At 42.8% G+C, this 288,358-nt stretch overlaps 1 protein-coding gene and 1 long non-coding RNA gene across 2 annotated transcripts; one reads left to right on the plus strand and one right to left on the minus strand.

The window, feature by feature from the left end:
- Nucleotides 1-3,581: 3,581 nt before the first annotated feature.
- LOC127660596 (phospholipid phosphatase 4-like) lies at nt 3,582-177,034 on the minus strand. The gene is made up of 6 exons (XM_052150914.1): nt 176,912-177,034; nt 159,824-159,914; nt 114,824-114,887; nt 105,176-105,300; nt 55,662-55,832; nt 3,582-3,769 (listed from the first exon to the last, which is right to left on the minus strand). Exons 1-6 carry the CDS (start codon nt 177,032-177,034, stop codon nt 3,582-3,584), a joined length of 762 nt encoding a protein of 253 aa, XP_052006874.1.
- A 22,447-nt stretch (nt 177,035-199,481) lies between these two features.
- On the plus strand, nt 199,482-199,933 carry LOC127660850 (uncharacterized). Its single transcript, XR_007972700.1, has 3 exons — nt 199,482-199,523; nt 199,609-199,674; nt 199,751-199,933. It is a non-coding gene; the product is annotated as an uncharacterized LOC127660850 (long non-coding RNA).
- The last annotated feature ends 88,425 nt before the right edge of the window (nt 199,934-288,358 follow it).

A 288,358-nucleotide genomic window follows, 5' to 3' on the forward strand; every position in this document is an offset into this window, starting at 1 on the left:
GCTCCGCCCTCAGAGCCTCCCGAGCCTCCTACGGCTCCGCCTCACGAGCCACTCAAGCCTTCGACGGCACCGCCCTCAGAGCCTCCCGAGCCTCCTACGGCTCCGCCTCTCGAGCCACTCAAGCCTTCGACGGCTCCGCCCTCAGAGCCTCCCGAGCCTTCTACGGCTCCGCCTCCCGAGCCTCCTACGGCTCCGCCTCTCGAGCCACTCAAGCCTTCGACGGCTCCACCCTCAGAGCCTCCTACGTCTCTGCCCCCAGAGACTCCAGAGCCTTCCTGGTCTCCGTTCCTAAAGCCTCCCACGGCGCCGCCTACCTCGGCTCCACCTCCTGAGCCTCCCTCAGCTCCACCTCCTGAGCCTCCCTCAGCTCCGCCTTCTGGGCCTTCTGAGCCATCACCTCCCTCGGCTCCGCCTCAGAGGTCTTCCTTGGCTCCGCCTCACGCAGCTCCCCTGTGGCCACCTTATCTCCTAGGCCACCAAAACAGGCCTCTGTCCTGTGGTCACCTCCCAGGTCCCCTGAACCGGCCCTTGGCCCACGACCACCTCCCAGGCCACCAAAGCCGGCCTCTATCCTGTGGCCTCCTCCCAGGCCTCCTGACCCGGTCCCTGTCCTGTGGCCTCCTCCCAGGGCTTCTGACCCTGTTCCCGTCCTGTAGCCTCTTCCCAGGACCCCTGACCCAGTCTCGTGGCCTCTTCCCAGGCCCCCTGACCCAGTCCCTGTCCTGTGGCCTCCACCCAGGCCTCCTGACCCTGTTCCCATCCTGAGGCCTCCCCCCTGGCCTCCTGACCCAGTCCCTGTCCAGTGGCCTCCTCCCAGGTCCCCCAAACCTGTCCTAGCCCTGTGGCCAGCTCCCAGGCCTCCTGCACCTACCCTTGCCCGGTGGCCAGCTCCCAGATCATCGAAACCTGTCCCTGCCCAGTCGTTACCACCCCGGCCTCCTAAACCTGTCCCTTTGTGCCCCCATGGACTGCCCAATTATCCCTTGTGCCCCCGTGGACTGTCTCATCTCCCTTTGTGCCCCCATGGACTGTCTCATCTCCCTTTGTGCCCCCGTGGACTGTCTCATTTCCCCTCGTGGCCCCCCTTGGACTTCCTGCCTGCCCTCTGTGCCCCTTGGACTGCCTCCTTGTTCTTGTGCCCCCCCTGGTCTGCCTGTTTGCCCCTGGTGCCCTCATGTTGCTTTTGTGGGTTTTTGTCTTTTGTTTTTTGTCTTCTAGGATCGTCTGGAAGCCGATCCTTTGAGGGGGGGCTCTGTTATGTATACCCTGTGTTGTTTCACTGTTGCCCTTTTGTTTGCCATTTTTGTCACTTTTGCATTTCTTAGTTTTCACTTTAGTCCCTTATGTAACTCCATAGTCTCTTTGTTAGCGTTCGTGTTTTCTGTCATTGTTTTCACCTGTCCTCATTAGTTTGCCTTTTGCTTCTGTTAATCACCTTGTTATCTTGTTTGAGTTCTGTTCGTTCATTGGCCCCTTTTTCCCATGTTTATGTATTTTTACCCTGTTTCTTTGTTCAGTCCTTGTCTATCGTTGTTTGATGTTAGCCTGGTGTGTGTTTCCTTCCCGAGTCCTCTGTTTGTTTACATCGTGTTTAGTTAACAGTTTTTATGTTTGATTTCCCCATTGTGGGTTGTTCCTTTGTGTTTACCTGTTTGTTAATTAAATAAAGTTTAAACTGCGTTTGGATCCGCATCTCCTCGTCTGCCTCGTTACTCAAGCGTTACAGTCTTTTGGGTGGGATTGCATTCTCAACAAAAGCGAAGATTTTGTTTGCAGTCGGTCTACATTGTTCAGCTCATGAAATATTGCAAAAACATCTTCATCACACTTCACCAATCATCTCAGTTTCTGAATTTGCAGTTTGGAGATTCCACCAGCAGGTGGTAATAAAGTTTATGTCCAAACTCTGAAAATATAGTGGAACATCAAATAATGTCCCTGACAATTACTATTGTAGCCGTTTTATGAAACAAACAATTTTGAGATTTGTGTTAAACTTTCTAAAGTTTATGGTTTATTTTATGTTTAGGCTATATTCAAAATATATGATCTAATTTATATTGGTTTTTTCCACGATTTTTAGGTGAAAGAAGTTGGAGAGGGTAAAATGTTTGGATTTGGTATGATTTTTGTTATTTGCTTATTTGTTTTGAACACTTCGTTATTTTCATTATATTTTAATTTTGTTTAAAGTGTCATTTGAATTTAGAAATTTTGTGGTTAAATTTTTTCATGTTTCAATAAATTAATTTAATTTTTAAAAATAAAAATTGACAGGTAGAAGTGAAGTGCGTGCAAAAACCTTTTGATCCACAGCCTAACCATGAAGGCTGATACAATCACCGTTAATACTAATTTTGTGTGTCAGCTGTTGAAAATGATTAACAAAGCTACTTACTCTATAATTTAATGGAGCCTACATCCATGTCACTGTCATAGAAATATGCCTGCCATTACAACAAGGATGCAGATAATGCATTATTCATATTTATATTCTTCTATTCTATTCTAATTCATTGCATAGTCCATTTACAAAACCAACTTAGTATGACTGTGCTGTCTTTAAAATTTAAATTGCTGGTGCTTGACTTGATTAGGAAATGGACTATAATAGGATGCAGATGGTTCAATAACCGGAGAAAAACCTCAAAACTAAACTGCATTTGACCCAGCCCACTAGCGATTTACATGTGCAATTCCACCAAACCCACTTTCACAAAAGTACAAAAAATATATGGACATTACCATTGACTTTGCACATATGACTTAAAGCATAGTGCTCTTAAAATGAGACCCACTGTCTTTCATTTTAACACCAACACTAATGCAAATTAGGCTAATTATTGATTGCTTCTTATTCACAAAACTCTTATTTGCTCGGTGCAATTAACTTTGCACTATTACCGCAGTATTGAAGCCTGGCAGAAAAACAAAATTTTGTTTAAAAAAGACACTGATGAATAATGTATGTATATACAGTGCATCCGGAAAGTATTCACAGCGCTTCACTTTTTCCACATTTTGTTATGTTACAGCCTTATTCCAAAATTGATTAAATTCATTATTTTCCTCAAAATTCTACAAACAATACCCCATAATGACAACATGACAGAAGCTTGTTTGAAATCTTTGAAAATGTATTAATAATAAAAAATGAAAAAAAATCACATACTTTGTTGAAGCAACTTGTGCGTTGTGAATACTTTCCGGATGCACTGTACATATCTATCTATATATATATATATATATATATATATATATATATGAATGTTTGTTAAGTTAGCTGATTTGAATAATTTATTTAGTGAACTGGGTGTTAAAATTACACAGGCTGTGTCCAAGTAAATGGCGCTATCAGTGGCCACAATTAATTCTTCTAACAGTTATTACATTATGTAAAACCAATCTGTGCATAAAGAACAGGGCTTCAGGATGGTTTTTACCAGGAGGTGAAAAAGAAAACAAAGCAAAATATAATGGTCCAATCCACTAGAATTTTGAAGTGTCAGTCAAATGTGGTTAATACCACAGTGATGTGGGTGAGTGCCAGGGGGTGGTGAGGCTCTGGTAATCTCTATTAGTCATACAGGACCTTCGGTGGCATTGTCAGTAGACTGAGGTTGATCCTGGGCAGGGGGAATGTTCTGAGTGGCCGGTGCAGTCAGGCTGGCATAAGGTAGGTGGCAGTCTGTGCCCAGGAACGGTGGGTAGTGCTGCCGATAACAGATGTAGGCAAAGAGCAGGCCGATCAGTCCGCCAACAAATGCATCTGTGAGGAACAAATAAGTATGACACTGTCATACTGAATGTGAGTGGCACTTTAGAGTAATACAAGTAATATGAATTGAGTTTTCTTTTAACCCCTTATACCCATTAAATGCATATTTTGGTTGCTGAATTCAATTTATCCCATTCAAATTTACAAACTCACCTTACACACAAAATATTTGCAATGCAGATGGCGCTCTAACTCAGTTCTCTAACTCATACAAGCCATGTCCTCGTCCATAGCATTCAGTCTATTTTGTGATCCTATGCACCTTCCCCACTGTTTCGTCAAATATATTGGGCTCTGGGTGGATTAGAAGCTTAATCTTGGTTCCCTATCTGTCACTCACTCGACGTTGAGACGATGAAGTGACTCTAGGGGTCACACTTGGGAGCCTGTGACACCTTTGATCTTTGATAAAAGGCCAATGGGAATTTGCGAGTGGAATTTGTATGCTAGTCCCCCGGATTTTCTCTTCAGAGCCGAGCGGTCAATGTTCACAGAGCCGACACACATCTGGCACCCGAGACCAGACCTCTGGAATCTTCATGTCTGGCCCCTGGATGGGACGCGGAAGACCTAAGTGGGTGTAAGACCTACCACCCACAGCGGTAGACACGATCACTCAGGCTATGGCTCCCTCAAAGTGGTGTTCTTTCTGATGCGAGGACACCCAGAGATGCGCAGTCAGATCGGTGCTTTCATTCCTTCAGGAGAGGATGGAGGGACGACTTCTACCCTCCACCGAGAAGGTGTATGTAGCCGCTATAGCAGCACACCACGACACAGTGCACAGTAAGTCCTTAGGGAAGAACGACTTGATCATTAGGTTCCTGAGAGGCGCCAGGAGGTTGAATCACTCCAGACCACACCTCGTTTACTCATAGGTCCTCTCTGTAGTCCTTCAAGGTCTAAGTGGAGCCCATTTTGAGCCCCCTTCTGAGTCTGCTGAGCTTAAGACACTCTCTTTAACTCTTTCCCCTCCAAACACGGAATTTTCCGTGTTTTATGAAAAAACGCTTCCCCGCCAAACACGGAATTTTCCGGGTTTCCGTGTTTTAGGTGTTATACGGTAAGGAAGACCCCTGCGCATGTTTTGAAAGAGTACGCAACTCATTGATCAAAGAAACAGACTGCGATCATCTCAAACATGAAGAAGTGGAGTATGAGAAGCTCAAAATATCAGACATAAACATGCCTTTTTCTCAGCTTTTTGACTGAAATGTTGTTTTTTGACAAAACCTACCTCCGTTCAAGTCGCAATAAAAAAAGAACAAATGAAGATAAAATAAAATATTTTTTTTTTGCCTAAAAGCAGAGGCCCAGATCTTTATTTTGATATATAGCATCTTCATATATTCATGGAAGAAAATATTCTGCGGGCCATTAAAGTTTAGCGAAAATCGTCAAAAACCCTGGCGGTGGCTGGCAACTTTTTTTTAAAAACGCTGGCGGGGAAAGAGTTAAAGACTACTCTCCTTCCATCAAGAGGGTAGGTGACCTGCATGTGTTCTCTGTCAGCGAAACGTGCATGGAGTTCGGTCCGGGCTACTCTCACATGATCTTGAGACCCCGACCGATCTTGTGTCCAAGGTTCCCACGACCCCGTTCAGGGATCAGGTGGTGAACCTGCAAGCACTGCCAAAGAAGGAGGCAGATCCAGCCTTAACATTGCTCTGTCCAGTGCACGCATTACACATATCACAGTCTCTGAGCAGCTCATTGTCTGCTTTGGTGGACAGCGGAAAGGAAGCGCTGTCTCCAAGCAGAGGATCGCGCCACTAGATCACTGATGCCATAGCTATGGCATACCACGCCCAGCACGTGCCACCTCCCACAGGGCTACGAGCCAATTCTACCAGGAGTGTGGCGGCCTCCTGGGCCCTGACCAGCGGCGCCTCTCTAACAGACATTTGCAGATCAGTGGGCTAAGCAACATCTTTGCGAGGTTCTACAATCTCCGGGTTGAGCCGGTTTTGTTCCGTGACTTAGCAGGAATGAACCGAACAGAGTCCGGGACAGTTGGCCAGGTGTATTGCTTGCGCATAACGCCTTTCACCTCCACTGAGCTGAAGACGTGCACTGTTGACTCCCAGTAGTGTTCACAAGATGTGTTCCCAGGATGACTTCCTCGTAGCCCTGTGGCAGGCGAATTTGCAAGGAAACTCGCTGCTGACTCAGTACACGTACTAACTAAGCCCTTTACTGGGGCAGGTGCTCCGTATGTGCTGGTTCCCCATAGGTAACCCCATGCCATGTATATCTTCCACTAAATCGTTTCCCTGTTATTAAACCGCGTCTTCCTTGGGCAGAGGCCCCTCTGCCCCAGTCACGATTTTTGTAGAAACTCCTCCCCTGTTGGGTAGGACCTACCATGGGACTTCACCACATGACATACTTCCGTCGAAAAAGAGTCGGCAATACCATGTGACATATTTCCACTCAAAATACCCCCTCCCTCTCTGCGCGGGGTGTGGTCTCCATGGAGTCTTCCCCTTAGGAGTGACACCCCTCCAACGTGTACACGGGTGGTCCCAGTTGGTTGAAAAATGTTCACTCTTTCCAGGGAGTAAAACAAAAAAAGATGGAAAAGGCGAAACTGGGCTAGTCTGCCCCTATTCTTTTTTTGGGCAGTCGACTTGTCCCTGAAGGGCTGTTCGACACTCATAAAAGCATTGGGGGAGGTTACGAGTTGGCCTGGTGCGCTGGCTACGAGGCACACAGTAGTCTGCCCATCTCGCACCATCAGTTCACGTAACACAGTTCAGCTACTTGTGGCATTTTGGTAGGGGACCCCTAGTGTCACTTCATTGACACAACATTGAGTGACAGATAGGGAACGTCCTGGTTACTTCCGTAACCTCTGTTCCCTGATGAAGGGAATAAGAAATGGCTGGGACCTTCTCTCTAGGCTCCTCGGCACAAAACCTGAATGAGCAGTTCGCACGACAGCTCCTTTATTCACATATGTCTGGGGGAGTGGCATGCAAATACCACTCGCCAATTCCCACTGGCCTTTTATTAAAGATCAAAGGTGTCTTGGGCTCCCAAGAGTGACCCCTATTGTCACTTCATCGACACAACTTCTCGTTCCCTCCATCAGAGAACGGCGGTTACAGAAGTAACCTGGGAGTTTTGTTGGATACCCAAGATCCTGATTTACATCATTGGTAGTAAAGAACATACTTTGCTGATGATTTGTTTATCATGCTTATTTTGCTGGATTGTACATTTTGTTGAGGACATCTGAGACACAACTTTTGAATTATTTACCCAAGAAAGTGCACAGAAAAATATATTTGCAATTTTTTAAGGAAACAGTTTAAGGTAAGTAATGATATAGATTGTGTGGCTACTTGGGGCTCACAGAAACAGTGATCAGAGCAGACATAAGACATTTGTCTTGTTGTTCATCCATCTGTCCATCCATCCATTATCAATCAGTCAGTCTGTCTGTCTAGCTTTAATATAACTGTTAATTGATTGATTTGGTTAATGAGTATGCTCCCAATTATTGTGGATTCCTCTCAGGTGTGTTTGTCATGTGTCCATGCCATGTGATGTTCTATTTAAGCTACATCTGTACCAATAAACGATTGACTGAGTGTTCTCACTGCAACCTGTGTAAAGCATATTTATTCTTTGTCTTTAGCCGATATCTAGTCAAGCTCTGTTTAACAGGTTATGGGCCCACATGCGTTGATGTTTGTGCACAAGGGTAAGCCCCGCATTGTAAGTCTCTTCACAGAATTGACTTCCCTGATGAGAGTGTGAATGCTGGAGAAGTATTGAGTGATGGACTATTGGTTGCAATGGTTTTGAAGGGGCTGCCAGAATCATTCAAGCCTTTTTCCATTTTTGTCACTCAAAGGGATGAGACTCTCTCTTTTGCAGATTTTAAGACAAAGTTGCGGAGTTACGAGAGCACCGAAGGTATGCGCACAGCTGTGGCCGAATGGGGGCTCGGGCGCATTTAAGGAAGGCCAGTGCCCCGGCAGGTGTAAGGATGCAGAGCACTGAGAGCGGGGACATTGAGTGTTTCCATTGTGGCCAGAGAGGACACAAGGCAAGACAGTGTCAGCGTGATCAACAGTGGTACAGCCAGGGTAAGCATATCACATGGCGAGGAGGATGGAAACAGCAACGGCAAGACAATGCACATCGGGTGTACGAGGAGACAGACGACGCACATGGGGTGTACGAGGAGACAGACAACACTTTTGCCTTAAAGTTGGTGACCAGTGATCGTCAGCCAGGGAGTGGTGTCACCAGTAAGGGGTTGATGGTGGACACCGGTGCGACATCGCATATCATCACCGACCTGGCCAGGTTTAAGAGCTTCGATGACCGATTCCAGGCCGAGACGCATTGCGTGGAGCTGGCCGATGGCACAAGGTGCAAGGGGGTCGCGGAGCGCAGAGGAGAAGCAGAGGGGTGTCTGGTTGATAGCAGGGGGCGGCACCTCAGTGCCACACTGAAGCAGGCACTGTACATTCCCTCCTATACCCAAGACATCTTCTCCGTGAGAGCTGCAACTTCCAGCGGGACAACAGTGATCTTTAAGGAGGGTGAAGACATCCTGCAGTATAAAGACGGTACACGTTTTCTTATTCATGAACATAACAGGCTGTTCTATTTGCCTACTGTGCCAGTAAACAATGACTGTGTTGATCAATGTATGAGTTGCCATGATATTCAGAAGTGGCATGAGATTTTGGGACACTGCAATTTTAATGATGTTCAGAAGTTAGAGAATGTTGTGGATGGTACGTCAATCAAGGGTAAAGTACCCAAGTCTATGCAATGTGATGTGTGTGTCCAAGGTAAATTCACTCAGAGTAGGAACAGAAAGCCTGATGTGAGAGCCAAGTCAGCTTTAGAGTTGATACATACTGACTTGGCAGGCCCCGTTGACCCAAAGTCCAGAGAAGGGTATAGGTACGCACTTTCCTTTACTGATGACCACTCAAGTGCAGTGTTTCTTTACTTTCTGAAGCACAAAAGTGACACAGTGGATGCCACAGAGAGGTTCCTAGCTGACACAGCCCCATATGGGAATGTTACATGTATCAGGTCTGATAATGGTGCTGAGTTTACTGGACAGGGTCATCAAGTACTACTTCGCAAGAACGGAATCAGACATGAGACATCAGCACCATACCACACCAGAATGGCACTGCTGAGCGCAACTGGAGAACCCTTTTTGATATGGCTAAATGCATGCTCTTAGAAAGTCAGTTACCCCACGAGCTATGGCCGTATGCAGTCCAGACAGCAGCGGTGGTGAGGAATAGATGTTTGAACAACCGCACCAAACAGACACCTTACTTTATGCTAACAGGAAGGAAACCCAATATGTCCAGGATGCAGAAGTTTGGTACTGTGTGTTATACTTATAGACAGGACAGGAAGAAGCTAGACTCAAGGTCTGACAAAGGCATTTTTGTTGGGTATGATAAGAACAGCCCAGCCTATATGGTCTACTATCCTGACAGTAGAAAGGTGATGAAACACAGACTGGTGAGGTTTATGTCCAATATTGAGGGACAGGAGACTGATCACGTGTCTGATGACTATGACGCTGGTGTGCGGTATAGAACAACCAGACCTGACCCTGACAAACCCAAACAGTGTGACATTCCAGAGATTAGGCTAGGCCCAAGCCAGATAAGTCTACAGTAAGCTGAGGTCAAGCCAGAATCGTATTCTCCAGATACCCTGAGTAGAGAGAGGAGATATCCTGGTAGAGAGAGAAGGAGGCCAGATTTCTATGGGGTGGAGAGTGATCAGGAGCAGATCAGCATTGATTATTGCTATAAGATGGTTTCCAATGTATCTCAGACTTTCAGAGAAGCTGTGACTTCATCCAACTCAAGAGAGTGGGTAGATGCATTGGATGAGGAGATGAAATCACTGAGGGATAACACCACATTTACTTTGACCACCCTACCTGAGGGCAAGAAAGCAGTTGGGGGTAGATGGGTGTATGCTATCAAAACCAATGCTGATGGATCTGACAAGTATAAGGCCCACTATGTCACCAGGGGGTATAGTCAGGAGATGGGTGTAGATTATGGAGAAACCTTTTCTCCTACTGCCAACCTTACCAGTGTGAGAGTGTTAATGCAGAAAGCTGCTCAGGAGAATCTGATACTCTATCAGATGGATGTTAAATCTGCCTACCTACATGCACCGATTGATTATGAAATTTACATGGAACAGCCAGAGGGGTATGATGTAAAATCACAGACAAATGAGAAAATGGTGTGTAAACTGGAGAAATCATTGTATGGGCTAAAGCAATCAGGTCGAAACTGGAACAAAATGTTACATGACTATCTATGTGAAAACATCTTTGTACAAAACCCAGCTGATCATTGTGTTTACAAGAGTGAAACAGAACATGAGAAAGTGATAATATTGATATGGGTTGATGACTTGGTTATTGCTGCCAGTGATGAGAGAGCTTTAAAAACTGTCAAAGAGATACTTATTGGGAAATTCCAGATGAAAGATTTGGGAAGACTGAAGGATTTTCTAGGTATCACTTTTGATCAGTGTGATGGGGGTTATGTTGGCAAACTGCTGGAAAGGTTTGACATGCAAGATTGTAAACCCAGGTCGACACCTTGTGAACCAAAGTTGAATTACACCGATGGTGATGAAAAGCTGAGTGACCCCAGGAAATACAGAGAGGCAGTGGGTAGCCTAATCTACCTAACCTCATGCACTAGACCTGATCTGAGTTATGTTGTTAGCAAATTGTCTCAGTATTTCAGTGAGCCAACAGAAGAGCAGTGGATAACTGTAAAGCATGTACTGAAATATCTGAAAGGTACAAATGACAAGATGCTCTGTTACAGGAAATGTGATGAAGGGTTAAGGTTGGTGACTTACAGTGATGCAGATTGGGCAGGTGATGCAAATGACCGACGTAGTACTTCTGGTTATTGTGTTAGCCTATGTAAGAATGGTCCTCTGATTTCTTGGAAGACTAAAAAGCAGCCAACTGTAGCATTATCAACATGTGAGGCTGAGTACATGGCATTGGCTGCCACTATACAAGAGTGTTTATACTTGACACAATTGCTTGAACATCTTGATGATTATCAGTATGGTGTACCTATGATTTATGAAGACAATCAAGGTACAATTGCATTGGCAAAGAATCCTGTTAGCAGACAGCGATGTAAGCATATTGATATTAAATACCATTTTGTGAGATCAACTGTAAACAATGGTGAAGTGTTTTTGGAGTATTGCCCAACAGATCAGATGGTTGCTGACCTAATGACTAAACCAGCTACAAAAGTGAAGCTACTTATCTTTTCCACGTTCCTGTTTGGGTTATAGCCAAGCCAAGATGTAATTCAGTTGGTTTCCATGATGTTTCTTTGTTTTTGTTTTTGTTTGTGATTGAATGTGAATGATTGTGAATAACGTGTGAGCAAGTGTTAATTGATTGATTTGGTTAATGAGTATGCTCCCAATTATTGTGGATTCCTCTCAGGTATGTTTGTCATGTGTCCATGCCATGTGATGTTCTATTTAAGCTGCACCTGTACCAATAAACGATTGACTGAGTGTTCTCACTGCAACCTGTGTAAAGCATGTTTATTCTTTGTCTTTAGCCGATATCTAGTCAAGCTCTGTTTAACAATAACAATTGTCAATTGAAAGTCAAAACATTTTAGTTACGAAGCATTTATTTTTATGAGTAACGCTAGTTATTTCTGGAAATAATTACATGACCGTCGGCGTTCATCGGCGTTCATCGGACAAATTTCTGTGAAACTTGCTAAATATGTAAACATTAGCTAGCAATACTATGTACATTTTTAGCTAAATATCAATAACTTTTTTGGCCAATTTTGTCGCTTGTGAAAAATCTGCCTGAAGTAATGTGAGGCAGAGAATCTCTTCCAAAAATGGTCTCACATCCCACAGCATTTACTGTCTCACATCAATACACATCCACACAAATTATAAAGCACAATACAATAAACACCACATATAAGTATGTGGATTTGTGAAGAACACACTGCTGGCTACCAATTGTTGTACATTTTTTCTGTTGTAGAGATGGATCAAAATATTAATGAATACCTGTGTAACCTTTAATGAATTTAAAGATTTACACAGGTAGTCATGATGGGCGTGTCACTGACTTGGCCACCAAAGTAGTTGAATCATTACTGCAGCCATTCAAAGACCAGGGCCACAATGTTTGGTTTGACAACTTTTTTTGACAATAAAGTTGTTAGAAATGGGAACTAATGCATGTGGGACAACTGTTTCCTGCATCAAAAGATGGGAACACAAAACAGCTCGTAGGGATGAGAGGTGGTGTAGGATTGAGGGGAATATACTTGTAATTCAGTGGAAGGACACGTGTGCAGTTACATGCCTCTCCAATTTCCACAATGTGAAAGGCTCAACCGAAATTACTATGTTTGTAAAAAATTAAAGATGTAGCCCTCCAGCCCTGTCATCAGCGATTGTAATAAAAACATGGGCGGTGTGGATAGGTCAGACCAAATGATAAAATCTTACAACGTCCTACAAAAAAGAAGTGGTGGAAGACTCTTTTTTCCACTTCATAGACATTGCCGTCATCAGTAGTCATATTGTTTAAGGAATGGCAACACATTCGTGCAGCACCAGGGGATGATCGTAGACCGGTTAAATTAACCCATATAGATTTCCGAGAAAACCTGGCTCATCAGCTGGGAGGTATCAATGTCACGCAATTTTCCCTTTACATACACTAAAGTCCTCTAAGAGATGTTGGCTATGCTATCGGAAAAGTAGGCCTGAAAATAAAACTAAAGTAGCATGTTGCGCACCGGAATGTAATGGCAAAAGATTTTGCTTGGTTTGCTATAGGAACTGTTTTCTGTCTTGGCACTCAGCTGAATGTGACTTGTTTTGTGAAGAGGGCTAGGTTGGGCTGTGTTTACTGGTGTTATTGTCCTCCCCTTCCCCTCTTTTGTCCCTCTCTTCTCTCCAAAGTTATTGTAGTTGTTGAGTGTTTATGAATTTATAATTATTCTGTTCCTGCACTCTTTATTAAACATTTATTTACAGTAGATAGTGCGAATGTTTGATTTTGTATGTTTTGCTATGTAATTTGTGTGTAATTCTAATGTTCAAATTAAATAAAGTGTGTGCTAAATAAAGTGTTTGTGTCTTTCTATTTCAGATGCAATCTCAATTTATTATGACAGATGCTCAAAAGGAGTATTTGAGGATGTGGCAGCGGGGGCGTGGTCAAGCGCCCGTCCGGGAGAGAAAAGCGGTAAGGGCGCTTACACCTGAGCTAAATTAAGCCTAACACCTGTGTCTAATTGCAGTAGCGTGAGGAGAGCGGATAAAAAGCACAGGCCCGGATTACCCAATGGGCATTATGGGCACGGGCCCAGGGGCCCATGCGCACTTGGGGCCCAAGCGAGGGGAAGATTTTTTTATTTTTTATTTTTTTATTTCATTTCCGAAAACGGAGCGTATATTTGCACTATACGTGCCGGCCCGGTGACTGTCTTTTTAGCAAAAAGACGCTCGACACAAAATAACTATTGTAGCGTAAGGCGTGAGGTGCATGATGGCTTTTGACGCATTCGGCCAGAGTTCGAATCCGCCTTTTGCCGAACTCGCTCTTCTCCCTTTTCCCAACACATGCAGGTACTTACTGCTGGTGGTGACACGTACGCGTGCATTTGAGCAACACTGGCAACAAAACTAGCACTAGTGTAATTGCTAAATAAGTTAATTGCCATTATGCAACGTTTTAGAAAAGTATGAATTAGCAGAATATCCAGTGTTATGAAAACAGTAGGTCAACATAACTACAATGCATTCTTTAATTCCCTGTCTTATTCTGCCCTCTGGCATATCGAAATTAATACAAACCTTAACATAAAGAGACGGACAGTGTTATTAACAGACAGTAAAAATCATACTAATAATATTATGTAAAAAAAACTCTGATGAGCCCAGAATATAAACACAACGTGTTTAATTACACGTTATAAGCATTGCCGAATACACTCAAATGAGATCGACTCAGAACAGACGTCAATAAATGCACGCGTCACCTGCTACATCCTCTTTGTTGCATGCGCAAATTATGATCACTAATACAAAATACAACATTTTATTCACAAAAATGTCTCTATTTGTAGAAATTGCTGCACATTCGTTGAATTCTGAATTTTGCACACATAAGTTGAAAGCAATTTGTTTTTGGATAGTAGGCACAGGCTATCCTAGAAGAACATATCTGCAACATTTATCAAGTTCACGGATAATTGTGCGTGAATCTGATCTATTAAATTAGTATTATTAAGATAGACAGACAGATAGACAGACAGCCCCTGAGGAGAGGAGGAGAGCATGAGACAGACAGACAGACCCTGAGGAGAGGAGGAGGTATTGTGTGTGTGTGTGTGTGTGTGTGTGTGTGTGTGTGTGTGTGTGTGTGTGTGTGTGTGTGTGTGAGAGAGAGAGAGAGAGAGAACAACTTACATGAAATATAGTATTATCAAAAAAACAAAAACAAGCTGCTTTATTTTACATTTGATTTACATTTACATTTAGGGCATTTGGCAGATGCTTTTATCCAAAGCTGACTTACATGTAGTACATTTGTCAATAGTTGGACAGGTCATACACCAGCAATTGTAATTTGTATTGTAAGCAACCAATATTATACCATAATACTTACAGCATCTTGTAATGTGTCTACTACCATTTCACTATCATTCAATCATCAAACAAAGTGCCATTAGGGGTCATGAATAATAAAGTGCTAAATACATAAGTGCAGAATTTTTTTAGTATAAAGAAGAGTAAAAAAGTTGAGTTAAGATGACCTATACTGTTTGCATCCTTTTCATCACAGGAAGAGGAGAGGGGGAGAGACAAAGAGCGGCAGCCCCTGTAGAGCCGAGGAGTAGAGGACAGGAGAGGAAGAGAGAGACAGACAGGAAAGCTACATTAATGGGTGTGTGTACGTGTTTGTGTGTTAATTATGGAAGAATTTGATTCATATAACTGGATTGGTAAAGGTGAGGCACTATGTGCTTGCATATGCCAGCTAGTTGCTCGCTATAGGTGTTACCAGCAAATAGTATCCAAAAATTCAAAAGCTTGATTGTGTGGGTGGGGTGGGGGGCCCTACAAGACATAGTGCCCAGGGGCCTCTGAATTCTTAATCCAGGCCTGAAAAAGCAGCAGCCACAGAACATCGAGAGAGAGCCCAAGACCAATGCCAAGAATTAAGTGTGATGTCATTTGTTGTAAACGACCAGAATATACATTAAAAGAAAGCTTACCCTTGAAGCTGACGCTGTTTCCGACCCTTCCTTAGTGGAAAAACGTTACACTGGTGCCGAAACCCGGGAAAAGAAGGAATATTTTTTTTTCCAAGCTATGGAACAGAGTCGCCCCATAGAGTCCTCCCAGCTGGCGGAAGTCCTCCAGTCCCTCGCTACACTCCATCAGAGCCACCAACAATCCCTGCTTGAGCTCCGGCAAGACCTCGCGGCGCAACAACTGCCGGCAACAAACCTCCTGGCATATACAGACTTGAGGAAAGCCATCCTGCAACGGGTTGGTCGGAGCCCGGAAGAAAATCGCCAGCTCTTCCGGGCTATGAAACTGGACAAGTCCGATCGCCCGTTTGTGTTCGCCCAGCAGCTCCGTGATGCCTGTCGGAGGTGGCTGCTTGCGGGGGACCACGACGTCAACGGACTTGTCGATCAGGTGGTACTGGAGCAGTTTGCCCAGGAGAATGGCGGAGTGGGTCTAGTGCCACCGCCTGGCGTCGCTGGAGGAAGCCGTTCGTCTTGCGGAGGACCACATGGCGGCGATTCCGAGAGCGGATGAGCTCTCTCTCTCTCTCTCCCCTTCCCCTGTGTCTTCCCCTGTTTTTTCCCCTCCCCTGTGCCTTCTCGCTCTGCTCTCTCCCCAGGGCCCGTTCCTGCCCCGCGCAGGCGTGGAGGATACCCGAGACCAACTTCCTGGCCGTTGGAGAATCCGCCTACCCCTTCCCCGTCCTTCAGCCGCTCTCCTCCCCAGGTGGGGGCGCCCGCCAGCACAGGTGCGGCCGTGGCGCCTGGGCCGGCCTGCTGGAGATGTGGAGACCCGGACCACTTCTGGGATCAGTGTCTGCTGATGGAGGTGGGGATGGTGGTGCGGGTCTCCGATGTCCCGCAGGCTGCCCCCGATCGGGCTGGAGCGTACCGGATTCCGGTAAGGATCCAGGGGGGTACATACCAAGCATTGTTGGATACAGGCTGTAACCAGACCACCATCCACCAACACTTGGTTCAACCCGGGGCTTTGGGCTCAGCTAAACGGGTGAGGGTGAGGTGTGTGCATGGGGATGTTCTCAAGTATCCCATGGTGACTTTGGCGATCAAATTCCGGGGAGGAAAACATAGTGTGGAGGCAGCGGTTAGTTCCCGCCTCACCCAGCCGCTAATCTTGGGTACTGATTGGCCGAATTTTAGAAATGTATTAGAGGGAATTTGTGCGGATGAGTCCCGCATGAAAGTGAAGAGATGTGTGATGTGCGATGCTTTGGCAGGGGAGGCGGAGCCGGGGCCGTCCTCAGCTGCTCCGAATGACGAGGGAAGGGGCGAGGTTGTCGCCCCTCCTCTCAGGGAATTCCCAGAGGGGGACTTCCCCTTGGAGCAGTCGCGGGATGAAACCCTTAAGCACGCGTTTGACCAAGTGAGAGTAATCAATGGTCAACAACTCCGGCCGGGCGTCGCCATTTCATATCCATAATTTGCAGATATTAAAGATTGGTTATACAGAGTGACGCAGGACGCTCAAACGAAGGAGGAGGTGACACAATTGTTGATTCCACGGAGCCGCCGGAAAATGATTTTCCAGGCGGCTCACTATAATCCAATGGCCGGTCACCTAGGGGAAAGGAAGACACTTCTGTCTAATAGCCCATTTCTATTGGCCGGGCATTGGCTGCGACGTCCTCAGGTGGTGTGCGGCGTGCCGCCAATGTCAGCTGGTAAACCCACCGGCCACCCCGAAAGCGCCTTTACGTCCCCTTCCATTGATTGAGGTCCCCTTCGAGAGAATTGGAATGGACCTCGTCGGGCCATTAGAACGGACGGCACGTGAACATCGCTTTGTGTTAGTCCTGGTGGATTACGCAACGCGACATCCGGAAGCAGTGCCTCTGAGCAACATCTCAGCACGTAGTGTTGCCGGGGCACTCTTCAAGATAATCTCCCGGGTGGGGTTACGAAAGAAATCCTCACCGACCAAGGCACTACTTTTATGTCACGAACACTTCGGGAACTTTACAAACTATTGGGCATTAAGTCGATTCGCTCTAGCGTGTACCATCCTCAGACAGATGGACTGGTGGAACGATTTAATAAAACGCTCAAAAATATGATTCGTAAATTTGTGCACGAAGACGCTAGGAATTGGGATAAGTAGCTGGACCCCCTGTTATTCGCAATACGAGAGGTTCCGCAAGCCTCCACGGGGTTTTCCTCATTTGAGCTGCTGTACGGGCGACGCCCACGCGGGGTCCTCGATGTCATCCATGAAGCTTGGGAAGAGGGACCTTCTAATAGTAAAAATGAAATTCAATACATTCTTGATCTTCAAGCAAAACTCCACACACTGGGGCAATTAACACAGGAGAATTTACTCCTGGCTCAAGAACGCCAATGCCGGCTGTATGACAGGGGTGCTCAGCTACGGGAATTTGCACCGGAAGATAAGGTGCTTGTATTGCTCCCTACATCGAGCTCGAAATTGCTCGCCAAGTGGCAAGGACCCTTTGAGGTCACACGACGAGTAGGGGATCTCGATTATGAGGTTAAACGTACCGATAGAGGGGGCGCACGTCAAATATATCACCTCAACCTTCTGAAATTGTGGAGAGGCAACGGTGACGTTGGCAACGGTAGTTCCGGAGAGGGCGGAGCTCGGACCGGAGGTAAACAAAGCCTACAATCCTAACACCCCGGTTCCTTGTGGAGACCACCTCTCACCACGCCAACTCACAGAGGTTTCCGAATTACAAAAGGAATTTGCAGACGTGTTTTCTCCTATACCGGGCCGCACAAACATCATACAACACCACATCGAGACCGAGCAGGGCGTGGTGGTACGTTGCCGCCCCTATCGCTTGCCCGAACATAAAAAGAAAATATTTCGGGAAGAATTGGACGTGATGCTTGAGATGGGAGTAATAGAAGAATCCCACAGCGATTGGTCCAGCCCTGTCGTCCTTGTTCCCAAGAGCGACGGGTCTATACGTTTCTGTGTGGATTATAGAAAAATCAACGCAGTGTCTAAATTTGACGCATACCCAATTTTGAACTGCTCGATCGGTTAGGTACTGCTCGGTTTTATTCGACCTTGGATCTAACGAAGGGTTATTGGCAGATCCCCTTGACACCAATATCCCATGAAAAAACGGCCTTCACCACACCGTTCGGATTAAACCAATTCGTGACGCTTCCTTTCAGTTTGTTCGGGGGACCAGCCACGTTTCAGCGTCTCATGGATAGGGTCCTCAGACCACACACTGCTTACGCCGCTGCCTATCTAGATGATATAATCATTTATAGCAATGATTGGCAGCGGCACATGCAACATCTGAGGGACGTCCTGAGGTCGATGTGGCGGGCGGGGCTCACAGCAAACCCGAAAAAGTGCGCGGTTGGGCATGTGGAGGTACGGTATCTGGGGTTCCACTTGGGTCATGGCCAGGTGCATCCCCAAATTGACAAGACCGCGGCGATTGCGACTTGCCCTAGACCCAAGACCAAAAAGGGGGTGAGGCAGTTCCTGGGGCTGGCTGGCTATTACAGAAGGTTTGTACCTAATTATTCGGATGTCACCAGCCCACTGACTGACCTCACTAAAAAGGGGGCTCCAGATCCAGTCCAATGGTCGGAGCAGTGCCAACAGGCGTTTACACAGATTAAAGCTGCACTTTGTGGGGGGGCCGCTTTTGCATGCACCTGACTTCTCTCTCCCTTTTGTTTTGCAGACGGACGCTTCAGACAGAGGACTGGGGGCCGTACTCTCGCAGGTGGTGGAGGGGGAGGAACGCCCAGTGCTGTATATTAGCCGGAAGCTCTCCTTGAGGGAGACCAAGTACAGCACCATAGAGAAGGAGTGTCTCGCCATCAAGTGGGCTGTCCTCACGCTCCGATACTACCTGCTGGGGCGGGCCTTCACCCTCTGCTCGGATCATGCCCCACTGCAGTTCTCCACCGCATGAAAGATACTAACGCCCGGATCACCCGTTGGTATCTGGCCCTCCAGCCTTTTAAGTTCAAGGTGGTCCACAGACCAGGGGTGCAGATGGCTGCCGCTGACGTCCTCTCCAGGAATGGGGGGGGAGTGGTAGGCAGGCCGGATGACGCCCCGGCCTGAGTCGGGCGGTGGGGGTATGTGGCAGCGGGGGCATGGTCAAGCGCCCGTCCGGGAGAGAAAAGCGGTAAGGACGCTTACACCTGAGCTCAATTAAGCCTAACACCTGTGTCTAATTGCAGTAGCATGAGGAGAGCGGATAAAAAGCAGCAGCCACAGAACATCGAGAGAGAGAGCCCGAGACCAATGCCAAGAATTAAGTGTGATGTCCTTTGTTGTAAACGTCCAGAATATACATTAAAAGAAAGCTTACCCTTGAAGCTGACGCTGTTTCCGACCCTTCCTTAGTGCAAAAACTTTACAGAGGAGTGGTCATGTGAAATGTATCTTAACATTCTAAATGTTTATTTTATTCAGTTTTCCCACTAATCACTAGAATGGTCATAACTTTTAAACAATAGATTATATTTCTAATCTGTCTGCTATTCTAAATTGCCCACAAAATTAGGTGTATTTCATATACTCTAAGTGTCCCTCTAGCTTGTAATTAAAATGGATGAAAATGCAGTTGCCTGATAAAGTATGGTGACCAGAGAATATTTTTGTGAAAATTGCTTTGTGAAATCTTATTGATAAAGGATGATTAGCCTTAAAAATATATATTTACATAATTTGAAAGCCCTAGTTCTTCTCTTCAATATGATATAAACAGTTCAGATGTGTGATGTGATATGAATATGAATATGAATATCATATTCTGGCACAGAATGTAATTTTCTGAATTTTGGGCTTAGGCCTTAAACCACTAATATGGTTAATTGTTTTCTATAAAGAATTATAAGAATTCTGTAATATAAATATTACAGTAAAATGTAAAGGCATTATTAACTCTAAGGCTATGCTATATCTAATGGCATTCCTACTAGTTGGGTGTTTTACTGCCTAAGTTACTAAGTTTTGTTTTGGTTAATGACCTCTTTTTTAGAAAATACATTTCTCTAAATGCTTTCTTCCATTTAGTAATACCATTCTGAGAGGATGCAGTTAAGCACAGCCATTGTGGGGATGTTATAAGAGATGCTCAAACTGTGAGACAGTGGTATAATTTTCATCTGTATAAACACAAAGCTGTTTAATTCCCACAATGTGGAGCCCAAAATCAAATCAAATGACTGAAACTTAATCTTGAGGATGGATTGGTAATTTGAAGAGCACTGCACTCATTCATTCACCATGGCTACAGGGCAAGCTTGTATGAGTATTACTTGCACCAGATTGGACCCATTAAGTGTAATGGACCATGTTGCCGTTGTTCAGATTAGTTGTTCTACTAGCCAGCATACCTCAGGGAACAGATCTACATAGAGTCACACTAATAAGTATCCGACTGCAGTTGTTTGTCTGATATGATGTGTCCTTCTGCAAAGCTTACTTTGTACCAGCCAAGTGTCAGGAAAAACATTCTATATATAGTATCTATATATAACCATATGAAATGTTTATTTGCATATTCATAGTTTAGCAACAGAAAATCTAGGGCATACACACTTCTTTTCTGGAGATACATAATGTGGCCAGCAGCTAATATGTAAGAAAACTGTAATTTCTGCATCACTCATTTCAAGGACTTAACTTCTTTACTCATGTTTTAGTTTCAAGGCAGAAAGTCACAGACAATAAAGAATGTAATAAAACTGTTAATAGTTGTAAGGTACTTGTGAAAATGCCATGGTAACACTGTTATACAAACATATTCAGACACAGCAGACATCTTTAAATATTTAAACAAAGATCCTTAAAAGTACAGTTTAATAATATTGAAAGTTCTGTCATTGTTTGCTTACCCTCATGTTGTTCCAGACCCACATGGTTTTCAAATAACTTACTAACTAATTAACTATCTTGCCTTGAAATTAGTTCAATATCATAATTTCACCTTGCTAATGCTAAATTGGATCCACACTTTAGGTTGCGTTGTACTTGTAATATTGTTGCAGGTGGCCTGGCTAAAAGAAATTTAAACCTCCGATATATGCATAATTTAATTAGGAAAATTATTTTCACTTCACAGCAAGAATATAACATTAGTCATTCCTGTACAAAAGAACCTAAAAATTACTAAATCTATACATAGACTAAACAAGTCTCCATGTTCTTCAACTAGCCCAGGGCCTGTATTCACAAAGATTTTTATCTTACCACTAGGAGTTTTCCAAAGAGTTCCTAGCTAGGAGTTTTTTTTAAAACCTATTCACAAAACTGCTAAGAGTAAGTTTTACTAAAGGCGGAGTTGACCTTGTTGCTATGGATAATGTCACGTTTTATGAGCGCACTCTTTCCAAATCACCCACAGTGATTGGTAGGCAGAGAACCGCTATTTGTCAGCAAAGACAGAAAATTATATATATATATATATATATATATATATATATATATATATATATATATATATATATCAGATACATAGATCGATTTATTAATTTTTTTTGGTTGATGAACATTTCTTCATCCTTCATCCAATATACACGGCCATTGCATTCACCTGCAATGGCCGTGAATGCCCCCTTTTTTTGTGAGAATGTGGGCCAAGATCTCCTAAGTCAAGAATTTTAGAGATGTGCACAAAAAGGAAAAATATTACCCAACAAACACCTTGGCAGAACAAAAACATCACTGCATTTCATTTTAAGGTGAATAAAAGAAGCATGTTTGCCCAGCAAGTAAAAATTAGCCTTAAAGGAATATTTCACCCAAAAATTTACATTTGCTGATAATTTACTCACCCTCAGGCCATCCAAGATATTTCTTTGTTCATCAAAACAGAACTTAAGATTTTTAGGATTTCATTTCAGACCTCATTCTTTAAACAATGCAAGTGAATGTACTACTTTTTTGACGGTCCAAAATGCATATTTAGGGTGCATCATAATAATCAGAATAACTGTTGTAACCTCTGTTCCCTGATGGAGGGAACGAGAAATTGTGTCGATGTAGTGACACTAGGGGTTGAACTTGGGAGCCCCAATCACTTCTGAGATATTTGAGAAAAGGCCAATGAGAATTGGTGAGTGGAATTTACATGCCACTCCCCCGGAGTGTATAAAAGAAGACAGATTGCATCAACTCATTCAGGTTTGTGCTGAGGAGCCGAGACAGTTTCCCGGCCAGCAGGTAATTCAATGTAGTGGCAGGAGTGACACAACATCTTGATCCCTGAGGTTACAACAGTAACCAAGATGTTCCCTATCTGTCACTTACTCGACGTTGTGGTCCCTATACAAAACACCACAGCCAGCTGAACTGTGTTAAACGGATCAGCGGTGCAGATGCAGGCAGGCTACCGTGTGCCTAATAACAAGTGTGCACCACCCTGTTGTAACCTTCCCAATGCCCCACCTAAGTTGCCTAGTCCCTTGTAACCCAAGGAGGGAGACAGGACATACTTACAATGGGAATAGGTCGCATCAGCTGTTTTTGACCTTTTCTCTCCTCTTTGAAAATAAAAATTCACTGCAGGGACCAAGATATATTTGCACCGGGAAAGGTGTTCTTTTCACCTTCAGGTGTTCTTAACATATGTGGAATACATCCCATGGACTTACCAACCAGGAAGTACCACACATGGAAAGGAGTCCCTGCAATAGGTCCTACCTGGAAGGGAGGAGCTCCACAAGCGCACGGACTGGTTGCACAGCAGAGCTCTGCCCAGGGGAAGACACAGGTGTACCATCAGGGCAACCATACCATGGAAAACACCTCATATGGGATTACCGACAGGGAACCACTACATATGGAGCACCTCAGGGAGGGGAAAGGAGCTGTGTGCAAGCTGTACACCCAGCCAACTGCCCGCATACTTACCTGTCCATACCTGCTAATACGTGGGAAGAAACTGGCTCAACCCGGAGATTATAAAATCTTGCAAAGGTATTGGGTGTCGCCAAGCCCGCTGCTCTACAGATGTCTGTTTGAGAGGTGCTGTTCGCCAGGAGGATAACACACTCCTAGTGGAGTGTGCTCGTACTCCCAGGGGGCACAGCACGCCCTGGGACTTGTATGCCATAGCGATGGCATTCACAATTCAGAGGGCAATCCTCTGTTTGGAGACAGCCTTCCCCTTCTTCTGTCCCCAAAACAGACAAAAAGTTGCTCAGAGCGTCTATAGCTCTCTGTGCTGAACCTGATGATCAGGTCGGGCTTCCCCAATGACTTACCATCTACCGCATTGTGATGTGCCGCTATGGCAGCCACATACACTTTCAAGGTGGGGGGGTGGGGGGGGGCAGCCGCCCCTACAACCTCTCATGCAGGAAGGAAAGCACTGACCTGACTGCGCATCTCTGTGGGTCTTCACCTCGGTAAGAACACCAATTTGTGAAGCCACCTCATAGAGGGAAGTGATAGTGTCTACCATCACTGGTGGTAGTCCACTTAGGTCTCCCGTGTCCTATCCAGAGGTTCCAGAGGTCTGGGCATGGGTGCAAAATCATGCCTTGTCCCTGAGAAGGGAGGTCCTCCCTCAGAGGAATTCGCTAGGGAGGGGCTGTTGTGAGGAGCTTGAGCACCTAGAAAAAGTCTGTGTCGGCCAGTACGGCACCACCAACACGTCCTCCATCACTCAAAATTCACAGTCTGGGGCAAAATGAAAACTGAGTACGTCACACACAAAGCACTGGATCTTCAACCAAAAAAACATGGGTTGTGTCCCCATTTTCTGACTGGAGTCTTTAAGACCAAGCCTATACAATCTCGAAAGGGTCCAGTAGAACCGATGCAAAAGCTTAAATTGCATCAGATGGATCCTTGCATCTCTAGAAGCAGACCTGATGCTTTTTAGGATCCTAGCCCACTCTCCCTCCAATACCAAGTTTAAATCTTTCTCCCATAATGTCTTGAGAGAAGACGAAGTTCTATCCCCCAGACTCTGAATAAACAAGGAGTAATACACAGAAACTTCATGACCTTTCCCATAAGCAGTTATCACCATTTACAGATACTTAATGCTCTGTTTGGGTCAATGAAAGGTGCCCGGTTGAAAAGCCATTACTGGGCAGTACGCAGTCAGCGCCAATGATTTGGATTTAGATAAATTAACCCAGTATCCCGAAAATTTTGAAAAGGAATGGATAATTCTGTGGAGGTAAGGCATAGATTTAGTGCTTTGGATTTTTTGATGAATGAGGCATACTGTATGATCCAACCCCTAAGAAACACCTTAAGTGCCTCCCAAGCCACGCCCACAGAGGATACTGAGGACATGTTGGTCTGCATATAAACATTGATTTCAGTCTTTAACATTTATTGGAAATCAGGATTTTGCAAAAGGTACGCATTAAGGTGCCAACTATATGATTTATTTTTCTCTGTATGTGGCAACACCTCTAAACTCACCAGGGTGTGATCTGAGACTAAGATATTTCCAATTGAGCAATTAATAACAGATGAAATGAGAGATTTGGATATATAAAAAAATCTATTCCAGAATAAATCTTATGAACTGATGAAAAAAATATATAGTCCCTACCAGATTTGTTCAAAAGTCTCCAAATATTTGTAAAACCAAGATTTTTCACATCCTGTGAAGCCTCAATGTTGCTCTAGGGGGCTTACACACTTTTGCTTCACTATGATCAAGGACTGAGTCCATCAAAAGATTAAAGCCTCCTTCCAATATTATATCATGAGAGGTGCCAGCGGCTTGCAACATCCCTTCAAGATCTATAAAAAAAGCCCTGATCATCAACATTAGGTGCATAAATATTAGCCAAAATCAACATTTGCCCCTGAATTTCAGCTAAAACAATAATTACTCTCCCTAATTTGTCTTTAATCTGTTTGAGAAATTTGAATTTTAGATGTTTATTTATCAATATAATGACTCCCCTGCTCTTACTTGAGACAACACTAAAGAAAACATGTCCACCACATATCTTCTCAACTTTTTCAGTTTCCTACTGGGAAAATGGGTTTCTTGAAGAAACACTATATCATATTTCTTATGTTTAAGAAAATTAATAACCTTTCTTCTTTTTATAGGGTACCCCAACCCATTCCCATTCCATGTGGAGAGAGACAATCCATTCATATTAACATTTGACATCGTAGAAAAAACTAATTGTGTGTCAAAAACAAGATTATACAGACCACGTTCCCCAATAGTGAAACAATCAAACCCCAAATCAACTTCCCCCTGAACAAAACAAACAGAAAAAAGAAAAACGTGTGTATTAGTTCCACGCATGGCAGTGCCAACCAGCGTCAATCCCTCTAAACTCAAAAGGTCCATGAATGCCTACGAGCCCCCCTGACAACTTTGCCATTGGATTACTCAATTTTGCATCACAAATTTGTGAGGAAAATTACATAATAGAAAATACTTTGAAAAATAAACCCCAGCCAATAGGCAGAATGAACAAAAAGAACATGTAGATTCATTCACAGAACTGTCTCAAAGGTGTGATCATACACAATACAAATTCCAGCCGATATTAAATCGTTCAGTTTCCTCGGACAGACAAACGAATATTCAGTGAGCCAGCTATTATGAGTTCAGCAGATGACGTGATCATTCCAATGTCAAATAAAAATATTCCACGAAACAAACTCCAGCCAGCAGGAGGCATAAGCATGAAAAACTAACAGATTCATCCGCAGCTGTTCCGAAGCAGTGTTATTCAACAGAACAAGCTTCAGCCATTAGGCGGAACCAACACAAAAAGAAACAAAACAGGAATCCCGTTTCCCCGGATGGTCAAGTCAATTCACTCGGAGGCCGCATAAAAGTATATACCATGACTTACTCAGTCCATCAACTTTATAAAAGAGCATGTAGACATTTTGCGGTCATCTCTAGTGTCCACTCTCAAACTGGCCAGGAACTTCAGTGCAAAAAGTGATCTTTCATCAATGCAAAAGTTTCTTTAAGTAAAAGTGTTATTCACAAAACAAACTCCAGCTGTAAGGCGGAGCCAACGTAAAAACCGTCTCTGCAAATGTCCATAATTTCTTTGACCAGATCGGTTCCCTGGCTCGGGGCCTTCTCGGGGGTGTCAGCTTGAGCATGTATGTGTCTTTTAATGCCTCCAGAGCCTGAGGATTTTGAATTCTTTGACATATTGTCCTCCTAGGACAGTTATGGAACAGAATGTATCAAATCTCACCAGTTTATGTAATTAATAGTGTTAAAGCTAGCAAAGTGCACAGAGCTTGCCGTTCACACGTCCAAACCTCGCATGGTGTCACATGACCCACAACAGTCACTTAAAAGAGCATCTGACCTCCGCTATATTTCAGTGAAACAAAACATTTACAAAAATAAAATTAGAAGAGACAATTGTATAATTTGATTCATTTTCTTTTAGTGATATTCCTGCTTTTAATCGATATGGTGTGCTGAGACTTTTCCTTAAATATCATTTTTGAGAAAGAGGCACTTAAGAACACACAAGATTATCCTCAATAAGTAGTACAAATACAGTAGATTGACATAAAGAATGTCTGATTTCAAAATGAGGATTATTAATTATTCATACCCTTCTCTGATCAATGTAACAGCGCTACTTAATCTTTCTCAATTTAATTAGTGGATCAGCGTCTTCGTCTGACAGCAAGAACAAAGTAGTTTCTCTTCACAGCCTTCAACCACACTTATGTAATGTTTAATGTAGTTTTATGTTGTAAAAATATGAAAAAGAGATGATGCACCATCTGTCTTGACTGCCATGTTTGTAGTTTTTCAGGTATGACAGTTGTGGTTCAGAAGTGAACAATCAAACTCCTCTTCTGTTGAGCAAGTGTTTGTGTCACTCAGGGCACACTGTGTACTTTGTGTTTAAAGCAGAATACAAAGTACACAGAACATTCTTTGTAGAGTTTATTTGTTAAGAGGCACAAATCAGAAATTACCCTCGTTTCTCGCTTTTGCGTAGCAGCAATGTTCCTTCAAAAAAAAAAAAACAATTCCCAGAATGGTGAGAATGCAATTGTTAGCTCACAAAACATGTTTCCAGCGACACTAACCACAACAGAAACTTCTCCCAAAAGAGAGTAAAAAATCCAGGAAAGAACTATACAATACACAACAGACCTCACTCTTTAAAGAAATTCCGTGCCTTCAGAGCTAATTCTATCGAAGAATGAAAAGCCTTCCTCTAAGCAAAATTATTACGCTATAAGTGTTGCATATTTACTACACATTTAGTCAAAGACTGTAAAGTAGCCATCACCTGCAGCAAATGTGAGAGCAAATAACATGTTACTGCAATGCATTCTGGCCCACCTCCCCAAAGACCCAAAACTTCCGCTCTTGAAGTGGATCACGGAGAAGGTGACGACAATGCTTTTCCAACATCCACGGTGATATCTCGCTGCACCAAGTGCTGTGGTAATGGGCAGATAACGAAATCATGCGCTAAGATATTTTTACTGCACGTGTACTACAAAATCTTCTTTTGCCCTGCACCAGCTTCATAGACCTATAAGCTCTTCAAAGTGGGGAGCCTCACTTTCCTTTTGCCCTGCACCAGCTTCATAGACCTGTAAAGCTCTTCAAAGTGGGAAGCCTCAAGATTGCAACCCTGGAAAAACAGCATGTATAGACCTCTGAATGCAATCTTGGTTGCAATGTGTTCCAGAGAACTGAGAGCAACAACGATATCGCTCCATCAATTGAAGACACAGTATTCTTAAAGATCATGGATTCTTATGTCTACAAGGATGAGAAAAAAAGTTTGGTTGCACTGGTGCCAAGAGAGCGACTTCCAAGTAACCATGAGCAAGCTCTAAATCAATTTCATTCTCTGCAACGCACTCTCAATAAGATGAAAAAATGGTTTCTCTCTTTCAAGGGAAAGATCCTGGAAAATGATAATGCAGAACCTGTGCCTCCACTGATGGATGAGAGGAACGTTGGTTACTGACAATCTTTGGAGTCTCCATTCATCCATCTTCAACCGCTTATCCGAAGTCGGATCGCAGGTGCAGCAGCTCCAGCAGGGTGCTCCAAACTTCCCTATCCAGAGCCACATTAACCAGCTCTGACTGGGGGACCCCGAGGCCTTCCCAGGCCAGTGTGGAGATGTAATCTCTCCACCTAGGCCTGGGTCTTCCCCGAGGCCTCCTCCCAGCTGGACGTGCATGAAACACATCCAGGGGGCATCCTTACCAGATGCCCAAACCACCTCAACTGACTCATTTCGACGCAAAGGAGCAGCAGGTCTACTACGAGCTCCTCACGGATGGCTGAGCTCCTCACCCTATCTCTAAGGGAGAAGCCCGCCACCCTTCTGAGGAAGCCCATTTCGGCTGCTTGTACTCGTGACCTAGTTCTTTCGGTCATGACCCAGCCTTCATGACCATAAGTGAGGGTAAGAACAAAAATTTGACTGGTAGATCAGTTTTTTCCTTCCGGCTCAGCTCTCTTTTCGTGACAATGGTGCGATAGAGTGAGTGCAATACCGCCCCCGCTGCCCTGATTCTCCGGCCAATCTCCTGCTTCATTGTCCCCTCACTCGTGAACAAGACCCCGAGGTACTTGAACTCCTTCACTTGGGGCAATACCACCTTCCCTACCCAGAGTGTGCTCTCTATCGGTTTCCTGCTGAGAATCATGACCTCAGATTTAGAGGTGCTAATCCTCATCCCAGCCGCTTCACACTCGACTGCCAAGCGATCCAGTGAGAGCTGAAGGTTAAAGACCAATGATGACATGAAGACTACATCATCTGCAAAAAGCAGCGATGAGATCCCCAGCCCACTGAACCGCACACCTTCCCCACCCCAACTACGCCTTGATATCCTGTCCATGAAAGCGCAGCCCTGGCGGAGACCAACCTCCACATGGAACGAACGCGACTTCATGCCGAGGACCCGGACAAAGCTCTCGCTTTGGGCGTACAGGGATCACCCTAAGAGGGACCCCCCCCCACCCCGTACTCCTGCAGCACCTCCCACAGTCTCTCCCGGAGGACCCGGTCATATGCCTTCTCCAGATCGACAAAACACATGTAGACCGGATGGGCATACTCCCAGGCCCCCTCCAGGATCCTTGCAAGAGTAAAGATCTGGTCCGTTGTTCCATGGCCAGGACGGAACCCGCATTGTTCCTCTTCAATCCGAGGTTTGACAATCGGCCGAACCCTCCTCTCCAGCCCCTTGGAGTTTTTTAGCACTTTTGAACTGTGCAATTCTCAATATGTTCACTATGTATGCATGTATACATGTATGTACTGTTGCATACAATGACTAAAGAAACAGATTACGTGTTACTTCATATTTTTTATTTGCAAATTGTTATAGTATAATTAACATCACATAAATAATTACAATTGGAGGGCTACAAATTAAAATTCAAAATACACAAAAAAACCTGCCTTGGAATTTCAAAAGAATGAGTGAAAAATAGCAACTGTAAAACAACTGAAAATCAGCAATCATTAATTAAAGACATTTAGGTGTATTTGCATATGAAAAGCAAGGTTGGGCAAAACAGATTGTTTCTAATTCACCAAGTCCAGAGGGGAACTGGCCCCCACAGTGAGTCTGGTTTCTCCCAAGGTTATTTTTCTCCATTAATCAACATCTTATGGAGTTTTGTGTTCCTTGCCACAGTCGCTTTCAACTTGCTCACTGGGGTTATTAATACAATTATTATTTAATTACTTATTTTTAAACACGATAAACAATCGTATTTTATCTAATTACACAATGATGATTCATCGACATTATAGACAAGTTTTATCGTAATTATATTTAGTTTTATCATCTGTTAATGCCTGATCTTCTGTAAAGCTGCTTTGAAACGATGTGTTGTGAAAGGCGCTATACAAATAAAATTGACTTGACTTGACTACTGTAAGTGTTGCAAGAAACACTTAGGGTAGAGGTTGTAGATACAGTACTCCAGGCATTCTAGACCTTTTGTCTTATGTAAATTGGAAAACCAAACCTATTATTATTCAAATAGATTCACATGAGAATTCACCTAGCCACATTTTAACTTAAGAACATGAAAAAATGGAATTCAATTCAATTTCAGCTCAGAATCTCCTTAAAACTCACCTAATTCTTGTATGTAACTAATATCTGTGACTGGTACAATAACTCACAATAAGTCAACTCTAGGAAAAATCTGTAGATCAGATCTCCTTCACAGTTACTCTGTGTAATTTATACTGTCAGGCAGTGTTGTAGTCAAGACCACCTAAACCAAGACTGAGTCAAGACCAAGACCAGACCAGTGCGAGTCCCACACTGCATGACACACTTACGATAAAATGTGGAACATGCAAGCTATAGGCACTCCTCAAATTTTTCTGAAAGATCAGGATGCCAGGTATGACATCGTCCTACAGGCCTCAGAGTACTGGGCAATCCCGCCAGGTGGTCGTGTTTTGCTGGCGCAGGGTCACCGCAACCGCTATGTCCACTTGGGGGACCTCCGTGTACCCGTGGACCGCCCCGTCATCAAGGGTATTGAGAGCGGATGAGCGAGGAGTTCGGTTTCGCGCAGATCTCAAAACTTAACTGCTCAGGAACAACCAACAACAACAAACAACTGTGGTAATAAGTTAGAGACACACATCCAAACGCTAGTGGAGTTCAGTGAGAAAGAGAAGCCAGTAGATAATTTTTCGGATACAGGCAGTACAGAGAGCAACACACACACTTTGGTTCCGGCTGTAGAGCCTCCGCAGCAGGGCGTTTGGGTGACATCTCGGTGGCATACTCTCTCAGTAAAGCAACACCAATCTCATATTCCTGTTAGGGTTTCCAATCGATTCTCCCCACTCAGTGATGCACCCACTGAGAATCATGTTGAAAGAATCCTTGTTATTGGTGATACTATTGTAAAGAACGTGGAAATAGAGTCTCCAGCCACTATTGTTAACCCTTATCAGTTGGAGCGTTCAAATTTAGGAACAATTATTCCCATGATTCCTGACTCAATATCTTCGCCGTCCAATCACCGATTTTATTTCTGAAAACTGCCAGATATAAAATCAAATCACTTTATTGTCACACTACTGTGTACACAAGTGCAACAGTAGGTGAAAGTCTTGTGTGCAGTTCCGAATAACATAGCAGTACCAATTACAATAAACAACATATTTACACAACACAATTTACATAACAAATGTACACATACTTACACAACACAATGTACAGTAAACAATACACACAATATAGAATACACATACAATAAAAAATAAAAAATAAGGATAAGGGTATATAAAATAAATAAATATATATATATATATATATATATATATATATATATATATATATATATATATATATATATATATATATTAGAATTGTGGAGAATATATTTGACAGTCCAGTGTGTGATACAAGATGATAATTAATAAAGTGCAGTGCTGATTGTTGATCGTGAGAGATCAAGTGTTCAAAAGTCTGATTGCTTGGGGGAAGAAGCTATCATATAGTCGGCTGGTGCGGGTCCTGATGCTGCGATACCGCCTGCCTGATGGTAGCAGTGAGAGCAGCCCATGACTCGGGTGGCTGGAGTCTCTGATGATCCTCCGAGCTTTTTTCACACACCACCTGTTATAGATGTCCTGGAGGGAGGGAAGCTCACCTCCGATGATGTTTCTGGCAGTTCGCACAACCCTTTGCTGGTCTTTGCAGTTGTGGGCGGTGCTATTGCCGTACCAGGCGGTGATGCAGCCAGTCAGGATGCTCTCTACAGTGCTGGTGTAGAACTGTGTGAGGATGTGGTGGTTCATTCCAAACTTCCTCTGCCGTCTCAGGAAGAAGAGGAGCTGGTGAGCCTTCTTCACAACGGCCTCAGTGTGGACGGACCATGTGAGTTCCTCAGTAATGTGGACACCGAGGAACTTGAAACTGCTGACTCTCTCCACCAGTGTTCCATTAATGGTGATGGGGCTGTGTTCTTTGTCTTTCCTCCTGAAGTCCACCACAAGCTCCTTGGTCTTACTGACGTTGAGGGAGAGGTTGTGCTCCTGACACCAGTGTGTCAGAGTGTGCACCTCCTCTCTGTAGTTTCATCATTGTCAGTGATCAGACCTACCACCATCGTATCGTCAGAAAACTTAATGATGGCATTGGAGCTATGTGTTGCCACACAGTCATGTGTGTATAGGGAATACAGGAGTGGGCTGAGAACACAGCCCTGCGGGGCTCCAGTGTTGAGGGTCAGTGATGACAAGGTGTTGCTGCCCATTCTAACAACCTGACGTCTGCCTGACAGGAAATCCAGGATCCAGCTGAACAGCGAGCTGTTTAAGCCCAGAGCCCTGAGTTTCTCATTAAGCTTGGAGGGCACTATGGTGTTGAATGCTGAGCTGTAGTCTACAAACAGCATTCTCACATATGTGTTCCTTTTTTCCAGGTGGGAGAGAGCAGTGTGTATTGTAGATGCAATGGCATCATCAGTGGAGCGGTTGTTACGGTAGGCAAACTGCAATGGGTCCAAAGAGATGAGCAGAAAAGAGCAGATGTAATCTCTGATTAACCTCTCAAAGCATTTGCTAATGATGGGGGTCAGAGCAACAGGATGCCGGTCATTTAAGCAAGTGATTTTGGCTTGCTTTGGTACAGGCACAATGGTTGATGTTTTAAAGCATGTGGGGACTACAGACAGGGAGAGGGACAGGTTGAAAATGTCCATAAAAACACCAGCCAGTTGGTTCACGCACGTTCTGATGACGTGGCCTGGAATGCCGTCTGAACCCGCAGTTTTACGGATGTTCACCCGTCGGAAGGAACGGGTTACAAGGGGAGGTACGCTCACTAAGTGATTTCTGGTTGGGGTAGATCCCTATTGTTTTGGTTGGCACAATGTCCTCTACGCACTTCCTGATGAAACACGTTACGCTATCAGCGTAAACCTCAATGTCGTCATCAGAGGCGGACCGGAACATCTCCCAATCCGCGTGATCAAAACAGTCTTGTAGCGCAGAGTCTGATTGGTCCGACCAGCACTGGATCGTTCTGAGGGTGGGTGCTTCCCGTTTCAGTTTTTGCCTGTATGCGGGCAGAAGCAGAACAGAAGAGTGGTCCAATTTGCCAAATGGTTGGCGGGGGAGGGATTTGTAGCCATCCCGGAAAGGAGAATAGCAGTGGTCCAAGACCTCCTCGTGTGTTGAAGCTGATATGTTGGTGGTATTTTGATGCTATTGTATTCAAATTGGCTTTGTTTAAGTCCCCGGCAACAATGAACGCAGCCTCAGAGTACGTGGTTTCCTGCTCACTTATACTCCCATACAGTTCCCTGAGTGCCCGGTCTGTGTCGGCTTGTGGGGGGATGTACACAGCTGTGATAATGACCGCTGTGAATTCCCTCGGTAGCCAGAATGGTCGACACAGAAGCATGAGATATTCCAGATCAGGAGAGCAGAAAGACCTGATAAAATGTATGTTCCTCTGATCACACCATGATTTGTTGATCATAAAACATACACCACCACCTCTGCTTTTACCTGAGAGGTCTTTCACTCTGTCCACTCGGTGCATGGAGAACCCCGCGGGTTCAATGGCCGAGTCTGGAATCTCCGCAGCCAGACAGGTTTCTGTAAGGCAGATAACGCAGCAATCCCTCGTCTCTCATTGGAAAGAGATCCACGCTCTCAGCTCGTAGAGCTTGTTGTCCAGAGACTGAACATTTGCAAGTAGAATACTGGGTAGCGGGGTCGATTTGTGCAATGTCTTACTCTGATGAGAACGGCGGCTCTTTTTCCCCTTTTCCTTCTGCGTTTCCGCGGCTGGGCAGACCAGACAAAGGGCTCCGCTGGCGTGTTTGTAAACAGCGGGTCGGCGTTGAGGAATTTGAAATCCGGTTTTCGGTGTGTAATTGCCGAACCAATGTCCAAAAGCGTTTGTCTGTCATACACAATAAGGCAGACAACATCCAAGACAAAAAAACACAAAACTGTAAACAAAACAAACAATAAACTGCAGTGTTTTGACGGAGCCCGCGACGCAGCAGTCATACTCGCCGCCATCTTTGAGCAAAGAGCTTTGAGATACATGACAATATAAGCTAAATGCACATTTTAAAGATGTCTTTCCGCCTCTCTCCACTTCTGACGGTCATAAAAGCTGCCTCACGTGCCTGGGCTGCAATCACACGCAGGCAGCGTTTTATGAATGTTCATGTTCTCAGTGCGAGAACATAGCCATGGCAACATTGCGGTCATGGCTTTCTTTTCTCAAACGGGAGAAAGCCACTTCAGCCGCCCCTGCATCGTTCCTCCTTCCCACGAGATTGAGGACGACCCGGCTGGCGATGGAGGCAATTTGGGGATGGCAGCGGGCTCGGTTTCACAGGCACAGCCCCACGAACCACCCGCCCCCCCGGCACACTCGTTTTCTTACGTCTGCGCTCGAGATGAAGGCGGCTCTCTTCACGGCCAGTTTGCCTCATCCCTGGAGCCAGGTCTGGAGATGACATCGCTGCTGCATTGGAGAGCATTCAGGCGTCTGACACTAAAGACCTGACCGGACTCCCATCCTCAGGCCAGCCCGTCCATTTAGAGTCTGACACACAGATGGCCAACATAATTTCCCAGGCCGCTATGATCATTGGGTTGGACTGGAACACTCCGTCCTCCCCCAACCCTCACGGCTTGACGATTGGTACCTTGGCTCCGGGTGCCGCTCCCAGCCCTCTCCAGGTACCTTTCTTACTGGAAGTGCATAATAACCTGACGAGTTCATGGAGGGCACATTTTACTGCCCGAAACCGACCTCCTCACTCAGCTGCTCTAGCTTCCCTGGACGGCGGAGTGGTCCACGGGTACACGGAGGTCCCTCAGGTGGACAGGGCGGTTGTGATCCACCTGTGTCCCAAGAATGCCGCCACCTGGCGGGACCACCTGGTACTTCCCTCCAAGGCCTCAACCTCGCTCACAGAGCTAAGAAGGTCACAGAGCAAGCAGTCGGATGGGCGATGGCCACCGTCGTGGTCCAGGAACGCTACCTGTGGCTGAACATGGTCGAGATGCGTGACATTGACAAAGCCCGCTTTTCTAAATGACCCAGTCTCCTGTCGTAGCGCAGGCTGTCCCCTGTCTGCTAGCCGTGGTCGTCCACCTGCGAAGAAGCCAACGCCAGCTCCACCTCAACACGGGCCCAGCTCTCAGCCCCATCGTTGAGCGCCCCGCAGGCAGCATACGCCCCCCCGTCTCCAGGACCTCCTCTAGGACCCGTAAGACCCCTAAACGCTCCTGAGACAGTGCACCCAGGAAGCCAGACATTTGCTCGGAGCTGGCAACAAGACCACTCCGTCCTCCGGTGGAGGGTCGGGAGGAGAATACTCAGTTCTCCTTTTTTCTTTCTCCGCACCCCCTTCAGCCTGTGGTACCCAAATTATCAATAAAAGAGCAATTTCCTCACTTCCTGGGTCATCAGAACGGTGTGCGCCGTTCTCACAGCACCCCGGCACCAAAACTTTGCAGTCCTGGCCTCCGGACCCACGACTGCCCAGCCCCGGCAGGCCAGCGCCGACAAGTCTTGAAAACGTCCCTACAGGACCTCCCCCTCTGTCTATATCCCGCCCCTTGCCATGTGCATGGAGCAATGAAAGTGCTTTGAGTTTTTTCTCAGCACCCAAGCCTCGGGACGTGCCTTTGCATCCCGACGCAATATTACCTGCTCCCACCCGCTGCGAGGCCCCACCCGGAACGTCCAAAACGATCGTCCCATTAGTGCCCCTCGCACTGAGCTTAGACGCATGCCTGCGCTTCCCAGCCCATCTGGGCTGGCCAGGACCTTTCGACTCGGCTACGCGATTCAATTCTCCACACCACTGCGTGACGAGAACGCCAGCACCTTTCGAGCGGAGATTGCCACTCTGTTACTCAAGAACGCGATAGAGCCTGTCCCTCCAGCAGAGATTAAATGCTCACGTAGAGGCAAATTCTAATCTGCGTTCGGCATCAAGATTGGTTTGCGGCGGTAGACCAGAAGGATGCGTACTTCCACATCTCCATTCGACCTCAACACCGACCCTTCTTACAGTGCGATGGCCACTGCCCCGCTACGGGCATCCGCATACTCAACTACCTCGATGACTGGCTCATCCTAGCGCACTCTCGAGAGTTACTATGTGCCCACAGGTACCAGGTGCTCGCGCACCTCAGTCGCTTAGCGCTTCAGGTAAACTGGGAAAAAAGCAAGCTCTATCCGGTTCAGAGCATCTCTTTTCTCAGTTTGGAGTTAGACTCAGTCTCAATGTCAGCATGCCTCACAACCGAGCGTGCGCAGTCAGTGCTCACATGCCTTGCTTGCTTCAAGCTAGGCAGAGCGGTGCCGCCGTGGCACATACCATGTGTTTATCACCCCTTCCTGCTGTCAGACCAACCCTTGGACAGACCTCTGTTTTCTGCGGTCAGGAGACCCCCTACAGCAGGTGTCCAGACATGTCATGGTTACCACAAACGCCTCTCAACTGGGTTGGGGCGCCGTGTGCTACGGGCACGCAGCCATGGGCTCCTGGACGGGGCCCGGGCTGCATTGGCACATAAACTGCATCGAGTTGTTGGCTGTACTCCTTGCCCTGCGGAGGTTTCTCCCGCTGATTCGGGGCAAGCATGTCTTGATCCGTTCAGACAGCACCGCCACAGCAGCGTACATAAATCGCCAACGCTCCTGTCACATGTCACAACTTGCCTGCCATCTCCTTATTTGGAGTCAGCCGCGACTCAGGCTGCTAGCGACCTGAGCATCCCAGGAAATTCCCTGAGGAAGGACCTTCTTTCTCAGGGACGGGGCACCCTTTGGCACCCCCGCCCAGACCTCTGAATCTCCATGAAGACTTAAGCGTCTACCACCTGCATTCAATCAACCAAGCCAGAGCTCCCCCTACCAGGCAGCGTTACGCACTCAAGTGGCGTCTGTTCACAAATTGGAGTTCTTCCAGATCTGGAGACTCACAGAGATGTGAAGTTCAGTTAGTGCTTTCATTCCTGCAGGAGAGGCTGGAGGGGAGGCTGTCCCCCTCCACCTTGAAGGTGTATGTCACTGCTATCGCATCCCACCGCGACGCAGTAGACGACAAGTCCCTTGGTAAGCACGACTTGATTAACAGGTTCCTTAGAGGCGCCCGGAGGTTGAACCCTTCCCGGCCAAGCCTGTTCCCCTCCTGGGATCTCTTAGTTGTCTTCTCAGGCCTTCAGAGACCCCCCCTTCGACCCACTTGATTCATTCGAGCTCAAAGCCCTCTCCTTGAAGACAGCCCACCCCTGCAGGGCCTTTTCCCCCTGAAAGAACAGGAACGGGAAAGGACGCCTTCGCCGACGTATCTGTAGTGTTAAGCTTTTAACTCTATGAAGAGAAACGTAGTGAGAGAATACGGCGCGGCTGGATGGCTGGCTCCCATACAAGTCATGTCTCCTGTTCCCGTACGGGTACTGGAACCTAAGCGCAGTATATGAGATCTCTTATTGGGGGCATTGGGGAGGGTTACATGCAGCCGACCCAGCTGCTTCTTGCACACAACAGCCTGCTTGCACCTGGCTCACCAGCCACATAACACAGGTTAGTGCATGGCATTTTTTAAGTGGGACCCCTTGTGTCACTACAATCGACACAACGTCAAGTGAGTGACAGAAGGGGAACGTCATGGTTACTGTTGTAACCACCGCTCCCAGATGGAAGGAATGAGACACTGTGTTCTCCTTGCCACGTCACTATCCCTACCACTGTAATGCGCCGTAACCATATTCTTGGCTATTCAGTGAAAACCTGTCTGACATTCGCTCGCCCGCTCCCCTTTATACCCGTATGTTCAGGGGCAGGGCATGCAAATTCTGTCTGCCAACTTGACAATGGCCTTTTCTCAAACTCAGAGGTACATGAGGCTCTTAGAAGAGACCCCTTGTGTCACTACAATCGACACAACATCTCGTTCCTTCCATCGCTGAACGGAGGTTACAACAGTAACCATGACGTTCTACTTCAGTAGGCCTATAATTTAGTTGTAACCATGGTTAATTTTGTGGTAACAATGGTTTAACTAAATACCATAGTTAAACCATTGTTACCATTGTTACTGTAGTGAAACCATGGTTAATTTTTGTAAGGGTAAACAAAACAGAAGTCTAACATTTTTCAGTTTAGGCTCACAAATGTAAAAAAACAAATACTTGAATTATGACTAACAATAATATTTTAAATTACCAATTTTATCCCAAGAAATTGCAAAAAAAAAAAAAAGTCATATAAGAATAGGTGTTGGTATCGGTATCGACGATACTAGACTAGAAAATAAGTAGTATCACCCATCCCTTGTCTTACCTCGAAAGATTGCCTCAGTTTAGGGATGGGCGATACCACTTCATGTTTTATTTAACATGTTCATATTGACAACACATGTTAAATATTAACATGTGTTGTCAATATTGTCTTAGTTACGAAGCATTTATTTGTACAAGTAATGTTAGTTATTTCTGGAAAGAATTACCATCGACATTCATCGGAGGCAGCTAACCTCTATTTTTAAGCAACTTTCTGTGAAACTTGCTAAATAAACATTAGCTAACAATACTATGTAAATTTTTAGCTAAATATCAATAACTTTTTTGGCCAATTTTGTCACTTGAGGAAGATAGTCAAATCTTTTTAGTTACTAAGCATTTATTTGTAGTAGCTCTAGCTAGTTTTTTTCTGGAAAAAAACTTGACCGTCATCAGTGAGCCTATTCTTTTTATATAAACGTTTTTGTTTTGCCAGTTTCTGTGAAACTTGCTATATAATCGTTAGCTAGCAATACTATGTACATTTTAAACTAAATATTAATAACTTTTTTGCCAAGTTTGTTGACCAGGCGCTGGTCAGAGCTTTTTTTTTTAATGCTTTTCAGACCTGCCTGGAAACTGCCCTGCTAGTTAGATAAGTTATCTAGCTTGTTGAGTTTCCCATGTAATAAAATAAATGGTTGATATCTTTCTATAATTTAGCAGATAGCCTTACCCATCCATCACACAGTCATGATTTTAGATTGTGTGTAGCTTCTTGTTCACAAGGAAATTGTGAGAAGGTTGTTTGCAGTTGGACATTCTGGTTAGTCTGCAAGCCTTTGGTGACTATTCAGCATATGGATTTGTGAAGAACACACTACTGGCTACCAATTGTGTACTTTTTTCTGTTGTAGAGATGGATGTAGACTATGGCTCCCCTGCGCACTCAAGAGGAGGCTGCTGATGAGCTTAGGTTCATAGCAGAGGAGGATGTGGCATGAGGGCATGAGCACACAGGAGGAAGATCTCCTGGACCTGGAACTACTGTAGAAGACCCGGACCACAAGGAATTGGAGGATGAGATGGAACCTGATTCCTAGCCAAGACCATAAACTGGGTATGTATGAATGTGTATGTATTGTTATTATCTATTTCTCATATGACTGATACTCAGAGTAACAATAACGCTGTTACTCTCATTATTTTGGGTATGGCTAGCCATTCTCACACAGGTCCCAAGTCAGCTAGAAAACATAAATGCTTCCCTGACTCAGTTTCTTACCCCTCATACTCTGACATCGATTCACAGGCACTAAAACCTCTCCCATTTAAGCCTAGCCATCCATTTGGTATTGAAGCGTGCACCAGGCTGTGCAGTCAACCTCCAATATGATGTTGTGAGAAATTGACTTTTTCAAGTCAAGTCAAGTGGTTTTTATTGTCGTTTCAACCATATACAGTTAGTACAGTACACAGCAAAATGAGACAATGTTCCTCCAGGACCATGGTGCTACATAAAAACAACAAAGGACCAACACAGGACCACATGAGACAACACAACGAAATAAAATACCTATATAAAAAAAAAAAAAAAACTACATATATCTATATAAAGTGCATGTGCAAACATGTGCAAAAAGTACAGGACAATACAACAAATTTCTGACAATGAACAGGACAATAGACAGTGCAGCGCCGACCAGTACTTAGTAGTGCAATAAGATTACAGTTTCTAAAAATTTAAACATAACATACTATGAGATAATGTTCTATGCACATAGCAGTTATTGAGGTAGCAGACAGTTATAGAGTGACAGTAATTAAAGTGCAACTCAGGACACGTGTGTGTCAAACCAGTCTCTGAGTATTGAGGAGTCTGATGGCTTGGGGGAAGAAGCTGTTACACAGTCTGGCCGTGAGGGCCTGAATGCTTCGGTACCTCTTGCCAGACGGGAGGAGGGTGAAGAGTTTGTGTGAGGGGTGTGTGGGGTCGTCCACAATGCTGGTTGCTTCTATGGATACAGTGTTTTTTGTAAATGTCTTTGATGGAGGGAAGAGAGACCCCAATGATCTTCTCAGCTGTCCTCACTATCCTCTGCAGGGCTTTGCGGTCCGAAACGGTGCAAGTCCCAAACCAGGCAGTGATGCAGCTGCTCAGGATGCTCTCAATAGTCCCTCTATAGAATGTAGTGAGGATGGGGGTTGGGAGATGTGCTTTCCTCAGCCTTCGAAGAAAGTAGAGACGCTGCTGGGCTTTCTTGGTGATAGAGCTGGTGTTGAGGGACCAGGTGAGGTTCTCCGCCAAGTGAACACCAAGGAATTTGGTGCTTTTGACGATCTCCACAGAGGAGCCGTCGATGTTCAGCGGAGTGTGTTCACCTTGTGCTCTCCTAAAGTCAACAACCATCTCTTTTGTTTTGTCGACATTCAGGGACAGGTTGTTGGCTCTACACCAGTTCGTCAGCCGCTGCACCTCCTCTCTGTATGCTGACTCGTCGTTCTTGCTGATGAGACCCACCGCGGTCGTGTCATCGGCGAACTTGATGATGTGATTCAAGCTGTGCATTGCTGCACAGTCGTGAGTCAGCAGAGTGAACAGCAGTGGACTGAGCACACAGCCCTGGGGGGGCCCCAGTGCTCAGTGTGGTGGTGGTGGAGATGCTGTTCCCGATCCGGACTGACTGAGGTCTCCCAGTCAGGAAGTCCAGGATCCAGTTGCAGAGGGAGGTGTCCAGGCCCAGCAGGTTCAGCTTTCCAATCAGGTGCTGGGGAATGATTGTGTTGAATGCTGAGCTGAAATCTATGAACAGCATTCGAACGTATGAGTCCTTATTGTCTAGGTGGGTGAGGGCCAGATGGAGGGTTGTGGTGATGGCATCGTCCGTTGAACGGTTTGAACGATCACGCAAACTGCAGTGGGTCTAGTGAGGGGGCAGCTGGGTCTTAATCTGCCTCATGACGAGCCTCTCGAAGCACTTCATGATGATGTGTGTAAGTGCGACGGGACGGTAGTCATTGAGGCAGGACACTGAAGACTTCTTTGGCATGGGGATGATGGTGGTGGCCTTGAAGCACGTTGGAACGACGGCGCTGCTCAGAGAGATGTTGAAGATGTCGGTAAGAACATCTGCTAGCTGGTCTGCACATCCTCTGAGCACTCTGCCAGGAATGTTGTCTGGTCCAGCAGCCTTCCATGGGTTGACTCTACGTAGAGTTTTCCTCACATCTGCCGTGGTAAGACAGAGCACCAGGACTTCCTCGCCATCACGTCGTTCTGCACTTCAAACCGAGCGTAGAAGTCGTTCAGCGCATCTGGAAGGGAGGCATCTTTGTCACAGGCAACTGATGTTGTCCTGTAGTTGGTGATGGCCTGGATGCTCTGCCACATGCGCCGCGTGTCACTGCTGTCCTGGAAGTGACTGTGGATTCTCTGGGCGTGTGCGCGCTTTGCCTCTCTGATTGCCCGTGACAGTTTGGCCCTAGCTGTTCTTAGGGCTGCCTTATCGCCTGCTCTGAAGGCGAGTCTCGGACCTCAGCAGCGTGCGCACCTCCGCAGTCATCCACGGCTTCTGGTTGGAGCGTGTGGTGATGGTCTTGGAGAAAGTGACATCATCAATGCACTTGCTGATGTAGCTGGTCACTGATGCTGTGTATTCCTCCAAGTTGGTAGAATCGCCATATGTTGCAGCCTCCCTACACTCAAAATGTGCCAGTCAGTACACTCAAAACAGTCCTGAAGAGCAGAGATGGCTCCTGCTGGCCAGGTTTTCACCTGCTTCTGAAGCGGTTTTATGCATCTGACGAGTGGTCTGTATGCTGGAATTAACATAACAGAGATGTGGTCTGAGTAGCTGAGGCGGGGGCGGGGCTCTGCCCGGTACGCGCCTGGGATGTTTGTGTAAACAAGATCAAGCTGCTCAGCCCTCTCGTTGCAAAGTCCACATACTGATGGAATTTAAGGAGCACTGTCTTGAGATTTGCATGGTTGAAATCTCCGGCGACAATAAACAGTCCGTCGGGGTAAGCGTTCTGCAGTTCGCTCATAGCCCCATACAGTTCACAGAGCGCTTCCTTAGCGTTAGCGCTGGGGAATGTAAACCCGGTTATGCAAACAGTGGTGAATTCCCATGGTAGATAAAAAGGTCTGCATCTAACAGTCACAAGCTCCAACAGCGATGAACAGTAACTAGAGACTAGCATAGAGTTCTTGCACCATTCCGTGTTGATGTAAACACACAAGCCACCACCGCGAGTCTTACCGCAGAGAGCTGTATTTCTGTCGGCACGAAACGAGGCGAGCCCGTCTAGCTAAATGGCGGCATCCGGAACTCTGTCGCTGAGCCACGTCTCCGTCAAAGACGCAGCAGTCTCTAAACTCACGCTGCGTAGCCTGCTGGAGTCAGATATAGTCCAGTTTATTGTCCAGGGAGCAAACATTTGAGAGCAGGATAGACGGGAGAGCCGGCCGGCTAGGGTTTGTTTTTAGCCTAGCATGGACCCCCGCCCTCTTTCCGCGCTTCCACTTTCTCGCACACCGCTTACAACGTCCTCTCCCCCGGCCACCGGCATCAGGCGACGCCGAGGGCTGGAGGCCTGGTCTCCGCAGGAAGCCGAGTATGCGTAGCGCCTCCTGCAGGTCATCATGCAGCTTGGTTTTTGCATGAGTCTTATATTTCAGTAGTGTCTGGCGATGGTAGACACGAACACCGGTTGCTCCGATGTCCATGTGTTGCAAAAGTCGGGCTTTTTTAACAAAAATAGCACCATTGTGGATCCGGAGTGGCCGCTGCGTGCTACCGCGCCGCCATCTTGGATCACGTTCATGCCGTTTACCAAGGAGCTTGGATGGAGGTGACCCCCAATGAATTAAAAAAATATGCTAATTTACATGAAGTTTTCAATTCTTCCTGATTCCCATCGTCATTGGGGAACCATGTCACTTCAGGGTTTGTGGGTGAGGGAATTTATGTTGCGTGAATGCTACAAGGTTCTTTTAGCAGCTCTACATGTTGTAGACCCTACCACAGAGGTTAATCAGGATCGCCTGCAGTTGCATTATCTTATGGACCACCTCAAACTAAAATGCAAGCAGCTCTTTAAGCCTAATCAAAATCTCACAATAGATGAACATATAGTATATGATCAAGTCTAATGCTCAGTCAGGATTTAAAAAATACATGAAGGGCAAGCCTAGTCGGTGGGGTTTTAAATTATGGGTAATTGCAACATCAGACTCGGGGTATTCTCTCGACTTTAATGTTTACACAGGTAGTCATGATGGGCGTGTCACTGACATGGCCACCAAAGTAGTTGAATCGTTACTGCAGCCATTCAAAGACCAGTGCCAAAAAGTTTGGTTTGACAACTTTTACACATCCCCAGCTATAATGGTTAAGTTGATAGAAATGGGAACTAATGCCTGTGAGACATGCAGAGTTAATCGTAAACTGTTTCCTGCAGAATTTAAAAACATAAAAATGGGGATATGAGGTTGTGTAGGATTGAAGGGAATATACTTGAAATTCAGTGGGACTGCAGTTACATGCCTCTCCAATTTCCACAAAACTAATGACTCAAAAGAAATTACTGGGTTTGTAAAAAATTATGGCGACTGGACAAAAGAAGTAGCCCTCTAGCCATCTGTCATCAGCGATTATAACAAAAACATGGGTGGTGTTGATAGATCAGACAATGATAAAATCTACAACATACTACAAAAAACTCTGAAGTGGTGGAAGACTTTTTTTCTTCATAGAAATTGCCGTCGTCAATAGTTTCATATTGTTTAAGCAATGGCAACACATTCATGTGGCACCAAGGGATGAGCGTAGACCGATGATCTTAACCCAGATAGATTTCAGAGAAAACCTGTCTCGTCAGCTGGGAGGTATCGTTGTTCCCGCAAGTTTCCCTTTGCATACACTAAAGCCTGTAGTCTCTCCATTGCATCACTCCACACAGCCCATGTCCCTAAATTTGAAGAGTCCTCTAAGAGATGTTGGCTATGCTATATGAAAAGTAGGACTGAAAATAAACCTGAAGTAGCTTGTTGCACGGTGGAATGTAAAGAACTTTGCTTGGTTCGCGATAGGAACTGTTTTCAATCTTGGCACTCAGCTGAGAGTGACCACTTCGTGAAGAGGCCTAGGTTGCGCTGTCTTTACTGATGTTGTCGTCCTCCCCTATTTTCTCCCTCTTTTCTCTCCCCAGGTTTTGCAGTTGTTGAGAATTTATATATATTCTGTTCTTGCACTCTTTATTAAAAATGTATTTACTGTAGATAGTTCGAAAGTTTGATTTTGTATGTTTTGCTGTGTAATTTGTGTGTAATTCTACTGTTCAAATTAAATAATATAGAATTTGAAAGCCCTAGTTCTTCTCTTCAATATGTTATATATAGTTCAGGAGTGTGATATCATATGAATATAATATATATTTGGATATGAATATCATATTCTGGCACAGAATGGAATTTTCTGAATTTTGAGCTTAGGCAGGAAAGGAGCATCTAACATAAAGGAACGGGTGCCAGAGCATCTAATATAAAATAAAATTTACAAGTGCTGGCTAATGCTAAATGTAGATTTTCTAAAATTGTTATTCATGTTGGCACTAATGATGTCTGGCTTCATCAGTTGGAAATCACTAGAAATAATGTTAAAGAGGTGTGTGAATTTGAAACAAATTATATCAGACACTGTAATATGCTCTGGCCCCCTCCCTGCTTGTCATGGTGATAACGTTTATAGTAGATTAGTGTCACTGAATGGCTGGATGTCTGAGTCTGGAGAATAGCATAGGATTTATAGACAATTGGAAGAGTTTTTGGGGTAGACCTGACCTGCTAAAGAGAGAGGGACTCCATCCCTCCAGGGAAGGTGCCGTTATCCTCTCTACTATTTTAGCTCATAGTCTTAATAATGATAGTATTTGACTAACTGGGGCCCAGGTCAGGAAGCAGACAAACTGGTTATTCTGAATGTCTGCTAGCTGCACACAGGTCACATGAACTACAACACATAGAGACCGATTTCAAATCTCCCGTTAATGTTGAAAATACTAGAAAGGCAGTATCCTCCCAACTGTGGTCATTTCTACAGAGAAATAGTATATATGAACAGTTTCAGACAGGATTTAGGTCCCATCAAAGTACAGAGATTGCACTTATCACAGTTACAAATAACTTGCTCTCACCAAGTGATCCCAGCTGCATTCTAGTGCTTTTAGATCTTAGTGCTGCATTCGACATGATAGATCACAACATTCTCTTGAATAAGCTAGAGAATTATGTTAGCATTTGAGGACATGCATTAGCATGGTTTACATGTTGGGACGGCTGTGGCTCACATGTTGGGGCAGCTCTGCCGCCATTGGTGTATGAATGTGTGTGTGAATGGGTGAATGAGTCACAGTGTAAAGCGCTTTGAATACCGTTAAGGTTAAAAAGGCGCTATATAAGTGCAGACCATTTACCATGGTTTAGGCACTATTTAGCAGACCACTACCGCTTTGTCTATGTAACTGAGGAATTGTCAAACCAAACAAAAGTAAAGTATGGAATGCCACAGGGATCAGTTTTAGGGCCTCTGCTTTTCTCCTTGTATATGCTTCCCCTGGGAGATATTATCAGGAATAGTAGAACAAATTTCCACTGTTATGCTGATGATAGCAAACTTTATATTTCTTCAAAACCTGACAAAATTTCACAATTGTCCAAATTAGCAGAGTGTATCAATGAAATTAAATATTGGATGGCCAGAAATGTCCTTCTACTCAGTTCCGGCAAAACAGAGGTACTAATTATTGAACCAAAAACCTCTAAAAATAAGCCGCTAAAATATAATTTGACTCTCGATGGATGTACTGTTACATCATCTTCAACAGCAGAGAACTTTGGTGTTATATTTGATACCAGTCTGTCCTTTGAAAATCAAATTTCCAATGTTTGTCGAACAGCATTCTTCCACCTAAGAAATATTGCTAAATTACGGCACATGCTCTCTGTTGCTGATGCCGAAAAACGAATTAATGCGTTCATGACATCAAGACTAGATTATTGTAATGCATTACAGGGAGGATGTCCAGCAAGTTCAATAAATAAACTTCAATTGGTTCAAAATGCAGCAGCCAGATTGTTGACGAGAACCAAGAAATATGATCATATTAGCCCCATGTTATCATCGTTACATTGGCTACCTGTAAAATGTCATATTCATTTAAAAATGATGGCCTGTTAATAGTTCCTAGAATATCAAAATCCACAAAAGGAGGTAGATCCTTTTCATATTTGGCTCCTAAACTATGGAATAGTCTCCCTAAAGCTATTCGCAATGCAGACACACTCACTCAGTTTAAGTCTAGACTAAAGACTCATATATTTAGCAAAGCATACACCCAATTTATCCTTCAACTCACAATTAGGCTGCATTAGTTAGGTCTGCCGGAACCAGAAACCGTGATCATGATCTACAGTATAAATCTGCAATAAATTTAATGGCATCTATGCTAATATTATTTCATTAGTTTCCCTGTCTCAACCTTGGGACTGCTATTCTGAGGTCACCAGAACCGGCAGGATCCAGCTTTATTCCTGCTTTGTGTTGGACTCCACTGCTACATGTCTCTGTGTGATGATGACTAATAGCAACCAGTGCCAGCCAAACATCACTTCAGTCTATTACAATGGACTTCAGAGGATGAACTGATGCCAACTCCGACCATAAGACATGGGATACTTCAAATGCCATTGCCTGAACCTTGGATTTAGGATAGACCTCTCCGAAATTACCAGCCAGTTTGAACTGCGATGCAACTAACTGACCTCTACCTGCATCACCTCGGTCTAATGATGTACTACACTCTTGAATTGGAATACATAGACTATCAATTATTTGCCAACAAATCCCTTCATCAGCAAAATAACAAGGAAAATTGCATCTATGTGAACTTCTGCAGTTAATCCAGGATGGACTTCAAAGACATTAGTCATTAATCTTTGTTTCAACACTGATCCTTAACACTTACATAGTTTAATCATTTTAATCCATGACTTTCACTATACATAAGTAATATTTACATTATATTCATGATGTTAGTCAGAGGGGAACTGGCTCCCACAGTGAGTCTGGTTTCTCTCAAGGTTATTTTTCTCCATTAATCAACATCTTATGGAGTTTTGTGTTCCTTTCCACAGTCTTCCTTCGGCTAGCTCACTGGGGTTATAAATACAAGTATTATTGAATTACTTATTTTTAAACACAATTCACAATCGTATTTTATCAAACTACACAATGATGACTAAGACATTATAGATATTACCGTTTTATCTTCTATTAATGCCCGATCTTCTGTAAAGCTGCTTTGAAACGATGTGTGTTTTGAAAGGTGCTATACAAATAAATAAATAAAAATGACTTGAATTGACTATTTCACAACCATTTATTTATATATTTAGTAAGTAGCTGTACAATAAGCGTGTCCTGATCAACCTGTTATTGTTAATTTTGTGATTATGACCAGCTGACTCTTACTAGAGTATATTTGTAAGAATAATATTTTCATTAGGAGCCATATAATAAACACTGCTCTTATTCTAAGATGCTTTCAAGATTACACAGTACTGTGTGACCCATAGAGCCTGGTGCTAGCAACACCAAAGATATGGGTTTGATGCAGAGGGAACACACACATACTGATAAAATGTACACAATGAATTCACATACAAGCAATGTAAATGTAGTTAATCAGACTGCCAAAGGAGCACACGCATGCACAAGCTAAATGGTTCATGTAAGAGCCAGGTGTAGTTCTATTATTTTGAAAGGACATTTATGATAATCAAGGCACCTGGTGGGGGCAGAGGAAGCAAGTAATACTGGCAAGTGATGTTCACCTGTTCTGGTTTGGGTACTGAGAGAGAGGGGGTGAAAGGGGGAAGTCTCATTTTTTGCTGACCGCTGTTTTCACGCTTGTTTTACTCATTTTTAATTGCTGTTTATGCCTTTTGATACACTTTCTTATGCCAGTAACGCAACTATGGGATGTATTGGACCTTGTTTGTATTAGTGCAAATAAATCTGGAATCCGTGATCATTAAGCGCGTCTGGCAAGTTATTCCCCTACTCAGCCTCTCGGCGGCAAAAATTTAGCTTCAGATTGCGCCTACATTTGTCAGCAAAAAACCGACAAAACGGAAAGGAAACCACGCTCATGGGAGGCAGTAGCCACACGCGGAGATTCTGGATCATCGGCCATTGAGATCACACACACGGACGCACGGAAAATAGCGGAGAACGGCGGCGCCCGACAGCATCGCACCCGAACAGCGGTATGTAACCTGTGTTTTGTACTGTGTTATGGCTTGTTGGAAATGCAGTTTGAACGGGTTAATGCCACTTGTTGATGTTTGGTGTTGCTGTTGTTGCGGCGGGTTGATTGCCGCTGATCGGGTTTATTTCCACTGTGTTTTGGCGGACAGCTGGCTTGCGTGTGTTGTGGCTTCAGTGTGTTGGTTATTATAAGGTGCCTGCATGGGATTGCTGTGGCTATTGATGTTGTTGGGTTTACGTTGGATTCATATTGTGATTTGCATCTGTCTGCATGCACAAAATGAGTGTATCAAGGTCTGGTTTAATTTCACCTGAAAAGGAGAATAGAAAAATTATTCTGACTGAAAAGGCTCTTGCAAGCAAGATTGAGTCAATTCAAAACCAGCGTAAAAGGGAAGTAAACAAATTAAAGAGCAAGATACAGTCTCTCAAAGAGCTTATGAGAGATGATAAAAATGCTTCACAATTTAAAGCACAGTTTGATGTTCTGCTGCAATTGTCTGAAAATGCCACTGCATTGCATAAATATCTGATGTCTTTAATCCCATCTGATGAACATGAAAAACAAAATGTATGGTTCACAAGCATTACTGAATACAATCAAGGATTTATTGAGGATGTTAAAGTGTGGCTTTCAAAAACCAGCAGGCCTCTTTCAGAGCTAACTCATGATGTTGAGTGTCATCAGGAAGCTCTGTCAGTAAAAGAAAGTGGGATTCATGAGGATGTGAAAAAGGGACAAGAGCATCCATCTTCTCAACATGACCAGGATGACATATTGCCATATGATAGCATATCGAACCTAAGCAGCAACAAACAATGTTCAAAATCAAATGTTTCCAGCACCTCTTCTGCACATCTCAGAGCAGAGGCTGAAACAGCTGCTCTGCTTGCCCGTCAAAGTTTGCTAAAAGAAAAGGATGCTCTTGTGGAACAGGAAGAGAAATTAAGACAACGAAAAGAACAACTTCAGCTTGAAACCGATATAGCCGCATCAGTGGCTAAAGAGCATGTTCTAAGGACCTCTGGATCTGTTGTGTGGAGTGCTGCTTCTCAGCAATCTAATGGCATGGAATCATACTTTAAGAAAAAGAATAAAACTGTTGAAGCTCTTATCATTGGTGCAGAGACTTTTGTTCCACATAAACTTGAAAAGGATGACCAAGGAAAATCAGCAACTGGAAATGCTGTTTTACACTTTGGAATGCCAAAACAGAAAAGGGCAGACAATACCAATCATCTCCAGCAGAGGCCCCTAGAGCTTATGAGACAGAGCACAGTTTTAAATACTGGTACTACAGCACCTCCAGTGTCTCAGCACAGAGACGTCCATACATGCTTTTCTACAAATACTAACAGTGACCAGAACCAAATGTTGTCTATAATGGAAAAACAGAATGAGATAACAGCAATGCTGGTGCATCAGCAACGTCTTGCATCACTGCCTAAGAGAGAGATCCCAATATTTGATGGGGACCCTCTACAGTACCATGCTTTCATGCGGTCCGTTGAACAAGTGGTTGAGGAAAAGACTGACAATGCTGAAGATTGCCTTCATTTTCTGGAACAGTACACCAGGGGGCAACCACAACAACTTGTCAGAAGCTGTCAACACATGACTGGCTCAGGCTATGCAAAGGCAAAGACTTTACTGCAAGAACACTTTGGAAATGAGCATATGATTGCATCTGCCTACTTGGATAAGGTCTCTTCATGGCCAACAATACAATCTGAAGATGGAAAGGCTTTACAGGCATACAGTCTGTTCTTGCGTGGATGTTGCAACGCCATGGAGGAGGTGCATAGTCTGTGTGAATTGAATACTCCTGCCAATATTGCCCTACGGAGTTTTGTACTCTACTGGAGAAGAGTGTTCAAAGTGAGAAGATTGATTTCCTGAAAAAGTTTGTTTTGGCTGTTTGAGTACTGGTCACATCAGTAAGGAGTGCAGGAAACGTCTCTCTTGCAAACATGTGGCTCAAGACACCCTAGTATGCTTCACATTCACCACAAGGACAAGGGAGCACATGCATACAAAGGCATGAGCAATTCAGAGAGTGCAGTGGGCAGTTCTTTGGTTGCAGTCCAAACCAGTGGTCAAAGGACAGTGGAAACCTATGCCTTTTTGGACCAGGACAGTTCAACATCTTTCTGCACAATGGGTCTGATGGATAGACTGAATCTCTCTGGGAGAAAAACAAGGATTCTTTTGCACACCATGGGCCAAGAGAGTATTGTGTCGGACTTGGAAGTGGCTGGATTGGACAGTGACTGGTATTGTGAAATGCCAGATATCTTCACACAATGTAGGATGCCTGTGAATAGGAGTAACATCCCACGACAGAAAGATCTGCATAAATGGCCTCATTTGAAATGTGTACTTGCCTGAGACAGATGCAGATGTGGAGCTTTTGATAGGCATGAATGTGCCCAGAGCTTTGGAACCACTTGAAGTCATCCGGAGTGTGGATGAAGGGCCGTATGTCATCAAGACTATGCTTGGTTGGATGGTAAATTGACCACTTGGTGGAGGATTTTCTGATGGACCTGTGTATCAGTATATCAACAGAATATTTGCTGTGACACTTGATGAACTCTGGAAACGACAGTTTAAGCTAGACTTTCCAGAATGCAGTCAGGAGGAACAGCCAGGACTTTCAAGGGAAGACTGCAAGTTCTTGGAAATGGCTAACGGTACTGTAAAACTAGTTGATGGCCATTACAGTATTGCTTTACCTCTAAAAAACAGAAAGATAAGCATGCCTAACAACTGTAAGATTGCAGAACAACGCATCCTTAACCTGAAGAGAAGGTTTATCAGAGATGCATTTTTCCATAAGGACTACACTGCTTTCATGAATAACCTTGTATCCAGTGGATATGCAGAGAGAGTGCCAACCACAGATCTGGAACGCAGTGACGGAAAGGTTTGGTATATCCCACACCACGGTGTATACCATCTGAAGAAAGGAAAGATCCGAGTTGTCTTTGTGCAGCATCATTTCAAGGCGCATCCCTCGACGCACAACTCCTGAATGGGCCCGATCTGACTAGTACGTTGATTGGAGTTCTGTCCAGGTTCAGGAAAGAGCCTGTTGCTCTGATGTCTGACATTGAGGTGATGTTTCACCAAGTTCAAGTTCCAGAGGAGGACGCAGACCTGTTGAGATTTCTTTGGTGGTCCAGTGGAGACTTCCGTCAGTTTATGGAGGAGTACAGGATGGTTGTCCATTTGTTTGGGGCAACTTCTTCTCCAAGCTGGGCTAACTTTGCTCTCCGAAGGTGCGCAGAAGACAACAAAGACTCCTTCAGCCAGCAAGTGTTTGAGACCATCATGTACATTTTTTATGTGGATGACTGCCTTGCTTCTGTGGCCTCAGAACAGGATGCTATATCCCTCTATAAAGACCTTAAAACTATCTGTGCCAAAGGGGGCTTTCATCTAACCAAATGGATAAGCAACAGTCACAAAGTGTTGGCTTCAATACCTGAGGAAGAGAGAGCAAAGGAAATCAAAGACCTGGATTTGGACCATGACTCATTACCTGTTGAGAGAGCACTGGGTGTGCGTTGGTGCATCCAGTCCGACACTTTAAGTTCAGTATAACCATTCAGGAGAGACCATTGACCTGCAGAGGGATCCTTTCAAATGTTAGCTCTTTCTATCACCCTCTGGGGATCGTAGCTCCTGTGTTTTTTACTACTAAAAGGATTCTTCAGGACCTGTGCCGGAACCGGCTAGGATGGGATGACTGTATACCACCAGCGGTTGCTCAGGAGTGGATGGACTGGTTGAAGGTGCTACATCAGCTGGAAGGCTTCAGCAATCAGACGATGTTTAAAACCACTGAACTTTGGAGAAGCAACCACTGCTCAGTTGCATAATTTTGCCGACGCAATTGAGGAAGGATATGGTACTGTTACCTATCTGCTGCTGCGCAATGAACACTCCCAGACACACAGTGCCTTTATAATGCGAAAATCCAGGATGGCACCTTTAAAGCCTGTTACAATCCCACGCATGGAGCTGACAACTGCTGTTGTAGCAGCTTGCATGGACAAACTGTGAAGACTACAGCTTCAGCACTCTGTTTTCTGGACAGACAGTACTTCTTTACTTTAACTCTTTCCCCGCCAGCGTTTTAAAAAAAAGTTGCCAGCCACCGCCAGGGTTTTTGACGATTTTCGCTAAATTTTAATGGCCCGCAGAATATTTTCTTCCATGAATATATGAAGATGCTATATATCACAATAAAGATCTGAGCCTCTGCTTTTAGGCAAAAAAAAACGATTTTATTTTATCTTCATTTGTTCTTTTTTTATTGCGACTTGAACAGAGGTAGGTTTTGTCAAAAAACAACATTTCAGACAAAAAGCTGAGAAAAAGGCATGTTTATGTCTGATATTTTGAGCTTTTCATACTCCACTTCATGTTTGAGACGATCGCAGTCTGTTTCTTTGATCAAAGAGTTGCGTACTCTTTCAAAACATGTGCAGGGGTCTTCCTTACCGTATAACACCTAAAACACGGAAACCCGGAAAATTCCGTGTTTGGCGGGGAAGCGTTTTTTCATAAAACACAGAAAATTCCGTGTTTGGCGGGGAAAGAGTTAAGAATGAAACTTCAAGATTTCGAATCTTTGTGGCTAACAGGGTCTCAGAGATTCTCAAGGTTTCTACCGCATCTCAATGGAGATATGTGAATACAGCACACAATCCTGCAGACCTTGCCTCTAGAGGTGCAAGGGCGGAGCCATTCCTAAAGAACAAAATTTTGATAACTGGTCCCACATTTCTCTTGCAATCAGAAGATTCTTTCTACAGCCAAGGATGAAGCTGATGCAGTGACATGCTTGATCAACCGCACCTCGTCTTGGACACATCTAACAAGAGTTATGGGCTGGATCTTAAGATGGAAGGCTTTGCTTATCAATCTCAGGAAAAAGGACATGGGTGATTTCCAGCATAAACTTTGTGGTAGTTATCTCTCATTGGGAGAGATCAGAGAAGCTGAGATCAAAATAATCATGTTCTGTCAGAGAAGGAGGTTCTCAGAAGAGTTCTCCTGCCTCCAAAAGGGAGAAGGTGTAAAAAGTAACAGCCACATATATAAGCAATCCAATACTGGAAGATGGTGTGTTAAGAGTTGGAGGATGGCTAAGTAAGGCTGCCATGCCTGAAGAGTCAAAACATCCTGCCATACTAGCTAAAGACCTTCATATCTCTGATCTCATCCTACAACATATTCATCAAGATGTTGGCCATGGAGGTAGAAATCATATGTTGTCAAGGCTACGCCAGAGATACTGGATCCCTGGTGCCAGTGGTTTAATAAGAAAATTCTTGGCAAGATGTGTCATCTTTCGTCGGCTACATGGAGCTATAGGTCAACAGCAAATGGCCGACTTGCCTGTAGACAGAGTTTCTTCAGAAGAACCTCCCTTCAGTCATGTTGGAGTCGACTACTTTGGTCCGTTTTGAGTCAAGCGTGGGAGGAGTCTTGTGAAGAGATATGGAGTCATCTTCACGTGTTTAGCTATAAGAGCAGTACACATTGAAGTTGCCACCTCGCTGGACACCGATTCTTGCATTAATGCCCTGCGACTCTTCATTGCAAGACGAGGGCAGGTCAAAGAGCTACGGTCAGACAACGGCACCAACTTTGTCGGTGCAGAGCGAGAGTTGAGACGAGCCATTGAAGGGTGGAACCTGGAAAGGATCAATGATGTGAAAGGAATAAAATGGACCTTCAACCCTCTCACTGGATCGCATCATGGAGGAGCATGGGAGAGAATGATCCGTTCTGTCAGAAAGATTCTTAACTCTACTTTGAGGACACAAAGTCCACACAGTGCTCTGTGAAGTTGAATCAATCCTGAATAGTAGACCTATCACAAAGGAATCCACAGATCTAAACGACTTGGAGGCATTAACACCTAACCACCTTCTGCTTCTCAAAACTAAACCATGTTTACCACCTGGACTGTTTCAGAACGAAGACATGTATGCACGGCGAAGATGGAAGCAAGTCCAATACATGGCAGGCCTGTTTTGGAAAAGGTGGACTAAGGAGTACTTACCACAACTGCAGGAATGACAGAAATGGACGAAGATCAAGTGGAATTTCATTCCTGGAGACATCATACTTGTAGTGGATGATTCTGCACCACGCAACTCCTGGATCATCGGAAGGATAACAGAAGTGGTTCCAGACAGAAGAGGACTCGTGAGACAAGTCTGGATCAAGACCCAAACCAGCTGTATACAGTATGCATGCCTGTAACCAAGATCTGCCTTCTTCAGGAGTCAGCTGTTTCCTGATTGCTGTACTTTGATGATTTGACTTTTGACTGATTTGAATGGACTATTTTTTGTGACTTTTTTTTCTTCTGAGAGAAGACAGAAGATTGGATAATTTTTTGTATGATGGACTATAAATGCATTTTTTTGTGTATTACAGTATTATTACAGTTAATACACAGTAATAATTACATATATTACACATGCAGGGGGCATGTGTAATATATGTAATTATTACTGTGTATTAACTGTAATAATTAGGGGCCGGAATGTAAGAGCCAGGTGTAGTTCTATTATTTTGAAAGGACATTTATGGTAATCAAGGCACCTGGTGGGGGCAGAGGAAGCAAGTAATATAATCTGTTCACCTGTTTTGATTTGGGTACTGAGAGACAGGGTGAAAGGGGGAAGTCTCATTTTTTGCTGACCGCTGTTTTCACGCTTGTTTTACTAATTTCTAATTGCTGTTTATGCCTTTTGATACACTTTCGTATGCCAGTAATGCAATTATGGGATGTATTGGACCTTGTTTGTATTAGTGCAAATAAATCTGGAATCCGTGATCATTAAACGAGTCTGGCAAGTTATTCCCCTTCTCAGCCTCTCGGCGACAAAAATTGAGCTTCAGATTGCCGCCTACAGTTCATATTTTTTAGGATGCTGCTGGAGACGTCTGACCTTGCCAGTGATGCTTGTAGTCGCAAGTGCGGGACAGGGCGATCATCATTGCACTATACAGAGGCAGAACCATGGCACACAGATGCCAACTGCGCCCACGTCCAGTGTCTGTGAAGCACTGCAGCTTGGCCGCCAAGTAGAATGAGGTAAATCCCAGACCGGAGAAAGCAACTAAGAGAACAGGAGAGAGAAAAGGAAAAATAAGGTAAAAGTATTGGCAAAGTAGTGTGAGAAATAATCCCTTAGGAAACAAGAGATCTCTTTATTGTTTCCACAACACCAATGAGATAAAATGGAGTGCAAATGTGACTTCTGCACGAGGCTCTTAATTGTCATGTTTATCCTGAGGAATAATATCCAGTACCACATGTCTCCTATTGAGTAATGGTTCTCAACTGGTTTTATTTGAGGGCTGAGATTTTACATTGTACATCAAGTGGTGACTCAAATTTGAACCCAAAATTGTCTATGTACAAATTGAATTTCGTTGATTTAATAATTTACAGACAAAAAAAAAACAAAAAACATTGTGGTCAGCAGAAACCATTTCCAAAATAGAGAGACAGATACAGATAATTTTGTCAAATGAACAGAGTCTAATTTGGCTAGCTTCAAAAAATTGATGGATGGATTTGTGCCAAAATCCTGTAGAGTTTGATTGGACACAACCATTGACTAAAAAAGCAAAAGATAAAATTAGCATTTTCTTCACATTGTTAAAAGTTTTATATTACTATATATTTTAATTACTGTTCCATTAGTTAAAGGTTTTTAAAGGGGTTAATTTACAAGTAATAGGTCATTTACAAATGTACTATAAATAATATAAATGCAGTTATAGTAACATGTAAAAAAGGCAAATTTCATCCAATACTTGCCCAATGCTGTGCATTTTAGCATGTTATAAACATTTAATAAATACTCATATTCATACATATTTTAATCAAAAACTTAATTCACGAATTGTAACAATGTAGCACAAATAGATTATTAAAGTGAGAATAAAAGGAGAGTTCATTTTACTACAGTCTGCTTTGTGTTTATTATTGTTATGTTTTGATTCACTTTTGATGTCACTTTCCTTGTCATGTCAATGTGAAAAGAATGGTGCTACTGTGAGTGGTGTCCCAACTTACCTAGTCACCTAAAGTCCTCTACAAAAACACTCACCAGATCTTTATGCTCATTCACAGCATATACTTTACTTTACAATAAAGAGAAGTGATCTTTTAGGAGTTTGCAGTAGTGTATATGTGTGTTCACTGCTGTGTTTCACTTGTTTTAGACTATTATTCATTGCTAAGATAGAGTTGTTTGTTTACTGTGTGCTGAATTTGCATTTGTTCCTGAAATTTTAACCTCTTTCCTCACTATGCAACAATAACTAATTTGAATTCTATTTAATCACTACAATGCAACCTACACAAATCCATGTCATTGATATATATCTTCTTCCAGGTCAGCTGGTTAATTTTCTTGAGGAACTGGATGCCCTGCTATCCCTGAAGATGGTAGCCTACCTGTGGTTAATTGGTGATTTCAACATACACCGAGACAAGCCCCAGGGCACTGAACTTCATGCTCTTATGGCCTTGTTTGACCAGAAACAGCTATGCACGACTGCAATGAATGATCGGGCAACCAGCTGGATCTCATTTTTACATGTAACTGTACCACTAACAATGCTCTTGTCACCCATTTACATTTTTTGATCACTACTTTTCAGTTTCACACGAAACTTCCATCTACACTATCACATATACTTACTCCTATGGTTTCATTTCATCCAACTGCCTTTCAACTGCTGCTCTACCACTCTTCCATTGCAAAATCATGTTTCCTCTATGGATGCTACATACATGAAGAGGAAACCCCTTCAATTCTTCATGAACATCGGACAAACCTTAGGGTTGATGTGACGAAATGGCTTAAATCGAAAGATCCTACTGATCTAAATAAGTAACATTGTCTGATTTCTTCCTTCTTGGCTAATGTCTTCTCTGCAAAAGCTTCACATTTTCAGGACAAGATCAGCAACACTAAAGAGGCCTGTGGCTTATTTAGGACATTTAGTGCACTCCTACCTACACCTCTTCACCATTTTTTTTACAGTTAAGGTAACAGCTAGCAGTAAGCAGTGTTTGGTTCCTATTATGTTCGGGTCATTTTTAACCCATTTAACCCTTTCACATGTGCATTTAAACTGGTGTGATTACACTAGGATGGGCTCAGAGGTGTCCGATCAAACAGGTGTGATCTACCTTTGTTCCGCTGTTTATCAGCAAAAAAGGGACTGAAGCGGTTTTCATAATGAACCAGCTGCTCAAATAGTCTTTTCAACATCACAATATCTTTGTTTTTATATGTTACAAACATTCAAACAATCACTTAATAAAAGTTTAAAGACGTTACCGTCAGAGTGATCTGTTTTGATGCAGCAATGTTTTCTGACGTCAAACAAACAATGTACAAACTACTCAGTCCACTTGAGCCTTCTCTCATTCCGTCCGTCACTCATTCTAAGCACTTCCGGTGATAGGAAAGTGGAAGGACTATGTTTATAGAACCTTCTATGCTTCTATGGCGAATTCAGAATCCCCTCTTATCGTTTCCTCACTTACCCGGTGAGACAGGAAGGCGAGCTCTCGGTTCTCACGGTCGGTGTCCAAATTCTTAGAGGGACAGGTGGCATTCAGTCACGCGCAATGGAGCAATAACAGGTCTGTGATGCCCTTAGATGTCCGAGGCTGCACGAGCGCCACAATGGGTGGATCAGCGTGTATCTACTCTGCGCAAAGAGGCGCGTGTATACCGCTGAACCCCACTCGTGATCGGGACTGGGGATTGCAAGTATTTCTAATCAACCCTTTGTACACACCACCCACCCATGGATGATTTAGTGAGGTCCTCGGATCGGCTCCTCGAGGGCATTGGTGGAGCGCCGAGAAGACGATCAAACTTGACTATCTAGAGGAAGTAGAAGTCATCGGCTATGCACGCCGCCATATTGTTTACATGCTGCATTGCATGTAAACAATATGGCGGCGTGCATAGCCGAGAAGCGCATTCGCAATCGCATCTTATTGATTATAAACATCTAAAAACCACTTTATATGTCTGAAAATAAATAATCTGACCTTCAGTGCTCCTGCTGTGATATAATCTGTCCTCCTGTGCATCTGTTGTGAAGTGTAAAGAAATATTTGTTTTTAAATTACATCGCACATTAAAGAACTCTCCCTGGGGGTCAGTGAACTGGTCCGTCAGTTCGTGAGAATCTAATATGCAAAAATGTTAAGGGTTAAAAACAGTGAACAACTTGAGGATAACGCATTTTGACCAAATTTAAGATTGACTAAATGAATATGTTAAAACAAGTTTTTAGGTTTTTATAAATATTTGTTTATATTTACTTGATGACTTTTTGGCTACACTTATTATGTTCCTGATCCGGGATAAATACTGCTGGATTTCAATGCAAAAGTGAAACTTCTCTTGATTAAACTGTGTCATTACATCTCTAACGCTCTCTCTTGCAAACACATATAAACACACACACACATATGTTTGCGCAGCTATCCTTATGAGGACTCTCTAGAGACAAAATTATTTTTATACTGTACAAACTATAGATTTTATCCCCTAAACCTAACCCTCACAAAAAACTTTCTGCATTTTTACATTTTCAAAAAAAAACATTGTTCAGTATGTTTTTTTAAGATATTTGAATTATGGGGAAATACTAAAAATGTCCTCATAAACCACATTTATAGCATAATACCCTTGTAATTACCAGTTTGTAACCTAACAAATGTCCTCGTAAACAACAAAAATATAGTTTTTAGGGGGAAATAGGTTTTAGTGGCGAACACAGTAAGAGGGCTTGCGGGGCAAATGGGCCTTCGAGAATAGATTCATTTTCTGACTTTTGTTCGGAACAAGCTTTTGTGGGTGTCCCTTTCCCTCAGCAGTGTCCTTCGCCCTGTAACATTGAAGTGGTGTTGCCTCAAAAGAGTAACAGGTCAGATAAAAAGTCCACTCTATTGTATGTATTGAAGTGTACATTCATCAAAAGAATTAAACTCCATTGGTTTTCTGACATCGCATGAAAATCCCATTTCCGACATTGCACACTTGCAGTGTAGTCAGCTTTATTAATTATAATGGCAACATTTGTGTTGCTTTCAGAGTAGAAAGTAAATCAAAACATCTTTCATAAAGTATGGTCATAAACTTAATGAGCTGTCTTATTTAGCAAAGAAAAAAAAACAGTTTATTCCATGTTAAAACTAATAAGCCATCTAACTAATCATTGAAAAAAAAAAATTTACTGTCTTGATACCATCATTGTACCATGGTTCCGCCACATTATTATATAGTCCTAACTATTAATGCCAGAATTTTTGCTAAATAACATTATATTCATATAAAAGGAAATGAAGAGAAAGTAATATAAAAGTTTATCAGTTGATAAATAATATTATCAGTTGTATATAGAGGATGATGACGTCAGATTGGAAGCAGCAGCGATGACAGGATGAAGTGAAGGAGCAGAGATGAGAGAAAGTGAAGAGAAGAGTGATGAGAAGACTTCAAGAATTGTGGTGTAACCAGGGTGTAACACGCACAAGAAGAGATATTCACAATGACGGGTAAAACTGCTTTATTGGCAGAATGGCAAAAGTACAAAGGGGCAAATCCAGAGAAGCGTAGTCAAGGGGAGCGTAAGGTCGAAGCCGGGAGATCAGAATATAGCAAAGGGGCAAATCCGAAGAAGCGTAGTAAAGGGGAGCGTAAGGTCGAAGCCGGGGAATCAGAATACACAGAGACAAGACAAGCGAGTAGTTTAAACAGGGGAAGCTAGCGAAACACTAGAGCTGGCAGAGTGAAGGGGAAACTAAACAATAACCAACTAGTGTGGGGAGAAAGGGCAGGGTATAAATAGAGGAATAGAACAGTGCAGGTGAAACTAATATTCCGGTGATTGGGAGCGAGTGTGAGAGCTAGAGGGGGTGGGGTGAACTTGGGGATTGGCGTTCATTACACAGGGTAATATCATGGTCCTGAATGATTACTATATTCATATTTCATGATATTGTAATAGTACTCCAATTTATAACAAATATTTGTTTTTATAAATATTGTCTTTTTTTATTTTATTTTTTATTTGTAATAAAGTAAACAATGCAAATTTGGATATGTATATAATAAAGGAAAAATACTTCACTGATTCTTGAGATAAGAGAAAAAATATGTTTAAAATTTGAGGTTTTATTTTTTAATAAGAATTTAGTTTTAAATGGATATATTTGTAGACAAAAGGAACAGTTTTTATAAAAAAAACACTTTTTTTATTTACTTTATAACTTACATATTAGTGTAATATCTGTCAACTCTGTCAGGCACACTAAACATGCTATTTTAATTTGATACATCCAACTAGAAAGTCTGTAATTATCTAACAATGGTGTTCAGTAAAAAAGTGATATTGACATTCTATAGTTTTTATTTTCTGTTTTCACACTACATAATACATTATGACGGGGTTGACAAAATTGAATGTTTTCCATCTTAACCATACAATGGAGCCGTTTAGTTTTTTCCTCAGTTGAAGCTGCCTCTATAACCTAAACTAAAATTATTCCACAAGTCTTAACAGAAATGATTACAATGGGATGATTTTTTCAATATGTTAAAGCTGTGAATGCAGAGACTTATACCTTGGTTTTTTTGTTTGAAATATATAAAAATATAAAAATGACCAGACCATGTGTCCTACTGTTGCATCTACCATGAGCAGGATGTGGGAAAGGGGTACTCAGAGTTATAGCTGACCATGGCATTGTCTGATTATTAAATTAAAATTTTACTTTATTTATTGTTTGGTATCTTACAGATCCCTACCTTTCAGTTAATATTTATAATTGTTTAGCTCTGTAGTGGATTATAATCACAAACACTCATACTCTTCTTATTCAAACCCATCCGATGCAAAACCACATTTGTCACCCAAACTGTTCCTGTTTATATATTCATACCTCTTTTCATTCATTAAATAAACTGCACAAGGAACCTAACCAAAACCCTCAAGCCTCCTCGATACAGAAGACTTCACCTTCTCTAGATCCAGCAGAACTTCAGACTGAGGTAGCATCGCAAGATGCAATACTGTCAATTCCATGATGTCTAACACTACTGGAGGCAGCCCATATTTACATTTTCCTGAGACTACAATGGTTCTCCAGCTAAATGCAGGGGCTTCTTAATGTAATGCAAGCTATTCCTTGTGCAGCAACCTAATTTATATCCAACAGATGAGGCTAAAGTAGGGTTTGTTACCTCTTTACTCATGGGTCGAGCACTCAATTGGGCCACATCTATCTGGGAGAGAGAAAGTAGCATTCGCTTTTTATTTGAGCAGTTTCATATGTGATTCAGAGAGGTTTCTGAGCACCCCATGGGTGGTAAAGCTGCTGGCAAAATTCTGCTGACAATGAAACAAGGAAGAGACTCTGATTTATATTTAGCTCGCTCCTTTCGTACTCAAATGGACTGGGTGGATGATACCCTGAAACTTTTATTTTGTTGTGGGCTGAATGCAGATCTACAGTTTGTATTAGCCTGCCATGATGATGGTTTAACCCTCGATCAATACATCAATCTTGCTATTCGGATGGACAATTTCTCTACAACCTGTGAGAGATTTCCTTGTTACTTCCCCTCAAGATCCTCCCACCAGAATCCCTGAACCCATGCAAGTGGATCACACCTGGATATCTCAAGAGGAGAGATCCTGCTGACTCAATTTTAATTTATGTTTGTACTGCAGACAACCTGTACCACATGTCTTACCACATGCCCAGTTCGCCCTGAGTCTCACGAAATACCAGTGGTGAGCTTGAACTGATCTCAATTATTAAACAGCAGCCAAATGGTAGTACCATTCCCTTGTCTAACAGTAACCTGAAATTAGAACTGTATGCTTTGCTTGACTCCAGGGCTGCCGGCAACTTTATAGATCAAGAAATGGTGGAGAGCCATAACTTACCCGTTGTCTCCTGTGATTCTCTCTTACATGTCATATAGCTTTAGATGGACACCACCTGGGAAAAGGCTCAATCCAGCAAGTAACACAAGCTCTCAATCTGCAAGTCATATTCTTCACTACCCTAAGAACCCAGTTATTCTCAGATTGCTTTGGTTACACAGACACAATTCCATCATTTCTTGGAGAGAAGGTCAGATTTTGAGCTGGAGCTTCAATTGTTTCAGTACTAGTTTAAATCAGTCATCCCCTTTGGTACTACTCTTATCGAATCTACATCTACAGACAAACTTCCTGGACACCCTTCGGATTATGCAGACCTTACTAAAGCCTTAAATAAAACTAAAGCTATCCAACTCCCCCCTCATCTTTCATGTGATTGCGCTATTGACCTGGTGATTGTGCTACCTTCACCTGGTACTTCCCCCCCCTCAAGGCTGAATTAATCCTCTGTCTGAACCTGAATCATGGGCCATGGAGGAGTATATCGAGGAGGCTTTATAGAGAGGATTCATTCGTCTATCAACTTCTCCTACAGCTGCAGGCTTCTTCTCTGTGGAGAAAAAAGATGGGGGACTTCGTCCTTGCAAAGATTACCGAAGTTTAAATTATTTCACGTGAAGTTCTGCTACCCCTTACCACTAGTGCCTGCTGCTCTGGAATAACTCTGCTTAGCCAAGATATTCACCAAATTAGATTTATGCAATGCTTACAGCTTGATACGCATTTGTGAGGGGGATGAAATGGAAGACTTCTCCACAAGCACAGGGCACTACGAAAATCTGGTGATGCCTTTCGGACTTTCAAATTGTCCATCTGTATTCTAATTCTTTGTTAACCAAAATTTTCATAACATGTTGAACAAGGGGGTCATAGTTTACATTGATGACATCCTCATTTACTCTTCCACATTAGAGGAACACACCCATACATTTCATCAAGTATTTCAATGCTTATTTCAGCATAGACTATGACAAAGCAGAGAAATGTGAATTCCATAAAATTCCCATTCCTGGGGTATATTATCAGTACGGAGGGGGTACCCATGCATGATGCCAAGGTAAGGGACGTTCTAAATTGGCTGCAACCTAAAACAGCAGAGGTACGTAGTCTTTGTTAACTTTTATAGCTGAATTATTAGGACCCTCAGTAGCCTCACCCCTCTTCTCCGACATGCAGCCAAGAAACTGCAATGGAATGTGGCAGCCGATGCAGCCTTTGAATTAAAGAAACACTTCATGAGTGCCCCGATTCTTCATCACCCAGACCCTGCCATTCTCTCTCAACATCATGGCACTCCAGCCAAGCTGTTCCCCTGTGCATTCTTCTCCTGTAAGCTCTCATCAGCAGAAAGAAACTATGACGTGGGTAATTGTGAGCTGTTAGCCATGAAAACCACCTTTGAAGAGTGGTGGCATTGGTTGAAGGGGGCAAGGTATCCGTTCCAAGTCATTACTGATCACCCTAATCTGGAATATATTCATGATGCCAAGCGGTTGAATCCACGTCAGGCTAGGTGGGCGCTATTCTTTACTCTATTCAATTTTAGCATTACCTATCACCTTGGCACCAAGAATATTAAGGCAGACATTCTTTCCAGAATTCAAAAGTCCCACGAGGTCTCTAGTAATGAAACTATCCTCCCTCCTTTGCTCTTGGTGGCGACAGTTCATAAGGAAATTATGGATGAGATAACCCAGGCTAATGAAAAATAACCTCCCACTAGTGAGTGCCCTTCTGACAAGACTTGCTTTTCCCTGTGTAGCGTGGCCACAAAAGGGGATGTTTTATATATAAGGTTTATGACATTAAACTAATTATGTCATTATTGCCTTTAAGTTATATTGCTTTCCCCTGTTATCTGTCATTCCCTCAGCTGTTGTGTATTTATCCCGATTTCTGTTCACGCGAGAACTTCGCGTGGTTTCGTGTCACGTTCTTTCCTGCCACGTAAACAGGAAGTATCGTTGAGTTTCTATTTAAGGAACCAGTATGCTGGTTTTGAGGGGGTGCTTTTACGAGAACTCTCATTCACAAAAACCTTTCATTCATACTGTGGATTATATATTGATGACTGACCTGGAAGCGCGAGGGCGCCGTTCCTCAAGGAGTATATTCCTTTGGCTCGCAGCCTGGATTACTTTTACCAGAGGACATACGCCAGTCATCTTCATTTGATCGTGCTCTCGGACTATACAAAAAAAACCCTGTGAGGCTGATCTGAACCCTGTCAATAACTCTGTGCACTCTGGATTTCACTTTCACACACACACACACACCTTGTCTGTTATTATTGTAAATATTATTTATGTTGTAAATACACTTGGTTGATTGTTTAATCGTCAGTGTTGAGTGATATGTTGAGTGATTTGTTTTTCTACTCTATAGTCTATAGAAACGGGACCATTGTTCCCATATATTTTGTGATACTCAACTTTGATATTGTGGAGTGTTACACCTGTTCATGAGACCTTCTAAAGTGGGTCCACATTTCCTTGTGTACAGGCCAACCAGGTATTCCAACGACTATCAGATTGCTACGAAACTGGTTCTGGTGGAAATCCCTCGTTCCTGACATCACTGTCTTATTGCTCAATTGTGATATATGCAGCACATCAAAGTCCTCCAAATAAGCTCCCACTGGTCTCCTTCAGCCTTTGCCCCTGCCACAGCATCCTTGGTCACACATTGCTCTATTTGTTATCACCGATTTACACTGCTTACAAGGTAACATTGTTATCCTCAATGATAGTTGATCAATTTTCTAAAGCCTGTCAACTTCTTCCTCTACCCAAGATACCGTCTGCACTGGAGACCACTGAACAACTCTTCCAGTATGTTTTAGATTATATGGATTACCTGAAGATATCGTTACTGATCAAGGCCCTCAATTCACTTCTCGAGTTTGGGCTGCTTTCTTCAAGCAACTAGAAGTCAACATTAACTTAATTTCAGGTTACAATCCCCAATCCAACAGTCAAACTGAATGCCTCTATCAAGAACTTGAAAGTTTTCTGTGCATTTACTGCCAAGCCAACCAATTTGATTGAAGCCGTTACCTTCCATGGGCTGAGCATGCCCAGAATTCACTCATCAAACCTTCCACGGGCCTGACCCCTTTTAAATGTGTACTAGGCTACCAACCTCCCTTATTTCCCTGGTCCAGTGAACTCTCCAATGTCCCCACTGTAGATGTCACTGTTGGCCAGCTCCATCTTATCATCCAGGGCAATTGGACTGGCTCTCAACCAGAGATCTTCGGCTCGCCATTTCGTAAACTCAGTCCGAGGTATGTAGGTAAATGGCAAATGGTCTGCTCTTATATAGTGCTTTTTTTAACCTTAGTAGTTACCAAAGCACTTTACACTGTGTCCCAATCACCCATTCACATATACACTCTTACACCAATGGAGGCAGAGCTGCCATGCAAGGCGCTAGCCTAACATTGGGAGCAACTTGGGGTTCAGTGCCCAAGAAACCATAACCTCTTTACTGTCTGCCATCATCCACTTCCCTATCGTCCTGCTTTCTGTCTGTCCTCGTCCAACAACAGCCAATCACGAGATTCGAAGAGATGCAGCCAATCAATACAGGATTTGGTCAGCAGACAATAGCATTTGTTAACAGAAAGGATTGGGCCCTGCCCCTGAGTGTCAAAACCGACTTGTGTGCGCAAAGATTTCAGCTGCGTGTGTGTGCAGAAAATAACTTGTGCGTGTGTTCAGATCTGCGCGCGTGTGTGGGACTTGTCATTACTGCTTGCAGCATGTTAATTTGTGTGCACAATCATATTTTTTGTGCTCGAGTTTGGTATTTGCAAGTTCTGCAGGTTTACATTTTACGTGTGAACTGTGTCATGGTGCTCACACTGTTGTAATTCACTTGCAAGCTGTGTTTATGTGCTTGCGCTGTTTTGTCGAACATTTAACACCATAGTTAACACTTTAGAAATATTGGCTGCACAGATTCATAAATGATTTGTCATTTTGTAAAGTTGAAGCTGACTTAGAAGATCTCGCTGTATTACATTGATCGATTACAGCGATGGAAAAAAAAAAATCTCTGAGTTGGTTACGAGAGTGGCAGATGTTGAGAAGCAGATTGATTATCTGGAGTCATCGGAGAGGGTATTAACTGATAATCCGCTGGTGACCAAAGCTGATTTACAACATATTCATGAAAAACTTGAAGATCTTGAGCCGTAGGAATAACATCCGAATTGTTGGAATTCCTGAGCATGCGGAGGGCAGGATATGGTGAAATTCCTAGACAAGCTCTTCCCGAGTCTGCTCGACATAACAGGCCATAAACTGGAAATCGAGCGAGCTCACAGTGTCCTGCCTCGCAAATCCACGGAGGGAGACGGGGTCTGATCAATTCTGGCAAAATTCCTGAGATCATCCTATAAAGTTACACAAGGTGAGAAGCAAAGGAAAGCTTTCTTGAAAGAATCGCAAAACTTTGCGAATTTGACGAGAGAAACGTGATCGATTCAAGGAATGCAAGAAACTCTTACATTAATGGAAGATCACTTTTGCACTGATGTTCCAGGCCAACCTGATAATAAATACTAAGGATGGCTACAAAGTATTTTTATGCCCCAAGTAAGCACTGTTATTAATAAAAACATTGGAATGAGTAAATCATTTTGTGTTTCTCATCTGAGTGGATTGACTCGCTGTAGAGTAAGCTCTTGGCAGTCTGAGGAAGCTGGGCGGCATGTTGGTTCCGCCTATTGGCTGGAATTTCTTTTGTGGAAAAACACTCCTACAAGAATCTTTTGTATTGACGGAAGATTGCTTTTACACTGAAGTTCCTGGCCAGTGATAAGGATGACTGCAAAATATCTACATGCTTACATCAAGTAATGTTTTTTATAGAGTTGACGGAGTTAGGAAATCATGGTGTGTTTCTTATGTGGCCTTGGAGTCAACTTGACTCATTAAATATCACTTGACTGTCCAAGGAGCTGGGACGCCTGGTTTGTTTCTTTTTGTGCTGGTTTCGCCTAGCAGCTGGAGTTTGTTTTGTAGAGAAACATGCCTTCGGGACAGCTGTGGATGAATCTGCTTGTTCTTTGTGCTTATGCATTCTATTTTTTTACAATAGTTTGTTTTACAAAGTATTTTCTGTTATATAATTTTTCCTCTCAAAATTTGTATAGAAACACTGTTTCTTGAGCAATCCGACGGCAAAGTTGTCACAGGGGCTCACGTAGGATTACATGGACTCTTTAAGATTAGAGGGATCGACAACGGTTGCTGCTGTCTTGCGCGGTGTTAATTAGTTTTTCTTTTTTATAGATCTTGAAGGGATGTTGGCACCACTCATGATTTAATATTTGGAGGAGACTTTAGTCTATTGATGGACTCAGACCTTGATCATAGTGAAGAAAAATGTGTAAGCCCCCTAGAGCAACATTGACTCTTCACAGAATGTTTAAAAATCTTGGTCTTACAGCTATTTGGAGACATTTGAACCCATCTAGTAGGGACTATAAATTTTTTCATCAGTCTATATGATTTATTCTAGATATATATTTTTTGTAAATATATAAATCCCTCATTTCATCTGTTGTTGATTGCTCAATTGGTAACATTTTAGTCTCAGATCATGCCCTAGTGAGTTTAGAGGTTTTGCCACATATGGAGAAAAAGAAATCATATAGTTGGCGTTTTAATGTATACCTTTTGCAAAATCCTGATTTCCAACAAATGTTAAAGTCAATGTCTATATGTGTCTCGAATACCGGTGAAAGCTCCCCAAGTGGCCACCGGAGATCTAGCTCTCCCGAATATTGACTCAAAGACTACATTTCCCATGTGCCCACATTCCTGGTCTGATTCATCCACAGCTGTTTCCTATTATCTTCCTCTATTTAAGCCCTGTTTGTTTATTCTCTCATTGTGAAGTCTTGTTTGCCCCGGCTGCATTTCTGAGCGTTATTATCTACCTGCATTACTTATCTGTGTTTTCGACCCTGCCATGTAACTCCGATTACGTCTGATTGCCGCCTGTCTTTGTTTTGTTTGCCTGGAACTTTACTATTGCTGTCTGCTGCCTGCCCTGAACTTTTGCCTGTCTGACTACGATTCTGCCTTGTCACTTATAACTCTGTTTGCCTGGTTCTCGATCTTTGCCTGTTCCACTGAGATTATCCTTATAATAAAACCACATATGGATCCTACTCAACCTGAGTCTTCGTCACAATATGGAGAACTGGTCCTCAGTATCCTCTGTGGGTGTGGCTTGGGAGGCACTTAAGGCGGTTCTTAGGGGTTGGATCATACAGAAGCACCGAATGTTTTCTGATGGCCTCAGAGAATTGACCTGATTGAAATACAGATATAATACTAATATGTCGCAACAGGTGGAGTTTTGGATATTCAGGGCAAAACAGTCATACTTAGAGTCGGGGAACAAAGCAAGAAAATGAATGGCTAGATATATAAAACAGAAGCAGTATTTTTCTACCATTCCCTCAGTGAAATCTGCTGGTGGTGAAATATTTACCTCAGCTATTGAGTTTAATAATACTTTTAAAGAATTAAATCTTTACCTTTATAGTTCCACATCTTCGTCTACTGATGAAGATATTGGTAACTTTGTAGAACCAATAGAAATCACTAAACTGACGACTGCGCAAAGAAATTCTCTTGATTCTGAGATAAGCTTGGAGAGGTAATTAAGGCCAGATGGCTTTGCTGGCTTCACTTTTGTTCGAAGTTTATACAGAATAATTAAAGAATGGAAAGCGTCCTCCAACCATGAAACAAGCAGGGATCAGTCTGTTTTAAAAAAAGACAAAGATCCAAGCAAGTGTAAAAGTTACCATCCAAATTCCCTGATCCAGCTAGATGTAAAAACATTTTTTAAAATACTGGCTAACCGATTAAGTTATGACATCTCTTATACATATAGATCAGGTTGGGTTTTTTGAGGGTCGTAGCTCTTCTGATAACATCAGGCGTCTAATTAATATCATGTGGTCAGTAGCGAACGATCAGACTTCAGTCGCTGCCTTCTCACTTGATGTACGGGTTCAGGAATTATTTTATTGGATGGATTAAGTTGCTTTTTGACAAATTGATTAATTTCAGATTATTTTACAGTGGATAGGGGCACCCAGCAGGGCTGCCCTCTTTCCCCATTATTGTTCTGTCTTGCTCTGGAACCATTAGCAGCCGCAATAAGAAAGGAGGATGATTTTCCAGGATTGATGGTGGGAGGTCTGGTACATAAGCTTTTGCTTCAGGCAGATTATATTTTATTATTCGTCTCCGACCCAACTAGATATAAGCTTTGCCTCCACAGAATTATTAATTCCTTTTCTAAGTTCTCAGGATACAGTGTCAATTGGGCCGAAGCTTTGGCTCTGACAGCGTGATGTCCAGCAATGGCCTTCCAGCCGGGCAGCTTCCAGTGGCCCAAACAGTGCATTAAGTATTTGGGCATTTTATTCCCAGCAAATCTGTTGGATTTAGTTAATTTCGACCCCTTAATAAAAAGGTTTGAGTGATGTGGGCAGTTGGGCTTCATAACATTTCTCTAGCACTCTTGATAGTGTCACCACCCTTTGATTAAAGAAAATTCAAGAAAAAAGCCCCACACCACGGTACAATGATCACACTCATGCTCTCAAGAGAGCAGCTCGGAAAATGCAGTGCAAGTGGAAGAATGTAAAATTAGTAGTATTTCACGATGCATGGAAGGATAGTGTCAGTAGCTACAGACAGGCACTAAAAGCTGCAAGGTTAGCATATTATAGCAAACTCATAGAAAATAACCACAACATTCCTAGGTGTTTATTCAGTACTGTAGCTAAATTGGTTAAGAATAAAGCCTCAACTGAACCAGATATTCCATCACAGCACAATAGTAATGACTTCATTAATTTCTTTACTGCTAAAATAGAAATTGTGCAATCAACTATCACTGCACCTCAGAAAACAGTGTCTCGTAAATTTCATCATGAGCAGCTTTAAACCTTCACTGTCATAGGGCATGAATAGCTAACAAAACTTATCAAAAAATCAAAAGCCACAACATGTATGTTAAATCCAATACAAACATATCTCTTAAAAGAGGTATTCCCTGTAATCTCAGAACCTCTTCTTAATATTATTAACTCCTCTCTATCCTGAGGACATGTCCCAAGAAAATTTAAAATGGCAGTTATCAAACCACTTATTAAGAAGCCACAGCTTGATCCTGGAGAATTGGCTAATTATGGACCAATTTCAAATCTCCCATTTAAGTAAAAAATACAAGAAAAGGTAGCATCCTCCCAACTATGTTCATTTCTACAAAGACATGGTATATATTAACAATTTCAGTCAGGATTTAGGCCCCATAACAGTACAGAGTCTGCACTTATCGGAGTTACAAATTACTTGCTCTTATCACCTGATCACAGCTGCATTTCTCTTCTAGTGCTTTTAGATCTTAGTGCTGCCTTCAATAGATCAGGGACTATTGAGAGCATCCTAAGCAGCTGCATCAGTGCCTGGTTTGGGACTTGCACCATTTTGCAAAGCCCTGCAGAGGATAGTGAGGTCAGCTGAGAAGATCATCGGGGTCTCTCTTCCCTCCATCAAAGACATTTACAAATAATACTGTATCCGCAAAGCAACCAGCATTGTGGACAACCCCACACACCCCTCATACAAACTCTTTACCCTCCTGCCATCTGGCAAGAGGTACCGAAGCAATCGGGCCCTCGTGGCCAGACTGTGTAACGTCTCGGGTTATGCCCAACTTTTAATGGGAGCCTCTGCCACCCGAAACACCAAGAGGTGGCGGGAGGGGTGAAGTGAAGCCTGTCCCGAGGGGAGCTACCCCATAAATCTAGGTGCAAGACCATCAGGGTTTTCTCTTTTTAGAAATCATGGTCCTGAGGTCTTGCTTCGGGGGTTGCCGAGGGTGACAAGACTGTCCCCAATCCCTGGGAGGAGGAGCACGACTCGCCACGCTTTGCTTTTGAGCCTCCCTTCTATCAGGACCGAGGTGGGTCTGGGGCGCCGAAGGACCCGCCTCCTGAGTGCAGCGAGGGAGGAACTGCCCGAAGGCTTCCTCATGGCTTTTCGCCTCCTGGAACCTGGAGATAACCGTGGTCATGGCGTCTCTGAATAGGCCAGTGGGCGAAACCGGGGCATCAAGGAGGAAAACTTGAGCCAAATGTGCCTCTCTGCAGTGACCAAGGCAGACATAGACCGGCCAATAGCACGGGCTGTTTGCTTGGTCACGCGGAGAGAAAGATCTGTGGCTTGGCGAAGCTCAGAGAAGGCTTGCTCGTTGAGCGCAGCACCCACACTCAGGGTTTGGTAGTCTCTTTTTGGCGTGGCCAGTCCAACTGGAGTCTGGCAACCGCACGAGTAACCACATCAAGCAATTCCTCCACTGATTTTTTATCGCGGACGGAAAGCTCGGAGACGGGAAGAGAATCGCGGTCCCCCTCATGAACCGAAAAGGCGTCGTAATGCGCTTCGAGATCATGTGAAGGACCAGCTGGGTTTGGGCCAGAGCGAGAGAAAGGGACAAACCCGTCTCTTCCTCCTCAGCCAAATCCATGCAAGAGCCCCACGAACTAAGCGTGGATGCTGACTATCGGGAATGAGCGAGGCGAGCGCGAAGCACTTTGCCAGAAAGCAAATCGCAGTGCTTGCACCCGCCCTGCTGCAACGCGAGAGCAGCGTGCTCTTCCCCAAACAAACAGAGCAAAACTGATGCGTGTCCTCTTCGGCTATAGAGCGAGAACAGGGGAGCACGCATCGTTTGCCCCAGCTTTCAGTCATTCTCTCTTTAAAAAATATATATATGTATATATATAATTATTTAGAAAGAGGAGAAAAGGTTCACTGCACTCTGCCTAACAAATTCTAACTCCTAGCAGAGGAAAGAAAGTTTTGACAGGGTTGTAAAACACACACACACACACAGAATCGCTCTGAAAAAAGAGGATCTGACGACACCTGGTGATGCATCCATTTATAGCCTGGCCACAGGTGCATCTAATGATTACATCAGCCGAGGCTATAAATTCTGGTCAATGTTCATTGACGTGTTACACACATATTCACAGCTCGGTCACAACTAGGATTGTTCCCAAAGTGCTTAGCAAAGCGCAGCATCAAGTGAAGCTTTTTGTAAAGGGAACAGCTTTTTCCCCCAAGCCATCAGACTCCTCAATACACAGAGACTGGTTTGACACACACACACACACACACACACACACACACACACACACACACACACACACACGTGTCCTGAGTTGCACTTTAATTACTGTCACTTTATAACTGTCTGCTACCTCAATAACTGCTATGTGCATAGAACACTATCTCATAGTATGTTATGTTTACGTATTTAGAAACTGTCATCTTTTTGCACTACTGTGTACTGGTCGGCGCTGCACTGTCTCTCACGGTCTCTCACTGTGCCTATTGTCCTGTTCATTGTCAGAAATTTCTTGTACTGTCCCGTACTTTTTGCACATGTTTGCTCGTGTACTTTATATAGGTATATAGGTATATATAGGTATTATATATAGGTACTCAGCTTACATACTCTGGAAGCAAGTTCTCAGCACCACACCCTCTCCAACACCCAACTCTTCTCTCTCTACGTTCTTTCATCTAACCAACACTGAGTTCTCTAACCACCCAACTGAGGAACACTTGCTCTCTAACCACCCCACCACCTGTCCACTTGACCCAATTCCTTACCACCTTCTCCATCCATTCTTACACTTACAGGCACTTTTCCCACTGCATTTAAGCAGGATTAAGAAACTGCACTGTTTAAAAAACACAGCACTTACCACATAAGTAGAAAATAACAGACCGGTTTCTCTCCTAATTATGGCAAAAAACACAATTTTATTTTATTTTCAATCAGACCTCTGCCTTTCTATCACAGAACAAGCTGCTAGATGAAAAATAAGCAGGCGCAATAGTGGACATTCCACTGAGACTGCCTTGCTGTCTGTTACCGAATCCCTGAGAAAGATGAGAACTGGCTTTAGATCATCTGTCCTCATTCTGCTGGACCTAACTGCAGCCTTTAACACAGTCAACCATCATATCCTCCTGTCCACCCTCTCTACTCTGGGTATTACAAGAACTGTGCTCTGCTGTGCTCAAGTCCAATCCCTCAGGAAGATCTTTCAAAGAAGCCTGGAGAGGTGGGGTTTCCAAGTTACATAAGCTTCTTACTGGGGGTACCTTAGGGCTCGGTGCTTGGCCCACTCCTCTTCTCAATAAACACAATATCACTGGGACCCATATTATATTTATTACCACTACAACAGAAATGGCATGTTTCGCTACTTGTTTTTTCAGCCGGTCAACCTCACAGAGACTTCTCTGATCTCTGCCACCCTGGAAGACTTCTCGGCCTGGTTGAAGGAATAGCCACTTCAACTCAACCTAGTGAAGACAGAGCACCTTGTCTTTCCAGCCAACCCAGCTGTTGAGCATAACATCGTCTGGGTTCATCTACAAAAACACCATCCAAAATGTTTTTCACACTTTTTCTCCCTACATTGGCTGCCAGTTTCTGCACATATCAAGTTCAAGGCTGTGATGCTGACCTTCAGAAAAGTCACTGGGTCTGCTCCAACTTAACTACAGTCATTCCTGTGGAGCTACGTTCCTACCAGAAGGTTACGGTCTGCAAATGATTGGTGCCTTGTGGTACCAACACAAAGATGCACCAAATCACTTTCCTGGACTTCAGGCTTCACTGTAACTTGATAGTGGAATGACCTTCCCAACTCAATCTGTGAAGCAGACTCCCTCTCTGTCTTTAAAAAATGGCTGAAGACAAAACTTTTCCGTAAGCACATGTACTCTTAAAAAAATGAATTAATGTGTTAAATCGACAGCCCTAATAAATATATATATATATATATATATATATATATATATATATATATATATATATATATGTGTGTGTGTATATATATATATATATATACACACTTGTAAAGAGTATTATTTTAAAACTAAATACAATATATATATACATTGAAAATATAGACAGTAGGCCTATAGACTATACATTTAAAATAACGCAAGTATCTATATGAATATCGATATCAATTGCAAATAAAATACCATTAATGTATTTTCAGTCTTTAAAAAAATATTTTCATCGAATAACTGTAATTGGTTATATATATATATATATATATATATATATATATATATATATATATATATATATATATATATAATATATATATATATAATGCATACTAATGAACCACAAATCGAAATATGAGATACATTTGCAAACATGCTAAGGTGATAAATATGCATGCAAATTTCACCTATTCAATATATAATGACGCATCGAAAATTATTTGAGGGCAATTGAAAAGTAAGCTGATAAGTGGGCAGCGCTATTATGATCTATTATGTATCGAGAGATATGAAGTAGCCACAGATTGCCTGGAGCTCACTGTGTAGTTGGGGCGGCTACACAGTTTGGGCGGTTGCACGGTATATGTGCATACTTACAATGACTCGAAGGTTGCGTATGACGGCACAGCAAGTGTTGGACTTGCTACAAAATATTAATGAGATGGAATCGGAGGCAAGGAATGCGAGGTGTTCGATGGAGAGGAGGAGAGAGACGATAGAGGTGGCATTGATATTGAATCTGGTTCAGATTCAGAATCAGGCTCTGAAATTGAGTGTGCTGGGGACTAATTTCAAGAGATGGCACAGTATGTGTTGAACAAAATCCTGGCAACACTCAGGGTAGAGCCCAAGAGGCCAGTATAATTAGAGAACCCCCAGGGCCAACATCTTATGCAAAGGACAATATTACATGTCCATTGAAATGTGGCAAAACATACAAAAGTACACTGATGCGGAAGCTGGGCGGAATAATGCTGAAAAGTTCAAACTGACAGATGATTTACTAAAAGCATTTGAAACTGCCGTTTCACACAGTACATGGCCAATAAACCAGACAAATTTGGCATAAAATTCTGGGTGGCCGCTGATGTTGAAACAAAATACATGCTGAACGCATATCCCTATCTAGGGAAAGACGACAGTAAGCCGGCTGGTTAGCGGTTATCGGACAATGTTGTCATGCGTCTAGACAAGCCTTTGCTGGGAAAGAGAAGAAATGTAACGACGGACAATTTCTTCACCTTATTGCAACTGGCAAACAATCTTTTGGAGAACAAAACCACCATTGTTGGCACAATGAATAAAATCAGATGAGAGATGCTCACATGTATACAGGCACAGTCTGAAAGATTTTCCACAAAGGTAATGAGTGCTGGACAAGTCACACTCACAATTTATCAGGCAAACCCAAAGAAAAATGTATGTATCCTGAGTACAATGCATCAGACAGTTTCAACTGATAATGGCCCAATATAATTTCCCACTATAATAGCACTAAAGTTGGCTGTGATATAATGGACCAGATGGCACGACTGTACCCGGTAAAGGGTGGATCCCGTCGCTGGCCTGTAGCTGTGTTTTACAACGTCTTGGACCTGGCTGAAATTAATGCACACATTCTGAACAGTGCATGAACGTAACCATAAGCAGAAAACAATTTATTCTTGAGCTGGTAAAGGAGCTTTGTGCGCATTAAAAAATGGCAACGGCAGCGGGTGTATTAGCACAGAAGCATCTTTTTCCTCTAACTCCATCCCCGCCTGCCAAAAGGAAACAATGTCAAGTCGACAGATGTTCAGGGAACAAAACTTTTGAGATCTGCCAGGCATGTAAGCGACTTGTCTGTGGCACATGCTCCAAGAAGCCTCTAAATGTGTGTTTGGAATGTTGACAATGTTGGTCGGTTTGGAAAATGACGCATGTCGTGGTCATTGAGGGGGAGTGCACTCTAGATTTCGGCTGACAGGTTGAGTATACTGGCACATAGAATACATAAATAGCGCTAATATAGTATTTGTTTTCTCGCTTTTGTTTTTATTTTGTTTTTTTATTTGGGTAGAATATGTGTATTTTATCTCGTGTATTTTAGCAGAATGTATAGTATAATGAAAAATTAATATATTTTGTAGCCTCTATCCCTATTTAATAAATATGTATTATTTAAAGTTTTGCCTCCTTTTTTTTCCTCCAGTTGTTTTTCAAGTTCAATAAAAGGTATAATGCAGCCTCTCTCATGTCTTTATTGTAAACTACACACTCAAAACAACAACACTTATACACCATGTGCCGTTTTCACAATGGAGTCAAAGAGTGTCTCTCACTTCAGGTCCTGTGAGATGGAAAGGTCCTCAATGCCCAAATTAGCATTCCATTGTGTGTGGCGGAGAGGGAGGTGGGATGTTGGAAATGTATATGGTGGAGTTACAAACATCTCAACATTCACAGTTCAAATGACTGATTCAATAGCACGTGTAAACACATGCACATAAATGAAAGCTTTTATTTCAGCTTATTTAATACAGGTCTAGGCTCAGCAATGTTGTGTGGCAATAAAATGAAGTCAGCTGACTACCTGAATGTCCTGAATGACCAGGTTATCCCATCAATGGATTTTCTCTTTTCTTTTGGTTAAGGACGCATGAGGAACCAAAGAATCCTGACCTCAACCCCAATGAAAGTATTTGGGATGTGCTAGAGAAGACTCATAGTGGTTCGACTCTCCCATCATCAATACACAATCTCAGCAAAAAATGAATGCAACTCTGGATGGAAATAAATGTTTTGACATTGTATAAGGTTGTCGAAATAATGACACGATGAATGTGAGCCGTAATCAAAGCTAAAAGCAGTCCAACTAAATATTAGAGTATGCAACTTTTATTTGGCCATGCAATGTATTTATTGACCGGTAGAGGTACTCAGGTATCCTCAGGGCATGATGGCTGTGACATATACCAAGTTTCATTTAAATACAGCATAGTGTCGCCAAGATATTTCTTTTTTATTACTTTGGCGTGTTCATTAGCAAACATTTTGCTAACTTTGTCATGAGTGTCCCTAGAGGATACACAAAATGTATATAAATTGGACAGACTATACCACATTTTATTAGATGTTTTTCTTGGGTTTTGGAATAATAGTGTCATTCCTACTTCGTTCTTATTAAGTCACTATGACTATTCAGGGTAAGTTTCACCAAATGGGCATTGTTTATGTGTATTTTTGGCTGGTCATGTGTTCATGCAATTTAATATTTCATCCACATGACATCAGAAAGCTTTGTTTCAATAGATAGTGTTTTTGGACTAGAGAGAATTTTCAGTTCTGAAAGTAAATTGTTTTCATAATACAATAAACTCTCTTGTCTCAAAATAGCAAGACAAAATGAATTACTCATGATATGGTCCTTTTAATGTTTCAGAATTAAAACCTTTATAACCAGAATATTGTGAATGCAGACACTTGCACTTCTTAATGGAAAAATAGTATGCTAGGCATATTTAATCTGTACACAACAGCAAACACCCATCCACATACAGTGCAAATTAAAGACTGAGCAATGAGAAACACATTATAGCTAGAGTACTCACTCTGCTGCAACAAAGGATCCAAAACAGGAAAGTGTGAAGAAAGAGAAGCTCTTGTTTCCGGGGAAAGGGGGCGTTCGTTTGAAGAACATGCAGATGTAACTGCACTGCTGGTGGTCACTGATCTGAGACTCTCTGCTTATCTACTATTCATGTCTTGAAGAACAAACCTCAAAGTGTGAGCCATCCAGGGCCTTGTTGATAAATGCAGGCAGCCTTATCAAGAGAGCTGCAGCTCTCAGAGGCCAGTGAGTGTTTGGCCAGATGGGACCCATTACTACACAGCAAGACTGCCAGTTCAGTAATGAAGTTAAGGAGTGGAGTTAAGGAACAGCCACACTATCGACACATTTAAATACATTGAGTAGATAAACCAAATTTCCTTTAGCCTCTGTTAGATTTTAAATGTTTTATGGTAGCTGAGGATATAGTAATCCACAGACACAGTCTTGGATCCTATTATGCACATATAAATTGCATTTGGCCAAACCACATTTTATTTTGTCTTATCTAAATGAAATGGTATTTCTCTTGTTACCGTTGTCATTCCTATTTTGCAGTGTTGGGGAAGCTACAAGCTGCATAACTTCTAATACTTAAACTACAAGATACTCTTTTAAAAAAGTAGTTAGCTATAAAACAAGCTACTTGCAAAAAAGTAGCTACATTGCAGCTATTTAACCCTTACCAGCTGGGGAGTTCAAATTTGGGAACGATTATTCCAATGGTTCATGTCTCAATATCTTCCCTATCCAATCACTGATTTTATTTCTGAAAACTGCCAGATACTCATGACAATATATGCTAAAAGCACATATGATTGGTTAAGGGGTTACTGGGCGTGAATAATAAATGGATTATGTCATCATCATCTTTTTGCCTGGTGGAGGCGATCTTTCGAGGTAAGACAAGTTATTTAACATGTGTTGTCAATATTGTCTATTGAAAGTCAAAACGTTTTAGTTACAAATACATTTATTAGTAGGAGTAATGCTAGTTATTTCTGGAAAAAATTACATGACCGTCGGCGTTCGGCCGTCGGCGTCAAATTTCTGTGAAACTTGCTAAATAAACATTAGCTAGTAATACTATGTACATTTTTACCAATTATATTAATAGCCTTTTTGGCCAATTTTGTCGCTTGTGGAAGATAGTCAAAACTTTTAGTTATGAAGCATTTTTTGTAGTAGCGCTAGCTCGTTTTTTTTTGGGGAAAAAAATGTGATTGTCATCGGTGAGCCTATTCTTTTTATATTAACGTTTTTTTCTGTGAAACTTGCTAAATAAACATTAACTAGCAATACTATGTACATTTTTAACTAAATATTAATAACTTCTTTTGCCAATTTTTTCGCTTTGTGAAAAGTTCTCCTGAAATAATGTGAGGCAGAGAGCAGACGCTGTTCAGACTTTGTTTTTTGTTTTTTTTTACGCTGTTTACCAGCCTAGAAACTGGCCTGCTAGTTAGATAAGTTATCTAGCTGGTTGATTTTCCCATGTAATTAAAAAAAAATGGTAAATATCTTTCTATTATTTCACTGATAGCCTTACCCATCCATCACACAGAAATGATTTTAGATTGTGTGTAGCTTCCTATTCAAAGTGTGAGAGGGATGTCTGCAGTTGAACATTCTGGTTAGTCTGCAAGCCTTTTGTGACTATTCAGTAAACGGATATGTGAAGAATGTACTTTTTTCTGTTGTAGAGATGGATAGAGACTATGGCTCCCTGCTCAACACTCTCAAGAGGAGGAGGCATCTTCTCTACGAGAAGTGTGGCATCCTCGTGGGCACTGGCCCATGGCACCACCTTAGCAGACATCTGAAGAGCAGTGGGGCTGGGAAACACCCAATACCTTTGCCAGATTTTACAATCTCAGGGTTGAGTCGGTCTTGTCAAGTGTTTTGTCAGGCCCGAGCTGGTAGAACTCGGTAACGAGGCACAACCGACCGGGTGTCTCCCCCTGTCGGCGGACCTGCATTTCCCTTGGGCAGCCCTGCTGCCCCGGTCGCCGTGCTTGAAGAGTCCCCCCTCATTAGGCTGTACCTACCACTGCGCCATATCCCACGTACGGCTTCACAACCCTCGTGGTGTATCTGTCACATGATACCTCCCCCTAGACTTGGCAGGATTCTCCCCCTGGAAGAAAATGACCGGGAAAGACCGCCTTCCCAGACATAGCATTATGATAGCCCCGGCTGCTTCACATCCTATGTGAGAGACATTGTGATAGGACAGGTGCGGCTGCCGGGCTTGCTCCCATGCTAGTCATGTAGTGCCTGTCCCCCACCTCAGGGGTGCGGGGAACCTAAGGTCTGTATGTGACACCTCTTTGTGGGCGTTGGGGAGGGCTATGTGCAGCCGACACAGTTGCCTCGAGCACACAGTAACCTGCTTGCACCTGTCTTGGCAGTTCACGTAACACGGTCAGTGCGTGGCATTTTTATATGGGACCCCTTGTGTCACTTCATTCGACACAACGCCTCGTTCCTTCCCTCGGGGAACGGAGGTTACAACAGTAACCACGACGATCTGCTGTGCATGACCATCAATGTATACAACAAAAGCCACCATTACTTACCTATAAATAATCACAAGTTTTAATTTACATCCTGATTTCATTGTAATGTCATAAGTCAATCTTACTCTTAATTTATCCACCCTCTTTCTCTACTTCTAATTTAAACGAGCACCATCCCTCCACTTTTTCAATCAGTCCAAAAAAACTGATCCTCCCTCGTTAACGAAGTGAATGAGAAAATTGGGTGTATTCATTTAGTGGGTCAAGCCAATTATATGCTCCTACACAGCCTTCACTTCAATGCAATTGGCTCCTGTTTTAGTGAGTCTTTACAGGTAGGAAATGCCACCCAAGCAGTCTCGTACTTCAAACAAGTGCAGCGTTGCAGCTGCTGCTATTTAAAACACGTGGGTGCTGTTTGCAAAGATTTTTATAGGGTCTAGCAAAGCCTATGATGGAGAGTTTGGTTTATTTGCAAGCACAATGTACACTGTTTTAGGTCCCAATTCACAACAACCATGCAAATCAGGTAAAAGCACAAACATGCCAAAAAGACATTATATTGCTGAAAGCTATTTGCACAGCACATATTCCTACGGAGCCCGGGAAGTCACCTGTTGGGAAAAAAAAACAATCTGTGGCGACGGTTTTGCACTCCGTCCGCTCAGTTTATAAACTGTACTCAAGAATTCTCAAACTGTTCCCTCGGTTTAACAAATCGTGCTCACGGATTAATAAACCATACCCACGAGTTCCTAATCCGCGCTCTCAGATTTGTAAACCGTGCCTTCAGTTTTTGCAATCTGTACCCACAAATTCATAAACCGTGCCCACGCTTTCGCAATCCGTTCCCACGGGTTTGTAAACTGTACTCACGGATTTGTGGCTCCTCCCCCAGTCTGTGCCGGTAGATTCAACCAGGCCATCTGTTACGGTGCGGGATACATAGTACGGTGTTTATAAACTATATTTTTTATAAATGGATAATTTCCTAAATTTTCTAAAAAAGGAAAGAGTTGGATGTCGCGACTGTGTCAGCGTTTCGAGAGGAGAAGGTAAAAAGCAATACAAAAGGAAGAATGACATTCCTTTGCTCTCTGGCTGAATGTTAGGGCTATAGGCCTAGTTATTTAATAATTACATAGGCTATTAAGTTAAGCCAGTTACATGCATCTAACCCTGACATTTTGTTGGTGTGACCTAATGAAGTCAGCTTATTTATGACATATTAAGTAACCTATTTTATTTATTTTTTTATATAAAACCCATTAATTAAAATTTCACATGAAGCAAACTTAGGTTGTCACTTTTTCAGTGGAAACATGCAGTATATGCAGTATATTCCTTAATGTCATTTTGATTAAGGACCATACACAGTACACAAGACAGTTCAGCTTCACATTGTAAAGATATTAATAAAAATGTTTTAGTGGCAGAAAATACATATTAATAATTTATGATAATATCCACAAGGAAGCTTGAAAAGCAGGATTCAAAGCAAAATTGCGCCATATGTTGGTCTTAAAATCAAAATGAATAATGAAAGGGATAATGATGAATACATTTCTTTTTATTTCATTAAAAGGTTAGTCAAAAAATGTAAATTCTGTCATCATTTACTCAAGTGAACTATCCCTTTAATGAAATAAAGAAAGCTTTCTCCCCCCCCCCCCCTCCCTCATTTCTTCTATGCAGTCAATGGTATGTCAGTTGAGCAACTGCTGACATATGTCCCCAGATTTGGAGACAGGATAACAATAAGACAGTACTGTAGAAGAGAAGTAGCTGCAATAGAAGGAAATACCACAGTATCTAAAGCCACACAAAACCTCAAGTCAAAATTGCAAGGAAAGCGGGATAGAAAGAGGAAGCATTGTGATAATCGTTCAGAAAAACTCAGTGGAAACTCAAATGCCCAAAAAAACTGAGCGAAGTTACCAGATGGGACTGTTTGAAGAGGTCCGTGGCTCCTTTGTCCAAATAAAAGTAAAACGAGGTGGTGGAACCAGACACTTTAAGGCTTTAAAGAGTGCTACAATGGCAGAACTTTTGGAGTGTGGCAAGAAGCTGTTTTTCCAAATGGAAAAAATAAACTAGGGGATATAAATGAATTTGAGATGAAATTGAGAGACTTCACAGAAGAAGAACTAGATCCACAAACAACATTAAGTGAACAATATGAAATGAGAAAGGTAAAGATACTGAGACTGTATCTGTCTTGCAAGAGGACAGACACAACTGCAAGTGCAAACATTCAAAGAGTAGATGAGTATGTAACTGAAGGCCCTTCTACCTCTGCTGTGGCATGTGAAAGTGATGAAGAACCTGTTGCCATAACTGAGGACAACAGCTCCATCGTTGATTCATCATTTTGGTCAGAAGACAGCATAGTGTTGACAGAACCAGGTACAATGAATGTAATGCACAGCTCAATTTCAGTTGATGAAGAAATTCAGTTTGGATATGCTGTTTTGCAAGACAGTACAATACTAGATGACACTCTACCAATGGACCCTGTTGAAATTGTGCAGCTTTCACAGATGGCTTAGTATCTATCAATGACTGTCTTGTAGAAATTGAGATGGTCCTACCTAACAGTAGCACTGAGAAAGGAGAAGACAGTGGTGGAATTCTCAGAGATGCATTAAGTACTGGGGTACTTTTTACAATAAATGTACAGCAGGAAGCACATTAAAGGTACCCATGACCAGACACGATATGAAAGACCAATGGGAAAATGTAGCTAAAGTGATGGTTCTTGGTTACAATACTGTTAAATACTTTCCCATTGTGTTGGTCAAGCCTTTTCTGTGTTACTGCCTTGGACTTGAAATTGATGAGGATGAGCTCTTTACAGTATTTTTGGAGATAATTCCTCAAGAGGAAAAACAGCTTGTTGAAGAAGCAATTAAGAGACTTTATATCCGTCTCTGAAAGAGAAGAATGGGTCGAATTCTTGGATGCTCATAATGCGAAACTTGTTATCACTGAAAAAAATGCCAAGCAGATCTTACTTGATGTGGCACACAAAGAAATTGTGCAAGATCCAGCTTACATAGCAGAGTGTTGGAGTCCAGTGTTGAAAAAACTGAAACTGCCACAGGAGGACTGAATTGAAGTGATGATCAGCCTTACTCCAACAGCTAGGAAAGTTGTAGCCACACTAAAACATGAAACATTGAACAACAGAGAAAGCCAGATCATGGATTATCTGAAGAGGTTCATCAAGAACTCCAATGATGTTCGGCTTAAGAAGTTTCTGCGTTTTTGCACAGGTGAGATTAGTTAAGATATTTTGTTATCATTATATTCATTAGAATATGACATGGTATTGATCTGATACTAATTATATACTTATTTGTTATACTTAGTTTAAAAATAAGTAGATTAGTATAAAATGTTTTGAATGTCCTGATGTTGTGTATTATATTATATAGGATTGTTATGTATATACTTTAAATTGTTCACTGAATTATGTTTTTTGGTAGGAGCTGACCTCATTCATGTCCGGTTTGTGCAGCCAAACAGTTCATTCACAAGAAGTCCCCAGTCCCACACCTGTGGATGTGTGTTGGACATTCCTAATAATTACACTTCATACCTTGAGCTAGCAGAGGAGTTTGCAAATGTACTTGAGGCAAACATGTGGGTGATAGATATTGCATAGAGGTAAGGATACCGAAAATGATAAATGTCTGTTATATTCATTATCTTTATCTAATATTATTCTCAATGTTGTGTTTGTGCAAGGTGGTCAGGCAGTATGTGCAGCAGCAGTTTTCAAGTCAAGTCAAGTGGTTTTTATTGTCGTTTCAACCATATACAGTTAGTACAGTACACAGCAAAACGAGACAACGTTCCTCCAGGACCATGGTGCTACATAAAAACAACAAAGGACCAACATAGGACCACATGAGACTACACAACTAAATAAAATACCTATATAAACTACCTATATATATATACCTATATAAAGTGCATGTGCAAACATGTGCAAAAAGTACAGTACAGTACAACAAATTACTGACAATGAACAGGACAATAGACAGTACTCAGTAGTGCAAAAAGATGACAGTTTCTAAAAATGTAAACATAACATACTATGAGATAGTGTTCTATGCACATAGCAGTTATTGAGGTAGCAGACAGTTATAAAGTGACAGTAATTAAAGTGCAACTCAGGACACGTGTGTGTCAAACCAGTCTCTGAGTATTGAGAAGTCTGATGGCTTGGGGGAAGAAGCTGTTACACAGTCTGGCCGTGAGGGCCCGAATGCTTCGGTACCTCTTGCCAGACGGGAGGAGGGTAAAGAGTTTGTGTGAGGGGTGTGTGGGGTCAGTCCACAATGCTGGTTGCTTTGTGGATACAGTGTTTTTTGTAAATGTCTTTGATGGAGGGAAGAGAGACCCCAATGATCTTCTCAGCTGTCCTCACTATCCTCTGCAGGGCTTTGCGGTCCGAAGCGGTGCAAGTCCCAAACCAGGCAGTGATGCAGCTGCTCAGGATGCTCTCAATAGTCCCTCTATAGAATGTAGTGAGGATGGGGGTTGGGAGATGTGCTTTCCTCAGCCTTCGAAGAAAGTAGAGACGCTGCTGGGCTTTCTTGGTGATAGAGCTGGTGTTGAGGGACCAGGTGAGGTTCTCCGCCAAGTGAACACCAAGGAATTTGGTGCTTTTGACGATCTCCACAGAGGAGCCGTCGATGTTCAGCTGAGTGTGTTCATCTTGTGCTCTCCTAAAGTCAACAACCATCTCTTTTGTTTTGTCGACATTCAGGGACAGGTTGTTGGCTCTACACCAGTTCGTCAGCCGCTGCACCTCCTCTCTGTATGCTGACTCGTTGTTCTTGCTGATGAGACCCACCACGGTCGTGTCATCGGCTGAACTTGATGATGTGATTCGAGCTGTGCATTGCTGCACAGTCGTGAGTCAGCAGAGTGAACAGCAGTGGACTGAGCACACAGCCCTGGGGGCCCCAGTGCTCAGTGTGGTGGTGGTGGAGATGCTGTTCCCGATCGCGGACTGACTGAGGTCTCCCAGTCAGGAAGTCCAGGATCCAGTTGCAGAGGGAGGAGTCCAGGCCCAGCAGGTTCAGCTTTCCAATCAGGTGCTGGGGAATGATTGTGTTGAATGCTGAGCTGAAATCTATGAACAGCATTCGAACGTATGAGTCCTTATTGTCTAGGTGGGTGAGGGCCAGATGGAGGGTTGTGGTGATGGCATCGTCCGTTGAACGGTTTGAACGATATGCAAACTGCAGTGGGTCTAGTGAGGGGGCAGCTGGGTCTTAATCTGCCTCATGACGAGCCTCTCGAAGCACTTCATGATGATGGGTGTAAGTGCGACGGGACGGTAGTCGTTGAGGCAGGACACTGAAGACTTCTTTGGCATGGGGATGATGGTGGTGGCCTTGAAGCACGTTGGAACAACGGCGCTGCTCAGAGAGATGTTGAAGATGTCGGTAAGAACATCTGCTAGCTGGTCTGCACATCCTCTGAGCACTCTGCCAGGAATGTTGTCTGGTCCAGCAGCCTTCCGAGGGTTGACTCTACGTAGAGTTTTCCTCACATCTGCCGTGGTAAGACAGAGCACCTGGTCGTTGGGAGGAGGGGTGGACTTCCTCGCCATCACGTCGTTCTGCACTTCAAACCGAGCGTAGAAGTCGTTCAGCGCATCTGGAAGGGAGGCATCTTTGTCACAGGCAACTGATGTTGTCCTGTAGTTGGTGATGGCCTGGATGCCCTGCCACATGCGCGCGTGTCACTGCTGTCCTGGAAGTGACTGTGGATTCTCTGGGCGTAGCGCTTTGCCTCTCTGATTGCCCGTGACAGTTTGGCCCTAGCTGTTCTTAGGGCTGCCTTATCGCCTGCTCTGAAGGCGAGTCTCGGACCTCAGCAGCATGCGCACCTCCGCAGTCATCCACGGCTTCTGGTTGGAGCGTGTGGTGATGGTCTTGAGAAAGTGACATCATCAATGCACTTGCTGATGTAGCTGGTCACTGATGCTGTGTATTCCTCCAAGTTGGTAGAATCGCCATATGTTGCAGCCTCCCTGAACATGTGCCAGTCAGTACACTCAAAACAGTCCTGAAGAGCAGAGATGGCTCCTGCTGGCCAGGTTTTCACCTGCTTCTGAAGCGGTTTTGTGCGTCTGACTAGCGGTCTGTATGCTGGAATTAACATAACAGAGATGTGGTCTGAGTAGCCGAGGTGGGGCGGTGCTCCGCCGTGCAGCGCCTGGGATGTTTGTGTAAACAAGATCAAGCCGTTAGCCCTCTCGTTGCAAAGTCCACATACTGATGGAATTTAGGGAGCACTGTCTTGAGATTTGCATGGTTGAAATCTCCGGCGACAATAAACAGTCCGTCGGGGTGAGCGTTCTGCAGTTCAGCTCATAGCCCCATACAGTTCACAGAGCGCTTCCTTAGCGTTAGCTGGGGAATGTAAACTCGGTTATGCAAACAGTGGTGAATTCCGTGGTAGATAAAAAGGTCTGCATCTAACAGTCACAAGCTCCAACAGCGATGAACAGTAACTAGAGACTAGCATAGAGTTCTTGCACCATTCCGTGTTGATGTAAACACACAAACCACCACCGCGAAGTCTTACCGCGAGAGAGCTGTATTTCTGTCGGCACGAAACGAGGCGAGCCCGTCTAGCTGAATGGCGGCATCCGAACTCTGTCGCTGAGCCACGTCTCCGTGAAAACAAAGACGCAGCAGTCTCTAAACTCACGCTGCGTAGCCTGCTGGAGTCGGATATAGTCCAGTTTATTGTCCAGGGAGCAAACATTTGAGAGCAGGATAGACGGGAGAGCCGGCCGGCTAGGGTTTGTTTTTAGCCTAGCATGGACCCCTGCCCTCTTTCCTCGCTTCGCTTTCGCGACACCGCTACGACGTCCTCTCCCCGGCCACCGGCATCAGGCGACGCCGAGGGCTGGAGGCCTGGTCTCCGCAGCAAGCCGAGTACGCGTAGCGCCTCCTGCAGGTCATCATGCAGCTTGGTTTTTGCATGAGTCTTATATTTCAGTAGTGTCTGGCGATGGTAGACATGAACACCGGTTGCTCCGATGTCCATGTGTTGCAAAAGTCGGGCTTTTTTAACAAAAATAGCACCATTGTGGATCCGGAGTGGCCGCTGCGTGCTACCGCGCCGCCATCTTGGATATTGATTTCTTGAGAGTATTTGTTATTTGTTGATTTCTTATACTTGCACATCAATATAATGAGTCATAAAATGCACAAATGTTGTTATAGCAGTGTTTCAATGTAAAATTATTACATTGTTCTAAAAAAGAGACAGAATGAGGCGGATGTCTTCTTTTCGCACATGAAGTCCTCTTTCCTTGCATTTACTGTACATCCATCTATATCCATGCAATGCTCCTGAGCCTTGGAGCTCTTCTCTAACAAACTGAATAATATCAAACAAGATGTCAATTTTTTCTGCGAAATAGTCCATTTCTACCTAAGATTTTTTTTAAGTGTCTTCATGCTGATAATAATCCTGTGTTTAACACTTAAAATATGAAGGATTTCTTCATACATTAGACCCAGGTCAAAGTAATGTTGAATTAGTCCAAATCTGTCCATCCTATAGGTAAGAAATAAATGATGAGCTAAAGGTGGATGGAAGCCATTTATTATTTGGGTAAACAGAGAGAGAGAGAGAGGAGAGAGAGAGAGAGAGAGAGAGTCATTGAGCAGTATTCTGTACAATTTACTTAAACCCTACACTGAATGGTCTAATTTGTATCTTTTAAAGTCCATTTTTTGGGGGGAATAACCTCAGTATAATAGAATAATCAAAAAAGACTTCACATATAAAAAAGATATATAACACAAACACATTTCCAAACCTGTAAAAGGTTAGGTTATATAAAAATTAAAAATAAACTCAAATAATAATAATTATTATTATTATTACATTTAGGCTACATATTTAGAAGATGCTTTTATCCAAAACGACTTAAAAGTAACAGCAATTAGTCAAATTTCAGTCATACAGGTTAGACAATATTTTTTTATTGTGTATTAAGTGGAATACATCAAATTGTCTTAACTGCGTCTGCATGCTTAAAGTGATTCTCAATTGTAGCGCGTATGGGGTGGAATATACGATTTAATGCATCGAAAATCTTTTGTTTATTTGTGATAATCGTAGCACTTTATTATTATTGTCTAACCTGTATTATGACTGATATTTGATGAATTGCTTTGTTCCTTTTTTTGTAAGTTTTGGACAAAAGCGTCTTCTAAATATGTAGCCTAAAACAATCTTGCACACCCTGACAGAACTGTACAGCATCATTCCATTACTATGGTCCAGAAACCTCAACTGACTGTTTAAAATGCCAAGATGCTAGACTACACAGAGGGCCATCAGATATGAGGCCCTCAGCCCTTAAAACATTCCATCCTGATTGATAAATTTATTTAGAAATCGATACAATAATATAAAAATTTTGAAAAGATGACATAAATATACCAAAATTAACTTGAACCCTTTATGTAACTTTTAATGTGCTACCTCCTAACCCTTTACTAAGCGATGGATAACTTAAACTCTTTATTTCCATCATGCACTTGAGCTTGACAAGAGGGGATTTCCAAAAGTTTGGTATACATTGTTATACAGTAGAAATACTCTCAAAAATGACAACACAATGTATTATGAATACAAGTTAGTCTCAGTTTGTACCATAATGCTGATTAACACAAAAAAGTTTTTTGACTTGCCCCTCCTTTTTATAACAAAAAGCAAAAATCTGGTTTATAGTGAGACACTTAAAATTTAAGTCAATAAGTCAGTAAAAGTTCAAACTAAAAGTTTTAAAACTGTTTTAAAAGTATAGCCACAATGTGTTAACAGGATTTTAGTGTGATAAAAATTAGTTAATAACCTTTTCTGTGTAAAATTATATCCAATTTTACAATGACGTTTCAAAGACACAGTAAACCCCAAAACGACTGTAACAAAGATGATTTAAACAACTTTACAGCTCCAATAATACACAAGTTTAAACAGAATAATTAATGTAAGAGCTTTTATAAAATTATAAGATTCATATTTCTGCCTTTAAACATTCACTTCCAAGTGCATGGAATCTCTTTTGCTTTTTATTAAAGAAAAGGAGGGACAAGTCGAAATACATTTTTGTGGTAATCAAAATTGTGCCACAAATGCCGCCAATTGAGCTTGACTTGTATTGAACCAGGAATATTCATTAATATATATATATATATATATATATATATATATATATATATATATATATATATATATATATATAATCTCATGTGAAATAAATAATTACATTAATAAATGGTACAGTAGATTAGATTCTGTGTCTTGTCAACAGGCAGCTGTTTTTGCCAACCACCATTGTAAATGTTAATAAAGCTACAGTATCTATGTTTTCCCATAAGATTTGAACATTTCTAACATTGTGCTGATATGCACAGATAAAAATAAGAGCAGATGTAATTATTGTTCTTTAAACACATTAATGCAGCAATATGTGATTTCCTGCTGGAATAATTAGGGAACTAATGTGTTTATTGGGTAATTAAAGACAGGGCAGATTTTTATAAGTGCTACACAAACCCTTAGCAGTTGGACAAACTATGAGCTGATTGGATAATTAAACATCATGGGTATTAGGCTGATTTGAGCAATAAACTGCAATTAAAGTTTCCTCGGAACAGATTTCAGTTATCATTATAATCATTATGAATCATTGCTTTACAATAATTTCAACTAAAACACTCCAACACTTTACTTTTCTAAATGTCTATATGTATGTGTAAAATGTAATGTAAAATGCAATTCCTTTCCCATAGAAAGAAAATCACAACTGAGATCTTTAATGTCTCAATTGTCACATGGGATTATAAAGGAATGGCACCTCTGAAAAGCCTTGACATTTTTTGAAAAGTTTGCTCACAGCTTTAAAGGCAGAATATTTATCATATATCAAAACAACATATAATGTGTATACATCTTTATTGCCATACTACCATGGATTTGTGGATGCAGCTTTATATGCAGTTTAGGATTTGGAGGCAATGGCAAATAATGTTGAAAAACTGCAGCAGGGTATGTTTAAATCCTAATTATACTGGTTTCATCATCGCACCCTACTCTAATTCATTCGATATTGACACAGTGATCTCATTTGTATTCATTGGTATTCGTACATAAAGTTCACACATACAATTTTGGGTAGAATTCTACACTTTAATGTTCCCTTTGATAAGGGTTTATAAAGGGGTTAAATAATGACTAGTAATTAAAATGTATTATAAATCATTGATATGTGGTTGTAAAAACATGCATAAAAAGGTTTACGTTCATGCAATACCTGCCAAATAGTGAGCCATTTTATTTGACATGTTATGTATGCATATTAAACCTAATTCATCATTCGCCAACATTAGAAACCTGTACATAAAATTCAGTATACTTTACTGGTCATCAGGCTTTATCATATAATACATTCTGTGAATGAGCATGAAGTCCACAAAAGTGTTTTGCTTTATGTAACTAGAACTAGAAAAGTTGGGACACCACTCAGAGTAGCACCATTTTTTTTTTACATCAACTTGACAAGGAAAGTAGTAATGAATATAAACACAAAGTGGACTGTAGCAAAATGTCATAATCCCTCATTCTAATCTCACTTTATTTTGACATTAATCATGAATTAGGGCATTTTATGCTTATGATTAATAAGTATGTATATATGACATTTATGACTCTCTTGGTCATAAATATTAACAACTACAGTCTTGGGGGGCCTGGGTATATCAGCGAGTAAAGATGCTGACTACCACACCTGGAGTCGCAAGTTCAAATCCAGGGCATGCTGAGTGACTCCAGACAGGTTGTAACAGTCTTAGCTGTTACCCTTGTATTTTTATATCATACCCATCACTAGGGGGCGCTTGAATGCTAAAACCCCTGGTATTTAAACTGGTAGTATAATAGAAGAAGTCAGTTTGTTTGGAAGAGGGAAGCATGGTATTATCCTAGCACCTCCAGCAGGGGCATTGCTAGAAATAAAGGTCTACTGGGGCACAGGCCCCCCCATTACTCATATCGCTTTTTTTTCTTTCTTGAAAGTCTGCTGCGTGCAAGAAGTGTGCAACACAATGCACTATACAAAACCTTGCTTAACCCACTATTCCTACACTGCAACAAGTACTGGGAAAGGTAAACATGTAGAGATATTCAGCTATAATATTTATTTAAGTATCTTCAACATACTGTACAGGAACATTCTCAACATGTTTTACGGCATAAAATGCATACACTGTATATACAAATAACAAAACCGCATAAAACTTTAGCAAATTTGCATTCTTCTATATTACACATTACACATCAGGAAAACCTCTGTCATGTAAGTCTATGGAATTGCATTATCCAACATCAGGCAAAACGAAATGGCTTTAGAAAAAAAGTCTCCGAATGAGCAGAGAGTTGGTCGCTAGGCAGAGTTGGTGGCTAAACTGGGTGGGGAGTTTGGAAACTAGCTGAGCTATCTCGAACTTTATAAATGAATAAGTGTCAATTCTATAATTAATAACTAGCTAGCTAACATAACTGGTGTAAGTTTAAACTGTTTACTTGCAACAACAACTCAAAACAAGCCAAACTAGTCCTTTTTAGTTGCTAGGTAATTAGCACACAGCAGCCATAGTTACTGCCAACTGTTTATGTAGTGTCCTAAACTAGCGCTAATGAATCAAATAAATTTCGTATCCGAAAGATTGATTCGTTGTAATCATACACAATCAAAGACAGTACTACAGAACGCAAAAATGTGTTTATTTTCTCTGCAAATCCATACACTTGACAGAGGTTTTCCTGAGACTTGATGCTTTTTCATCTGATGTCTGAAACCTGACTCTGACTCTAAGGATGTAGTTTGTTTATCATGTAGTTTGTTTACCTCCCACAAACTGATCTCTCCTTTCTGTTTCCTATCCCTGCTTCATCCAAATAATTTCTGTATACAGGAGCCAATAATGTATGTCAAAATAAGACCATCGGAATTATTTAGAAACGTACTTTAGTTTCATCATGTTTTCATAGCCTACCTCAGTTCTGACTAACGTGCCAACACATAGGTAGGGTTTCACCAGCTGTGCGGACGTTCTCGCGTAAGTTAGGAGGTAAAGTTCACATTAAGGGCTTACTAGTTAGTTTGTAACTAAGTCAGTGCCTAATTTTGTTGCACCACCTGTTCTTAAGACAAGACTTAACTCGTAGGTCATAAACTCTCCATAAAGTAATGCGTAGTCGCATAATATGATGTTTACCTGTATTGTTCCAATAAAAAGCCTTCAAATGTATACACAGAAGTGTTAAAAAGCCATGAACTTCAGTTTTATCTCACTACGGTTGATGTTCAAACCTTGTCTGTTCGTGTAACTGTCAGCTGTAATAAATTAAATCCCCCTTAAAATACAACATGCAATAAAAGTAGATTTGATAATTAGTATATTTGCCCTGTATAAATATCTATATATAGGAACTGTATCTAAAATAAATAAGGGGTGATAAATAAATACTTATACAACAGGCTGGAAAAATAGACATTTATTCATTTTAATATCTTATATATTTCATATTTGTTGACACTTGCCACCGGACGACACACACACTGAAAACTCCACCGTTTGAGCGGTTTTATGCTGAAAAGCCGCTTAAAAGAAAGGTTTTTTTTCTCTCTCGTAAATGTAAATGAGTGTAAATGCCAACATCATATATGTCGAAAGGATTGATGACACCCACGCAAAACATGAGCACATTGATGTCATTAAATGAGTATTTTTTTTATTCCAACCGTTACTCCTGGTCAGAGGCTTCTGTAAATATTTAGTTCATAAGTAAATTTACGTTCTACCTAAGTTTAATGGTGCAACGCTCATATTTAGTAGTGCATAAATTGTGACTTAGTGTCCATTTACGCCACAACTAGGCTAAGTTGTAATGTATGTATAGCTGGTGCAACCGGCCCCTGAACTTGTGTATGTGGCTGTGCATGCTGTGGCTTTGGTTATAGCAAGCACACAGGCACACAAAAATGGATTTCTGCGAGCATGCATCAGATTTGTGTTTTCAGTTCAACTGCGTTGTTTTTACAACGCTGATTGGGTGGATTACTGCATTGCATTTAGATAGATCCATTTCTTTTTCCGGGATTAGCAATTTAAATGAATGCACTGAAATAAAGTTTAAATTGTTAAAACTCAAACATGAGCTTTTACTGGGGCACAGCACATTTATACTGGGGCACGTGCCCCAGTAAAAGGGGTCTAGTGACGTGCCTGACCTACAGCAAAACTCATTGGAGTCCTGAAACTTTGTTTCTAGTTCAATCAAGTAAGCTGTTTTTTTCTTATGTTGTGTATTTGTTTTCACTTGATCAGGGTTTTTCCTACATAGAGAATTACTAGGTGGCCATCTCCGTCAACTTTCGTGCTGCCTCCGGCTGTCTACAAAACTCTGGTGGGTGTCTTCATGGAAAACACTAACAAGTGTTGCACTCAGTGGATTTTCATTTGTAACTGCAAATCTCAGCGATAATAATAAAAAAATTCAGTTGTAGAATAGTCGCTTGATGTCATTTAACGTAACTTGAGATCATATAAATCTATAATGATGACATGCGAGACGAGAGGAGCGCTGTAGCTCGAGTGTCTGATAGAAACACTGATCACAGCTTGGAGATATATCTTTATTTCATCCTTAATTAAAGTTCATATAATACGGGAGCGTGACATGTAAATAAGCACAAACTCCAAAACTGTCATTCTCTGTGCGGTCATAGCTGCTTCAACCAGTCACGGAAGTGACCCATTCTGAGCAGGTCGAGACTGGATGAGATTTAAAGTTCCACCAGCTGATGCGCACTCTAACACGGAGACGCTTTTAGGTCTTTAGAGTTTTAGATAGACTAGATTGACAAAGACTTATCAATTATTCTCTTATGGCTAAAAATGTCAACTGTTTTCATTGACTAAAACTAAATTAAATAGGATAAGGTTGACTAAATATGGACATTTGACACAGGACTAAGACTAAGACTAAATTAAAAAACAGATGATAAAATTAACACTAGTATTCAGTTGCCAGGTCAATAGGAGTATATTAACGCAAAGCCAACATTTAAGTGTTTTTAACGTCACTTTTTTATCAGTATGGTACCACCTGCTCCTCATTTTGAGCCAGGAAAAACCATGTTGATGTATATAATTTATCTGTGACCTCACTAGATAAATTTTGCTTTATATTTTGTCATCTTGAAACTGTATATGTAGTTGCAAAGGCTCTACTTATATGGATATCAAGTGGTTTCTCCCAATGGATTGAGAATTTGTTCTCACTGCATTGCCTTGTGGATTATAAAATATCCTGAGTACAAGGATTTGACTCTGTGGACTATCTTGTTTTTATTGGAATATTTGAAGAGCACTTGAAGGGTTATTTTCTATTTTTGTTTGAGTGGATTTTCTTCATCTTCAAAGGGACTTGGACATAATCCTAAACATTGACTATTTCAACTTTCATTGTAGTGATTGAATACTTACCCAAAAAAATCACTCATCTGCAACTTGAATGATCAGATAAGCCTCACATGGTGAGTTGTGCACGAGGATTTAGAGTGCATTAGGAATTGGGCATTCCAAATTGGGGAGGGGAGGTGAGGGGAGAAAATAATAAAAAAAAACAACTACAGTCTTGACCAACACAAAATTGGTATCATTTGGAAGCTTAGTAGCTCTACATGACCCAAACTGAAGAAGTGCTTTGAAATTTGAAGACAAATCAGATGTGATTCGTTTTGATAATTTATTTTAAAAAATTGAACTGTAGATATTATTGCAATCAGCAAAACTCATCAAAAAAATGTGTCATATGTTGTTGGAAAGCTCTCAAAGAGTAGAATACAACCAGTCTATTTGTTTTACTCACAGGCAAAAATATAGTGAGTTATAGCTAAGTGTATGTCTTTGACAATTATGTTGATGTTGCTTAAATGCAGCATTTTCGCTTTTTCAGAAAATAAACGGAACATAAAATTTCACATACCATTATTTAGAGGAGGTGATTATCTTTCAAACACACAAGGTATTCAGATGCAAAGATCATTAGATAATCCACATGAAGCATAATGTTGCATATGGCCACTAGAAGATGGCGCTAAGTAAATAAAACAACCTCGATGCATGAGTCAAAAGGCATTCATTCTGTGAAATCTCATTACTAAAATCATGTCATAATGCTATGCATACATTTAGTCATTGTTGTGTTTGCATGTGCAATTAATTTTTTGTGCACAGTTAGAATGTTTTAATTGTTTGGAGAGGCTTTTAGACACATGGAGACATTTTTGTACACTATGATAAATGATCTTTGTAATGCTATAACTTTTTATTGCTTTGTCATATCAACACAAACCTTTTCTCAGATACAGTTGACATGATAGGGAACAAACTAAAAGCAGTTTCTTAGGCTGGGAGTCTCAGAATGTATCATAATCTATTTCATTAAAAAAATTTGCAATGATACCAAACACTTTTACCTTTGATTTTTTGTTTTGTTTTGTTATGGTTTGGGATTTTTTTGTCAAGATATAAGCCTTTAATTTTGGATATGACATAATTAACTTGAAAATCTTTAAAAATACCTTCAGAGCTAAAGGGGTTAAATGCTCACTATTTGGCAAGTATTGCATGAAAGTCACCCTTTTTATTCATGTTGTATAACGAATCGGTTACCTTACGTAACCTCGGTTCTCTCTAGAAGAGGGAACGAGTATTGCGTAAGCTAGCTTACGCTACGGGGAAGATTCATCTTTTCTGAGATATTGAAGCCAAAAAATTATCCTTAATTTTGTATCCATTGTCAACGCAGTGCAGCAACTGCATACCTTGAGCGGGCTAGCTAGCGAGCTCATAGGTTGCTCTGCGGCAACTGCTGCAGCCTATAGACGAACTTGAGTGAACTTGCGTCCAATGACAGGCGCCCGCGCCGTCACTGTATCAAAGTCCGCCAAAATGGGCGTGGATAGAGTGCATATAAGCGTAAGATCGTAGGCTGGAACCCTGGTTTTCATTGAATGAAGCGAAAATCGCTCGTGGCGCGAGCACGGCCGGCTACGCAATACTTGTTCCCTCTTCTAGAGAGAACCGAGGTTACGTAAGGTAACCGATTCGTTCTCTTACAAGAGGTTCTCTCATATTGCGTAAGCTAGCTTACGCTACGGGAACCCATTGTCAACGCCGTGCGCACCAAGCATCCACTGCATGAGCCCCGGGGGTGGGGGGACCCGGGGGAGCCCTTGTGAGTGGGGGAATAATATTTGGCCGGCAAGAGTGCGGGCCAGTGTGTGTGTAATACATAAGCACATAGTGGGAAGGAAAAGACAGAGCGGCGGTGCCGGTCTGTGTGGAATGTGTCCCATCAGTGCAGCTCACCAGGGGAGCTGTAGCGTATTAAACCGCTAGTAGTTTTGCCTGCAGGGCGGGCACTTCCAGATTGTAAAATCTGACAAAGGTGGAGGGGGAAGCCCAGCCCGCTGCCACACATATGTCGTGAATGGAAATCCCGCTGGACCATGCCCACGAGGAGGCCATGCCTCTAGTGGAGTGAGCCCTAATGCCTAATGTCTTTTGACGCGTACGCGGCAGCAATAGCGTCCACTATCCATCTAGACAGTGTCTGTTTTGAGGCGGCGAAACCTTTGGTGCGCCCTCCGAACGAAACGAAAAGCTGCTCAGAGCGTCTGAAAGAGGCGGAGTACGCAGTATACAATCTCAGTGCTCTGACTGGGCAAAGGAGATTGGTGTCGCGTTCGCTATCGGATGCTGGCAGCGCCGATAGGGAAATTATTTGTGCTCTGAAAGGAGTACCGATCACCTTGGGGACATAGCCGTGTCTAGGTTTTAAAATGACCTTGGAGTCACTTGGTCCAAACTCAAGACACGCAGCACTGACAGACAGCGCGTGAAGGTCTCCCACACGTTTAACTGATGACAGGGCAGTCAGAAAAACGGTTTTGAGTGAAAGGTATTTCAAATCCACGGATTGAAGCGGTTCGAAAGGGGGGGCTTTCATAGCTTCGAGAACCATGGAAAGATCCCAGATAGGAACCGATGGGGGCGTTCATCCTTCTAGCTCCCCTGAGGAAGCGGATGACCAGCTTGTTTTTTCCCAGTGACTGGCCGTGCAGGGGTTCAGCGAACGCCGTGATGGCCGCCACGTACACTTTGAGCGTGGATGGGGATCTGCCCTTATCCAGCAGCTCTTGTAAAAACACAAGCAGCGCCGACACCCCACATGTCCGTGGGTCCAGGTCTCTGTCGGTGCACCATTTTGAAAACACAGACCATTTGGACGCATAGAGTCTTCTCGTGGAAGGGGCTCTAGCGTGTATTATAGTGTTTATTACTCCTTCTGGCAAAGCGACGGGTAGTCGTTGATCACCCACACGTGCAGCGCCCAGCGCTCTGGGTGGGGATGCCAGATCGTGCCGCGAGCTTGAGAGAGGAGATCTGCTCTCACTGGAATGGGCCACGGGGCTGTCAGTGACAGCTGCGTAAGCTCCGGGAACCATGTCTGATTCTCCCAGCGGGGCTATGAGGAGCACCGAGTGGCCGCTTCCCTGATCCTCTGCATTACCTGTGGCAATAGCGAGGCGGGAGGAAGGCCTAAAGCGGGTGGTTGGGCCAGTCCTGGGCCAGCTGCGTCCTTGCTTTTCGAGAAAAATACTGGGCAGTGAGAGTTCTCTTCTGACGCTAAAGAAGTCTATCTCTGCTCTGCCGAATATGCTCCATAACTTCTGGACTGTTTGAGCGTGCAGGGACCATTCCCTGGGGAAATATTGTCTCTGGACAGTCTGTCTGGGCCGTCGTTCAGGTGGCCTGGCACGTCGCGTCACCCTCAGCGGCGCAGGTGGCACTGGGACCAACTCAGTATGCGTTTTGTCAGATGGAAGAGGTTCCTGGATCTGACACCGCCCTGACGGTTTAGATAGGATACCACAGATCTGTTGTCCGAACGGACCAGGACGTGGTGACCCTAAATGACCAGGAGGAAGCGCACGCGGCGTACTCGACTGCTATCATTTCCAGACAATTTATGTGAAGGAGCTTTTCCTGAACTGACCATAGGCCAAAAACCGGAGAGCCCTCGCGAGACCGCGCCCAACCCGTGTTGGACGCGTCTGTCGAGATGACTTTTCGGCGAGATACAGCTCCCATCGTCACTCCCGCTGATACCATTCGGCCACTGCCCAGGGCTGCAGAGCTGAGATACAGGTCTGAGTCACTCTGATCGGCTGGCGGCCCGTGGCCCAAGCCCGGCGAGATGCGCGGGTGTTTAGCCAATGCTGAAGCGGGCGCATGCACAGTAAACCCAGCTGAAGTACTGCTGCGGCTGAGGCCATGTAACCTAGCATTCTCTGAAATTTTTTCAGAGGCGTGAGGATGTTCATCTGAAAGGACGCGGCTAGTCGCTGAACACGGCGCGCGCGCTGTGTAGATAAGCGAGCTGTCATCGCCATGGAGTCTAGTTCTATTCCATGGAAGGAAATTGCCTGACTGGGCTGTAGTGAGCTCTTGGTCCAATTGACTGCAAGACCCAAACTGTTCAGATGACTGAGGAGAACTGTCCTGTTCAGAATTCGCCATCCCTGACTCCGCAGGGGTGCGAGCACCGCATCCATGCACTTCGTGAAAGTACGGGGTGCTAAAGACAGGCTGAACATAAGGACGGTGTATTGATAAACCTGGCCGTCGAAGGCGAATCTCAAGAATGGCCTGTGACGGGGATTTATCTGAATCTGAAAGTAGGCATCTTTCAGATCGAGAGAAATAAACCAGTCCCCCAGGTGCACATGCTGAGAAGTTTCCTGATTGTAAGCATTTTGAGCGGTCTTTTTGCGAGCACCTTGTTCAAAACCCTGAGATCTAATATTGGTCTGAGGCCACTGTCTTTCTTGGGGACAAGAAAATAACGGCTGTAAAACCCGACTCAGCTCAGAGAAGGTGGCACTCTCTCTATGGCCCTTTTGCACAGAAGGTTTGCTATTTCTGAGCGAAGCATGCAGGCTGCTTCCGTGTTCACAGTAGTTTCGAGCAGCTCTGAAGCGGGGAGGGCAGCGATCGAACTGTAGCAAATAGCCCTGTTTTATTGTGCTTAACACCCATTTGGATATCCCTGGGATAGCTTTCCACGCTTTGAAGCGTAACGCTAGAGGGTGAATTGCCTGATTGCTGCACACAGCGAGCTGAACAGAATGTGTGAGCGCGCTTACTGTGCTTATGCATGACTGCTCGCAGACAGCAGAGACAGGCTGTTCTGTGAGTGACTTCCGATTGAGGTGAATGGGGAAAGAGTCACATCTGTGAAGTGATGCTGTGAGCATAGTCACGGGCATGGGACTTACATACAGAGAGGTGTTTGCTGGCCGTGTGACAGAGCAGGCAGAGAAGGGCGCCGCACGGATTAGGTGGGGCGTTTATTGACTAACACTCGAGCTGGCTGTGCCTGCTTTATGTGAGTGGGCTCTGATAGGGACACGGAAGTGTAATGCTTGTGTGTAGGGGTGAACACTGGATTGTGGGCACATTTTCTACACATAAGGCATGTTTGCTTTTCACAAGATTTCTTTGGGTCGCCGTGAAAGCGGTATTTGAGTGCAGGCAAGCGGGCAGTATCACCGGCTTGTTGGCTGCTGAATCCACCACTGCAGTAGCCTGAGAGAAGGGGACTGACAGGGGCTGAGCTTTGATGGTGGTCCGCCGCGGCGGGACTGAGCCGTCGTTTCCTTAACAAAGCTAGGAGGTCTTCGGTTGCTCAGGTTTCAAGCGCAATCTTAGGCCGAGGCCCGTGGGGCGGCGGTCTCGCGGCGGCTGTCTGAGCGCGTTCTAGGGCGGCCGCCCTGTCGACGCTGAGAAGTCTGGATTTGCTGAGCTGGGCGCTGTGAAGAGGCTCGTGCAGCAGGCTGGTCACGTGGGCGGCCTGCAAAGGAGCTAGCGCGACGAGGCAGGAAGAGATTCATGGCTTGGGTGGCTTTCTGGACTTCCGAGAACGGTCAACAATGCCACTCACCGCGGAACCGAAGAGACCAGACGGAGAGGCGGCGTTGAGGAACGTGGAGCGTTCAGCTTCTCCCATGTCGGCTAGCGTTAGCCATAGGTGTCTCTCGGTCACAGTCAGCCGGCCATGCACTTTCCTAGGGCTTGAGCTGCAGCTTTGGTGGCGCTGAGGGCGAGATCCGTCAGCTCCTTAGATCTGAAACAGCCTCTGGGTGCCTGCCTTTCTCATCCCACTCTCGAAGAAGGTCCGCTTGGAGGATCTGTAAAGCGGCCATGGAATGCAGAGCAGATGCGGCTTGGCGGCGGCGGCATAGGCGCGGCCAACACAGGCAGAAGTAGTTCTGCAGGCCTTAGACGGGAGTACTGGCTTAGACCGCCATCTCGCGGAGGGCGGGCAAAGGTGTGCTGCTACCGAATCCTCAACGGGGGATGGAAGAGTAGCCCCTCTCGGTGGCGCCGATCCACCGAAGCAAGAGAGGTGGAGACATGGGATCGGTTCCTGGCCGAGAGGCGCGTTCCACGATTTAGAGAGCTCGGCATGGAGTTCGGCAGGAAGGGGCGGCCGGGCGCTGGCGCAGCGGCGGCGGCTCTGAAGAAAGCAGCCGTCGAGTCTGTTGGGAGCCTGCTCAGAGGGCGGTGACCACTCGAGCCGAGGCGGTCGGCGGCCTGTGTGAGGAGGCGTTACTTCTTCCTCGACTCGGCGCGGGTCCTGCTGGATTCCTGGGCCAAGGAGGAGGCTTGGGAGCCTGACCACTCCTCGCTGTCGAAGCCATGATGGAACAGCAGCCCTTATCCTCCGCCTCGTCATCCGAGATGGCAACAGTGCGGCGCTCGGCGGCAACTGTGCGTCCCGAGGCGGGGAGGGTGAAAGCGAGGCTCGAGGAGAGGCTCGGCGAGGTAGTCGCTTCTAACACCGGTTCCGGCAGCCTTTGCGGCGGCACTTCTTTCTGCGTGGCGAAGCGAAAGCGTGGCGGCTTCGGTTTTGAGTGCTTCGAGTGGAGCCCGCAGGGTCGACATCGGAAGCTCCTCGCAGAGGTCGCATCCGCCGTCAGCGAGGGCGAGCTCTGCATGTTCCAGTCCCAGGCAGAGAGCGCATATGAGGTGGCGGTCTCCAGCGCTGAGAGGGGCGTGGCATGAGGCGCAGGTGGTGCAAGGCATCTTTAAAAAGACGCTCGTTGCTCTTTTTGTGAAGTTCGCTGAGGAACTAGCTTGCTCTAAAAAGGATACGTCGCCGGATGGCGTAGCTCGCAGGACGGCTGAAGGTGGCGAAGACGGCCGGCTTCTTCGAGCGCTGTCCAAGCTTGCTAGATGCCCCTGGAACGGCGACGCGGCTTCTGCAGTTCAGAGATGTGAAGAGCTTCACTGAATAGATGAAAATCAGGGTTCCAGCCTACGAACTTCCGCTTATATGCACTCTAGCCATGCCCATTTTGGCGGGCTTTGATACAGTGACGGCGCGGGCGCCTGTCATTGGACGCAAGTTCACTCAAGTTCGTCTATAGGCTGCAGCAGTTGCCGCAGAGCAACCTATGAGCTCGCTAGCTAGCCCGCTCAAGGTATGCAGTTGCTGCACTGCGTTGACAATGGATACAAAATTAAGGATAATTTTTTGGCTTCAATATCTCAGAAAAGATTAATCTTTCCCGTAGCGTAAGCTAGCTTACGCAATACGAGAGAACCTCTCGTAAGAGAACTGCATATTAATGATTTATAATGCATTGTTAAATGACTTATTGGTTATGAATGAACCCCATTTTAAATTCAAAGGGAACATTTATGTAAAGGGTAACCCATTTTTGTACATTTAAACAGACATGTGACAGCAACTGCAACTAAAACATAAACCCTTTTTACATATACTTTAGAGATGTTTCAAGGATTGCTGCAACCTTTATGAGGGTACCCCCACAGGTTCAATATTAATTTATCAGTGAATGATAGAGAAACTTTGAATGAGATAGACGTTTTTAAGGCAAATTAATGTATTAATGAACTCCAGATGGAACGTCTAGGTTACGTATGTAACCTCCGTTCCCTGATGGAGGGAACGAGACGTTGTGTCAGAGAAGCGACACTAGGGGTCTCTTGAGCGCCGATATTCACCTCTGAACTATGAAAAAAGGCCAATGACGAATTAACGAAAGAAACTTCTGCAGTGCCAGAAAAACAGCCAGCAGCTCTAGGCAGTTGATGTGCCAATTGAGTATGCGTATGCCGGCTACTCTGAGCGGGGCAAGAGCTGCCTCTGCGACTTTCGTGAAGACGCGAGGGGACAGAGACAGGCCAAAGGGGAGGACTTTGTACTGATACGCCTGACTGTCGAACGCGAACCGTAGGAAGGGTCGATGTCGAGGGCAAATTGAGACGTGGAAGTACGCGTCCTTCAGGTCTACCGCTGCGAACCAATCTAGATGCCGGATGCCAGATAGAATTTGTTTCTGGGTGAGCATTTTGAACGGGAGTTTGGACAAGGTCCGATTGAAAACTCGCAGGTCCAAGATCGGTCGTAAGCCGCCGCCTTTCTTGGGTACAACAAAGTGAGGGCTGTAGAAACCCTTCTTCGTTTCGGTTGGAGGGACAGGCTCTATCGCGTTCTTTAATAGAAGGGAGGCGATTTCTTCACGCAGGGAATGGGCATGTTGGCCGTGTACTGCGGAAAAATGTACGCCTACGAAGGGGGGCGGAGATCTGGCAAACTGAATTGCGTAACCGAGTCGAATGGTCCGGTGCAGCCAGCGTGATGGGTTGAGCAGTGAAAGCCACGCCTCTAAACTCCGTGCTAGGGGCACCAAAGGGACAGGTTTTTTTGGACGTACCCGGCGGGGCTTCGCAGCGGTGCGGAACAGGTAACGTGGAGTCGGGAGGCAACGTGGCGTCCCGAGGCTCTGGTGCTGAGAATAAACTGAGAATAAACCGGCAGGGTGCGCGGAGCAAGGTAAGTGACTGAGGAGGAGGTCCTCCTCCTCGTGACTGAGGAGGAGGTCTGATGCTGGCGTCCTCTGGACTCGTCTGAACCGGCCGGCCGGGGAACAGTCGTGGGGCTGAAGGCGGGGACACCGCGTCCATTGAGCCGGGACTGTTGAGGCCTGAAAGCAGAGTGCCGTGAGAACGGCATTTGCGGGCCATATGTCCCAGAGACAAAGGAAATAGCTCTTTTATTGAGAATTTGGGTACCGCAGCCCCCGTTAAGGGGTGCAGCAAATGAAAAAACAAAGGATTCTCCTCCCGGCCCTCCACTGGGGGACGGAGCGGCCTTACCACCTCCGGACCTAACTTCTTGGACTCTGGGTGCGTTGTCTCAGGAGCGCCTGGGAGCCTTCCGGGTCCTCGTGGGGGTCCGTGAGACAGGGGGCGTGCGCTTCCCGCGGTTTGCTCGACGCTGGGGCTGAGAGCTGGGCCCGGGTTGAGGTTCTGGCCATGGGAGCTAAAAAGTTTTTGCATTAAAAACCCAGTGAAAACCCTGTCTACGCCATGCATGTCTGTTGGTGTGACACAACCGCTTGAGGCAGTCTACACTGGACATGTCGACACAAACTTTCTAAACCTTTTAGATGGCAGTAGTAGTGCCAGCATGTACAGTGCAAAATGGCATGGGACACCGTTTACCATTTTCAGAACGGATGCTTACAGCATCATTGATTGTAATGGGTTATATTTCTTTTGAAACGATGCAAAGCGCCTTTCACGTCCAATGTACGTAGACAGGGTGTGACTGTTAACAGTTATGCTTGAGATGAACAGTTTAATATATTCGTATGTGTTGTGTAAACCCTGAAATTTTGTTTTATAATTTTGTGGAGCTTGTGGAGCTTTTGTTTCTCTTCCGAGTTTCAAATATGGCTGTATTTGAGGGGCTGCACCATGTTAGCCAATCATTACAGTGGGCATTTACGTTGAAGTTTTAATAAGGCGCTTAGGCCAAAAGTGAACGTTTCAGACTGAGGGCCAGAGACAGGGTGAAACATTTTCATATATTACTAGATTATGACTGTTTTGGGCAAAAAAAAAAACTTTACTAACTGTGGCAGGGCGGAGGGCGGGGCCGGGTTGATTATACACACCCGGTCCATTATCAGGCTAATTAAGCCTCCGCAGACGGTGGTGCGACGAGAGAGAGATAGTTTACGGACATGTCTGTCATGTGTGTGTTTTGTCTTTTTAAGTTTAGCATTAAAAATATTATTTATATTGCCAAGCCGGTTCTCGCCTCCTCCTTCCCATTGAACTCCCTTTACACTAACATTATTAGTAGACATCAGGGAAGATAATAATAATAATACTATATAATGCTCACTTCATGACCCCTTTAATATTAGCACTTACAGGAGGAGTGGCTGCTGGGAAAACTCTTCCGAACCTCAGACACCAGGTCTGGCTCTCCAGTGCATATCATCTTAATGTTCATCTGACCATCAGGGAAACAGCGGTGAAAATAGTCTGGCCTCGGCCTGAGATCAACATCAAGAAAATGTCAGTCACAGATGAAAACCAATGGCAAGAGCATGATTAAAATACATCATAGCACAAACGTATTGCAGTATATACATCCTAATATTTAAATATGAATACTAACAGAGGGCAAAACAGAGAAACAACAATGTGTTTAAGTCACACCAGCGCTAGAGGGAAAATGCCACTATATTCACAGTAATTGACAAAAATAGCTGTTGTAAAATCCACAGTTTATTTTTTGTTTTAATATGATATATTTCATAATATTCTAAAGACCTATGTATAGCTGTCAGATATCTGTATTCGATGTCTCAGAGGGGAGAGTTGTTCTACTGTTCTACTGTAATGATAGACAGTAGAGAGCTGTATAATCTAACATTAAGACCTGCCAATTATGTCAAATGTATTCTAGCAAAACATTTATTGTGTTATGATATCTTGTACATTATATCATTACACCTATTGTACATTTGTGTTTGATGTTAATTTGTTTTTATTAATAACAGCCATAATTGTTTCCGATTAATAAATTATTTAAAATTACATTAATTCAGTTGTCAAAAGTATTTGACAAAATATGGGCTTTGTGTATGGTTAAAATGACCATGAAAATAAATTCCATGGGGCAGTTCCACTGGTGTTTCCTGAAAGTTGTGATCTCATTGCCTGTACTATGCAGACAAATCAAATTCCAAGACAAATTATGCTGAAAATCTAAGACTTTTATCAAAGATGCTGAAAATCAATGACCTTTTCACAAAGTGTTAAAGCTAGACCTAGTGATTGTATTCTAGTATAATGAAAGTTTGGTCTGATGTGAACATACACATTTTTAAGGTAAAAAATCATGCAGTGGTGATTAAAAGCAGTCAATAGAAGGCACTTGCACAAACTACCACAAATAGGGTATAAATCCAAGTCTAATAGAATGAATGTTACTATAAGTACATTTTTGCAAACAGACTTTTATGTGCCGAATTCTACATTTTGTTGCAGTTTCCTGGTGAAATGAACAGTAGAGGAGCTACAAAACTGTGCGTTTCATTCACTCTCACACAAATGGCGGAATATGACTTTATAAACTATGACTCACACACTACTATCTTATGATATCGAAACACTATCGGTTAAGTTTAGGCATTGGTTAAGGGTAAGCATGTATTGTGTATCTAATATTCACCTTAAAAACCTTGAAAAAGTCTGATTACGACACCATTTCACTTGCTTTTGGTGCACCCCACAGGACATTACAATAAGAACCGCAGCCAAACGTGTAATAATGCATGCAATTTCGGTTTGCAAACATTTTGCCACAGTCGCATATAGTTCATGACTAAATTAGGTCCTGAAACTCTTTAAAAAAAAATATTTTGCAACAACAGGTTAGTGAAATTTGGTGTTTAACCTTTTAAACCTTACTTTAATTTTGTCAAACTAACTACATATGAGCTTTAAAAAGAAATAAAAAATGCATTTTATATGATGTTTGTGGTTTTTGCGACCCCTAATAATGAAACTTAAATGAACATAAAAATGAAATAGACAAGATGTAAGAAAAAATAAAGAAACTGATAAATGCAAATGTCCACTAAATTTAGGCAAAATGTTCATTTGATCACTTTTTGACAACCAAATGATATAACGTCTAGGTTACGTATGTAACCTCCGTTCCCCAATGGAGGGAACGAGACGTTGTGTCAGAGAAGCGACACTAGGGGTCTCTCTTGAGCGCCAATATTCACCTCTGAACTATGAAAAAAGGCCATGAGAGTTGGCAACCAGTATTTGCATGTCCCGTCCCGGATATACGGGTATTTAACCGGCGCAAATACGGGAGTTCATTCAGGATATTTCTGAGGAGCCGGAAATGGTCCGGCTACAACAGTGGCTCGGCTCAGCGACGTGGCAGGGGAGATACAACGCCTCGCTCCTCCATCGGGAATGGAGATAACATACGTAACCTAGACGTTCTCTTCTGTCGCTCTCTCCACGTTGTGTCAGAGAAGCGACACTAGGGGTCCACTTATAAAGTGCCATGCGCTGAGCCGTGTAACGTGAACTGCTGATGCAGGAGCGAGCAGGTATACCTACGTGCAAAACGACCAACTGCATCAGGCTGCACGCACTCTTCCCCAATGCCCCATTTAAGCCATCAGACTCCTTATCGTTACCCTGGAGGGAGGAACAAGGTGATGGCTGCCAACATGGGAACGGGCCAGCCTGGCTGGGCCTCTTTTCTCTCTATGTTTCTCGCATAGAGCAACTACGGCCGGGGCCCTTACACGCATTGAGGGAAAGGGGTCTTAGCCCTTATTCAGGGTGGAGAAGACCCTGCGGAGGCCACGCCTACCTGGGAGGGGAGACAAATTTTAGTGGCAAACACATCAGAGGCCTGGCTTAGGGCCTAAGTGGAAAAGTTGGTGCGGTGGTAGATCCAGCCTCGTAGAGGGTGGAAGCATACAACACGGTGACCGAGGCAGCTGTGACTGCCTAAGGGAAACACGGGGGTCCGCTCGAGAGGGGACAGTACTGTGGCATTACACACAGGGGGAGTCCAAACAGGAGGCCTTACCTGTGGAGCACCTATACCAGTACAGGGTAGCTTGCGGTACCACGCAGTGGCTTGGGTCGGTGAAGTTTCTCCGCTGAACTGCGACCCACGAGGGCTAGGGAGGAGTCAACCAGCATCTCAAACATGGGATCTCCTGGGAACGAAGGCGCACTGTTTTCCCTTGGTTAAGGGAAAGGGCACTAGGTGCAAGCGGTTCACCCGGTCAGATCGTCAGCGTGCTACCAAGTTCTACGGGCTCGGACCTGAGAAAACACGGGACGATACTGACTCAACTCGGAGATTATAGAATCTCGCAAAAGTGTTAGGTGTTGCCCAGCCTGCTGCTCTACAGATGTCTGCTAGGGCGGTGCCCCTAGCCAGTGCCCACGAGGACGCAACACTTCGAGTCTAGCGGCTCGAAGGGGGGTCTCTGGAGTCCCGTGAGAACGACCGAGAGATCCCAGGAGGGGAACAGGTTAGGCCGGGAGGGAGTCATCCTCCGGGCACCTTTTAGGAATGTGACAATTAAGTCGTGCTTACCAAGAGACTTGCCGTCTACCGTGTCATGGTGGGCTGCGATAGCAGCGACATATACCTTGAGGGTGGAGGGGGACAGCCTCCTCTCCAGCCTCTCCTGAAAAAACACGAGCACTGACCTAACTGCGCACTTCTGTGGGTCTTCGGCTCGGGAAGAACACCAGTCTGCGAACAGACGCCATTTTAGGGCATAAAGATGCCTGGTCGAAGGGGCTCTGGCTTGGTTGATAGTGTCTATGACGGCCGAAGGTAGGCCGGCTAGATCTTCCGCGTCCCGTCCAGGGGCCAGACGTGGAGGTTCCAGAGGTCTGGGTGCGGATGCCAGAGCGTGCCCTGTCCCTGAAAAAGAAGATCCATCCTCAAGGGAATTCGCTAGGGAGGGGCTGTCGGAGGAGCACGAGATCCGAGAACCATGTCCGGTTGGGCCAGTAGGGGGCCACCAGAGTGACATGCTCCTCGTCCTCTCTGACCTTGCATAGCACCTCTGAACTAGCCTATTCACCTCTGAACTATGAAAAAAGGCCATGAGAGTTGGCAACCAGTATTTGCATGTCCCGTCCCGGATATACGGGTATTTAACCGGCGCAAATACGGGAGTTCATTCAGGATATTTCTGAGGAGCCGGAAATGGTCCGGCTACAACAGTGGCTCGGCTCAGCGACGTGGCAGGGGAGATACAACGTCTCGTTCCCTCCAACGGGGAATGGAGATAACATACGTAACCTAGACGTTCCCCTTCTGTCGCTCTCTCCACGTTGTGTCAGAGAAGCGACACTAGGGGTCCACTTATAAAGTGCCATGCGCTGAGCCGTGTACGTGAACTGCTGATGCAGGAGCGAGCAGGTATACCTACGTGCAAAACGACCAACTGCATCAGGCTGCACGTACCCTTCCCCAATGCCCCATTTAAGCCATCAGACTCCTTATCGTTACCCTGGAGGGAGGAACATGGTGATGGCTGCCAACATGGGAACGGGCCAGCCTGGCTGGGCCTCTTTTCTCTCTATGTTTCTCGCATAGAGCAACTACGGCCGGGGCCCTTACACGCATTGAGGGAAAGGGGTCTTAGCCCTTATTCAGGGTGGAGAAGACCCTGCGGAGGCCACGCCTACCCGGGAGGGGAGACAAATTTTAGTGGCAAACACATCAGAGGCCTGGCTTAGGGCCTAAGTGGAAAAGTTGGTGCGGTGGTAGATCCAGCCTCGTAGAGGGTGGAAGCATACAACACGGTGACCGAGGCAGCTGTGACTGCCTAAGGGAAACACGGGGGTCCGCTCGAGAGGGGACAGTACTGTGGCATTACACACAGGGGGAGTCCAAACAGGAGGCCTTACCTGTGGAGCACCTATACCAGTACAGGGTAGCTTGCGGTACCCGCAGTGGCTTGGGTCGGCGAGTTTCTCCGCTGAACTGCGACCCACGAGGGCTAGGGAGGAGTCAACCAGCATCTCAAACATGGGATCTCCTGGGAACGAAGGCGCACTGTTTTCCCTTGGTTAAGGGAAAGGGCACTAGGTGCAAGCGGTTCACCCGGTCAGATCGTCAGCGTGCTACCAAGTTCTACGGGCTCGGACCTGAGAAAACACGGGACGATACTGACTCAACTCGGAGATTATAGAATCTCGCAAAAGTGTTAGGTGTTGCCCAGCCTGCTGCTCTACAGATGTCTGCTAGGGCGGTGCCCCTAGCCAGTGCCCACGAGGACGCAACACTTCGAGTCTAGCGGCTCGAAGGGGGGTCTCTGGAGTCCCGTGAGAACGACCGAGAGATCCCAGGAGGGGAACAGGTTAGGCCGGGAGGGAGTCATCCTCCGGGCACCTTTTAGGAATGTGACAATTAAGTCAGTGCTTACCAAGAGACTTGCCGTCTACCTTGTCATGGTGGGCTGCGATAGCAGAGACATATACCTTGAGGGTGGAGGGGACAGCCTCCTCTCCAGCCTCTCCTGAAAAACACGAGCACTGACCTAACTGCGCACTTCTGTGGGTCTTCGGCTCGGGAAGAACACCAGTCTGCGAACAGACGCCATTTTAGGGCATAAAGATGCCTGGTCGAAGGGGCTCTGGCTTGGTTGATAGTGTCTATGATGGCCGAAGGTAGGCCGGCTAGATCTTCCGCGTCCCGTCCAGGGGCCAGACGTGGAGGTTCCAGAGGTCTGGGTGCGGATGCCAGAGCGTGCCCTGTCCCTGAAAAAGAAGATCCATCCTCAAGGGAATTCGCTAGGGAGGGGCTGTCGCGAGGAGCACGAGATCCGAGAACCATGTCCGGTTGGGCCAGTAGGGGGCCACCAGAGTGACATGCTCCTCGTCCTCTCTGACCTTGCATAGCACCTGTGCAAGAAGGCTCACTGGGGGGAAAAGCGTACTTGCGCAGCCCCGCGGGCCAGCTGTGTGCCAGAGCATCTGTCCCAAGGGGAGCCTCTGTGAGGGCATACCAGAGCGGGCAGTGGGAGGTTTTCTGGGAGGCAAACAGGTCTACCTGGGCCTTGCCAAACCTGTCCCAAATCAGCTGAACCGACTGGGGGTGGAGCCTCCACTCTCCGCCGGGCAAGCTTTGTCTTACAGCGCGTCCGCTATCATATTGAGGTTGCTGGGGATGTGAGTGGCGCGCAGCGACTTGAGTCGCTGCTGGCTCCAAAGGAGGAGAGGACTCGAGTCTGGAGCCAGTGCTGAAGTGGTCTCATATGCATCAACCCCAGTGGCGCGACCACCGCGGAGGATGCCATATGCCCCAGGAGCTGTTGGAAACGTTTTAAAGGGACCACGGCGCCTGGCTTGAAGATGGAGAGACGTGCTGTCATTGAGACTGAGTCTAACTCCAAGCCGAGAAAAGAGATGCTCTGGACCGGGGTGAGCTTGCTCTTTTCCCAGTTGACCTGAAACCCCAAACGGCCGAGGTGTTTGAGCACCTGTTCTCTGTGTGCGCATAGTAATTCCCTCGAGGGGGCCAGAATGAGCCAATAGTCGAGGTAATTGAGTATGCGTATGCCAGCTCCTCGGAGCAGGGCCAGAGCCGCCTCTGCGACTTTTGTGAAGACTCGAGGGGACACAGACAGGCCAAAGGGGAGGACTTTGTACTGATATGCCTGGCCATCGAACGCGAACCGCAGAAAGGGTCGGTGTCGAGGGAGAATCGAGACGTGGAAGTACGCGTCCTTCAGGTCTACCGCTGCGAACCAATCGAGATGCCAGACGCCAGATAGAATTTGTTTCTGGGTGAGCATTTTGAACGAGAGTTTGGACAAGGTCCGATTGAAAACTCGCAAGTCCAAGATCGGTCGTAAGCCGCCGCCTTTCTTGGGTACAACGAAGGGCTGTAGAAACCCTTCTTCGTTTGGAGGGACAGGCTCTATCGCGTCCTTGATCAAAAGGAAGGCGATTTCTTCATGCAGGGACTGAACGTGTCTGTCTTGCACTGCGGAGAAACAAACGCCCACGAAGGGGGGCGGAGACCTGGCAAACTGAATTGCATAACCGAGTCGAATGGTCCGGTGCAGCCATCGCGACGGGTTGGGCAGTGAAAGCCACGCCTGTAAGCACCGTGCAAGGGGCACCATGGGGACGAGTTTTTTGGACGTACCCGGCGGGGCTTCGCAGCGGTGCGGAACAGGTAATGCGGCATCGGGGGACAACGTGGCACCCTGAGGCTCTGGTGCTGAGAACAAACTCAAAGCACTTACTTTGCTCCGCGCACCCGGCAGGGGGCGGGTTCGTGACTGAGGAGGAGGTCCGACGTTGGCTTCCTCTGGACTCGTCTGAACCGGCCTGCCGGGGGAACAGTCGTGGGGCTGAGGGTGGGAGCACCGCATCCAGGGAGCCGGGACTGTTGAGGCCTGAAAGCAGATTGCCGTGAGAACGGCATTTGCGGGCCATGTGACCAAGAGGTAAAGGAAATAGCTCTTTTATTGAGAATTTGGGTACCGCAGCCCCTGTTGAGGGGTGCGACAAATGAAAAAACAAAAGATTCTCCTCCCGGCCCTCCACCAGGGACGGAGCGGTCTTACCACCTCCGGAGCTAACTTCTCGCACTCTGGGTCCAGTGTTTCAGGAGCGCCTGGGAGCCTTCCGGGTCCTCGATGGGGTCCGTGAGACAGGGGGCGTACGCTTCCCGCGGTTTGCTCGACACTGGGGCTGAGAGCTGGGTTGAGGCGGAGCAGAAGGTCTTGTGGCCGTGGGAGGACGCCCTCGGCGAGCAGATGGAGCCCAGACCGTAGCGGCAGGCTTCCGGCGAGGCATGATGTGCGAGATGGCCTCCGTCTCAACCAAATTCAGCCATTGCTGACGTTCCTGGACCACCAGTGTGGCCATCGCCTGCCCGAGCGCCTGCGCGGTGACCTTCGTTGCTCTTAGGGCGAGGTCGGTCGCTGAGCGCAGTTCCTGCAGCGTGTCGGGATCAGGGCCACCCCGTGCATGTTTCGGAGTGCCTTGGCTTGGTGGGCCTGCAGGAGAGCCATGGCATGCAGGGCGGAAGCGGCGCGTCCGGTAGCGCTGTAGGCCTTCGCGGTGAGCGAGGATGTTGCTCTACAGGACCGGGAAGGGAGTACAGGGCGACCCTGCCTGGTGGTAGTGCTTCCGGGGCATAGATGGAGCGCAACAGCTCTATCCACCTGGGGGATCACCGTGTATCCATGGCACGTTCCGCGTCGAGGGTGGCAAGGGCGGATGAGCAGGTGGCGGTGCGACGAGTGGAGAGGGGTACTCTCCACGAAGACGTCAGCTCATCATGCACCTCCAGGAAGAATGGAACTGGGGGGGGCGAGGCTGTGAGCGGTGCCCAGCACCCAAGAACCAGTCGTCTAGCCGTGATGGCTGTGGGGAGGATGGAGGGTTCCAGTCCAAGCCCACGCTGTTGGCTGCCCGGGAAAGCATATCGGATATCTGTGCGTATCTGTGTATCTGGGCGGCAGCCCAGAGGAGTCCTTGGCGTCAGATCCCACGCCCTCCGATGTCGCGGCGAACTTGTCTGCTTCCATCACAAGAGGGTAGGCAGACTGGCTGTGAGGCGAGTCGCCGTCACCTCGAGCGGGGACAGGAGTCAACGAGCGTGTCGGGGCGCGGGTGGTCTGAGGGGGCGTACCCGGCGGAGCTGCACCCGCTGCCATCCCCGAATTGCCTCCATCACCAGCCACATCGTCCTCAATCCCGTGGGAAGGAGCGATGCGGGGGGGCGGCTGGAGTGGCTTGCTTACGGTTGTAAGCAAGCCGCTACCGCAACGTTGTCATGGTCATGTTCTCACAATGAGAACATGAACCATCCACAAACGCAGCCTCGGAGTGAATGCTGCCCAGACACACGAGACAATGCCTGTGGCCGTCGGAAGCGGAGAGTACTCTACCGCATCCAGGAACAACACAGGGGCGGAATTCATCTTGAAAAAGATGTGTCCTTAAAGAGACGTTCAACGCAGCTGTGTTTTGCTCTTTTAGAGGAAATTACTCTTTTAAAATAAAATCACTCTTTTAAGAAAAAAGAACTCGAAAGACATCTTTAAATATCTGCACTGTCGAAGCGCTCAGGAGCAGGAAATGCACAGCCGTGCAAACAGGAGAAAGCCACTGTTGTGCGCCATAAGATCCAGCAGAGGAGCAGAGGATATCAGGAACTCGGTGTGTACACGCAGCAGTTGCAGACACGACCATCGGCTCCGAAGAAATTTTCTGAATGAACTCCCGTATTTGCGCCGCTTAAAAACCCATATGTCCGGGGGCGGGACATGCAAATACTGGTTGCCAACGCTCATTGGCCTTTTTTCATAGTTCAGAGGTGAATATCGGCGCTCAAGAGAGACCCCTAGTGTCGCTTCTCTGACACTACGTGGAGAGAGCGACAGAAGGGGAACTTCATGGGTGTCACAATTTAAAAATTGTGATGTTATATTTTTTTTAGATGTCCAAAAAGTGCGACACTAATAAACAATAAATTTTTGGTAATCACAATTAGTTCGTAGGCCTAATTACAATTAATTAAATATCAATTCAAAAGAGTTTGTCAAAATTAGGATATTGTTGTGTGATTTTAATTGATAGACACAGCTGAGATCATCAAGAAGTGTTAGGTGTAATTTGATTAAAAAAGTAAATAGTTACAGTAATTTAGTAGTGTAATACATTACATTTTACATTTGTATAATCAGATTATCATTACTGACTTTTAATTAAGCTATTTTCCTTTAAGTACATTCCTTTTTTGAGTAACTTACCCAACACTCAAGACCTCTGGCAGATGGGGGAGTGTTTGAAATTGGTTTGAAACAATTATTATTGCAATTTTTTGTCACTAGTGGAACAAAATGTCACTTCACCTTTAATCTAAGTAAAATCCGATGAGAATTTCACAATCGATGTGGAAGGGCACTATGCCTAGTAAAGGGGTTTAAATGAATAACTTCTGGAGGAAATGGAAGCCATGAGGAAAACATATTTGTACATTACCTACCAACTATCAACTTGATGGTATTTGTGAAGACACCGTTCAAAGCTTGTGCGAGAGATACTGCTGCAGAACAAAGAAAACATGAGACAGACAGATTAATAGTGTCAGTGCTTTTGTTTACCAACAATCATGCTGAGATGACATTTTCCAAATCAGTGAGATCAAATTTTTTCCACATTCTGATGGTTGATGTGAACATTAACTGAAGCTCCTGACCAGTATCTGTACGATGTTATGCACTGCACTGCTGTCACATGATTGGCTGATTAGATAAATGTTGATTGTTGATGCCAGACAGGCTGGTTTGAGTATTTCTGTAACTGCTGATCTCCTGGGATTTTCACACATAACAGTCTCTAGAATTTACTACAAATGGTGCTAAAAACACAAAACATCCAGTGAGTGGCAGAATGCTATTCTGAGATGCATGTTAGCGCTGTTTTGGTGGGATGAGGGGACTTACACAATATTAGGCAGGTGGATTTAATGTTGTGGCTGATCGATATATATATATATATATATATATATATATATATATATATATATATATATATATATATATATATATATATATATATATATATATATAGTGTTGTCAAAATATTCGGTACTTCGGTACCAAGTCGGTACTAAAAAAAAAAAAACCTCTCGGTACCAAGTACCAGTGGTACCGAGTACCCGGTCAAAGTTCGCGCATGCACGCACGAAGCGCGTGAAGTTGCGTCCTCCTCATGAAAGCGCTGAGACATGGCGAACGCCGGCGCTGCTGTGGTGACTGCTCTTGTTGATAAGAAAGGAGGAAAGAGCCATGTGTGGAAATATTTCGGATTTGCGGCTGATGACGAGGGGAACATCATAGATCATCAAAAACCAATTTGCAAACGATGTCATCGAAGTTTTCTCTCAAAAGCAGGAAACACATCAAACTTGATAAAACACCTTAAAGACCGACACCCGGATAGAGTTCAAGCAGGTAAGTTTCAAATTAATTTCAAATTCAGAGGTTCTGTTTTGAGTTATATACCATATTTTAATTTGAATGTCGGATTGAAATAAACACAATGTTAGCCGTGTAGTAAATCATTAGCATAACGTTACTTGGTGCAGCTAACGCAAATATAATGAGTGTTAGAATTAAGCTTCTTTATTAACTATTTAATGCTACTATACATTTTATTAGGGTTAAAAAAAAAAAAACAGGAGGACATGAATGTTTTTTTTAAATGACACACCAGAGGTTTTTTTAAATGACCTTTTAATTTATAAAAATGTTTAAGTTTATAAATATAACACTGAGTGTTTATTCAGTCATGGCTTATTGTTGTGTTTTTTAGGTGTGTAATTTATTTTCATTTATTAGTTGTGGAAAAACTTGAAACACAATTTTAAATAAGTATAAAGAATGGCATTGTTTACCTTTATTAATAAAAATAGTGTGTTGTTCAATTAGCATGTTTTTGTGTTTTGCTTTGGTACCGAGAACCATGGATTTTTTCTTGTAAATTTAGTCTAAATTAAACTTTGGTTTGGTACCGAAATTGGTACCGAGAACCGTGGATTTTCACTGGTATCGGTACCGAATACTGAAATTTTGGTACTGTGACAACATATATATATATATATATATATATATATATATATAAAACATACAGTGCACCACTATGTAACACGTTCAAGCTTGGAGATGGAAGGGAGGAGACAGAGAGCAGTGATGGCTCTTTTTTCTCTGCCTTCAACACTCTGTGTGCACTCTTTTCGGTGCTTCTCTCAGTTTATTCAGATCAGTGTAACACACAGTTTTCAACATAAACTTCTCTGTATCTTCAGCTTCACAACAGGTAGTTTGTCAAAATAAACTTCTGAGTCTTCAGCTTCACAATAACATAAATCACTCAATAAGACATGCCAGTCACTGGTCACTCGTGTCGTTATCTCTCTCTTGTCTGGCGGTGGCATGGCTGTTTATATGCCGCTCTCCCCATGCTCACTGGAATTAGGCATTAGACATAATTTAGCTCAAGTGCAAGTGCCCTTACCACTTTCTCTCTCTCCAGATAGGTGCTCGACCACACCCCCGCTACCACACGCTACTAATTACAATAATAATAATATGTTATATATTTATTTGTACTTATACATGAGCCAAAGACACTTGTAGTCTTCAGATAAAAGAGGATATTCAATGTTTTTCAATTTAACAACTAAAGGTTTATATACTGATAAATGACAAATAGTGTGAGATAAACAAATGTTTAGAAAGTACAGCCTCCATTGTCCAAAAACCCTAAAAAAAAACGTCTAGGTTACGTATGTAACCTCCATTCCCCGATGGAGGGGACAAGACGTTGTGTCGAAGAAGCGACACTAGGGGTCTCTCTTGAGCACCGAATATGCCTCTGATCTATGAAAAGAGGCCAATGAGAAGTTGGCAGATAGTATTTGCATACCACGCCTCTGGACATACGGGTATAAAAGCGAGGAAATAATATGAGTTAATTCAGGATTTTTCTGAGGAGCCGGCTGACGGCACAGCACGCACGCACGCTGCACGAGAGTTTGTTTGTGGCCTGCTTAGCACTGCTTATTCTCATACGTTCAACGTTATAGTCATCGTTCATAGTTATATCCTTTGTCATTTTACCGCGTCGTTCATAGTTATATCCTTTGTCATTTTACCGCGTTTCAGATTCTTCTTTTTCTCCCATTTCATCTGCATGTATTTTACCGGTTTCTGCTGACACCTAGCTAGCGTCTGTGTTTGTAGCCTTTAATCCTTAAACATCTGCCATTTTTAAGCACGCATCGGGTCTTCCCGTATTATTCTCTTATTGGGATTCAACTGCGTGCATATTCCACCTGTATCCGCGTTCTATTTTTATCGAGATTAAACTGCGTGTTTTTTCAGCGCGCACCCGTTTTTTCTCCTCTGTGGTGCACAGATTATTGCATCGATCTCAAAGCACCGCTTATCAAGAACAACCACCACAAACAACAAACAATTTTGTGAGGGATTCAAATCAATCTCAAAAACCCTCACCGCTCAGGAACAACGAACAATTTGCGGTAAGTCATGGCATCGGCTCATGTTATTTCTTCCTGCATTGCATGTCACATGTTTAAAATAGCCTCCTCCGTCAGCAGTGAGGGATTCACATGTGATAAATGTAAGGAATTAGTCAGGCTGATGGAGAAGGTTAATGAGTTAGAGACTCGCATCCAAACGCTACTAGAGGTCAGTGAGAAAGAGAAGCCGGTAGATACTGTTTCGGATGCGGGCAGTACAGAGAGCAACACACACACGTCTCGGCGGCATACTCGTTCAGCAAAGAGACACCACTCTCCCGCTCCTGTTAGGGTTTCCAATAAATTTTCCCCACTCAGTGATACACCCACTGAGAATCATATTGAAAGAGCCCTTGTTATCGGTGATTCTATTGTAAGGAACGTGGAAATAGAGACTCCAGCCACTATTGTTAATTGCATTTCGGGGGCCAGAGCGTCTGACATCAAATCAAATGTACAAGTGCTGGCTAATGCTAAACGTAGATTTTCTAAAATTGTTATCCACTAACGATGTCCGGCTTCGCCAGTCGGAGATCACTAAAGATAATGTTAAAGAGGTGTGCAAATTTGCAAAAACGATGTCAGACACTGTAATATGCTCTGGTCCCCTCCCTGCTCGTCGTGGTGACGAGGTTTATAGTAGATTAGTGTCACTGAATGGCTGGATGTCTGAGTGGTGTCTGCAGAATAAAATAGGATTTATAGACAATTGGAAAAGTTTTTGGGGTAGACCTGACCTGCTAAAGAGAGCGGACTCCATCCCTCCAGGAAGGTGCTGCTCTCCTCTCTAGTAATTTGGCTCATAGACTTAATAATGATATTAATTGACTAAATGGGGCCCAGGTCAGGAAGCAGACAAACTGGTTAATCCGAGCGTCTGCTAGCTGCCTTGAGACGTCACACAGGTCACATAAACTACAACACATAGAGACTGTATCACCTAGATATCTCATAGAGACTGTGTCTGTTCCACGAACTACTGAAACACAATACCCTCACTAAATCATTTAGAAAAAATTTGATTAAGGTCAAACTTGAACAAAACAAACAAATTCAAAATACACATCATATAAAAATAGGGCTACTAAACATTAGATCTCTTTCTACCAAAGCACTAATTGTCAATGAAATGATTACAGATCATAGATTGGATGCGCTCTGTTTGACTGAAACCTGGCTTAAACCGGATGAATATATTAGTTTAAATGAATCTACTCCCCCAGGTTATTGTTATAAACATGAGCCTCGTCTGAAGGGTCGAGGAGGAGGTATTGCTACAATTTACAGTGAAGTTTTTGGTGTTACTCAGAGGACAGGATATAAATGTAAGTCTTTTGAACTAATAATGCTTAATGTGACACCGTCAAATACAAATATAAATAAAAAATCTCTGTTGTCCTTTACCCTTGCTACAGTGTATAGATCACCTGGGCCTTATTCAGATTTCCTTAGTGAATTTGCAAAAACATTTTTTTTATCAGATCTTGTTACTGTAGATAGAGCCTTAATTGTTGGTGACTTCAACATTCACATAGATAATGAAAATGATACATTGGGATTAGCATTTATCGATATTCTCAACTCTCTTGGAGTCAGACAAAATGTAACAGGACCAACTCATCGCCATAATCATACGCTAGATTTAATTCTGTTATATGGAGTTGATGTTGATAATATAGAAATTCTGCAGCAGAGCGATGACATCTCGGATCATTACCTCGTCTCTTGCATGCTGCAATCAGCTAATGTTACTCAATCTACACCACGCTATTGTTCAGGTAGAACTATTCTTTCGGCCACTAAAGATAGCTTCACTAATACACTTCCAGATCTATCTCATATACTCAATAAACCCCAAAGCCCAGAAAAACTTGATGAAATAACAAAAAATTTAAATGCAGTCTTCTCTAGCACCCCTGATGTTGTCACCCCATTTCGATTAAAGAAAATTAAAGAAATAAGCCATGCACCATGGTACAATGATCACACTCATTCTCTCAAGATAGCAGCTCAGAAAATGGAGCGCCTGTGGAAAAATACAAAATTAGAAGTATTTCAGGGTGCATGGATGGATAGTGTCTGTAGCTACAAACACGCACTCAAAGCTGCCAGGTCAGCATATTTTAGTAAACTCATAGAAAATAACCACAACAATCCTAGATGTTTATTCAGTACTGTGGCTAAATTGGTTAGGTATAAAGCCTCAACCGAACCAGATATTACGTCACAGCTCAAGAGTAATGACTTCATGAATTTCTTTAGAGATAAAATTGAAATAATCAGAAATAAAATTGGAATTATGCAATCATCTGTCATAGCACCTCAGAAAACAGTGTTGAATAATTTCCCTCATGTGCAACTTCAATCCTTCGCTATCATAGGTCATGAAGAGCTAACAAAACGTATCGAAACATCAAAAGCCACAACTTGTTTGTTAGATCCTATACCAACTAAGCTCTTAAAAGAGGTATCTTCTGTAATATCAGAACCTCTTCTTAATATCATTAACTCCTCGCTATGCTTAGGACATGTCCCAAGAAACTTTAAAATGGCAATTATCAAACCGCTAATTAAGAAGCCACAACTTGATCCTGAGAACTTGCTAATTATAGACCGATTTCAAATCTCCCGTTTATGTCAAAAATACTAGAAAATGTAGTATCCTCCCAAATATGTTCATTTCTACAGAGAAATAGTATATATGAAGAATTTCAATCAGGATTTAGGCCTCATCACAGTACAGAGACTGCACTTATCAGAGTTACAAATGACTTGCTCTTATCATCTGATCGCGGCTGCATTTCTCTTCTAGTGCTTTTAGATCTTAGTGCTGCATTCGACATGATAGATCATGACATTCTCTTGAATAGGCTGGAGAATTATGTTGGAATTTGTGGAGTGGCATTAGCATGGTTTAGGTCATATTTAGCAGACCACTACCACTTTGTCTATGTAAATGAGGAATTGTCAAACCAAACAAAAGTAAAATATGGAGTGCCACAGGGATCAGTTTTAGGGCCTCTGCTTTTCTCCATGTATATGCTTCCCCTGGGAGATATTATCAGGAATCGTGGAATAAGTTTCCACTGCTATGCTGACGATACACAACTTTATATTTCTTCAAAACCTGATGTGATTTCACAATTCTCAAAATTAGCAGAGTGTATCAATGAAATAAAAGATTGGATGGCCAGAAATTTCCTTCAACTCAATTCTGACAAAACAGAGGTTCTAATTATTGAACCAAAAAACTCTAAAAATAAGCCACTAAAATATAATTTGACTCTAGATGGATGTACTGTTACATCATCTTCAACAGCGAAGAACTTAGGTGTTCTATTTGATACCAATCTGTCCTTTGAAAATCAAATTACAAATGTTTGTAGAACAGCATTCTTCCACCTAAGAAATATTGCTAAATTAAGGCATATGCTCTCGGTTGCTGATGCCGAAAAAATAATTCATGCGTTCATGACCTCAAGACTAGATTATTGTAATGCATTACTGGGAGGATGTCCAGCAAGATCAATAAAAAAAATTTCAATTGGTTCAAAATGCAGCAGCCAGAGTGCTGACGAGAACCAAAAAATATGATCATATTAGCCCCATTTTATCATTGTTACATTGGCTACCTGTTAAATTCCGTATTGATTTTAAAATTCTGTTAACTACTGTTAAGAATGAGGCAGCGAAGGCAGACGAAGATTGAGGACCCAAATGCAGTTATCTTTATTGACTAGAATACAGGCAAAACACAAAGGAAAGCCCACAATGGGGAAACAAAACATAAACTAAAACAATAGGGCAGGAGGACACATACCAGGCTACAACATACAACGATCGACCAGGAGTGAACAAGAAACAGGGCTTAAATACACAAGGACAGGATGATTACAAATGATAATCAGGTGTGAACAATGACACAAAATGGCAGTGATGACGGCAGGTGGATTGTGGGAAATGTAGTTCGGACAAAGACAAGTGAAACCAGGGCAGACAACAAGGGAATCGTGACAACTACGTACATAGCTTTGAATGGTGTAGCTCCGCAGTACTTAAGTGATCTTCTACCACGCTATATTCCAACACGTTCATTAAGATCGCAAAATTCTGGACTATTAATAGTTCCTAGAATATCAAAATCCACTAAAGGAGGAAGATCCTTTTCATATTTGGCTCCTAAACTATGGAATAGTCTCCCAAACACTGTTCGAGATGCAGACACACTCTCTCAGTTTAAGTCTAGACTAAAGACCAGGCATACACCGAATTTATCCTCCAACCCACAATTAGGCTGCTTTAGTTGGGTCTGCCGGAACCAGAAACCAGAAACATTGAGCATGATCTCTAACTCTGCAATAAATTAAATGGCATCTACGCTTACATCTTTTTATTTGTTTCCCTGTCTCAACCTCGGGACTCCTATCCTGAGGTCACCAGAACCGGCTGGATCCAGCACCATTCCTGCTTCATGTTGGACTCCACTTCTACATGTCGCAGAATGATGACTAAATGCAGCCGGTGCCAGCCAAACATCACTTCAGTCTATTATGACGGACTTCAGAGGATGAAATGATGCCAACGCCGACCTGCATCACCTCGGTCTATTTATGGACTACGATCTTGAAATTAAATGCTTAGACTAACTATTGCCAACAAAAGCCTTCATCAGCCAATTAACAAGGACAATTGCATCTATGTGAACTTCTGCAATTAATCAAGATGGACTTCAAAGACTTTGGTCATTAATCTTACAGTTCAAACACAATCTATGTTTAATCACTGACCCTTAACACTTAGTTTAATAATTTTAAACCATGATTTTACCTATACATAAGTTTAATAATTTTAAACCATGATTTTACCTATACATAATTAATATTTACATTACATTCATAATGTTAGCCAGAGGGGAACTGGCCCCCACAGTGAGTCTGGTTTCTCCCAAGGTTATTTTTCTCCATTAATCTACATCTTATGGAGTTTTGTGTTCCTTGCCACAGTCGCCTACAGCTTGCTCACTGGGGTTATTAATACAATTATCATTTAATTATTTTTAAACACTATTAAAAATCGTATTTTATCTAAATTACACAATGATGATTAATCAAGTTTATAGCCATTACAGTTTTATCGCCTGTTAATGCTGATATTCTGTAAAGCTGCTTTGAATTGATGTGTGTTGTGAAAGGTGCTATACAAATAAAATTGACTTGACTTGACATTGGCTCTTTAAGCAACATGTGGAAAGTGGCGCGGAGGTAGATCCAGCCTCAAGGAGGGGGGAGTTGCTACAACATGGTGTCTGGAAGGCATCTGGGGACTGCCTAAGGAAAACGTGGGTCCACTTTTGTAAGGGGACCATATCGTGGATAATACACAAAACCGTGCGTCTGTTCCTCCGTTGAACTACGGACCCACAAGGGCTAGGGAGGAATCATCCAGGGATCCGAGAGATAGGGCCTCCAGGGAGGAACAGGCGCACGGTTCTACCTCAGCTGAAGGAAAGGGCGCTAGGCACAAGCGATGAAATAATTTCAACACAAGATTCTCCTCCGGGCTCCCCACCAGGGGACGGAGCGGTCTTACCACCTACGGAGCTAACGACTCGGACTCTGGGTCGTATGTCTCAGGAGTGCCTGGGAGCCTTCCGGGTCCTCAAGGGGGTCCATAAGACAGGGGGCGTCCGCCTCCTGCGGGGTGCTCGACGCTGGGGCTGAGAGCTGGGCCCAGGTTGAGGCGGAGCAGGGTGTTTTTTTGCCGCAGGGGGATGCCCTCGGCGAGCAGACGGGGCATGATGTGAGATATGGCCTCCGTCTGCTTCTTCACCATGGAGAAATGCTGAGCATAGTCCCCGACGGTGTCACCGAAGAGGCTGAACTGGGAGACAGGGGCGTTAAGGAAGCAAGCTTTTATTTGTTTCACGTATCTTGAGCAGGTTCAACCACAGATGACATTCCTGGACCACAAAATGACGTTCCTGGCCATCACCCGCCCGAGTGACTACGCTGTGACCTTCGTGGTCTGGGCTCCCTCTGGTGGTTGGTAGGATGGTTAACAAAGTCAGATGTTACAGAACCCCCCCTCCCCCCGGAACATCTCCTGGTGTTCTTCTGCTGGGACGTCCCTTTGGTTGTGATACTGGACGATTAGGATGGGCTTGGTGGAACTCTTGGATCAGGGCGGGTCCAGTATGTCCTTGGCAAATACCCACAATCATAACCAACCTACCCGGTCTGTAGCCTTCCCAGTCCACCAAGTATTGCATCTGGCTCCCTCGTCGCCTTGAGTCCATGATCTCTCCAATACCTCACATGGATTTACCAACAGGGATGTTCACATATGGATCGAAGCCACTGGGAGGACTCTATCTACAGAGAGGGTACACAGCAATAGTTGCCAAGGCAGAGGGAAGCTCTGTCGAGGGGAAACACAGGGTTCACCAGAGGGGAACCGAACAGTGGAAACGCATCATACAGGATTACCGAGGGGGACACAACACATATGGAGCACTTAGCCTAAGTACACGGGCTCACCTGAAAAGGGGCATACCACAAGTACTGGGCCTGGCAGCATTACTCCTCTGCTGGGTTCGTCACTGAAAAGTTCTTAAGAAATTAGAGGCCTCCAGTGTGGACCAGTTCCGGGGAACTGTTGTGGACAAGATAGCACACATTATCACCTTGAAAGGGGAAAGGCGCAAATGCAAGCAATACACCCTACCGTCTGCACGTAACACTCGGGTCGATACCGATTCTATGTAGTGGTTGTAGAACCTTGCAAAATGATTGGGTGTAACCCCACCCACTGCTCTGCATAAGTCTGTTAGAGAGGTGACCCTCGCCAGTGCCCAGGAGGACACAACACCTCTAGTGGAGTGCGCCTGGACTCCCAAGGGGCACTACAGGTCTTGTGATCCTCAAAAACAGACAAAGAGCTGCTCCAAGCATCTAAAGCTCTGTGTGCGGTCCAGATAGATACGCAGGGTGCGAACTGGACACAAATTCCAAGGCCAGGTCTTCCTCCTCTGTAGGGAGCACTTGCAGGTTCACCACCTGATCCTGAAAGGGAGTGTAACCGGGCTCATCTCAAGATCATGAGAGTGTGCCGGACCGAACTCCAGGCATTCGCTGGTGACAGAGAGTGCCTGCAGGTCCCCAATCCTCTTGATAGAAGTGAGCCTCACCAGGAGGGCCGTATTCAGAGACAAATGCTGAGATCGGCCTGCTCAAGGGGGTTTTCTGTAAGGCAGGTAGGACCACAGAGAGATCCCAAGAGGGAATCAGGCGTGGCCTAGGAGGATTAAATCTCCTCGTAACTTTGAGGAACCTGGTGATCAGATCGGAAGGACAACACAGACCTGACCGCGCATCTCTGTGAATCTGCCCCGCGGGAAGAACACCAATTTGCAAAGAGATGCCACTTCAGAGCTTACAGCCGCCTCATAGTGATTGTGTCTATCACAGCTGGTGGAAGGCCTGCTAGGTCTTCCGCATCCCATCCAGGAGCCAGATGTGGAGGTTCCAGAGTTCCGTGGGAGCAGGAGCATGCCCTGCCCCTGAGTGAGAAGGTCCTGCAGGAGGACGGCCCTCGGTTAGAGGCAGATGGGGCACAGGGCTTTGAAGGCCTGTAGGTGGCCGAGAATGTGTTCCTCTTTTAGAGGAAATATTCTCTTTTAGAATATATTCTTTTACACCTGTGGACTCAGTCGCCGAAGCGCCACTCTCGATCGAGCGAGGGTGACTGCTGATATGTGCCATAATTCCAGCAGACAGCAAGGTGACGGGATGAACACCCACACATGTGCTTGGCTCCATAGAACAAGTCTGAATGAGTGATGCACACCATCTCCTTTTATACCCGTATGTCCGGGGTGGAAAGTGGCATGCAAATTCCACTCGCAAATTTTCATTGGCCTTTTCTGAATAAAGCAAAGATGACTGGGGCTCTCAAGAGTGAACCTCTAGTGTCAATACATCGACACAACATCGAGTGAGTGACAGACAGGGAAATATTGATATTTCTTTACTGCATAAAAACACATTTACCACAGAAATAATACCAATTTATATTGATCTGACTTAATAACAGCTGTTTCTGATTGTAAAAGTTACAACATTAAAAACAATTATTCAAAGATTTATTTGTGTTCCAGTATTTCTTGATTTTTATTTGCATATCCCCACCCACCAGTTTAGAACAACTACACCACCATATAGATGACCACAAAAACAACAGACATGAACTAAAGGCCTTCATTATCACCTATTGTAAAACTACATACTGAAAAAAAGAAAATGAAAAAAAAAGAATTTAGTCCTTAGTAAATTGTTTTTTTTTCCCCTAATGATAATAAAGTGTTTTTAAATGTATTATCTGAGTTTTTGTTTTTGTTTTACTTTATTGCCTATAGTAACATTGCAGACAATTGTAGCAATACAATACCAACATATACCCATACACACACAAACACACTCTCTGTTATGTGTATGGGAATTCAAGAGAAGGCAGACAGGAGGTGCGGATCCAAACGCGGCTTTATTTGGCAAGCATAGACAGATAAAGATAAACAAACTCAGGAACAAATGAAAAGTCCACGATGGGAAAAATGAACTAAATACGGGAAAACATAAAGGGGCTAAACGAAGGACAGGGAAACCTCGAACGAACACAGAAAACCAGAGGAACATGAAAAGCGAACATGCAACGATAACGAACGACAAAGGAAAGGGAAAACAACAGGGTTTAAATAGACAGACACGGAAATAACAAAACCACGAACAGGTGCAGACAACAACGCAGTGATAGCGGGAAGACGGGAAGTGTAGTTCATACAAGGACAGTGAAACACGGGGCGGACAACAAGGAAAACGTGACATGGAACGTGATCAGTGGAGAGTGAAACAGAAAACACGGGGCAGACAACACGGGAACGTAACACTCTCGAGGCGAAGTCAAAGCAAAAAAAATAAATAAATAAAAATAAAATAATAATATTAAAAGGGTCACCTTGTGGTTGAACGTCATTCAACACATATATTGACTACATAGAAGCAGGGTAAATAGATCGTTGCACATCACAGTATGATTCAATTATTATTCTAAGTCAAGGCCTCAAATGACAGGGGTCCATCTTCTCACGAACAAAGGTACTTTCAACTAGAATAGTAGATATATTTTCCATTGTATGGACCTGTTTGATTTTTTGTATCCACTGAGCTATTGTAGGGAGGCTAGGCTTCATCCAATTAATAGTGATTTTTCTTGCAATCATTAACAAAATATGTAACATGTAGCTTTGGTCCTTAGAAAGTAAGTTTTCAAGTATTTTCTCTAGTATGAAAAATAAAGGGTCCAAAGGGAAATCCATCCTGAAAATTTTGTCCACTTCTCCTTTAATGTCTTTCCAGTATGTCTGTATTACCGAGCAGTCCCAAAATATGTGGGTATGGTCTCCCACCAAGCCACAGGTCCTCCAGCAAATGTTGGGGGCATTGTTTTTAAACATTGATACCTTAAGAGGAGTCCTAAAGAATCTCATCTTCACCTTCCAGTCAAATTCTTTCCACATTTGTCTTCCGATCCCTTTATGACTCGCCAGACATATATCTCCCCATGTATCATCATCTATAATTGTATTGAGTTCCATTTCCCATTCACTTTTAATATGAAAGGTATTGTCTGATGTGTCTTTCATAAGACTCTTCAGACTTTTATAGATATGTGATACTTGATGCTTTGTTGACACCACTTGTATAAAAAGAGAAATATGTATAAAATACCATTCAACCTCAGTTGGATCTCTTTTAAGATTGTCCCAATCTGTGTGTTTTGTAATGTAGTGTCGTATTTGTAGGTATCTATACAAGTCATTTGGGGGCAAGTCAAACTTTTCTTGAAGTTGTGAAAATTATTGCAATGTGTTGTTTTCAAACAACTGATTTATAATAACCAGCCCCTTTTCCACCCATCTTCTATATGCTAAGTCCGTCACAGATGGGAGAAACTCAATGTTTCCCAGAATGGGCATTGCCCTTGATAGAGCTATAGACCCCTTTAATTGCTTCTGGGCGCTGTTCCAAACCTTTAATGTGTGTTTGACCCAGATGTTATTTATTCTTATTTCTTTCTGAGCCTGCTGACTAAGAAATGGAAGAGTAGATATTGATATCCCTTTTAAGGAATTCTGTTCAATGGATAGCCATCCAGTGTCTTCATCTTTGGTCACCCATGCCACTATTGCTCTAAGTTGGTCTGCTCAGTAATACATTTTAATATTAGGTAGACCCAGGCCTCCTTTTTCATTACTTGCTATCAATATTTTAGATGTATTCTGGGTCTCCTATTTTGCCAAATAAATTTTGATATACGTTTTTCAAGAAGCTTAAGTGTTGATTGTGGTACATAAATAGGCAGAGATTGAAATAAAAAAGGAGTCTGGGTAGAATATTCATCCTCACTGACTATATTCGGCCAAAAAGTGACAAAGGCAACATATCCCACCTACTTATATCTAGGTTAATGTCTTTGACTATTTTGTTATAATTGGAGGGATAAAGCTGTGCTGGTTTTGGTGTCAGAATAACACCTAGATATCTAAATCCCTGTTTGGATTTCCTGAAGGCTACCATTTCATCTAGTTTCTTGGGCCTTTCACCACTTATCATCATTGCTTCCGATTTGTTGGTATTTATCTTATATCCTGACACTGCAGTGTATTTATTTAGACTGTTTAGAAGTGCAGGAATAGAAACCATGTGACGTTCTAAGAATAACAAAATGTCATCAGCAAATAGAGCTAGTTTGTGTTGGATCATTCCCTCATCAGGAATACCCATTATAAGGAGGTTTGTACTTATTAATTCCACCAATGGCTCTATGCTTAAATCAAATAAAGAAGGAGATAATGAATCTCCCTGTCGGGTGCCACGTCCCAGTGGAAAGAAATTGGAGCCAAAAAACGGTTTGTTCCGGTTTTACCAATTTGTGTAGGAATTTTTGTAATCTTTTTGCTATAATTGAGGTAATAATTTTAAGATCAACACACAGGAGGCTGATTGGACGGTATGAGGTACACTGGATTGGGTCCTTGTTTTCTTTGTGGATAGCACTTTGTGGCAGGGAGGAGGGCAGGGCCGGGTTGTCATCATACACACCTTATCAGGCTAATCAAGCCTCCAAGAATGATAAAGGCCGACTGGGGAGGGTTGTGTGGAGAGATATAGTTTACGGACATGTCCGTCATGTGTGTTTGTGTCTTATGTTTTAAGTTTTATATTAAACTATTATTTATATTGTCAAGCCGGTTCTTGCCTCCTCCTTTCCATTGACTGCTTTACACTGGTGCCGAAATCCGGGAAGGAGTAGGGATGCGCCATAGTAGAGTTCTCTCCACTAGCCGGAGAAGCCCGACTGCCTGGAAGACCGCGAGGGAAGAAGGGGCTCCTAACAGACCGCCTGGAGTGGGATAACTGCTGCCAGGGGCTGGAGGACTGCCTCCGATCCACCTGGAGAGGCGTGGCTGTCGTCCGTTAGAGGATGGAGGAGTGGCTGAGGAACAAGCTATGGAGTATCTGAGAACTGTTTTTTATCTATCTCTCCTCTCTCTCTCTCACTGCCGCTCCGCATTGGCCTTTTCCCTCTCATTTCAATTTTACAGTGTTTTTTGAAGGGGGTACTACACTGTTACAGGAAGTACCCCCCCAATTTAATTATTTCAGTTTCCCTCCCCTTGTCCCCTCCCTCGTCCAGGTAGACGGGGATGACCTGCCGACAGACGGGGCAAGAGGCACGCCCATCCACAGGGAAATGGGGGGGGGGGTGGTATACGTCCTGCCGGGGGCTCCCCTGCCTGAGAGAACGAGGGAGGAATGTGGCAGGGCAGAGGGCGGGGCCGGGTCGTGATCATACACACCCGGTCCCTTATCAGGCTAATCAAACCTCCGAGAGGGATAAAGGCTGACTGCGGAGGATTGTGTGGGAGAGAGAGATAGTTTACGGACATGTCCGTCATGTGTGTTTGTGTCTTCTGTTTTAAGTTTTATATTAAACTATTATTTATATTGTCAGGCCGGTTCTCGCCTCCTCCTTTCCATTGACTGCTTTACACACTTATTATTGCTTCTGACCACGATCCAGGCGGATCTCCCTTCTTTAGTGCATAGTTATTAACCTTACACAAGCTTGGGGTCGGAGTTTGCATGTTCTCCCCGTGTCTGCGTGGGTTCTCTCCGGGTACTCCGGCTTCCTCCCACCATCCAAAAGACATGCAGGCTAGGTTAATTGGTGTCTCCAAAAAAATTGCCCTAGGTGTGGATGTGGATGTGGAGGTGAGTGTATGTCTGTTTATGTGTGGCCCTGCGATGGACTGGCGACCTGTCCAGGGTGTCCCCCGCCTTTCGCCCAATGTTAGCTGGGATAGGCTCCAGCCCCCCGCGACCCTGTACACAGGATAAGCGGTTGACGATGGATGGATGGATGGAAGCTTGGGGTCAGATCTTCTATAAATGCTTTGTAATATTCTCCTGGGAAACCATCTGTTCCTGGGGATTTGTTATTTTTAATTTTTAAGATATTGTCCCTGATTTCTTTTTCTAAAATTGGCAGAGACAACATGTCAGCCTCTTCTGATGTTAATTTTGCCAATTTGATGGATCCAAAAAAAGACTCCATCTTATCTTTTTTGTGTGGATCCACATGCTCTTCATATAACTTTCTATAGTATGAGGCAAAAGCCTCTGCAATATCAGTAGGTTGTGTTAAGATTTCATCACTATCTGGGCTTTTTATTTTATTAACTGTCATGCTATTTTGCGCCTTCCGCAATTGGAAAGCCAACAGGCGGCTCGCTTTGTTACCCATTTCATAATATTTTCTATTGATGAATCTTAATGCCCCCTCTGCTTTATATGTTAGTAGGTCATCCATTTTTTCCTTTTCTCTTTCAGTTCTGTTTCTAGTTGCTTAATTTTTTCTCTAGATCCTCCTGTTGACTTAACCTTTGCTTTTTCAATCTAGAGGAAAGGCAACAATACAGACTCTCATCACAGCCTCAGCCCCTTCCCACAAAGTTATTGGAGAGACGGTGTCATCTTCGTTTACCTCAAAATAATTAGTTAATTCCCTGTGTATTTCTTGTTTAATTAAATCGTCATTTAACAAAGAAACATTAAGACTCCAGTACTTAATGATTTGGTTGGCCCTGTATTTATTTTTAAGGTGACTGGAGTGTGATCTGATATGGTGATTGGCTCTAAGTCTTTCTCTATGGGATGTAAACACCGCCATACATCCACTCCCCTTTTCAAAACAGGAGCTGAATACCTGGTCCACCCATTTTCTTTTAAGCTTTAAAGGCTCTTTTTCTGACAGATGGGTTTTTGGATCATTGCTATAGAACAATGTAATTTTTTAAGTTGGCAAAATATTTTTTTTCTCTTGATTGGATTGCCTAAGCCCTTAACATTATAGCTGATGCAGTTTAGACTATTCATACCAGTTATATGGACATGTTTGGAGCCTATCCTTATGCCTGCTTATATCACTCCTTCTTGACATTAGCACAAACCTGTCAACAAAGCTCTACCAGTAAACATATTAACACTTTCAAGGTGACCGTAACAATTCAAACACAAAATAAAATGTCTAACTATATGAACAATACACCTCCACATACCCAAATGGTTTGCTGTAGGCCTACAGAAAAATAAAAGAACGGCCTCTAAGCAAAGCAAACCATATCCTGGTGTATCATGGGCAGAGGATGGTGACAGTTCCTCCGTGGGATTCACACAAAGCGTCTTGGCTACTGTCGTCCAGTTCGTGGATCGGTTGCTGCTCATTGTGCGTATTCACGCACAGTTCAGCTGAGTTCCTTCCATTGAAGAAAAGATGGAAAAAATAGTAATCCTAACGTTAGGCATATCCAGAAAGATCAGAAGAAAAAATTATTGCCGTTGACACCTCTCTTATTCAAAGAGGGCCGCAAGATCCGCCGGAGGCAACACTCCCGCTGCATTGCCCCCCCACCCCGTCTCTCACCTACTACATTCCACCTGTAGCGGGACATCTTGACCTCCATCTGCGCTCTTCCGTCGACTTTTGAGAGTAATCGTGGTCTAAGTATATTTGCTCATCTTTGTATTTTCGTTTTTGGCTCCATGCTTGTCGAAGGATCTTGTCTTTGACTGCGTAGTCCACAAATCTGACTACTAAAGATCGGGGTGTAGCCTTGGGATCTTTAGGTTTGGTCGCTGTTGAGCGGTGTGCTCTCTCTATTTGCATATTCACGTCAGGCATTGGTGTAAGAACAGATTGAATCAGCTCCTTGACAAATGTCTGTACATTTTTCCCCTCGCTACCCTCAGGCACCCGATAGATCCTGAGATTGTTACGTCTTGTTCTGTTCTGTAAATCTTCACATCTAGCTGTTAGATCCATCTCTCGGCGTAGCAGATAACGTATAGCTCTCCCGTACATTCTCCCGTTGTCTTCAGCAGCACTTATACGATCTTCCGCCTCCATAGTTCTTTTCTTTAACTTTGTCATTTCACCTTTCAGTTCTTCTATTGAAGTTTCTAGCTTCTCGAGGGATAATTTGGTCTGATTATGTCCTTCCTGGTTTTCTGACCTTAGCTTTTCCAACTCAGTTAGTATTTCGGATTCTGGGCTAGCGCTATCGTTGCTAGCATGTTGATTTGATTTCAAATTATCGTTCTTCTCTTTCGACACATCCTGTTTAGTCACAGGTCTGTTTCTAGAAGATGTTGCCATTGTCAATTCGTGCTGTAGAGCAGAGTTTTAAGTAGTTTGTTAGGTTATTTAGCATTTGGTTGGACGGAGCTCAACTTCTAGGTTGCTTCTTACAGCATGGCATCACCGGAAGTCATTATCTGAGTTTTTAAACTAATGTATTTAAATTATTTAAAGTTGTTTATGTAAAGTCATGTCCTTTAAAGTTTCAGCTGAGCTGTGTTTAGGGGAGTGACCACAGGCTGTTACACCTGAATATTTCATTATGTAGGCCCAGGCAAGGTATGGCAGCGCATGTGGAGCGTAAATAGTTGTTGTTGGTATTGATAAGGTTTGCAGTTGTGTTTACAGTTCTGTTTAGTGTTGCCCATGCTGTTTTGTGTAAACTTATAGTGTCTTATTTGATGTTACATCATGTAGATTTGTGTTCCTTATAACTAAGCTTATAAATAAGCTGTTCTCATTGTCTGTTATAATACGCATGTGATAGGTATAGCACAGAATATGTACAGTACATTGCTGGACAAAGCTCTAAAGATGGATATAATTGAGTTAACCAAAAAATAATGAAGCCCAATTTATATATTTTGATTAAGTACAATTAACATCTTTAATAAATACATATTTTGTGCAGTCACTTACCTTTCCTTTTTAAATTCAAAAAGCCATTTTTTTCATTGCAGTAGTCTTCTGAGGTACAGTAAATGATAACAAAATCCTGTTCATAATCATTAGCCCTCTTTAAATAACTTTAATTAGTTGCAGTAAATATCTTAACTCCCATGAGCTGTCAACAATCATTAATGTATGAATAAACCCGACCATGTCACATGACGCGATGCTCAGAGCGGACGTGTAAACGACGAGCTCTGCGCAATTTGCTAGTTTTTAATTGTCTTTGATGCTGACAAAGGTTGTTGCAGACTTAGAGGATCTCGCTGTAATATGGCAATTGATTACGGCGATGGAAACAAAATTCTCTGAGTTGGTTACAAGATTGTCGGCTGTCAAGAAACGGATTGATTATCTGGAGTCATCGGAGAGGGAATTATCTTCTAATCTGCTGGCACTAAGGTAAATTTGGAACACGTTTTTGAAAAATTGGAAGATCTTGAGAACCGCAGCCGGCAAAATAACGCCTGAATTGTTGGAATTCCTGAGCATGAGGAAGGCAGAGATATGGTGAAATTCCTAGACAAGCTCACAGAGTCCTGGCTTGCAGATCCGCAGAGGGAGATAGAACCGATCAATTCTGGCCAAATTTCTGAGATCATCCGATAAAGATGTTGCACGAGTCGAGGAGTAAAAGAGGGCTTTCTTGGAAGAATCTCAACATTTTCTTGTTCCCGGACTTTGCAAATTCGAAAAGTAAGAAACTCTTACATCAACGGAAGATCACTTTTGCACTGATGTTTCCGGTCAAACTGAAAATAGACTAAGGATGGCTGCAAAGTATTTACGTGTCCCAAGCAAGCACTGTCCTTCATAGGTGCTTGACCAAACACTGGAGTGAGAAAGTCTTTTGGTGTTTCTCATGTGGCACCAGAATGTATTAACTCGCTGTACTCATTCTAGGCTGTCTGAGGAAGCTGGGCGCTATTTTTGTTTCTTTTTGTGATGGTTCCGCCTAGCGGCTGGAGTTTGTTATTCTAGTAACACTCCTTCAAGAAACTTTTGCATTGATGGAAGATCGTTTTTACACTGAAGTTCCTGGCCAAATTGAGAATGGCCGCAAAATATCTATATATCCACAACAAGTGGTGTCTTTTATAAAGTTGATGGACTGAGTAAGTCATGGTGTGTTTTTCTATGTGGCCTCCGAGTTAATTTGACTCGCTCAATAGACTTTTGACCTTCCGAGGAACCAGGGCAACAATTTTTTTCTTTTTGTGCTATTTTTTAGTGCTGGTTCCGGTAGAGGCTGGAATTTGTTTTGTGGAAGAACACACCTTCGAGACTCAAGATCTGTGAATGTATCTACACTTTCTTTGTGTTTATTCAGCCTATTGGCTGGGGTTTGATTTACAAAGTATTTTCTGTTATGTAATTTTGCCTCACAAAATTTGTGCAGAAGCACCAGACATGAGCAATCTTCTGACAAAGTTGTCGCGGAGACTCTATAGAATATATTTTTTTTAATATCTAAGTCCATCACTTCATCTGTTGTGGATTGCTCATTTGGAAACATCTTAGTCTCAGATCACATCCTGGTGGGTTTAGAGGTGTTGCCACATATGGAGAAAACTAAATCATACAGCTGGTGCTTTAATGTATCCCTTTTGAAAAATCCTGATTTCCAACAAATGTTAAAGACTGAAATCAATGTCTATATGGAGACCAACTGGTCCTCAGTATCTTCTGTGGGCGTGGCTTGGTAGGCACTTAAGGTGGTTCTTAGGGGTCGGATCATACAGTATGTCTCATTCATCAAAAAATCCAAAGCACGAGAACTCGTGGAGTTGGAAGGGAATATTAAAAGTGCCAAGGCAGAGCTGAAGCACAGAATGTCATCTGATGGCATCAGAGAATTTACCTAATTGAATTACGGACAATAATATTATGTAGCAGAAAGTGGAGTTTTGGCAATTCAGGGATAAACAGTCATACTTTGAGTCGGGGGACAAAGCAAGGAAGATTTTGGTTAGATACATAAACAGAGAGGGAATTCTACCATTCCCTCAGTGAAATCCACTGATGGTGGAATTTGGCAACTGATATTAATAATGCCTTTAAGAGTTATATATTGATCTTTATAGTTCCACGTCTTTGTGTAGTGATGAAGATATTAGAAAATTTGTGGAACCATTAGTTCCCCTTCTGTCGCTCTCTCCACATTGTGTCGGAGGAGCGACACTAGGGGTCTCTCTTGAGCGCCGATATATGCCTCTGTTCTATGAAAACAGGCCATTGAGAAGTTGGCAGACTGTATTTGCATATCCCGCTCCCTCACTGCGAGAACATGACCATGACAACGTTGCAGTTGTCATGGTTATCCACTCCAGCCGCCCCCTCCGCATTGTTCCTTCTTCCCACGGGATTGAGGACGATGCGGTGTGCGATGGAGGTGTAACCTTGACCCGCACCCAATGACAAGTTCACTACCTCAAACTCACTAATGGATCAGTGGCTCAGAAGATTTAGATTCGCTCGAGGAGAGAGATGATGCAGCAGCAGTGAACACTCAGACCAACAGGTAAGTTAACAAATTGTGATTTTATGTAGACCAATATAACAAAGAGATTTAATCCATGAAAAGTTAAACTAATTCAGAATTATTAATTTTATCCCTTCCTCTTCTTTAGAATTAATTCTTTGTTCAAATTCCTAGTTTCACAAACCACTAATAAAAACAATTAGTGAAATAAATTTCTAGTTAACCCTCTAATTCACTTTTCTTTTCTTCACTGTAAATCTTCACCATAGGATTTCACCCAGATTCAAATGAAATAAAATAAACAAAACAACCAATACACACTTGCGCTCACTTCACTTAAAACACTTCAAATGATCCAGAATCAAATTTCTCTGCAATGAACCCAATCAGTTCATTAATTCAGTTCAACAGTTCAAACAGTTCAGACAGTCCAGGAACTGTTCAGTTCAGTTCTGGAATCATCCTCCTGATGAAACGATTAGAAAATACACAGTTCTGTCCTACCATTCAAAGGTGAACAATTCAGTTTCGGTTTCTCTTTTCACAGGAAAACAAGATTTCGTTCTTGGGTGGCTCGCCAGTCCAACTCCACTGTAAGACATCCAAAGAGGAGTTGAGACGGTTCACATTCCAGGATTGACTCGCAGTTCACTCGAATACCACAGGATGGATTGCACTCAAACGGATGTTCCAGCATTCACATGGAAATAAAACACATCAAAGAAATACAAAAAAAACCAAAACAAAAAAAAACCTGGCCTTGAAACACAAGACCAAAATATCAATTAGCATCTCGTTTCATTAAAATCACTTCCAGTTTTACACAACTTCTTGTAAACACATCAACAATATTCATTTATGAAACTGCAATAAATACATTTTCTTGCATACTTGCTTGTGATTATGTTATTTAACACAAAATCACTCTTCATTCATTTAATTTCACCAAAATGACCTACTTTCAGTTTTCAATTTACACTCAACTGTATCTTTTACTAATACTGCATTAAATAACCAATGCTTTAGTGTAACACACTTAATATGACCTTGAATAGACCGTATAAAACCACACGGTATAGAAAAATAAATGCACTATATTGACTCACCAAGGAACTCGCATACAATGGGGGCAGTGGTGGCTCAGCGGTTAAGGCTCTGGGTTACTGATCAGAAGGTCGTGGGTTCAAGCCCCAACACCACCAAGACACCACTGTTGGGCCCTTGAGCAAGGCCCTTGAACCTATCTGCTCCAGGGGCGCCGTATCATGGCTGACCCTGCACTCTGACCCCAGCTTAGCTGGGATATGTGAAAAATAAATAATTTCACCATGTATATGCAGAAATGTATGTATAATGTGTGACAATTGGTCAAATTAAATTAAATTAAATTAAACAATGTGCATCTGGAGAACAGGAAAATTCCAGATGACAATGTTCCAAAACGTCAATCTCACACACACGGCTTCTCTCTGAATCCTTCGTTAGAAATATATATAGGCACATGGAATATTAGCATTAAGCTAGCGCACCATTATTGCGTCATTAACACGAGGTCGGACACACTATGAGCATAATCAGATCTCTTTCTACATTTAACCACCACTTAACTCTATATTATCATCATATGACTGATTTATAGACAAATTAAACAACTCTTACATCAGTTTTCGCTGGATTTAGAGCTTAAAGTCTCCCGGAGCAGCAACAACCATCTGCTCTCATCAGATTCACGGAGGAAAAAGGAAAATCTAGTACGCACTACTTTCCAAAGTCCCGCAATAGCGGAAGCTCACATGACGTCACTCAAAGCGCGATCTAATTGGAGGCCTTCCAAAAGAAGGTAATAATTATTGAACAATTTAGTAATATTCATATTTATGTTTTTCACTTTTATATCATTAATAAATCCTTTTACAACTTATATGTGCTGTGTCAAAATCTTTCATTTAACTCGAAGTTTATTCTGTCCCTGCCAACACTTATTGGTAACCTGGGTTACAGAGGCGATTTGGGATGGCAGCGGGTGCAACCCGGGTATGCCCCCTCGGACCACCCGCCCCCGGCTCGCTCATTGACTCCCGTCCGTGCTCGAGGTAACAGCGGCTTGCCTCACAGCCAGTCTGCCTATCCTCTCGAGACCGAAGTGGATGAGCTCGCCGCTGCATCGGAGAGCGCGGTATCTGATGCGGAGGACTCCCCTGGGCTGCCGCTTTCGGGCCTGCAGGCCCTGGCTGAGGCCGATGCGCATATGACCAACATGCTTGGATTGGAACCTTCCATCCTCCCCACAGCCATTACGGCTAGACGACTGGTTCCTGGGGTCTGCTCACAGCCTCGCCCCCCCCGGTCCCGTTTTTCATGATGAGCTGACGTCATCGTGGAGAGCACCCCTCTCCACTTGTCACACCGCCACTTGCTTATCCGCTCTCACCACCCTCGACGGCGGAGCGCGCCACAGATACACGGTGATTCCCCAGGTGGATAGGGCAGTTGCGCTCCACCTATGCCCCGGAAACCCTACCACCTGGCGGGGCTGCCCTGTACTCCCCTCCCAGCCCTGTAGGGCAACATCCTCTCTGACCGCAAAGGCCTACAGCACTGCTGGACGTGCCTCTTCCGCCCTGCATGTCATGGCACTCCTGCAAGTCCACCAGGCCAAGGCACTCAGAAATATGCACGGGGGTGGCCCTGATCCCGACACGCTGAAGGAACTGCGCTCAATGACCGACCTCGCCCTGAGAGCAACGAAGGTCACAGCGCAGTCGCTCGGGCAGGCGAAACCTGGTCGAGATGCGTGAAGCCGACAAGACTCGCTTCCTCAACGCCCCTGTCTCCCAGTTCGGCCTCTTCGGCGACACCGTCAAGGACTTCGGCCAAGCAGACGGAGGCCATCTCTCACATCATGCCCCGTCACAAACCTGCCGCCCCGGGCCATGCCCCGTCTGCTCGCCGAGGGTGTCCCCTTGCGGCTAAGAAACACTCTGCTCCGCCTCAACCCGGGCCCATCTCTCAACCTTTGCATGGAGCACTCCGCGGGAAGCGCACGCCACCTGTCTCACGGACCCCCTCGAGGACCCGGAAGGCTCCCAGGCGCTCCTGAGACAGCTGACCCAGAGTCCAAGATGTTAGCTCCGGAGGTGGTAAGACCGCTCTGTCCCCCGGTGGAGGGCTGGGAGGAGAATTTTGTGTTTTTTCATTTGCCGCACCCCCTAAACACGCCGGCGGAGCCCTTTGTCTGGGCTGCTCGGCCACAGAAACGCAGAAGGAAAAGAGGAAAACGAGCCGGTGTTCTCATCAGAGTAAGATGTCGTGCAAATCGACCCCCGCTACCCAGTATACTACTGGCAAATGTTCAGTCTCTGGACAACAAGCTCTGCGAGCTGAGAGCGCGGATCTCTTTCCAACGAGAGACGAGAGATTGCTGTGTTATCTGCCTTACAGAAACCTGGATGTCTACGGAGATTCCAGACTCGGCCATCGAAATCACGGGCTTCTCCGTGCACTGAGCGGACAGAGCGAAAGACCTCTCCGGTAAAAGCAGAGGTGGTGGTGTATGTTTTATGATCAACAAATCATGGTGTGATCAGAGGAACGTACATTTAATCAAGTCTTTCTGCTCTCCTGATCTGGAATTTCTCATGCTTCTGTGTCGACCATTCTGGCTGCCGAGGGAATTCACAGCGGTCATCATCACAGCTGTGTACATCCCCCCACAAGCCGAAACAGACCGGGCACTCAGGGAACTGTATGGGAGTATAAGTGAGCAGGAAACCGCAGCACCCTGAGGCTGCGTTCATTGTTGCCGGGGACTTTAACAAAGCCAACTTCAAAACAATCGCTCCAAAATACCACCAACACATAAAGTTCAACACACGAGGGGACCGGGTTTTAGATCATTGTTACTCTCCTTTCCGGAAGGCTACAAATCCCTCCCCGCCCCCATTTGGCAAATCGGACCATTCTTCCATTCTACTTCTACCTGCTTACAGGCAGAAACTAAAACGGGAAGCACCCACCCTCAGAACGATCCAGTGCTGGTCGGACCAATCAGACTCTGCGCTACAAGACTGTTTTGATCACGCGGACTGGGAGATGTTCCGGTCCGCCTCTGATGACGACATCGAGGTTTACGCTGACAGCGTAACGTGTTTCATCAGGAAGTGCGTAGAGGACGTTGTTCCGACCAAAACTATACGGATATACCCCAACCAGAAACCATGGGTTAACGGCGATGTTCGCGCGGCACTCACTGCGCGGACCTCCGCTTTTAATTCTTCTAACACGGAGGAGCGTAAACAAGCCAGTTATGCCCTCCGTAACACTATCAGTACAGCCAAACGCCAGTACAGGCACAAGCTTGAAGGTCAGTTCAACACCACTGACTCTAGAAGTATGTGGCAGGGAATTAACACAATCACGGACTACAAACGGAATAAAGTTTCCGCCATGAACACCGCTGCATCTCTCCCGGACGAACTTAATACATTTTATGCTCGTTTTGAGGACAATAACACCGCCCTCGCGGAGAGAGTATTCGCGGCTGACGCTACAGAGGTTGGTTCACTCTCCGTCTCTGTTGTGGATGTAACCCGATCCTTCCGATGGGTGAACATCATCACGCGGCCCGGCATTCCGGGCCGCGTCATCAGAGCGTGCGCGAATCAACTGGCTGGTGTTTTTACGGACATTTTCAATCTGTCCCTCTCCCTGTCTGTAGTCCCCACATGCTTCAAAACATCAACCATTGTGCCTGTACCGAAGCAAGCCACAATCACTTGCTTAAATGACTGGCGTCCTGTTGCTCTGACCCCCATCATCAGCAAATGCTTCGAGAGGTTAATCAGAGATTACATCTGCTCTGTTCTGCCCCCCTCTTTGGACCCATTGCAGTTTGCCTACCGCAACAACCGCTCCACCGATGATGCCATTGCATCTACAATACACACTGCTCTCTCCCATCTGGAAAAAAGGAACACATATGTGAGAATGCTGTTTGTAGACTACAGCTCAGCATTCAACACCATAGTGCCCTCCAAGCTTGATGCGAAACTCCGGGCTCTGGGCTTAAACAGCTTGCTGTGCAGCTGGATCCTGGATTTCCTGTCAGGCAGACGTCAGGTGGTTAGAATGGGCAGCAACACCTCCTCATCACTGACCCTCAACACTGGAGCCCCGCAGGGATGTGTTCTCAGCCCACTCCTGTATTCCCTGTACACACATGACTGTGTGGCAACACATAGCTCCAATACCATCTGAAAAATCTTTCAACTATTCACTCTAATTGCTAGTTCAGGTTGGCCGAAGGCTGCAGTTTGTCCGGTTAGAACAACGATGTCTCACTCAGGTTATGTTCCAAATCGTTGGTTTATTGAAGATGCATAGATGTGTGGTTCTGGTAATACAAAATACAGATATAAACATATATAAACCATAAACAACATCAATAAAGCTTCTTTGGTAAAATACTGACGAATAGCAGTGAAATATAACACAATACAATCTCTATGATGATGATATACTTGAAAAGGTGGGGATGGATGTGTTTTCGCTAACACTGTGCACGAGCTGTGCATGCGAGCATGGCTACTGATGCATGTGCGGTCGAACCGAGATGTAAACAACTATGAGCGCATGCGCATGATCTGAGGTACAACCGTGCCTCGGTGATAATAAGGAATGAATATAACTATTACTAACAACAAATGACATAAATATACATGGAATTGTAGCAGTGTCACAGCAGTAGAATAAAATTAAGTAAACAACCTTAAATGTAAACAGGGATACAGGCGGATTAGCTCCGCTGAGAATGTTCAACAATTATGTGATTACTTACAGTGTAATGCACACACACGCACAATCGATAAACTCCTCCGATTTGGGCTAATACACTATATTTAACTCTACAAACTATATACAATATTCAGCCGATCTCCTTTCCATTTATCACCCGTCTAACTCTCTCCCTGTCACTTCGCAAAACCTCCAGTGGACAGTTTTGGAATAGTCCATTTCTCGCTGAATAACAGGGGTAGCTGGGAGAGTCCATGAGCCAAAGGGGAGCACTTTTTACAGCCGCCCCCAAATTCACAGTGTGAATTTGCCAATTCTAAGTGCCTTTGCTACATTAAATTTAAAGCTAGCCGGGAAGAGAGGGCAGGCAAATAATTTTGGCTACAGGTCGGGTGTAAGTTTTGCCGTCAACCTGTATTTCCGCAGATCTGACTCTCTCATCCAACCCAGGAAAGACCTGAACAATTCTCCCTCCAGGCCAAAGAGCGCGGGGCAGTTGTTGATCCACAATCATGACTGTGTCACCGACCCGCAGGTCAGCTTCTTCAGTCTTCCATTTCTGTCTCCTCTGGAGGTTGGGTAGGTAGTGCTGAATAAAGTGCCTCCAAAAATGGTCAGCCAAAAGCTGGCTATGTCTCCATCTCTTCCGGCTCAGGAGTTCAGAGTCTCGGAATACCACTTGCAGTAATGAGGCATCTCGCCGCCCCATCAACAAGATGTTCAGAGTTACTGGATCTGGATCAGCGACGTCCGAAGAAGTGTAGCCAATGGGTTTGGAGTTGAGGATTCCTTCTATTTCTATGAAGACAGTTCTCAGCACTTCTTCTGTAACTGTCTGGCTGCCAATGGTGACGTGAAGTGCAGCCTTTAGAGAACGAATTTCTCTCTCCCAACATCTGCCGAAATGGGGTGAACTGGGTGGATTGAAAATGAATCTTATTTGTTGGCTAGCGAGTTGAGCTTGAAGCTCAGGATGAAGGGCGATGAATGACTCTTTCAGTTCCCTTTCTCCTCCTTTAAAATTGGTGCCTTGGTCGGACAGAAGCTCAAAGGGTATACCACGTCTGGAGATAAATCGTCGTAATGCCATCAAGAAGGAATCAGTGTCGATGCTGGTGAATATGTCAATGTGGACTGCACGGGAAGTCATGCATTTAAAGATGATTCTCCATCTTTTTTCATTCCTGCGCCCCACCTTTATAGTGTAAGGTCCAAAGCAATCCGCACCTGTTGAGTAGAAAACAGGTTGATGGATCCTCAATCTGGCAGGTGGGAGGTCCGCCATTTTTGGTGGATGTGGCTGTCCCCGCCATCTCTGACACTCTGCACATCGTCGTTGGTAAATGGTAAATGGTCTGCACTTATATAGCGCTTTTTTCTAACCTCAGAGGTTCCCAAAGCGCTTTACACTGTGTCCCAATCACCCATTCACACACACACTCATACACCAATGGCGGCAGAGCTGCCATGCAAGGCGCTAGCCTACCATTGGGAGCAACTTGGGGTTCAGTGTCTTGCCCAAGGACACTTCAGCATGTGGAGTCATGTGGGCTGGGATTTGAACCACCAACCCTGTGATTAGCAGCCGACCCACTCTACCACCTGATCCACAGCCGCCTGGTGGTTTCTGATTGCAGCCCGTCCCCGTATCACCCAGTATTTCCTCCGAAGTTCAGCAAACACCCTATCTGGTCATGGGTGATGTAGCCAATTATCATAGTCCTTGATCACCAATTTGGTAGTTGGATGAGACGAGTCGAGGACAATAGGATGTATCATATCTTCCTCTAGCTGGCTGATCCGACGGAGATGACCGCCAACACGTATGAGTTTGGTGTCCTCATCAAATTCCGGGGCTAAGCACAGCAAGCGACTATTTTTTGGCAAGGATTTACCTGCTCTGAGGAAGAACAGTTCGCCTGGAAATGAGTCAGTTTGGCTCTGACGGAGTACTGCAAGTTCTGCCTCTTTGTAGTCATCTGCTGTTGGGATATCAGTGGCCGCCCCGTTGGCATGCTGGATGTAAGCCTTCAACAACTCTGGAAGTGTATGGAATTTCTGTGGATCGGGTATAGGTGGAGTGGAGATTGATAGACCAACGAAGATTGGCTTCCTCAGTTCACTGTCCTGATCAATGGTCGTAAATGGTGGCATCTCCAGCCAGTGGTCAGTTGTCTGTCTGAGGAATTTTGGCCCCTTAAACCATCTGCTTTCCTGGCCTATGTCACAGAGCAGTTTCCCCTTTGTGATGTCATCTGCGGGGTTATCCTTTGTTGGCACGTATCTCCAGTTATCAGACTCCATGAGTTCCTGGATTTCTGCCACTCTGGTGCCTACGAAAACTTTAAAACGACATGAGTGTGACAGCAGCCAGGTAAGGACAGTTGTCGAGTCAGACCACAGAGTAATACTGTGGATGGGTAAAGTCAATTCTGTTTTCAGCAATTTTGCAAGTTGTGCACCTGTGAGTGCTGCACATAACTCCAAACGTGGAATGGTTTGCTGCTTTTTCGGAGATACCCGAGATCTACCGGTTACAAAGGCTACTTCCACTCTACCTTCCAGGTTTTCAGTTCGTAAGTAGGCTACGGAACCGTAGGCTCGCTCTGAGGCGTCACAGAAAATGTGGATCAGCCTCATGCTGGTAGGCTAATCCAGTTCTTTACTGCAGTAAGCCCTTGGCAGAACAATGTGCTGCAAACCATCCAGCTCACTCTCCCATGCTTTCCACAAGTTCAACAGGTTCTCCGGTAGACGGGGATCGTCCCACTCTCTTTTCTTGTCCCATAACTTCTGTACAATCACCTTGGCCCGTGTTGTGAATGGCACAATATAGCCTATAGGGTCATACTGCCTAGCGAGGATCTGGTATATGCTCCGCATAGTTGGAAGTGGGTGGTCTGCCTGCCGCTGCTTATAGGAGAAAGTGTCTGATGAGCAATGCCAGTGTAACCCAAGAGTTGACTCTTGTGCATCTTGATAACCCTCGCTGAGCCACTGGATGCTGCTTTGAGATTGAGCATCAGCTGGCAGGTGGCTGATGACTGATGGATCATTACTCGCCCACTGTCTTAGATCGAAGCCTCCAGAACTTAAGAGACTGCGGAGTCTGTCTACAAGATCTTTTGCTGTGTCACTTGAGGTGAAGCTCTGAAGGCAGTTGTCAACATAGAAAGATTTCTCTACTGAGAACTGTGTGTCTTCAGACTCACTGTGATCCAGGACGTGCTTCTGTAATGCGTATGTTGCGCAGCAAGGACTGCACGTTGTTCCGAATGGAAGTACTTGCCATTCATACACATCTGGTGCCTTATCTCTCTGAAGATCTCTCCAAATGAATCTCAGTAGTGGTTTGTCCTCAGGCAAAAGACGTACCTGGTGGAACATCCCATGAATGTCACTACTAATGGCGATGGAATGTTCTCTGAATCGCAGAAGAACTGACAGAAGAGAAGGACTGAGTGGTGGACCCGGGAGCAAGTACTCGTTCAGGTTGCGGCCTTGGTAAGCAAACGAGCAGTTGAAGACAACCCTTTTCTTTCCGTTATGCTCCACCAAATGATGTGGAATGTACCAGCTCTCTTTGGAACAGTCCACCTGCTCAGGAGTGAGTTTTGTGATGTAACCAGCTTGCCGTAACCTGACTATCTCCTCTTGGTAGGCTGCCGCTTGATCAGGATTCTTGTTCAAACGATTCTCTATTCCCCTTAATTGTGGCAGGACAGCTTCTTTGGGTGCATGTAGACCTGGCATATCTCTAGCACGTAGAAGGGGGGTCGCATAGCGCTGGATTTCGTTAACATCCACTCTCCTGGTTTTATCCTGAAGAAGTTGGATGGACTCTTGATCCTGTTTAGACCTCGTCAGTACCTTCTCGTTTCGATATGGAAGAATGTCCATTTTCCACAGTTTCTCCACATTCGCATAAAGGTCGTTAGTGGGCCGTAAGCTGGTGAAAAGACATTGCTGTGGGGAAAGTCTGCTGGTTAGTTCTTGTGCTGGGCCCTGTAGCATCCATCCTAGGTGTGTTCTCACAGCAGCAGGGCCTCCAGGTGGACCCAATCTGACTGGTTCTATGGGTGTGATGAGGTGAGGGCAGTCGGAACCAATGAGAACTACTGGTTTCACTTTGTAAAGGTGCTGTAGTGGCAGGCCTACAAGGTGCTTGTACTTCTTCTGGAGTACCTTCACGGGATGCGTGTGCTCTGCTAGACCCAGACTATTGGCTGTAAATGCGCTCTGTATCCTGAAAGCCTTACAAGGGTTAACCACTGAAGACACAGTAAAGGTCACAGCCGCCCCGTGAAGAGTCTGTGTATCTTGCCTGACTGTACGGAGAACCAAGTCCTCTGGCTGTCCTTTCAGATTCAACCTCTGCACAGCTTCGTGTAGAATAATAGTCCGCTCTGACCCATCATCGAGGATTGCATACGCCATGGATTCATTGAGGATTGCATACGCCATGGATTTGTTGCCATTTTCGGAGCAGCACTTTAGCCACCTTCAGCAGAATTTTATTCTCACAGGTTGGACGATCCACATACAAGACTGCACTGGCTGGAGCCGATGCTTCTGTGGCCCTGCTCTGTTCATTCACATCATGTAAGGCTAACACATGCTTTCTGTTACAAGATGGACAAAGGGCTTTCAGTGTGCAATTGGCAGCATGATGGCCACGCCCACACCGCCAGCATCTATTTTGGCCTTTAATCCAATTCACCTTCTGCTCTTTGTTGAGTAACAAAGTTCTCACAGCCACTCAGGAAATGTCTGTTATTGTCGCAGTATGGACAGTAAACATTCACCCCTTCTCTCCTAGCAGCAGTTGGTTTGGGTGGATAAAATGGTGATGCTGGGCTGGCCTTCGGTTTCTCTGTACCAAGGAGGATGGTAGTGGGTTTGCGGGGCTGCCTAAAGTCTCCCCTCAACTCCCTCCTCGACACTGTCGTAACTCTAGTCTGACTGTTACAGTCAGTGTGGTCATCCTGAACTTGTAGCTCGTACTCAAGCCAGTCCGCAAAGTCCAATTATGTGGGGATAGTGACATGAAGAGGATGTTTGTACCTCTTGGAACTGGACACATGTGATCCACACTCCAACTTGACATTACCTTTCTGACCCAACTGTTCCAACATACTGACCAGGGAACGCACTGGAGTCCGAACATGCGAAACGTTTTCACATCTCCACTGCGAATGTTTGGTCCATCCATCAGTTCTGCAATGCATTGTAAGGCTAGCTGATGTGGCTGGCCATACATTTTATTGAGGGCTATCATTGTGTTTGCGAAGGGAAAGCTTGAGTTACTGTATGAGTCTGCCACAAGTAGGGCTTCCTCCAACTTAAGATGGTCCGTGAGGATCTGATACTTGAATCGCTCTGTTGCATCCTCAGGCAAAATGTTCTCCAATGCTATTCTCAATAGAGAGAACTCTCTAGAATCAGGGGAGGTTAGGAAGGGAATGGTTGGAGCAGGGCCTCGGTACATTTTCTCCTGCATTGATGAAGACTGATAATACGCCTGTCTGTGGCCTGAATGCGGAGGTAGCACACGCTCATATGTTGTGGTTTCGAACTCTGGCTGATGAGCTGGAATGTGTTGGGAGGAACGAGAGTACTTGGGTTGAGGTAAGTCACTGTAACGCACTTGTGGTGGTGCTCTTACATGTATTGAGGAGGAAATATCCATGTTTCTGAAATCCTCAGCTAATCCAAGTCGCTCATCCATTGTAACTGAGCACGGTTCTCTCATGGCCGTAAGCGGTGTTGGGGGGTTTGTCCGTGGGGCTGGAGTAGGACGGAACCGTTTTGGAGTCTCAGGGCTCACCACTGAAGAAAAGGGACCTGGAGATAGCACTGGTAAAGTCACTGGCCTGGAGGGGGCTCCCCCTTCCGCCTTAAGACTTTGAAGTTCCTGATGTAACATGGCATTCTGTTGTCGCATCTCCTGTAATGCTGAAATAACATCTGGAAGCTGGCTGGTTTGTAACCGCAAGTCTGCATTCTAACGTTTCATCACCTGCAGCATAGCTGTAAGCTCTACTTCCTCTTCTCCCCGCCCATCAGATCTTTCACTTTGCCATTCATCTCTCAGTGTCCACTTAGCATGATCTAACTCTTGACTGACAGGAGAAGTCGATCGAGTCTGTCCTATCATACTTGGTGACTGAACTCTGCTATGACTGAATTCTGGGAGTGGCTGTCAATGTGGCAATGGCTCACCAAGCTCGTAATCCACTAAATGAGTCGGTGGGTTGATCTGTCTTCGTGGGTGCACGACAGGCTCTTTCCTCTCAGGTTGAGACATCTCTGTAGTGATTCAACATCCGGCTCGAAGGACCATGAAAAATCTTTCAACTATTCACTCTAATTGCTAGTTCAGGTTGGCCGAAGGCTGCAGTTTGTCCGGTTAGAACAACGATGTCTCACTCAGGTTATGTTCCAAATCGTTGGTTTATTGAAGATGCATAGATGTGTGGTTCTGTTAATACAAAATACAGATATAAACATATATAAACCATAAACAACATCAATAAAGCTTCTTTGGTAAAATACTGACGAATAGTAGTGAAATATAACACAATACAATCTCTATGATGATGATATACTTGAAAAGGTGGGGATGGATGTGTTTGCGCTAACACTGTGCACGAGCTGTGCACGCGAGCATGGCTACTGATGCATGTGCGGTCGAACCGAGATGTAAACAACTATGAGCGCATGCGCACGATCTGAGGTACAACCGTGCCTCGGTGATAATAAGGAATGAATATAACTATTACTAACAACAAATGACATAAATATACATGGAATTGTAGCAGTGTCACAGCAGTAGAATAAAATTAAGTAAACAACCTTAAATGTAAACAGGGATACAGGCGGATTAGCTCCGCTGAGAATGTTCAACAATTATGTGATTACTTACAGTGTAATGCACGCACACGCACAATCGATAAACTCCTCCGATTTGGGCTAATACACTATATTTCACTCTACAAACTATATACAATATTCAGCCGATCTCCTTTCCATTTATCACCCGTCGAACTCTCTCCCTGTCACTTCGCAAAACCTCCAGTGGACAGTTTTGGAATAGTCCATTTCTCGCTGAATAACGGGTAGCTGGGAGAGTCCATGAGCCAAAGGGGAGCACTTTTTACACCATCATTAAGTTTGCTGACGATACGACGGTGGTAGGTCTGATCACGACAATGATGAAAGAGCCTACAGAGAGGAGGTGCACACGCTGGTGTCAAGAGCACAACCTCTCCCTCAACGTCAGTAAAACCAAGGAGCTTGTTGTGGACTTCAGGAAGAAAGACGGAGAACACAGCCCCATCAATGGAGCACCGGTGGAGAGAGTCAGCAGCTTCAAGTTCCTCGGTGTCCACATTACTGAGGAACTCACAAGGTCCGTCCACACTGAGGCCATTGTGAAGAAGGCTCACCAGTGCCTCTTCTTCCTGAGATGGCTGAGGAAGTTTGGAATGAACCACCACATCCTCACACGGTTCTACACCAGCACTGTAGAGAGCATCCTGACTGGCTGCATCACCGCCTGGTACGGCAATAGCACCGCGCACAACTGCAAAGCCCTGCAAAGGTTGGTGCGAACTGCCAGGAACATCATCGGAGGTGAGCTTCCCTCCCTCCAGGACATATATACCAGACGGTGTGTGAAAAAAGCTCGGAGGATCATCAGAGACTCCAGCCACCCGAGTCATGGTCTGTTCTTACTGCTACCATCAGGCAGGCGGTATCGCAGCATCAGGACCCGCACCAGCCGACTACATGATAGCTTTTTCCCCCAAGCAATCAGACTGTTGAACACTTGATCTATCAGGATCAATAATTAGCACTGCACTTTATTAATCTATAATCTCACACTGGACTGTCAGCATATTCTCCTCAATATACTACTTCATATATATATATATATATATATATATATATATATATATATATATATATATTTCATATACTCCTTACTTATTGTATTGTATATTGTGTATTCTATATTGTGTGTATTGTATATAATTATCGTGTTGTGTAAGTATGTGTACATTTGATATGTAAATTGTGTTGTGTATGTTGTTTATTGTAACTGGTATATGTCTCGTCACTGTCATGACTGCTATGTTGCTTGGAACTGCACACAAGAATTTCACCTACTGTTGCACTTGTGTACATGGTAGTGTGACAATAAAGTGATTTGATTTGATGGTCCCTTTATAACGTTTCCAAAGGCTCCTGGGGCATATGGCATACTCAGTGGCGGCCGCGCCGCTGGGGTTGATGCATATGAGACCACTTCAGCACTGGCTTCAGACTCGAGTCCCGAGACGAGCATGGCGCCGCGGCACGCACTGTGTGAGAATCACCCAAATCGGGTTGGGGCGCCATATGCAGCGGGCACACAGCCGTGGGCCGTTGGAACGGGGCCCCGCTGCACTGGTACATCAACTGCCTAGAGTTGTTGGCAAAAATTTGAGACAAACATGTCCTAGTCAGGTCAGACAGCACCTCAGTGGTGGCCTACATAAATCACCAAGGCGGAATACGCTCCCACCACATGTCACAACTCGCCCGTCGTCGTCTCCTCCCTCGACTCAAGTCACTGCATACCACTCATATCCCCGGCAACCTCAATGTGATAGCAGATGCGCTGTCATGACAACGCTTGCCCAGTGGGGAGTGGAGGCTCCACCCCCAGTCGGTCCAGCTGATCTGGGAGAGGTCCTGAAATATCAGGTTCCTGAAAGGCGCCCGGAAGCTAACTCCCTCCCGGCCAAGCCTGTTCCCCTCCTGGGATCTCTCGGTGGTCCTCAAGGGCCTCCGGAGACCCCCCTTCGAGCCTTCGAGCCGCTAGCCCCCTTCGGCCCTCTCTCACAAAATGGCCCTGTTGATCGCGCTCGCCTCCATTAAGAGGGTCGGGGACCTGCAAGCATTCTCTGTCAGCAACACTTGCCTGGAGTTCGGTCCGGCAGACACATATGTGATCCTAAGACCGCGACCGGGCTATGTGCCCAAGGTTCCTACCACACCCTTCAGAGATCAGGTAGTGAACCTGCAAGCTAGATGTTCTGAGAAGCTCTTTGTCTGCTTCGGGGGACAGCAGAAAGGGAACTCTGTCTCCAAACAGAGGCTCGCCCACTTGGTTGTCGATGCCATTTAATTGGCTTATCACACCCAGGCCATGCCCCCCCACCCCCCCACACGGGTTCGAGCGCACTCAACCAGAAGTGTTGTGTCCTCGTGGGCACTGGCCAGGGGCACCTCCCTAGCAGACATCTGCAGAGCAGCAGGGTGGGCAACACCTAACACTTTCGCGAGATTCTACAATCTCCGAGTTGAGTCAGTATCGTCCCGTGTTTTCTCAGGTCCGAGCCTGTAGAACTCGGTAACACAGACGAACTGGCCGGGTGAATCACTTGCGCCTAGCGCCCTTTCCCTCAACCGAGGTAAAATAGAGAGCCTTTGTTCCCAGGAGACCCCATCTCTCGGATCCCTGATTGATTCCTCCCTAGCCCTCATGGGTCTGCAGTTCAGCGGAGGAACTCGCCGACCCAAGCCACTACGGGTACTCAATCTACCCTGGACTGGAATAGGTGCTCCACAGGTTAAGGCCTCCTGTTCGGCTCCCCCTGTGTGTAATTTCCGCGGTACTGTCCCCTCACAAGCGGACTCCCGTGTCTCCCTTAGGCAGTTCCAGCTGCCTCAGTCGCCGTGCTGTAGCATTCCACCCTATACGAGGCTGCACCAACTTTCCCACATAGGACCTAAGCGGCCATGTGATGTATTCGTCACCTTTACCTCCCTGCAGGGTAGGTGTGGTCTCCGCAGGGTCTTCTCCCCCTGAAAGAATAGGAAACGGGGTAAGGCCCCCTTCCCTTAATGCATGTAAGGGCCCCGGCCGTAAGTGCTCTATGCGGGAAAAATAGAGAGAAAAGAGGCCCAGCCAGGCTTGGCCCGTTCCCAGGTTGGCAAGCATCACCTTGTTCCCCTCACTAGGGTAACCATAAGGATTCTGATGACTTTAATGGGGCATTGGGGAAGGGTACGTGCAGCCTGATACAGCTGGTCGCGTTTGCACTTAAGAATACCTGCCCGCTCCTGTATCAGCAGTTCAAGTACACGGCATGATTGAAGTGAGACCCCTAGTGTCGCTTCTCCGACACAACATGGAGAGAGCGACAGAAGTGGAACGTCTAGGTTATGTATGTAACCTCCGTTCCCCGATGGAGGTAACGAGACGTTGTGTCTTCCCCGCCACGTCGCTGAGCAGAGCCACTGTTGTGGCCGGACCATTTCCGGCTCCTCAGAAAAATCCTGAATGAACTCCCGTATTTTCCCCACTTAATTACCCGTATGTCTGGGCCGGGATATGCAAATACCGTCTGCCAACTTCTCAATGGCCTGTTTTCATAGAACAGAGGCATATATCGCCGCTCAAGAGAGACCCCTAGTGTCACTTCTCCGACACAATGTCTCATTCCCTCCATCGGGGAACGGAGGTTACGTACACAACCTAGACGAACTCCTTAAACTGATGACTAAGCAAAAAAATTATCTTGATTCTGAGATCATTTTTAAGGAACTTAATGAGGTAATTAAGGCCCTACCTACAGGCAAGGATCCAGGGCCAGGTGGTTTTATTGCTGAATATTATAGATCTTATGTTACAGAACAGGCTCCACTTTTGTTAGAAGTTTATATGGAATCATTAAAGAATGGAAAGCTTCCACCAACCATGACACAAGCCTGGATCAGTCTGATTTTTAAAAAGGACAAAGATCCAAGCAAGTGTAAGAGTTATCATCCATTTTCCCTGATCCAAATAGATTCTGAAAATTCTGGCTAACCGATTAATAAAGTTATGACATCTCTTATACATATAGATCAGGTGGGGTTTATTTTGGGTCGCAGCTCTTCTGATAACATTAGGCGTTTCATCAATATGGTCAGTGGCATATGATCAGACTCCGGTCTCTGCCATCTCACTTGATGCCGAAAAGGCATTTGATATGGTAGAATGGGATTATCTTTTTAAAATTTTGGACCGGGAGTACATTTATTGGAGGGATTAAGTTACTTTATAGACACCCTGTAGCAGCAGTACAAACAAATGGATTAATTTCAGATTATTTTATTCTCGGCAGGGTTGCCCTCTTTCCCCATTATTGTTCTGTCTTGACCTGGAACCATTGCTGCCACGATAAGAAGGGAGTATGATTTTCCAGGGGTGATGACTGGAGGTGTGGCGCATAAATTTCTGCTTTACACAGATTATATTTTATTATTTGTGTCTGACCCTACTAGATCTATGCCTTGCCTCCACAGAATTATCGATTCCTTTTCCAAGTTCTCAGCATACAAAGTCAATTGGTCTATATCCAAAGTTTTGGCTCTTACAGGGTACTGTCCAGTAACGGCCTTCCAGCCGGGTGCCTTCCATTGGCCCAAACAGGGCATTAAGTATTTGGGTATTTTATTCCCAGCAAATTTGTGTGATTTAGTTAGTGTTAATTTTGACCATTTAATAAAAAGGTTTTCGAGCAATGTGGACAGGTGGGCTTCATTACATTTATCGATGACTGGGATGTGATATTAAAATTAAACTCCCTACAGTCACTCCCCCTAGATGTCCCCCTGTCTTATTACAAGCAATTTGATAGCGTAGCGAAGTCTTTCATTTGGAATGGTAAGCACCCCAGATTACATTTTAATAAACCGCATAGGCAAAGGTGGACTTGGCCTAACCAAGGTTTTGTTTTATTATTCAGCGTTCGGTCTCAGACATTTGCCTGATTGGTCGCTTCCACCGGAAAGAGCCTCTCCCTGGTTCTGTATTGAACAGGAAGTTCCTGCCCCTATTTTTCATATTGCAAAGCCTTTCTTTCGTTTAATTTGGATATTTATTTAAATGTTTTCTCGAGCTTATGGCTAAACCCCAAACTATGCATTAGTGGTTGAGCCTCAACTACTTTCAAGAGATTATGGGAGAAACATTTAAACTTGGATTTGAAGGAGGGAGAGTGGTCTAGGAATCTAAAAAACTTCAAACCTGCATCTAGAGATGCAAGAGTGCACCTTATACATAGGTTCTATTTTACATAGGTTCTATTGGACAACCTATAAATTGTATATGGTTGGAATTAAAGACACCCACCAGAGGACAGAAACATAACCCATGTCTTTTGCGGGTGTGTTAAAATACAGAAGTTTTGGTTAAAGGTTCAGAGTCTGGTGTGTGATGTATAAGGCACATTTGGATAGCATTTTGCCCCAGACTCTGTATATTGGGTGATGGGGTGGTCCTCGACATTGAAAGTAGACAGATAAAGAGTTGGGTCTTAACCAGTGTCATGATTGCCAGGCAGATCATTTTAAGGGGCTGGAGGTCGGCTTGAGGACCCTCTTTTCAGGAGTAGTGCACGGAGATGAGAAGAGTGGTGGCCTTTTGAGGAAGAGTCATTTAGAAGAATGGGGAGGTACAACATGTCATATATGTCATTTATGGATATGTGATTATTATATTTGTTTTAAAAATGTTTGTACCTGTGTATGTGTCTATATAATTTGAGACCACTGTGATGTTTTCTGGGTCTGGGTGGGTTTGGGGATTGGGAGGGGGAGGGATAATAGTGGGGGTTAAGATTGATTCTGTGTATATATGTTTTGTTTTACGATGTTCATTTATGCAAATCAATAAAAAATTGTTCATCTGAAATGTATGAACAAACACAAAATATGTGCCTTGAATTATACAGTTTGACCTGAAATTTTTGTTATTTTTCATTCTCAATTAATTGACACTTTTACTAGTTGTTTGTATCCTAATATTGTTCTACATTATGATGAACTATGTTTTTCTGAATGCTTCATTCAAATTAAGATGTAAAAAAGGAATGACTTTAAAATTAGCAAATTGTGAAAGCTCTTCTACAAATTACCCATTATCATATGTTTCTATTCTGAGTGCCTGTCACCTGTTTAAACAGTCTTCTCGGAATGCTCATTACAGCCTATTAGGACACTTCATTTGTTTTCCTAACATGTTTAAATTGAAGAAAAGATAGCTTGTGGTGATGCATAGTCCACACAAAGCTGAAGTCGATTCATGTCACAAACTGATTCAAGTCAAGTCAAGTGGTTTTTATTGTCGTTTCAACCATATACAGTTAGTACAGTACACAGCGAAACGAGACAACGTTCCTCCAGGACCATGGTACTACATAAAAACAACAAAGGACCAACATAGGACCACATGAGACTACACAACGAAATAAAATACCTATATAAACTACCTATATATACCTATATAAAGTGCACGTGCAAACATGTGCAAAAAGTACAGGACAGTACAACAAATTACTGACAATGAACAGGACAATAGACAGTGCAGCGCCGACCAGTACTCAGTAGTGCAAAAAGATGACAGTTTCTAAAAATGTAAACATAACATACTATGAGATAATGTTCTATGCACATAGCAGTTATTGAGGTAGCAGACAGTTATAAAGTGACAGTTATTAAAGTGCAACTCAGGACACGTGTGTGTCAAACCAGTCTCTGAGTATTGAGAAGTCTGATGGCTTGGGGGAAGAAGCTGTACACAGTCTGGCCGTGAGGGCCCGAATGCTTCGGTACCTCTTGCCAGACGGGAGGAGGGTAAAGAGTTTGTGTGAGGGGTGTGACGGGTCGTCCACAATGCTGGTTGCTTTGCGGATACAGTGTTTTTTGTAAATGTCTTTGATGGAGGGAAGAGAGACCCCAATGATCTTCTCAGCTGTCCTCACTATCCTCTGCAGGGCTTTGCGGTCCGAAACGGTGCAAGTCCCAAACCAGGCAGTGATGCAGCTGCTCAGGATGCTCTCAATAGTCCCTCTATAGAATGTAGTGAGGATGGGGGTTGGGAGATGTGCTTTCCTCAGCCTTCGAAGAAAGTAGAGACGCTGCTGGGCTTTCTTGGTGATAGAGCTGGTGTTGAGGGACCAGGTGAGGTTCTCCGCCAGGTGAACACCAAGGAATTTGGTGCTCTTGATGATCTCCACAGAGGAGCCGTCGATGTTCAGCGGAGTGTGTTCACCTTGTGCTCTCCTAAAGTCAACAACCATCTCTTTTGTTTTGTTGACATTCAGGGACAGGTTGTTGGCTCTACACCAGTTCGTCAGCCGCTGCACCTCCTCTCTGTATGCTGACTCGTTGTTCTTGCTGATGAGACCCACCACGGTCGTGTCATCGGCGAACTTGATGATGTGATTCGAGCTGTGCATTGCTGCACAGTCGTGAGTCAGCAGAGTGAACAGCAGTGGACTGAGCACACAGCCCTGGGGGGCCCCAGTGCTCAGTGTGGTGGTGGAGGAGATGCTGTTCCCGATCCGGACTGACTGAGGTCTCCCAGTCAGGAAGTCCAGGATCCAGTTGCAGAGGGAGGTGTCCAGGCCCAGCAGGTTCAGCTTTCCAATCAGGTGCTGGGGAATGATTGTGTTGAATGCTGAGCTGAAATCTATGAACAGCATTCGAACGTATGAGTCCTTATTGTCTAGGTGGGTGAGGGCCAGATGGAGGGTTGTGGTGATGGCATCGTCCGTTGAACGGTTTGAACGATACGCAAACTGCAGTGGGTCTAGTGAGGGGGCAGCTGGGTCTTAATCTGCCTCATGACGAGCCTCTCGAAGCACTTCATGATGATGGGTGTAAGTGCGACGGGACGGTAGTCGTTGAGGCAGGACACTGAAGACTTCTTTGGCATGGGGATGATGGTGGTGGCCTTGAAGCACGTTGGAACAACGGCGCTGCTCAGAGAGATGTTGAAGATGTCGGTAAGAACATCTGCTAGCTGGTCTGCACATCCTCTGAGCACTCTGCCAGGAATGTTGTCTGGTCCAGCAGCCTTCCGTGGGTTGACTCTACGTAGAGTTTTCCTCACATCTGCCGTGGTAAGACAGAGCACCTGGTCGTTGGGAGGAGGGGTGGACTTCCTCGCCATCACGTCGTTCTGCACTTCAAACCGAGCGTAGAAGTCGTTCAGCGCATCTGGAAGGGAGGCATCTTTGTCACAGGCAACTGATGTTGTCCTGTAGTTGGTGATGGCCTGGATGCCCTGCCACATGCGCCACGTGTCACCGCTGTCCTGGAAGTGACTGTGGATTCTCTGGGCGTGTGCGCGCTTTGCCTCTCTGATTGCCCGTGACAGTTTGGCCCTAGCTGTTCTTAGGGCTGCCTTATCGCCTGCTCTGAAGGCGGAGTCTCGGGACCTCAGCAGCGTGCGCACCTCCGCAGTCATCCACGGCTTCTGGTTGGAGCGTGTGGTGATGGTCTTGGAGAAAGTGACATCATCAATGCACTTGCTGATGTAGCTGGTCACTGATGCTGTGTATTCCTCCAAGTTGGTAGAATCGCCATATGTTGCAGCCTCCCTGAACATGTGCCAGTCAGTACACTCAAAACAGTCCTGAAGAGCAGAGATGGCTCCTGCTGGCCAGGTTTTCACCTGCTTCTAAAGCGGTTTTGTGCATCTGACGAGCGGTCTGTATGCTGGAATTAACATAACAGAGATGTGGTCTGAGTAGCCGAGGTGGGGGCGGGGCTCCGCCCGGTACGCGCCTGGGATGTTTGTGTAAACAAGATCAAGCGCGTTCGCCCCTCTCGTTGCAAAGTCCACATACTGATGGAATTTAGGGAGCACTGTCTTGAGATTTGCATGGTTGAAATCTCCGGTGACAATAAACAGTCCGTCGGGGTGAGCGTTCTGCAGTTCGCTCATAGCCCCATACAGTTCACAGAGCGCTTCCTTAGCGTTAGCGCTGGGGGAATGTAAACTCCGGTTATGCAAACAGTGGTGAATTCCCGTGGTAGATAAAAAGGTCTGCATCTAACAGTCACAAGCTCCAACAGCGATGAACAGTAACTAGAGACTAGCATAGAGTTCTTGCACCATTCCGTGTTGATGTAAACACACAAGCCACCACCGCGAGTCTTACCGCAGAGAGCTGTATTTCTGTCGGCACGAAACGAGGCGAGCCCGTCTAGCTGAATGGCAGCATCCGGAACTCTGTCGCTGAGCCACGTCTCCGTGAAAACAAAGACGCAGCAGTCTCTAAACTCACGCTGCGTAGCCTGCTGGAGTCGGATATAGTCCAGTTTATTGTCCAGGGAGCAAACATTTGAGAGCAGGATAGACGGGAGAGCCGGCCGGCTAGGGTTTGTTTTTAGCCTAGCATGGACCCCCGCCCTCTTTCCGCGCTACCGCTTTCTCGCACACCGCTTACGACGTCCTCTCCCCCGGCCACCGGCATCAGGCGACGCCGAGGGCTGGAGGCCTGGTCTCCGCAGCAAGCCGAGTACGCGTAGCGCCTCCTGCAGGTCATCATGCAGCTTGGTTTTTGCATGAGTCTTATATTTGAGTAGTGTCTGGCGATGGTAGACACGAACACTGGTTGCTCCGATGTCCATGTGTTGCAAAAGTCGGGCTTTTTTTAACAAAAATAGCACCATTGTGGATCCGGAGTGGCCGCTGCGTGCTACCGCGCCGCCATCTTGGATTCTAAATGTTCTGTTCTAATCATTATTTTTATTGCACATCTCCACTTTGACATCGCATCGAATAATGGTTCGCTTTTTTTAGGACACTGACAGATCACAATATTCCGTTTCTCTAATACTAACAAACTCAGTTTAAGTATTCTCATTTCGCTGTAATTGTGCAATTTAAAACAGTGAAGGCCATATTCCTAGAGAAGCACATGACATTCACTTCGGAGCTGGTAACAAGACCACTCAAGTCCCCCGGTGGAGGGCTGGGAGGAGAATCCTTGTTTCATTTTCCGCACCGCCTTCGGGCTGTGGCACCCACATTCTCAATAAAGGTCGATTTCCTCACACCCTGAGTCATCCAGCCGGTGTGCTCTGTTCTCATAGTAGCACCCCGGCCCCAAAACTCTACAGTCTCGGCTCCCCGGACGCAGCTCTCTCGCCTCCAGACCCATGAATGCTCAGCCCCGGCAGGCCAGCGCTGACGAGTTCCGATGACTCCTCTCTAGGACCTCTTCCTCAGTCTCTTACCCGCCCCCTGCCGGGTATGCGGAGGGAGGTAAGTGCTTTGAGTCTTTTCTCAGCACCCAAGCTTCGGGACGCTCTTCTGCCACCCGACCCGCTATTACCTGCTCCCCCCCACCGCGAAGCCCCACCTGGTACGTCAAAAGCGATCGTCCCGTTAGTGCATCTAGCGCGGAGTTTGGACGCACGGCATTCGCTACCTAACCCGTCACGATGGTTGACCAGGACCATCCCACTCGGCTACGCGACTCATTTTGCTCTGCTCTTGCCTCATTTTGGCGGTATTCGTTCCACCTCTGTACACGGCAAAAAAGCCAGCACTTTACGGGCAGAGATCACGATTCTGCTTGTCAAGGACGTAATAGAGCCCGTCCCTCCAGCCGAGATAAAGAAGAGTCTCTACTGCCCTTACTTCATCGTACCCAAAAAGGTGGCGGTGGCTAAGGGAAGTGGGCATCAGCATACTCAACTACCTCAATGACTGGCTCATCCTGCTCACTTTCGAGAGTTACTATGCGTATCTAGGGCTTCAGGTCAACTGGGAAAATTCAGAACACGGCAAATCACCCCTTCTTTCCGTCAGACTTTCAACCCTTGGACAGACCTCTGCTTCCTGTGGACCAGGGTCCCCTTGCAGCAGGTGTCCAGACGTATCGTGGTCACCACAGAAAAATATTGGAAAAATTGGGAAAAGAGCAAGCTCGCCCCGATTCAGAGCACGGCAAATCATCCCTTCTTTCCGTCAGACTTTCAACCCTTGGACAGACCTCTGCTTCCTGCGGACCAGGGTCCCCTTGCAGCAGGTGTCCAGACGTATCGTGGTCACCACAGAAAATATTGGAAAAAAATTGAACGTAGAAGTTTTTAGTCGTAAAAAGCGTGCCATGACAGATTTTTTTTTTGTGAAACACTGCTTTAGACATCAATCTTTGTGTTTACATGAATATCTCACCAAGATGAGTATTTTGGCTGAATTTTTACATGTATTTCATGTGCATATCCGCATTACGAGCGTTGTAAGTGCACAAAAAGACCCATAATAGTGCAATACCGTATTAAACATATTAAACATAATCATATATATATATATATATATATATATATATATATATATATATATATATATATATATACACATTTGTTGCCTAGATCTTTGGGCTGTGATTTGGGTACTCACCTAAACAAGCCTCTTTAATTTCTGTTTTGTCTGTCCTCTGTATAATCTTCACCACAAATATCACAGCCAATGGTGTGAGGAATGAAATTGCCTGCAAAGACAAAAGGGTACAATATCGCTCTGCAGCTTTCCTGACCATATAACACACAAAGCTGTCATGATTATGAAAAAAAAAACACACTAAGGTTTTCAGACTCCAATTAAAATGGGACTTACAAAAGTATTTTACATTTGTCTTTCAGTTTTCATTGTTGTGAATAGTGTTGGGTATGAACAAAAAGGCTATTCAGGTATGAGTATTTGAGAGATATAATCCTTCATCTCCAAAAGCTGTTAAAGCCAACTGTGGCCCCATTTACCAAAAATCAGTGCAAAACTATCCCTGCTGGAAAAAACAGATGACACCTATTGCAAGCCCTTTCATCATTTAATCATGTGCAGAATACGAAATATTGGGAGGGTTCCTTTAATGGGTGTTTTATTAATAAATAATGGGAGGGGGAAGTTCATTTAATCTGACCAATCACACAGCCAGAGTAAGAGTATATAAACTGCTGCTTACCTCTACGTAGCATTGTGAGTTTCCGGCATTCGAACCTGCCCATTGTCAACAGACCGATGCAAGTGACTCGGATTGCATTAGATTGCAACTCTGCTGCAAAGCATTCGCCTTTATCAGAACAGCTCTTCCATCTTAATCATCTCATCTCAACAGAAGCTGCCACAGCAGCTCATTCGTTTCACAGCATCGACTGCTACCACTTTAAGTGCTACTTTTACTCCGTCCTTCCTCCGAATCTATGTTTGCCAGAGCAGATCATTGCATGAAGCTGCTTCCGCAACTGGCTGTTTTGAAGCTATACACATGTGAGACAACTCTCTACCATCGCTCATATGTTCTCTCTAAATTTCCACCTGGAGTGGTTCATCGCGTAAGCCTACCTCCGTGAACGGGCACTGCTCCGGCTCATGCCTCTCAAGTTGTATTACTGCTTCATTTGAGTACAAGTTAAACAAAAGATTAAACATTTTATTAAACCATCATTCCAATCGTCCCCAACATTTCAATGGTTCTCTCACACAGGAGATTCCTGCCAGCCTCATTATCTCCCTGCGCAGCTTGTTTAGGGTGTGATCCAGTCAGACCTGTTTGTCAAATTCTAACAAGAATATCATAATTGTTCTCCCTTCATTCCATCCGAAACACAGGGGCAATCAGAATCAGCTTTATTGCCAAGTATGCTTACACATACAAGGAATTTGACTTGGTGACAGGAGCTTCCAGTGTACAGCAATACAAACAATACCAAAAACAGCAGCAAGACATAGGTAATTAAAAAAAAATTAAAAAAAATAATAAAAAATAAATAATTATACATATACGTACATACACTCACCTTCATACATACCCACATACACACACGTAGTGCAAATCTATTACAATCTGTAATATAAAGAACAAAAATACAGTATATTATGTACAGAGCAATGTAAGTAATGGCAGAAGTGGATATGTTGGATAATATAAATAGACTTAAACTGTGTATTGCACATAATTATTGCTCAATGGGGCAATTTAATTGTTCATTAGATGGATAGCCTGAGGGAAAAAACTATTCCTGTGACTGATGGTTCTGGTGTTCAGAGCTCTGATGCGTCGGCCAGAGGGCAACAGTTCAAAAAGGTAGTGGGCAGGGTGAGTGGGGTCCAGAGTGATTTTTTCAGCCTTTTTCTTCACTCTGGAAGTGTATAGTTCTTGAAGGGGGGGCAAGGAGCAACTAATAATCCTCTCAGCAGACCGAACTGACCTTTGTAGTCTTCTGATGTCTGATTTCGTAGCTGCACCAAACCAGACAGTTATTGAAGTGCAGAGGACAGACTCAATGACTGCTGAGTAGAACTGTAGAACTTCCTCAGCTGGCGAAGGAAGTACAACCTCTGCTGGGCCTTTTCACAATGGAATCGATGTGTATCTCCCACGTCAGGTCCTGTGAGACGGTAGTGCCCAGGAACCTGAATGACTCATTCTAATCGACTGATCCTCTAATTACAACTTATTTTCAAACCAACGCAGACATTTTAATGAGAGCTCGCTTCTGCGCAGCACTCGCTCTGACCATTACACAGATTACTGCTTATACAGTAATTCGAACAGACACGAACCACGCCCAACTCATGCATAATCATTCCACAAACTCGCCTCCTCTCAGGATTCCAGTATGCCTTGCCACGCAGCACCGATAACACAAACTAAGAACTGCTACAACTTCCACTCATCTCTGCACTATATCATAATTGTCCCTCCCATTGAACACTGCGTAGTCCCGTGCCCGGGGATACAGCCCGTTCATATCACAAATGCCCACACAATCACGTATCCTGAAATTGCCTCGCATCTGTTCCAGACGGATTAGTTTTTCCACGCAACCTATTATCTCTGCCAGCATCCATCCCTCTACCCCTTCCTATTAATTGGCCTCTGGAGCGGATTCCCATGTGAGGCTGCCTCTGCTGGAGAACCTGTTCCAGACTTTATCCCCCTCCCTTCTACCATTTTAATCTCTCCTACTCCAGAACCGTTCCCTGCACGAGGCTGCATCCGCAAGCAAACTTTGTCCCAAATCCTTCTTCTAGAATCAGACTTCCACTACACCGTGTAAGGTGGGGTGCCAATGTGTTTGCATTTAAAGGCAAAGAGCAAATGTATGATCTTTGAGAAAATCAACATATAACTTTCTCACAATTAGCAACTCTTCCTGAGGCACCACACCCCACAGAGTGAAGATTGCAAATTCACACCTCATTGTTGCCCTTCCACATCTGTCCAATTCTCTCCTCTCTCCTCTTCATCCATTCCCCTTCAGCTCAGAATCACCTCAAAATCACCTAAGATCTGTATGTAACAATATATCTGATGTATACAAATAATGTAACTAGTGTTACATGTTTGGTATCATTTAAAATGTCTCAGTGTGTCTGGTATAGTGTTCTTATTCCCAGGTTTGTAAAACTTAATGACAACAAAGTTATAAGGTCTTTGCCAAATACTGAATAATTCTGGAGGTCTATCCCCCTCCTTGAAGGTTTAACACCAGGATGTCAGGAACCCATTCACCCCCAAATTCTCATTGTTCAAAGGATAATACCATTTGGTACACAATATGTATTCTGTCTGGATATTTAAGGAGGGCTGGCCCAGAGCTCAGGGAGTCTGTAGGTAGACTTCCCACACGATCGTGGTGTGAAGATTTCGTTGCCAGGTAAATGTTTCTATAAATTCCTACATTTCTGAATTGTTGTAATTATATTTGACTGACTGATGATTTCACTCTATGAATTGGATTTTGAACTATTGTTATATTTACCTGGTCAATAAAATAAATTTTATTCCGACTGACTCTGAAATAGTTTTCCCAAGCAGATTAAAAGATTCGTATGTTACCGCAAGTCTGCGTCAGATTAGTGACTACTAATATTTGGCATCAATTCAAGTGTACGTGGTTTGCAAAGACAAAAAGGGTATTTCCGTTTAGAACAGCAAATGCTGTTTGGCCAATCTAAATTTGGGTGTGTCTTACCTCTGTTTTATTTTGATGTTTCTCCAGATAAGTGTACGTGGGAAACACGCATGGCCAATCCTTAGCTATTACAAGAGAAGTTATGTTGGTCAACTTACATCTGTATTAGTGGCCGTGACCTCTACGGAAGAAAACGTTAAGTTAAATTCAAGTGTATGCAATTCCAAGGGGGCTATACTGAAGTATCTTTGATTGTGTAAAAGTGAATGTGACTGATCGCATGTATATAGCAATTACCTCTGTTTGATGATCAAATACTGGCCGCTTGTGATTGTGAGACCCGCAGTGTAGAGAAAAACACGCGAGGACCACAAAACAAAATAGTTTCCTAATCTGAATGGGTAAAAATATAATTAAAGGAGTTAAAAAGAATAATAAAACATTCGCTCACTTTTAATGATGCTCAGAGATGCTCATTAAAACCTTTTTCATTTATGGAGTCATATGAAATAACAAGGTAATACATAAGAGAAAATGTATTTCATTTAATCTTGTTGTGTTGCGTAACAAGAAAGACAGTAACGCGCAGAGACCTTCACCCGTATTATTGGCATTGGTCCGTTAAATGGGCTTACAAACGCAAACAGTGCACACGCTGTCCAGGCACCGCAACTGCGACATCTTTCTGGCTGTGCGACCAAACTTCCTACTGCACTGCGCAAATACGCTGTTCAATCTCCGCAACCGTGGCATCTTTAGGGCTATACGACAAACTCCAATACACGGCAAGCAGTGCAAATGCACTGCCCAAGCACCGCAACTGTTCAAGTGCCACAATCTCGGCACGTCTTTCCGACCATATGTCTCAGCTCCCATGGCCCTGTAACCCATAATATGCCACTCATATTAAACAAACCTTAACCACCTAGTGATTGACAATCAGGCCCTAAACAGTCCACCACAAGCCAGCATCTCCAAATCAATAAATTTCTGTCACGATTCCCAGTTGTCTGCTCAGTGTTTCTCCCCTGTCACCTGTCCCGAACTACACTTCCCATAATCCCCTGCCCTCATCACTGCCAGTGTCATTGTTCTCACCTATGTTTAATTTAATCATTATCCTTCTGTGTATTTAAGCCCTGTTATTGTCGGTCGTTTTATGTTGTGGTTGTCTTTGACTGTGTTCCTGCCGTGCCCTCCGTGGATGTTTCTAGTGTTTATATTTTTGTTATCCCCTCGTGGATGTTTTATTTGTTCCCTGTGTTTTGATTTATTCGGTGTTTTCTTGTTTATTTAATAAAGAACTGCATTTAGATCATCACTCCTCGTCTGAATCCTAACAATTTCAGTCAAATTTCGCCTAAGATATGCCCTGACATTGAACGCTGCACTTAAGGAATCAACTCATTCGTATCGCAAAGTGAGTTCTTGGTAGACAGGCTCTTCCTGTTAATGCTGTGTGATTCCGTGCTTGAGGATTCAGCCCCTTTTCGCATGGGGAGTTTCCTTAAATACATCAAATATCACTTCCACAAGAATCTAGTGTCCTACCATCGAATGCCTTGCGGGCCCATGCCTAAAGATTCAGCCGCTCATAGCTCAGAGCAAGCTCAGTAAAATACTGCTAAAATATCCACGCTCTCCCATTGAACGCTGTGAGGTCCCGCACCTGAGGATTCAGCCCGTTCATATCGCAAACGCATGTACAATGGTATTGCCATAAACGAGGGCATTTATTTTCATTATCAATCTGCCAACTCCCATCCAGGCCTTCCAATCGGTAGCACACTATCTCCATTACAGAGTCAAGTCAATTTTATTTGTATAGCGCCTTTCACAACACACATCGTTTCAAGCAGCTTTACAGAAGATCAGGCATTAACAGATGATAAAACTGTAATGTCTATAATGACGATGAATCATCATTGTGTAATTAGATAAAATACGATTGTTAATCGTGTTTAAAAATAAGTGAGCAAGCTGAAGGCGGACTGTGGCAAGGAACACAGAACTCAATAATATGTTGATTAATGGAGAAAAATGACCTTGGGAGAAACCAGACTCACTGTGGTGGCCAGTTCCCCTCTGACTAACATCATGAATATAATTTAAATATTACTTATGTAAGTTAAAGTCAATGTTTAAAATTATTAAACTAAGTAAGTGTTAAAAGGGTCAGTGTTTAAACATCAATTTTGTTTGAACTGTAAGATTAATGACTAATGTCTTTGAAGTCCATCCTGGATTAACTGCAGAAGTTCAGATAGATGCAATTGTCCTTAATAATTGGCTGATGAAGGCTTTTGTTGGCAATAGTTAGTCTATGCATTCCATTTCAAGATCGTAGTCCATCAATAGACCGAGGTGATGCAGGCAGAGATCAGGGATATGAAACGCAGTTCCATCTGGCCGGTAATTTCGGTGAGGTTCGGTGTGGTCCACCCTAAATCCAAGGTTCAGACAATGGCATATGAAGTATCCCATGTCTTATGGTTGGAGCTGGCATCAGATTATCCTCTGAAGTCCATCATAATAGACTGAAGTGATGTTTGGCTGGCACCGGCTACATTTAGTCATAATCATTCAGCCAGTTCTGGTGACCTCTGGATAGGAGTCCCGAGGTTGAGGCAGGGAAACAAATAAAATAATATTAGCATAGATGCCATTCAATTTATTGCAGAGTTATAAATCATGATCAATGTTTCTGGTTTCTGGTTCCAGAAGACCCAACTAAAGCAGCCCAATTGTGGGTTGGAGGATAACTGAGGTGTATCCCTGGCTAAATAGATGAGTCTTTAGTCTAGACTTAAACTGAGGGAGTGTGTCTGCATCTAGAACAATGTTAGGGAGACTATTCCATAGTTTAGGAGCCAAATATGAAAAGGATCTACCTCCTTTTGTGGATTTTGATATTCTAGGAACTATTAACAGGCCAGAATTTTGCGATTGTAATGAACGTGATGGAATATAGCGTGGTAGAAGGTCACTTAAGTACTGCGGAGCTAGACCATTCAAAGCTTTGTACGTAGTTAACAGAATTTTTAAATGAATACAGAATTTAACAGGTAGCCAATGTAACGATGATAAAATGGGGCTAATATGATCATATTTCTTGGTTCTCGTTAGCACTCTGGCTGCTGCATTTTGAACCAATTGAAGTTTATTTATTGATCCCAGTAATGTATTACAATAATCTAGTCTTGAGGTCATGAATGCATGAATTACTTTTTCGGCATCAGCAACAGAGAGCATGTGCCGTAATTTAGCAATATTTCTTAGGTGTTATATCTGATACCAATGTTTGTAGAACAGCATTCTTCCACCTAAGTTCTTCACTGTTGAAGATGATGTAACAGTACATCCATCAAGTGTCAAATTATATTGTAGTGGCTTATTTTAAGAGTTTTTTGGTCCAATAATTAGTACCTCTGTTTTGTCAGAATTGAGTAGAAGGACATTTCTGGCCATCCAATCTTTTATTTCATTGATACACTCTGCTAATTTAGAGAATTGTGAAATCTCATCAGGTTTTGAAGAAATATAAAGTTGCATATCTTCGGCATAGCAGTGGAAACTTATTCCTCGATTCCTGATAACATCTCCCAGGGGAAGCATATACATGGAGAAAAGCAGAAGCCCTAAAACTGATCTCTGTGGCACTCCATATTTTACTTTTGTTTGGTTGACAATTCCTCATTTACATAGACAAAGTGGTAGCGGTCTGCTAAATATGACCTAAACCATGCTAATGCAACTCCACAAATGCCAAAATAATTCTCTGGCCTACTCAAGAGAATGTTGTGATCTATCATGTCAAATGCAGCACTAAGATCTAAAAGCACTAGAAAAGAAATGCAGCCGCGATCAGATGATAAGATCAAGTGATTTGTAACTCTGATAAGTACAGTCTCTGTACTGTGACGAGGCCTAAATCCTGACTGAAATTATTTGTATATACTATTTCTCTGTAGAAATATTTTTGGGAGGATACTAAATTTTCTAGTATTTTTGACATAAACTGGAGATTTGAAATCAGTCTATATTTAGCCAGTTCTCCACGATCAAGTTGTGGCTTCTTAATAAGTGGTTTGATAACTGCCATGTTAAAGTTTCTTGGGACATGTCCTAAGCATAGCGAGGAGTTAATAATATTAAGAAGAGGTTCTGAAATTACAGGAGATACCTCTTTTAAGAACTTAGTTGGTATAGGATCTAACAAACATGTTGTGCCTTTTTATGTTTCGATAAGTTTTGTTAGGTCTTCATGACCAATGACAGAGAAGGATTGAAGTTGCACGTGAGGAAAATTATTAGACACTGTTTTCTGAGGTGCTATGACAGATGATTGCATAATTCCAATTTTATTTCTGATTATTTCAATTTTATCTGTACAGAAATTCATGACGTCATTACTCTTGTGCTGTGACGTAATATCTGGTTCTGTTGAGGCTTTATTCCTAACCAATTTAGCCACAGTTCAGAATAAACATCTAGGATTGTTGTGGTTATTTTCTATGAGTTTACTAAAATATGCTGACCTGGCAGCTTTTAGTGCCTGTCTGTAGCTACAGACACTATCCTTCCATGCACCAAGAAATACTTGGGAAAATACTCCACATGCACCCCATTTTCTGAGCTGCTCTCTTAAGAGCATGAGTGTGATCATTGTCCCATGGTGCAGGGCTTATTTCTTTAATTTTCTTTCTTATCAACATCAACTCCATATGACAGAATTAAATCTAGCGTATGATTATGGCGATGAGTTGGTCCTGTTACATTTTGTCTGAGAGTTCAGAATATCGATAAATGCTAATCCCAATGTATCATTTTCATTATCTATGTGAATGCTGAAGTCACCAACAATTAAAGCTCTATCTAGAGTAACTACAAGATCTGATAAAAAATTTGCAAATTCACCAAGGAAATCAGAATAAGGCCCGGGTGATCTATATACATTGTAGCAAGGACAAAAGACGACAGAGATTTTTTTATTTATATCTGACAGTGTCACATTAAGCATTATTAGCTTAAAAGACTTCTTGCTCCTCTGAGTAACACCAAAAACTTCTCTGTAAATTGTATAACTGTATATAATTGTTTATAAAAATAACCTGTGGGAGTAGATTCATTTAAACTAATATATTCATCCAGTTTAAGCCAGGTTTCAGTCAAACAGAGTGCATCCAATTTATGATCTGTAATCATTTCATTAACAATTAGTGCTTTGGTAGAAAGAGGTCTAATGTTTAGTAGCCCTATTTTTATATGATGTGTATTTTTAATTTGTTTGTTTTGTTCAAGTTTGACCTTAATCAGATTGTATCTAAATTATTTAGTGAGGGTATTGTGTTTGGTAGTTCGGGGAACAGTCACAGTCTCTATGAGATATCTAGGTGATACAGTCTTTATGTGTTGTAGTTTATGTGACCTGTGTGACGTCTCAAGGCAGCTAGCAGATGTTTGGATTAACTAGTTTGTCTGCTTCCTGACCTGGGCCCCAGTTAGTCAAATACTACCATTATTAAAACTATGAGCCAAATTATTAGAGAGGAGAGCGGCACCTTCCCTGGCGGGATGGAGTCCGTCTCTCTTTAGCAGGTCAGGTCTACCCCAAAAACTCTTCCAATTGTCTATAAATCACATTTTATTCTTCAGACACCACTCAGACATCCAGCCATTCAGTGACACTAAGCAGGGAGGGGACCAGAGCAAATTTGCACACCTCTTTAACATTATCTTTAGTGATCTCCGACTGGCGAAGCCGGACATCATAAATGGATAACAATTTTAGAAAATCTACATTTAGCATTAGCCAGCACTTGTAAATTTGATTTGATGTCAGACGCTCTGGCCCCCGAAATGCAATTAACAATAGTGGCTGGAGTCTCTATTTCCAAGTTTCTTACAATAGAATCGGCAATAACAAGGGCTCTTTCAACATGATTCTCAGTGGTTGTATCACTGAGTGTGGCGAATCGATTGGAAACCCTAACAGGAATGGGAGAGTGATGTCTTTTGAGCGAGTATGCTGCCGAGACGTCACCCAAATACAGCCGGAACCAAAGTGTGTTTGTTGCTCTCTGTACTACTCGCATCCGAAACAGTATCTACTGGCTTCTCTTTCTCACTGACCTCCACTAGCATTCAGATGCAAGTCTCTAAATCATTAACCGTCTCCGTCAGCCTGACTAATTCCTTACATTTATCACATGTGAATCCCTCACTGCTGACGGAGGAGGCTTTTGTAAACATGTGACATGCAATGCAGGAAGAAATAACATGAGCGGATGCCATGACTTACCACAAATGTTTTGTTGTTGGTTGTTCCTGAGCGGTGAGGGTTTGAGATTGATGTGAATCTCTCACGCAATTGTTTGTTGTTGTTGGTTGTTCTTGATAAGCGGTGCTTTGAGATCGATGCAATAATCTGTGTACCACAGAGGAGAGAAAAAACGGGTGCGCGCTGAAATAAATGCACGCAGTTCAAACGCGATAAAAATAGAATGCGGATGCAGGTGAAATACGCACGCAGTTGAATCGCGATAAGAGAATAATACAAGGGAAAACACGATGCGTGCTTAAAAATGGCAGATGTTAAGGATTAAAGACTGAAAACAGATATATAAGCGATGCTAAAAAAAATAGCAGGCTACAAAATACACGCAGATAAAACAGTAGAAAAGAGGAAAAACCTGAAACGGGGTAAAATGACAAAGGATATAACGATGAATTATGAACAAAACTATGAATGTCTGAGAATAAGAATAAGCAATGCTAAGCAGCCTAAGCAGGCTACAAACAAAGTCTCGTGCAGCGTGCCATCAGCAACAGTCCAGTGACGTATCCCACTTAAATCCGGCATCTAAAAATACTCAAGCCATTCCTTCCGTATCAGCGCCGCAACCGCAGCAGCCCAAAGGCCTGCACAAGCACCAAATCTGCTCACTAGGCCGTTGGACATTGGACATTGAAAAAAGAGGGCACTTGCTCTACCTTGTCCATATTTAGGAGGCCTTCCCATTCGGATGCTGTGAGGGTCCACCTAGGCCGGCCTGGAAACCCTCCCATCCGTACCGATGCGAAGGCCCTCCCAAACACATACATCAAGGGCTCTCCCATTCGAATCGCAGTGGGGGACCTACAGTGCGAGTGCCGTGTGAGCTTACTCACCTTTATTTGTATCATGGGCTCTCCCTTTTGTACTGCTGTGAGGTCCTTCCTGTTTCAATTGCAGTGAGGTCCCTCGTTCGACTGCAGGATCCGCTCGAGCAGCAGCCGAGCCCCACAAATGTGTGGTTGGCCACTTTTAGCCACTGTGTGGGCACCTCCCGTCAAACGAATTGCATCTGGAGGGATAAATCAATCATTTCTTCTTATTCCTTCCAACACATCACTTCCATGCCTCACGAGGCTACGACGCCAGCGACTTGCTATTCCGTTTCTTGGCTTCTTTTGGGGGACATTCCAGCTCAGTCAAGTCCACTGCCAGGGAGAGCAAGACACATATGTTCACGCTATCCTCACTGCAGGATTACATTACCATGCAAACTACTGAAATCCAATTACACAATAAGAAATCAGATTACATTTAATTAATTTTGGATTACCTCAAGGTCACTTATGTGAATAAAGTCAAGAGAAAAGTAATATGATCTCAAAGACTTTTAATTATGCCTTCTGGATGTTTGAATATTGTTTGAGTCAATTTGTTACAAAAATTTTTTATGAGTAATGATTTTATTGTTTATATAAAGACTTCACAATAGAAAACTTAATTGCTAAAATTAGCATTTACGCTAATGAAAACTGAATTAAAATCTGTAACTCATATCCTGCACATGATTAAATGTCAAAAGGGCTTGCAATTTCACACCACCTTAAGGCGATTACGCTGATTGTTGGAACATGGTAAGTCAAAATCAGATTAACCAGCTGGTATTCCGTTTGAAAAACCATCTAGACCAGCTTGCACCAGGTAGGAGCCATGTTAAACAGCTGGTAACAGATCAATATTTAAGTCAGTTTTTACCATTTATTCTCCTCCCTGCCCAGTAGATGGCAATATGCACAAAGAATCAAAATCACCAAAAACAAAGGTAGAAGAATGTGAAAGTGAAGTGTGATAGTAAAAAAGGGCTTACATTTGTATCTGTTTCTCACCCACAAATATCATATTGCTTCTGAAGATATAGATTTCACCACAGGAGTCATATGGATTACTTTTATGCTGCCTTATGCTGAATTATGACTCTAAGACATTACAAATATTACAGCTTCTTTTTCTGTTAAAGCATAATTTTCTGTAAAGCTGCTTTGAAATTATGTGTTGTGAAATATTTGTTTGTGTTTAACAGAAGAAACGGTCATACACCTCTGGGACTGCATTAGGGTGAGTAAATGATGCGAGAATTTTCATTATTGGGTGAACTATCCAAATCAAATTTACAAGTGCTGGCTAATGCTAAACGTAGATTTTCTAAAATTGTTATCCATGTCGGCACTAACGATGTCCGGCTTCGCCAGTCGGAGATCACTAAAGATAATGTTAAAGAGGTGTGCAAATTTGCAAAAACGATGTCAGACACTGTAATATGCTCTGGTCCCCTCCCTGCTCGACGTGGTGACGAGGTTTATAGTAGATTAGTGTCACTGAATGGCTGGATGTCTGAGTGGTGTCTGCAGAATAAAATAGGATTTATAGACAATTGGAAAAGTTTTTGGGGTAGACCTGACCTCCTAAAGAGAGACGGACTCCATCCCTCCAGGGAAGGTGCCGCTCTCCTCTCTAGTAATTTGGCTCATAGACTTAATGATATTAATTGACTAACTGGGGCCCAGGTCAGGAAGCAGACAAACTGGTTAATCCGAACGTCTGCTAGCTGCCATGAGACGTCACACAGGTCACATAAACTACAACACATAGAGACAGTATCACCTAGATATCTCATAGAGACTGTGTCTGTTCCCGAACTACCAAACACAATACCCTCACTAAATCATTTAGAAAAAATTTGATTAAGGTCAAACTTGAACAAAACAAACAAATTAAAAATAAACATCATATAAAAATAGGGCTACTAAACATTAGATCTCTTGCTACCAAAGCACTAATTGTCAATGAAATGATTACAGATCATAGATTGGATGCGCTCTGTTTGACTGAAACCTGGCTTAAACCGGATGAATATATTAGTTTAAATGAATCTACTCCCCAGGTTATTGTTATAAACATGAGCCTCGTCTGAAGGGCCGAGGAGGAGGTGTTGCTACAATTTACAGTGAAGTTTTTGGTGTTACTCAGAGGACAGGATATAAATGTAAGTCTTTTGAACTAATAATGCTTAATGTGACACCGTCAAATACAAATATAAATAAAAAATCTCTGTCGATCCTTTACCCTTGCTACAGTGTATAGATCACCCGGCCTTATTCAGATTTCCTTAGTGAATTTTCAAATTTTCTATCAGATCTTGTAGTTACTGTAGATAGAGCCTTAATTGTTGGTGACTTCAACATTCACATAGATAATGAAAATGATACATTGGGATTAGCATTTATCGATATTCTCAACTCTCTCGAGTCAGACAAAATGTAACAGGACCAACTCATCGCCATAATCATACGCTAGATTTAATTCTTTCATATGGAGTTGATGTTGATAATATAGAAATTCTGCAGCAGAGCGATGACATCTCGGATCATTGCCTCGTCTCTTGTATGCTGCGATCAGCTACTGTTACTCAATCTACACCACGCTATCGTTTAGGTAGAACTATTCTTTCGACCACTAAAGATAGCTTCACTAATACTCTTCCAGATCTATCTCATATACTCAATAAACCGCAAAGCCCAGAAGAACTTGATGAAATAACAAAAAATTTAAATGCAGTCTTCTCTAGCACCCTTGATGTTGTCGCCCCACTTCGATTAAAAAAATAAAAAAATAAGCCCTGCACCATGGTACAATGATCACACTCATGCTCTCAAGAGAGCAGCTCGGAAAATGGAGCGCATGTGGAAAAATACAAAATTAGAAGTATTTCAGGGTGCATGGAAGGATAGTATCTGTAGCTACAAACACGCACTAAAAGCTGCCAGGTCAGCATATTTTAGTAAACTCATAGAAAATAACCACAACAATCCTAGATGTTTATTCAGTACTGTGGCTAAATTGGTTAGGAATAAAGCCTCAACCGAACCAGATATTACGTCACACCTCAAGAGTAATGACTTCATGAATTTCTTTACAGATAAAATTGAAATAATCAGAAATAAAATTGGAATTATGCAATCATCTGTCATAGCACCTCAGAAATCAGAGTCGACTAATTTCCCTCATGTGCATCTTCAATCCTTCAGCTATCATAGGTCATGAAGAGCTAACAAAACTTATCGAAACATCAAAAGCCACAACTTGTTTGTTAGATCCAATACCAACTAAGCTCTTAAAAGAGGTATCTCCTGTAATATCAGAACCTCTTCTTAATATCATTAACTCCTCGCTATGCTTAGGACATGTCCCAAGAAACTTTAAAATGGCAATTATCAAACCGCTAATTAAGAAGCCACAACTTGATTCTGGAGAACTTGCTAATTATAGACCGATTTCAAATCTCCCGTTTATGTCAAAAATACTAGAAAGGGTAGTATCCTCCCAAATATGTTCATTTCTACAGAAAAATAGTATATATGAAGAATTTCAATCTGGATTTAGGCCTCATCACAGTACAGAGACTGCACTTATCAGAGTTACAAATGACTTGCTCTTATCATCTGATCGCGGCAGCATTTCTCTTCTAGTGCTTTTAGATCTTAGTGCTGCATTCGACCACGATAGATCACGACATTCTCTTGAATAGGCTGGAGAATTATGTTGGAATTTGTGGAGTGGCATTAGCATGGTTTAGGTCATATTTAGCAGACCGTTACCACTTTGTCTATGTAAATGAGGAATTGTCAAACCAAACAAAAGTAAAATATGGAGTGCCACAGGGATCAGTTTTAGGGCCTCTGCTTTTCTCCATGTATATGCTTCCCCTGGGAGATATTATCAGGAATCGTGGAATACGTTTCCACTGCTATGCTGACGATACACAACTTTATATTTCTTCAAAACCTGATGAGATTTCACAATTATCAAAATTAACAGAGTGTATCAATGAAATAAAAGATTGGATGGCCAGAAATTTCCTTCTACTCAATTCTGACAAAACAGAGGTTCTAATTATTGGACCAAAAAGCTCTAAAAATAAGCCACTAAAATATAATTTGACTCTAGATGGATGTACCGTTACATCATCTTCAACAGCAAAGAACTTAGGTGTTATATTTGATACAAATCTGTCCTTTGAAAATCAAATTACAAATGTTTGTAGAACAGCATTCTTCCACCTAAGAAATATTGCTAAATTAAGGCAAATGCTCTCGGTTGCTGATGCCGAAAAACTAATTCATGCGTTCATGACCTCAAGACTAGATTATTGTAATGCATTACTGGGAGGATGTCCAGCAAGATCAATAAATAAACTTCAATTGGTTCAAAATGCAGCAGCCAGAGTGCTGACGAGAACCAAGAAATATGATCATATTACCCCCATTTTATCATCGCTACATTGGCTACCTGTTAAATTTCGTATTGATTTTAAAATTCTGTTATCTACGTACAAATCTTTGAATGGTCTAGCTCCGCAGTACTTAAGTGATCTTCTAACACGCTATATTCCAACACGTTCATTAAGATCGCAAAATTCTGGCCTATTAATAGTTCCTAGAATATCAAAATCCACAAAAGGAGGAAGATCCTTTTCATATTTGGCTCCTAAACTATGGAATAATCTCCCAAACACTGTTCGAGATGCAGACACACTCTCTCAGTTTAAGTCTAGACTAAAGACTCATCTATTTAGCCAGGCATACACCTAATTTATCCCACACTTAGGCTGCTTTAGTTGAGTCTGCCGGAACTAGAAACATTGAGCATGATCTCAAACTCTGCAATAAATTGAATGGCATCTACGCTTACATCTTTTTATTTGTTTCCCTGTCTCAACCTCGGGACTCCTATCCTGAGGTCACCAGAACCGGCTGGATCCAGCACCATTCCTGCTTCATGTTGGACTCCACTGCTACATGTCGCTGAATGATGATGACTAAATGCGGTCGATTGATGGACTACGATCGTGAAATGGAATGCATAGACTAACTATTGCCCACAAAAGCCTTCGTCGGCCAATTGACAGGGACACTTGCATCTATGTGAACCTCTACAATTAATCTAGATGGACTTCAAAGACTTTGGTCATTAATCTTACAGTTCAAACACAATTGATTTTTACTCACTGACACCTTAACACTTAGTTTAATAATTTTAAAACATGATTTTACCTATACATAATTAATATTTACATTACATTCATAATGTTAGCCAGAGGGGAACTGGCCCCCACAGTGAGTCTGGTTTCTCCCAAGGTTATTTTTCTCCATTAATCTACATCTTATGGAGTTTTGTGTTCCTTGCCACAGTCGCCTACGGCTTGCTCACTGGGGTTATTAACTCTTTCCCGCCAGCGTTTAAAAAAAAAAAAAAAGTTGCCAGCCACCGCCAGGGTTTTTGACGATTTTCGCAAAATTTTAATGGCCCATAGAATATTTAATTCCATGAATATATGAAGATGCTATATATCAAAATAAAGATCTGAGCCTCTGCTTTTAGGCAAATAAAAAACGATTTTATTTTATCTTCATTTGTTATTTTTAATGCCATTAAGGCATTAAAGGTAGGCTTTGTCAAAAACAACATTTCGGACAAAAAGCTGAGAAAAAGGCATTTCTATCTACATTTTGAGCTACATTCTCAAAACTCCACTTTACGTTTAAGACGATCGCAGTCTGTTTCTTTGATCAAAGAGTTGCGTACTCTTTCAAAACATGCGTGCGGGTCTTTCTTACCGTATTCCACCTAAAACACGGATACCAGGAAAATTCCGTGTTTGGCGGAAGCTTTTTCATAAAACCCGGAAAATTCCGTGTTTGGAAGGGAAAGAGTTAATATAATTATCATTTAATTATTTTTAAACCATTAAAATCAAATTTTGTCTAAATTACACAATGATGATTAATCGACTTTATGGACGTTGCAGTTTTTGTCGTCTGTTAATGCTGATGTTCTGTGAAGCTGCTTTGAAATGATGTGTGTTGTGAAAGGCGCTATACAAATAAAATTGAATTGAATTGAATTGAATTAATGACCAAGTTGGACCAAGTGGTAACCATGTAAAACCAGCTACTACCTTAAGCTAGTTTTAGCTGGATTGTTCATCAGGGCCATGCTGAAAAGACCAGCATAGACTGGCATGAATTTTAGACACACCAGCAACCTATGTTGGGGACTAATATCCAAAATATGCCAAAACATTGGTATTGTTATCACTCTGTCAATCATTGCAAATTCAGGAGTAACTCCTGTATCACACAATGATTAATGATTCACGCCTGTATTTGAATGCGTTTTTTTCCTCCCATAACTTGCATGTATGTGGCCAGTAAGTCAAGCTAAATGAGGTACACTTACGAACATGACTCTTTTGGGGATGTGGTCTGATTCCACCAGAGGATTCTTATAGAGCCACAGTTCTTCAGGCTGGATGACTATCTCAAAGGGCTCCAGGAACTCTGTGAACCTAAACAAGACCATAAATATTTCTCTCAATGCATTTAAATGGAAGGGTATAGTGAGGTAAGTTTCTATGGTTGAGGGATCATTGATCAAGATCAACAGATGAGATTATGTACCTAACCTCATTTAGAAACATTATTCAGATAATAACAGTATACATCTTATAAAACTAGAACACTGAAAATTGTGAAAGCAAAGAGGCAGGAAAGGAAGCATGTACTTTGCATCTAATTAAAGCAAAGTAAAGGAGTACATTCAACATTCAGGCAATTAATAAACCATTATGCATCTGTTAGTAATAGCCTGAGCATGATTTTTGTTTAGTCTCTAACTGTTGACAAAATAATGGTAATACAAAATAATACTTCTTGATTTATTATAATAATCAAAGATGAACAAATCTGGAGACCACTAACTGACCTCTGAGGACATTATTATCTGCAATATGTTTGCAAAGATTTGCAGAATGTGACAGCACAGACTGATCTCTCAGTGAAATCAGAAACATTAGGGGTGCTTCTCATTTCTTAAATTGTGCATCCTTGTTTCCTCACTCATCCGTCCTCAAGCCTGTGACCCGGAAACTGGTCAAGGTCCACCATCACGAAGGACGTATCAATTCTCTAAATGCACCATGAGGAGGCGAGGATCGAGGACAGGGGAAGCTTCCAGAGGACACTTGAACGAGGAACTCAGGAGCATCCTATGAGGAAGACATTTTGCCTGAAGCTCCTGACACCACAGTTGCCGATTTATGTTTCTGCCAGTGGGTGCTCTAAACAATTGAATTCCCCATACCCATGGCCTCTACGTTTCTTGTTGCTATACAGATTTGAAGTATTCAAAGCACGCATTTCAGCACCATATGAAAATAACAGCGACAACACACACACACAAAACAAACATTAACAGAGATTTGATCACAAATGTAACTATCGATACACACCATGAAATGCACACACACAGGGGCCCACATTAACAAGCCAAACAAGTTATAACATTGTTTCACACACAGTAAAATACATTACAAATTTTTCATCAACACATACAACCACCATCAACACATAGGCCCACACACAGCTACTAAATATAAAAATTGGATTTGTTGTCACTCACCATTGACGTTACTTCGTTATGAGGAATGTGTTACTCCTCGCAGCCGTGTGTTTGATGAATTCATCTGTGATTACATCCAGGTTCCTATTTCGTGATACGTTCTTATGATAATTCAGTACAGCAACATGGTTCAGTCTTGTTTGTCCCATTGTGGACCGCAGATAGGTTTTAAGTTGCCGCAGGCCTGAAAATGACCTTTCTGAACTGCAGGATGTTACAGGGACAGTCAGTGCGAGTTTTACTAGTTTGGTGATCTCTGGCAACATGGTTCTCAAGTGCTCTCCCTGATCGCCTTTTAGAAAGTTCACAACATCTTGAAAAGTAGCTAGGCAGACTCCTCGTTTTGCTACGTCCATGCTCATATCACGATGCAGTGTGAGCCTGGTCTCATCCAAATCATCGCCATGGAACTGCATGATGTTTTTGCAGTCACTCTTCCCGGTTACAAAATCCTCAAAATCTTGCATGTGTTTAAATGCAGAAGGACTATATCTACAGTCCAGGGATGCTGATGCTGTATCCATGATCTGAAAGTATTGTTGTCGGTACATTGCTTCTGGTGTTTGAAAGCTGTGTGGCGGCGCGCCTCCATCTTCTAATCGGCGGGGCATTTTTCTTGGTCTGGGCACAGTTAGGCTCTCCAAGTTCAGGTCATGTGCTGCTGCAGTAGTGTTTTCCCAAAATTCTTGGAATCCTTCTTCCCGAAGACACTTTATATCTTCTCTCAGCATGTCAGTCATCTGTCTAGCTTTCTGTAGGTGCAACTGGCTCTTTTGGAGTGCAGCGCTGACTGTTTCCATTCGAGAGAAGAATTTCAGCATGAGTTTCAAGGAGAAAAAAGTGCAGAGTTTCAAGGAGGAAAAAGTGCAAAATTTCTGCAGATGCAAAAGTAGACCGTTGGCTTTACCGCCTGCATCACCTCTGTCATTTAAACACAGGTCTTCGAGAAATTCCACTAGCGCGCTGTAGTTGGAGGCTATGGACTGTAAGGAGGCCATTGTCATGGTCCAGCGCATCGGACACAGAGGTCTCAAAGCCGTTTTTTCTTTGCCTTGAAACTCTTGGAACCAGGTGAGACGCTTTGGCGAATTTCGGATGAGTGTTATCGTGTCACGAATAAGAGCCATGAAGTTGCGACATGCAGGAAGGTTTTGGGCCACATCATGGACAACCAAATTCACAACATGTGCAGTGCAGTACATCTACTGCACTGGGGGCTCCAGTTCCTGCACGCGAGCCTGTAGGCCTGTTCTAATGCTAGACACATTTGATCCACCATCATAACACTGTCCTCTACACTTACCGATTGGCAGTGTTTTTGATGTCTCATAAAATCCCAAAAAATATTCCTCTGGCTCCAGATTTTCGGCAACAAAACGGATGCAGAAAGACACCTGCTCTTTGACCGTAATGTCGGCTGTCTCATCCATAATCACAGAGTAAAACTCAGCAGACATTATTTCTTCAATTAGAGTTCTCAGCACATCATGGGCCATCACTTCAGTCATCTCGTTAAGGATATCATGCGATAGCCACTTGCTCTCCTTACGAGTCAGCCATGACTGTAACTCTGTAATATCTTTAGCACGCAGGTTTAGCAACTGGGTCAAATTGGACTCCTCGTCTGTTTTTCCTCGTATGGCTAATCCCTGACATGAAATATATTGTATAGAGGACAGAATAGCCAACAAAGCTATTCGGGAACTAGCCATCTGCTTTTGTTTACTGGCAGAAATAGAAGCGGCCACATTAACATTTGCATTAGCAGCGGCAACAATGCTAACAGCAGCTCGATGCCGATTGGACTATTCGTGGAATCAGAATCGTTCCAGTGCTTTACCCCAGCTAGAAAAGCCATCTTGTACAAAAGCTTTCAAAGATTCTTGATCGTGTGTTGTTGATGGATACTAGACCTGGTACCTCGGCATCGATATTAAATTGATACAAAAAAGACCCTCAGATTTTTTATGAAATTTGTGATCAAATTCTAGTTTTCCTTCAGTGTAAAATCTGGTCTTGTCATGGAGAAACTCATATAGGTAGGGATATGGACTCATGGGGAATAAATTAAGTCCTTGATTAGTCACTGATGATGTGCAGTTGCGTGTGATCAACTCAGGGGAGAGTGAGAGGAGTGAGAGAGGGAGTCCGGTGGATCCATGACAGGTCTCTTCTAATACTCTGATTGTAGGAAAATATAACTGGTTTTGTTTGCCTTTTGAAATTCAAAGAGATGACAACTTGAAAGTAGTTCCAATTTAGTCTCACTGTCAGAATAATTTACTAATTCATTTACATAATTAATTACCCTAAATAAATGAGGTGTTAAATTTTTACCTTTATAGATCTTATGGATAACCTTACTGCTGTTAATAACAGTAAATTTACATCCGCATCCCTCCGCTCTCAAATGTTAGTCTAGGGTGGGTGGGGGAGGCAGGGTAACTATACATTTGTTAAGGGGTATGCAAAATCAATGTTGGTGCCTCCCAACCCAACAAATACACAACAACAACAACAACAACAACAACAACAACAACAACCGCCATTCACCACTAAGTGGTGGTGACGTCACCAGGACGCTTGTGCCAGGCTATGTGCACGTTTAGGCCACGTGAAGTGTCGAACGCCCACTGGCTGGAGGTCACGGGGCAGATCCAACAGGTGACACGGGTCGACTGACTGAGATGACTGGCTTATGCACCACCTGTGCGCCCTACTGTGCCAACTTGCTGTGCTTTAGCCACCCGGCGCTCTGCTCGTTGTTGTGAGCGTCGCTCCTCTGCCCTCCATTGTTGTTGGAAGGTGACTGCCACCAACTGGCCAGTAGCATCCTCCAAAGAGGCCGATCTTGACACCGCTGGTACCATCATCGGCAAGTCCCAGCATCCTTCACAAGCCTCCTCCAAAGAGGCTGATCTTGACACTGCTGGTACCATCATAGGCAAAACCCAGGATGGATCTTAGGCAGGCCAGCCTAAATGTTTCTAACCGGCGAAGATGTTCCATTACGGGGGTCCCCGTTTCGCAAGCATAGAGAAGGGAGGGAATGACCATGGCCGAGAATACCTGAAGCTTCATGCGGAGTGACAAACCGGGTAGCTTCCACACAGCGTTACGCAACCGATGAAAAGATAATGCCGCTCGACTGATTCAGAGTGAGACCTCTGCTGTCAAACTGGAGCTGGTCATAAGCACACTGCCCAGGTATGGAAAACACTCCACTCTCTCCACAACTGCCTTGAAACAAATACACACACACACACACACACAAACACACCACAGATAAAAAGCCAAAAACCCATTGGAAAATTACATGGCCTTTGGAGCCCTTTTAACTTTTTATGATACAACATTTGACACCTTGAACGGAACCATTAATAACTCAAAACTGCTTAAAAATGTAACAAATATTACAATTCAGAACACAATATATATTTTTTTTAAATGAATAAATATTAAAAAAAAATTAAATCAATAATTCTCTTTTATTCGCTATCAACTTTGTTTTAACAAGCTTTTCCCTCTAAATATAAAGGGATTAAACGGCCATTCCCAAACATAGGCGAGGTTAACTTCAAGCCTTTCTTCAATATTTGCAGTGGTGGGAATTTGAGGTATTAAGGCCCTGATAAACTTAATAAGAAATTGAAAATGTAATGGGGATGATGTCATTTTGAGCAAAATCTGGTTGCACTTTATTTTACAGTATGTTTTACTTTCAGTATACTTACAGTGTACTTACCCACGAAAGTACTGAGTAACATTAGGTAACTACATGTACTTAATATGGGTTAAGATTAGGGTTTGGTTTAGTGCATAGTAATTACTACAGAAGTTTTAACTATATAGTACGTAAATGTAGAACAGTACTGTAAAATAAATTGCTACCCAGATTATTGTCCCAAAAAAATTGTCGCGTTTTTGCGTGCATCCTGGTGGTTCATAACAGCTCATCTAAGCAAACTTTTAGGAAACATTCTTTCTGGCTGCTAAACACCTTCTTGATGCCATTGGTCCACGTCATCGGTAGATGTGACCTAAAGCGCCACCTACTACTTTGTTGAAATTTTTCAGTCAGTATTCATTATGAACACACCGACTTGCAAGACCATGTCATGCAATTTTTTTTTTTTTTTTTTTGTTTAATTGGTCTACAAACGGAATCAATTCCAAAGGCCAAATAGCCTTTTGATTTTTTTTTTTTTTTACAGTGTATTAATTCAAAGGACTAGGGAGTTTCAGATCATTTCAGATGAAAATTTTAAAAATAACTCTTGAAGCAGTCATTATGAAGAGAGCAGCAGTTATTTATTGTATCATATTCTGCAGAGAGAGAGCGAGAGTGTAATGACAGACTACAATAAATATTTATTTATTTTTTACTTTGTTTAGTTTTAGTTTAGTGAAAGTGAAATGAGAAGCCATAATACTCTGGAGTGAGCAGAGGCAATGGAGAGAGAAATGTTTTCATGTGATATTAACTGAGAATTTTTTGTTACTGAGATTGTGTTTAATTAATCTGTCATGCAGTGAGCAACTTCACACAATCCAGCAGCAATGACCCTTGGGATGAGATTTCCAACAGTACTCTAAAGCATCCAAAGTGCCTCGTTAAACAGCTATCCTGGCAAACTATTTTAAAGGAGGTTGCTATAGCAGATCTGTCCTCTCTCTCCAAGGGAGTGTTTAGTGACAGGCAAGTCACTTGGCTGAGAGATGTTACTGATTTAATTATCTGTTATCTTATTCTTAGTCAATAAGATAATCACAGGAATATGGCATAAGCATATTTTTTTGTAAAGATGAAGTGCACCATTTTTCTGCTAAGTTGAAATAGGTTAAGTTCAAATACTGTCTCCTACCTATCTAAAATAAGCCACATGTAGGTTGACTTCCACAAGAGTATAAACACTGTAACACTGTGGCATGTGAAAAATGCTGCCTTTAGAGGCTGTATATGGAGGTAGGAATGCATGAAGTTTGAATGCAATATTTGGGTCACATTCTGACAACAGAGATGCCTTCATGTGGCTTGTTTTTTTTTTGTGTTTTTTTTTTTTTGGGGTGCATTTAACATGTCCCAAAATCATGTTCATGCGGTTCATTGTGTGGTTGAAAGATCTGATGTAGAGGTTGAAATCAGCAATTTGTTTATAAATGTATGAATATATTCCTTATAGTTACTAAATATTTTCTTCGTTATGGAAAGCTCCATTAGCTTTTGGACACAGCCAATATCTAGATAGTTGACACCAAAAATGAAAATTATTTCATCATTTACTCACTCTCATGCCATCCCAGATGTGTATGACTTTCTTTCTTTTGCTGAACACAAACAAAGACATTTAGAAGAATATTTCAGCTCTGTAGTTCCATACAATAGAAGTGAATGGTGACCAAAAATTCAAAAGCTCCAAAAAGGAGACAACGTCAGCATAAAAATAATCCATAAGACTCTAGTGGATAAATCAATTCTGTAGTTATCCAGTTGGTTTTGGGCGAGAACAGATCAAAATAAAACTCAACTGTCATGGAAACATCTTGCCATTGCAGTCTCTAGGCATGATCATGATTTCAAGCTCAGTACTTGAAGCATGCGCAAATTGCTAGATGGCGTTATAGGAAGTGCAATCGAGCTTAAAATCATGATCACTATAAGACTGCTGTCAAGATGTACTGTGAAAAAAAGAGTTATATTTTTGGTCTGTTCTCATCCAAAACCAACTGGATCGCTCCTGAAGATATGGATTAATTCAGTGGAGTTTTATAGATTATTAAAATGCAAACTTTATATCCTTTTTGGACCCTTTAGAGTAATAATAAATACAAATAATTTTCAATACAGAAAGAATATATGTTGATGTTTTATTTTTCACATACATATGAAAGAGATGATGACAAAATGTTTACTTCCAAATTACTTCTTTGTCAAATAGCAATGTCAAATGTAAATCATCAGTCACTGAAACAACACCTTGATAACAAATGTGACTAGCAATTTCAAAATATGTTTGTGAACGTGCATATGGTATAATGATAATTTTCCATTGTTACGCAAGAAATCAACATATTAAACTTGTTTGAATGAATATAGTGTGACGATCACAAAAGTGTTGTGTGGCAGCGGGGGCGTGGTCAAGCGCCCGTCCAGGAGAGGAAAGCGGTAAGGGCGCTTACACCTGAGCTAGATTATGTCTAACACCTGTCTCTAATTTCAGTGAGCACGGGGAGAGCGGCATAAAAGGCAGCCAGAGGGCCTCCATGGGAGAGAGAGTGGCATACCAATTACTGTGTTTGTGTGTGGTCAAAACTGACTGTTTAAAAGTGCTCTGTGCACGTTGTAGTTAAAAGAGAATAAAGAACCTCACCTCTGAGCCGCTGTGTCAAGTGTCGTCCCTTGGAGGAGGTCCTTACATGTTGTAATTGTGCTTTTAAGTATATTCAGAATTATTGGTTTTTATCTTGAACATGTTATTGTATTTCTTTTTGGAAAAAGAAGCATACTAAGAGTTTTATTTTAATGTGACTTTCCTCCTTCAAAAAGAGAAGTGTGTAATGTTACTCCCGGCCGTTAGGAGCAGAGTCGAGCGATGGGTGTTAAGCTGTGCGAGTCGTGAGTTTCTCATTACTGCAGAGAGCTCGAACTTGACACACTGTCTCCTCGTTTCTCTCCTGTGTTACAGGTGGGTAAATGTACAAAAATACCTTAAAGCTAAATTTAACCATGCTGAAATGTGTTTGGAATATACGTGAATTGTTTTAAGAGAAGTAATGTTCGTTAGAGGCTGTTTTTGACTTTGTTTAAAGTGAGAGAGTAAAGTTCGACAGATTAGCGGCCAACCGAAAACGCACATGTAACGTTGGTGAGCGAGTCAGTTCGAAATATACATTTTTCCTTATACAAATGCACATGAAGGTATTTTTTGAGCTTGAAATGTTAACGAGTATTGTTTAAGGTACTGTATGTATGTCTCCAACATAGGTTGAGAATGTTTTTGCTAAATGGGTTTAGATAATAATGGTTAATGTGTTAAATGAGGTTTAAAGATATACTTGAATTATATTACTAGTTCTGAGCGTGATTTGCAGCATTGTATTAATGTGATACTGATAAAATACTGTGAATAGAAGTTTCTAATCTTTTAAGAGAAATAATTGGTGTATATTACCATGGTTTTTGCATTTCTTTTTGATAGTGTAAAATACAAACACAGAGTAAGTGAACATGTATGTGAAATTGAGAGATTTATTTTATTAAAGATTGTGTATTGACATGAACACTGGAATTCATTATAATGTTAAAAAGACATTGAAAATGTGATATGTGAAGCATAAAGTGACTCTGAACAATAGAGATGTGTTCACAGGAAAAGATTGTTGAATAAATTACTGCAGAGAGCTCGAACTTGACACACTGTCTCCTCATTTCTCTCCTGTGTTACAGGAGTAAATCTGTGCACCACGGTGCCGTCGCTACGGTATCCGTCACAATAGCACTCATTTGTTATGTAATAAATAATGTAACATATATCCTGTATTAATAAACTTATATAGATATGAAAGAACTATAAATATACAATTTATGGAAGCGCAAATATATATTGTGACACTATTAAAAATCTCCGGTCACTAAAGACCCTATACACTTTTGGTAATTAAGCAATTACAAAAATTGTTGGCTTATTTATTAATGTTACACTATTCATTAAAGAAAGGTTGAGGAATACCAAAGTAGTGGGGGCAAAACTTGGATGTTTTCTATTCTCAGCAATTATTCTGTTTGACTGCTTTTGCTCACTTTGGAGCCTAACTACAGCTTTGTTGTAAAGACTGCCAATAACAATGTAAACACAACACATTGTTGGGATATTTTTGAGCAGTGAGATAAGGATGCGTAGGAGGGTGGGAAAAAGAGGGAAACATCTCTGTTCCCTGTCTTTCACTCACTCGATGTTGTCGATGTAGTAACACAAGGGGTTCTACTTTGAGAGCCCCAATCACCTTTTCTTAATATAGAAAAGGCCAATGAGAATTGGCGAGTGGAATTTGCATGCCTCTCTCCGCCCCGGACATATGGGTATAAAAGGAGATGGCGTGCACCACTCGTTCATATTTTTTCTTTGGAGCCAATTGCATGCTGTGTTCATCCTCTCACCTCTTGCTTTCGCTGCTGGATTTTACAGTGCACATCAGTGATCACCCTCACACGGTCGAGTGTTGTGCTTCCCCTGGGTGCTTCAGCGGCTGAGTCTACGGGTGCTAAAAGAGTATATTCAAGAGAATATTTCCTTCTAAAATAGCTTGCTTAAATGCCTGCCATCTTTTTAAAAATGTCCTTCCTCGTTTGCGCTATTGGATGTGGCCGTTTCTCTCCCCTCCGGACAGCCATTAAATCTGTCTCAAGTGCTTGGGCCCCAGAACGCCGAGGCAGCTTTTGAGGAAGAGTCATGTTCTCATTGCGAAAACATGCCCATGAGAACGTTGCGATCACAGCTCACTTCCTTCTTCATGAAGCAAGGAGCCACTGTGGCTGCTCCCCAACCTGGTCCGTTCTGGGCTGATGCTCAGCCGGCCGGGTCGGCAAGCACCATGGGCAATCTGGATGTGGAGCGTTTCTGCTGGCTCAGCCCCCATGGACCTCCCATCGCTCAGCACGCTCATTCTATCCGGAAGAGCATCGAACGATGCAGGCGGCCTGCCCCAGGGTGGGTTTAATGTGTCGTTCACGGCTCACAATGAGGATGAGCTTTCGGTCACAGCATCGGAGGGTGGGCTTCTGTTTCTGAACCTTCTGAACTCCCACCCACGGGTGGCAGAGCACAGGATGAGGCAGACGCTGAAATGGCAGCCATGCTTACCCAGGTGGCTGCGAACATCGGGCTAAAGTGGAACCCCCCACCATGCCCTGAGCGTTCACAGCTGGATGATTGGTTTCTGGGCTCGGAGCATTCTTCCCGGAAGTGCACGAGGATCTAACAAAGTCATGGAAGGCACCTTTTTCTGCCCGTACACACTTTGCGGGATCGTCCACTCAGACTATCCTTGATGGTGGAGCAGCTAAGGGATATGTCGCGCTTCCCCAGTTAGAGCACACCATAGCTGTGCATTTATGCACAACCACCTGGCATGACTGAACAAGGCTCCCTTCCAAGGCCTGTAAGTTATCTTCCTCTTTAATGACATAGGCTTACAAGGCTGCGGGTCAGGCCGCTTCCACCCTGCACGCCATGGCCATCCTGCAGGTCCACCAGGCCAAGGCGCTGAAAGATTGGCATGAGGGTAGGACCGACCCGGGGCTGATGCAGGAACTGCATACTGTGACCAACCTTGCCTTACGTGCGACACACCCTGGGCCAGACAATGTCCACTCTTGTGGTCCAAGATCGGCACCTGTGGCTCAAACTTGCAGAGATGATTGCCTCTTGGGTCCTACCTGCCTTACAGAGAGCCCCCTTTGAGCCCCTGACCAGTTGGGTGTACCGCTTGCATTGGGCCTTTCCCCTTATTCAAAGGTGATAATGTGCGACTTCTGTCCACAACAGGTTTTCACCAACATATCTGGTGAAACATGGATTCCTCTTTAATTCTTAAGCACTGTTCGGTGATGAACTCGGGGGAGGAGTTACGGCACCAGGTCCAGTACTCGTGGTATGCCCCTTTACATGTGAGCCCATTTAGAAAAAATTGGTTTGATGTCAAACTAGAAAATGACACCCAAAAAAAATGTAAATAGACATTTAATAGAGTTTGGGCTATTAAACATTTAATCTCTTTCATCCAAAACACTAATTGTAAATTAAATTATTACATATCATAGTTTGGATGCACTTGGATGCAATAACCCTCAGGTTATTGTCATAAACATGAGCCTCGCCAGAAAGGTAGAGGAGGTGTTGCTACAATTCACAATATTATTCTTGGTGTTACTTGGAGGTCAGGATTTAAGTTTGATTCTTTTGAAGTGATAGTGCTTAATGTAATATTGTCCAATACAAATACAGAATTCTTGCTGCATTTTGCTCCATACAGACTCCCTTAGAGAATGTGCAGATTTTCTGTCAGATCTAGTACTTTTTATGGATAGAGATTTAATTATTAAATATTCACATATAGATAATCACATAGATAATGAAAATGATACATTGGGACTAACTTTTATAGATATTCTTAACTCATTGTCATAATTGTTATATTCACTACATTTAATCCTGTCTCATGGAGTTAATGTTGATCATCAAGTAATTCTGCCACAGAGCAATGACATCTCAGATCATTACCTCGTTTCTCAGCTAAGGTCACTCAATCTACAACATGTTATCGATCGGGCAGAACAATCATTTTAACCACTAAAGATAGCTTCAATTATAATCTTCCATATATCTCTCAAATACAACCCCAATACTGTCAGTATGAAAAATGCTAATAAAAACGAAAAGGTGTGATTTGTCAATTATATTCACCCATTATACACCTTATATTATGTTTTACCTTGTGAATGTCATTTTTATGTACAGTAATTTCAAATCAGATTATTGCAACACACTTCAAAAAAGTTGGGACAGTCAATTGTTTACCACTGTGAAACATCATCATTTCTTCTAATAACTCTTATTAAGCATTTAGGCACTGAAGACACAAGTTTAAGTTTCAAAAGTGGAATTTTCCCCCATTCATCCATTATGCATGTCTTCAGCTGTTGTATGGGGTCTTTGTTGCCCTATTGTGCACTTCATAATGCACCACACATTCTCAATTGGAGATGTTCAGGACTGCAGGCAGACCATTCTAGCACCTGCACTCTCTGATTAATTGGCCAGTATGTAGTTTAAAGTTGTTCTGCTGAAAATTCCACGATGTCCCTGGAAAAGATGGTGCTGGATGGCAATATATGCTACTCCAAAGTTTGTACATATCTGTCTGCATTAATGGTGCCCTCACATATGTGCAAGTTACCCATGCCATGGGCACTGACACACTCCTAGCCCATACAGACACTGGCTTTTGGACCTGATGCTTATAACAGCTTGGATGGTCTTTTTTCTCTTTAGCACGGAGAACACAATGGCTGTGTTTTTCAAAAACTATTTGAAATGTTGACTCATCAGACCAAAAAACATGGTTCCACTGTTCTACTTTCCATCTAAGATGAGAACGAGCTCAGAGAAGTCAGCAGCACTTCTGAACAGTGTTGATGTAGGGCTTCTGCTCTGCATAGTAAAGTCTTAACTTGCATCTGTGGATGCAGCGGCGAATGGTGTTGACAATCAAAGGTTTAATAAAGTAATCCTAAGCCCATGTTAATGATATCCATTACAGATGAACTATGTTTTTTAAGACAGTGATGTCTAAGGGATCAGAGATCAAGTGTATTCAGAAGTGGTTTTCATCTAGCCCTTTAAATTGGTGCGATTTGACCAGATTCCTTGAATCTTTTAATTATATTGTGTACTGTAGAGGGTGAAATGTCCAAAGTCCTTCCAATTTGTCTTTGGGGAACATTGTTCTCAAAGAGCTGGATTATTTGCTGAAGCATCTGTTGGCAAATTGACAAATCTCGAATGATCCTAGCTCTTGAAGGACTAGGCTGTTTTTGGAGGCTCTTTATACACTATGACACTGTTTCCTCAACTGTTTAACATCTCCTGTTTCACATTACATTTTTATTTTAACTCTGCAAATTATTATTAGTCTTAAATGGCCTGTCTCAACTTTTTTGGAGTGTGTAACAATCCTCTGATTTGAAATTACTGTACATTAAACAAAAAATTATATTTACAAGCTAAAACATCATATAAAGTGTACTTGTAGTGTTTTCAATATAGCAAAGGGTGATTATAATATACAAATCACTAATTATTGTTTTTATTAGCATTTTTCATTTTGGAATTGAGGTTGTACACGGTATTCCAAAAAGTTCAGAAGGACGTGATGTAGTCACAGAAAATATGAATCCAGTCTTCTTTATCGCTCTAGATATTGTTGCCCCCCTTCGATTAAAGAAAGTTAAAGAGAAAAGAACTGCATCATGGTACAATGTTCACACTCATTCTCTTAAGAGAGCAGCTCGGAAAATAGGACACAAGAGTTAAAAGGTGGAGGTGTTTTGCGGTGCATGGATAGATAGTGTCTCTAACTAAAGACTGGCAGATCTGCATATTTTAGCAAACTCATAGAAAATAACCACAACAATCCTAAGTATTTATTCAGAACTGTTGACAAGGAACAAAGCTTTGAATGAACCAGATATTCCCTCACAGCACAGTAGAAACGACTTTATACATTTCTTTACTGATAAAATGTAAACATTCAGAAAGAAATTTATGCAAACGTCTGCCAGAGTGATTCAGAAGTCAATGTCTTATAGTATTTGTAAAATAGCTCAAGGACGGGATGGAAACGAACGTCAACTTAAGGGGTAAGTTTTTAATTCTTAAGTTTTTTTTACAATACAACAGAGACAGTCTTCCTTGGTTCTCTCTCATGCTCCGTCGCTCCTGCCCTTTTATGCCGCTCTCCTCACGTTACTGAAATTAGACACAGGTGTTAGTTATCATTTAGCTCAGGTGTGAGCGCCCTTACCGCTTTCTCTCCGGACGGGCGCTTGACCACGCCCCGCTGCCACATACCCCCACCGCCCGACTCAGGCCGGGGCGTCATCCGGCCTGCCTACCACTCCCCCCCCATTCCTGGAGAGGAAGTCAGCGGCAGCCATCTGCACCCCGGTCTGTGGACCACCTTGAACTTAAAAGGCTGGAGGGCCAGATACCAACGGGTGATCCGGGCGTTAGTGTCTTTCATGCGGTGGAGCCACTGCAGTGGGGCATGATCCGAGCAGAGGGTGAAGGCCCGCCCCAGCAGATAGTATCGGAGGGTGAGAACCGCCCACTTGATGGCCAGACACTCCTTCTCCACGGTGCTGTACTTAGTCTCCCTCAAGGAGAGCTTCCGGCTAATGTACAGCACCGGGCTCCTCTCCCTCCACTACCTCGTGAGTACGGCCCCCAGCCCTCTGTCTGAAGCGTCCGTCTGCAAAACAAAAGGGAGAGAGAAGTCAGGTGCATGCAAAAGCGGCCCCCACAAAGTGCAGCTTTAATGTCTGTAAACGCCTGTTGGCACTGCTCCGACCACTGGACCGGATCCGGAGCTCCTTTTTAGTAAGGTCAGTCAGCGGGCTGGTGACATCCGAATAATTAGGAACAAACCGTCTATAATAGCCAGCCAGCCCCAGGAACTGCCTCACCCCCTTTTTGGTCTTGGGTCTAGGGCAAGTCGCATATCGCCGCTGGTCTTGTCAATTTGGGGTCGCACTTGGCCATGACCCAAGTGGAACCCCAGATACCGTACCTCCACACGCCCAACCGCGCACTTTTCGGGTTTGCCGTGAGCCCGCCCGTCTCAGCGATCTCAGGGCGGCCCTCAGATGTTGCAAGTGCCGCTGCCAATCATTGCTATAAATGATGATATCATCTAGATACGCAGCGGCGTAAGCAGTATCGCGGTCTGAGGATCCTATCCATGAGGCGCTGAAACGTGGCTGGTGCCCGAACAAACCGAAAGGAAGCGTCACGAATTGGTGTAATCCGAACGGCGTGGTGAAGGCCGTTTTTCACGGGATATTGGTGTCAAGGGGATCTGCCAATAACCCTTCGTTAGATCCAAGGTCGAATAAAACCGAGCAGAACCTAACCGATCGAGCAGTTCATCAACACGGGGCATTGGGTACGCGTCAAATTTAGACACTGCATTGACTTTTCTATAATCCACACAGAAGCGGACAGACCCGTCGCTCTTGGGAACAAGGGCGACCGGACTGGACCAATCGCTGTGAGATTCTTCTATTACTCCCATGTCCAGCATCGCGTCCAATTCTTCCGAACTATTTTTTTTATGTTCGGGCAAGCGATAAGGGCGACAGCGTATCACTACGCCCGGTTCGGTCTCGATGTGGTGTTGTATGAGGTCTGTACGGCCCGGTAGAGGAGAGAACACGTCCGCAAACTCCTTTTGCAGTTCGGAAACCTCTGCGAGTTGGCGGGGTGAGAGGTGGTCTCCACACAGAACCGGGGTGTTAGGATCGCAGGCTTTGTTTACCTCGGTCCGAGCTCCGCCCTCTCCGGAACTACCGTTGCCAACGTCACAGAGGCCGCCTCTTCCCTCCACAATTTCAGGAGGTTGAGGTGATATATTTGTAGCGCCCCTCTATCGGTATGTTTAACTTCATAATCGAGGTCCCCTACTCGTCGTGTGACCTCAAAGGGTCCTTGCCACTTGGCGAGTAATTTTGAGCTTCGATGTTGGGAGTAATACAAGTACTTTATCTCCGGTGCAAATTCCGTAGCTGAGCACCCCTGTCATACAGCCGGCGTTGGCGTTCTTGAGCCTGGAGCAAATTCTCCTGTGTTAATTGCCCCAGTGTGTGGAGTTTTGCTCTAAGATCAAGAACGTATTGAATTTCATTTTTGGCATTGGAAGGCCCCTCCTCCCAAGTTTCGCGGATGACGTCGAGGACCCAGCGTGGGCGTCGATCCGTATAGCAGCTCAAATGGGGAAAATCCCGTGGAGGCTTGCGGAACCTCTCGTACCGCTGAATAACAGGGGGTCCAGCCATTTATCCCAATTCCTAAGCGTCTTCGTGCACGAATTTACTGAATCATATTTTTTAATGTTTTATTAAATCGTTCCACCAGCCCATCCGTCTGCGGATGGTACACGCTAGTGCGAATCGACTTAATGCCCAACAATTCGTAAAGTTCGCGAAGTGTTCGTGACATAAACGTAGTGCCTTGATCGGTGAGGATTTCTTTCGGAACCCCCACCCGGGAGATTATCTTGAAGAGTGCCCCGGCAACACTGCGTGCTGAGATGTTGCTCAGAGGCACTGCTTCCGGATACCGCGTTGCGTAATCCACCAGGACTAACACAAAGCGATGTCCGCGTGACGTCCGTTCTAATGGCCCGACGAGGTCCATTCCAATTCTCTCGAAGGGAACCTCGATCAATGAGGCGGGAACTAACCGCTGCCTCCACACTATGCTTTTCTCCCCGGAATTTAATTGCCAGAGTCACCATGGGATACTTGTGAATATCCCCATGCACACACCTCACCCTCACCCGTTTAGCTGTGCCCAAAGCCCCGGGTTGAACCAAGCGTTGGTGGATGGTGGTCTGATTACAGCCGGTATCCATCAAAGCTTGGTATGTACCCCCCTGGATCCTTACCGGGACCCGGTACGCTCCAGCCCGACCGGGGGCAGCCTGCGGGACATCGGAGACCCGCACCACCGTCCCCACCTCCATCAGCGGACACTGATCCCGGAAGTGGTCCGGGTCCCCGCACCTCCAGCAGACCGGCCCAGGCGCCACGGCCGCACCCGTGCTGGCGGGCGCCACCACCTGAGGAGGAGAGCGACTGAAAGACGGGGAAGGGTTGGGCGGGTTCTCCCACGACCGGGAAGCTGGTCGACTGTATCCTCCACGCCTGCGGGGGCAGGAACGGGTCCTGGGAGAGAGCAGAGCGAGAGGGAACGGGGGAAACAGGGGAAGACACAGGGGAAGGGGAGAGAGAGAGAGAGGGGGAGGGCTCATCTGCCCTCGGGATCGCCGCCAGGTGGTCCTCCGCGAGCTGCACAGCTGCCTCCAGCGACGCCGGGCGGTGGCACTGGACCCATTCCGCCGTTCTCCTGGGCAGTCTTTGCGTAAATTGCTCCAGTACCACCTGATCGATAACTCCCTCGACGTCGCGGTCCCCCGCGAGCAGCCACCGCCGACAAGCGTCCCGGAGCCGTTGAACAAACGCAAACGGGCGGTCGGATTTCTCCAGCTTCATGCTCCGGAAGAGCTGGCGATTCTCTTCCGGGCTCCGACCAACCCGCTGCAGAATGGCCCTCTTCAGGTCGGAATAAGCCAGGAGGCTCGTCGCTGGCAGTTGTTGTGCCATGAGCTGTGCTTCCCCGGACAGGAGAGGAATTAGCCGGGCTGCCCATTGTTCAGGCGGCCAGCCCCAGATTTCAGCCGTCCTCTCAAAGAGGTCGAGGAAGGCCTCAGGATCATCTGCCACCCCCATCTTCTGTAACATGGGCGGGGGCAGCGTAGCGTGGGTGTCCGGGGTCGCGGCTGGGGCTGACGCAGCCTCCTGGCTGAGGAGGCTCCGGATAGCGAGTCGGTCCTCTGCCTGAGCCCGCATGACCTCGAAGAACCGCCGATCTTGATCTTGCCGGAGCTCAAGCAGGGTTTGTTGGTGGCCCTGATGGAGATTAGCGAGGGACTGGAGGATTTCCGCCAGCTGGGAGGACTCTATGGGGCGACTTGGTTCCATTACGTAACCAAAAGAAAAAAAAATAGTCCCGGGTTTTGGCACCACTGTAAAATAGCTCAAGGACGGGACGGAAACGAACGTCAACTTAAGGGGTAAGTTTTTAATTCTTAAGTTTTTTTTACAATACAACAGAGACAGTCTTCCTTGGTTCTCTCTCATGCTCCGTCGCTCCTGCCCTTTTATGCCGCTCTCCTCACGTTACTGAAATTAGACACAGGTGTTAGTTATCATTTAGCTCAGGTGTGAGCGCCCTTACCGCTTTTCTCTCCCGGACGGGCGCTTGACCACGCCCCCGCTGCCACAGTATTCCTTACAAGAAATTCAGTCCTTCATTTTCTAGGTCAGAAAGAGCTAACTAAATTTAATAAAGCATCAAAAGAAACAACATTTCTGCTAGACCCTATTCCCTAAATATTGAAAGAGGTGTTTCCTGTAATTTCAGACCTCTTCTCACTATTAATAACTCCTCGCCATATTTAGGACATTAGAACATTTAACATTTAACATTTAAAAATCTAATTTCCAATGTTTGTAGAACAGCGTTCTTCCACCTCTGAAATTTTGCTAAATTATGACACATGTTCTCTGTTTCTAATGCTGAGATATTTTGCTATTTAATTACAAAGCTTTCAATGGTCTAGCTCCTCAGTACTTAAGCGATCTTCTATCATGCTATAATCCATCACAATCACTAAAATAGCAAAATTCTGGCCCACCAATTGTACCTAAAACATCAAAATCCACAAAAGGATGTACTGTAGATCCTTTTTTTATTTGGCTCCTTAACTATGGAATAGCCTTCATTACAATTTTCTGGATTCAGGCACACTCTCTCAGTTTAAGTCTAGACTAAAGATGAGTCTCTTAAGCCAGGCATACACCTAATTTATCCTCGTAGATATGCTGAATTAGTCAGGTCTTCCAGGAAGTCATAATCTATAAATCTGATTTAAAATGAACAGAATTTATGCTAATATAATTTTATTTTTTTTCCCTGCGATTTATATCCCGAGGTTACCAGAGCCTACTAGATCCAGCTGAAATCCAGCCAGATGTTCGACTACCACCACTGCCTCATTGAGTGATAACTACTAACTGCTGCCAGTGCCAACCAGACAACAATGGGTTGGTCGCTGTGAGATGACTACTAGCTGCAGCCTGTGCCAACCAGACAGTGAGGGGTGCTTCAATTATCACTGTCTGCATAATTTAAATCTATTATGATGGGCTTCACAGAGGACTAACTGCTGCCAACTCCTTTCGTACAACAAGGAATACTTAACTGACCACTGCCTGCACCTCAATCGTAGGATGGACAGACAAAACAGCATAATTTTCTGTAATTCTGCTTTGAAACAATGTGTGTATTGAAAAAACGCTATACAAATAAAACAGAATTTACTTAAATTGACTAAACCTTATACCTAAACTTAATGTGAGATGAAAAACGCAATTTTCTTAAGCAACCACAGCATTTTGTGGTCCTTCTTTGACACTTTTGACTCACGTGTTGACTCGCATGCTCACCATGACTTGTACCCTTGGCCTTTACAACGCATCAGTTGAGCTACCACACAGTTTGATTGCATCAAATGAAATCATTTGTATTGTCATTTCACCATGTATACAAGTGCATCAGTGGGTGAGGTTGCATCAACATGTAGTAATATACATAATTATACAGGTATGCACATGTATGTCAAAACTATACATAATATACACAGCACAATATAGATATATACATATTATACAAAGTACACAGTAGTACACAATACACTGTAACAATTATATTTATACAACACAATATATACATACAATAATACACACATGCACGGTAAACAGATGAAGAGTACTAGAACGGTTCGAGTGTGTAGTATTCAGAGTATTGTGAGCAGCATAGGTTGTAAAAGTGTACAGTGCATGGATTCTGAGTCCAGTGTGAAGCTGTTCATTGAGTTTAGATGTTTAATGCCATGGGGTAAAAAAAAGCTGTCTCTCAGCCGGCTGATGCGGGACCTGATGCTGCGGTGCAAAAGAAAAATTGGCCCAGTTGCTAGGCAGGGTAGAATCACATGGGGTAACCTCCTCGTGGTCATGATTAGGGCTTCTCGCTCTCAATGGGGCGCATGGTAAATTGTGCGTGGATTGGGGAGATTAGCATGAGCCTCCCATGCTGTGACTCTCCGCGGTGCCATGCACACATGATAAGGTGCACGGACTGACTGTCTCAGAAGCGGAGGCAACTGAGACTTGTCCTCTGCCACCTGGATTGTGGTGAGTAACCGAACCACCACAAGGACCTACTAAGTAGTGGAAATTGGGCATTCCAAATTGGGAGAAAAAGGGGATAAAAAAACTGATGTGTCCATGGAACAAGATACACAAACATTGTCTCTGTTGGTTCATGTAAAGGCTTTCCTGAGTTATCCAGAATAATTGTATTACTGATGGCATGATTTAATTGATTCTCAAAAGCCTGGTATGTGCAATGAACATCTTTGTGCCTATTGAGCTGTTGGAAGTGCCTATGAAGAACTAGATTTCACGAGTTTGCGTGCACATATAATCTTTGAGTGATAAAGGGCAAATGTATGTGGTTTGCTGTCCACAAAGCAGAGGCTCAAGGAAGAGGCTCGACTCGAGCTCTTGATTTAATTAAAAGCTTAATTTAATGTGAGCAAAGAAATAAAATGAAATGAGAATGAAAAGATATGCAGCTCTGCACTGAATATGTACATGCAGGAGAAATGAGTAGTATGTATTATGTACGTTGTGACAAAAAATGATTTATGGCCCTGATTTATGGTTTAATTGCTGTACATTTGACCTTTCCCTCCGCCCCCCTCCCCTCCCTCTGTAGGCTACATGCTGTGATATGGCGTGTCTGTTCTGATACCCCCATCGGTGTATTTAAAAGAGTAGAAAGATTATTAATCTTTAATGGAAAACTGAGATGCCAGAAAAACGAGTATTACGTTTAAAATGTGTTTAAATGATGTCTTTATTGGGGTTTAATGCTTGGTGAAAAACTGTTTTGTTTTTTAAACTTTTGACAAAGAGAAGAAAATGTGTTTTTAAACATTACGTTGTCTAACACATCTCTAGCAGTGTCACTTTAAAGATGCTGAACAAAAACATAAAATGTATTTAAAAATTGTATTTCAACAAAGAGCATTTTAAATAGCATAAATTGTAAAATGCAGCACAAAATCTACCGTTTAAAATCCTTTCATGAACTCATTCAGCGATAAGTGATGTAAGTAAGACGATGTTTAACATTAACCTAGCAAACAGGATACATTTTCTAAAAACATAATATATAATTTTAACTATATAAGACAGAAATCTTACACGACTCCGTTTAAAGTCCTTTCACCTTCTCATCCAAAATGACAATGGCGTAAGATCAGTTGACAAGCCCCTCCGCGGGGTGGGGCTTAACTCCTCCTAATCTTAGGAAGTGTTTTAAAGTATTATTTAAAGGTTTAAATGTATTTAACGAAAACTTTGACATTTTGTTTAAAAAAACGTATCAAGTTGGCAAATACAACAAAGGCACTCTAAAATTATAAAAACTTTAACAACATTCACTAGAAAATACAGTATTTTGGTAAACAGGTTTATTTTATATATAATTCTGACGAAATATCTTTAATACAAAAGTTTGTTACTTTTTTTATTTTTTAACCATGAGATTCTAAAACAGTGGATATTGAATGATATTAGTTTATTTTACGCAAACAGACGATACTGGCAGAGCAAACTCATTTAGACGGACACTTTAAAATAACGAATAAATGATTAACAAGTGTTATTTACTTTTACCAGAGACTAAAACGTATTTTAAACCAAATAGTATGAGTTTTCATTGAAATAGTATGCATTATAAATTGTAACTTTAACACGTGTTGTATTGCATTTTTTCCAATCAAAATTATTTCAGGAGTGCATCCAAATTGATAACGTGGTTTTTGATCCAGCCTTTAAGGCGCTGAGCAGCGGGGGTCTCGCTTTCATGCGGCGGGGTAATTCATTTTATGATTCAGACATAAAGGCGACGAAATGACTGGGGGTTAATGGTTGACCAGACCTTAGGGTTGTTAATTGGATCTGTGTTCATGGGGGTGAATACGCGCCAAGATTTCGAAGTGTCAATTTAAAGCTTTGATCTCTGGATATTTCACAACTGGGGTTTGGTATAGTCTATCCGCAGACCTTTTAAATGATTCAGCCACAGATTAAACTATCAAACGTCCCAATGTTGCATTATTCAATTCTAAAATAACTTTTAACTAAACATATTAATATTGTAAATTAATGGGTCCTTTCTTCACGCGCAACCGCCTAATAAAAACAAGCTAATAGGCCTACATTCAATAATATTATAATAAAAACAGCCGCTGAGTTAAATCACTAGACAGAAAGATGTGCGGTCGTTTAAATGTATGAAAACAAAATGAGATCAATTGTTGTCTAAGAAAAGTGTATTTTTCTGTTGAGAATTATATAAAAGAGACATTAATAAAACTTTTTTTTTTTTATATACGTCATTTTGAACTTTTGAAAGTTTTAAACTTTTATATACGTCATTTTGAGTTTGTCGCGATGCTTCATGAACCCAGATTTAAACAGAAGATGGCGCCAGATAGCTGTGGTGTGATTGTGAAACTTTGTGACAAAAAATTATATATGACCTATGCTTTATGACTTAATTGCAGTACCTTTGAACTTTTAATTCCTGTCCCCCCTTACCCTCCACTCCCCTCCCCTCCCCAACCCCTCCCTCCGGCAGTGAGTGAGTGAAGGTCTTCTTATGGGGGAGAACTCAGCCTATTTAAACAGACTTTAAGTGTGTGTGGTCATCATTTACAGCTGAACCAGACAGACGCATCTGGAGAACACGGGTGATAGCACTTTAAAATGGCGTTTATTTTCAGAAGTATGTGATTTTTTAAATATTGATGTTTTACATTTTGGTACCTTGATTTTTAACAGGCGTTTAATCATTTTTATTTGTACGTAATTCAGCCCCTATCAACGATTATGAAAACCTGGATCGCATCGATCAACTGCGTAAGTTTACATAAAGATCATTTTTATGTATTTATATATTAGAATTGCTTAGTACTGATGTGAATATTTTCTATTTATTTTTCAGTGACTGAACCGTTAATTAATGAAACAACGGGTCAGAGCAAATCTGTCAACAGATGTGTACTGCAAGGTATGTATACATTATTTGTGTTCTAGTTTGATTATGCAATATTGATAAAACAAAAATGTATTTTCTGTGTTTGTAGATATTTCAAACGTCGACTTGTCAACGCTTGTCTCACAACCGGGGTTTGCTACACCCAAACCGAAGACATCACTGTCACTCAGTTCACGGAGACGCAACAAACCCGTTAGTCCAATTCCGAGGATTTCACGAAGCCCTCGATTACATGTTGTACCCCCAGCTGGAAACGGTGCAAGACACTATTTTGGAGAAAAAAATAAACGAATCAGTTGGTGAGTACGATTCACACTAACATCATTAAAAATGGTAACCCCTTGCTAATACACATATTCTCATTCTTTATATAGATTTGTACGCTACCAGTTTGCAAATTGACGAAGACCCCACAGCAATCTTCAATAATGATGCGTTCGTGAGGGAGTGGGACGCTCTTAACCAACCCATACTTCCAGACAACACCGATATTGCTGTCTCATCACACGGCGGGGCTGTGGTGTCAGAGGAGGAGGTGCTGCTAAACGACGCGGAGGATGTGATTTCGTTTATTGATGCTGTATCGGATTGTACGGAGGACGATGCGAATAATCAGGAGTGTGTGGAAGAGACAGTTATCGAAGCGGATGAAAATCTACCATCAAATCAACAGAACTTTTCCCATGATTTGTTGATGGAATTGCGTGAACAGAATCGATTGGCGGACGAGAAGCTGGACATTATTTCAGAGAATGTCAAACGTCTTTGTGACTGCTTCCACATGGTGATGACAAACTCAGAAGAACAAGGAAGTCTACGGCTTATTCTCGATCGAGTTGGTGCCAATCGCGAGATGTTGAATAAAATTGAAAAGATTCTCCAGGACGAATTCCGAGAAAGCCAGCTCATGGTAAATATATTGACTAACATCAATAAAGCTGTCATAGAACATATAAAATAACTAATTGTGTTTATGATTGATTTGTGTTAAAAGGGTGTTGTTGTTTTGTAGCTGGTATGTGTATAATTGTGTTTATGATTGATTTGTGTTAAAAGGGTGTTGTTGTTTTGTATTATTTAGGCTACCTGTGCTTTTTTTGTAGTTGGTGTATGTGTATAATCAGTGGAAAATAAAACTGAATTAAAAAAGTTTTCAATATGACGAGTAAAAGAACACATTCAGACGATGAATTGCTTAATTGTCAACCAGACTTTGAACAAAATCCTTCTGCAAGAACTAGATACGATCATTTGTCAAATATTGAACAGCTACAAAGCATAATCGATCAACAGATAGATGTTTTAGGTCCTGCCTATTTGGATTTAAATGCTAGATTAGAGGGTATTCTTCAAACACAGAGAAGATGTCTAAATTATTCTAATGGTAATAAAGAATGTGAGATGTTAAATCAGTCACTAGAACATCATCACACAGTTCATCCTCATTAATATCAGGCCCCTCGCGCTCTAAAGTACGCAAACGATTAGAAGACATGATCCAAAAATATAATGACAAACTGGGGGTCTCACGACCTAACCTTTGTGAAAGATTAGAAGCAATGATAAAAAAGCACGAGGATGCTAATAATGAGGATGAGCTGATTGTTGATGCAGTACAGACTGGTGGTGTAAGCAATATTTCATCAGACACGAATGACCCCCATGTAGGTTTAAGTCAGAATAATATTGAAACATTGGTTAGAAACGGAGGTGTTGTAAATGATTTCACAATTGTACCAAGACCGCGTTTCAATGGCATAGAGATACACAGGGCTCTAAATTTAAGGGATTTAATATCTACAGACCTTGCTGAATACAGTACCTCTGTGCACAATGCATTGTCAGAGATGGTGTCATTTTCCAGACAGATGGGCGGTGAATCCAGTTTTATTAATATTTCAATGAGAGGCCCCAGTCTGAAATCTGATGTAAACTGTGTATTATCACCTAGCAATGGCTATAACGAACGCATTTTTGTTGAACAATTTGAAAAAATTATGCAGAGCAATGCGAAAGTGATGGCCGACGACAGTTTGCAGTTACACGCATCCATAGCCAGAAGTAGGAACGGTGGTGCTCGTAGGAAGCTAGTTGATATAGCACATGATGACGTGATTAGAAGAAAAAGAATGCATTTATTCTGTCCTGTCAATACGTCAAACAACCTGTGTTTTTCATTATGTCTAGCATATTTTCTCGACCCTCAGATTTCCCATGACAACTTAGAAAGACGGGGTGAATCCATTCAGAGTGCTGGCGGTTTCACACCTCGGGATAAAATAGGTCTAGGAGACATTGCAAAATTTGAACGTGCATTAGACATAAAAATTGTTGTCTTTTACAGGTCAACCGATGGAAAGTTGGAAAAATATAAAACTTCAGATGAGCCACACACCAAAACAGCATATCTTTACATTCATGATTCTCATTATTACATGATAAAGAATCTGAAAGCCTTTATAGGGTCTGCATATGTGTGTGATTTCTGTTACACAGGGTATACGAGCAGACAGAACCATGATTGTAAATATGTGTGCTCTGTTTGCAACGATAGTGAGTGCTACAAACAGCCTAAAAGCATAATACACTGTCAAGACTGTTTGCGTTATTGCAGATCTAGATACTGTTTTAATGCTCATAAAATAGTACCCCCTACGGACGATGATTGTGGTAGATCTCCTTGCGATACTACAAAATATTGTCGTAAATGCAATAAACGTTACCATACAGCCAAAAACCCCAAACCTCATAACTGTCCAAATGATAAATGTCTACATTGCGGGGATGATGTAAGATACGAAAGGCCTACACCAGTGCTTCATACAGCCTACCATACCCAAGGAATATACAGATCGTTACATTTTCTATGATTTTGAAACACGATGTGATAATGGTAAACATATAGCAAATTATGTGTGTGCCATGACTTTTGATGGTGAGACATTTGAATTTGGAGGTGAGGGATGTGTGAGACAACTCGTTTGGAGGTTTAGACAGCCGAGGTACAAAAATTACACTTGGATTGCACACAATGCATGCGGGTTTGACAACTTTTTAATTCTGGAGTATTTTTGCAATGCAGGACTCCAACTTAACATAGTAATGCAGGGCTGTAGAACCATTTTCATGTATGATGAGACTTTTAGGCAACGTTTTATCGATTCTTACTCATTCCTCCACATGGCTCTGTCTAAGATGCCATCTGCGTTAAATTTGGAAAATGAAGAAAAAGGCTTCTTTCCTCACTATTTCAACAGACAGGAAAATCAGACTTATATAGGTCCATACCCTGCTAAAAACTACTATGGGTACAACTCCATGACAGATAGTGCCAGGACAAAATTTGATCAGTGGTATGAAACAGTCGATGGTGAAGTCTTTGATTTCAAAAAAGAGATTGGCATCTACTGCATGAATGACGTCGTTTTATTACGTGAAGCATGCATTAAATTTAGAGATGAATTCCTACGATGCACGCAGGTAGATCCTTTCAGCTACGTGACTCTTGCTAGTTGCTGTATGGGTGCTTTCAAGACGCAATTTCTCTCTAGAAATACACTGGCTCTGACACATAATAATGCATACGTCAATCAGTATAAGACATTCTCTAACATCTCTATTGAATGGCTTGAGTATGTGAAAAAAACACGTGACGTAGACATTCACCATGCGCTAAATCACGGTGAAGTGAAATTTGGAGGGTACTTTGTTGGTGGATATTACGAACAAGATGGTGTACGAAAAGCTGTAGAATTTGCCGGATGTTTTCACCACGGTCATGAGTGTCGTTACAGATCTGACTATGTAAACCCCCTGTCAAAAGTGCCTTTTGGAGTGCTCAGGTTGCAGTTTAATGACAAGATTGATGTTTTGCAGAACGCATACTGTTTAGACGTTGAGGTGATGCATGAGTGTGTATGGAAGAATCTTAAGCAAACTGACCCTCATGGAATTGCGTTTATGACCACTTATTCGGCACCTGAGAGACTGAAACCACGTGATGCACTCTTTGGGGGTCGTACAAATGCTTACAAGTTGTACCACAAAACTTCAGAAAATGAAAAGATCAGATATGTTGATTTCACGAGTCTTTATCCTTACTGTCAGGCTCGAAAAAGCTACCCTGTTGGACATCCTGAAATAATTTTCAAGGATTTTGAACCCCTTGAAAATTATTACGGACTTATTAAGGCCACAATGCTACCCCGAAAATTGCTTCATCCTGTGCTTCCTTACAGGTGTGCAGGGAAAATTATGTTTCCTCTATGCAGAACATGCGTTGAGAAACAAATCAATGTTACATCTTGTACGCATACAGATGAGGAGAGGTCTATCTCAGGCTGCTGGGTGAGCATTGAATTGTTGAAGGCGATTGAGAAGGGGTATCTTGTAATGGAGGTCTCAGAGGTGTGGCACTTTGCAGAGAAATCGGAAACACTGTTTTCCGATTATGTAAAGACCTTTCTGAAATTTAAACAGGAGGCCTCAGACTATCCCTCTCATGTAGTCACCGATTCAGACAAAAAAGCCTATATCGATGATTACTTTAAAAAAGAAGGGATTAACCTCGATCCTGCAAAGATCTGTCACAACCCTGCTCAGAGATCTATCAACAAATTGTTGCTGAATAGTCTGTGGGGGCGTTTTTCAATGAGAGAAAGGTCTTTACATAATTGGAAAACAGTGTTTCCGATTTCTCTGCAAAGTGCCACACCTCTGAGACCTCCATTACAAGATACCCCTTCTCAATCGCCTTCAACAATTCAATGCTCACCCAGCAGCCTGAGATAGACCTCTCCTCATCTGTATGCGTACAAGATGTAACATTGATTTGTTTCTCAACGCATGTTCTGCATAGAGGAAACATAAGTTTCCCTGCACACCTGTAAGGAAGCACAGGATGAAGCAATTTTCGGGGGGGGGTAGCATTGTGGCCTTAATAAGTCCGTAATAATTTTCAAGGGGTTCAAAATCCTTGAAAATTATTTCAGGATGTCCAACAGGGTAGCTTTTTCGAGCCTGACAGTAAGGATAAAGACTGGTGAAATCAACATATCTGATCTTTTCATTTTCTGAAGTTTTGTGGTACAACTTGTAAGCATTTGTACGCCCCCCAAAGAGTGCATCACGTGGTTTCAGTCTCTCAGGTGCCGAATAAGTGGTCATAAACGCAATTCCATGAGGGTCAGTTTGCTTAAGATTCTTCCATACACACTCATGCATCACCTCAACGTCTAAACAGTATGCGTTCTGCAAAACATCAATCTTGTCATTAAACTGCATCCTGAGCACTCCAAAAGGCACTTTTGACAGGGGGTTTACATAGTCAGATCTGTAACGACACTCGTGACCGTGGTGAAAACATCCGGCAAATTCTAGAGCTTTTCGTACACCATCTTTTTCGTAATATCCATCAACACAATACCCTCCAAATTTCACTTCACCATGATTTAGCGCATGGTGAATGTCTAGAGTGTTTTTCACATACTCAAGCCATTCAATAGAGATGTTAGAGAATGTCTTATACTGATTGACGTATGCATTATTATGTGTCAGAGCCAGTGTATTTCTAGAGAGAAATTGCGTCTTGAAAGCACCCATACAGCAACTAGCAAGAGTCACGTAGCTGAAAGGATCTACCTGCGTGCATCGTAGGAATTCATCTCTAAATTTAATGCATGCTTCACGTAATAAAACGACGTCATTCATGCAGTAGATGCCAATCTCTTTTTTGAAATCAAAGACTTCACCATCGACTGTTTCGTACCACTGATCAAATTTTGTCCTGGCACTATCTGTCATGGAGTTGTACCCGTAGTAGTTTTTAGCAGGGTATGGACCTATATAAGTCTGATTTTCCTGTCTGTTGAAATAGTGAGGAAAGAAGCCTTTTTCTTCATTTTCCAAATTTAACGCAGATGGCATCTTAGACAGAGCCATGTGGAGGAATGAGTAAGAATCGATAAAACGTTGCCTAAAAGTCTCATCATACATGAAAATGGTTCTACAGCCCTGCATTACTATGTTAAGTTGGAGTCCTGCATTGCAAAAATACTCCAGAATTAAAAGTTGTCAAACCCGCTTGCATTGTGTGCAATCCAAGTGTAATTTTTGTACCTCGGCTGTCTAAACCTCCAAACGAGTTGTCTCACACATCCCTCACCTCCAAATTCAAATGTCTCACCATCAAAAGTCATGGCACACACATAATTTGCTATATGTTTACCATTATCACATCGTGTTTCAAAATCATAGAAAATGTAACGATCTGTATATTCCTTGGGTATGGTAGGCTGTATGAAGCACTGGTGTAGGCCTTTCGTATCTTACATCATCCCCGCAATGTAGACATTTATCATTTGGACAGTTATGAGGTTTGGGGTTTTTGGCTGTATGGTAACGTTTATTGCATTTACGACAATATTTTGTAGTATCGCAAGGAGATCTACCACAATCATCGTCCGTAGGGGGTACTATTTTATGAGCATTAAAACAGTATCTAGATCTGCAATAACGCAAACAGTCTTGACAGTGTATTATGCTTTTAGGCTGTTTGTAGCACTCACTATCGTTGCAAACAGAGCACACATATTTACAATCATGATTCTGTCTGCTCAGTATAACCTGTGTAACAGAAATCACACACATATGCAGACCCTATAAAGGCTTTCAGATTCTTTATCATGTAATAATGAGAATCATGAATGTAAAGATATGCTGTTTTGGTGTGTGGCTCATCTGAAGTTTTATATTTTTCCAACTTTCCATCGGTTGACCTGTAAAAGACAACAATTTTTATGTCTAATGCACGTTCAGATTTTGCAATGTCTCCTAGACCTATTTTATCCCGAGGTGTGAAACCGCCAGCACTCTGAATGGTTTCACCCCGTCTTTTTAAGTTGTCATGGGAAATCTGAGGGTCGAGAAAATATGCTAGACATAATGAAAAACACAGGTTGTTTGACGTATTGACAGGACAGAATAAATGCATTCTTTTTCTTCTAATCACGTCATCATGTGCTATATCAACTAGCTTCCTACGAGCACCACCGTTCCTACTTCTGGCTATGGATGCGTGTAACTGCAAACTGTCGTCGGCCATCACTTTCGCATTGCTCTGCATAATTTTTTCAAATTGTTCAACAAAAATGCGTTCGTTATAGCCATTGCTAGGTGATAATACACAGTTTACATCAGATTTCAGACTGGGGCCTCTCAGTGAAATATTAATAAAACTGGATTCACCGCCCATCTGTCTGGAAAATGACACCATCTCTGACAATGCATTGTGCACAGAGGTACTGTATTCAGCAAGGTCTGTAGATATTAAATCCCTTAAATTTAGAGCCCTGTGTATCTCTATGCCATTGAAACGCGGTCTTGGTACAATTGTGAAATCATTTACAACACCTCCGTTTCTAACCAATGTTTCAATATTATTCTGACTTAAACCTACATGGGGGTCATTCGTGTCTGATGAAATATTGCTTACACCACCAGTCTGTACTGCATCAACAATCAGCTCATCCTCATTATTAGCATCCTCGTGCTTTTTTATCATTGCTTCTAATCTTTCACAAAGGTTAGGTCGTGAGACCCCAGTTTGTCATTATATTTTTGGATCATGTCTTCTAATCGTTTTCGTACTTTAGAGCGCGAGGGGCCTGATATTAATGAGGATGAACTGTGTGATGATGTTCTAGTGACTGATTTAACATCTCACATTCTTTATTACCATTAGAATAATTTAGACATCTTCTCTGTGTTTGAAGAATACCCTCTAATCTAGCATTTAAATCCAAATAGGCAGGACCTAAAACATCTATCTGTTGATCGATTATGCTTTGTAGCTGTTCAATATTTGACAAATGATCGTATCTAGTTCTTGCAGAAGGATTTTGTTCAAAGTCTGGTTGACAATTAAGCAATTCATCGTCTGAATGTGTTCTTTTACTCGTCATATTGAAAACTTTTTTAATTCAGTTTTATTTTCCACTGATTATACACATACACCAACTACAAAAAAAGCACAGGTAGCCTAAATAATACAAAACAACAACACCCTTTTAACACAAATCAATCATAAACACAATTATACACATACCAGCTACAAAACAACAACACCCTTTTAACACAAATCAATCATAAACACAATTAGTTATTTTATATGTTCTATGACAGCGTTATTGATGTTAGTCAATATATTTACCATGAGCTGGCTTTCTCGGAATTCGTCCTGGAGAATCTTTTCAATTTTATTCAACATCTCGCGATTGGCACCAACTCGATCGAGAATAAGCCGTAGACTTCCTTGTTCTTCTGAGTTTGTCATCACCATGTGGAAGCAGTCACAAAGACGTTTGACATTCTCTGAAATAATGTCCAGCTTCTCGATCCGCCAATCGATTCTGTTCATGCAATTCCATCAACAAATCATGGGAAAAGTTCTGTTGATTTGATGGTAGATTTTCATCCGCTTCGATAACTGTCTCTTCCACACACTCCTGATTATTCGCATCGTCCTCCGTACAATCCGATACAGCATCAATAAACGAAATCACATCCTCCGCGTCGTTTAGCAGCACCTCCTCCTCTGACACCACAGCCCCGCCGTGTGATGAGACAGCAATATCGGTGTTGTCTGGAAGTATGGGTTGGTTAAGAGCGTCCCACTCCCTCACGAACGCATCATTATTGAAGATTGCTGTGGGGTCTTCGTCAATTTGCAAACTGGTAGCGTACAAATCTATATAAAGAATGAAAATATGTGTATTAGCAAGGGGTTACCATTTTTAATGATGTTAGTGTGAATCGTACTCACCAACTGATTCGTTTATTTTTTTCTCCAAAATAGTGTCTTGCACCGTTTCCAGCTGGGGGTACAACATGTAATCGAGGGCTTCGTGAAATCCTCGGAATTGGACTAACGGGTTTGTTGCGTCTCCGTGAACTGAGTGACAGTGATGTCTTCGGTTTGGGTGTAGCAAACCCCGGTTGTGAGACAAGCGTTGACAAGTTGACGTTTGAAATATCTACAAACACAGAAAATACATTTTTGTTTTATCAATATTGCATAATCAAACTAGAACACAAATAATGTATACATACCTTGCAGTACACATCTGTTGACAGATTTGCTCTGACCCGTTGTTTCATTAATTAACGGTTCAGTCACTGAAAAACAAATAGAAAATATTCACATCAGTACTAAGCAATTCTAATATATAAATACATAAAAATGATCTTTATGTAAACTTACGCAGTTGATCGATGCGATCCAGGTTTTCATAATCGTTGATAGGGGCTGAATTACGTACAAATAAAAATGATTTAAACGCCTGTTAAAAATCAAGGTACCAAAATGTAAAACATCAATATTTAAAAAATCACATACTTCTGAAAATAAACGCCATTTTAAAGTGCTATCACCCGTGTTCTACAGATGCGTCTGTCTGGTTCAGCTGTAAATGATGACCACACACACTTAAAGTCTGTTTAAATAGGCTGAGTTCTCCCCATAAGAAGACCTTCACTCACTCACTGCCGGAGGGAGGGGTTGGGGAGGGAGGGAGTGGAGGGTAAGGGGGACAGGAATTAAAAGTTCAAAGGTACTGCAATTAAGTCATAAAGCATAGGTCATATATAATTTTTTGTCACAAAGTTTCACAATCACACCACAGCTATCTGGCGCCATCTTCTGTTTAAATCTGGGTTCACGAAGCATCGCGACAAACTCAAAATGACGTATATAAAAGTTTAAAACTTTCAAAAGTTCAAAATGACGTATATAAAAAAAAAGTTTTATTCATGTCTCTTTTATATAATTCTCAACAGAAAAATACACTTTTCTTAGACAACAATTGATCTCATTTTGTTTTCATACATTTAAACGACCGCACATCTTTCTGTCTAGTGATTTAACTCAGCGGCTGTTTTTATTATAATATTATTGAATGTAGGCCTATTAGCTTGTTTTTAGTAGGCGGTTGCTGCGTGAAGAAAGGACCCATTAATTTACAATATTAATATGTTTAGTTAAAATCTCTTTTAGAACTGAATAATGCAACATTGGGATGTTTGATAGTTTAATCTGTGCCTGAATCATTTAAAAGGACTGTCGATAGACTATACCAAAACACCCGTTGTGAAAAATTAAGAGATCAAAGATTTAAATTGACACTTCGAACTCTTTTGGCGTCTTCACTACACATCCCGCCACAAAACATCTGTCGATCGTCGCCTTTATGTCTGAATCATACAATTAGGCTATCACACCGCATGAAAACGAATCCCCCGCTGCTCAGCGCCTAAAAACCTGGATCAAAAAACACCTTATCAATTTCGATGCTCTCAAATAATTTTGATTGGAAAAATGCAATACAACACGTGTTAAAGCTACAATTTATAATGCATACTATTTCAATGACAATATTGTGTTTGCCAATCTGAACCTAATGTTTAAAATACGTTTTAGTCTCTGGTAAAAGTAAATAACACTTGTTAATCGTTTATTCGTTTTTTAAAGTGAACGTCTGAATGAGACTGCTCAACCAGTATCGTCTGTTTGCGTAAAATAAACCTATTTGTTAACTAATATCATTCAGTATCCACTGTTTTAGAATCTCATGGTTAAAAATAAAAATAAAACATGTAACAAAGGTTTGTATTAAAGATATTTCGTCAGAATTCGTTTTTAGTAGGCAGTTCTTGGCGTGAAGAAAGGACGCATTAATTTACAATATTAATATGTTTAGTTAAAAGTTATTTTAGAATTGAATAATGCAACATTGGGACGTTTGATAGTTTAATCTGTGGCTGAATCATTTAAAAGGACTGCGGATAGACTATACCAAAACCCCCAGTTGTGAAATATCCAGAGATCAAAGCTTTAAATTGACACTTCGAAATCTTGGCGCGTATTCACCCCCATGAACACAGATCCAATTAACAACCCTAAGGTCTGGTCAAAATACAAATTTAATTAACCCCCAGTCATTTCGTCGCCTTTATGTCTGAATCATAAAATGAATTACCCCGCCGCATGAAAGCGAGACCCTCGCTGCTCAGCGCCTTAAAGGCTGGATCAAAAACCGCGTTATCAATTTGGATGCACTCCTGAAATAATTTTGATTAGAAAAAATGCAATACAACACGTGTTAAAGTTACAATTTATAATGCATACTATTTCAATGAAAACTCATACTATTTGGTTTAAAATACGTTTTAGTCTCTGGTAAAAGTAAATAACACTTGTTAATCATTTATTCGTTATTTTAAAGTGTCCGTCTAAATGAGTTTGCTCTGCCAGTATCGTCTGTTTGCGTAAAATAAACTAATATCATTCAATATCCACTGTTTTAGAATCTCATGGTTAAAAAATAAAAAAAGTAACAAACTTTTGTATTAAAGATATTTCGTCAGAATTATATATAAAATAAACCTGTTTACCAAAATACTGTATTTTCTAGTGAATGTTGTTAAAGTTTTTATAATTTTAGAGTGCCTTTGTTGTATTTGCCAACTTGATACGTTTTTTTAAAACAAAATGTCAAAGTTTTCGTTAAATACATTTAAACCTTTAAATAATACTTTAAAACACTTCCTAAGATTAGGAGGAGTTAAGCCCCACCCCCGCGGAGGGGCTTGTCAACTGATCTTACGCCATTGTCATTTTGGATGAGAAGGTGAAAGGACTTTAAACGGAGTCGTGTAAGATTTCTGTCTTATATAGTTAAAATTATATATTATGTTTTTAGAAAATGTATCCTGTTTGCTAGGTTAATGTTAAACATCGTCTTACTTACATCACTTATCGCTGAATGAGTTCATGAAAGGATTTTAAACGGTAGATTTTGTGCTGCATTTTACAATTTATGCTATTTAAAATGCTCTTTGTTGAAATACAATTTTTAAATACATTTTATGTTTTTGTTCAGCATCTTTAAAGTGACACTGCTAGAGATGTGTTAGACAACGTAATGTTTAAAAACACATTTTCTTCTCTTTGTCAAAAGTTTAAAAAACAAAATAGTTTTTCACCAAGCATTAAACCCCAATAAAGACATCATTTAAACACATTTTAAACGTAATACTACTTTTTTTGGCATCTCAGTTTTCCATTAAAGATTAATAATCTTTCTACTCTTTTAAATACACCGATGGGGGTATCAGAACAGACACGCCATATCACAGCATGTAGCCTACAACTGCCGGAGGGAGGGGAGGGGGGGGCGGAGGGAAAGGTCAAATGTACAGCAATTAAACCATAAATCAGGGCCATAAATCATTTTTTGTCACAACGTACATAATACATACTACTGAAATGGATTGACTTAAGTGTGAAGTTTTCTCTGGAGCTGTAATAGAACGAGTGTCACATATTCCCTGTTGTCTTTTGTTTTTGTGCTTTTATGTTCAAGTTCAGTTCCTGTTTCCGTTTTTTGTAGTTCTTTGTAGTTTCATTTTATGATTGGTTTTCCCCTGATTGTTTCCCCAGGAGTTCCTTGTTTTCCCTTGTGTATTTAAGCCCTTGTTTTCCCCAGTTTATTTGTCAGTTCTTGCATGTTTTGATATACTCTGTGCTAGGTTCCCTGTGTTTTGATTTATTCTGTGCTTTCTTGTTTTCTTTAATAAAGCTGCGTATAGATCCTCATTCCTCGCCTGCCTCGTCACAGTGAGAGACATCTGAAGCACAGTAATTAAGCTGATTGTAACCACCTGTGTGAAGCATTGGAGTGTGTGGGAATAAAATGCATCATAAAATTGATGCTGCAATTGGAAAGACAGGTTATAACAGCTAAAATGGCAGCCAGCTATGCTGCAACGTATAAAAATAGAGAGCTGCTGCGGCAGTTTCTGTTGAATAACGTGATTATTTGCGATGGAGGAGTTTATCTGAAGTGTTGCATCCAGGTCTCTCACTGCATAGATATGTTGTGGGCAAGTGGGTGGAGCCAGATGCCGGAAAGACTGTTGCTAGAGTGAGATAAGTGGTGGCTTTTATATTCTGCAACCTGCTGGTAGATTGGCAGATTAGATGAGCAAACACCTCCCAAACTTATGTTTAAGAACTCCATTTAAATCTTCTCAAAAGAACTGAATGATTACTACCCTATTCCAGCATATAAAGTTTGGGTTAAGCTTCTGGTGTGTCTCAAGAGATTTGTTCTTTGCTAGCAAGTAATGTGCACACATGAAAAAATACACTAATATTAAGCTTGATGATATAATACATTTTCCTATTTTGTTTCTCCTATTATATTTTTGGACAAGTATCTTATTTGAACCATGTTGCTTTGTGTGATTCTGGGCCCAGACAACATTCAGAAGCTTGACCTTCCCTGGAAACCCTCATCACTGGAGGAACTCAAGGATATCATCTGCCCCAAACTTTAGATAACATGTGGTATCTTGCTTCGATTTGAAAACCCTGCATTTCACAATCAACTCTGTAAATGTAAGAGTAAGCGTAGTTCTAGCAGAAAACTCGCAGCTGTACATCATCATCACGCCATTATCAAGGTAGCTCCTAGCCAATCATATATCAGCCCTTGCTTTAAAAGTCTGTCAACACAGCAATTAATTCGACAGCTCACTATGTCTGAGGCTGACGCCCGTTTCACACATACTCCGTGTGCAGTGCGTATGCGGTACGTATGCGGTGCGTATACGGTACAGGAGCAGCACGCGCTATAGTGCTTTCACATATGTTGCGCTTGCAGTGCGCTACTGATCCGCAGTTTCTGTGTGCCACAAAATCAAAAATGTGTAAGGAATTTTGATTTTAAACCCAAACGTTAAATTTGAGATTGTTTAAGGCATTGAAACAGTATGAAAATTCATTTTAATCATTGTGATTCTTTGTTTTACATGTAGTTCGAGTTGAAGAAAAGCTATCGCATATCTGTTGCTAAGAAGGAGAAGAATGAGACGCATTTGCGTTCACTCTGTCTTTTTTTAGGGTAAAAAATCATATAGGATGGCATTTTGCAACTTTTGGGACTATAATCATTCTTTTTTGTTTTTCTTGACCCTGTAATTTAGTAACTGTAGAACACATTAACTGTAATTATGCGTATATGATGAAATGATTACAGTTTCTTGTCAATCTATGTCTATTTTAATGTGAACAATGCGCTGCCACTTTAATTCAGTGCGGTGCAGCACAGCAAAAATAGACTCGGTGCGTAAACGATCGCTGCACTGCTGTATACGCACCGCAACTGGAACGGATCGATGGACTGCATCCGCGTGCAGTGTAAAAGCTCTAACCTGTTAACATGGGTACGGAAAAAAATACGCACCGCATACGCACTGCAAACGGAGTATGTGTGAAACGGGCGTGAGTCAGCTTTGCTCCCCGACGAGCTAATACTCTGGACATAGATTTAGTCCCTTGCTCCTTATCTTCTTTCCAGAATCAGACAGCTCCTTGCTGCTCAAGCCTGCAGCTCCTGGAATCTCAGTGGGATCACTGGCCTCTCAGAATGACAATAGAAATGTTATCCAAAGTCATCTCTGTCAACCCCAGTCTTTCCAGGCCACAGGTGAACCAGCTCGCCCAGATCTCAGTCATGTACAGAAGGAGACCTCCCTCAGTCGAAGCCACTCCATCTACCACAACTGGAATTCATGACCGGGTGCTGGAACCTGTGCGCTCCATCACTGAGTCTGTCAAAATCATCGACTCAAGGCTTTTCTCCTCAAGTCTTCTTGACCTTCTCTTTCTTCAGATCCCACTCAGCCAGCTTCCCTCTCCACAGCCAGTTCAGTTAGCCCTCCTCACATGCATACCATTTCTGATGTTTCTACCTCAATCTCCTCGGTTGGCATACTTCCATTGTTTTCAGTCACGCGAATGTGAGCAAAACACACAATCATGTCACACGCCATGCCTCACTTTTCCAAGCATCAGTCATTTTACGTTGGATTATACATCATCATCTACTAAAGTGAAGTTGACAAAAAACTGTGTGGTAATATTGGATTATAATCCAATATTACCACACAGTTTTTTGTCAACATCATGGTCTACTCAACGTGATGTTCAGCAGATGGTTTCAATTAGGAAAATATGCTAAGTTCTCAGTCATTCTTCTCTTAGGAGGAACAATAGTCAATACATGTATCAGGTGGTTTATAGGATTTTAGGCATTCTGCTGCCAGTGTTGTCATTCTCTGTTCATCATAAAAACAATCTGAAACAATATAACTTTTCAAGCGGCAATATTTCATTTCACTTGAGCATTCAGTTCTTGCAAATCATGGTAGGTGATCACGCATTCAGCAGCGTGGCGAATGCACCAGGCGGGTATGTGAGTTTAGGTTCACAAATGAGTATACCCCTCATCAAGGAATGAAGATCCATTATTCGTGCACGTCATCATGCATAGGTACTCAGCATTCGAGGTCTGATTACATCCATTGAGTTAAGATGATGCTCTTGCTCACTCCTATCTCACATTCCTGCTCCCCTGGCAGCGGCACTGTCCGCTCCAGGCGGTCGGTTAGGAGCCCCTTCTCCCCTCACGGTCTGCGGCCATCATCCTCTTTCAGGCGGCTGGGCTCCTCGTCCCCCGGCAGATGGCCGCGGCTGCTCCGTTGGGGTGGACGGTAGTGGCGAGAACTCTACTACGGCGTATCCCTCCTCCTTCCCGTGTTTCTGGCACAAGTGTAAAGTGATCCATGGAAAGGAGGAGGCGAGAACCGGCTTGACGATGTAAATCATATTTTAATAGTAAACTTAAAAGACAACATAATCACACACATGACGGACATGTCCGTAAACAATCTCTCTCCCGCACGATCCTCTGCAGTCGACCTTTAACCCTCACAGAGGCATAATTTGCCTAATACGGGACCGGGTGTGTAGGATCACAACCCGGCCCCGCCCTCCACCCTGCCACAGCTCTCTACAACTATGTAAGTCTAACTACATTCAGTTTTATTGACGTGAATATATTAAATAATAAATGGACACAAATGTTTTAATGAGTCACAACTGTTTGTTCTTCAATTTCGTATGAAGTATATCATGGCCTTTACTCCCGTCTCTTTTTCCATGCCAATAGGAAGGAACTTGTTTCACAGCAATCAAACCATCAAGCTCGTACATTTTAGTCAGGGGGCATTACATAAGGGCACCTGCCATGCAGGCTCTTGAATGGTTGTGGAGATAAATCCATCAGCAGGCATCCTTTTGAACTCCCTCATTTGGACTGTTATGAGCTATCATGTATTGACATACATCAGGGGCTCTGCGTTGTGAGTCGGGAGATCAGCCATGCACAAGTGAACTCATTAAGTAAATTTAAATTTAATTACTGACTAAATTGATCTGAGCCTGGTTGTCACTTTGAGCCTGCTTAAGTGTCTTGAAGCTGGGGTCTACACAAGTTAGAGTTAGGTGTGAGTTTGCAATTGTCATGAATCAATACATTCAGTTGAGTCTAGTACTACATTATTACTGTTTATTAACCGTTTTAGCTGTTATTGGAATTTTTTTTCTTTCGACTTTTTTTTTTTTTAACATTTGTTTATTGATTTTTTCAGTGACAACAAAATCAAGTGGTAACAATTCGGGAGTCAAAGCAGTGTAACAAGAAAGGAAAAAAAAAAATAAAATAAAAAAATAAACAGAACCAAACAAAAACACACATAAAAAAAAAAAAAAAAATTGTCACCCACTGCTAAATAAAAGCCCAATATGTTCACTTACAAAGAGATAAATAAAAAAACATCCCAGCATGCTACAAATTCACACAAGAAAGAACTCACAATTAGAAGACAATCAGGGTGGCTACTCTGGAATTGCCGTAAAAATCAGTCCCTCATCATGTGCAAAGAATGGACCTCAAGTTTTATTAAACTTTGCAAGAGAACCATGTATCGAGCACCTAACTTTCTCCAACTTCACGAACTGAAGGATGTCCCTGATCCAAGACGAGTGAGAAGGCGGCACAGGAGAATTCCACCTCAATAAAATCAAACGTCTAGCCAATAAGGAGATAAAGGCTTCAAAGTCAGCTTTATATTTAGGAAGCTGCAAAGTAGGAGGTAAAACCCCAAACAAAGCGGTACATGCTGTTGGATCAAAATGAACCCCGTACAAACAGAAATAGAATTAAATATCTGCGTCCAAAAATTATGTAGTGAAGGGCAAGACCAAAACATATGGGCATGGGTAGCTGGAGCCTGACGACATCTAATGCACATGGGATCGACATCATTATAGATTTTGGAAAGCCTAACTCGAGTGAGATGGGTACGATGTAGAATTTTGCACTGGGTCAGACCATGTCTAGCAAAAATTGAAGAGGAGTGAACCCGACGCAAAATGGCATCCCACAGCTCCTCCGAGATCCACTCCCCTAGATCCTCCTCCCATTGGATTTTAATTTTATGCTGCGGGGTAAGTTGCAAAGAATAGATAAGATTGTATAAACATGAAATAGCACCCTTAATGGTAGGCAATGGGGTTAAAAAGGAATCAATTAGAGAGGCCTCTGGGAGATTTGGGAAGTTAGGGCTAAGATTGCGAATGAAACTTCGAACTTGAAGATATCTAAAAAACTGTTGCCTAGGCAAATGGAATTTCTCGGAGAGTTGCTGGAAGGATGCAAATGTACCAGCAATATACAAGCCCCTAAATGCCTTGATGCCATAGTCAGACCACAAAGAAAAAGCCCCATCAATTAAGGAAGGGTGAAAATCAGGGTTAGCTGATAAAGGTGCTAGGAAAGAGAAGGTCTGTAGACCAAAATAGAGTTGAAATTGCTTCCAAATTTCAAAAGTGGATTTAACTAAGATATTATTGCAAAAAAGGGAGAAAAGCTAAGAGGAGCATGAATGAGAGCAGTCAACGAAGCAGGTTTAACAGAAAACATCTCCATACTCAGCCATGTAGGAGAAACTGGTGCCCCCTCCAGAGAAATCCAAAGCTGAATTACTCTAAGGATGGAAGCCCAGTAATAAAACTTCAAGTTAGGAAGGGCCAAGCCCCCAAGGGTCTTAGGTCTCTGCAACAGCTCCTTTCGCAAACGAGGGACCTTCCTGTTCCAGATAAACTCAGTGATTGATTTGTCTAATTTGTGAAAAAAAAACTGAGGGAGAAAGAAGGGTATACACTGGAAGAAATAAGACAATTTGGGAAGGATATTCATCTTAACCGAATTGACCCTGGCCACAAGGGAAAGAGGCAACAGTGACCACCGTTGAAAGTCCATCCGTATCTGATCTAACAAGGGGGCAAACTTATAATCAAACAAATCTTCAAATTGGTCACAAATCCGGATACCAAGGTATTTAAAGCCAAATGGAACAATTTTGACTGGGAAACCCTGAGCAGCATTATGGGCACCTGGATTTAAAGGAAACAGCTCACTCTTGTCCAAATTTAGTTTATAGCCTGAAATCTGACCAAATGAACTAAGGATGTCAAGAGCAGCTGGAACTGAGATAGAGAGATTGGACACATATAGTAATAAATCATCAGCATAGAGGGAGACCTTCTGTTCAAGACCATATCTTGTAATTCCAGTGATGCGTGGCTCTAAACGAAGCGCAATAGCCAGAGGTTCAATAGCAACAGCAAATAAAAGAGGACTCAAGAGGACAGCCCTGACGAGTGGAGCGGTGCAAAGGGAAATACTCTGAATGTGTGCCATTAGTTCTGAATGAAGCCACAGGGGATAAATATAGCAACTTAATCCAAGAAATGAACTCCTGGCCAAAACCAAATTTCTCCAAAGCGTAGAAAAGGTAGTTCCACTCCACTCTGTCAAAAGCCTTCTCCGCGTCTAATGAGATTACGGCTTCCGGCCCCATTGACGTAGAAGGATTATAGACAACATTGAGAAGTCGTCTGAGATTAAAGGACCCAAGTCTGTTCTGGACAAAACCTGTCTGATCAGGACAGATTATTAAAGGCAAAACAGATTCCAGTCGCATAGCTAATAATTTGGACAGAAGTTTTACATCTACAGATAAAAGACTAATTGAACGATAACTTGAGCAGGACAGAGGGTCCTTATTCTTTTTTAAGAGTAATTATATGGAGGCCTGATTTAGAGTCTGAGGTAATTTAGAAAGAGTAAGAGATTCATTGAACATTTCTATCAAAACTGGTGCTAATTTGTCAAAAAAGGTCTTGTAAAACTCAGTCGGAAAACCATCCGGGCCTGGACATTTTCCAGACTGCATAGAAAATGTTGCCCGTTTAAGGTCATCTATGGTGATTGGCCCCTCTAACTGCTCAGCAATATCAGTATCTACCTTAACCAACTCAGAAGTATATAAAGAAGAGTAAAACCGTTTAAACTGATCATTAATTTTTTTAGGATCGGTAGTGACGCCAGAAGGAGTATTAATTTGTGAAATCTGCTGAGAGGAGGAAGCCTGTCGAAGCTGATGTGCCAAAAGTTTGGTCGCTTTATCCCCAGATTCATAATAACAATATTTAGTCTTAAATAAGAGTTCCTCAACCTCTTTAGTAGAAAGAACATCAAACTCAGCCAGAAGAGAGAGACAATCCTTATATATGTTAGGGGAGAGGAAGCATAGATATTTTCAAGCTGGGAGATTCGTAACCTCAATTCCTTTAATTTTTTTTTCCTTTGTTTATTCTCATAGCTGCTGTATGAAATAATTTCACCTCTAATGTATGCTTTCAAAGTCTCCCAAAGAAGGGAGGCTGAGATCCCTAGAGTACTGTTGGTAGTAAGAAAAAAGTCAATTTGATTAGAAACAAACTTAACAAAATCCTCATTAGATCTTTCGACTGTTTCTGTCAATACAAATACATGGTATTGAAGACAGTTTACAACAACAGCGGATTTTAAAAGTGATAGTTCACCCAAAATTGATAACTGTCACTTACTCATCCTCATACTCATGTTTTTCCAAACTCATATGACTTATTCCGTGAACCATAAAAGGAGATGTTAGGCAGAAATGTTAGGGACTGACAGTCTTAGTAACTATTCACTTTCATTTGTAAGAAAAAGATACAATGAAAGTGAATGGTGACTGCGGATGTCAGTCCCTAACATTTCTGCCTAACATTTTTTGTGGTCCACAGAATAGTCATACAGATTTGCATTTCACGGTGAGAAAATTATTTCATTTAAAATCCACAAATTAGTACCGGTGTTATAAGGTCTGGTGTCAATCCCTTTTCAAATCAGGAAACAAATTTGTAAACTGAATCTTGCAGTTGTATTGCAAAGTTAATGTTGGTCAACTGGATGAATTTAGCCCTTCTGTCAAGCATATGTTTATTGCACAAGAAGTTTTGGTCCAACTAAAAAATAACAATTCAGGTGACACTTTGGAATGAGAAATTGAGTGAATTTAAAACAGCTGTGGAACTAGTTACTAAATAATAATTAGTTAAAGCCACTATACACTTTTTACAGTGCTTGTTTGACACAGTAGCATGAGGTATTCCAGATCAGGCAAGCAAAGTGACTTAATAAAGTGTATGTTCTTCCGATCACATCATGAGTTGTTGATCATAAAACATTCACCCCACCTTTGCTTTTCCATGAGAGATCTTTCACCCTGTCCACACGATGCACGAACAAGCATGCATGAGAATGATTCGAACAAGCTTGTAAATGTAGTTGGTTGGTTATGTTATGCAAACACAGTCATGCGCTCTAGTAAAAGGGTCATAAAATAGTATTTTTTGTGGAACAGGTTGAAAAGAAAGTGTTACTCATCTGATAATCTGCTATTTTACTCATGATTTGTGTGAAAGTTAATAAAAGTCGTTGTTTTCAAAATCAGCATGGTTATATAAAAATCAAAATGAACTTCAAGTTGACACCCTTATGTAAGGTAACTCTTAATCCCTCACAGAGCAATTACTAACTTCAGCTATTTACGTGCCATACTATACATTTTCTTACAATTGAAAATTGAAACATTATAACATTATTATTAATAACATTTAAGTAGCTGAGCTTGACCAGAGTAATTGTTTCTAAATGTCTGGAATACCCTTTTTTAAATAACAACACAAGCATATTCATGTTATGAACTTCATACCAGGAATGATGCAAACACTGGCAGACATGCAGCAGGTTGGACAGCTCTGAACTGCTAAATGAGACCTTCAGAATCAGGGCAGGCAGCTCGTGACACGGCCCTCCTTTGGGTGCCATTACAGCAGCAATTAGCGTAATTGATAGGATATGATAAGTCACACATGAGCAGTGATTCTGATTCTACCCTCATCATGACTTTATTACAGAGGTATCCCACCATTCACAAGAGCAGTGCACTCCTGGAGTCTGCGAGTTACTCGAGCGGATCACAGAGACCGCCTGTCAATCTAGAGTTGTGCTCACCCCTGACATTTCTGAAATCAAGCCAAGCTACAGTGCCTCTGGAATTGGGCATGTTGGACAAGTGTGAATGGGGTGGGCAGCAGGGGGTGAATTTAATCAAAGTTTGGGCTGCAAGTTGCACTTTGGAGGTTCAACTTCTCAGCATGGTTCCCAAGATAAATCCGCTCCCTAGATAGACAACTGACCATAATCAAGAAGATGGAGATCTACCACAAACCAGCTGTCACTTAACATGCTCTGGATTAACCATGAAAAAGGGCACACCCATTACAAACAAACAAACAAGACACCAGACAATAAAGATAAGAGTACTACACAGCAATTGACAAGTAATATAATGAAGAAAAAAAATACCACTGTCTTTCACTTTACAGATTTTCAATACAGATTTAATCCAAATATCATACTTAGTTTTTCAAGTGAATAGATCAGGGGGAGTCAAATTTGTTTAGATGATGGCGAGGACTGGACTAAACCTCAACTTATGCAGATTATTATACAATTAAACAGAGGCTATTTGCATTCATACATACAAAATTGGTAGGGTATATTAATCAAACAACAATAATACTCTTCAATGGATAACTTTACTGGATGTTATTTGTCTGAACACAAAATTAGGCATTGAAAATTCATTTGAAATGCACAGACCTTATTTCATCCAAAGTCCAATAGCATCAAATCAGTATGCTATTAATGTTTGATCACTAATAATCATTCACTGCATATTTTTCCTGTCCATGCATTATTGCCATAAGTAATGTGAATATATTAAATAATAAATGGACACAAATGTTTTAAGTATATCTAACCTTAAATTTCCCCACAAACCATCCTGTCCTGCCAGATTTGACTCAATCTGCATGAGTGTGTTATGTAAACCTGATAAAAATATTTGATCACTTCTTTAAAGGAAATAAAGGTAATTATGACTGAAATGAATATGTGTTCTGTGATTATTTGTACATGTTAAATAGCATAGGTGCAAATATAGAAATACCTGACTGTTTACACCTGTTTCACAAACATAGTTTATGAAATTTTACATAGAATAAAAAAACACAGGTGAATCGCTTTTAAAGCGTTTGATAAATTAATAAAAGTAAAAAAATATATTTTGTAAAAGATTAATTAAAAGGGACCCTCAGCCCTTGTGGGCAAATTGGCTGTGGCTCGGGCCACGGTGGCCACCCCCCTGTGCATGTGAACATAAGAGAAACATGTCCATATTTAATGTGATGAACCACACCTGCAGATGATTCTTATATATTGTTATCTAATGCAATAACATTAAGACAGTTCATAGTGACCACGAGTCAACAAATCATTTTAAAATCATAGAAACAGCTTTGTCTGAAGAACAGACAAAAATGTAAGTTCCCTGTCTGTCGCTCTCTCAACTTTGTGTCGAAGAATCGACTAGGGGTCTATCTTGAGCGCCGAAATGCCTCGGATATATGAAAAAAGACCAATGAGAAGTTGGCAGACAGTATTTGCATACCCCGACCCCGGACATACGGGTATAAAGGCGAGGAAATACGTTGAGTTCATTCAGAAATTTTCTTCGGAGCCGATGGTAGTGCATGCAGTCTGCTGCGAGTCACACGCATTCCTGTTTTCTTCTGACGCTCTGCATGCAGTTGGATCGACGGCGCATTACAGCGGCTATTTCTCCTTCTTTGCACGGCAGTGCAATTTGCCCCTGGGCACTTCGACAGCGCAGAGAAACTCTTAAAAGAGTTGTTTAAAAGAGTGATTTCCCTACTAAAAGAGTATATTTCACTAAAAGAGCAATACACAGCTGGCGTTGAACTTCCTTTTACGTTTGCGTCTTTTTAAAGAAGCCTTTCCGCCCCTGTGTAGTTCCTGGATGCGGTAGAGTGCTCTCCGCTTCAGACGGCCACAGGCATTGTCTCGTGTGTCTGGGCAGCGATCACACCGAAGCTGCGTTTGTGGATGGTTCATGCTCTCACTGCGAGGGCATTACCATGGCAACATTGCGGTCGCGGCTCTCTTTCAACAGAAAGCACGCCACTCCAGCCGCCCCCCCCTTGGTCCTTCCAACGGGATTGAGATTGATGCGGCTGGCGCTGGAGGCGATCTGGGGATGGCAGTGGGTGCAGCTCCACCGGGTACGCCCCCTCGGACCACCCGCCCCCCAGCATGCTCGTTGACTCCCGTCCGTGCTCGAAGGTAACAGCGGCGCGCCTCACAGCCAGCCTGCCTATCCTCTTTGGTGCCCCTAGCACGGAGTCTGGATGCATGGCTTTCACTTCCCAACCTGTCTCGCTGGCTGGCCCGGACCATCTGACTCGGTTACGCAATTCAGTTTGCCAGGCCCCCGCCCCCCCCTTCACGGGCGTCTGCTTTACCGCAGTACACTGCGAACATGCCAAATCCCTACGCGCAAAAATGGGTTTCTACAGCCCTTACTTCATTGTACCCAAGAAAGGCAGCGGCTTACGACCGATCTTGGACTTGTGAGTTTTCAACCGGGCCATGCTCAAACTCCTGTTCAAAATGCTCACGCAGAAACACATCTTGACCTGCGTCCGGCATCTAGATTGGTTCGCAGCGGTAGACCTGAAGGACGTATACTTTCATGTCTCAATTCTGCCTCGACACCGACCCTTTCTACGGTTCACATTCGACGGCCAGGCATATCAGTACAAAGTCCTCCCCTTCGGCATGTCTCTTGCCCCGCTCCGGGAAGCCGGCATTCGCATACACAATTAACTCAATGACTGGCTTATTCTGGCCCACTCATGAGAGTTAGTATGCGCTCACAGAGACCAGGTGCTCAGGCATCGCCAGTTTCAGGCCAGGCACAACGGACCCTTTAAAACTCTTCCAGAGGCTCCAGGGCATATGGCATCCTCCGCGGCGGTTGTGCCACTGGGGTTGATGCATATGAGACCGCTTCAGCACTGGCTTCAGACTCGAGTCCCGAGACGAGCCGGGCGACGTGGCACGCACCGTGTGATGATCACCCCTGCCTACCGCCAGACATTCAAACTCTGGACAGACCTCTGCTTTCTACAGGCAGGAGTATCCTTGCAGCAGGTGTCCCGATGCGTCCTGGTCATGATCGACGCCTCCAGAATGGGTTGGGGAGCCGTGTGCAACAGGCACGCAGCTGCGGACCGTTGGAGAGGGGCCCCACTGCACTGGCATATCAATTGCCTAGAGTTACTGATTGTTTTCTTTGCCCAGCGGAAGTTCCTCCCGTTAGTTCGGGACAAACATGTCCTACACTGCAAAAAATGATTTTCTTGACAAGTATTTTTGTCTTGTATTCCTGTCAAATTATCTAAACTTTCTTAAAACACGATTTATTTACTTGTCAAGCAAAATGGGATAAGATATTAAGTCTTGTTTTAAGATAAATCTGACTAAATTTAGTGAACTTTAGACTCAAAACAAGAAAAAAAATCTGCCAATGTGGTAAGCAAAATAAACTTAATTTAAAAGGAAAACAAGTTTATTTTGCTTATCCCATTGGCAGATTTTTTTTCTTGTTTTGAGTCTAAAGTTCACTAAATTTAGTTAGATTTATCTTAAAACAAGACTTAATATCTTATCCCATTTTGCTTGACAAGTAAATAAATCGTGTTTTAAGAAAGTTTAGATAATTTGACAGGAATACAAGACAAAAATACTTGTCTAGAAAATCATTTTTTGCAGTGTAGTCATATCAGACAGCACCACTGTGAAAGCGTACATAAATTGCCAAGGCGGCGCACGCTCCCGCCACATGTCGCGACTCGTCTGTCGACTCGCCCGTCGCTGCGTGCCACTCACATCCCCGGAAACCTCAATGTGATAGCGGACGCTTAAGCAGCAGGCTTCACCCCCAGTCGGTCCAGCTGATTTGGGAATGGTTCGGCAAGGCCCAATTAGACCTTTTTGCCTCCCGAGAGACCTCCCACTACCCGTTCTGGTATGCCCAAACAGAGGCTCCCCTCGTGGGGCAGATGCACTGGCACACAGTGAGCATTTCCCCCAGTGAGCCTTCTTGCACAGGTGCTGTGCAAGGTCAGGGAGGATGAGGAACAAGTGACACTAGTGGCTCCATATTGTCCCACCCTGGCCTGGTTCTCGGACCTCGTACTCCTCGCGATAGCCCCTCCCTGGCGAATCCCCCTGAGGAAAGACCTTCTTTCTCAGGGGCAGGGCATGCTCTGGCACCAGCACCCAGACCTTTGGAACCTCCATGTCTGGCCCCTGGACGGGACATGGAAGATCTAGCTGGTCTACCACCTACCATCGTAGACACGATCAATCAAGCCAGAGTCCCTTCTACCAGGCATCTTTATGCCCTGAAGTGGTGCTTGTTCGCAAATTGGTGTTCTTCCCAGGCCGAAGAACCGCATAGGTGTGCAGTTAGGTCAGCGCTCTGATTCCTGCAAGAGAGGCTGGAGGGGAGGCTCTCCCCTTCCACCCTAAAGGTGTATGTCGCTGCTATCGTGGCCCACCATGACGCAGTAGACGGCAAGTCATTGGGTAAGCACGACTTAATCATCAGGTTACTAAGAGGTGCCCAGAGGTTAAATCCCTCCCCGGCAAGCCTGTTCCCCTCCTGGGACCTCTCGGTGGTCCTCGCGGGCCTCCAGAGACCTCCATTTGAGACGCTAGAATCAGTTGGACTCAGGGCCCTCTCTCTTAAGACTGCCCTGCTGATCGCGCTCGCCTCCATCAAGAGGGTAAGCGTTCTCTGTCACCGACAAGCGTTCTCTGCAAGCGTTCTCTGTCAGCGACACTTGCCTGGAGTTCGGTCCGGCAGACACATGTGATCCTAAGACCACGACCGGGCTACGTGCCCAAGGTTCCTACCACGCCCTTTAGAGACCAGGTAGTGAACATGCAAGTGCTGCCCTGGGAGGAGGCAGACCCAGCCCCTTCGTTGCTGTGTCTGGTACATGCTTTGTGTATCTATCTGGACCGCAAGCAGAGATTTAGACGTTCTGAGCAGCTCTTTGTCTGCTTTGGCGGACAGCGGAAAGGGAACGTTGTCTCCAAACAGAGGCTTTCCCACTGGGTCGTGGATGTCATTTCATTGAACTATCACACACAGGGGGAGTCCATGTAGGTGCTCCACAGGGTAGGACTCCTACATGGACTCCCCCTGTGTGTATTTTCCGCGGTATGGTCCCCTTGGGGCATTGGGGAAGGGTACGTGCGGTCTGACACAACGTCGAGAGAGCGACAGAAGGGGAACGTCTATGTTACATATGTAACCTCTGTTCCCTGATGGAAGGAACGAGACGTTGTGTCCTACTGGCCACGTCGCTGAGCCGAGCCACTGTAGTGGCCGGACCATTTCCGGCTCCTCAGAAAAATCCTGAATGAACCGGGGGTGGGGTATGCAAATACTGTCTGCCAACTTCTCATTGGCCTTTTTTCATAGATCAGAGGCATATTCGGCACTCAATTGAGACCCCTAGTGTCGCTTCTTCGACAGAACGTCTTGTTCCCTCCATCAGGGAACGGAGGTTATATCCGTAACCTAGACGTTGTTATTTACTGATAAAGTTGGGCAGCTCACAAAAATGGTTTCCCATTGCATTTTAAAACTGACACATTATGTTTGCTTATAATAAATGCAACAATAAATCTAAACACAATAAAAAAAAATAGATTTTAGAGCTTTTGCAAAGGTGAAGATGATCAGTGAATAATTACTTAAATTTTGGTCTGTTACACAAAATGATCATAAGGCTGTAAAAATGTAAAAAAACATTCCCTATTTAACCTTTTAAGAAGTCTGGTGCTGTCACCAGCACGCTAGCATCCAAAACACAACATATTCTATGCTGGTGACCAGTGTTGGGTAACATTTCTTTTAAAAGTAACTTGTTTACAATTTAATATTGCGTTACTCCTTAAAAATGTAATTAAATAATTTAAAAAGTGACTTTTTATGGAAAGTAAAGCATTACGTTACTTTTGCGTTACCTTTTTCTCACTACCACTCTCTCTTCTGCTGTGCATTCAATACAAATACAAGAGATATTTGGAGACATTACAGGTCATGCTAGCTACTGTACAATACTCATGACTAAACTGCATACTAAACAAACAGTTATGTAGTAAGTCTACAATCAGTAAGTCATCACGTCATATTTATAATAAAGACTCAATAACTGGAATATGCATGATTTTTTTTTCCATCGACATGGCAGCCAAGATGAATAATGAAGATTAACCACTGCCTTACCTACCGTAGCAAAGTCCAACACTTGAACCTGCATCATATATGTCATCATATGCAGTGCCCATCGACAATGCCAGAGTCAACTTGAGATGTTTTTCATAAGTCAAGATAAATTCAGTGGGGAATGCCAACCTAACATGTTCAAGGAATAAGTTTGAATCTATTTTTCACTTAAGTCACGCTTGTTTTGAGCTGATCCACGGGGCGTACAGACAAACTTCAAAGGTGCATGTTGATACAACATGAATTGAATCGTTTTTAAAGCTACCAAGATGTCTTCAAAACTTTGTTTCATTAATCAAATTGCTTGTTTATTATAGAACAAAATTAAGAATATTTTTAGGAACAAAGACATTGGGGGCCAGTTGGGGGGTGGGTGGGGGGGGGGGGGGGGGGGTAGAGAAACATGAGGTAACTTCCCCATGGGCGCAATAATGTGGTTCTCACTCTCGGTGGGGTGCGTGGTGAGTTGTGTGTGGATGCCACAGAGAATAGCGTGAAGCCTCCACACGCACTACATCTCCACAGTAATGTGCTCAACAAGCCACGTGATAAGATGCGTTCGGCAACTGAGATTCATCCTCCGCCACCCAGATAGAGTCACTATGCAACCACAAAGACTTAGAGCGCATTGGGAATTGAGTATTCCAAATTGGGGAGAAAAGGGGAGAAAGTAAAAAAAGAAAATAACGACATTTTGTCTGCGTACACAAACCATGTAGTATGTTGTTCGCAGCCACTGATCCAGGGTCAGCTTTTCTCATCCCATTCTCCCAGTTAAGGGGAGCTGTATCAAGGAGCAGTTCGGCTGCATAAGTCAGTGAATTGAGCGAGTATTTCACCCTGTGTATCATGTCGTGGCCAGAGGGAAGTATAATCCCTCTGCCTAAATGCGTATACTGATTTTATTAATGCAACTGAATGTTGAATGTTAAATGCTTAACTCAGAGCAGCTTTATGGGCAGCTTTAAAACAAAGCAATTCAGATGCACAAACAGTCAGCGATTATTCCACATTATATGTATCTGTATAATCATGCCGTGGCCACGGGAAGACTTCTCCGGCTTATACCTGTGCTATATTATACCACGAAAATGTGTTTACTCACTTTTAAATACAGCCTACATTAATCAATTGTAAGAATCAAAGTATCACTTACATGAATGTTACATTTTGAGAAAATGTTACCTTATTAGAACACATTCCTTAACTCTTGCTGTGATTGTCTTAACAACGGCAAAGTTTATGACAGCTGCTCATTTAAGCCCAAAGTACACAAAAAAATCCACCGCTGCAAATGATGTGTACAACTGGATTCCACTGAAGTATTCAGATTTACATTACCAGCAATATTTTGCTCAAGGTGGGCTAAAAGAAGACTTGTTGTGCTCTGCCCATCGCTGATAAGCATGGCTCATACTCTCTAGAACTACAATGCCCATCATGCCCCTCCTCGAAGTTTGCACACTTCAGATTTTTCACAATACAGGGAAAGGTGAGGTGTACAAAAGCAAAGCGTTACTTACTAGATAATATGGTCTAAAATAAAAAATATTCGAAAAAGTATTCTGATTATGTAACACACATGACTTTTATCACTGCTGGTGCCCAAATGTGCTTGTGTTTTCATTAAGGACCAAATCGAATCTCATCATGTTTCTATAATTGCCTGGTGCATCCAAGCCAAGGGTTTAGCAGCTAAAAGGTGATTTTTGTCCCCTGCATTTTTCCAAGCAGCATCTCGAGTCCAATGGTGCAATTGTATAGAGCAGGGGTTCTAAATGGGGGAAGTACCACACACCCAGGGGGCGTTCAAAGGATGCCAGGGGATGATTAAAAGCTAATTAGTAGAGAGGGGGGTGCTAGGTTACAAAAGAGGGTGTTTATCAGTCATAATAATCAAATCTATTGTCAAGATCCTCTTTGCATTAAAATGTTTACCTAGACTTGGAGTGTATTATACACGGTTCATCTGATTTTGAAGTCTAGCGACGCATCTGAAGTATCTGGTTTAGCAGCGTCAAATACACAGGCAGAGGCACAACCTCGGCTAATGCACCTGTATAGCTCTGTAGATGGATACGGCTCAATGGATAGAGCAGCGCAAGCGCAAAGCTCTTAAAGCTCGAGCAAGATGCAAGAAGCGAAAACTAATTGAATTCGGCACAGAATTCTACACTATCTGCACTTCAGGCAGAAAAAGATTGATAATAAATGTTATTGCAAAGACCGGAACAGACAAGGGGGTGTGGTTTGCATATTTGTGAGGTATTCAATAAATCTGATATTGATTTCAATCTAAGACAGGACCTGGACAATGTTAATCTTGAAGCTGTGTGGATTGATATTTCACTTCCAAAAAGCAAACCAATTTTGTGTGGTGTTGTTTATAGACCTCCAAATCAAAATGACTTCATCCAAACCTTGGAATGTGTTAGTGCAGGCTGTCATGATTTTTTAAACCAGGAAGTCATCTTAATGGCAGATAATAATATTGATGTTTTGAATACAGAAGGTCCATTATACAATGGCTTTTGTGATTTTCTGAAAATTCATGGTCTAACCCAATTAATTAGTGTTCCAACCAGAATAACTGAGCATAGCCAAACTGCTATTGACCACATCATTGTATCTGACACAAGTAAAATCCAAATACAAAGTGGGGTCATTGTGTATGGAATTAGTGACCATTTTTTAATCTATTGCACCAGGAAAGTTAAGAGGGCTCAGATTAAATGTCACAAATCGGTGAAGAGCAGAAGTTTAAAAGGGTATAATGTTAATAACTTTCAGGACATACTTAATAATATCAACTGGATGGAAATTATCAACATATGTGATGTTGATTCAGCATGGGATTGCTTTCAATCTATTTTCTTGGAAATACTTGATAAGATAGCCCCATTAAAAGAGACCAGGATTAAACAAAGATCACAGCCTTGGATAAATAATGATATTTTGGACACCATTTACTTAAGGGATAAAATCTTAAGTGAGTTTAAAAGAACCAAACTGTCTGTTCTTTTTAAAGAATATAAAGTACTTAGAAATAAGGTTCAGCGAATGGTGGATGAGGCAAAAAAGGATTAATGTCTAAAATTGAGGAGCTTATAAAGGATCCCAAGAAATTGTGGGCAACTCTTAGGCCTTTGGGGACAAAAGAGAACCCTAAGCAAAAACAAGGTAAAATATAGCTGCAAGCAGCGATGGCGGGCCCAAGCCGGTGGCACCGCCACCCCCGTGCCTTTAGGGTCGCTGTGCACGATGGGCAATAACATAACCTCGCTTTGACTGTCGAGAAGAAGATGTGTGCTGTAGAGCTTGCATCAGTGTGGGCTCTGCAAAAGTGCGCATCGAGGGCACATATCAACCACAAAGTATGCGTGAGCACCCTTCTGATACCTAAAATGAAAAATGAGACACCCTACGGTCTCATGGAGTTAATGGACACATGAAATAAGTACACAAGACTGAAAATTCATATGAAGTGTGCCATTTGGGACAGGGTCTATGACCGTGAACCACAATAGTCACATCTATGAGGTAATTCAAATGTAGAATAATTTTTGATGTCATAGGATGTCATAGGTCAATATCTTTTGCACACTTAAGTGTGTTAATCCAGAAGGCCAGTATTTATCTGGAGGTCTTTGTACAGGTTTATTAATGTAATTATAATTTACGCTTATGTGTTCCTATGATATGCAATGGAAGTACATTTTTATGTTTAACTTGGGTGTATTCACAATACATAGCATACAATATAATATTTTAATATTATTTATCATTATGTTAAGTACATCATTAAAGTTAAGATAGTAAATGTATTTATATATTTTGTAGTAGCTAATATAACAAGCAAGTACACTGCGGGAATTATACCAATGGAGTCGTATGGATTGCTTTTATGCTGCCTTTATGTGCTTTCTGGAGCTTCAAAGATTAATTTGCAATGTGTTCCACATTCAAACCAAAATATCTGACTGTCTGTTGGTCGGAGCTAATGACTGTAAATTAGAAAGTTGTTCAGCTTGACGCGAACTATATACACGCCGAGTTTTGTAACTGTAGATAGAACTAACTAAGTTATAACACACTTCATGTGTCCTTTTTTAGTCATAAATTAATTTCCTCGCCACGGCCAAAACGTTAGAGATATCAAAAATCCGTCGGCAATGTAGCATCCTCAATGTCTTGACTTCATGCTGACCGAGTTTGGTGGCGATTGTATTAATTCTCTAGGAGGAATATATATAATTCCAGAGCATGTGTTTCCAAACAACCCATAATAGCCGACTTCCTGTTGGGCTGGCATAAAACTTAGAGCACGAAAGTTGTTCGGCTCGATGAGATATAGAAGTGTACCGAGTTTCATATTATTACATGCAAGCATGTTGATATATGGACAAGTGTTCAGACCCCGTTCAAGGGGGCGCTGTCGAGCCCCCCTGCCACGCCTGGGTACCAGATTCAGCCCGGCCCTGATGGCCGCAGGTTCTGACCTGTGTGCAAAGTTTCAAGAGTTTTTGAGTACGTTAAGGGCCCCAAAAGTCCCGGAAACCTTGAAAAACAATATCTTAATGCAAATCTCACCCAACAGAGAAATCCCCTCTCCCTCCCCTCCCTCCACTCCCCACACACAGAGAATTGGCAGGGGGCATGTTGTCAGAGAGAGACAGAGAGAGAGAAAAACATAGAATGGGAGCGGTCACTCTGTCAGTCAGAGAGAGAAAAATTCCAAGAAATCCACATTCAAACCACAATATCTGACTTTCTGTTGGTCGGAGCTAATGACTGTAAATTAGAAAGTTGTTCGGCTCGAAGAGAACAATATACACGCCGAGTTTTGTAACTGTAGATAGAACTAACTAAGTTATAACACACTTCATGTGTCCTTCTTTAGTCCTAAATCAATTTCCTCGCCACGGCCAAACCGTTCGAGATATCAAAAATCCGTCCGGAATGTTGCATCCTCAATGTCTTGACTTCATGCCGACCGAGTTTGGTGGCGATTGGATTCATTCTCTAGGAGGAATATATATAATTCCAGAGCACGTGTTTCCAAACAACCCATAATAGCCGACTTCCTGTTGGGCTGGCGTAAAACTTAGAGCACGAAAGTTGTTCGGCCCGATGAGATCTACAAGTGTTCCAAGTTTCATAGTATTACATGCAAGCATGTTTGATATATAGACCAAGTTTTCAGACCCCGTTCAAGGGGGCGCTGTCGAGCCCCCCTGCCACGCCCGGGTACCAGCTTCAGCCCGGCCCCGATGGCCGCGGGTTCTGACCCGTGTGCAAAGTTTCAAGAGTTTTTGAGCACGTTAAGGGCCCCAAAAGTCCCGGAAACCTTGAAAAACAATATCTTAATGCAAATCTCACCCAACAGAAAACCCCTCTCCCTCCCCCTCCCTCCCTCCCCTTCCCTCCCCACACACACACACACACACACACACACACACACACAGAATCGCAGGTCTGTCTGTCAGAGAGAGAAAAATTCAGAGAAATCCACATTCAAACCACAATATCTGACTTTCTGTTGGTCGGAGCTAATGACTGTAAATTAGAAAGTTGTTCGGCTCGACGAGAACAATATACACGCCGAGTTTTGTAACTGTAGATAGAACTAACTAAGTTATAACACACTTCATGTGTCCTTTTTTAGTCATAAATCAATTTCCTCGCCACGGCCAAACCGTTCGAGATATCAAAAATCCGTCCGGTATGTAGCATCCTCAATGTCTTGACTTCATGCCGACCAAGTTTGGTGGCGATTGGATTCATTCTCTAGGAGGAATATATATAATTCCAGAGCATGTGTTTCCAAACAACCCATAATAGCCGACTTCCTGTTGGGCTGGCGTAAAACTTAGAGCACGAAAGTTGTTCGGCCCGATGAGATCTACAAGTGTACCAAGTTTCATATTATTACATGCAAGCATGTTTGATATACGGACAAGTGTTTGAATCCCATTCCAGGGGGCGCTGTCGAGCCCCCCTGCCACGCCCGGGTACCATCTTCGGCCAGGCCCTGATGGCCGCGGGTTCCTACCCGTGTGCAAAGTTTCAAGAGTTTTCGAGCACGTTAAGGGCCCCAAAACCTTGAAAAACAAAAATAAAAGCATTCTCATTCAACAGCCAAATCACCCCCCTTCCCCCAGACACAGAGAGACGTAGGGTCAGTGAGAGAGGCAGAGAAAATTCTCCAAAACATCCACATTCAAACCAAAATATCTGACTTTCTGTTGGTCTGAGCTAATGACTGTAAATTAGAAAGTTGTCCGGCTCGATGAGAACAATATAATTATTGAGTTTTGTGACTGTGGGTCAAAGTGTAAAGCAACCCCCCCACTTTTGTCAAAAGGTGGCGCTACTGAGCCCCTGCACCACGCCCGTTTCTGAATCTTTGCACATGTCTACTGGCTAATAAATGTGATGTGTCTGTCGAGTTTCATGCAATTTCAAGTATGCTAAGAGTCTCAAAAGCATCAAAAAAGAATATTCGAGTTTGAAGCGTTGCCGCGGCAACAGTATCGAAGATATCAATAATCCTTTCACATGTCTACATCTGCCGTGTGTTTACATTACACACCTAAAGTTTTAAGTAAATCGGGTAAAAATAAGAGGGTGATTTCAAAGCATTGTGAAAGTGACACACTTCCTTCTGCCAGTTGGTGGCGCTATAACTTTGACTCACAATAGTCACATCCATGCGATCGGCCTCTTACAGCGAACACACTGCTGAAGTTTCATCGACATCAATTAATGTATGCAGAAGTTATAACACACTTCCTGTTTCTCTTTTCGCGCCATCATTTCGTTTCCTCGCCACGGCCAAACCGTTCGACATATCAAAAATCCGCCGGCAATTTTTCATCCTCAATGTCTTGACTTCATGCTGACCGAGTTTCGTGGCGATAGGTGGAATTCTCTAGGAGGAGTATTTCAAATTCCATTGCATGCATTTTCCAAAAAACCCTAAATAGACGATTTCCTGTTGGGCTGAGGTAAAAAGTAAAAGTATGAAGGATATATGAAACGATGAGATCTATATGTGTACCGAGTTTCATATTATTACATGCAAGCGTGTTTGATTTATGGACCAAGTTTTCGGACCCCGTTCCAGGGGGCGCCGTCGAGCCCCCCTGCCACGCCCGGGTACCAGCTTCAGCCCGGCCCTAATGGCCGCGGGTTCTGACCCGCATGCAAAGTTTCAAGAGTTTTCGAGCACGTTAAGAGCCCCAAAAGTGCCCCAATAGTCGTAAAAAAAATAATAATATTAATCCTAACGAAAACAATAGGGCCTTGCCTTTTCAAGGCTTGGGCCCTAAATAGGCCTAGATATCAATGGCTCCATATTGTACGATAAAAAAGTGGTGGCAGATACTTTTAATAGTTTCTTCACAACAATTGCAAGTAATCTGGTGCAGAAGCTTCCATCTTTGTCAGGTGTTTTTAGTGATCCACAGAGGGTGCATAAGTTTTATGAAGAAAATGGAGTCCAGCCAAATACTTTTTATTTCAAACAAGTAATAGAGGAGCTGGTTCTAAAAAAAAACAATGGCTTAAATCCTTCCAAGGCTACCGGTTTTGACAACATCCCTGCCAGATTTCTTAAGGATGCTGCTGAAATAATCACTCCTGTCATAACTTATCTTATTAATTTATCCGTTGAAAATAACCATTTCCCTAGCAAATTTAAGGTGGCAAGAGTGATACCTTTATTTAAAAAGGGGCCCAAATCTGATCCTGGAAATTTCCGCCCTGTATCTATCTTGTGTTCAATATCAAAAATTGTGGAAAGGATCATTTATGAGCAAATAGACAGTTATTTAGCAGAACATAACTTCCACTATTTGACTTCCAATCAGGCTTTAGAAAAGCCCATTCCACTGATACCTGTCTGCTTTATCTTACAGACTTTATTAGGAAAGAGGTAGAAAAGGGGAATTTTTGTGGCATGGTGTTAATAGACCTTCAAAAGCCCTTTGATACTGTTCAGTATGATGTCCTTTTGAACAAACTAAAAGCCCTAGGATTTTCTCCTGCATCTCTTCAGTGGGTGAGGTCATACCTGGTGGGTAGAGAACAGGTGGTAGATGTGGAAGGGACCTTGTCCTCACCACTTAAATTAACTTGTGGAGTTCCCCAGGGGAGTATTTTGGGTCCTCTCTTTTTTTTATTATATGTCAATGATATGTCGTCAGCTATAGACTGTAATTTGTTTTTATTTGCAGATGACTCAGCTATTCTAGTCTCTCATAAAGACAAATCAGAGGTGGAAAGGCTGCTTAGTTCAGAACTCCTTAACCTCAGTGTTTGGCTAACAGACAACAAGTTGTCTCTCCACCTTGGCAAAACAGAGTCAATTCTTTTTGGGTCCAGAGATAAACTGAAAAAGGCTAAGGGGTTTAGAGTAGTCGTAGGTAATGTTGAAATTACAGCCAAGGAAGCAGTTACTTACTTGGGCTGTATACTAGATAACAAACTATCATTGGAGCTTATGGCCCGAAAAATTATCTCAAAGGTAAGCCAAAGGACTAAGTTCCTGGCAAGAATATCCAACCTCTTAGATAGTAAAACCTTAAAAATCCTGGCCAATGCGCTTGTTCAATATCATCTTGACTATACCTGTACATCTTGGTACACAGGCATTACTAAAGGCCTTAAAGACAAGTTACAGATCTGTCAAAATAAACTAATCAGAGTGATCCTTAAATTGCATCCTAGAACTCATCTTCTTCCTGACTATTTCTCCAGTCTTGGGTGGCTCAGAGTGGAGGAGAGGGTTTCTCAACTTAAACTGTGTTTAGTTTATAAGATAAGAAATAATCTGGCACCCAAGTACTTATGTGATTACTTTTCAAAAATTAGTGATACGCACAACTACTGCACCAGGGGGAGTTCCACAGATTACAGGCCCTGCCGTTTTAAGAGCTGTGTAGGAAAGTACTCTTTCCTATACTCTGCATCTGTCTTGTGGAATGGTTTACCTTTAAACCTTAAACTGTTGAGCTCTTCCTATTATCATTTTAAATCTTCAATAAAAAATTGGTTATTAAACCTATAAAAAAAAAAAAAATAAAAAAAAATAAAGGAAATAGAAATCCTTGAAGTAGTATATTATATTGTAAGGAATAAGGAATATTATATTGTCTGCTTGTGTGTCTGCTTGTTTATCTGGGAATTTGTGTTTTTATCCTTTTGAACACTTTGTGTTGATTGTTGTTGTTGCTCAATAAAGTTTTCATTCATTCATTCGTGTTTAGTTACTTGCACAATTAAACTTTATGAGAAGGCATGGTCTAATCCTGCCATCTGTCCTGCTTTTGCTCAGAAATTCAGAATAATTGGTGTGAAAACACGAAGGGAATAGCGTGTTTTCCACTGTTATGCTGATGGCCCTTCATCAATGACAGACTCAAATATGTTAAAATAAGTTTAACAGGCATTTCTTATTGAAGAGTTTCTAGAATTATGGACAGGTGTCCAGGGGCATGATAAACAAACCTCGTTTTACCCCAACAATTTCAGCATTATCAACACCATCCATGCGTGCTAACAGATCAGACCAGTCATATTTGTGAATAAACGTCACAAAAAAACGAATTGCCTCAAAAGTTATCACAAAGGCAAAAGTGCATTCATTTACATTTGAAGCAGAGTACAAAATCAATTTGCGAAACTAAAAAGTGTAAAAAGAAAGTGTACCGCACTAATACAACTGGTTCAGCATTTATGTGTGGATTAAATAGTGAATATTTAATATCATGTATTTGTGCACTTTGGACAAATCCCTTCTAAAGACATGAGCTGCATCCCAAACCTCACACTTCCACACTATTCTAAAACATTTTGTAATGTAAGTAGTGCGAGTAGTGTGTTTTTACAAAAAAATGGCAAAAAAAATAAATAAAAGTGGATTCAAGTGAATATAAGGATTCAGATGATGCACTTCTTCAACCGTCAAAACTGAGAGTGGAATGTTGGACACTTCATGCACTCAGCATTCGCAGCTTGCCTTACACAGCAAAAGGGGTGGAGTTACATGGCTGCTCTGACAAAACAATAGTAAAACAATTTAGAACATGGCAACTAGTGAAACTTCAGTGAAAACAGCACCCAAGATAAATGCTTCACCACCCCCGCACTGTGAATATGTTCATAATATTAGATACTAGTGTAAAACTGAGTGGCAACACATCAAATATGCTTGAAATGTCACCTCCATCAGCTGTTTAACCAACTAATAAAAAAACGTTAAGTGTTCCATTTGGGACGATACTACATTTGAAAAGTGAAAGAGTTCTTCAACCCTGAACCACTGAGAGTGTCTCCTTAAAAGTGAAATGATTTGAACAGAAGTCAAATGCTGAGTGAGACCACTCCATTTTTAATGTAATTATAGTCACCTGACCAGAGGCTAGTAACCTTCCCTTCTCCCCTCTTCTTAAAACACTTGAAGACTTACTGATCGTATATCAGCGTTGTACTGATTTATAATGAAAAAAAAAAAAAGATTGTAAAGATTAAAAAAAGAACAATTAGGTGGGGATCAATAAATGATGAACATTTTAGTGTTTTTTCCTTGATTAATATGTAATCACGTAAAAGTAACTGTAATCCAATTACGAGTATTTTAAAATGTAATTTTGTGTGAAATTTTATACCGCGTAAAATGGGGAAACATTATGAATAGCAATAACAATAGCGTAACGAATAGAATAGCCTTAAATAAAGAATAGTTGCCTAATGAAGAGTTTGCGACCCATGATAAATGAAGCTAAATAACGCATTGAAAGCCAGATGTTCTTTACCAACGTGTCAAATTACACACGCAGCAAAATATACACAGGCAGCTAAGTACGCGCACTGACAGAAGAAGTTTAATTGCAGGTATCGAATATAATGTGCATGGTGGGTAACTGTAAGAAATGCTGTTAGACAAACAGACATGCACTTGAAGAAACACACTTTATTATATTTTTAAGAACAAATGACAGAAAAGTCTATGTGCATTTCTGATGCACTGTTTGTTTGGAGGCATACAGTCTCGTGGAACACGCGTATGTAAAGGGTTCAGATACGTAAGTGACAGTAAATGGAAAGGTGGTTATATATGTGTGTTTTTTTTACCGCTTTGTTATTTTAATTGCTTTTCATTTCGTTTGAAGTGCAATTTGAATTTAGAGTTTTTAGTTTTTAAAAAAAGGAATTACATTTTCTAAATCACTAAAGCAAGAATATTCACTGATCCCTCAGCAGGGGGGGTTGATATTGGATATTGTAAAAAAATAAAATAATAATTATATAAAAGAATTGTGAACATATTTCTTGCATATTGCCCAGCCCTAGAAGGAAACAAAATAAATGTATTCACACACACTCAATGTCATTACCCTTCAGAAACAGATAAACTTGGTCCTGGAATGAAAGGTAATAAAACACCAACATTAAACCCGCAACAACCCACAATAAGTGATTTATTTTCCTGGACAGCGAAATACCCAACCGGTGGCCCATGATGGAGAGAATGAACGGATGAAGTAGTTTCAATGCCAAAGAGATGTTGCCCTTCACAACTGTTGAAAAGCCACCTTTCAAAAAGTTGAACAACACACATTTTAATTGGACTACAGTTTCAGTTTCATTTCAATTTTTTGTTAAAATAAAAAGTTTAAATATAGCTGCCTAACTTTATTGTGTAGGCTACTTTGTGATAATTATGATATTGTGGCAACTGGCAAGTCTAGTATTCAGGTTGATTCAATTGTATAAAATATTTTTTGACTTAGGTTAACATTTTTTTTTAGGTTTTAGGTTTTGTCCTTTTCAGATCTTGGCAGCTAGTTACTCCAGTCTATTTTCAATATATGGATAAGAGCAGCCTAGATATTCTGCTAAATGTCTCCGTTCAATGTAAGAAAAAAAATGTGAGTAGGACAAGTAGATGATGACATAGCAACTTCAGTGAACTAATCCTTCAAACTAGGGCTGTTAATCGATAAAAAAAAAAAAAGGAATCTAATCAATTACATGGTGTCCCGATTAATTAATCACGATTAATCGCATTTAATCGCATATACAAATATTTGCTGAGAAAGCCCCTCCTATAACAATAATTCAATCTATAATGTTGAAAAAATTATACATAGTTATCTTTAAATATATATATATATATATATATATAAAATAAAAACATTTCAGATAATTAAAATGCATTACATTTTATGGCAGAAGAGTTAATCATTGATAAGACAATTCAAAAAGTGGCTTTAGAATACAATGTATTGTTTAAAACCATAATATTTAACATAAGCCAATCATTGGCATACAGTTCACAGCAATCCATTTCACAAGTGAATTTGTCAATCAGTTCGAAATTTATTATGAGGGCTTGTTTAAGGACCCGTCGATGTACACCTGCGTCAGACATGCTTGTGTAGTGTCTCGGGTGCGTTGCATCATAAACATACATTTTTAGGTCACTGTGTCAGGTTAAATATTTATAGTTTAATACTTAGGACACATCTTGAGATCCATTAGTTCGGATTTGCGCTCCATCAAGTGTTTTGAACGCAAGAACGTAATGCATGTTTGTGTTGTTCTGCCTACTGAAGTGTTGTTTTCTTCACTGTATAAACTGTGCGTTGCTCATACATCTGAAGCTTCACTTACTGCCCCCTGGAGTAAACAGGTGGTACTACAAGCTTGTATTTCTCAGGAATCTTCCTTATTACAGTCCAGGGGCATTACGGTTAATTGAGTTAATTTTTTTAACATGTTATTTTTTATAAAATTAATCGCACAGAATTAAATGACAGCCCTACTTCAAATGTATGGTTTTTTGCTTGTCTGCTCTTAAAATAGTTCTTAAAATCTAAAGGTTTTAAAACAGATTGTTTTCATGCAAGTGGGCTGCTCTATGAACGTGAAATCATGTGATCAGCATTCAGAAGGCACACTGCTGATATCTCAGGGCACATCAGGTCTGGGACAGTCAATGGAATTACTGACAGCACCAGATGTTGTGCTTGGATTTTTTTACTAGTCATTAACTCATATTTTGAAAACAATAATGAAGAGTTTCATGGGATGCATGCTGCAGCAGACAATACCTGGCAGTTACAAAATAAATCAAACATGTGCTGCCTATTCTACCATAAAAGAGTGCCAACATTGTGGTAAGATGGAATATGCAATAAACTACTGTAAAAACATCTTTGCATTTTCTAAAGGTAATGTGAGTTGTGCTTTCCAGTGCAAAACTCACCACCATGATACTTAAAGTGTGTTTTGCTAGGGTGTTCTTTTTGGTAACTAGGCTGTTGATAGCGTGATCTGGGTGTTTTAGATCTTCTACAGATGTTGGGTGGCTTGTGTCCAAGACCTTTTACTAGGCATCAAAAACAATGTTTGCGTTGTTGCAGTAGAATTAATTTGAGTTGACGAACACGTCTTCATCCTGTGTTGGTGCAGTGATACGAGCATGCGTCTTGTCAACAACTTCAACTTAACCGGGAAGGCCTTTACATGCTATAAATTGACAGACAATGTGCAGTCTGGATAGGGAATTTACAGTTTGATAGATGATTCTGCTGATGGATGACAGAAATTCCAATTCATCACAGAAGCATTTTGTCTGTGACCAGGGAGTGCAAAGATGTCAAAACCTTTATTTCCAATGTAATTGGGATGTTTTGTTTTGTGGAAGAGGTAAATGCATCCCTAATTAAGTTTACAAATATGAAAAACGCTGAGAGTCCTCTGGACAACTCGTCATTGTTGTTGGTATAGGAGCCACTTTTAGTGATAAAACCCTCTATGCATTATTTTAAGATAAAAAATTAGGAGTCCTAAAATTAGTTGTTTCACTGCACAAATTTTTAACATTCGCCTCAAGGAGGGGGGAGTTGCTACAACACGGCGACCGGAGGGCAGCTGGGGACTGCCTAAGGAAAACGAGGGTCCACTTTTGAAAGAGGACCGTAACGCGGATAATACACACAGGGGAGTCCACATAGGAGTCCTTATCCTGTGGAGGACCTATTCCAGTACAGGGTACCCACAGTGGATTGGGTCGGCGAGTTCCTCCGCTGAACTGCGGACCCACAAGGGCTAGTGAGGAATCATCCAGGAGGAGTGGGATCTCCTGGGAGAAAAAGCGCACAATTTTACCTCAACTCGAGGGAAAGGGCGCTATATGCAAACGATTCACCAGGCCAGCCCATCAGCGTGTTACCGAGTTCTACTGGCTTGGACCTGAGAAAACACAGGATGATACTGACTCAACCAATGTACTGGGTGTTGCCCAACCCGCTGCTCTACAGATGTCTGCCAGGGAGGTCCCCCTGGCCAGTGCCCATGAGGACACAACACTCCTTGTTGAGTGAGCTCGGACCCGCAACGGGGGGGCACAGCCTGGGTGTGATAGGCCAATGAAATGGCATCCACTACCCAGTGGGAAAGCCTCTGTTTGGAGACAGCGTTCCCTTTCCGCTGTCCACCAAAGCAGACAAAAAGCTGCTCAGAACATCTAAAGCTCTGCGTGCGGTCCAGGTAGGTACGTAAAGCAAGTACCGGACACAGCAATGAAGGGGCTGGGTCTGCCTCCTCCTGGGGCAGCGCTTGCAGGTTCACTACCTGGTCTCTAAAGGGAGTGGTGGGAACCTTGGGCACATAGCCCGGTCGCGGTCTTAGGATCACGTATGTGTCTGCCACACCGAACTCCAGGCAAGTGTTGCTGACAGAGAATGCTTGCAGGTCCCTGACCCTCTTGATGGAGGCGAGCACGATCAGCAGGGTAGTCTCAAGAGAGAGGGCCCTGAGTCCAACTGGTTCTAACAGCTCAAAGGGAGGTCTCTGGAGGCCCGCGAGGACTACTGAGAGGTCCCAGGAGGGGAACAGGCTTGGCCGGGAGGGATTTAACCTCCAGGCGCCTCTTAGTAACCTGATAATTAAGTCGTGCTTACCCAAGGACTTGCCGTCTACTGCGTCGTGGTGGGTCGTGATAGCAGCGACATAAACATTTAGGGTAGAAGGGGATAGCCTCCCCTCCAGCCTCTCTTGCAGGAACAAGAGCACTGACCTAACTGCGCACCTCTGCGGTTCTTTGGCCCGGGAAGAACACCAATTTGCGAACAAGCGCCACTTCAGGGCGTAGAGATGCCTGGTAGAAGGGGCTCTGGCTTGGTTGATCGTGTCTACGACGGAAGGTGGTAGACCAGCTAGATCTTCCGCGTCACGTACAGGGGCCAGACGTGGAGGTTCCAAAGTTCTGGGTGCAGATGCCAGAGCGTGCCCTGCCCCTTAGAGAGAAGGTCCTACCTCAGGGTAATTTGCCAGGAGGGGCTGTCGCGAGGAGTATGAGGTCCGAGAACCAGACCGGGTGGGCCACTATGGACACAGCACCTGTGCAAGAAGGCTCACTGAGGGATATGCGGACTTGCGCAGCCCCGCGGGCCACCTGTGTGCAGGTGCGTCTGCCCCGAGGGGAGCCTCTGTTCAGGTATACCAGAGCGGGCAGTGGGAGGTCGCTTGGGAGGCAAACAGATCTACCTGGGCATTGCCGAATCGTTCCCAAATCAGCTGGACCGACTGGGGGTGAAGCCTCCACTCCGCTGGGCAAGCGTTGTCGTGACAACGCGTCCGCTATCATATTGTGTTTGCAGGGGATGTGAGGCCACTGGCTCCAAAGGAGGAGACGACGGGCAATTCGTGACAAGGGCGGGAGTGTACGCCGCATTGGCGATTTATGTACGCTACCATGGTGGTGCTGTCTGACCTGACTAGGACGTGTTTGTCCCGAACTAATGGGAGGAACTTCCGCAGGGCAAAGAAAACAGTAAGCAACTCTAGGCAATTGATATGTCAACTCAGTGGGGCCCCTCTCCAACAGCCCGCAGCTGCGTGCCCGTTGCAGGCCTTGGTCGTGACCAACAAGGGTACTCCTGCCCGTAGAAAGCAGTGGTCTGTCCAGGGTTTGAATGTCTGGCGGCAGGTGGGTGTGATCATAACACGGTGCGTGCTGCGGCGCCATGCTCATCTCAGGACTCGAGTCTGAAGCCAGTGCTATATAGGATGCTATATGCCCCAGGAGCCTCTGGAAGAGTTTTAAAGGGACCGTTGTGCCTGGCCTGAAATTGGCGAGGCATTTCAGCATTGACTGTGCACGCTCGTTGGTGAGGCGTGCTCACATTGAGACTGAGTCTAACTCCATACCGAGGAAAGAGATTCTCTGAACCGGGGCGAGCTTGCTCTTTTCTCGGTTGACCTGAAGCCCCAGGTGGCTGAGGTGCCTGAGCATCTGGTCTCTGTGAGCACATAGTAATTCTCAGGAGTGGGCTGGTATGTGCCAGTCGTCGAGGTAATGGAGTATGTGGATGCCGGCTTCTCGGAGCGGGGCAAGAGCTGCCTCTGTGACTTTCGTGAAGACGCGAGGGGACAGAGACATGCCGAAGGGGAGGACTTTGTACTGGTACGCCTGGCCATCGAACGCGAACCGTAGAAAGGGTCGGTGTCGTGGAAGTACACGTCCTTCAGATCTACCGCTGCGAACCAATCTAGATGCCGGACCAAAGTTAAGATGTGTCTTTGCGTGAGCATTTTGACCGGGAGTTTGAGCAAAGCAAGGTTGAAAACTCGCAAGTCCAAGATCGGTCGTAAGCCGCCACCATTCTAGGGTACAATGAAGTAAGGGCTGTAGAAACCCTTCATTTCGGTTGGAGGGACAGGTTTTATCACGTCTTTGAGTAAAAGAGTAGCAATCTCCACGTGCAGGAATTTGGGATGTTCGCCGTGTACTGCAGTAAAGCAGACGCCCGCGATGGGGGCGGGGGGCCTGGCAAACTGAATTGCGTAACCGAGTCAGATGGTCCGGGCCAGCTAGCGTGACGGGTTGGGAAGTGAAAGCCACGCATCCAATCTCCATGCTAGGGGCACCAAAGGGACAAGTATTTTTGACGTACCTGGCGGGGCTTCGCAGCGGGCGGAGCAGGTAGGATGGCGTCTGGAGGCAAGGGTGTGTCCCAGGCTCCAGTGCTGAGAAAAGACTCAAAGCACTTACCTTGCTCCGCACACCCGGCAGGGGGCGGGTTAGCGACTGAGGAGGAGGTCCGGTGTAGGTGTCCTCTGAACTCGTCGGAACTGGCCGGCCGGGGAACAGTCGTTGGGCTGAAGTTGGGGGGGTCCGCGTCCAGCATTCCGGGACTGTTGAGATCTGGTGGCAGAGTGCCGTGAGAACGGCATTTGCAGGCCAGGTGACCCAGAGACAAAGGAAATAGCTTTATTATTGAGAATTTGGGTACCGCAGCCCCGTCTAGGGGGCAAATTAAATGAATTCAACAAAAGATTCTCCTCCCGGCCCTACACTGGGGGACGGAGTGGTGTTACCATCTCCAGAGCTAACATCTCGGGCTCTGGGTCGAATGTCTCAGGAGCGCCTGGGAGCCTTTCGGGTCCTCGAGGGGGTCCGTGAGACGGGGGGGCATCTGCTTCCTGCGGGGCGCTCGACGCGTGGGCTGAGAGCTGGGCCCAGGTTGAGTCGGAGCAGCCTGGTGTTCCTTCACAGGGGGATGCCCTCGGCGAGCAGACGGGGCATGGCCCATGGCGGCAGACTTGTGGTGGGGCAGGACGTGAGAGATGGCCTCCGTCTGTTTCTTCACCGCGGAGAACTGCTGGGCGAAGTCCTCCACGGTGTCGCCAAAGAGGCCGAACTGGGAGACTGGGGCATCAAGAAAGCGAGTCTTGTCGGTCTCACGCATCTCAACCAAGTTCAGCCACAGATGACGTTCCTGGACCACGAGCGTGGCACATTGGGATCAGCGCTACCCACGTGCAGCTCTGTGAGCGCCTTTGAACTTTGCACTTTGAATTACCATTGTGTATGAAATGTGCTATATAAATAAACTTGCCTTGCCTTGCCTTGCCTTGGCCTGGTGGACTTGCATGTCCGGCGGCACTGTAGGCCTTCGCGGTCAGCGAGGGTGTTGTCCTACAGGCCTTGGAAGGGAGCACTGGGCGACCCCGCCAGGTGGTAGGAGGGGTGGCTGTGAGCGGCGCCCAGACCCCAGGAACCAGTCATCCAACCACAATGGCAGTGGGGAGGACGGAGGTTTCCAGTCCAAGCCCATGCTGGCGGCGGCCCGGGAAAGCATGTCGGTCATCTGAGCAACAGCCTCAGCTTGGGTGTGCTGGCCCGAAGGCGGCAGCCCAGGTGAGTCATCCGCGAGAGCATGAACCATCCACAAACGCAGACTCAGTGTGAGCGCTGCCCAGACACATGAGACAACACCTGTGGCCGTCTGAAGCAGAGAGCACTCTACCGCACTACACAGGGGCAGAAAGAAATCTTTAGAAAGACGCATCCTGAAAAGGACGTTCAACGCTGCTGTGTATTGCTCTTTTAGTGAAAATATACTCTTTTAGAGAAAATCACTCTTTTAAATAACTCTTTGAGTTTTATTTTCTGCACTGTCGAAGCGCCCAGGGGCAACTGCACTGCCGTGCAAGGAAGGAGAAAGCTGATGTAATGCGCCGTCAATCCAACAGCATGCAGAGCGTCAGCGGAATACAGGAACAGGTGCGACTCATAGCAAACAGCATGCACAACCATTGGCTCCGAAGAAATTTTCTGAATGAACTCATAGAATTTCCTCGCCTTTATACCCCTATGTCAGGGGGCGGGGTGTGCAAATACTATCTGCCAACTTCTCATTGGCCTTTTTTCATAGATCAGAGGCATATTCGGCGCTCAAGAGAGAGACCCCTAGTGTCGCTTCTCCGACACAACGTCGAGAGAGCGACAGACGGGGAACTTCTTCAGTTAAGATTCACACCACTCCAATTTTATGTATAAATAAATAAATACAATAAAATAAAATAGAAAGATTGAACAACTTATACTGGTATTTATGGGACATTTTAATCCAAATCAGCAAATACAGATGGATACAATTATAGAAATCTATGTCACGTTCCACAGGGTATTTGCAAGTGTGATATATTATCAGCCTTTATGAATTTTCAAAATTTTGTGTGGCCCAAAAGTTACTAATCTAAAAGAGAAGAAAGACGTACTATAACCCACCTTTTTTATTTTCTCCAATGTGAATGGAGAAGTTTGTAATTTTTCAGGCCACAATTCTTTTTATTTCCACAATAAATATTGCTTGGAGTAGTTCATTATTACTGTAGGCTACCTCCCGCACTCACGTTCATTCTCAATGCCTGTCATTTTCTGTATTTGTGTCTTATTATAGGCCTATTTGACAAAATCCATCTTTCTTGTAAATGTTAGCCTATGCTCGTGATGGAGTGGTATTGGAGCAATGGAAATGCTGATCACCTGACTTTCAATGAGAGAAAAAGAATGCTCCTCCGTGGTGGGAAAATTTAGCTGTTTCGCTTTTATTCCGCAACACTCCCGTAAAAGTGAGTCACGTTCACTGATCGGGACAATTATGTCCACAGTCAGCTACAATGTATATCGTGCAGTCTGACATAATGTCGCACAGTGTGCCATAGCAATATCAATGCGTTCATATCGTACAGTCTGTCAATCAACAATCGTAAAGGACTATTATAAATCGTACAGTGTGCACCTGCCTTTAGAGACAGCTAATGCTGAGTTTACACTACACGATTTTAAGCCCGATTTTCACTCGCCGACAGTTTTGTGGAGATCGCGACAAAAGCCTGAAATCAGAGAAGTTGCCAATTCTCTTGGACAGTCAGGTAAGAATATAGGTAGAGTTTTCAGTTGGAGGTACTTTTTTATATTATAGCCAATAAAATATATAATGCCTTTAGGCGATTAAAAACATACACATCATATTCAGAAATGCATAACATATGATCATGCATTTGTTTTCGTATCTCATATCACTTCTCGCGTGTACTCTGTTGTGAAATGTAATTTGGAGTCCAGGAAGGGTCATCGGGGATTCGTCAATAGTGAAATGTCTTTGTGGAGCGGAGGGGGGCGGGGCCGGGTCGGAATATCGCGCGCGAGGGATAAAGGTGGCCGGTGACGATTGTTCGAGAGAGAGAGAATTACGGACATGTCCGTCATGTGTGGTTATGTTTGTGCTTTTGGTTTAAGTTTACATTAAAATATTATTTATGTTGACAAGCCGGTTCTCGCCTCCTCCTTGCCCATCCTTTAACTGTTTTACAGTCTTGTAATGTGTTCATACCTGTCGCCGATTCCTCATATAACTTGAAAATACTACGAGTTCCATGACAAGACAGATAGTTATGTAATATGAACGGTTCCACGATGCGACATCTTTGAAAGTTGTGTAGTGTGCAGGAGGCATAAGAAGACAAAGAAAGTGAACAGTTGTTGACGTTTGCAGATAATGTGTAGCTTGCTTTCAAGTGGCAGAGCAGTAAAGTTTGCGTCTTGTAGTAACAACTAAAATACAGTTGTAATCAGCTAATACTAGTTCCTGTAATTAATAACGGCAATGTGGCACAATGATAATTTCAATATTAAGTTCAAATTGGAACACAACGCAATCGTACGTTGCCATACGGTGTGATTGAACTTGCAGTTTTTAAATTTCTAGCTAGTGCCTAAACATTAGAAACTGGCTTGCTATCCAGAAGAAAAAAAACATGCATTCCTTTTTTGTTTTATTTTAATGGTTCTTTTCAAAGTTCTTTGTTGTCTATTCATTTAAAAAGCCAGTTTGGTATTGAAAAAAGTAATTAAGCTTGTTATTAGTAGTAGTAGTCCTTTATTATCACATAGTCACAAGTACCAGTGAAATTGGCCATCGACCTGTCCATACAAACATACATATGACAAGGGGGTAGAAAGGACAGGAAGACAGGGAATTAGAAAGAAATACAGCATGACATGAGGAGAGGTGAGGAGAAAAAAGGCAGCCCCCAGACTATGCTCCTTAAGGAGTACAGTGTGGGAACAGGAAAAAAACACCTCAGCAACATTAGCACATAATCAGTACACTCTACAACATGAACAAGACTTGCAACAGGGGTGGGGATTGGGGGGTGGAGGTAGCCCAGCACAGGCAAGCAGCCATCCTGTCCTGCAGCCATTCTCGGCGCTGGTCACAGACCCGCCTGTCAGACTGGGGGTACAAAGCAGCAAAGGCGAAGGATAGGGTATCGGGTGGATGACTGCATATCTGTATATATATGTAAGAGTTCATGTGTGTGTAGGCCTGGAGAGTCACTATGCCAGCATCTTAATCTAGGTGCCTCAGTCTGCAGGGCTGTCATAGCGATACACAGCAAGTTGCCATGGAGACAACCTTGATCAGGTCCAAAACATAGTCAACAATCACCAGGTGTCTGGGGAGTCGGGGAAGGAACGCAAGAGTGGCTCACTGCAGTGCTCGTCCGGGGGAGTTGTTGTTCCAACAGTGGCCTTGGCCAAGGCCAGTGCTGGTTGAGGGCGGCCGAAACAGATAAGATTGGGATTGTTTGGTCTTGAGGCGAGTAGCCGCATTCTAATTTACACGGCTATTCTCCTGGTCCACTTTGGTCTCTGAAACAATCCATTTGCCTTTGCAAAGCTGTGAGCTTCTCCATGATGTTATCCGTATTTTGAGACAGCTCTGCCCACTGCTTCAATCATGACGGGCAGCCTTGTGAGGCTTTGGACAGCTGTCACCGTCTTCTTAATTCCTCGATAAACCAGGGCAATGCCTAATCCAATCAGCAGAAGACCTGTTATCATGGTACCGAATAGGTAGATATCTTCAACGTCCTCCACGGAAAGAGCCGCCAGACACATGACCTGCCACCTCTCCCACGCGTCCATCGTTTAGCCAGCTGCGAACGTTCTGGCAGGACAGTCAGGTTCCCCCGAACCCAAGCTTCTCGTCGAGAAGATGGTGTCAATTGCGTTGAGAGACCAGTTGATCAAATCCATGATGTCTTAGTTTGGAAAGCAGTGCTGAGAAAGTCTCTCAAAGTACAAGACAGTAGACTAGACGTGACGAGAGGAGCAAAGCAGGGAAGGTAAGGGGAGGGAGAGGGTGAGAAAATGCGACCGCCTTCGTTGAGAGCCAAGAGACCAACATTAAATTTAGTTTGTCTTTCAACCCCTTTTCGTAATGTAATTCAATACCTGGATAATAACATTTCCCGTAATAAAAGCTTCAGCAAAAATCGTGATGTGAAAATGTTATACCACATGCCTACATGCAAGTGCCAGCTTTTCAGGTCAACAATCTCTGTATGTATGTTATGTATGTATGCATGTATGTATGTATGTATGTCAGTCTGTGTGACACACTGTAACATCTAAAGACAAAAGTGACAATATTGGTAGGACCTCCCCATAGAAGGCCCCCAATATACAAGACATACAGGTTACCATCAACATGCGAAACACTCAGGATATTCCAATACACGAGACATACAGGATCTGTAATGATTTCACCGTCCCGTATTTCTATTCACTGTTGCTATATGGTGTTCTGATTGATTTTTAGAATGTCGCTAGAATGTTTGGAATGGTTGCTAGGCTGCTGCAAAAGTGTTTTGGGTGGTTGCCAGGGGGATGCTGTGCTGTTGCTAAGGTTTTCTGGGTGGTTGTTAGGGTGATCTTATTGATATGTAAGTACTTGCTTTCTGGCACAAGTCAAAAGAGCCCAACCACAAGTCTTTATTCAGGCATTTCCATCATCATGTGAATGGTTACTGTTGTCTTTTCTTTTTAACATTATGGTGCTGCAAAATCAAGGTTAGAATGAAAATAACTGACAAGTGACCAATAATGAATTGGCACATCACTGCAGCTATTCAACCAGTATGGTTTTTCTGTCCTGATAACTGTCCTGATGAGAAATTTGTGTTGAGAATAATTTGATTGGTCGGTACTAATGGAAATGCTACTGGCACCGTTAATCAATGTGCTCTGAACCGTTTTCCTGATGATGGTCTCTTGATATGGTTTGGGGTACTCCAAAGTATTTGAGATTTTTTATCACATGTATTATCAAAATAGAAAAATGCTTGATCACCTAATAATAGTAATAGTAATAGCACACCTCTCCTCAACAAGCTGCATGATTTGAGGTATCATTCAGAATCATGTAGCACAAATGGTGCAGGCCGAGTTAAAATCGGAGGTTTAATACCAAGGGTTGAGATATTTTCGAATCAATAATCCTAATAATGAATAATAGTAATAGTGACACTTGCCTTGGCACGCGCTGGCTGCTCTCAAGGCTGCACTTCATAACCCCCCACCCCACACACACATACACACACACACACACTGCATACATTAGGTTAATCTGGACATTTTAACGTTAAGAGCTCTTTCAATCAAACCTTTAAAGAAGATGAAAAGCTGTATTTCTTTGAGCAAGCAGTTTTCCAGGAACAGAAAATTCTTTAGGATGGCAGTCCATGTTAAAACTGTGATAAAGATGAATGATACAACAGCAAGTCTGAGCCACTATTTCCCCAGATTTTATTTAATTATTGCTTTTATCAGCTTTATGATGACATCATAAATAAATGAGAAATACGGTCTTATTTTCGGTTGCTTGTGTATTTCCTTTAAGAAATACATGAATGAACTTGAACCTTGACAACCTGTTCGCACAGAGAATGCTGCATTTTCTTATGCCTTCCACCTTTTTCCTGAACGAGGAAGTGTTCTGCAATTCGACTGTTTTCAATATCCAGTCTCCAGTGTTATCAATTGCATCGGTGTACACCATCTAATATTGTGTAGGTCCCCTCGTGCCACCAAAAGAGTGCTAACCCGCATCTCAGAACAGCAATCTGAGATGATATTCTTCTCACCACAATTGTACAGATCGGTTATTAGAGTTACCGTAGACTTTGCTGGTGAAGGGCTGGTTTGAGTATTTCTGTAACTGCTGATCTCCTGGGATTTTCACGCACATGAATCTCTAGAATTTACTCAGAATGGTGCTAAAAACAAAAAACATCCAGTGAGCGGCAGTTCTGTGGATTGAAATGTCTTGTTGATGAGAGAGGACAACAGAGAATGGCCAGACTGGTATGAACTGACAAAGTCTTCAAAGAATATCATCTCAGAATGCTATTGTGAGATGCGAGTTGGCGCTGTTTTGTCGGCACAAGGGGGACCTACACAATATTAGACAGGTGGTTTTATTGTTGTGGCTGATTGTGTATATTCTGAACTGGTAATACAATGTTTATGGAATTACATTTGTAAAAATGGTCAAAAAAAACATGCCGATACTTCAGAGTCAAGCTGACCATTTTTTTATTTTTTTATTTTATAGGCAGTGCCTCACCTCAGTTTGTAGATGACATGCCGAGGTCCGAGGTTATTTACGTTGATATCATTAATTATTCTGAGTTGTTATAACAGCCAACAACTGCACAAGTTGAGCCTGAAATTTATTTTTACTCCAAGTAAAACTTAAATGGTTGTTGTTCTCCTCTGGATCGCTCGTTTTGCCAGTTTTTACAAAATATACAAAACAGGCCATTAGAATCATAATTCATTATAATACTAAACCCATTCGTGGTAATCCCTTTTAAAGGGTATACTGCATTATAAGTAGCACATGGGATTTGGTGTTAAATGTGTGTTTTAAGGCATTATAGTCTTAAAGGTTTAACTATAAATAAGTATTGTTATTATAACTGTGTGCAAAACTACATACAAGAACATACAACTGATTATTATGCAAGTGTATAGAGGCTTCAAGCAATTGCTACACTCCTTTCAAAATGAATTGGTACTGGTTCAAGACCCCTTTGATAACAGCTCGAAAGTTTCAACCAGAAGAAGTGTGTTGAAATATCACTTAAGTCTAAAAACAAAGAAATTATACAGCTAAAACATTTATGACCAGCATTATCAGTCAAATTATCCTGGCTATAACAGCCTTTTTATTTATTTATTGTTTTGTTTGTTTCTTTCTTTCTTTCTTTCTTTCTTTTTATTCAATGCTCAACATTTACAATTGCAAACTAGCATGTTGCTCAGTAGCTATAGTAGCCCATGCAAATATAATGGCAATATAATACAATGCACATTTGGCATATATGCAAGTAGCCTTCAAAAACTCCAAGGAGAAGCACACATATGTCCTGGATTGGTCTCTAAAAATGAATTATCAAAGCTCAAACTAAGCGTAATGTGGCTCACAACATAATGCATATATTGCATATTATAACGCATATCTGCCAAATGCAGGCTTACTTACACAAAAACTCCAAACAGCAGCACTCTTATGCCGATGTCGACAGCAAGATCACGCATGTAGCCTATTTCCTCCGGTTTGGCGGAGACATCTGCATGGTCTTCACCCAATCCAAATTTGATTGAAAGGAACCAGAAACCTGGGAAGTCAGCGGTTGTCCTAAAGACACGACACGATTTTGAGTCTGCACCAGCAGCAGTCTAACCCTTTCTGTTCATTTGAAAAATACCCGGCGCTGCCAAAATGTCCCTTGTTGCACTTCAAAAGCAGTATGTATAGTGCGCGAGGTTTTTTAAGGTGACATGGAATCCTGTAGCGCGCTTGAGTGAACGCAGACGCGTATGTGAGCCGAACAGTGGACGAACCAGACGTCAGCATCCGAGCCAGGTGTATCCACTGAGAAGTGCTTGTGATGTAACGCGCGCTCTCCTAGACATTACTTTGGCTATGGGCTGTAGCTAAATAATTAGTTTAGAGCATGTTGATAATGGCATTCGAAACACTTGGATGTATTTGAAGTATTTTGTGGAGTGTCTAGACTGTTCTTCAAAAGCTTTACAAAATGTATAATGTATACTGTCCCATGATTCAGTGATGATTTTAGATGGTATACTGTACCTTGATACAAAAGTAAATTTTTAAAGCTCAACATTTAGCCTTGCACACGTGTTGTTCATTATAGTGCTGTATTGCATCTAATGCATTATATTGCATATGCATATTAATTCATATCTGTCAAAAGCAAGCTCCCAAGAGCAGCACTTGAATGCTTTATCAGAAAAATGTCCTGGTTAGGAAAATTAATTTTCAAAGCTCAATATTTACACTTACATATATTAATATTTGCTATACAGTGTGTGCGTGTATGTGTGTATATATATATATATATATATATATATATATATATATACATACACATACACACACACACACACCGATCAGCCACAACCACCTGCCTAATATTGTGTAGGTCCCCCTTGTGTTGCCAAAACCACACTTCTCACCACAATTGCACAGAGTGGTTTTCTGAGTTGACGTAGACTTTGTCAGTTCAAACCAGTCTGGCCATTCTCTGTTGACCTCTCTCATCAACAAGACATTTCCATCCACAGAACTGCCACTCACTGGATGTTTTTTGTTTTTTTGGAACCATTTGGAGTAAATTCTAGAGACTTGTTGTGCATGAAAATTCCAGAAGATCAGCAGTTACAGAAATAGTCAAACCAGCCTGTATTGCACCAAAAATCATCCATGCGATTATCTAATCAGACAATCATGTGACTGATATGGGTCAGGAGCTTCAGTTAATGTTCACATCAACCACCAGAATGGGGAAAATGTGATCTCTGTGATTTGGAGCGTGGCATGATTGTTGGTGCCGGACGGGCTGGTTTGATTATTTCTGTAACTGCTGATCTCCTGGGATCTCCTGTCCTGCATGCAGAAATTGCAGTCCTTCTACAGAAGGATGTGATAGAGCCTGTCCCTCCAGCCGAGATAAAGGAGTTCTATAGCCCCTACTTCGTACCAAAGAAAAGTGGCCAATCTTGGACCTGCGAGCGCTAAATCGGGCCCTGCACAAACTCCCATTCATGATGCTGATGCAGAGGAGCATTCTGTCATGCAAGTGGCATCAAGATTGGTTTGCGGTGATAGACCGGAATGATGCGTAATTCGATGTCTCGATTTTGCCTCGACACGGTTTGCTTTCGAGGGCCGGGCATATCAGTACAAGGTCCTCCCTTTGGGTCTGTCCCTGTCGCCTTGCGTCTTTACAAAAGTCGCAGGAGGCAGCCCTTGCCTTACTAAGGTAAGTGGGCATCCGCATATATATATATATATATATATATATATATATATATATATATATATATATATACACACTGTATATATAAGGCTGTCACACGATTAAAATATATCATAGCTATTAATCGCATAATTGTTTGTAGTTAATCACGATTAATCACAATATCTTTATAAACATGAGTGGACAAAATATGCTTCATCCAGATGTATTTTTCAGTCATCCACACAAAACCTACCCCACCAACAAAGTTGAACAACAGAAAATGAACACAACTCAATTAAAATTATGTACAAAATATGGAAGTTCTAAGTGTATTGTGACAGGATTTATTCACTTCTTTTTATTGAGTTTGGACAGGCATAATCTTTCCAGGAGCAAAGTGGAATTAAATAGCTCTGGTCATGTGACAATTTGCACCACTCATGCAAAAATCATTTACAATTGAAAACTCTGCAAAATACATCACAAACTCCTTTTAGACCTCGGTCACAACTGTAACCAGTAGGATCAAATGGGTTTATGATAGTGTAGATTACCTGCAGAGTTCTAACCATGTCTCCAACTTCTGCATTGGCTAGTACACTACCAAACAGATACACTGTGACAGAACCTTGGAGACAGCAGCATGGTTTCCGTTAGCTGGTAATCATACTCCCTATACACATTTTACACAATCTGCGTAGGGCACCAACTCCCTAGGGGGCATCAGAAACTCCACCGGCTGCCTTTCCTGGCATGTTGTACATTATTCAAGGACACTGTAGCAGTCGCAAAACACAGACGATTGCCTCACGCTCATGCTTTCGCACCACTCATCGCAACTTTCATACTGCACCTAGCAGTGCAAGGCAGGTGTTCAAATGGCAGCTGTCTTGCCCCTACAATCATGTTACAAAGTTCCGAGCTCTATCTGTGCTTTGCGGGCATGTTCTGCTGCTGTGCTACATTGATAAAATGCTTGGTACAGGTATCAGAATGATGTCTTCCACCATCTGTTTTTTCTATATTTTATAAAAATATAATTGTATTACAATTGTATATGTAACAAAACATGGTAACAAGAAAATATGTCATGTTTCTTATACTGCATTAAATACTGCATAAATTCAAAAAGTTGTGGGTCAGGTGGTAGAGCAGGTTGGCCGCTAATCGTAGGGTTGGCGGTTCAACTCCTGGCTCCACATGCCGAAGTGTCCTTAGGCAAGACACTGAACACCAAGTTGCTCCCAAATCTCAGGCTAGCGCCTTGCATGGCAGCTCTGCCATCATTGGTGTGTGAGTGTGTGTGTGAATGGGTGAATGAGATGCAGTGTAAAGCGCTTTGAAAACTGCTAAGGTTAAAAAAGTGCTATGTAAGTGCAGACCATTTACCATTTGTGTAGTCTCAAGACTGTTCATACAAACCCATACAAAAATGTACTGTGGTGTTACCATGATACAGAGATGGTATTAATTGGTAATACTAAATGATCACAACATTCCTGTATTATGGTATTTACATGGTACAATGCATACTATGGCAGTACCATTTTTGCTAGGAAAAGCACTACATAAATACAATTTGGTCATACATTTCTAGAGCATTCCTATTACAATGAAATTTAATAAGTTCAAAGTAAATCCAACATGTTCTAATGTGTATTGTAATTACTTTTTGTAGAACCTAATTATCCCAAATGTGAAGATTTTCATCCAAAATAAAAGCTGCATCAATACAGGCTGAAATCGATCTTGCTTGCCATTTGTCCTCTTAATGGTTATATGCCGTTGTAGCAGCAGCTGTCCTTCATGAAGCCCATTAGTGAGAGGATAAAGAGCTGGAAGTGCTGTATGGAGACAATGATGGAGAAGCCCAGCAGATCTGAAAACTTACCTGCAGGCAACAGCAAAGCTCTTTGATCCTACTTCATACAACCTTATGAATATTTTACACTATGTTAAAACAGACTGCCTGTCTCCTTCCTTTTTGGAGAACAAAAGAAAAATAACTTCTCAGGGATATTTTATTGCAAAGATTTCATCAAAATATTTTAAAGGGTAGCAAAATATGGTACATATTAAAAGGTTATTTATCAGGTTCATGCATTCTTTTTTATTTTATAGTTTTGGGGGGAAATCTCACTGAAGAGTCAAAAACATGTGCACCACAAAATAAAATAAAAATTGAAAAGACATTTTTGTAGTTTTTGCATTGTGGCATTATTTTTATGAGAATTAAACATCTACGTTTTGTTTATCACATTGCCACCGAAAATGTTTTTTTTTTTTATGCATTTAATGATTGTCATCAGATTCTCATTTCTGTAATGCAGAATTGTTTTAACTGTATTACATAAAGAAAGGGAAAATATAGAAATTAAAAATTAAATTTAAACTGGAAATGTGCTTAAAATAGCCTAAAAATGGCTCCATTTTCTTTATGCAACATTCTTATTTTTGGGGGAGATTCACCCAATTTTGTTTTCTTGTGTTCAGTTGGTTTTGGTGGGGAACACCAGAGAGTGTTGTAGCTACAGGGTTGAAATCACTATCATATATGACCGCCACACTCCTGAGGTGACCAAAGAAGTTGTAAGTCTCTGTGTAAAAATATATAATTATAAAATATAAAAGGATTTACCAGACAAAAACAATTGAGTTAAAAAAATATATTTTTACACTACAATTATAATTATTGGTATTATCTGAATCAGGTTGTCTTGTTTAATTTTATATGCAACATCTACACAAATGTTGCACTTACACTTAAAAATAATTAATAAAATCATGCTTGTCCAGACAGGGAGGGTTGTAACATACTTTCCAATATACCCAAAAATATTTGTTTCAATACTCCCCAATTCCCCTCATCTAAGATGATTCTCACCAAACTTTTCAATATTACTGCTAGACAACAAGCTCCAGTTTTCAGGTGAAATGTCCACAGAGTGGCACCAAAAGATAGTTGTAAAGCACTTTTAGTTATAAATAATGTAAGAAAGTCAACGCCAATGCAAATTGTATCAACCATGTAACCTTTCGAAACTTCATGTGCAATCAGAATTATAATACATACAACTTGGAAGTAACACATGAACATCAAGTGTTGATTACATCAAGTTGTAATTACATCTGGGGAAACTGTGACATACTTTAAATTGTCAACATGGCGGAGGAGAGTACTGTTTCTATAATGAATGCTAGGTTTAATACATTTTCTAAATACAGCTACCTTATTAGCACATGCCATTTCAGCCATATACATTTATGTATGTACTGGAACATTCGGAAGCAACATTTCAAGTTCCTGTGTGATCATGTTGAATTTATTGTGCGACAGTCAGTGATTGAAAGGAAGTACACTAAACTAGTTTGTGAATGCAAATGCTTTTTTTGATCCAAGATGGCGGCGCGGTAGCACGCAGCGGCCACTCCGGATCCACAATGGTGCTATTTTTGTTAAAAAAGCCAGACTTTAGCAACACATGGACATCGGAGCAACCGGTGTTCGTGTCTACCATCGCCAGACACTACTGAAATATAAGACTCATGCAAAAACCAAGCTGCATGATGACCTGCAGGAGGTGCTACGCGTACTCGGCTTGCTGCGGAGACCAGGCCTCCAGTCCTCGGCGTCGCCTGATGCCGGTGGCGGGGAGAGGACCTCGTGGCGGTGTCGCGAAAGCGGAAGCGGAAAGAGGGCGGGGGTCCATGCTAGGCTAAAACAAACCCTAGCCGGCCGGCTCTCCCGTCTATTCTGCTCTCAAATGTTTGCTCCCTGGAGAATAAACTGGACTATATCCGACTCCAGCAGGCTACGCAGCGTGAGTTTAGAGACTGCTGCGTCTTTGTTTTCACGGAGACGTGGCTCAGCGACAGAGTTCGGATGCCGCCATTCAGCTAGACGGGCTCGCCTCGTTTCGTGCCGACAGAAATACAGCTCTCTCGCGGTAAGACTTCGCGGTGGTGGCTTGTGTGTTTACATCAACACGAAATGGTGCAAGAACTCTATGCTAGTCTCTAGTTACTGTTCATCGCTGTTGGAGCTTGTGACTGTTAGATGCAGACCTTTTATCTACCACGGAATTCACCACTGTTTGCATAACCGGAGTTTACATTCCCCCAGCGCTAACGCTAAGGAAGCGCTCTGTGAACTGTATGGGGCTATGAGCTGAACTGCAGAGCGCTCACCCCGACGGACTGTTTATTGTCGCCGGAGATTTCAACCATGCAAATCTCAAGACAGTGCTCCCTAAATTCCATCAGTATGTGGACTTTGCAACGAGAGGGGCTGAGCAGCTTGATCTTGTTTACACAAACATCCCAGGCGCGTGCCGGGCGGAGCCCCGCCCCACCTCGGCTACTCAGACCACATCTCTGTTATGTTAATTCCAGCATACAGACCGCTAGTCAGACGCACAAAACCGCTTCAGAAGCAGGTGAAAACCTGGCCAGCAGGAGCCATCTCTGCTCTTCAGGACTGTTTTGAGTGTACTGACTGGCACATGTTCAGGGAGGCTGCAACATATGGCGATTCTACCAACTTGGAGGAATACACAGCATCAGTGACCAGCTACATCAGCAAGTGCATTGATGATGTCACTTTCTCCAGGACCATCACCACACGCTCCAACCAGAAGCCGTGGATGACTGCGGAGGTGCGCCTGCTGCTGAGGTCCCGAGACTCCGCCTTCAGAGCAGGCGATAAGGCAGCCCTAAGAACAGCTAGGGCCAAACTGTCACGGGCAATCAGAGAGGCAAAGCGCGCACACGCCCAGAGCATCCACAGTCACTTCCAGGACAGCGGTGACACACCTGTGGCAGGGCATCCAGGCCATCACCAACTACAGGACAACATCAGTTGCCTGTGACAAAGATGCCTCCCTTCCAGATGCGCTGAACGACTTCTATGCTCAGTTTGAAGTGCAGAACGACGTGATGGCGAGGAAGACCACCCCTCCTCCCAACGACCAGGTGCTCTGTCTTACCATGGCAGATGTGAGGAAAACTCTACGTAGAGTCAACCCACGGAAGGCTGCTGGACCAGACAACATTCCTGGCAGAGTGCTCAGAGGATGTGCAGACCAGCTAGCAGATGTTCTTACCGACATCTTCAACATCTCTCTGAGCAGCGCCGTCGTTCCAACGTGCTTCAAGGCCACCAATATCATCCCCATGCCAAAGAAGTCTTCAGTGTCCTGCCTCAACGACTACAGTCCCGTCGCACTTACACCCATCATCATGAAGTGCTTCGAGAGGCTCGTCATGAGGCACATAAAGAGCCAGCTACCCCCTCACTAGACCCACTGCAGTTTGCGTATCGTTCAAACCGTTCAACGGACGATGCCATCGCCACAACCCTCCATCTGGCCCTCACCCACCTAGACAATAAGGACTCATACGTTCAAATGCTGTTCATAGATTTCAGCTCAGCATTCAACACAATCATTCCCCAGCACCTGATTGGAAAGCTGAACCTGCTGGGCCTGGACACCTCCCTCTGCAACTGGATCCTGGACTTTCTGACTGGGAGACCTCAGTCAGTCCGGATCGGGAACAGCATCTCCACCACCACCACACTGAGCACTGGGGCCCCCCAGGGCTGTGTGCTCAGTCCACTGCTGTTCACTCTGCTGACTCACGACTGTGCAGCAATGCACAGCTCGAACCACATCGTCAAGTTCACCGATGACATGACCGTGGTGGGTCTCATCAGCAAGAACGACGAGTCAGCATACAGAGAGGAGGTGCAGCGGCTGACGGACTGGTGTAGAGCCAACAATCTGTCTCTGAATGTGGACAAAACAAAAGAGATGGTTGTTGACTTTAGGAGAGCACAAGGTGAACACACTCCACTGAACATCGACGGCTCCTCTGTGGAGATCGTCAAGAGCACCAAACTCAATGGTGTTCACCTGGTCCCTCAACACCAGCTCTATCACCAAGAAAGCCCAGCAGGGTCTCTACTTTCTTCGAAGGCTGAGGAAAGCACATCTCCCACCCACCATCCTCACTACATTCTATAGAGGGACTATTGAGAGCATCCTGAGGAGCTGCATCACTGCCTGGTTTGGGACTTGCACCGTTTCGGACCGCAAAGCCCTGCAGAGGATAGTGAGGACAGCTGAGAAGATCATTGGGGTCTCTCTTCCCTCCATCAAAGACATTTACAAAAAACACTGTATCCGCAAAGCAACCAGCATTGTGGACGACCCGTCACACCCCTCACACAAACTCTTTACCCTCCTGCCATCTGGCAAGAGGTACCGAAGCATTCGGGCCCTTACGGCCAGACTGTGTAACAGCTGCTTCCCCCAAGCCATCAGACTCCTCAATACTCAGAGACTGGTTTGACACACACGTGTCCTGAGTTGCACTTTAATTACTGTCACTTTATAACTGTCTGCTACCTCAATAACTGCTATGTGCATAGAACACTATCTCATAGTATGTTATGTTTTTTTTTTTTTTTTTTTAGAAACTGTCATCTTTTGCACTACTGTGTACTGGTCGGCGCTGCACTTTGTCTATTGTCCTGTTCCTTGTCAGAAATTTGTTGTACTGTGCCGTACTTTTTGCACATGTTTGCACGTGCACTTTATATAGGTATTTTATTTTGTTGTGTAGTCTCATGTGGTCCTGTGTTGGTCCTTTGTTGTTTTTATGTAGCACCATGGTCCTGGAGGAACGTTGTCTCATTTTGTTGTGTACTGTACTAACTGTATATGGTTGAAACGACAATAAAAACCACTTGACTTGACTTGACTTGACTTCACATGTACGCATTGCATTTTCAGCATTAATGCAAGGGTGCAATAGTGTGCATTATAGAAAACCATTTTCTTTTACAGTCACTTTTTAATTTCATTCCAACTACGGTCATGCCAAAGCAACAGTTTGAAGACAATTGTGCATACATATATTACTATTTACATACTCTTGTGCTAGCTACCTGAATAATACTATATCTATTTAGACCCCTTGAGTGATGAGGTTTATTACTTCCGCACCAATGCAAGAACACAATTAAGTATGTTCAAAGAGACTACAATAAAAAAAGTTGCATTTATAAACATTCAAACAATTAAATTAATCCCTGTACAGATGCAGATGAAAAATACAGTCTACAGACATTTTTATTTACCTGAAGGTCCATAACCACAATGTACTTTGAGGGGGGATATGTCCCCCCAAAAATCAGATATGGCCAAATTTCCCCCCCTAATAATTTATATTCTTTTTGCTGTTCTGCTGCAAGCTATTATGCACCACTGTCTAATTGTCATCAAGTTGTTGCAGGAATAACATAATGGTTAAAAAAAAGAAGTTACATTTTTAGTGTTCTCAGTAGTCTTTCACCACTCGTCAATCAAATCAATGAATGCAGGACTCAAGTTTAACAAGCTAAGCGGAAACCTCATGGAATATTTATATTCCAGCACCACGCATCAGTATCAGCAGTTCAGGTTAAGGGTGTTTGTGACATAAGATGCAAGTAAGTATCTTGCTCATTTTTTTTTATATTTGACCACTGTTTTTTATTGAAATGTACAGACCAACAGTGATTTCCAAGGGTATAAACTAATCACCATTTTTTATTTAAAATATGTTATGTACAGTACGTGTGTAATGAGTCAATGGAGTTGTGATCCATGTGCAGCTTTAAGAACAACAAACGTAGTAATAGACATGCAGGGGTCAATCACCAGCAACAGCAGTATCCAAGGCAATCCAAAGAAGCAGTCAATAAACAGGCAAGAGGTCAGGGCAGCCTGCAGACAATCACAGGTAAACAAAGCAGTAATACTGCCTACTGCAGCAATGGGTCAAAACAGGGTAAATAGTCCAAGATCATATACAGGCAAGGCAGTAAACTCAGATAATGCTCAGAAATATCAGCCAGGGCAAACCAAGACTTCCTAATGAGATAGAGAATGAGAGAGAGTCTTAAATAGCTGAATTAATGAGAAACAGGAGAGCAGGTAATCAGTGCCAGGTACAGGGATTGTGGGAAATGGAGTCCAGAGAGTTAAAGTCAATACCTGGTTGATAGAGCCCTCTGGTGGTGAGCAAGAAGAACTACAATAACAGAGCAATTTTCAGTGAATCAGGCTTAACACAAAGAGTGAATGTGTACATATTATAAACTAATTGAATGAATGTTATCATCTGCTGGTCAGCTTTTTAGAAAATACACTTGACGTTGACAAAGAAAATCAGAATCAGACAGGAGCTTCCAGTGCACAACAATACAAAATAACAATAAAAAACAGCAGCATGACATAGATAATAAAAATATATATATATATATATATATATATATATATATATATATATATATATATATATATACAGCCATGCCTTTTTTCTCTCTATGTTTCTCGCATAGAGTTAAAGCATCTGGGGCCATCTTAACACTATCACACGCTCGGGAAGGCGTTATTTTCCAACTCCTATTCTTTCAGGTACACTTTAGCCTTCCTTGAGGCTCGTGTTGTCCTAGTTGCCACTGGCTAAAATAAAAAATTATATATATATATATATAAACGAGCCAGTGATCAAATCATTATAGCCTATCGATACACCTGCTCATTGGAGATGAGTCTGGAAATTGAAGATGGTTTAGCTCCATCTCTAATCCTGACAGTCTGACCTGATCCTCCGGCTTGAAGTGCTCATTGCATAGCAAAGAGGACTCACTGGCGGAAAAACCTTATCTCCTTTAAGCTACTTCCCACTGCCTCCTCAACTGTTTCTCTTTGGGAGTTTGAGAAATCTAGCTAGCCAACTAACAACAGTCAGATTCAAAATATGTCAGTCTCTCAGCCGAAATGAGTAGATTGATACAAAATTCAGTTTGGTAAAAAACGGCAATGTAGATGAAAATCTCGATTATGGGCACTTTAGTTTAAATGTAAATGGTCTGTGCTCATATAGTGCCTTTTTTTAACCTTAGAAGTTACCAAAGTGCCTTACACTGTATCCCATTCACCCAATCACACACACATTCATACACCAAGTTTATAATATAAACTATAATATAAGATGCGACTTCTTCAGAAATAATTTATATTTATCTAGCTATTAATACTGTCTGACTCTGGTGGCCAACTACTTAGCTTTCAAGAATGCTATATGACCAAATACAACCAGAAACAACTATTCAGCCTTACCTATGAAAAGTAATTCCCAGAGATCTGGTTTGGATTGTGCGACGGTTTGTACAGCCCCAAGCTGCACACGAGTCAGGCATCTTTTCTCCAGTACAGCTGCCTGAGTTATGGCAAGTTGCCTGTTCCAGTATGGCAACAACGTTGATGTACAATCCAATGGCCAATGAGGTGTCTATGTATTGTATTAATATGTTTATGTTTCCAGAGGCCAACTTTCAGCAATATAAGATATGCTACAACCCATCAATACCCCGTATATGATTGCAATTAAAGTTGGGTGGGAAAAAGATCTGGGGATTGAAATCCAGGAAGAGGCTTGAAAGAAAAGCCTAGAGGAGATTAACAAACTTTCTATTAATACCAGACATTGCCTCATCCGGTTCAAAATCATTCACAGAATGCACTATTTTAAAAAGAGATTGCATGATTTTTTCATGATACTCACTATGATAGCACTATGTATTCTGAGGGTGATCTGTCTCATATGTTCCAACACACAGTGTTTTTGGTATAAAGTTTTGAAAACACTCTCAGAAATACTCTGTTAAAATTTAGTCTGACCCTGTGCTTATTCTTGGAATATCAGATTCCATGCATAAACTAAGTCTTTGCTTAATTACAGTTTAATTACAGACAAAAAAATCATATTTGGTTTCTGGAAGAAAAAGGATGGTCCTATTGTAAAACTTTGCCTTAAAGAATTGACATATACCTTACATCTTGAACAAATCAGATATGGTTTGAATTAAAAAGACTGAACATTTTGAAAAACATTAATAAATCTATTAATTAATGACCATTACTATTCAATAGTGCATTGCTTTTTATTGTATTGGTATATATGGATGCCATCACTTTTAGCAGCTTGATTTTAAAGAGCAGGCAAGGGGTTGTTAACTCTTTGTGATTGGGTGGGAGTTTTTATCTCTCTTTTTATTTATGAAAAATTAGTTTATGAAAATCTATTTGCAATGGTGTAAATTCAGATATCCTGTTACTTCCAATAAAATTTGTATTTATTTGTGGTAATTGTCTATGGTCAGATAGCTTAACACCCAAACAGTGGACAATTTCCTCCAGTAAAAAAAGGACACAACACAAGCTCCACAATGTTCTTCAAGTCCAATTCCCATGCTTTCTCTGCCACCTTTAACCCAATGACTGTAGGAAGAAGCTTGAGCAATGTGAGATTTTTATGTCTGTTGTCTCCAATGATTTTTCTTTTAACAGAGGATTTAGCAATATGTTGAGGACAATATATTTTGTCACTGTTCTCATAACAGAATTTTGAAATTGCAGTGTTCAGTTATTCCAATGAGAAATAATTATTTGTGATCAGATCTTATAGAAACAGAGACAACTCCATTAGTATAACACCTTCCAGGAAACCATAATGTATGTCTGGAAGAAATCAACTTACAGTATAGAAGTACTGCAGTTGCTCTGAAAAAACACAACCACTCTTCAGTCCATAGTCTTCAGAACATGTTCCAGATTCAATGTCTAGACAAAGTAACACATTATAGATTTACACACGACATTGCAACCTTAACATCCGCATCTTTCCAGTCTAACAATATGTCCATACTGTATATTTATAAAACAATGTCATTTCAGTTAGTCCTAACTCTATACACTGCAAAAAATGATTTTCTTGACAAGTATTTTTGTCTTGTATTCCTGTCAAATTATCTAAACTTTCTTAAAACACGATTTATTTACTTGTCAAGCAAAATGGGATAAGATATTAAGTCTTGTTTTAAGATAAATCTGACTAAATTTAGTGAACTTTAGACTCAAAACAAGAAAAAAAATCTGCCAATGTGGTAAGCAAAATAAACTTAATTTAAAAGGAAAACAAGTTTATTTTGCTTATCCCATTAGCAGATTTTTTTCTTGTTTTGAGTCTAAAGTTCACTAAATTAGTTAGATTTATCTTAAAACAAGACTTAATATCTTATCCCATTTTGCTTGACAAGTAAATAAATCGTGTTTTAAGAAAGTTTAGATAATTTGACAGGAATACAAGACAAAAATACTTGTCTAGAAAATCATTTTTTGCAGTGTAATAACATTAGCTTACTCATATTAAATTTCATAGATCATCAACAGTAATAACAATAACGGAACTGTTTTCTCTCTCACTCAACCCATTTGAAACAGTTGATAATAGAATAACAGAAATTTCTTGTCGTCTATTCGCTGTCATTGTCCTCACATTCTGTCTTTGCTCGCTAAAATGACTGTGCATTAGACAAAAATGATGTCCTGCGACATCTTTAGCTACAGTCAAAGTTGTAAGAATTCATAAGAGTGTCACGGTTCCGGCATGTGTGCTGGCTGTTACTGTTTTTCTCTCCCTCTTGTCTTACAGGTGAACATATGCAGGTGGGAAGACTTCCAATGCCCTGTAAGGAAAGGCAGCAATGACTTCAAAAGGGTTTGTGCTTTTTCTGTGGCCGCTCGGGCCACCTTGTTGCTTCCTGTACATTAAAAGACAATGCTCATCAGTAGTTTGGGGGTTACTGGTGAGCACAACACCCTTGGACAAAGCCTCCGTAAGCTTGAATGAATGAAGCGACACTAGGGGGCTTTCTTGAAGGCCTCGGTTTCCTCTGAATTTTGACAAAAGGCCAATGAGAATTTGGCAGACAGAATTTGCATGTCTCTCCCCCGGACATACGGGAATAATGAAGTTCATAGATGCTGCCTCGCGTGTCTGGGCCACGATCACAATGAGGCAGCTTTGTGGATGGTTCATGTTCTCACTGCGAGAACTTAACCATGGCAACGTTGGTGATGGAGGCGATTTGGGAATGGCAGCGGGCTCGGTTTTGCCGGGTAGATCCCCACGAACCACCCACCACCCAGCACTCATTGACTTCCGTACCCCGAGCTGGATGACAAATTCACCGCTGCATCGGAGAGCATTCCGGCATGTGACATGGAAGACTAGACTGGACTGCCACCTTTGGGTCGGCACACCCAGTCTGAGCCTGCTGCCCAGATGGCCGACATGATTGCCCAGGCTGCCATCAACATGAGGCTGGACTGCAACATTCCTTCCTCCCCACAGCCTTTTCACGGCTGGATGATTGGTTCCTCGGGTGTGGGCGCCTCTCACAGCCATGCCCCCCTTCTTCTCGGAGGTGCACAATGAGCTGACAAGGTTGTGTAGGGCACATTTCACTACCCGCAACCGACCTCCTCACTGATCCGCTCTCACTACCTTCGACGGTGGGGTGGCCAACGGGTACTCGGAGGTCCCCCAGGTGGACAGAGCAGTTGCAATCCACCTATGTCCAGAAAACACGACCACCTGGTGGGATCGGCCGGTGCTACCCTCCAAGGCCTGTAGGATGACATCGTCACTGACCGCCAAAGCCTACAGCACCACCGGACAGGCCGCTTCCACCCTGCATGCCATGGCACTCCTGCAGGTTCACCAAGCCATGGCACTCAAAGATCTGCACTTGGGTAGTCCTGACCTCGACCTGTTGCAGGAACTGCGCTCTGCGACAGAGCTCGCCCTCCGGGTGGTCACTCAGGCAGGCGATGGCCACCCTCGTGGTCCAGGAACGTAAATTATAGCTGAACCTGTTTGAGATGCGGGAGGTAGACAAAGCCCGCTTTCTCAACGCCCCCGTCTCCCAGCTTGGCCTATTCGCCGACACAGTCACCGACTTCGCCCAGCAGTTCTCGCCGGTGAAGAAACAGATGGAAGCCATTTCCCACATCATGCCGCACCACCATTCCAGCGTGAGCCGTGCTCCGTCTACTCCGGCATCCCCCTGCGGCTTCCAAACGCCAAACAGAAACAACACTAACCTAGTCAGTGCATCAGAACAGAAAACCACATTTTATTACAATGGTAGATTTAAGAGGAGTGAGTCCACTGAATCTAGTTAGGCTCTAAAAAAGCTGCTGAATTTTAGGCTGCTTTAGTTGGGTCTGCTGGAACCAGAAATATTGATCATGATTTATAAATCTGCAATAAATTGAATGGCATCTATGCTGATATTATTTAATTTGTTTCCCTGTCTCAACCTCGGAACTCCTATCCTGAGGTCACCAGATCCGGCTGGATCCAGCACCATTCCTGCTTCAAGTTGGACTCCACTGCTACGTGTCGGTGAATGATGATGACTAAATGCAGCCGGTGCCAGCCAAAAATCACTTCAGTCTATTATGATGGACTTCAGAGAATGAACTGATGCCAACTCCAACCATAAGACATGGGATACTTCATATGCCATTGTCTGAACCTTGGATTTAGGATGGACCACAACGAACCTCACTGAAATTACAGGCCAGGTTGAACTGCGTTTCACATCCCTGATCTCTGCCTGCATCACCTCAGTCAATTGATGGACTATGATCTTGAAATGGAATGCATAGACTAACAATTGCCAACAAAAGCCTTCATCAGCCAATTAACAAAGACAATTGCATCTATGTGAACTTCTGCAGTTAATCCAGGATGGATTTAAAAGACATTGGTCATTAATCTTACAGTTCAAACACAATCGATGTTTAATCACTGACCCTTAACACTTAGTTTAATCATTTTAAACCATGACTTTAACTATACATAAGTAACATTTACATTATATTCATGATGTTAGCCAGAGGGGAACTGGCCCCCACAGTAAGTCTGGTTTCTCCCAAGGTTATTTTTCTCCATTAATCAACATCTTATGGAGTTTTGTGTTCTTTGCCACAGTCGCTTTCAGCTTGCTCACTGGGGTTATTAATACAATTATTATTTAATTACTTATTTTTAAACAAGATTAACAATCGTATTTTATCTAATTACACAATGATGATTCATCGACATTATATACACATTATAGTTTTATCGTCTGTTAATGCCTGATCTTCTGTAAAGCTGCTTTGAAACGATGTGTGTTGAGAAAGGCGCTATACAAATAAAATTGACTTGACTTGACTAGTTGGAAGCCTAAGTGCAAAAAAAAGCAAAAAATACAGCACTTTCATAGCTGTTACAGCTTACCCAGATATCAAAACAAGCCACGAAGTTGACGTCTGACCTTGTTGAATGCGGCCCGAGCCTGGGCTATCTTGGCAGTGTGGTCCGTGAAGACTGAAATGGTCAAATCCCCCACTTTAATCCATTGGAGCTCTCTTGCACAGCGTAAAATGTCAACACAATCACTGTGATAATGAAATCTACACACAATAGCTTGTGGTCGTTCACCAAGCTTGGGCTTAGGCTGAAGGGTCCGGTCTGAAACCGGATCCTTCTCCAGTCAAACTCTCCCTTTAGCAAGGCAGCTACAGCAACAGTGGTACAATTGTCAGGCCCCTCTGGAACTCCCACTATCCTAATGTTATTATGCCATGACCTGGACTCCAAATACTCACATTTATTCTCCAACTTGGCTACAGTAGCAGTGAGACACTCGATAGTTGTTTTCATCTGAGCCATGTCATCGGTACAGCCGGAGAAAGCATGCTCCATTTACCCAGAGTGTCAGTGTAGTAGCATTGGTAGGAGCTTTATCTTTAACCAGCTGTGTTTTCACGGCTTGCAGGTCGAGCTTGATCTTTGACAGAGCATCCCAGAGAGTCTCTTGGAGTTCCTTTTTAAAAATATCGGTGATGTCTTTCCTCAGCGAAGCCAGCAACTCGAGCCTGAGGGTGGCAATATCAGGGTCAAGCCGAGGCAAGTTGGACTCAGCGGAAGGAGGCAATTCAGTCAAGGCTGTGGTTGTGGAGCATACACTAGGCCTCAGTTGTGTCTGAATAGTATTTTCCAGACATTTTAACCCTCTGGGGTCGACGGACGCGCCGGCGCGTCCTACTGGATTTTTTCATCATTACAGCGGAAACAACATAAAATACTCTGTAATTTTTGGGTATACAGATAAGTGTAAGATATAATTAGAGACTACAAAGGGTCTACTTTTATTTGTGTACAATAACAACAAAACCTTGTGCTTTTTTAAAATAAAGAAAATAAAAAGGGTGAGCTGTAAGTAGTCTCTGGGTTCACATACAGTATATCTGAAACAAGTCAAACAGATTAACTGAAACTCTGCGAATACTTATCACACAAACATGAAACATATGTCTAAAGAAAGCTTAAAATGTCTACTTTTAAATAAAATAAATATTCTCCTGCAATTTAAATAAAACAAATATTCTCCTGCAATGTAATCTGTATGAAACAAAGCAATGTATAGTTTCTACTGGCTCAGCTAATTTTCTCTAATATGATCACACCCACCAGCAGAGTGCGCTATTCATACACTAATGTGCTGAGATGATCAAATCAAATGGTAAACACCCCAGACTGTGCCGTAAAAACAAAATTCATTCACTTTTCTGCGCGTTTGAAAGACAGCATGATACACAAGTGAGAAAACTCCTGGATAGTGAGAAAGAGTTACAATTTTCCTCAGAAGAAGAGCGGGACTCCGATGAACATTTGTATTTTGAAGAGAGACTTGATCCAGCCGAGGATACAATTTCGGCCCAGTAAGTCATTTAGTTTTAATTAGTTGACCTGCTATTTTATTTAAACATGTACATATTTTACGAGTGGGACTGTTTCCAGACTTGCCGGCCAGGATTCAGAGTATTGACATTTGAAATATGTCCTAATAAGCAAGTTTTAGTTACATTTAAATACTGTTTAAATTGTATGCTGTATGATATAAATATGATATGTAATATGATATAAAAAATAATATGAATGTTTAGATTATATTTTAACTAGTGTTTAAGCTGTCTCGTTATCATCAACAAAGCTTGTGCTTGCAAATATGTGTTCAGGTTAAATGAGTAAAATGCACTTTAAATATGCCCATATTAGAAAATCACCATCTTATAATGATTTCTGAAGGATCATGTGACACTGAAGACTGCAGTAATGATGCTGAAAATTCAGCTTTGATCACAAATTGCATTTTACACTATATTCAAATAGAAAACTGTTCTTTTAAATTGTAAAAAGAGTTCAAATTATCACTGATTTTACTGTATTTTGGATCAAATAAATGCAGCCTTGGTGAGCAGAAGATACTTCTTTTAAATGGTAGTGTAGGTATAAAATTAAGTAAAGTCTTTATGTAAAGAAAATGTATAGTCAGATTACTTCTTTTAACTTAAAACTTGATTTTGATCATTAAATTTCCTCACATTCCTTCTCTTCCTGTTCTCATTTCTCATTGATAGGCCCAGGGGAGGGGTCCTCGCATATGACCTTTCTAACACTAAAAGTGTCTTACAAAAGTTAAATTACTATATTGATTTGTATGAATGATTGATCAGGATGGTTTTCACATCATTCTGTAGCAAAAACTCTAGGCTACAAGATCCTGTTCTCAAAAGGCTTGTGGACAAATGTTTAGTATGCGTTACATGGCCTTATTTCAATTACAAAAAAATTGTTTTTTCAAAAACCATGCATAAACGTTATTTTCTCAAAAATACAAACTTTGTTGCTCACATATTATTGTTGCCAAGTTTGTGTTGAATACAGTGTTATCAGACTTTAGCCATTAATGTGTTTTTAAGCAACTGAAAAAAGCACAAATGTCAAGGCATGTCAAAACTTCTCCAGGGCCCAAAACACCCTCAGACCCCAGAGGGTTAATGCATTTCAAGGTTAAACATGCAAACAAAAAACAGATTAAAGTCAGTCAAGATCAAATGTATGACTGAAAAGCGCAAGTAAATTACAATTTTAATCAAAAACAGCAGGAGCCTCCAACTTTGCGTCCTCAGCAGCGCCCCCAGTCAAGGACCCATCTGTCAAGCTCCTGAAATTGCAGATGACACTACTGTAATCATCCATGATGATGATGTGTTTGTATATAGAAGGGAGGTTGAACAGCTGACTCACTGGTGTAGTCAAAGCAAACTGGAGTTCAACATGCTCAAAACGGTGGAGATGATTGTGGACTTTAGGAGGAACACCGACCCCACTAACCATTCTAAACAGCACTGTGGAAGCAGTGGAGTCATTCAGGATTCTGAGTACTACCATCTCACAGATCCTGAAGAGAGAGACCCACATTGACTCAATTGTGAAAAGGCCCAGCAGAGGTTCTACTTACTTTGCCAGCTATGGAAGTTCAACCTGACACTGGCGCTGCTGAGTCTGTCCTCTGCACTTCAGTAACCTTCTGGTTTGTTGCAGCTATGAAATTGGATATCAGAAGACTAGGACAGTTCGGAATGCGAATGCTTTTAAAACTGTTGCCTTCTGGTCGGCACTACAGAGCACTGAGCACCAGAACCGCTAGGCATAGGAACAGTTTTTTTCCCTCAGGCTATCCATCTCATGAAAATTTGAGCAATAATTATGTTCAATACACAGCTTAGTCTATTTAACATAATCAGCTATATTGCCAAGTATGCTTACAAATACAAGGAATTTGTCTTGGTGACAGGAGCTTCCAGTGCACAACAATACAAAAAACAATACAAAAACAGCAGCAAGACATAGATAATAATAAAAAAATAATTATACATATGTGTACATACGCACAGACACATACATACACACATACTCATACGTAGTGCAAATCTAATACAAATCCGTTATATCAAGTACAAAAAGACAGTATGTTATGTACAGTACAATGTATGTAATGGCAGAAGAGGATTATGGATATATATGTAACCTTGACAACCTGGTACACAGTATGTAACCTTGACAACCTGGGTGTTGGAGATGTCGACCAAATTGACTACGCCACCCCCACTTTTCTGGGATGGGGGACCCTAATAATGATATTATATAACAAAGGCGGTTCAAATGAATGAACTGGAAGCCAGAGTACAAAAGTTGATAATTTATTAACTATGACAAATACAATCCTTCTCCACAGATATGATGGTTGAGATAATAACCTGAGTGGTAGCAATGTTATTTAGAAGAGATTTCAAAAACCCCACAATTCAACTCAATTTAAGAAAACATTTAGCAACAAAACAACCCAAAATGAAAACAATCAGAATTCCAAACAAATCAGAATTGGTTCAGTAAAGAAATACAAGTAATTCAAGAAAAAACAAATAGTGAATCTAGAATTCAAATTGATTTAGCTGACAAATAATAATTTAAATTATATTATATAAGAGAAAACAATGATAGACATGACCTAAAAAAATAGAATCATAAACTGGAGAACACACCACATGGGAGGAAGCAAAAATCCAAACCAGATAAAAATCAAAACATAGGTAAAACTGCAAACCAATAAGACCTCCCATACAGTAGTACACCAATCAATAAGACAGAAAGATTTCACACAATGAAGACCACAAAGAACACAAAAAAGGATGGCATGACAATCAAATTTAAAGAAAGGCAAACAAAACAAACTTATCTCCAATTTTCAGTGGGAAAAGAAACGATGGCCACTACCCAAAGGAGGTTTAGAAACCTATAATTTAAACCAATTCACACTTTTATTACTCATAAGAATCAACATATTCTACACTTAAAAACAAACATGTAAAATACTCACGTACTCAATACGCTATGGTTCACATGGTTGTCTGAGACATAACAGTCTCACTGAAAGGCAAAAGTGGGTCGTAACGCAGTCTGTTCCGTACAAACAACCGTCCGCAACTGCTGGCACTCGCAACTCAGCCGAGTATAGACACGAGTGATCCTAAAATACACATTCTAGATCTTTAGCACCACCTTTTGCATAAATCGTAAATAAACTTAACCATGCACTCACATCCAGCTGCCGAACCAACCGTAGAGTTGCGCGCGCACAGCGTTCTCAGATCAACAGGTCATCAGCGCAGAAACAGGGGCGTGGCCACAAGGGTGGCACGGGGTGGCAGCTGCCACCCTAAAAAATAGCTTTGCCACCCCATTTGCCACCCCAGATGACAGCTCGGATACGGAGGGGCGTCGGCTTAACTTCCCCCCATCTTAGGTTACTTCAATCGATTGGGTCACGAAAAGTACTTATCAAATATGATCTATAATTCACAATAGTTTTAGTTTTAAGTCTGATGTCTTTATTATGTAGATAAAGTGCATTTCTGCCCCTGCAGCAGGCTAGTGTAAACGGCAGATCGGTAAATCCACGGTTGACGGAGCGCAGCGAGCGCTGCTGCAGTAGCCTAACTGGAGTGCGTGCGGACTCGTCTCGGAGGAAGAATGCGCTTGTCTTGTCCAGAGTGGACTCCGAGTAGCCTATAGTTGTGAGAATCTCCACGAATACGAAAGCAAATTTTTCATTTGAATCGCATATTCTGACAGGTGTAATGGTATTGAAATTGTCGTTCAAATCACAGTGATTTCAGGAGACAAAACTTGACAAAAAAAGCATGTGGAGAAATTATATGTGTTAACTATATAAATGTTTTTAAATTAATATATTAAAAGCTTTTTATTTAATTTTACATAAACATAATTAAAACATATATTCAACATTTAACATATCTCCAAGATGATCTTACTTGGTTTGGGATTAATTACTAATTGCTATTAAAATGTAAATGTATCAAAAGCAAATATAGCCTAAGCAAATATTAAAATGGCAAAGCAATAAAATGTCTGTGCAAACTAAATAATATTTATTGGGACAGTGTTCGTCATATAGTGATGTCACTGGCATATCTTAAGTTCACCCCTCCCATTCTTTAATAATTTCACCAAAACTACAACATGTGGCAGGCCCGCGACCACCAGGCTGAAGCCGTTTAGACTGTTCTCTTTTTAATGCACAGAAACAGGTAAAGTCAATCATGTGTCTATCTTGCTCGTTAATCTACAAAAGTTACCTGAGTGGTGGTTGTTATAATGACTTATGTATATTTTCAATCAATGCAAAGTTGCTATCGTTAGCTCATTAGGCCTACGACGACATTGTCCATGGCGACACAAGTGGATTTTTTGAAAGGGCAAGTAAGTAAAGACATTTACTTGCCTGACCGGACAAGTAGCCTGATTAAAACTTCAGTGAGAAAAATAACTAGGAGAAAAGCGAGAACGGTTCTGATTTTATTACATTTAACGTTAGACAGCGATTACAAATGGATAACAGTGTATTTCTGGTAAAGCTGAGGCCAGCGCAGCCTGTCTCTTTGTGAGAGACTTTAGTGGAGAAATCAAACCAAATGAGCATAACAAAACTCACAGAAGAAACATACATTCAAAATGTTGAGTTTATTATTAATAACATGACTATGTTTTGCCGAATATTATTACGATTGCAAATGTTACATTGATTTAAGTTAAATAAACAAGTAGTTCATATTAAGTTACTTGCATTTTAGACACATTATTAACTGTTTTTGTTCTATTTTACCATCGAAAATAGTTCTAAACAAAGAAAAACAGCACTCAACGGTGTTTTACTAAATGATTCATCGTTTTGAATGAATCGGGTGAATCAATGACTCAGTTATTAGACTAAGTGACTTGCTGCCACCTACTGGCAGTTTAGTTTGATGTTCAAAAGTATCATACATTTTTTCCAAAATGTCTTATTTGTATATTCAAAGGTTAAATTAAAACATTAATCTTATAACATTATTTATTGCATTTGTAATTTCGCAGTATACATTATTTAATTTGATTGGTATATTGCTATAGTGTGTTACTATTAACACGTGATTTATTGATCAAATGTAAACATTTGACATGAAAGATAATGCATACATTAAATAAGGTTTTAAAATTGGCCTTCATAAAAATAATTAATTGGATTAGAAAAAATTATATTTACACCACCAAAAATATCCCCCCCCCCACAGAAAAGTAACTTTTTTACTCGGATAAGTGGATGACCGATTTACTTGTCCAAAGGACAAGCACATGACAAGGCTTAATGTCGAGCCCTGGCACTTTGATAGGCTAGCTTACACATTGTGGCCAAATGCTAGTGCACAATTTATGAAGGATGTACACATTTACAAATCTTATTTGTTAATAAAGTATATGTAATAGTCATCCTTAATGTTTCCTGTTTTGTGTGACAGAATACCCAAATGAAGAGGAAGGGAGACATAGATAGCTATTTTTTCCAAAAATCTAAGAAAGATTCAATGGTAGCAGGAGAAGAGGAGCTAAGACCTGAGGAAAGAGATGATGCAGTGGAGGGACAGAAAGGCACAGTGGAGGGAGTTAAGGATGTACTGGAAGAAGAAGATGATGCAGAAGAAGAGGACGAACAAAGCAAAGACACTGAATGCAGCATTAGGAATACAGAAACAGCTTCTGCATGTCCAGTAGGTTTCAGTTGAAATGGCTGTTAGCCCTCTCTGAACATCAGAAATTCATTAAAATAAGCACATGTCCCTCATAACCAGTATAACACTTTTATTTTTATTTTTTTTACATATATCATGGGAAGCCTAGTTGCCACCCCTCATTCAGCTCTTGGCCCCCTTTGCCACCCCAAATATAAAATCCTGGACACGCCACTGCGCAGAAATAAACCTAAAACACATTTTCGGGCATATTATACTAACATATATCCTATTATGATCGACACCAATAAAACTTGTTTACTCACACTGAATTGTCGGGCACAGCAGTAACACACAAGCAGTTCTTCCAATGCGCCACTATAGGAGAAACCACACACACACACACCCACCCATCGAGCGGAGAATGAGAACAAACACGGTTTCATTGACGCCCGTGAGACTTTAAACGTGGCCGGCCCTATCACATCACGATCCCACTTAAAGGCATAGCATACTTATTCTGGTTACATATATAAAGACTGAGACTAAAAGACGACAGATTAAGAGCTTTGATTGGATAATAAGGTATGCATTCGATGAGATAGGGATAGGAGATATGACGGTAAGTCCAACTGTGCCATTATCTAATGTTCCACCTTAGATATTAGGGGAGTTAGAGGTAGATTTGCACCTTTTAGAGTGGAAAAAAGAGAATAGTATTGATAGGCGTCAGGTTAGTAGATACATAGAGGAGAAGTATTCTATGTTTGTTAAGATATATACAGATGCATCAAAAACAGAAGATAATAGAGTAGGAGCTGCGTTCATTATACCAGAAGTGAATGTTATGTTAAATAAGAGAGTAAGTGATAAAATGTCAGTGTATACAGGAGAAATGCTGGCCATTCTCTTAGCCCTTGAGTGGGTTGAAAATAGTAGGTCAAGGGAATTGTTAATAGGGTCAGATTCAAGTAGTGCGTTAACCTGTATTAAGAACATGAAATCAGAAGCAAGACAGGATATTTTGTTGGAAATAGCCCAAGCTGTTTATAGAATTAATAGAGTAGGAGTAGTAGTAAAATTCATCTGGATTCCAGCCCATATAGGAGTAGAAGGAAATGAAATGGCAGACAAATATGCCAATAATGCAACAAAAAAAACAGAGATAGATATGGTAATAAGTTATAGTAAGGCAGAAGTTAAAAGCATAATCAAAGAAGAAATGAGAAAGAAGTGGCAAGTGGAGTGGGATATAAAAACAAAAGCAAGAATGTACTACAGTATCCAGAAGAGGGTAGGAGGTATGAGAGAAAATAGTAGGAATAAAAGGGAAGAGGACATTATTTCAAGAATGAGATTTGGGCATACTGGATTGAATAGTACGCTTAAATTAATAGGGAAGCATGAAACTGGGATGTGTGAGGTCTGTAATATTAACGAAACAGTAGAGCATGTAATTATTAATTGTCATAAGTATAAGGAGGAAAGGATGAGGCTGAAAGACTGGTTTAGAAAAGAAAAAATTAGATTTGAAATGAAGGAACTATTACAAATGAATTCAGGGCATGTAGGGTATAGAGCGATATTTGTGTTTTTGAGTAATACGGGGCTTAGTAGAAGGATATGAGTTTAGTTTCCTTAGAAAATTGTATTTATTAATAATGAAAATGTATGAATATTAATAATGTTATTAGATATTTATGAAGTTATTTATTGGTTTTATTATGGATGTATGTAGGTATTTATATATTTAGTTTAAGGGTAGTAAGGAAAGGCTATTGTGAACCACACTCCATATCAGAAGGTGGCGGTAATGCACACTTAAAAGTTGTTTGCCAACCGCCATTAAAAGAAAGAAGAAGAAGAAGAAGAAGACTGAGACTAAACTCAGCCAGGTTTCTGTGAAGCACAGTGCAGCAGTTTGAAAAGTCCTTATAAGTACATGTGAGGAGATGTAGTTAATCCATTTTGTTAGGAAGAGAGCGGAAATTCGATAGATGAATGCTCGGCGGTGCTGTTTGAACGCCGCACTGGCTGAGTTTAACCAGCACACCGGCTCGTTTCCCTCACCTGCGTCTCGTAGCGCGTTTAAAGAACACAGCTGTTCCTTTGACTAAAATAAATATTCAAAAACTGGGAAAAGATTATCTGGTATGTGCTGCCGAATATTTAGTAGTTTAGTAAAACTGACTGGAAAAAAGATTACTAAACACAGGACAAACAAACAAAAATAACAAAAGAATTGGAGAGCTCTACACCGAGGTGGCTATCTGCAGCGCAATTATTGGTTGTCATGTATCCAACATACCATACCTCTTCTGCCATTACATTCCCTTGCTTCTGTATATAACAGATTTTTAGTTGTATATTGTTCATACATATTTACAATATATATTGTCTTTATTTTCTATACAAATATTTTTGTATTATTATCAATGTCTTGTTGCTGTATTGTTTGTGCACTGGAAGCTTCTGTCACCAAGACAAATTCCTTGTATGTGTAAGCATACTTGGCAATAAAGCTCATTCTGATTTAGATTCTGATTATGATGTATCCATGTGCATTCTTATTGCATTGGTTGACAGCTTCCAGGTGGCTCATCATAATACAATGTCTGTGATTTAGGACAGAAAAAACACTTAACTGAATAATGGCCTGTTTTTTTTGGCTGGGCATTCACAGGTACGTTGGCAGGTGGTGAGCAGCATGCCATGAATGTTGGTTGGCGAATCCACCAGCCACCCCAAAAATGCCACTCCGTCCTCTACCATTAATCGAGGTCCCCATCGAAAGAATTGGTATCGACCTCATCAGGCCATTAGAATGGACCACACATGGGCATCGCCTTGCATTAGTTCTTGCAAACTATGCAACGCGATATATGGAAGCAGTGCCCCTGCGCAACATCTCAGCACGTAGTGTTGTAGAGGCACTCTTCAGAATAATCTCTCGAGTGGGGATTCCAAAAGAAATCCTCACTAATCAAGGCATATTTATGTCATGAACACTATGCAATCTGTATGAATGATTAGGTATTAAATCTATTCACACCAGCGTTTACCACCCACAAATACAATTTAATAAAACCCTGAAAAATATGATTTCTAAGTTCGTTTAAGATTTTTATGATTTGTAAGTTCGCTCGGGTTAAGAGGTCAGCGGACTGTCACCGGACTAAGCCCCCAGTTTACATTTGCGGAAGGTTTGGTTGTCCTCTCAAGACATCCCACTCCATCTCCCCTCATGTAAGTTAGGCCCCAAGTTCATCAGACCATTTTCCATTGCCAAGGTCATTTGTCAGGTGGCAGTCCACCTCAACTTACCACCTCACCTTCGTCACGTTCAACCAGTGGTTCACGTTTCCAAAATTTAGCCAGTTTTACATTCCAATTTACATTCGTCGATTTCTACTCACGTCTCGGTAGATTCATCTGGGCTTCACTTGAACCTCACCAGCCTCTACAGACCTCGTTTGAACGAGTTTGTGTATCAGTATATTTTAACTCTTTTTTTATTTGAAAGCTTTTGGGTCCTTCATCCTCCCCACTCCCCAACAGTGACAACGAGTGCAGTCGTACGATATTATCCGAATTAGCCAAATTTAGAAAATCATACAAATCCTTACGATTTCACTGTAAGAATACCAAATCTCATCTTCATCAGTGCTGAGTCGCTTTGACATAGGGCTTTGGCTTTTGTTGTTACATCTAAAGAGTTCTTCGAAGTTAGCCCCCAGCCTGGCTTTTTTACTCACATTGGGCAGATCATTATCATCATTGAATGTGACACTGCAATATATATTTATATTGCTTTATTTTTATTCTTGTTCATATATTTAGAGACTGTGTGAACGCACCTACACAACAAATTCCTAGTATGCGTAAAAAACTTACTTGGCAATAAAGCGTTTTCTGATTCTGATTCTGAATCGGCACCCTCCTGTTCACCTGTTGTGACATATTATATAAATGCATCAAAACAGAACAAGACTGGTTTAAAAGCAAAAGAATATTGATGATAGATTTTTAGCTCACCTGAAGTTTCAGAATAATTTCCCTCACTGTCATGCGCTAAATTGGCGAGATGGGCTTTAGCATCCTCTCTGGTCTTATTTGGGATAAACAGCATATGCTTAAACCCAACATGCACACGGTAATGGGGAGAGATTCTGCCAGTGCTTCAGACTCCAATTTGAACCATACCACCAGATGTTTCAGCACTGCCTCTTTGAACATCTGAGTGGCAGCAAGATGACCCATACTTCCCCTTAACGTGTTTTCTGACAGATTGAGTAGGACCAGATAAAGAAAGGACAACCCCACATGCACCTGTCCACACATGATTGTTGTTGCCTTAGCCAGAGGCCTAAGTAGGGGAAGAAGCTGCTCAATCTGATCCCAGTTAGATGATTTCATTGCCAGAGATTTTCGAGAGTGGACATCAATTACCTGCTCGTAGAGTTGATCCAACATGATGAATGTGGAATTGAATCTAGTAGCACAATCATTCCAGAGTTTTCCCCCTCTGATGGACAGTTGTGCCTGACGTGCTTTTAAGGCCCAGGTTGCCACTGAAAAGTGATGGAAGTGACTGTTGAAATGCCTCGCAGCATCAACTGTCTTCGAGAAAACAGGTAAATAAGAATCTGCCTTTATTGCCGGTTGTAATGAGTGGTCGCTGTATCTAAGTTGGTGGGGCAACACCTCACAGATCTTCATGGCCAAGTACATATTGCTTGCGTTGTCATAAATAGTGCAAAACACACCCAACTACCACTCATTGACCATTTCCTCTGTGTAATGTTGGTGGTTCCGAGGACTCTTGATTTCAACTCCCAGTGTTCATTGCATAGTGGGCCATTATTGTTGTACATGGGTCTATTGTGCAAGATCTGGACCTTGGAGCAGTGGAAGAAGGTCGTCTGGTCCAATAAGTCCTGTTTTCTTTAACAATGCGTAGATGGCTGTGTATGTGTGCGCCATTTACCTGGGGAAGTGATGGCACATGGATGCACTGTGGGAAGATGACAAGCCGGTGGAGGGAGTGTGATGTTCTGGGCAATGTTCTGCTGGAAAAACCCTGTGTCCGGTCATTCATGTGGACATCAATTTGACACGTGACAGCTACCTAAACATTTGCAGACCAGGTACACCCCTTAATGGCAATGGTATTCCCTGATGGCAATAGCCTCTTTCAGTAAGAAAGATGCACCATGCCACATGCCACACATTGTTCGGGAATGGTTTGAGGAGCATTATGAAGAGATCAAGGTGTTGCCCTGGCCTCCAAATTTCCCAGATCTCAATCCATTTGAGTATCTGTGGGATGTGCTGTCCATGGTGCTTCCACTTCACAATTTACAGGACTTGATAGATCTTCTGCTAATGTCTTGGTGCCAGATATCACAGGACACCTTCAGGGGTCTTGTAGAGTCAATGCCTCAGTGGATCAGCACTGTTTTGGCAGCACGCAGAGGACCAACAGCATATTAGGCAAAAGGTCATAATGTTTTGGTATACATTCACTATAGAAATTTCCAATACATATTTAAGTTTCTTTTAATATCTATGGCTTTTCCAGTCCTGAAAATAATAATAAAAAAATATTCCCTGATATTTCCAGGTTTTCCATGACCATAGTTACACTATCTGTTTGTTTCTGCGGTTCAACATGTCAACACGTGACTCAACCAATGGAGCATTCGAGTATTTAATTTATCCTTTGAGTTGTTGGTTGGTGCATTTTTGATGTCAGTTTGAGCATTTCGTTATATTTTTAATTATGACAGTATTGTTCTGGATTGATTATGAAAATGAAATATGTAAAACATTTAAAATTATTTTTATTTATTTTTGTTATAGTTTATGTAACCCAGTTATTAGGGAATTGTTGTAGAACTTGTAGTAAAGGACCCAAATGCAGAGAGACAATAAATGGGTTTTATTAGTCAAAAACAGAATCTAAAATAATGAAACAAATAAAATAAATAATAACTCTCAAGGGGGAGAAACCAACAACCTAAAAACTAACCTAGACTAGAACTAGATGAACTAGACAGGAACTGACACAGCAAACTCACAGGCTAACATAACTCACAAAACAATCCAGCCAGCAACAAAAGACCAGGGAGAGAATAAATAGAGTAAGGGTAATAGGAAGCAGGTGCCACTGATGATGAGATGAGTGGAGTAATGAGATGTAGTCCTGGCAATGGAGCTGGCGTTCTCCATGCGACACCTGCCAAACACGACAGGGAGACAAACAAGGTGTGTTTGACTTCATGTGGCGCTACGCAGACCGATCTGTGTCACACTTGATGTAGTGCAGGTTGTTTTGAATATTTGTCTGACTTGAAACGCCACCACCGACATGTCACTGTGACGCATACCATCAAAGTATCACAAGAGCGATTCGAGAGCAGCTGTCTGGTTCAGCCGGGCTCAGTTGCTAAATCTAGCAACTTTGTCCAGATATGTTAAAAATACACTATATATTACAAAAACAGCTCCATGTGAGGCATTAATATGTAGATGGATGGTTTTCAAACTGGGGGCCACAAGGGCGCAGGGGGTCACGAGGAAAATTGAGAGAATTTCACATAGTATAGGTTGTACTTGTGTTGTATCTTTCTATGGAATTTCTTTGTTTTTGTTATTGTCGTCTTTAGCTTGTTAACAGTTTTTTTAGGGCAATATTCTCCGTAAAACAGAGAAGTTCTCCAGCCAATGGCAGATCAACTCTCTCATAGTGCATAGAGCAGCTCTCTGCTCAGACACTCACAATCATTCTTGTAGAATAAATGTAGATATTACACCTGCTGAGGACCGTAGTCAAAATAATCAAATCAATCATACCACTAACAGATTTTCAACGGAGAATAATCAGATTAATTCCATTCCAGACAGAGAACATGAACGAGTTCTAAATAGGCACTAGAGAAATATTTCCTCAAATGCAAGCAGTACAGATGGCAACACATCTGAAGGGAAGAGGGATCATTTGCCTCCGAAAGTTGTGCTGAAGATTTCTTTTAAGAAGCATCTTATCATGAAGAAAATAACTCATGGTGTTTCTATCCACAATATTATAGGCCTTTATCACAGTGCTCGTGTCGTCACTTCCAATGGCGGATAGTAGCGTAAAGCGACTTCCGGTTTAGTCTGTAGCAATGGCGGCGCGAAGGTTTTCAATATCACTGCGGGATCTTCCCCATATCACCGACGTTTACACGAAAATAATGACGGTAAAATGCCCTGACGTTGATGACATTTCTCAGGTGACACACACAAAATTTGTCAACGGTCAAGCAAAGCTAAAGGAAAACCACAAATACTACTGGCAAGTTCAGGGACAGCTTGCAGTAACAGGACTGAGTTGGTGTGATTTTATAACAAATACCAAAACAGATATAACCATTCAGCGCATCTGGAGAGATGAGAGTTTAATTGTCTTGATGAGGGACAAAGTAGGCATTTTTTTCTTTAAAATATACATGAATGTGTTTTCTAACTCTAGGAGTTGTTAAACTAATACTGGTGTTGATTTATTGTTTGTTTATTGTTAAAGGAATAGGTCCCCAAAAATGTAATGTATGCAATTTACTCACCCTCGTGCCATCCTAGATGTACATGATGCTCTCTCTCTCTCTCTATATATGTGTATATATATATATATATATATATATATATATATATATATATATATATACATATACATATATATACATACACACACACACACACATATATATATATATATATATATATATATATATATATATATACATGTATACATATACATACATGATGTATACATATATATACACTCACCTAAAGGATTATTAGGAACACCATACTAATACTGTGTTTGAACCCCTTTCGCCTTCAGAACTGCCTTAATTCTACGTGGCATTGATTCAACAAGGTGCTGAAAGCATTCTTTAGAAATGTTGGCCCATATTGATAGGATAGCATCTTGCAGTTGATGGAGATTTGTGGGATGCACATCCAGGGCACGAAGCTCCCGTTCCACCACATCCCAAAGATGCTCTATTGGGTTGAGATCTGGTGACTGTGGGGGCCATTTTAGTACAGTGAACTCATTGTCATGTTCAAGAAACCAATTTGAAATGATTCGAGCTTTGTGACATGGTGCATTATCCTGCTGGAAGTAGCCATCAGAGGATGGGTACATGGTGGCCATAAAGGGATGGACATGGTCAGAAACAATGCTCAGGTAGGCCGTGGCATTTAAGCGATGCCCAATTGGCACTAAGGGGCCTAAAGTGTGCCAAGAAAACATCCCCACACCATTACACCACCACCACCAGCCTGCACAGTGGTAACAAGGCATGATGGATCCATGTTCTCATTCTGTTTACGCCAAATTCTGACTCTACCATCTGAATGTCTCAACAGAAATTGAGACTCATCAGACCAGGCAACATTTTTCCAGTCTTCAACTGTCCAATTTTGGTGAGCTCTTGCAAATTGTAGCCTCTTTTTCCTATTTGTAGTGGAGATGAGTGGTACCCGGTGGGGTCTTCTGCTGTTGTAGCCCATCCGCCTCAAGGTTGTGCGTGTTGTGGCTTCACAAATGCTTTGCTGCATACCTCGGTTGTAACGAGTGGTTGTTTCAGGCAAAGTTGCTCTTCTATCAGCTTGAATCAGTCGGCCCATTCTCCTCTGACCTCTATCATCAACAAGGCATTTTCGCCCACAGGACTGCCTTATACTGGATGTTTTTCCCTTTTCACACCATTATTTGTAAACCCTAGAAAGGTTGTGCGTGAAAATCCCAGTAACTGAGCAGATTGTGAAATACTCAGACCGGCCCGTCTGGCACCAACAACCATGCCACGCTCAAAATTGCTTAAATCACCTTTCTTTCCCATTCTGACATTCAGTTTGGAGTTCAGGAGATTGTCTTGACCAGGACCACACCCCTAAATGCATTGAAGCAACTGCCATGTGATTGGTTGATTAGATAATTGCATTAATGGGAAATTGAACAGGTGTTCCTAATAATCCTTTAGGTGAGTGTACACACTAACTCTTAAGAGTGCTGATGTGCTTAAACTAGTGCTGATCTTGATAAATTCCATTTTTGGGTAAACTACTCTTAAAGATTCTTCAAATGTCTATTTTGGTTGAGCAACTTTTTGTCTTAAATTTTTTATAGTGCCTATTCATAACTAAGTTCACTGTAAATTGTCAATGAATAAATGAGAAATTGTAACTTAACTTTTTAATTGTCACAATGCAGTCAATACTTGTACATATCAATGCAGTCAATACTGGTACATATATGTATAAAAGTGGTGCAATAAAAAAAATCCAATTTTTAAGTTTGCAACTTTTAGGCTCATTTACTAAAAAATGTTACAACATTAAATGCAAGTTTTCACAATTCAATATTTTTGTACAAATTAAACTAAACTTAAAGTTATGAAATGACAGACATTTGATTGGCGGCAACTTAAATCATGTTTCTTTTCTGTATATACATTTTATACAACAACATCATTTACATCAAGTGGGCCTTGGTAATTAATTAGCCATTAAACAGCAGTTTGCCCATATTTGGTTCACTGTGCCTGTCAGTATGAGAGGAATGGTAGAATCCCAGATGTGGTTTTCTTTAATTCGTCGAATTACTCTTTCCACCACAATCCTTAGACGGGCTATTGATTGTGTACGTTTTGTCTCCTCTTTTGTAAATTGTGCTGCTCTTTTGAATGGAGAGACAACAAGTCTGGCTCCCACATTTTCAAGCAGTGGCTCTATGGTAAAGCCTTTATCTGCCATACAACAGTCTCCAGGCTCGAGCAGTTCCAAAAGTCCAGACTGTTTTGTTATCTCCCTGTCTGAGATGGATCCAGTGAACAGCTGTGACACAAAGGTTATGGCCCCACATGGAGCAACACCAACCAAGCCTTTGATCGGCTTTTGACGAGTAGTCAGACTCTGTGAAGTGTTTCCCGCACACGTACGTACTCCCTTTTAAAACTGCAAAACTTTTGCCTTCATCCCGCCGAATAGCATGAATCCACATTTTCTTCGCTTTTTCATCGGTTCGAAAAGAATGGAAACTGAGATACGGCTGTTTAGTTGAACTATTAGAACATTTAGGAACGCAACAACAATTCCTCGCTGTGCTCGCCGCCATTGCTACAGACTAAACCGGAAGTCGCATTACGCTACTATCCGCCATTGGAAGTGACGACACGAGCACTGTGATAAAGGCCTATAGAGTCCCATGACACTTTGCTGGCGAGTTGGGTGGAACGTCCGGTTCCCCTTCTGTTGCTCTCTCCACGTTGTGTAGGAGAAGCGACACTAGGGGTCTCTCTTGAGCACCGAGTATACCTCCGATCTATGAAAAAAAGCCAATGAGAAGTTGGCAGTCAGTATTTGCATACCCCGCCCCCGAACACACGGGTACAAAGGCGAGGCAAATACTAGAGTTCATTCAGAAAATTTCTTCGGAGCCGATGGTCGTGTATGCAGTCTGCTGCGAGTTACACACACACACACACACACACACACACACACACACACACACACACCAAGTTCCCAAGTATTCCTCTGATGATCTGCATGCTGTTGGATTTGACTCCTTTCCTGTGCACGGCTGTGCATTGTTGCCCCTGGGCTCTTCAACAGTGCAGATAAAACTCGAAAGAGTTTTCTTAAAAGAGTGATTTTATATCACCTCTCACAAGAGGGCAGTGATTTAATAGATATGATCGCAGGGGCATACAAACATTTACCCTCGAAAACTGTATCTAGGGTGTACAAATGTTTACAAAATTGCAATAGGTTTGACTCACTATACATAAAACAGAAATGGGAAGTAGAACTGCAGCTCGAATTGTCAGAGGATGATTGGCATTCGATCTGTCTTTTACAACAAACTTCTAATAGCTCTAGACAATGGAGAGAATTTGGCTGGAAGAACTTGGTGAGATACTTTATTACCCCCCTCATCAAAAGCAAACAGTTAAAAAAAAAACAACAGTGTTGGAGACTTTGCGGGGATGTCAGTGTCAATCACTCTCATGTATTTTGCTCATGTATAAAAATTCGCCCCTACTGGGATTCTATTGTAACAGAAATGGAAAAAATTTTGGGTTACAAAATACCGAATGACCCACAGTCTCTGTATTTAGGCCTGTTAACTAAAGATGTTGTTAAAGGGGAAGACATTTATCTAATCAAAGTGATGCTGATATCAAGTAAGAAAGTTATAACGAGGAATTGGTTGAAAAGTGAACCTTTGAGTCTGGACCAATGGAGGAATATCATGGAGGAAATATGCGCAATGGAAAAAATGACCCATGACCTGAGACTGGAAGCACATAAATGTAAAATACGATGGTGGAAATGGACTTGTTATGTAACTCACTCAAATGTATGAAACAAATGGAAGACCTGTATTTGTAGTACCCTATGTAACGCTTCCCACAAGAAGGAGGACAGGGAACAGGTGTTCAGCAACAGGTAAGCTTTTAATTCTCTTTTTTACACTACACAATAGTGATCAAGCGCACTGAGTTGGCTTGTCATCTCTCCTCGACTGGAGGCTCGGTGTCTGCTTTTATGCCGCTCTCCTCGTGCTCACTGGAATTAGAGACAGGTGTTAGGCATAATTTAGCTCAGGTGTAAGCGCCCTTACCGCTTTCCTCTCCCGGACGGGCGCTTGACCACGCCCCCGCTGCCACATACCCCCACCGCCCGACTCAGGCCGGGGCACCATCCGGCCTGCCCACCACTCCCCCCCCATTTCTGGAGAGAAAGTCGGCGACAGCCATCTGCACCCCCGGTCTGTGGACCACCTTGAATTTAAAGGGCTGGAGAGCCAGGTACCAACGGGTGATCCGGGCGTTAGTATCTTTCATGCGGTGGAGCCACTGGAGTGGGGCGTGATCCGAGCAGAGGGTGAAGGCCCGCCCCAGCAGGTAATACCGGAGGGTGAGGACCGCCCACTTGATGGCCAAACACTCCTTCTCCACGGTGCTGTACTTAGTTTCCCTCAAAGAGAGCTTCCGGCTAATGTACAGCACTGGGCGCTCCTCCCCTCCGCCACCTGCGAGAGTACGGCCCCCAGCCCTCTGTCTGAAGCGTCCGTCTGCAAAATAAAAGGGAGAGAGAAATCAGGTGCATGAAGAAGCGGCCCCCACAAAGTGCGGCTTTAATCTGCATAAACGCCTGTTGACACTGCTCCGACCATTGAACCGGATCTGGAGCCCCTTTTTAGTGAGGTCAGTCAGCGGGCTGGTGACGTCCGAATAATTAGGCACAAACCTTCTATAATAGCCAGCCAGCCCCAGGAACTGCCTCACCCCTTTTTGGTCTTAGGTCTAGGGCAAGTCGCAATCGCCGCGGTCTTATCAATTTGGGGACGCACCTGGCCATGACCCAAGTGGAACCCCAGATACCGTACCTCCACACGCCCAATCGCGCATTTCTTAGGGTTTGCCGTGAGCCCCGCCCGCCGCAGCGATCTCAGGGCGGCCCTCAGATGTTGCATGTGCCGCTGCCAATCATTGCTATAAATGATAATATCATCTAAATAGGCAGCGGCGTACGCGGTGTGAGGTCTGAGGATCCGATCCATGAGTCGCTGAAACGTGGCCGGCGCCCCAAACAAACCGAAAGGAAGCGTCACAAATTGGTGTAATCCAAACGGCGTTGTGAAGGCTGTTTTCTCACGGGACATTGGTGTCAAGGGGATCTGCCAATAACCCTTTGTTAAATCCAAGGTCGAATAAAATCGAGCAGTA

Source organism: Xyrauchen texanus, chromosome 20 (genome assembly GCF_025860055.1).
Source record: "Xyrauchen texanus isolate HMW12.3.18 chromosome 20, RBS_HiC_50CHRs, whole genome shotgun sequence".
Taxonomy (NCBI): Eukaryota; Metazoa; Chordata; class Actinopteri; order Cypriniformes; family Catostomidae; genus Xyrauchen; species Xyrauchen texanus.

Coding starts and splice junctions, on each gene's coding strand:
- LOC127660596 (XM_052150914.1), bottom strand. CDS start 177,034: ATGGTCTTGTTTAGGTTCACAGAGTTCCTGGAGCCCTTTGAGATAGTC. Junction 114,888..159,823: donor AATTAAAGAGGCTTGTTTAG/GTGAGTACCCAA, acceptor TTTGTTCTGCAG/CAGTATCTCTCGCACAAGCT. Junction 3,770..55,661: donor CTACAAGCATCACTGGCAAG/GTCAGACGTCTC, acceptor TGTTCCTCACAG/ATGCATTTGTTGGCGGACTG.